Below are 250,866 nucleotides of genomic sequence, written 5' to 3'. Positions count from 1 at the left end.
CTTTGGATGTGTTTAAAGGAAGAATGTTGGATGACAATGGTTTGAATCTTTCTATAAATGATAACTGGTCTCTAATGAATTTGGAGACAGTTTGCCTTCAGGTGAGTGAAATGAACATGGAGGACCAGTGGGGGGCTCTCTGCGGGTTAGCGAGTTTTTGAGAGAAAGCTTCAGATGAGTGTTGCTAGAGAGTGGGGAGTGGGAACTTAGCAAAACAGGAAGGCTAGATTACTGTAGACATGTAGAGAAATCCGGCAAAACCTGAAACCTGCAGACTATGACTGGTCTTCTCTTTGACTCCGTCTGCAAAGGGAGAATCACACTACACACAGGAAGTGTGGAGGAAAAAGAAAGAGCAACACAGAATCACAACACAGCACTACTGTTGATTTTTTAAAATAACTTTTCTGACATTGCCCTCGTATTTTGCGAAGGTAAGTTCAGACTTTTCTGTCATCGAGTTTTAACAAGGTCACTGAAATTGACATAGTTCTGATGTGTCAGTGGGGTTTTTTCTGAGTCTCACTTCAACAGCGGACCTTTGCTGAGGCTGCGACTGACTCGGTGCAGCCTGCACACCTGCTGGTTATGTGTTCATCAAGTCACCGAAGATTTAAGGAGCTGTCAAGCTTTCTCCGCTCGGTGATCAGCCCTATTGCAAGTCTCTGGCCTTCTGGTGTCTTCAAGTCAACTTTCTTGCGTTTCTTGTGAAAGATTTATGCTCACTTACCTCAACTGAAGCTTGCCTTCTTTCCTTCTGCACCCAGGTCTACATCCTTCACCTCTCAAAACTTTAAACTACCGTGATGTTGACTGGATGCCATGCGTCACATTACCAAGACATACTGCAACAACGTGGACATTTTTAAGACTCTGACTTTAATACAAGGTGAGTCAATAAATTAAAGTGCAACAAAGCCACATTTTGTCATTTGTCTGAATCCTGTTAAGCCCATCAATAGTTGAGTTTCTATTAACCACAAAAATTGTGCAAATGGAAATTACGAAAATAAATTTGCTTAACTGAAACATACTAATTTAAATAAAAATCTAGTTTTTCGATAAAGGGTTCTTGCTGGTTTTTTGGCAGTATTTTAATAGACACCTGTATGACAATGGTATTTTGTGAAATATTACTGTGGTATTTCACAAAACCACGATGGTGTTTTTTTTCGCTTCACACAAGTCACGTGATCCACAGCCAGATGTTACTACTGGTGAAAACGCAGAAAAGGACGACAGGAAGTGTTAGGAGGATGATGGGTTTTTTTTGTTTGCTTGTTTGTTTTTCAGACGATGTTCAGCCGGCTCCACCAGAGCTCTCACAGAATCACACAGCTCTTAAAAAGTTGTGGTCATTCCAAGGTGTTGAATCCATAACTCTGCTTTAAAATTGTGACTATAATTTCCCCAAAATGCTGCATATGTAGCCGCTTCCAAGTAGGCGGGGTTTGTCGCTCCAACACCGGAGTAAGACGGCGATGTCTCCTCTGATTGGCTGATAGATAATGAGCAACATGGCTGAACTTTGAATATATCTAATCTAAACTGTTTACATCCATCGCTACCAATATTTTTAACAACTTATCATGTGATCAATAACAAGTATTCACATGTGATTTTAGTTTCATTTGTTAAATGGCATTAGCAGACTATACACAAAGACTCACGCATATTTGTAATGGAAACGCAGCTCATTTTTTAAAAGTCAGCACCAATGACACGAGATGATAAAAGTATGAGATTATATATAAAAAAAATCTCTCATGTAAAAAAAAATGAGTGCGAGTGCAAATGGATCAGTTCACTTTAATGTCGTTTTGCATACAACATTACCATAAAACACAATGTACCATCTCCTTCCCTGTGTGCAGTCTGCAGCGTTCCCAGGCTCCCCTGTCTGCTGGCGCTCCCCTCCCTGATGCCATCAGGGACCGCAGCACCCATCCCGGTCTCTGCAGAGAGTCGCGCAACGCCACCGCGCACACAGACACAAAGAAGAACACACGCCAAGCAGAACGCGCACGCGGCGAGGGACGCAATACCCCGGCAGGAGCCGTGCTCAAACATGGGAGTGTAGGGAACCTGAGCCATCTGTTACTATTAGAACCGGGTGAAAATATGACAGTTTTCACAGCCAAGTGCACACATTTCCATCTCTGCGCTATTGCAGAAGTTCATTTGTATGCACGGTTTCTTTTCCTGCACAGGTAATTACAAATTCCTTGGAGAGCTTTACATACACTTATCAGAGGGATAAATATAAAGACTTTTGGGCTTCGATTTGTTTGAGCTGATTCATTTTCATGGTGGAATGATCATGCAACAAATAGCTTCAGTCATTTAAAGAAAAAAAAAGAGAAGCAGCTGCACAACTTTGGATTGATTGTAGATTTTCTCTAAACAACAAATAGAATTCAAAATGTACTTGCTCAAATTTATACATACACCTCCCCATTATGAGCTTCACAGCTTAGGCAAGGCAAGTTTATCTATATAACACGTTTAAGCAGCAAAGCAGTTAAGAAGTGGCTTACAAGATGAAGACAGAACAACTAACCAACAAAAAACATCACAGTGGCACATTAAAGGAAATGATTCATAGTCATCTACAAAAATAGTGTAATTGATCTTACTTTTTATAATCTATTTGAAGTGGCAAGAGCATGTTGATATTAAATAGGAAGGGCCCCAAGATGGATCCCTGGGGTGCCCCGTATGTAATTTTTCTTGCGTTCAATGAAAAGTCACCTATTGACACATAAAAGTAAAGGGACAGTATTATGGAAAATTGACTTTTTGTCAGGTTATAATGTTATTTCCTCATCAAAAACATAACTGGAGTGTTGCTTTGATTCTTCCATTCATGTTTGAGAAATCCTTTAATCTCCATGGCAACCATTCAGTGTGCAAAACGCCTGGCTGGACCTAGCGTCACCTTCAAGGCGAAGCTCCTCCTCTGAGTCTCTAAGGTTCCAAGCCTGCCGCTACAGATCAGCCAGCAGCAGCTGGCTAACACCTGGAGGAACTGCACATCTGCTGAGCTCCTTATAGGAGCCACTTCTCAGAGCAACGCTGGTAAAACGTTGATAAGGAGTTAACAGAGGAGCCATACTGTGATGACTTCCTGAAGGCGGGGTTTCAAAAAGAGCTGGAGCTTCTTAAAGAAACAGAGGACCAATTTCTAAGCCAAATTTTTTTTCAGTCATATTTGATATAAACATACAGCATTTTTATAACAACTGAAGATAACATAGTTACCTGATTGTGCTATAAAATGGCACTATGTGCCTGGAAAACACATAATACTGCCCCTTTGACAGAGTTTATTCAACCGTTAGCCACAAATTTTGAACATAGTTGGAGTTTATTTGATTAAATACAACCTGAAATGCTAAGCTACAGTTTTGACAAATGCACGGCAGGATTGATATCGAATCTTAAACGTGATCTGTTTCAGCGTTCGAATACTGTTTGACAGTCTTGATTGGACTGGAGGTGAAAGAAAGAGACGTAACTTGCCAAGCTCTTTGATTACTACCTTGTCCGACTGATTGTAGGTCAAGTGCTGGGCTTGTGGCTGTCGGCGCTTGATTAGGCTTTTATTATTCTAAAACGGACCATTATCAGCGCAACATGCTGGACTCAGGGGGACACCAACTTTGTGTGGGGGCTGCCATTCAAAGCTACAATTAAATAAATGTTTCAGTCTTCCATTATGATGTTCTCTCGTCCCTGTTGAAATATCCCAAAGATCACAGATTTTCAAAAAGGAGAAATGAAGAAAGCCCCAAAGAGCTGGACGGATCAGAACCAGGCAGATCTTTAGATTATTTCCCTTGGCTGGGTGTCTTTGATTGGACAGTGGGGAGTCCAGAGGACTAGGGGGGGGGAAGTCAGTGACTGAAGCACACAAAAAGTGTTTCCTTTCAGCCGCTGGCTCATCTCCCTGACGATGTCTCTTTGTCTGAAAAGCAATGGCCGCGTACACGCATGGAATAGCATAACTGCTTCATAAAACAAAACTAAGTACTTGCTTTACCGCAACACCTTTTCCCAAAAAAAAGGTCTCCACACATTCATGAAGACAAACACAACAACACAAGCCCAACGAGACAAAGCCCTCACTCTGTTCCACACGAGAACAGGAGACGTACGCTTTGAATAATTGAGTCGAGCCGATAAAAATAGGCATTCAAAAGAAAGAACCCCCATTAAATATTCAGTGCCGCATCTTAAGCAACTCGTGGTGGATGGAGAAAAAGCTGTTCTTATGCATCGCTCGCTCCAGCTGAATGGAGGAGGCCCCCGGAGAAAGTGGAATTAACATCGCAGATGAGGTTCAATCAAATGAGCGTCAATCAATCAATACTCTGATTAAAATATTTCAAGCTGGCTACATTAAAACAAAGCAAAAAAACAATTAATTGGCTTTGGGCGTGTGTTTTTTTTGTTTGTTGTTTTGCTGACTATGCCCCGCACACAGTACAAGTAGGAAAGTTTTGTTCTTGTCACAGTTGATACGTCACGTTACGTTTTTCACCGGTCTGAAGGTTCTTCTAAAATATCTGCTGCACTGTTGTAGTTTATGAAAATGCCACAGTCTTATGGTAAAGGAAAAAAAAACAAACAACAAAAAAGAACAATCGTGCTAGCGGTTAGTTAGAAAAAGAATAGGAGCTAAAGTGTGGGATGTTGTGATCCAAGACGAGATAATGGGAGCATAAGAATTCAAGATTTTGGTATTTTTACAGGATGTTTTTTTGTTGGGCTTTCACAAATAAAGGTTATGTTTAAAAAAAAATACAAACCTTGTTTTAAAGACTCCAAACTAGGGGTGTGTGAACTTTGTTGTCACTTTGTCCAAAATTATTGAGTCATGAGTACTTATTAAAACTCAAATCAAGTAAATAAAGTAATCGATTGTAGGGAAGAAGGGAAGGGATGTTATTCATTGTAGGTCTTAAACTTAAAATGGATTTTATTAAAAGGAAGACATCTTGTTTTCAAATTTTTGGGGGCTGAGCTGAACATATTCATTCTCAATGATAAGTACAGGATTTCTTTCGAAATGCTTGCTATATTTAACCAAGTGTAATAAATTGTAGAAAAGCTGATTTGGGTCCAGCAAAGTCAGATTTTCAGTACAAGTCTCTGGATAGATGTGGCTCTACTTATTATAAAAGCTTGGTCACAAAAAGACAAACACTCTGTGTCATATTTAGCATTTCCCATTGTTGTGCTCTAAAGAGTGTGGCTCTGGTCTGTTCATCCAAATCTGATGAGAGCATATATTTCTCGGGATTGTAACTCCAAATTACTCACATAAAATTTGCTTATTTGCAGATTGTTTTGAGCATATTTAAAATATCGGAGAAAAAATGCAACTTAGCAAACAGAAATACTGAAGCATAATTACTGACTACAGTATTTATTTTCTTTCCCGCTGATTGGTTGTAACTCTAAGAATGGAGATAAGAAAAACTGTAGATATTACCTTCTGCTGTGGTGCCAAGATGGTTTCCGCTGTGTGCATTAATGCATATTGAGGTGAATTTGATATTTCTCTTAAGTTAAATGAATGTCGAAATGTCTGTTAAATGTCTGTGGGTGTTTCCGTAATTACCTCACCAGAACCCATTCATGAAATGCAAAATATTCAAATGACTACATGATTGTTGTTTCATATTTTTAAAAGTATATGAATCGTATACATTTTGAGATATATTCTTGTTAAAAAATGGATGAGTTGAAATTTATTTTTGCTGTGGAAGTAACGTGCCAAAATGTAGAAATGGTGAGTTATGCGAAGTTGAGGTTTATGTCGTATTAACCAGCTTAGATCTGTTCCAGTCTGATTAGCCTTCCTCTGGTACTGCAGCTCTCTGTCTCACCACTGACATCACCTTCACAGAAACCCACTTCAATAAATTCAAACTACCCGGTTCATTACCTGTTCCTTCCTGCTTAAATTGTGTTTTGTTATTTTATTCTGCTGGTTTCTTATCTGCGGATCCTCTGATGTAGGATAGGGCAGTTAGAGGAAGTAACATGAAAACAAATGGGTATTTCTTTGTAAATTATCTAACGCTGGATCACACTGTCATCGGTACAAAGCGACGAAGGCGAAGCTTACTGAAAGAGAAACAGGTGCTTGTTGTGTGGCAACCTTCTGTCTGACGCACCTCTGTTTAATTAATAATTACTTCAGTTTTTCAAGAAGAAGATGCTGTTTAGATCAGTGCCTGTGCAGACACACACACACACATACTCAAAAACTTGGTTACGTAACAACAGATAGGAGGCTGGTGGAGGCAAGCACTTAGATCGTCATATCAACGTCAGTTTTCCTGTTAGCCCTTCACCCAGTTAATAAAGTTGAGCTACATCTTTTGGTCAAAAACAAAAAGCTGCAGCTGTGTTTCCTTTAAAATGGGCCCAATACTCTGCTAATATTGAAAAAACAACAACACAGTTTTGCAACTGCGGTGTTTCCATTAAATAAGAAATGCAACTAAAATCAGGTGAATAAGCTTGTTTACGTGATAAGTCGTTAAAAATAATGGAGGTGACAGATGTACACAGTTACATGGGATATACTCATAATTCAGCCATGGAGCAAGAGCTCATCAACTATCAGCCAGTCAGAGGAGACGTCGGCGTTTTGTTCAGCGTTGGAGCGACAAGCCCCGCCTACTTGAGCGGCATTTGTACAGAAGAGATGTGGATTCAACACGTTCAACCACCTTGTCCTAGCAAAAGCCTTTTTTCAAAAAAACGTGTTGTCTTTAAATTGGCGTGTTTCCATTAACCAAATTTATTTTCATAATTTCAAGTTGCGCAATCTTATGATTAATGGAAACAGCTACGGAAGAGAGAGAAGTTTGGATTTCGAGACTGCTGCTTACGATCCTCGGGAGTTAAGGTTTTGCTTTTCTGTGTTGATCATTCCCTTGTTGCCGTATTTATGTCCTACATGGCTTTCCCTGTTTAGTTCATTTTTTTCTGTGTTCATTATTGTTTGTGAGGTCTTGTCATAGTAGTTTATTCTTGTGTTTTGTGTTCTGTTCTTTGTGCATTTGAACTTACTATTATTTTTGTGAGATTATTGTCTGGCCTTTTCTCTTTTGTTTTGTAGATCCCTTGAGTTTTAGTTTAGCTCCCTCTGAGTTCATTAGTCTTTCTCCCTCAGTTTCCCTGCTTGTATTTTATCACAGCTGTTTCTCATTCCCTATGATTAGTTCATCTGGTTCTTATTGTTCTTTTCCACCCTTGCTTCAATATTCAATCACCTGTTTTTTTTCCCATTATTCATTACTGGATTTTTCTGTTCCTCTTCTCATTACTCTGCCCATGTTTCTTGTCTTTCATTAAACCTTTCACAAACCCTTTTTCTACTTTATTTACACACATTATGACAAAAAGCATAAGATTTTGCATCTTTCTAAGAAAAAAACAATTTGACTTTCTAAATACCTGGCTTCTGGAGACCAGTTTGAGAACGTTTTTGGTTGTGATAACGGAGGAGCCATCGTTAATTAGTTTCACCCTGTTGACAAGATGAGTGTCATTAAAAATGCCTGTTGTCCTAATGAAGGCTCAATGCCAAGTGTTGTCAATTTAAATTTATCAAAGTTTATGTGTCTCTAATAAGCAAGAACATGTTTAGGAAATTAGCTCATACAGGCCCAACAAAGGCATCATTTCAATGAAGAATACACGTTAATAATGAGGTTCAAAGCTGTGCTCTGAATGAATGACCATCATTCCCATCTGGAGGTCAAAGTGCTTTACAGGATGTGAACCACAAAAGGTTACAAGAAGTTTGTCCAAAACATTCCAAAATACTCCAAAGACGCCGTTGTGATTCTGAGTCATGCTTGTATTTTTAGCTTTATTTAATCCTACTGCTCAGTGTGCAGCTGCTCCAGCAAAACAATGTTTTTTTACATAATGCTGAGAGCATTTTTTGGGAGGAAAGATGAAAATGTTCACAGGCTAATTTTGGTTTAAAAGTGTTGTAGATGTAGTTTTAGTAGTAGCTTGGTTTAAATTGGCAGAAGTAACTAAGTGTTAAATGTATGGGAGTCAAATAATACCATAATGTAATTCTTCATATCTTGTCTCAGGAGCTGCTTAAATTCTATCCTCATCAGCCACTTTATTAGGTATGCTTTCCATGTGTTTTTAGCAGGATATCGACAAAAGTTTGCGCACATTTGTAATGGAAATGTAGCTAATGTCACAAAAACGTTTTTTTTTTTGGCTTTTCTGAAAAACACTTAAAGAGCAAAAGTAGAGATGGAAACACATCTACAGAATAAGCCCTGATGTAGCAAACTACTGTTGGATCTGTCTGTATCTTACCAGAGACATGAAATGCTGAAAGTTTCAACGTCCAAACCTCCAGCATGGAGGGATGAACTATAGCCTAGGGAGTCTGGCAAGAGGGATGGGAGTGGTGGAACGTTCCCATCCAATGTTAGGTCTGTGCCTTACCAGACACACAAACTCTAAGACATTTCTAAGTTCAAGCCTAAGGAATTTCGCAAATTGTAAATTGCAAAGTTGCTTTATTCACTCCAAACCAGTAAATGGAAACACGGCAAATTCACACTTTCCTTTGCGACACTTAAAAAGTTTGCTTAGAATTCTCATGACGTTACCTGGAGATAGGCACCAGCACCCCTCATGACCCCACTAGGGACAAGGGTGTTAGAAAATGGATGAATGGATGGATATAATTCTCATGACAACTGGATTGAAAATGATCTAATGATGCCGATCTCCCATTCTGACACATCCCAAAGGTTGCTGAAGAAACCAGTTGGAGAAGCTGGTAAACTGCAGTCATGCAGAAATGGACAGGATCAGCAGCAATACTGTGGCATTTAAACAATGCTTGGTTATCACTAAAAAGCCCAATATTTGCCGATATTTGCCAAAGCACACCGTTACATCACAATCACCAGCATGAACTGTCGATTCAAGGCAGAATGGATCTATGCTTTCACCAAACTCTGGCTCTATAAAACAAACGCTGCAGCTGAAATAAGCAGTGATTGGACTAGGCAGCAATTTTCCAATATGTTTTTGCTCAATGTTGGTACGCCTGTGTGAATTGCAGCTTCAATTTCCTGTTATTAGCTGACAGAAACAGAACAGCTGGGACCCAGTGCGGACAGTACTGTGGCATCTTTTCTTCTTATAGGTATACGGACATTGCCTAGAAATGGATTTTATATCCAGAAGAAGGAATTGACATGCAATTATATCCTTCTTATGTCGATTCAGTTAGGTATGAAGAAAAACAACTGTACACAGTTATAAATACGGCCTCTGTTATACTGACATCTGAACTTAACGGTTGTGCTTTTCAATGTTTTAACTCTAAGACTGGGATCTGACGCGTGGGAGAGAAGTTATTTGATATTCAGAAGCCAGCTCAACCTTTGAGTCAGTGCTGAAATATTGTTTTCTGCTCCCTGGTATTATAGCACGGTTCACAGAGCAAATTAGGGAATATTTTATACAGTATTTTAGGTTGCTTAGTGTATAATGGATATGAGTAGATAAAGAAGTCAGCGTGACAGCACTGGGGTTCTGTTGGCTTAGCCAAAGTAATTCAGAATTTATTGAGGTCTTGTACTCATCTCAATTAAGATACATCGCTGAGGAAAGAGTATTGACTAAAATAATCATTGACTAAAAACGATTAGTCAATAATTTTGGCTAAAACGATTGACTGTTGTCCTCTCAACAAATTTTCCCCACCTGAGCTCTACATTCCTGCAGCTCATCCAGAGTTACTATGAGTCTCTTGGCTTCAATGAATGATGTTCTCCTTTCCCAAAGAACCCACGATATGTCAAAGTGGGTAAGCATTTATGCTAATATTCTATCTGTAGGAATACCATTTCAAGGCACTGCCCCTTTAAACTTTTAAAGGAGCGGTATTATGTGTTTTCCAGGCACATGGGGCTATTTTATAGCAAAATCAAGTAACTATGTTACCTTCAGTTGTTATAAAAATGCTACATGTATCAAATATGACTTAAAAGAAACCTTTGTAATGCAACACCTTGAAATTGGGCCTCTGTTTCTTTAAAAACTTCTGAACTTTCTGAAACTCCGCCTTCAAGAAGTCATCATAACATAAACATAAAGCAACTCAGAAGAGCTTCGTCATCAAAGGCGGGGCTAGGTCCACCCAGGCGTTTTGAACAGCTGAGTGGTTGCCATGGAGATTGAAGGTTTTCTCAAACATGCATGAAAGAATCAAGGCAACACTACAGGTGTGTTTTTGATGAGGGAATAACATTATGATATGATGTAAAGCTCAAAAAGGTGGGTTTTGCATAACACTGCCCCTTTAAATCATTTTTTTATGGGAATAAACATACCCACAGGTGAATGTACTTCTTCCACTCTAATTAAATTTTTACAATCAACCTTCATGTTCTTGTTTGAAGCTGTTCTGCTGCAATAATAAACAAAACTTCTACAAAATAGAACAGCCGTACTATCCTTAATCTGAACATATCCGCCAAAGTAAGAAAAACAACAACAACAAAAAAAACCCGGGAGTAGCTGGAAATGATTTCCACGGGAACACAGTGGAGCTCGATGTGTGAAAGTTTCCTCCTCAGCGTGGATTTCACCAAGCTGGGCACAGATTGTCTCCAGGCTGGCCAAAACCCTCCAAATATAGAACCTGGGAAATTCAACATTTGAATAAGTTGAGCGGATCGGGAGGGTAAAAGGCACTGCAGTAATCAGACGTATCTAAATGCTAATGGGCAAGTAGCTGCAGCGCCGTAAAAATGGATAACATGTGTAACATCTGACGATAAAATAGTCCTGCTTGAATAACCCAGAGGGGCCTTGTTCACACAAGCGCGTGAATATATAACTGTAGGAGGATTTGTCTTTATTAAAAAAAAAAACAACATCACAGATAGATGCTGCTTATTACTCTGAGGCATTTCTGTGAGGAGAGTGCAAATGAAAAAAAAGAGGCAGATATGCTCCGCTGAGCATTTTCTTCCTCCATCTCCATCCTCTCTTCTCTGCAGACCGAACCCATTCATCACCCTGCGTATCCCTCCCTCTCTCTTCATAGCAGGCTTTGCGTAAGAGTTACTGTGGAGTCTGAACACTGCAAGCCAAATGGAGCGAAGAGGATCCACATTATGACTTCGGTTTATGAGCGGACATTAAATGGCAGCGCTGCTCTTTTGGACTTAATGTTTAAGGGAAACTCGGCTGCTTGAGCTCAGCCAGTCGTTTTTATCTCCATGTCTCCAACAGCATTAGGATTTTTATTTATAAGTGACACTTTTATTCCCTGAGAGCACAATTTAGATTTAAAGTAACAGCACTGTACATAATAACTGGTAGCTTAACTGCAAGAGGTCCAATTTGAGCTGAAAGTAATGAAATTGAGAGACTTTGTGACTACTTTTCTTCCCTTCCTGATGCAGAATCAAATGAAAGGCACAGCTACTCTGATTATCTGCATGTTAAGTGTGCACAGTTTCTGCTTTGGTGTCAGGAAATGTGACACGACCTCTTTTTTTTGTTTCCCCCCATCATCACACTTGGAATTTCCACTCTGCAACCTAGAAACCTGATATTTCTAGGTTTTTCTTAGACAAATTGCCTACATTTTCTCAGGGACAACAGAACACAAAATAAACATCTGTTTATTTTATCACCTGTCTTTATGCAAACACTTACTGTAATCTTAACCCAAATTTAATTCACAACATATCTCACAAGGCTAGCAAACACCAGAAAAGGTTTTTCTGAATAAAGTGCTAACATTGTTCAGTTTTAAGTATGCGGGATATCCCATGTTGTGAGAAAAAGAAAATCTGAATTTCTTCACCTAACTTAGTCTATAAATGTTCAGCATTTGAGAGTTTTAAGCAACACTTTCTTATTTTTGGTAGAGGTGTGTGTTGAATATGGTACTATTACACCCCTAGTGGCCTGGAGGGATATCAACTGAATATCTGAAAAAAAAACCAAAAAACCTCAAATCTTCCAACCTGGTCAGGATGCGGTAGGGTTAAAATCAATTGCCGAGTTTGTTGCTAAAAGTTTAAAATCTTATATTTTGTTACAAGTGTCTGGTATATATCAGATAGTTTTCTAGCTATCTGATACATCTATAGTTTATTCAGGTTAGTATTCCTTGCTCTTTTAATGGAGCTCTGCGAGACCCTAAAACCAACAAGCTGAACCAGTTGACCAATTGACAGACACCATTAGAGTTCATTATAGATCTGTGTCAACAGAACATTAAATTTAAATCAAAATATTAAACACAGACTCTGGCATCCTCCCACAGTCCAAAAACATGACTGTCAGGTTAAATGGTCTCTCTAAAATTCTCCCTAGGTGTGAGTGTGTGTGCATGGTTGTTTGTCCTGTCTGTCTCTGTGTTGCCCTGCGACAGACTGGCAACATGTCCAGGGTGTACCCCGCCTCTCGCCCGGAACGTAGCTGGAGATCGGCACCATCATCCCTCCTTACCCCACTAGGGACAAGGGTGTTAGAAAATAGATGGATGGATGGATATTAAACACAGAATGAATCCAGTTGTCAAAAATGTGCATTAATTCAGACAGGAAATAGAAGGAAACCAATTAAAACTATGGTTTAGGAATTAATCTGAGTGCTACATGTGTTCATTAACCCATGATTTGCTGCTCTCTGTTCATCTGAGCACTAGTTGTACTCGCCTGAATATCCCCACACACCCTCTGATATATGGGAGGTGAGTAAAGGGGACTTCCAGCTCATATCCTTTATGCTTAATATCACCAAATCTGCTCGCTCATCCCAGACACATGGTCAGCCTTGATAATTTATCACAGTGTATTTGGTGTCAAAGATTTTACAGGCAGAAGGTAATAACCTACAAAATGACAAAAAGTGAACCTCAGAGCGATGGGCTTTAACTTCCAGACACGATCATACGGATTTACATAACGCTTCATTTTGTTTTTCCAAATTTGAGTTATGAAGTCGGTTATAAATGCCTTGTGCTGTTCTCACGGGTGGTGAGAACAGCACAAGGCATTGTGGGATGCCCCCTCCCAGACCTGGACTCCATTTACACAGACCGGGTCAAGAAGAGAGCTGGATCCATAGCGATGGATTCCAGCCACCCGGGCCACAGGCTGTTTGTGCCGCTGCCATCAGGCAAGCGGTACAGGAATATACGGACTACAACAAATAGACTGAGAAACAGTTTCTTCCCCACAGCCGTCAGAGCCATTACTCCCTGCTGTCCCCCCCTCCCACACATATCATAACCTCGCAGTCACACATACATATCCCCCACCCCCACACAGCCATATTGTTCTGCACTTTGCACTGTCACATCATCTGTACTTTGCCATAATTGGACCTGCTGCTACTTCTTTGGTGTGGTTGAGTGCCTTTAGTTAATTTAGTTGTATATATTGTTATTATTATTATTGTGTGTTTGCTTATTTATACTGTATATATTTGACCTTTTGCACGGGAGCTGCAATGGAAATTTCGTTGAATTCTGTTCAATGACAATAAATGCTATCTATCTATCTATCTATCTATCTATCTATCTATCTATCTATCTATCTATCTATCTATCTATCTATCTATCTATCTATCTATCTATCTATAATTCTACAAACAATGCCACGTAATGACAAAATGAAAAAGACATCCATATTTAAAAAAAGAAGCTTGTGGTAAAATCAATTGATTGAAGATGAACTAGAATGATTTATCTCTATAAGATTGCACAGTCATCAGTGGATATCAGAACAGGGAGTCAAAGAAACCGTCTTGAGTCTAGATTGATATGAAAAATATCGCATCACATGCGATATTTTTATTTGGTCGTATTGGTGGTGGCCAACAGGATTCTCCCTGGAAACGGCTTCCTGATTCCGACCAGATTATTCAGAGAATAGTAAATGAACTGTAGTTATGGCAACCATTTCAAGCATCTTTACTCCATAGTAAAAACAATGCTTCACCCTTCTGCTCTCACAACTCCCACACTGATTCGCAGATCAGTAGGCAACTTGGGTTTAGGTTCCCCCAACTTCCTGATTGCAAGTCAAATACTATTTGTACTAAACCACAGCTGCAACAGGAAAGAAAGGTCTCGGCCAGCGAGCTGACCCAAACACCAATGGACACCAGTAGAGTTTAAAAGGCCAAAGCTCAAGGCCTCCAAATACGGGTCGCGCTAACCCCTACGCCACCACGGCACGCCCAGTAATGCTGCAAAGCTTTTTATAGAGCCCATATATGTGCTGAACAGATAAAGCATCGCAGCATCAGGCAGCCAGCATCTTCGAGAAAGGTTATAATTCACCTCTAATGCGATGTTAGATAACAATTCAAGTCATTTAACCGCTGATGTCAGGGTGTTAGTGCTTATAAAGGAAAAACAGCCTCCTGGAAAACAACGCTCCATATTTGCTGCTCAGTCCCCAACAATAAGCTCTCACACACACAGAGCTGAATCCTTCAGGACAAAATGGATTCGTGGGTCTGCCTCTTTCAGGGCTGCTGGCAGAGAACCTGGCAATCGAGGCCACTGCAACCTGAGAACAACTACGTAAATCCAGACACATATTTTGGCTTGCTGTTGAAACAAACAGTTGCGCAGTTGGTAGCAACCTCCAGCATGGAGTTTGCTTGTTGCACTTTAGGAAAATCACATGCACAGTTCCTTGCAAAAGTATTTAGAAGCACAAATTTCAAAATATTTAATTGGGATTTCATTTTGTAGGCTAACCCAAACCACTGCCCAAACATGATATGGAAGGAAAAATATTTTTTATGTTTTCAAAAGTAAACATCAGATGGCTGGTTTTCATATTTTTGGCATTGTGAGCCTTATATAGCAGTTCTTTTAGCCGTGAATTACAGTCTGCGACAAATAATGCACCACACTGGCTTTGATACAATTCCCAATCAATATCGTCTTGTGTTTTATTAACTTTCTATTCTAATGCGCTACTAAATTGTAGCTCAACCTATAAGTCTGTTCTCACAAACAAACCTCTTGGTTCCATGTTTAATTTCTAACAGGAAGTTGTGGCTGTTTTGAAGCAATCTAATTGGTTGACATAGGTTTTAGCTTTTTGCTACGCTGCCCCCTATCGGTTTGGCATGTTTAAAACAACACTTTCTGGTTGGGGTGCAGATTCATGTGGATGAAAACTTTTCTGATACCGATCTCGTGTGTACAGTATTATTTTTTTTAAATGATGTGCCGGACATATTTGGTTTTATAAAGGCTTGGCAACATGTGTACAAGACCTAAAACTCATCAATAAAATGTGTTTTACAATTTCTTTAAAATATATATATATAAAAAGCAGAACTCATAAAACTTTCTATTTTGCAACTTTTTCATTACCGGTCATCTCCATCCTTTTGCATTTAGAATTTGTACTTCATATTTTTTTGTTTATATTTAGACTTGCAGTTGCATCATAGTTTTTCCGTGTTCACATGAGATGTAATGTGTAAAAGTTTGAACAGATCTGGACGTACGAAATCCACAAGTTAGTTTGGCAATAGCCGTTTTTAATCTAGTAAAAGGAAAATACTATTGGAATTGATTTGTTCTCTTGGGGATTCCCTTCCAGGTCAGGAGAGACAGTGTTAGGGAGTCAAACGCTCCTTTCTTTCTGTTAGCTGCTCGTGTCAGAACAGAGGTATATGCTATTGATTTCACTGCTAGATCTTATTACACATGCCCTGTTTATCCCAGCTCATATGTTTGTTTGCTTGGTTGTATCTCAACTGCCACCACTGTAGACCACATCAGCAGATCTGTGTGTATGAAAGAGCTGCTGGGCAAAAAAAGAGAAAGAAATCAAGACATTATTTAAGAAGCTGAAACTTTTCAGCCTTTTTAACATGATCCAAACTGCAATTATAGACTGGCTGATGTGCTCATTAGCGCTGGAGAAGTTAAGTGATGCAACTTCTTGGGTCTTCATGAGGAAAACAGATATTTGGCTGACATTAGTAAGAGAAAGGCTTGTTACTTTTCATGTCTGCAGGCGGTAACCTCCCAGCATGTTTTATATCTGAACTTGTTGGATCCATATATGAATTTCCTGATTAGACACATTCCTGTTTGATCCCTGGAGGTTGGAAACACATTCAAGGCTCGCATTCAGACTTTAATTTGGATTATTTTGTTCCCTTAATTACAGTTCTGGAAAAAAAAAAAATAAGAAACCAATTAAAATGATCAGTTTCTCTGATTTTACTATTAATGTGTTTGAGTCAAATGAACTCAATTGTTCTTTTATTCTATGAACTACGGACAACATCTCAATGAACTTCCAAGCAAAAAGTTTGCATTTATTTGCAAAAAATGAGAAATGGTCCAAACAACAAAAAAGTTGCAGTGCAGAGGAATGAAAAGAACCCACAAAGCACCAGCTTTTTCTCAACATGTTCCATCTACATGTGGAGGGAGTCAAACTTTACACAAACCCCCCAGGCCTTTGTTAGTGTTTCGACTTTCTATATCAGTGCATAAAGTTGTTCTACTGACAGAACCTTTTGACTGATTAGAGAATAAATGGCAACATAACAACAACTGCGCCACCAACAAACAGCATCGGAAATGGTGCGTCTTATTTTGTAAAGCAGCTCATACAGACTGAGTAAGATAAGTAAAGTGAAGAGAATGAGCCATTAAGCTGAAAGTCTGAAGAATTTTGTAGTTAGTTGTGTGTGTGTGTGTGTGTGTGTGTGTGGGTGTGTGTGTGTGTGTGTGTGTGTGTGTGTGTGTGTGTGTGTGTGCGTGTGTGTGTGGGTGGGGTGGGGAGGTCTGCATTGACAGGTTAAACTCAGTGATGAAAAAATGTTGGTATTTTAAGAACAAATGTTCGTAGCTTGAGCTGTAGCCTCAAACTGTCAGCTTTTGGACCGCTGACCTTCAGGACATCCTTTTCCTCTTGTACACAAGCTTCAAACCTAATGGAGTAGCCTAACCTATTAATGAAATATTCAAACACATAATCCAGATAGCATGCTTAAAAACATGTCCTTGTATTATCTAAGCAGGAGCTGTACTGAGTACAAAATTATATTAACATAAATTTTACAAGAAAGGGTTGAAAATTACATTCTGACTCTCTTGACATTTAGTTAGATGCATACCAAACGGAAAACAGGCTTTCTCATAAACATGCACAAATCTTGAATATTTAAAATTAGCTTTATTTCTCTCCAAGAGGCTGGTAGACAAAGCTTTTCTGTTTACTTTCAGCACTGCTGCCTTTTCAAGTGACGCTGTGCTGAAAAGAAAACTATAGCATCTGACTCACATTCATTGGTACTGTTTATTACTTCCCACACTGAAGCTAACATCCAGGAAAAGGGTCCCCAGCTCCAATCCTGGAGATATACTATCCATCAACTTCTGATGAGTCCCTTCTTTGTCACGTCCGAATCAAATTAATGACTCGTTACCGGGGCTCTGTGGAAATGAGTGGCTGAATGCTGATGAGGGAATTCATTCGACTTCACTGCAAACTGGACTTCTTATGGCTTTAACTCAACAATGTTTGTTTTTTCTCTAAGCAATTCTCAGTAGAGACTGGATTTGTGCAGTGACTGATTAGTAGTTGTCCTGTCAAAAGATCCTCCCAACCAAACTATGGATCTCTGCAGCCCCGTCAGAGTTGCCATGGGACTCTTGGTCTAAATCAGAGAAGACTGTTTGCTAACTTTTAAGACAGGGAAGAGGGTGGAGAGAAAAACGACTTGCAATGCCCCAAGACTGAGCATCAAACTTAGGACAACAGTGTCAAGGATTACTGCATAGCCTCTGCTTGGTGTGCCAGTCCTACCAATTAACACACTCAAAGCTTTAGCCCAGGGGTGGGCAACTCCAGGCCTCGAGGGCTGTTCTCCTGCAACTTTTAGATGTATCTCTACTTCAACACACCTGAGTCAAGTAATGAGGTAATTAGCAGGACTCTGCACTTAGGAGGTGATTCTGCGGTTGGATTCAAGTGCGTTGGATCAGGGAGACATCTAAGAGTTGCAGGACATCGGCCCTCGAGGACCAGGATTGCCCACCCCTGCTTTAGCCTCTTTGCTTCTCTGACCATGTAGGTTTGTAGTCGGTTAACAAATCCCATTTCCACACCACATGGAAACAACTATTATTTTTCTGCCAGTTGTACCCTGAAAGTAGTGAATTTTATTGCTTCACTGTATTGCAATCATTCATGCAATCACTGGGGAGTCGCAGTGCCCTGCTTGATGTTAAATATAGGATTAGTAGGTTATGCGCTCCAAAGTCCCTTCTCTATTGTCAAGACTCACTCTCGCCGGTGAATGTCTGGTTTGGTTCTAGCAAAGTTGAGTGTGTCTCTATTGTGAGCGGGCCACGGACATGCAGAAGGTTGATGCTCCAATGATATTTTGCACGTGTAACCCTTGGGCGGCCAGTTTCTCCGAAATCTCTTGGTGTATTTGTGAGTAGCGAATTGCCTCATCCAGTTGGCATTGTATGTGGTCTTCCACCACAATTACTAGGGGTTTGTACCTCAAAGTTTGACCATGTGATTATTGCTGCAAATGGAGATGAATCTGACAAGAGATGACTGGGGAAAAAGCCTGTTAAAATCTGTGAAGAAAGGGCTTGAATGAGACCACATTGGATTTTACGATTCTTTCAGATGACTTTTAGCATTTTGATTGTTCGATTGTTTGGTAAATGGGCTGTACTGTATGGCTCTCACCATCACCAGCAGGCTAGCCGAGTAAAGTGTCTTGGCAAAGGACTCAACAATAGAAATGGACGGAACCGGCAACCCACTGATTGCGTGATGAACTCCTGTCACTGTCGCCCTCATGGAGAATCTCGCCTTGTTCGCCTTTAATGCAAGAACCGCCAGTGGCTAGGAGTTTCTCCTCTGATGAATAATAGATAGAGATACAATAGTTCCCCTTGTCATCAAGGGACATGACTTATTTCTAAACCAGAACGCTAATGTTTTTGATGTTGCGACTGCTCTTTTTCTCCAACACCTACACCAGCAGCCAACAGCGAAGTACGTCCTGAAATAAACCCGTCATCAGGCTGATGAAGCACAGCAGTCAGGAGCGCGGCAAAAAGGTTGATTCCTGAATTAAATTCCACGACGTACTTGTTCTGAAGCCCCTTCTCTTCTGAGTGCAAGTGTGAAATGTGTTGTCACGACCCAATACATCCACATTAGCAAGTTATTTCATTAGCCGGAGCACACCTGTCAAGATTTTATCCCACGAAGCTACGACACATTTATTTCACCACTCAAGCTTTTCTGCGTGGGCAGGCGTCATGTCCCTCCACTTTGCTCAGACTAAAGTGACAAAGTTTTCCTCGTTGGCATTTCGCTTTGACGTTCGGCGCCAAACAAGCTGTTAAGTGGAGGAACAAGCTCGGGTTTTTTTTCCCTTTTCCTTTTTTTCTTTTTTCTCCCCCCCTTTCCATTGAGTGTGTGTGCCCTTCACCTCCTGTGCTGAAAATAAACCAGCGAACAGTGAGGCACGCTCAAGATTTTCATCGGAGCAGTGGTGTGAAAGAAAGACTTGAGGAAGAAGAAAAGCCGCCAGACATGCTATTCAGCTGTTTCAGTTGGTGGGGGAAAAAAAGTATATATACAACACTGTCCTAATAGAAAAATAAAGGAGAGTGAGTGGGTGTATTTGCACTTTTCTCTGCGTTCCTAGTTTGTGTGACGTAACAGAACGAGGTCAGAGATGGGTCATCGACGAAGCAATGGAGGTCAGGCAAACCGCAGCGGCTGATAGGTGGTGGAGCGGGGAGTGGGCACTGCACCCACAACTTTTAGTGTTTCTCTTGTTTTCCTGGAGCCAGGCATGCGTGCGATAATGAATGCAGGCTTTCGCACACAAACACACTCTCACGCAAAAATAAATGCTCCACTTGCTGAAGGCTTTAAATTGCTACTGGAGATTGGAGGCACAGTTTGTTACAGTATTATGTTGATCTATTAGTTCTATTAAAAAGAACACTGCATCTGACTTCATGTTAGAGGACTCTGGTAAATTAGCAGCTTTTATTGCTGCCCACGGGGGACGTTTCATTTAGCTCAACAATATTCTACCTACTGCTGTCAGTGCCTGAGGTGGTGTTTATGGGCAGCAATGGCAACAATATTAATATAAAGATAGAGACCACATGATGGTTTATTAATGAATACTTTAGCTGATGATTTTTTTTACAAGTTAAGTCTCAAAAACTACAATAAATGCATAATTTTCACAGTATAAGGCAAGCTTTGGTCAAAAAATAAAGCTTTGTAATGTTAAAGGGAAGGGCAAGATTTCAAAATTCAACGTTGCAACATTTGATGTAAAAGCTTTTCCTGCAGTGACATGTACTGCTGTGTAGGAAATTGCCTTTTATTCCTACTAATGCTAGTGGGAACATAATGGGTGTGTGACAACAGCTTTAGAAACAAATCAACTTGATATGCTAACATAACTCACAACAAGAAATGTTTTATTCAGCTGCGAGTTTAAACAGATGCAAAATGCGGGTAAAATACGGACGGGACGTCTTAAAACTGCTTCCAAGGATGTTCTCAGAAAGTGTTTGCGACGATAAAAAGCCATAAATTATCAGACTGCGAAGCATCTTGTAGCGTAAGTTAAACTAAAGACAGTATTTATGACTCATGAATACAACTTCTGGGCACATCAAATTACTAGTTATTTATCAGGGTGTTTTTAGATTTTCAGTGGAAGATCATTGCTTGCAAATTAACCAGTTAGCATATGATATTCTTACAAATAACATATGCTAACAATAGTTAGCATATGTTTCTCTTGTTTTCCTGCAGCCAGGCATGCATGCCATAATGAATGCGGACTTTCGCACACAAACACACTCTCACGCAAAAATAAATGCTCCACTTGCTGAAGGCTTTAATTGCTACTGGAGATTGGAGGCACAGTTTGTTACAGTATTGTGTTGTTATGTTAGCATAACATATGTTTAGAACAGTTAGCATATGTTATTTGCTAACTATATGCAAATAACATATACATATATGACCATATAATAATATATGGTCATATAAGTTGTACTCTTCAAAACTAAATTAGTGTGGTTGAATAACAAACCTTCCAGTGCATGTTCATTACCAGAGGAAGTCCTATGTGATTATCTAAGAAACAACACAACACCCACCGACACAAAACAAATAAGTAGATGCTCTGGGAATGGCAACTTATTGATCATTATGACACTTTAGAAAAACATTGAAGCCAAAATCTAGTCCCCTTCTTTCAAGGCAGAATTTAGCCTTCTCTCCATCTTTGTGTTTTTTTTTCTGTAAAGACCAAGGCAGCAAGGTTAGTTGAAGCTAACTTTTACGCCTCAGAACCATGCAGTGACATTCCCATATGGCTCACCTACGTTAGCCTAGCCAGCTTCATTATTTGAAAGTGGGCTGTAGCGACGACAGACCATTTTACTGATCAACTGATGTTAGATTTTGAGGCAAAATCACACTGGCACACTAACTTATAAACCTCATTTCTTGACATTAGTAGTTTCTCCAGGCGTCTGGGTCATTAAAATGGAACATAAGGCATCACATGCTCCCAGTGTGTGTTACTATTTTGAATAGGAGATATCCAATATTTATTTTACACACCTCTATAAAACCCTGTTCAGCTCCAACTTTGGTTCCATGATGTTGATTTCATCTGGTGAAAGAACCACTTGGGAGCAGCTAGTTTATATAGTAATAAAGTTAGGTTGGGTTAAACGTTACCTATGTAGTGGACTTCAGGTAACGCACATCTAGGCTACATTTTCAGGTATGTTAACTCGAATCTGGGGCACTCTAAGGTGTGTTTGTGTTTTGATTCTGATAGAGGTACTGTTGTTCATTTAGCCTTGATGTACCATGAAGAAATTATTGACTTAAACATTATACATACCTAATTTTGTACCTGAGTTAAAAATGTCAGATGTATAGTATCAAAGTTGTAATAGACCATATCTATGGCTTGTGCTGAGTATGCTAACAATAGCTTGCTAGCACTAGCATCATCTGTTAAATAATGTGATTTTCAGATGTGTTAAAAATCCACAAGCACAATAAATAGCTCCACGTTTCAACTGCTAAATAACTTTTGCCTTTAGAGCTGCCTTAAAACATGTAAAAGTTTTAACAATCTCATCATTCGTCTTTATGAGGGAATGAAGCTGTAACGTCATACTTCAACACCGTCGATTTTATTTCTCAGTTGTTAGCAGAAACCAACTAAATTAACAAAAAACAAAATCCTCACTGTCGACTGAGTGTAGGCGAAGACCTATCACAAAGTATAATTAGTAATAAATTGTCTCCCTAAATTAAGAATCAGTCTCTTGCATTGTGAGGCCTTCCCATCAGAAAGTCGTCAGATCACTGGCTGGCTCCTTTTCCCACTCCTGCTTCTCTTTGTCTGGTTGTAATTACAGATTTCAGCAGCCGCGGTTCCCCTGGTGCTCCGAGTCTCATCAGAGTCCTCGGTCACATTTCCTCGTCAAATTAGACTGGTGTGTGATTAGATCTGGTGGAGTGGCGCTAGCGCACTGGCTGTCAAAATTAGTCAGTATGGAGTCTGGCCTTCTCGACGTGCCCAGCTGTGTTGTTGCAACACAAAATACGTGTTTCGCCTCGTTTTAATGAGGGTTCGGCAGACGGGGAGAAACAGAACTGAGAATAAACGCCAGGATTTGTCCACAGCTCACGTTAGAACCATCAGGGGGTCTCATACAGATGCTCATGGTTTAAAATCTAAAGCAGAAAGACAAGCAGCTGCTCTCTGGTTGAATTGATCCTACTGCAAGAATAGGATCTTTTAACTCAGCAAGTATACAATGATCTAATAAACTCTATTTTGCAAGCTATATTATTTAAATTTTTTGTAACGGGATGCAGATTTATTTTGGCCAGCCAGGTCTGAGTTCATTGCATGATGCTGCTACACTGTATCCATAAGCTAACAGTTGTAGAGCTGAAGGCCATGCTGGTAGTCAGTCACACCAAAGATTTTAATCTCCATTTAAGCAAAATGCATGGCCTGCTGGACTTCATGTAGATTTAAAACTGGGTATTGAATATAACTTTTCATATACGTGTCTTGGCTGGTCAGGAGAATAAAAACACCAGGGGTGTTTTACAGAGGAGAATGAAAACAACTAATGTGGGAGTCACTGTCCATGCACACGCAGCTAGCATACACCTTTATTAGTTTAAGCAGAGACAAACCTTTCACTTATTGTTTCAGTTTTATAGTTGTTGAGTTTTGCTAACTCTGTTGCTGATCTAGACCATGGTAGGGTCTATGGCCAGAAAGTAAACAGGACATCAATAGATTTTAAGCCGATGAATTCTAGGAACAGAATAGATGTCATTTGTTGCATCGCATTACGGGCGGAGAACGTGAGGAGAGGAAACAGAACTGCTGCATAAAAAGTCTGAACCCACTTCAAAATAAGTACATGAATATAAACTCCTGACTGCTTGAAGCATTCTGAACAGGCGCTAACCAAAACTTCAACACGGACGTCAAACTCTAGTAAATGCGCTAAACTTTTTAAAAGTTAGCAAGAATGCTATAGCGCTAAGCAAAAAATTTGCTCCGCAATTAGCGCATTAGCTAGAGTCACTTTATAATGTGGTGACAGCAGAAGATTCAATCAGTTCGACAATTAATACAGAGTTGTCAAACCCATTTTCATTTTGGGCCATCTCAAAAATCTGAATGTTCTTAAAGGGCCGGTTGTGCCAGAATGTAGTGATAACACCAATTCAATTTTCAACTGCTATAATATCAAATAGCTGTTTGTTTCAGCATTCAGTGAGTGTTTCTTAAATTTAAATCATATCTTTTCACACTGATCAGTCCATCTAGGGTTTTGTGAATGTCTTTGTATTTTTTTGCAATCAAAATCATCGATTTTGTGGAGCTAATTTAGAAATATTTGTGATATATGTATGATGTTAAATGTGAGTTTATATTAATTGTGGTATCAATGACAGACATCAAGCAGGGCTGAGGCAGCAGTCACTAACCCAATGTTTCTGTCTAATTTTGAGGAAAATATGCAGTAAAATGTGGGAATCTATAGATTTTGTGTGAACTTTGAGTGAGTTTTGCAGATTTGTTGAAATACTGGAGGGAGTTTGGCCACATTTGGCTCTTGAATTTGACACATGTGAATCAATATAAACTACAGAGTACAGGTAACCATCACTAACCCAAGCATCTTTCATAACATCCACATCCCCACCACCATTGGACCACCGATAGACTCCAGGGTGTCCTAAAAATTCCAATCCTCAAATGTAGAAAACTAAACTGAATATGTTCAACCGAAACCTTCGCCCAAACACACACCCAACGAAAACCGACTGACTAAACAGTCAAAATGTTTGTGCAACTTTTGAATCTAAAAATATGTCTCTGAATATATAAAAATATTTTTGTTTCAATGTTAGAGTCTGCCCTTAGCTTTTGTTTCTTCAAACACAAAGGGATATATCATTACCTTCATCTAGAAGCCACACAGTAGGGCTATGTTTTAGAAACCCATTTAAAATGCCATCCATTGATTTGATCTCTTTAACTGTGCTCACTGTGTATCATTAATAGTCTACAGCAGGAAGCTGGCACCACTCTCAACAGAGCTCACCAGAGGCTGGCATTTATATAGTCGATATAAGTTGCTTAAACGGATGAGTCACTGTCATATTGGTGGTTTGGGGTTTGTTTTCTCGACCTCTGGCTGCATTACTCAACAAAAAACACTGGAGGTGTCTTAACAGAAAAATCCATAGACCGATGACTCGCTTTTGTTGGGCTGGATATGTAAATTTGTCAGTTTGCCTCTTGCCTGGAGCCAGTTTTAACCAAATGAAGCATCAGCTCTAAACTGTTTTACATCATTCTTAATTTGGCTAACTGGTTTTTAATAATAAACGTTGTTTCCGAGTCATCTTGTAAGTTACAGTAGCTGGGTTTCCACTGACTATATAATTGCGCAATCTGACATTTCAAAAATAAATTTGCTTGATAGAAACACACTAATTTCGAGAAGAAAAAAAACAACTCTTTTTTTTCAGCAAAATGCTTTGCTGGTAGGAAGAGGTGGGTTTCTTGTACATATAAAATCTGGTTTATTTAGCAAAATTCCAATAGAAAACACTTTTTTTGCATCACACAATCAACATCTGGACGTTGCCACTGGTACAAACTACAAAGAAGATGACGATGGGACGTGGTCGGAGGATGATGGCGCACCACGTTTTTAATGACTTATGTGACCAAACTTATTCACGTGTGATTTTTTGTTTCTTACTTAATGGAAACGACGCAATTTTTGTGAAACACTTGAGGAACATTGACAAGGTTTTGCGCACATTTGTAATGGAAAACACAACTACAGAACAAACCATTTGAAGTATTGAATGTCTTAGAGGGAAGTCATTACTATGATTATAGGCAAAAGAATGAGGATGTCAGCAGCTTGGTCTAAAAGTTATCACGACACTGAGTCTTCATCTTTGTTTCATAACCATGCGGACATAGCCAGCAGCAGCTGAGCTCTTCCACCCCCGACCGTCCTGCCAGTTTCCCTCACTGTGCAGCTTTAGCGCTTCATTTCCCAGACCACTTTTTCAATATGTCAGCATCATTTCCCAGGGAGTTTGACGAAGCAAATGATGCCACTGCGCAGCTCATTACAATGGGCCATGTACAGGAATTGGTCGGTTTGATTACAAACAAACGTTTCCATCTTCTAGTTTTGCTCTGTTTAGAAAATGGATGGCTAATCCTTAAAGACAAAAAGCACCAAGCGATTTCTACTTCCCAATTCTGTGGAACGTAAATATGATGGGACACACATGCCTCTTTTGTTTAGCCGTTCTTCAAAACGGGACAAAGGAAGAAATCTGACAGAGCCACCGGAGGGGAGGAAGTCGCACGTTTAGCTCGTTGAGCTACATCCAATGTCAATCAAATCCCACCAATGTCTTTTCTTTGTTAAGGATAGCCTGCTGGACGACTGTTAATGATTAACTTGTGTTGTAGAATGAAGCCAACCTTAAGAGTTATGCCATACCCAGAAAAAAAAGGTGACATAAAGCCCAGAAACAAGAATACTACAAAGAGATGACTAGATGGATTGAAGCTAACTGAAAATTACAATTACGTCTGAATCTAATTCAATACATTAAAAACTAAAAAGTACACAAAACCACAAAATGGTTTCAAACTGCAAAACCAAAAGTTTCAAGGATCATCTTTAGGACAAAGCAATATATTAGTGGTAACTGACCATCTACATATTCACAAGAGAGTTAAGTTTAATTACAAAGTGGACTGATTTAGTTGTCTCGGCTGACATTGTTTCACTATAGTAACAAAAATATTGTTTGGCTATAAAACACTAACCTCTGAGCGTGTTAATATCTGCTAATACAGTCATATTCAATAAATTAGAACATTGGTTCTGATGAGGCCTCAGATTGAAATTACTTTTTGAAAATAACCTTTAAGCAGATGAACATTTCATTAAGCTCACATTTTGTTATAATTGATGGGTTTTATTGGTCTGATGTAATATTCTAATCTTTAATGTTGCCTTTTCACTAGCTATGATCAGAAAATCATCATAATTAACAGAAATAAAGGCGTGGAAACATCAGTCTGTGAGTAAATAATCTATATTATGTGTTTCACTTAGAAATGTGCGCCATCTCTGAGGATCTATTCTCTTTTGTAAAATATGACATCATCTCCTGAACATAAGAGAACTGCTAACTTTCAAATATATAAACTATCCCTTTAATCTTTCAGCATAACTAGCGCTTTTACAAAATGCACTCCCATAATAACGCAACCAATTTTTATAGACCCCAACTTAGCTACAGTAACATCTGCTGTTCCTCAGCTTGGGACTCTTGCCAGCTCAGTTATAACTTACTTTTTACAGTGTAGATCCAATTTAACGCAACATGTTTAACCCCAAGGGGACAAGATAAATTATAAACTAGGGTTGACTCTAAGTTTTATCTCAGTCAGTATTCATGAAGGTAAAAAATAAACTATCTATTCAGTTGATCAGGGATGAATTAATTTGTTTGGCCCCATTATTCTTACACAATGTCATTATAAAACGTTGGTGCTGTCAGACATGTGGAGTCAAGGTTATCATCCCATAGCTGTATAAACACATTGTGAATGATGAATGAACAAAAAGGGGCCAAATGGACAGAAAAGATGGAATGGCAACATACTATGACACAATACGTATGTAAATTTTACGGTTGAGAGCTGTTCTTTGTTTACAGCAAGCTGTAACGAAAAAGTGTTGGAAAATAACAGAAATCTAGTAAAAACAACGCAACTGGTAAATTCTTTGAACACTTGGAAGTCACAATTATTTCCCATCAACTGCTGCTAGAAACTCTCTGCAAAAAAGTACAAATCTAACACCAAAGCCATCAGGTCCATACTGTGTTCATTTTACAGGAATTAGCCGTTTATATCTTTAAATGTTGCTGTATTCCAGTGCACACACAACAATGCATTTTTAAGACAGACAGTTGTGCATGAAGTACACAAGCATGAATCATACTTACATAATACTGGTAAGATATGCATAATCGATGCTGTGGTATATGAAATGCTAATTGATTATGTAAAAAAAAAAACAAATGTACGGCTTGTATTGATAACAAAGACTAAATGTTCCCAAAATAGAGATTTCACAGAAGTCAACAAGGAAAAAACTGAAGCAGTTCTAAGACTTGCCAAGATTTGCTTTAACGTTTAGTTTATGTAAAACACAGTAAAAAGAACACCTAAATCATGTAGGAAAGCCTGACTTTGAAAGTGTCTGCATATGAAGTCCACTGCTGAACAGCTAAGCTAACATTAGCATGTTTACTCCCTGCTGAGTGGATCCTTTATTTATTATTTTGGGCCACCGTAGTGGCCCAAAATAGCCAACAAGATGCAAAAGCCAAAATACAACAACAACAAAAAAAGCCAAACGGCAGTAATGCTAAAATGTAAGTAATGCTAAAACCGCATATAAATATAATCTTTTTTTTTTTTTTTTAAAGAAAACCACAAAAGTGAACCCTGGTCCGACTACAAACCTAGGTCTCAGTACGGTTGAACTGAACTCTTTCTCAATTTGAATACATTCGTGAATGACAAGCAGACCGGAAAGCAGGAAGTGAACTACAGTGCAGGGCATTCTGGGTAAATACAACCAAAAATAAACGCGAGTTTAGCGCTAGCAGGGGAAGTGGCTTGTGGTCTTTTACCAAAGAGAAAAGAGAAATCCTACAAGACTTTCTAAAATCTGATATCGCTCCATTTTTGTTCACATTTTTGCACTGTGTCTTCTTCAGAGGTTTTCATGTGATTTCCTTGAGTGGTTCTTGGTGCAGCGCCACCACAGGTGAGAAGGGGAACAAACTTTTCAAAGAGTTTTGTTTGTTTGACCCAGCTGAAAATATAACAAAAGTTGGAATTTTGGTCCACCAATCAAACCAAGTCTACCGGACTGAAAACCCTTATTTATCCACAATTTTTCCAGAAAATCCCTTTATTTGAAACAGTTTTATCGAGGGAGACTTGACCAAAAGCCACACCGGAGCAGAGCATAGCACAAAATGAATGTTTAAAAAAGTACACAGACCTGCAATTAAATCATTACAAAATTTACTCAAGTCCAAGCATTCACAATGATGCTCCTCTGTCTGAGAACCTGTGCTTTAGAAGCACTGCAGAGTATCAGCCTTTTCCTCTCTGCTGCCTTCGGTTCCAGCTGCAGTAACCTGATCAGGGAGCAGCTGTATTGGTACCTTGAGAGATTCTTCATGTTCCAGTCTTGTCTGCTTAGTTCAGCAATCTTACACCTGGTGTACAGCTTTGGTGCCTTATCAGTGAGGAGAGAGTCGCTGCGAGTGCAAATGTCCCCCTTAAATAATATCTGTGAACTGGTTGCCTCGTCCTACAGATTCCTCACACATACATGCACTTTCATTTCTGAGTCCAGGAGTGTTGACGTTATGCTGTGCTAATTCTGTTTCTTATGTTTGTGCCTGTATTTCATAGAGTACAAACATAAGCACAAACATATAAAGATTTTAGATAAGATTTTATTGCCAATTTCAGAAATTGTGGATTAATTGTGGGTTTTTTTTAAAATTTTCTTTATGTATGAAGAATTTTAGGGGGCATGTAAAATATGACTTTATTATTATTTTATTGTCAGAATGGGCCATGAATCTCTTCCGTGTTGAATTTGTATTGGAATCTAATATAATTTCCTTCACAATCGAAACACCCACAGATGGCTTTTATGGGGTAATGTTCAGTGGAGCAGATCAGAATGTAAAGAACTGCACAAATCTCTGTCAAGATATTTCAGCAGGTTCAGCAGCCTTTGGAGAAAAGATACGAGGAATCGCTGTTATAGTAAGCTCATCGCATTTATCCAGCTTGATGCTGTGGTAAGGAGATGACACAGGCTTCAGGCTTGATGATCATGATGCATTAAAAAGTGTACTTGAGGATAATATGTTTGCACTCCACTTCATTCTGTTAGAGAAATGGCAACAGAGAGTCTGCCAGTAGCATAAATAAACTGAATGTTAATGCCTCCCACCAACCATGTGCAAATCATGGCAAGGTGTCTTGTCTTTCTTGATGTTTTAGTCAAGAAAGATAGAGAAAAATGAAAAATAAAAACAAGAGAAATTCATGCAAAATCAACAGATACCAGCATTTTATCATGCTAGTGCTTAGTTGTTATTTTATTGCAAATTTTTTGCAAAAATGGCGAAAAGCATCAGGTTTAAGGGATGCTAACTCCAACCTGCAGGTGGCAGTAACTGTTTTAATACTGCCACTTACTCCACTGCTGCTTCACCCTTAGTTGGTGTCAAGTCGTAGTCTGTGATTGATGTGGTAGATAGACAAGTCACATTTAACGTCGCAAATATTGCAATTTTTTTTACAAATATGTCTAAATCATCATCACAAAATCTGTTTCTGGCAAAAAAAACAAAAACAAAAAGAAAATATATATATATACATATATTCACATATATACTGTATTTATACTGTATATAAATAATCACAAAATCCTGGAGGGACTGATCAGTGTTAAAGAATCTTCAATGTTACTTAATTTTAAGAAGTACTTAATGAATGTAGAGACTGTTATTTCTGAGTATTTTAACAGTTTCTTAATGGGTTGTATCAATACATAATTCTACAACCAGCCCTTTAAGAACATTGATAAACTTGATGTGGCCCGACATGAAAATGAGGTTGCCACCCCCCATCTAGATGGTCAAATATTTACTTGGATTAATCAGAAAATGGGTCAGCGTTCCGTCATTTGGATTCGGCATTCCAAGCTTAAAGAGTTTTCCTCAGCGTAGAGAGAATGTCCGCATATCGTAGCATGAGATTAAGTTATGTTATTTTTTTAGATTACTGCTGTGACATTTAAGTTTACTTTTTGTAGCATTGAAGTAAATGTGCTACTGAATTGTTCCATCTGTGCAACAAAATATGACAGCCTGGCTTAGCTGGGGAGCTAATGGTATAATGCTATCAAATGTATAAAAACACGACGTTGTGGCATGCGTATAAGTTTTAGTTAAAAATACGCATCTCACAATAACTAGCGTTATACTCTTACTTACTCTTATTTTTTTTTGTAGTTATTTATAACTACTGGCATTTAGCAGCACATCCAATGAGGAAGTAGTGAAACAGCAACTGTCTGGTGCAAAAGTAATAAGGTGTAAACATGATTTTAACCTTTAATAATTTTTAGAAATATTTTAGATCAGGCCATTCACTCCACTTTTGTCCTTCCTCCTGACTTTCATTTGCTTGGCTTTTATCCTTTTTACCAGTGGTAAGATAGTCACTACTCCCAGCTATTCCACAAAAACTAAGCTGTCATTTAAAAGCAAATTAGATTAGAATATAAGTAAAAGAACAGAGTTGAGCCTTGAAAATATTAGAATGCTTAAACATTCCTTTGACACAAGACCCCAAATTCTGACATACAAGAGTGTGGTATAATCAGACTCATTCAGTCACATTTTATTTAGCTTGGCTACATTCCCAAACACATCAGGTTTAATTTGTTCGCTACGCATGTGCCGGGAGAAATCACACGGAGCAGCACGTATTTCTCCGTCTCTTCGTATGAGCGTCTCTGTCAGTCGTGTTTGACTTGGACGTGCATGAAATGCATTTCTGCTAAGCGATGAGTCGTCGTAGCAGGCCTGCTGCATTTTCCGCTTTTTTTTGCAGCGCAACAGTAGAAAGGAGACGAGCAAAGTGCCACCCACAGCACCACGGGATCAGATGAAATGTTTGGCTGGAGAAAGAACACCTTCTGCCAGGAGCTGAGTGAACATGGACCGCTGGGATTTCATGCTTTGTGTGTAAAACAGACGGCAGGCATGAGGTAAACCCAGAAATCCTCGCATGCCGTGCGAACACCTGCTGACTTAAAGGTTGCAATCAGGCCATCTTAACCCTGCGAAGGCATTTCTGCATTCATAACATATGCGGTCTGGAAGGTTGCGTGTGCACATTTGTGTTTAGTTTCATCAATCAGAGATGGAAAAATACCTGTCTCCTATTTGTATGGAGCTGGGCACCTTTAAATCCAGTCTGCTCCACTGAACACTGCAGGGCTTACATAAGAACAATAAAATACTGCGTCGTTCTCAAAACAGCGAAGTTCATCACTAAATCTTTAACTGCAGCTCAAAAGTTAGAAAATATTTTACAGTTTATTCAAATTTGGATGTTGTTCCTGTGAGATTTCCCCCATAAAAACCCCATTTTTTAAGCAAAGTGGCAGCTCAGTTTCTTCTGGTTTCCTTGTTTCCACTCTTTAAATGCTCCATATAACTTTAATATCAGAATAAGATAAACTGAGTAGATACGAAACACACTTTAACAGATTTTATTTATTAGTCAGAAAAAGAACCATATAGATCTTATTGTTAATATAAATATAAATCAAAGTGTGCAAAGTAAAAAAAATATTGCTTGTGTTTTGCTGTCAATGAGATGCTAAATTTGGAGATTATTAACTCGAACATTGCACCCACCATTATTGTAAATTTAGGTATGATTCAGTAGGCTCCAAAAGGAATGAAGAAGACCGTTCATTCAAAGTACTTTATTGATGGTGCTATTGCTCAAAGAAAACTGAAGTTGAGTCAAAGTGCATGCTTTTGAACGACGTTTTAAATACTGCAAAAGTCCTTCACTGCACAAAACTTTTAGCCACATTTTTGCAATATGAAATCAGCTACAAATTGAATTTCAGCATGTAATTTTTGAGTTGTTTCATATGCAGTGAAATACTAAGGGATCCATTCACTCTACTTTTCTAGAAGAATTTATCTCCTATTTAACAACAAAAGATATCGCATTAGGGCATGAAGTTATGTAAATGTTTGTTCATTCATCATTAGTTGTATATTGTTTTTTGAAATCTGAAGCAATCCTGTGATTGCATAATCAAAATACATGCAAAGAATTTACTGTTTCTTCAATTCTACCTAAATTATACATAATGCTTCTGAATACTAGTCAGACTTGGTGTCACTCAAAAGCTACAAACCCAAAATTAGAAATAACTTTTAGAATGTACATCTCAAACTGTATCTATTTTATTAAATCATATGTAGAATATATGTAAGCCTAAAATGTATTTTTATTGCACAATCTAGCTTAGAGTTAATATTATTTCATAGATGTGTTCCAGAAAAGTAAAGTCTCGTCTCATTACTCGTGTGAAAGTAACCCCAGAGAGGACAGGCACATGGACTCAGTGGCGCTTTAAGTTTGTTGCATAAATGTAATTTAAGGCTGGGGGCAGCTTGCTTTGAATTCATTTTCACTCTTTAGAGAAAATAAAAAAGTAATTAGGAAAAACATTATATTCTAAAAGTGTCATTTCTAATACAGACTAAGAAAATCTTCTCCATCTTAGTGTTGGAGTTCATTCATTTTTGTCTCTGTGCACCAGTCAGGCTCCTTTACCAGTTTCAGGACCCGACCAGAACCCCTCAGTGTAAATTACCTTGAGAAATAATGAGATTTGGTTATATATAAAAAACAAGCTTTAATGCCGAAAAATGATCAAATGTTACAAGCCAAACATGTCATACAAATGGAACAGATACAGAGTGATATCCACACTTAGCTCACTGACACCAAGTGAGGCAAAGATTGTAGTGCGAGTTTAGCTTTTTATTCTTCTCTGCAATCCGTACCCTCCCAAAAGGGTGGTCTAATCAGTTTCAGTCTGTTTATGTATGACTGGCGGCAGCTACACATAAACATGGTTATGCAAGCTGCAGCGTGTGCGTGTAAGCAGATAAAAGAGGATAAAAGTGATAGAGGAAACCCAGAATCCATAACATTAAGTTCTATTTGACTATACGATTGTAGTATCAGTTTGTTTGTCACTGGAGAGAGATGCAAACAAAAAAGCCTCCTTACTGGTGCAACATATGGTGACCGTTAGCTTAATCAAGTATTTAGGAAGAAGAAGGCAAGTAAAAAATTGGGGTTTGATTAAAATAAGTGACTTTTTTTTTTTTTACTTCAGCTGGAGTTGCATAATAGCTCCAGCAATGTCTTATAATTGCAACATTATAAGACTATGGAGATAAACGTTGGCCTTTTCCGATGGGGATCCACAGCCAAATCTGCCAGAGCTACATTAAAAACTATCATTTATACTGACCTATTGAGTTGTTTTGAAGCTACAAGACAGCAACTGTAAAGATTAACTGATATTTTCTTACCCTACACAGATGGTGCAAAAAACAGGGCACTGGGCAGATCGGATCCATTGCTAAAACACACACACCATGTGTAGACGTTCTAGCCTTCGATGCGGTTGTCTTGGGTTTGATTCCCAGTCTTAGGTAATTTCTTGTCTTTGAGGGCCACAAGTGCCAAGTTTTCTTTTCAAAAGATATAAAAACCAGATGGAGACAAAAGTTAACCAAATACAACACAGCAGTATTTCATAACACAGTTATAAAAGAGAGTTATTAGACTTCCCAGGAATGGACATTGTAGATGAGTCCCCCCCAAAAGTTAGATTGTTTAAAACAAAACACGAAAAAAGCCAAAAACAGCTATCAGAATTTTCAGAATCAATCTCATAATGCCCACTTCACACGGCAAGATTTTTAAATTGTCGTCTGCTTTTCAAAATCAGAGAAACCATAGATGGCGCTAAAAATCATAGGCATAACAGCTTTAGTCATACACAACACAGTCGGTTTGAGTTCAATCCCCAACGTTGAAATGGAAAATCTCGCAAAACCTCTTGAGACCAAACGTGAGTCCAGAGTAAACAAACATGGCCGACTGGGAAGAACCAATGGCGATAGATTGTGGTTAAAAGAGACATAAAAATCTTACCATGTGAACAAGGCAGAAATGTGCACTTTGAAAAAGACTGAAGAAGTATGAGTTTCTTGCAAGTATTACCACTAGAAACCATCTTGTTCAAAAAACAGCAGCAAAGCACGACTTCTAGAAGGATTTGTTTGGACAAGTCACCTCATAGTACAAGCACATTTGTCTAAAAATAATAAAACATCAGCAAAAATACCTCATACCAACTGTCAGGGGAATAATGACTTGGGGTTGGTATTCAGTCAGGGGACTTTGGCACTTGGCTGCAGTTGACAATGAAATCAAATAACAGATTAACTCTATTATAAATCATGGTGATTTATAGTGCAAGTCATCAGTAATAGCTACTAAACTCTTCCTAAAAATCGTGTCGCTTCCTATCTCTTTGTCCACCACCTAAACTTTCTGATCACCTGTCCAGAAATCAGGTAAACAGAATAGCATCTCTCGATCCCTTTGTCATTTATCATCTTATCTGACAAGTGACAAGTTCTCTCAGAACCAACATGGTATCCGTCTTCATCTGTAGGCCCTCAGCAGAGTGAAGCCCTGAAGGAGAGACACTTTAAACGGAGTGACCAGACTGCTCTGAGTAGCAAAGCGGCAGCTGAAACACAAACCTGGAGGCAGGCTCCAGCCAGTCCTTATCTCCAACACCCCTGAGACTGAGCATTTCCATGCTGCAGCAGCAGCACTTCATTAAACATTCATCGGGTCTTGGAGCAAGCTCTACGGAAGCTTTAAGCTGCCCACACACAGCATGTGCCAGCTACACACTTTTCTTCGCTCTCTCCACTTTTCCTGACTCTTTCTTTCCTGCTTATATCCAGCTACATTTAGGGTCATTGAAATTTAGCTATAAGCCGAGTTCAATTCATTTATAGTTGCGTCTTCTGTGTTTGACTTGCTGATAACTGTCTGGAGAGTCCCGTAGGCAAGGGAGGAAACACACACCTATTTTCACACTGCAAACTGTTGGAGTAGACGAACTTGAATAATCTATGTGGGAATGAACAAAACGTTAATTTCCTGCTCAACCTGTCAGTTCAGGCGAACGGCCACGTGTCGGTAGTTTTGCAGTAGCGATGGTTTCTCTCCATTTTTTGATATTAGTTGAAATGGTATGTGTTCCTAAGTCTGCTTGGTCATGATACCGATTGTTCCCCAACATTGGTGGTTTGTGCATGAATGGTGTCCTGCACATACACAGTATACTGTATATACAGCTCTGGAAAACATCAAGAGACCACTTAATGATCAATTTCTCTGATTTTAGTGTTTATATGCATGTTTGCATAAAATGAACATTGTTTTTTTATTCTGCGAACTGCTGACATGTCCAAGCAAAAATTTAGTATTTCTTTGCAGAAAATGAGAAATGGTTAAAATAACGAAAAAGATGCAGTGCTTTCAGACCTCAAATAATGCAAAGAAAACAAGTTCATGTACATTTAGAAAGAACAATACTAATGTTCGAACTCAGGAAGCGTTTAGAGATCAATATTTGGTGGCATAACCATGAGGTTTCCAATGGGGTTCAGTAAAGTGGTCTCTTCATTTTTTCCAGAGCTATATACATCTTTTTTTTTACCATGCTGACTTGGTGCTCTTGGTGGCCCCCTGGTGGTATGGTGGCCCTTAGCAGCTGCTTAACTCGCATATGCCTTAGGTCAGCTCTGGGTAAAACATCTGTTTGTTCGAGTTTATTTTGGAGTCGAGAAAGCATGTCACACTTTTCTGACTATTATCTATAAATAATATATATATATATAAATTTATTTTTTCTTCCATCTTACACATTGTGTTGGTCTATCACAGGAAATCCGATAACAACACATAATGCAATGTCATAATGTGGAAAACCTTCTAGAAATACCTTTACAAAGCATTTTACAAATCACTCATAGAGTAGTCCTGCACGGAAACAAGCATGAAGCTTCCCCTTCGTTTACCATGTCAACAGGTAGTATTTATTTATTTTTTGCTGAAAGCATGTCATTACAAGGCAGATAACACGTGAAAGACGGATGCGAAGAGACAAAGACACAGAGGGTCCGTTAATGAGAGGGTGGGATCTGTGGTGGGTCGCTCGGGTTGGATGTTCGGCATGCGGCGGCCAGATAAGAGCAGCGACAGCCGAAAGACACCGGTGTCATCTCCCTCTCATGAGTGATGGCCGTGGGAGGCGAGCAGGGAAGAATAGAGTGAGAACGAAGGCTGGAGACGGGAGATGGTGTGGCACATGGCCTGTTACCATGGCAATGAGCTCCTCGTCGACCTGCCGAACGTAATTTAGCAGGTTTTTCCTCTGGTTCTGACATTAAGATTCCTCTCCCTTCACTTCCGCCGCCTCTGCCTCACGCGCGCCGCGAAGTGGGTTTATCCAAGCGTATAATAGTGGCGATACCTCAAGATCTGCTGTTTGCTTGAACGCTGACACGGGAGATAATGCTTAGTCACGGCGCTCATTTATATTCACACTGCTGTAACTTATGCTCCGGAGATCCCGGGCTGTTGGGAGGAACACGTTTCGCTGCTGTTAAAAACGTGCTGACACGAATCCCGTTGCATAATGTGGCTTGATGAGCCTGTGGCTGGGACTTATGGCGGTGAAAAATTGATGCTGATGTTGGGGAGATGAAAGACAACTACAGCTAGTGAACGACAGGCAGAGAGAGAAAGTACATGCAGAACGGCAGACTATAAAGCAAAGTTGCAGAAAAAGTATAGCCTTGAATCCTCCAGTCTTGTCAAATCACGTATCTATGTCTGGCAGGAAAAAAAACAACAAAAAAACGTCAATCAGTTAAACATTTCTGGTTCTTTCACCTAGCGAGTAAACACGCCTGTTAATTTATCATTTAGAAAATTGAAAAAGGCATTAACTTTGCCTTGGTCCAAACTTTAGACACAATCCTTTCCGTCTGACTGATCAGTGCAGCGTCTTGACATGAACACACGATTTATCGAGTGATAAGCAGTTGGTTCAATAAACACAGCAAGTGTTCAAATGATTAACTATCCGGTGATGCAGGATTTTACCAAGGTGTTTCCTCAGCTTTTCTATCCGTGACACAAATAACAAATACAGGAAGAGTTTTTCATCGTCAACTGAATGTCTCGGCCAAAAATCATGGTTTCACTCTCCATTTAAAGAGTGCTCAAGTACTTGACAAATGCAAGTTTATGAACCAGCATAATGGTGAAATTTGTATCAGTTTGATGGCACAAATGTACAAATAGCATAAAGACTTCTCCTGCTGGATGCATTTTGTAGACTGATCTTAATTTGCAGAGGACCAAAACACAAGCATGAGATAAGCAGGATCATAAGCAGGATCATGAAAAGTTTTTTAAAAAAATCTTTCCAACTTTAAAGATGTCAGTCATTTGAAACAACTAGTGCATAAAATATTTAAATCCAACTATGCTTTTGAGATTGTAGCATTTTAAAAGTTGTTATGTTTATGTAGCTCCAGATTATTTAAGAAATACCAAAAATAATTTCAATAAAACACATTTCAATGAGTTTTTTCCCCCAGTTACATAGATCAATCCATGAGATGTCAATGACTGGGGGAAACATTGATTTTCATGCATCTTTTTTTTATTGTTTTTATTTTGGATTGTCATATTACAAGCAAAACCAACATTAACTTTGCCTTGGTCCAAATTTTAGACACAATCCTTTCCGTCTATTTTTGTGTATTTTCAACAGGTAGTATTTATTTATTGTTTTGCTGAAAGCATGTCATAACAGGGCAGATAACACGTGAAAGATGGATGCGAAGAGACAAAGACACAGAGGGTCCGTTAATGAGAGGGTATGACTTTTGTCTCTTGACAAAAAATCTATTTTTGTCAGAGACCAAAACATTGTGCAAAACATAACAGATGTAAAAATTAGAGTTGGCTCATAAGATAGTTGTGTTAATGGCAGCTCTATTTCAAACTTTGCCCAAGGTTGACATTGTAGCATGACATTCGCTTTTTTTCAGCCTCTTTATCACCTTTCCCAAAATATTTTTTCATAAGTTCAGTCAAACCTTTAAGTTTCCTCTTCTCTTTTTTCTGCGCACCAGACTTTACTCAAACAGCATAAAAGACTTTAAAGTCAGAAGCTGCATCAGCTTCCATTTCTGTGTTAGAAATGGTTTGGCAATTCAAAGAAACTAGGCAGAAAATAAAAACAAAAAGGTTTGATGTAACACAATTCTTACACATTTTTCCACAAATTATTCGTGCTGTAGACATCAGTTAGAGCAACTCTCTTAAAATGTTACTATGGGTGTTTTGTACATCCTCAAAACAGATGGAAATCTGCTGTCAGAAAACCATACTAGGACCTTGATTAGACTGTAAAGGTTCTGGTTGATTTTTAATGGTAGTTGTATGAGCTTAAGACTCAAAACACACCGTTTAAGTCCGACTTTCCACACACTGGTCAGATTTTTGCCTGACGCACAGGCTACGACTCGATCGTACATCAACATGAGAGTATGTACTGAAAACCCTGCCTGCACAAACACAAGCCGGTCTGACAGTAAACTCAAAGTTTCTACAACAAGATCACAGTTTCACTCTTTCATTTGTTTCTGTTCTTCTAAGCTTATATCAAGGGAAAGTACACAACTTTTTGGCAAGTAAAATGTTTTAAGTTAGTATTTTCTCCCAAAGCAGATGCGTTTTACTTTGCCAATGTGACTCACTTTGTGTTTCACTCATGACATTCCCATCAAATTGCTTCATCGACCCAAAGAAAACAGACATCAGGTCGATCTTGGTAAGATAGTCGGAGGAGCATCTGCAGAGAATCGGTGGTGGTCAATGGCTTTAATGTTTTTGAATTGCTGGTACATCATCCAACCCAGTTTTCAGTCGGATTGGACGCTGAGACAGATCCAGTGTGAAGGGGCCTTAGACCCTACTTTAAAAATGTATGTCTTCCTCATAAGAGGTTATATCTTAAAAAAAAAAAAATTCCACTCAACTATTAGTGGGTGTACATCTCGCTGTGGCAATTTACATTTATACACACATACATGCCAGCTTTTGCAGAAGCTTTACCCTGTACACCTGCGCGCTGCTTTGCTTCTCTGCTTCCCATCACCATGTGGCCTTTTGCCACTGCGAGCGCTGAGGCAGAGAGAAATATTGACGGGCTCTGTGTGGCACATGTAGGCGAGGTCAACTAAAGACCAGCCGAGTTTTACATGCAGGCTCATTCCTGCAGGAAATGTCAGAAAGAGTCCCCTGGGAAACAAGAATATAGAAGAAACAGAACATTTTCTATGGTTTCCTAAACTCTGTCATGACAGATTTATTGCACCAAACGTGTGTAAAAAAACAAACAAAGAAAAAGAAGTAGGTTAAGTTTGAGAGAGGAAGCAAACAGTTCAAATTAATTTATATCCAAAGCAAGAATTTGGAAAATCAATTGTTGGTTCACACTAGTGGTGGGAGAAATTGACTTTTTGGTGCTACAGTGATAACAATAAAAATTATCAAAAATAAACCATCATTGCTTCTTTATTAGCTAACTGTACGGCTGCGACTGCATGGCACAGCATTACAGTCGCAAACACAAATATTGTTCTTGAAAAACATTCCCATTTGAAATGGGATTCATCATACTGGATAATTAAAGAGGTGTGATTTATCTCATTAATCAGCATTTAATCATATTTTAAAGAAAACATTATATCTTGACGCTCTCATGAAACAAAAAGTGGAGAAAGTAGTAAAGATAACATTTCCGATTTTTTTTTTTTTTTTTACGTTAATTGGAATTTTTCGAGCTAATGCCACGTCGCTATTTTTATAATGATAAGAAATTTTTCACGATAATGGATAAACAAAGAGATAAAATGTCCAACCCTAGTTTGTACTAAGTAAATGACAAAAATGAAACATTGTTCCTTACTCTCTGTGTAGGCTTTTAGGTGAAAGCATTTATCATCTGAGGTCTGTTATCTGAGGTTCGGCCTGTTGGTAACCATCTTTGTAGGAACTCTACGTGCAGAACACGTGGAAGCCCTGAAGGCGTGTGCTTCTGCAACAACACAGAACTAATGTGGGCGGCATACGTAAAGGTTCTTCATTATGCATACGCAACCTTGTGCAAAACAGAGAGAAAGGGAAATATTCGGTGTTTGACTATGGTAACGTTCTGTCCTCAGTTTGACTGGGTGAGGGGACAGAGCGGAGTCAAAATGAGAGAGAAGCAAGGGAGAGGCTGCCGGTACGCACAATCGCAAACATTTAATAGATTCATGCTATTTGTTTTTGCTGCATTGCAGCAGAAGTTCCCTCATGATCTACTCTCTGGAAAGGAGGGAGAGTTCAAGAAAAAAAAAAAAACGTGGCAGTCTAAAGAGTGATTTAACTCCTGGAATTAAAGAGGTTTTATTCTCACATGGTAAAGACTGAACTGGATTTACCGTTTTGCTCCTACTTCTGCTTGAATATAAATATTGATGAGATGTTCTTCTTAGTTCCTTCCATTTTTAATTTGCGGTGGACAAAAAAAAAAAAAAGAGTCTCATAACCGCACATCTTTATCTTCCATAGACTCTTTATCATAAATCCACTGAAACTCTGTTTTAATTCATTGAAAGCACTAGTACCTCACACATTCCAAGGGATTTCTATGTCTTCATCCAGACCAAGGCAGCATATTAGTCCTCTGCACTAACACAGGCATCCATCCAAAAACCATTCATCTAATCTGGGAGAATTTCTGTCTGCTTCTTGGTGATTTACAAAGATTTTTCCAACACTACTCTCTCCCTGCGCGGTAAATCAGCTGTCTCCTGGACAGTTGCGAGTGAACAAGTGTGATGTTGGGTCAGTGTATCAACAAAACCTCAGGAGGACTTCAAATACTTTTGTGCTGTCTGATAATGTGGCTGTGGTTCTTCTTTACATTTTGTTCAAGGTGGAAGCCGGTGTTGAAACCTTCCTTTCTGGTATGGAACCAGGATAGCCCTTCCTTCCTGTGTGTTGGTGAAAACAAGAGCAGCATCCAAAGATACTATGTCAGAACCGCAATCCCTTTGCAAGGCACTGACATTCTTGGCAGCTTTCAAAGAGCTCTTCAAAGCACACTTCATCTTCAGGGTCGGCTATCCCTCCACAACTCATCCAAATCATAATTTCTAACATTGACGTTGGTGTTGCCAAGGAAAGTCCCACTGTCGAGGAGCTAAGAAGGAGATTTCTTAACAGCACTTGAGGTGATACGTTTCCTTGTCTGTAAAGCACGCTACGAAAGTTCAGCATTGCTTTATCAGCGTTCACACCAGTTCTTTCTAATCTGCTTTAATCGAAGTTCAGTTTGTTTGTCTAGAAAGTTTGGTTCATTTGGGGAAGTATGAATGCTGAACTGAACTCTGATGCGGACCAAAAAAGCAAACTCTGGTCCTCCAAAAAGCCGAGGTCTCGGTTTGGCTGAAGTGAACTCAGGTGCAGTTCGAATGCCAAATGGACTAGAGACTGCTCCAAAAATAGGAAGCAAACTACACCCCAAAACATTTTGACACAGCAAAGATTGCATTATGCGATACTCAAATGTTTGTCGTGGTTGCCTGACTTTCCTTTCTTCCACTTGTCAAACCAGTTCCAGATTGCTTAGTAAATCCCACACATTTGATAAATGATTTTGTAACAGAATAATCGATGTTATTCATTTAAACTGCAGCCTTCAGATTTCATGCTCCGGCCGACCAGCATACATCCGTCATCTGTACATTTCTAAAGACCTGGGGCGTCTGAGGCTGTTTGGCCGAGACCGCCGCGCAATACCAAGATCAATGATTGGCGAGGTGAGAGAGAGCACTGAATCACGGGGGCTCGTGTGGAATGAGAATTCGTCCGTGGGATCAATGGGCTATAAACAGTTTCGGTGACAACGCCGTCAGCTTCCCTCGGCTCCACAAATAAAATAAATACACCCAATTAAGTACCAGGAGGAACGCTGACTCAGAGTCGCTCAGCAAAACAAATTAAAACCGAGCAACAGATAATGTTTGGAGCAGCTCTGAACAAATCAAACGTTACTGATCAAAATCAATACTGGCGTGCTGCTGAGCGCAGTGCTTCCTAATTGTGTCACCTCAGCTGCTCTAACGGTTTAACAATTCTGGATTTAGCTGTAATTTTAGTGTATGATCATTTAATGCACCTGCTCACACATTAGATTAATCCAAGCTTTGCTTTAAGCAAAGTTCCAGTACTTAAAACCTATGATTAAACGCATGCCCTGGGTCTCTCACCTGAGTTCTGCAGCCAGCTGTTGGTGATCTGCTTCCATCACTCCTGAACCGATTTGAGCGTGATCCACTGGCGTCCTCTCTGTAGCCGGTTGATCATTCCCAGCGCACCTCCATGAACCGTTGGCGGTTTGGCGGTGTGCGTGCGCCGGTTCCGAAGAACTGGTCATGTCCGGTGTCTGGGCTGACCTACCCGTGGAGTGCATCTGCGTAGCTGCAGTCCTGTCTGCGCGGCAGGGGTCTGATGTCTCCATCCCACCTTCTTGGTTTGTTATGGCGGCACCTGGACGCTCGCCGTCACGATTCCTACCACCTCTAGGAATCTTGATAATAAAACCTTTGAATCGTGATAATGAGAACTTTTCCTTGTGGAGTAGAAATAGTTCTCTGATTTTCTGTAAACTTACCAGGTAGATCAGCAGTGGTTGCAGAGGATGGAGACGGACCTAAGATGGAGGAAATACAGACATATTTATGATTTACTCTGATTAAATGCATTTCTCTTAGGCGTAATTCCTATAGCTAAAAATGAAATGTATACTAGGTGAGTGTTTCTCTCACCTGATGCATCGTCCACCGCTGAGCCAGAGAATTTTATCAGCTTCTGGAGACATTTTACATAACTTAATAGTTTATGTAAAAATAATGTTTGTTTTAGCCACATAAATGATCGAGCTCAGCAGCAAACAACAATATTTCCAACTACAGTTCAGAGTAGCTCATTGATTACTGTAGCAGCCATGTAGCTTGATGTAAAAACATTTTTGCTAGAAAATGTCAAGATTTAATTAATTAACGTTTTCAGACGTTAGCAAAGACGTCGTTTTGAAGCTCGGAAATATGCAGGTCCGACCACGAGAATAAACTCATTTAAAGTCAAAACTCAGTTTCACACAAATACAAACACGCCTGCACAAATGTTTGGCTGGTGAACTGGACCCTGCAAAGTCGCTATCAGGCTAGTTTTCTATTAGCAGCCCCACAAAACATTTTGATAAACATTACATTACCAACAGACATGCAGACATACATTTATCTTACTTTTTTCCTCTTCTTTCTCTTTCTTTTCTCTATCCCTGTTCTTATCTGAAACATTATTTTTGCCTACTTATCTCCCACCGTTGCTTTCGACGGCGGCTCACAGTATCGGTGAAGCGCGACCTATCGCGGCCACCAGGGGGCCCCCAAGAGCAATTTAGTTTTTCTTTCTGCACGTATAGAGAATCATTTGTACTTGATCAAATATATATTTTTGTGTAAAAAAAAAAGTCACAAGCTTATAATAAAATTGTTTTTGTCAATATAATCATATAGAAATCATTACAAAACTGCAAAAATAAAAAATTCCACTAAGCGGGTCCTAGTTTATAGTTTACCTGTGTCTTGGACCGGTCCTGAACTGAAGTTAGGATAGTTACTTGATAGTGTTGTACAAAATAGCTCTGTGTACTTGGAAAATGCATAAAGCTGCCCTTTTTATAAGGATTTAGTTTAAAAAGCTTTTGGCTACTCATGAGGAAAAAGTCCACATATCATACGCCAGACAAGAGGTGTGTGCCTGGCATCCCTTTTAGGTCAACCTTTCACAGAGCTCGGCAAAAGAAACAACAACAAAAAAACAATCCTAGATCTGATCAGAAAGAGAGAAGCTACTGATGTGCCGTCTATTTTTGACTGCAGTCTTCTTCTCCAAAGCATCACACTGCGAGTGCACTAAGCCACGGCCCTACAACAGAATAAGCGTTATTTGATTGCCTCAGCCATCAAATATTTGATAATGCGGTCTCGGAAAGCCGGCAGCAGTCACATCTACTCAGAAAAAGCATCCGTTTTCCGTTCAGTACATTCCCAGTTGTAACGCAGGGTCAGGTTTCAGAAGAAAAGGCTAATGTCATACTATTTAGAGCATCACATTTCTGCAGCAGTCGGTCGGCGGGAGTCGTTCCAAAATAGATTAACTCCCCAGTTCGTGGCCTGTAATGTTTAGCATCTGACTTGTGGGTTAATAGCATTTATTAATAGAGGCAACTCATTAAAACGGTGTCTGTTTTTCACCCGGATTAGCAAACCAAACCACGGTCCCCCGAAGATAAGGGGGACAAATTCCCCAGTGAGTCTCCTCTGCAGATTACTGCCGTTTCCCATCATGCCTGCAGGGTTAACTGAGAGGCAGCGAGCGATTAGTCATCGGTTTCTGGGAATTCATGACAGCCCCTCATTTTCACATCAGCTCAGTGACGGTGCGAACGCACACTCTGAATGCGTTCTGTTTTAATCGGCCCCGCATGAACATGTTGGAGAATTTGGAACGACTCCACACTCACCAGACGTCCATTAGAGGCCTTAATCGTCCTCTTGAATTGTCACCGATTCTGATGTAAATGTGTTTTTTTCTTCTTTTTTTTCCCTCTCTACAGTGTTCATGTTTGAGCTGCGGAGTGTTGTATTTAGTATCAAATCTGAGCTCGGGAGACAGCTGGGACACAAAAGGCCAGCGTTCAGAGTGTGGGAGGATTAAAATGGTACTGCAAGCATGTAAGTAATGAAGTACCATAATGGAATTATGGGAGATTTTTGTTGTTAATTCAGGCCATTACTAAGTGGTTCCACCTACATTCTTTTAGCTGGCCCTGACTCAGGCACCACACACTCATCTGGACTCCCAAAAATAACTGTCAGTCTCAGCACTCTCCCAAAGAATTCACTGATGCCCACAACAACACTTGTGGACAGTAGAAGCCGTCCTGCCATGAAGGTAAAATTTTACAAACCATTCGGCAGGAAACAGTGTTCACATCTAAATGCTTTGTATGCTACACCTAACTCACAAAGTTGAGGACTAAATAGTCCTAGGACGTGCGGCATGACTGCTGACGGTGGCTGCATTGGTGAAGAAGAAATGGTCAAACTTGCTAGCATCCATTTGGTTTGTGGGAAATGAAGGAATTTGTCACAAGAAATGTAGGCAAACGGTACGCTCAACTATGAAATGTCAAGCATCTGTTGACAGTGTGCGAAGAGTCAGTAGCTGCACTTTCATTGCGAATGTTCACAAAGCTTTGTCGATATTCTACTAATGTCAAGAAAACACAATTTCGCAATTGCGGTGTTTCCATTAAATAAGGGACATTAAAAAAACATGCTGCATCGTCATCCTCCAACTACTTCCTGTTGCCTTTTTTTTTTGTGGTTTCTGCCAGTAGCTACATCCGGTTGTTATGAGTTTTGCAAAATTTTGAAATGGCCAAAAAAATAAAATAAAATAAATACACCATATTAAAGCAGCAGGATGGTGAATGAGAGTTTTTCAGAATTGCTGTGTTTCCATCAAGCAAATTTATTTCTGAAATGTCAAACTGTGCAGTTATATGGTCAAAGGAAACGCAGCTTGTGCGGCTCACAGAGTACGAAACAGTAAACCCGAGTATGTGGGAACCTTAACAGAACTGTAGTTGGACAGTCTGGCAATAAGTGGGAGTTCCACTTAATAAGCTGATGAGCTTTAAGAGAAGAGGAATGGCTCTTCCCTTAAAGGAATCACGACAAGCTGTTTATAAATTATATTAGGAGGATTAAAGAAGTAGGACTTTATGCAGTGATGTAGGGGTTTTAGATACACTAGCATATTAAGGCCTGAGACATATTTATAATGATATTATCAACAAACAAATAAAAGCATCAATTAATGGCTTTGACATTGGTTGCAATGTTGGATCCAAGCCAAGCCCACAGGCGACAACAAACCTTCGCTAAGAGCTCCGGACAGCTTGTCTGCAGAGCATCCCACCTCCCACACCGGGGTCTCTTTATTTGATCTATCTACTGTCATGACTCAGCTCGGGTCCCGTTTACTCAACCAACGCTTCTGTTTGCTTCTCCCAGACAGGTCTGCTGCTCAGTCATCGCCAATTTAATTAGAGCTATTCAGGGTTAGGGGGGAGAAAAACAATAACAGGGCGATGTGTCATAACACCAGACTGTGAAATCCTCTTATTGTCCTTACTCTCGGCCCGCTCCGCTTTCAGCTCTGCTCAGCGCCAAAGCAGGGAGATTACGGTCCGGGTAGACCTGTACGTGAGGCGCCCCTCGAATGTATATTTGGATATTCCCAAGCGGACCTCTCTAATGGGGGTTGGTGTGGCGTGATGGCAGCGATGGCACAATATTCCACACAGTCCAAACATTTAGTTCGGCTCACTTTCACGGTTCCACAGTCCAGCATTGAACTGCAGTGGAGTGTGTATTGTTAGTGTGAGTCGAGCGTGTGCTTCTGCTACTGTGCCCCTGTGATTGCTATTGATCTGCAAAAGGGGAGAAAATAGCGAGGCTTGGTCTGGATCGTGTGTGAGTGAAAGCGAAGAGCTAGATGATGCTCTGCTGTTCTGTTCGTATTTTGCTTTGGATGGATGCTACAATCTGTGGTGCACTCTGCTGCAGCTGGCTTAAGGGGATGGTTCATAACTGTTGAGATTAGCATCTCTTCAGAGGTTTTGAAGAGGACCTGCTATGCAAAATTTACATTTCGGACATTTTTATACTTCCTCTGCCGCTTCTGAAAACAGCTTAAGTGCTTAAACCCTCCCCCCAAAAAACTTCCTCTTCTTTTTGGCAATAATCAGTTAATTATTACATTTTCTATCGCACATTTCAGAAACAAGTGCTTTACATCATAGAAACACAAAAATAAAAAGTCATCAACAATTGAAACATTACATTTTACCAAGTGCTGTCATTACATATCAAAATGTTGCTTAGTGTTTCATTTATTATGGTACAAAAGTAACTGTAAACAGGTGGGTTTTTATTTAAAGGAGCTCAGTATTTCAGCTGTTTTGTAGTTTTCTGGAAGTTTGTTCCAGATTTGTGGCATGTATAAGCTTAATGCTGCTTTTCCATGTTTGGTTCTGGTTCTGGGGATGGAGAGCAGAATCAGAATCAGAAGACCTGAGGAGTCTGGAAGGTTGACACAACAACAGCAGATCTTTAGTGTATGGCGGTGCTAAGCTGTTCAGTGATTGACGTTTGTTGGTGTCTGGAAGATGAGTTGTTTCAAAAACCTCCCTATTGTTCACCTTATAAGACCTAAGTTTCAAATCTACGCCTGGATATATTTGCTTGCTTTAATTGTACGCAGTACTTTAAATGTCCTATGAGTAAATATATTTGCTCTTTTATCCATAATAACTGGAACTTTCAATAGCTAGTTATTTTCACAAGTTACCGTCTATTAAGAGAGTGCCCCTGAGATTACTTTCACTCTCTGCTACACCGGGAGTGAAATTACCGTAATAAACCAATATTGGCTGGAAAGCGTAACGTCTCCCCTTTCAGAAACCGTTGCAATTTTTCTGATAACGCAAAATGCGGCGGAATTACGGTACTGCAAATTTGGTGATATTATAGCCGATACGTTCGGTCTGGAAGGATTAAGTCACAATCAACATGCACCGTGGCGTTACCTAGCGACCAAAGTGGAGTTTCAGCCCGTTTCGTCAAATGGGTCTACCACCATATGCGTAATGGCTGCTGGAAAAGACAAGCATTTTGCTGTTGACTTACCATCAAGACACCACTTACGGCATTCTTGTTGGTTGTGCAGGAAGCTCCACTTCTGCTTCTCAAAGACAAGACGTCTTTGAGAAGAAGTTCTAAGAGGGAATCTCAAGTATTCACAGATTTGAAGTATTCACAAATAGTTTTGGTCCCAAACCCTCGCGAACACCGGGGGTCTCCTGTGTTTATACAGGCAAATAAGATATTAACTGCTCATCATTTTGAACAGAACCAACCCTGAGTTATCGTTTTAACAGGAGAGCTTCTCCTTTTGCTTAAATAAGCGAAGCTGCACTGAAAACACTGTTGACAACATTTTTTTAAAAGTCTTTTGACAGCAGCAGACACATTAAGACCCCAGAGTGTACTTGTTGAGGATAAAGCGGTTGTTTTCCCCTCACACAGAAAAAGCAAAAAAAATCAAACCTTTATTTTTTATCTGATGAAAAAATGCTGGGGCTTTTTCTCTGCATTGCTTGCTTTTTCACATTATTTTTCTTTTTAGCCTTTGAGAGCCAGAAAAGATATAAAATAATATTCCATCTCCTCTTGCATGGTGTTGAAATATTGAGGTCAAGCCATCTGATGCCCATTTCTTCTTATTGGTTTCCAAAAGTAATGTCTGCAATAATAGGCTTGTGTGTTTCTTTTTTACACCACGGACCCATGAAGAGGGGGCATAAAAGAAAAGGTCTATTTTGCTCTTTGGACTCTTCTCTCCTGCCTGATGAAAATAAATTAATCTGTATTTGTCTAAGCCTTTCATTTTAGCCAAAAGGAGGAAATGGAAAATCATAGATTCACTTCTTCTCTGCTCGTTTTCTATGTTGGATCTGTGATTTATGTCTGGATGAAGTTGGTATGAATACTCTTGCATGAGAATATTGTGCGGGAAAATAAGAAGCAGTTTTTAAAACAAAACTATTACAAAAACATTTGACATATATTTTTCTTAATTTTTGTCATGATCCACACGTTCGCATTTCCAATTTTTAACTTTTTTATTTTGACACATTTTAAGTTTGCTTCATTTTATCTTTAGAAAAGACAGGTAAGCCTCTTAATTGAAAGATTTGTGGCTCTAGAGACAGACAAGAAAATCTGTTAAAGGCAGCAGAAGAGTTGAAACATGGAAAGATCAAAGCAAATTCCTGTATTTGAATGGCCCAGTCAAAGTCCCACGGTTAAAAATCTGTGGTAAGATTGAGCAAAAAAAAATTTTTTTTTTAAATTGACATTTTGGCGATAGTTTGACATAATGTGAAGAGGTTCACTGAAATGCACACTAAGAAAACACAACAGGTGATCCAACTGAAAAAAAGAGTTATTTTGTTACAAGTAGTCAAATTAAAGTTATCAGATAAATATATTCAATATAAACAAATGTAAATAAAGTAAGATTGACAAACCTAATTCAATTTCATGTCACAAATTCACTACATTTGATGATGTTGGAGCTCCGTTCTCTTTTTTTCAGTGTAGGATAACTTTTGCAAGGCGCTGCAACCTGTGAGACGGTGCCAAGGCAGCACCAGGAAGGAAATTTAAAAAAAGGGGGGGGAAAAGTAGGAAACTCTTGTCTTCATTTGAGTCTCTGAAGTCATCTGTTTCTAAAGCTTCTTTCGTGCTACACACACACGGAGAGAGAGAGAGAGAGAGAGAGAGAGAGACAAAGAGAGAGGCAGTAGCTCCAAACAAATCTACAATGGTGTTTGAGATAAAAGGAGACAGATGATGCCTGGATTCCAGTTTTACTGTGGGGAAAGCCTAAAATCTCAGCTGGAAAAATTATGCCAGTATATAAAAAAAAAAAAAGACTAATTTACCACCTAGTGGATGTAATTCCTATTAGCTCACTTGGTTTGCTAAAAGAAAACCCCTTTTTTTTGCCAACGTGTACGAAAAACACAAGCACGAGAGATGATTTTCTATAACAAAACACATTTTCCATTGTGCGTCTGGCAGCGTAATGAGAGGTGGATTCATGTTGCTGCCTTAGCTCCCTCATTTACTTCAGACAGATGAAACGACAAATGTTGCTCAGGTAACTTTTGTCACTTCTCGTGCGAGGAATTTCAGGATCTGTAATGACCTGCCTGGTAGGAGCTCGTTATGAGCAGCATTGTCTTGAGCTTTGAAAACTCCAGTGTTTTCTTCAGCCCTGCGACAAGGAAAGCGTAAATAATCAGCTTGGTTCACACAGTTTAGACTCTGGTGGCAGATTAGCTTTACAGATTGCTGTTGTTTTGCGGTTGCTAAACGGAATTGCGCTACACTAAAAAAGCATTCGCAACCCATCAGCTTTTACCATCTTGTCATGTTATAACCAAAAAATTCAGACGATGTAATTGGAGTTTATGTATGACATCAGAGCAGAGCTGAATTCTGATTTAATGAAGTGATTTAAAGGGACAGTATTGTTTGTCCAGCCATATTATATCATTTTATAGCACAATCAAGTAACCACTGCAGTATTATCAGTTCTCTGGTTTGACTTTCTATATGTATATGTTTGAGTAAAATGAACTCAATTGTTCTTTTATTCGGTGAACTACTGACATGTCTCCAAGCTGAAATTTGGTATTTCTTTGCAGAAAATGAGAAATGGTGAAAATAACGGAAAACGATGCAGTGCTTTCACACCTCAAATAATGCAAAGAAAACAAGTTCATGTTCGTTTAGAAACAACAATACTAATGTTTGAACTCAAAGTTCAGAAAACAACATCTGGTAGAATAATCATGAGGTTTTCAGTGGGGTTCAGTGTAGTGGGCTCTTCATTTTTTCCCAAGCTGTATGTTACCTTCAGTTGTTATAAAAATGTTGTATATAACTAATATGACTTCAGGGAAATTTGAGTTTGTAATTTCACTACAGATAAACTGTAGTGAACTTCACTAGTACCAATAAACCCATTATTTCTGCCACAATAATGGATCTTTCTTGCAACGTTTTCTTGCTATTTCTTGCGTATTAAAACTTATTGAAAATATCTAATTCTAGATAAGTCAAATTGATATATTACGCTCTTTTGACTACTTGATTTGGCCTTGTTTTAACCTTTGAGGTGGTGGGCTAAAACTCCCCCCAGCTTTTTGCATAGATTAATATTATTAACAGATGTTTTTCAGGCTGCAGCAGTTGTAGTTTTGAATTCCCATAACACGGAGCTCAAATAAGTTCCTCGGCAACAAACTGGAAATAACGTCCCACTCATATTGGATACGTATATGTCAATGGCTCATTATTCTGTAATTCTGAAATGCGACTGTTATGTAATAACGCATATGTGCCCTCCCCTGCCCCAGCGTGCTTCAAGTGAACTGTTACTAAAACTAGAGCATTACCGGCTCACGTAATCAATAAGGTCAGATGAAATACCAGGAAGTGGGGCGGGGAATGTTTTCCAATTAAAGGGGGCAAAAAAAAAAATTAAACCTGAACTTTTGATTAGAGATAGGAAATGATCTATTTTGAAGGTATAAAAGAGAAAGGTGATAATAATAAACCAACCAACTAGCCTGTGCTGACATGTTCAATCCTGGAAAAGTCTTTGTAAATAATTTCTCCCAGAATTGACCGACGATGCCTCATTAAGAGGCAGATGGAATGCACAGCGGCAGAATTGAATTACTCTTGGAGAGCCGTCCCCCTTTTTCCTCGTTTCATTCTGATTTGTGACTCCGCCGTCTGCCAGCTGAGGCACCCATCCCGCAGAAACAAAATGCCACCCCAAGCTCCATTTGCTGACAGGAAAGCCCGACTGTTTCCATTTAGAGCCATGATTAGGACCTGGAAGCGCGTGGGGGTGGAGGGTGATTCTCCAACATCCCGCTGCTCAAAATGGCTCCAAATTCAAAATTCAACAACAACAAAAAAAAACAACGCACTCAACAACATGTACCGTTTCATCGCCGTATCATTACGATTAATTATAATAAAATCTCAAAGAAAGAACTGGTCAATCCTATTTGCTCATTCCTTTCAATATTTGTTGTTCATCGCAAAATGTACAGCAGAACAAGAATATCCCACCGTTTCAGGTACAGTGAATGCAGCAGGATTTCAAGTTCAACTTAAGAGGAAATAAAGCTAAAGAGGCTGGAATGGTGTTAGCGAAGACAGAACAACTCAAATAATTTTGGTCTGTAGATTTAAATGACTCACCAAACAAATGAATTTCAGGCCTTTTTGTGCAGCAAAAACCTGCCTTTGTTTTTTCTTTTTCAATAAATTCCTGAATTAATTATTAAATAAGGGTTTTTTCCCCCTAGCAAACTAGTTGAAAATGATCAACCAGTACAATTCTGGCAGGTCATAAAGTATCTTGCAAAAGTATTGAAGCCCTTTGAGGTTTTTCACACTTTGTCACACAGGAGCCGCAAACTTCGATGTTATATTTAGATTTAAGAAGAAAAGTAGGTTACCATTTTAAAGGGGAAGGAAAATAATACAAGATGTTTAACCAATGACAATATAAAAAAAGAGAATGATTTTTGGAGGCAAATTAAATGACTATTAAAATCTAATTCCAGCATTTTGCCTGCCTTACAGACCACAGAGGAACCCTGGAGATCTTGTTAACTAGCTCATTCAAACGCTATACTCTTCCTACAAACAAAACAAAAGAAAGAATTTGATTACGGTTTGTGTTATGTTAGACACATCAATGCTCATTTAATGGTTAAAAAGTAACAGAACACACTAAGAACATCATCACTCTAATGAAAATTGTCTGAATACACCCACACATAACAGGAACAATATACACCTACAGCAAATATGCCTACAGTAATGGAAACTGTCTTAATACAATAAAATATGTTAAAAATACAATGTAAACATTACAACAGGAAAGATTTAAATAGTTAAATATTACATATAAATAAATAAATAAATAAGCAGATTTTACTTCAAGTAGCACCAAGCTGCTGCTGCTGTTTTACTCAGCTGGTAACACACGCCCAACCACCACAGCTGCTAAATGTGACAAACGCCACATTGTGACAGAAGGAAACCAGAACCAACAACAGAACCCTGTTCAATAACCAGAGACAACAACATCACACCTCTTGAACGTTTAAACCAAAACAGAACCCTGACAACATCATTTGGTCAAACAACACCCTGCGGGTCTCCGTATTTATTTGTATGGATGTGCGTGGTGGAGCTGCTTGGTCTTGGCTCGTTTTGAAAGTCCAACCCTGATTGGCCGCGTGCACGTTCTCAAAGGCTCCAGCCTCCTGGGTAGATCTGGTGGTGGTCCTGCACACAAAGGGAGTGCTGGGGTTGAACTCTGTGTACACAGTGTTCCTGCTGCTTTTAAAGGTGTTTTCACAACTAACAGGGGATCAAGATTGCAACGCTTGCTCCAGTTTCAGCTGGTACGGTTTGTTTTCATGCTGCGCTGTGTCAAACGAACCAAACTCTTTGAAAAACCTGTTCCACTCCTCGCCTGTGGTGGCGCTGCATCAAGAACTACTGAAGGAAACGACATGAAAACCTCAGAAGAAGACACTGAGCGCAACTTCCTTCTTCATGAAATGGAAACAAAAATGGAGTGGCATCAGATTTTAGCGGTTGTAGGATTTCACTTTTGTGTTTGGCGAAAGACCACGAGCCATTTCTCATAGTAGCGCCAGGCTCCTATGTTTGTTTTGGTTGTACTTACCCAGAACCGCATGTAACGCACCAAAAGCGTTACGTGCTTCAAAAACGCGTCCAACGCTTCGAGTTCGACGCGTATGCACTTTGAATGCAGACGCTTGACATTTTGCTCTACACCTAGCGTTTCACGCGTTTGGTTTATGGTCAAAGTCTATGCAGAGACGCGTCGAGGGCGTGTCAGACGCATCAGCTCTAGCCATTTTTTCCATTGGACGCTCGGGAGGCTTCAAATGCCTCCACATAGACTTTGAATTTAAACCAGACACACCTGACGCTTACTGAGGCCACCAAATCGGATCCCCTCAACACCTTGGCTGCGCCTAGAAATTCTGTCCATGAAAGTGATGAACAGAATCGGTGACAAAGGGCAGCCCTGGCGGAGTCCAACTCTCACCGGAAACGAGCCCGACTTACTGCCGGCAATGCGGACCAGACTCTGACACCGGTCATACAGGGACCTGACAGCCCGTATCAAAGGGCCCGGTACCCCATACTCCCGGAGAACCCCCCACAGGGCTCCCCGAGGGACACGGTCGAACGCCTTCTCCAAGTCCAGGAGAAGGCGTTTGGTGGCCTCAGGATCTCATCTCTGCTTTTCGCAGACGATGTGGTCCTTTTGGCTTCATCAGATCGTGATCTGCAGCTCTCGCTGGATCGGTTCGCAGCCGAGTGTGAAGCGGCCGGGATGGGGATCAGTGCCTCCAAATCCGAGGCCATGGTCTTGAGCCGGAAAAGGGTAGAGTGCCTTCTCCGGGTCAGGGGGGGTGTCCTGCCCCAAGTGGAGGAGTTTAAGTATCTCGGGATCTTGTTCACGAATGGGGGAAGAAGGGAGCGGGAGATCGACAGGCGGATTGGCGCAGCGTCTGCTGTCAAGCGGGCGCTGTACCGGTCCGTCGTGGTGAAGAGAGAGCTGAGCCAAAAAGCGAAGCTCTCGATTTACCGGTCGATCTACGTTCCCACCCTCATCTATGGTCATGAGCTTTGGGTCATGACCGAAAGAACGAGATCGCGGATACAAGCGGCCGAAATGGGTTTTCTCCGTAGGGTGGCTGGGCTCTCCCTTAGAGATAGGGTGAGAAGCTCAGTCATCCGGGAGGGACTCAGAGTAGAGCCGCTGCTCCTTCACATCGAGAGGAGCCAGTTGAGGTGGCTTGGGCATCTGGTCAGGATGCCTCCTGGACGCCTCCCTGGTGAGGTGTTCCGGGCACGTCCCACCGGGAGGAGGCCCCGGGGAAGACCCAGGACACGCTGGAGGGACTATGTCTCTCAGCTGGCCTGGGAACGCCTCGGGATTCCCCCGGAGGAGCTGGAAGAAGTGGCCGGGGAGAGGGAAGTCTGGGCCTCCCTTCTGAAGCTGCTACCCCCGCGACCCGACCTCGGATAAGCGGAAGAAGATGGATGGATGGATGGATGGACACCTGACGCTTTTGGTGTGAACGCACCATTAGCTATTTTGGTTAGCATCAGAGTTCAATAGCACATTCACACCTCTCCAGACTGTGTAGGCAAACGGACTGGAGTTGGATTAAAGCGGATTAAACAGGGCTGCTGTGAATCCACCTAAAGAGCATATGTTTGTTGGAACATTTTCTTATACAGTGTAAAATATGCATTCGATTTGAAACGATTTTCAAACTTCACTTTGACGATTTTAAATATTTAAAGGCAGCTTTACTTTGAGCAGATGCCATCAGACTGGTAATGAAGAAGAGGATTTGTTTCTACTACCTTTCCTACATGCTGCTGTTAATGGGGATTTTCATATATAAAACCTTAATCTATGTTGTTTCAACAGGGTTTTGATGCACCTCATTTGCACCAGACTATTTGTAATGAAGATGTGATATTTTTCTACACCTGCCAATTTCATTTTGACAACTTTCCTCTCTGATGTGAAAATCTCCCACACCTCCTGTGATAAGCCATCCCGGTTTTGGCAAATATATAAATGGCATGAGTCACAGTTTAAAAATGAAACTCACTGTGGCTCAGCTGCTCCGAGTCAGGCAGACGCATGAAGGATGGAGACCAAACTTTAACTTTCTGCTCCGCCTTCTGGGACTCTGAAAACAACATGATCACAAGTCAGGACTGGTCAATGCTTACATTCTGACACGTTTTTATTTTCTCATTTCAAAACTTATCAGAACTTTACAAAGTTTTCAGTGATTTTGAACCTGTAATTATAGAGTTAAAGACCTCTATGAAATAATGATAGATATTTCTACAGCTGTCAGGGTCTAGGCAATAGATAGATAGATGGATGGATGGATGGATGGATGGGTAGAAAAATACAAGCAGTATCTGGAAATTTTATGTTTTTATAAATTTTGTACATGAGTCAGAAAACTCACATGTACATCTTTAAATCTAACCTTTGCTCTTCTCTGTGGTGTCCACCGATGGTTCCTGCTCCAGGTTTCTGTTGAGAGGTACTTCCTGTTCGCCATCACTCCTGATAACCGGACAGGAAACGGCTGGATCAAGTCTACACATCACCAGGCCCTGGTCTTCAATAGCTTTATCAAAAAATGGACATAAGACAGCTGACCTCTCTGGAGTCCAATAAATAATCACTGTATGGCTGAATCTAAATGTTATTCTATGGCTCAGATGATTTACATATTATTTACCCTTTCTACATAAACCCTGATCCATTGCACTTTCCTTCCTCTCCTGTTTCTGGTATATGATATATTACACCCACCAGCCTCTGGTTTGTCTTACCACTGAGTCCAAGAACAGCAGATATTATTGTTTTTCTTTATACCTCCAGAGTTTGAATATTACCACATTATATCTGATGGGGGAATAGCTATAGATGCATGAGTGTTCTTCATATAGATATTAAAATATATACCATCTAACCTAGTGAAAGTATTCACATCACATTGAATCTAATCACATTAAGCCATGTCATAACGACAAACTTTAAATGTTTTATTGGGATTTTATGAGACCAATGTGGTGAATAAATGTAAAGTGGAAAGAAAACAAACAAGAATCCGACAAGTGTGCGTTTGTGTTCAACCCTATGAGTCAATACTTTATAGAAGCACCATCTGGAGCCCAGTGTTTGGGGGAAATCTCTACCAGCTTTGCACCTGAGAGTGTTTTTATACCTGACACTTCGCTGTTCGCTTTCACTGCACTGAGTCAAACGGACCAAACACTTTGAAAAATCTGTCACCTTCCTCACCTGTGGTGGCGCTGCACCAAGAACCACCGAAGGAAACGACACAAAAACCTCAGAAGAAGACACTGAGTGCAACTTTCTTATTCATTAAGTGTAAACAAACATGGAGTGTCGTCAGATTTTCGCAGTTGTAGGTTTTCGCTTTTATCTTTGGTAAAATACCATGTGCCACTTATTCCACTAGCACTGGACTAGCACATTTGTTTTAATTGTATTTACCCAGAATACCGATCCGCTCAGCGTTCACATATGCATTCGAACCTCGTCAGAGTTCTCTTCAACCGAACTGAGACCTAGGTTTTCAGGCAGACCAGAGTTCGCTTTTTTGGTTTGCATTAAAGTTCAATTGCGAATTCACACCTCCCCAAATCAACTGGACTCTTTAGGCAGCTAGAGTTTGATTAAAGCTGACCAAACAGGGCCAGTGTGAATACACCTTGAGACTTTCACCCATTTTTCTTTGCAAAATACATCAAACTCATTCAGGCTGGATGGAGAGAGTCAGTAAATATTCATTTTAAAGTCTCGCCACAGATTCCAGTCCACTCTACATCCTGTGATCTATGAAACATTGAAATCTGGCTGTCCTGTTGGAAGAGAAACTTCTGTTCCAGGCTTATGACATTTGCGACCTGAAACAGGCTTTGGCTTTTATGCAACTTTGCATTTAAAATATCATTATTTATAGACTAATGCAAAGTTGGTCATTTTAATGGACTTTTAATGCAACATTTAGTACAACTTTGCATTAAAAATGTCCTTATTTACCGAATGACACTTCATGACAAAAGTCATAGCCATTCATGTAGACTCCTTCATGTTCATAACAGGTGTTATGTCATGTTTCCATAACATGTCATAAACACGCATATATCAGTCTTATGCATATGTCAGTCTTATGCACACCCCTTCAAATAAAGTGTTACCCAGGCTTTATTCCAGGATTGTCCAAGATTTATCTCTACCCAACTTCCCATAATCTACGACCAGCTTCCCTGTTGCCTGTGTGGGCCTACTGTCTAAAATCGCAATAAAATATCTTGAAAAGATCCAAGGGAGTGCAAGGAATGGTACAATGTACAAACATATTCAATAAAATAATAACAAATCTACAAACACACTTATCTTTCAACACAGCTACCTGTTGACGTGTGAACGTAGCATTCCAGTCCAGGGCTACTCAGCACTTTGGTAGAGTGGTCCTCCGAGGACTCGGGTAAATCAGGCGAGGGCGGCCTTGTGAATTCGTTTCTACTGATATCAAAGAATAAGTTGAGCTCCTGTAAGACCCTGCCAAAGTGTTCCTTCATTTCAAAGTCAAAACTGGTGCTTAGATCACAAGAGGGTCCATCAGAGTCAGTAGGAGCAGCAGAAGACGCTGACTGCGGGTTCAATTCATCATGTGAGCAGAGAGAGGAATCATTGGTTGATCCGCTGTTTGGCTCTTTTTCCAGGTTTGGGGTGAAGTTTGGGACATCATTAGAACTGGAATCACTGGAGTCAAACCCATTCTCTGTGTACTCCTTCTTATCTTCAAGTGTCTTTTCATTGATCTCACTTTCTGCCACTTGCATGTGGTGTTCTTGTTCTTCCTGGGGTGTGTTCAGGAGCTCTGTGGCACCATCATCATCATCTGGAAAGAGTTTGATCTTTTCAAACGTGTCAAACCCACCGAGCTCATCCTTGCCGGGAGTGAAGGCTGATGGGAAATATCTGACGCCATGGAGAGCGTTTTGAGATGGGCACGGAACGACTGCGTCAGTCGTAGGAGGAACGGTGTGGAGCGTGGACACATCAGGCATGTGTTGATCGTGAGCCAAGCAACCTAGACTTTGTTCTGGATCTTCTCCGTTATAAAAACTCAACCTGGTCTCTGCCCATTCACTAACATCTTGAATGGGAGACTCTTCCCTAATGTCGTCTTCAAACTCACTTTGCTTCTGCATGCGCTCCCCAGTTTCCCACTCTTCTATATTTATTTCTCCGCCAACTTTTACTTTCTGGTTTTGTTTCTTGCCTTCAGTCGTCACACAGGTTACGCAAATATTGCCCTCAAAAGATTCACCGAGCTCATTTTCTTGTTTGTCGTCAATACTATTGAGATTTCTGCCATGTTTTTGTGTTTCTCCTTCTTTCTGGTAACTGTTGCAGTCTCCTTGTTTATTTTGCCACTCCGATTCTAAATTCCTCAATTCGTCGGTTTCTGTTTCTTTTGGAGAATTACTTTGTATGAACCCAGCAACCTCTTCCACTTTGTCAGTTTTGCTGTGCAAGTATTCCAGCTCAGGCATCTCCACGTGGTCAGGGCTGACAGCAACTTTCAGCCGACTTCCCGTCGTAATGCAGATCTCTCCAGTTCCATCATCTCCAGCAAATGCAGGACTGGATTTGCCCTCATTGTCGGTCTGGTCTTGCATCAAGTTGTTTGTTTTGCCAAGCTTATTTTCATCTCTCTGAAGCTGCTCAGAGTCTGGAATTGAATCCAGTGACGCTCTGACTTCAGAACAAAGTGGAGAAGTTGCTTCAGTGTGGCAGACTTCAACTAATGGAGATAATTCTCCACCTGCAGCGCCGTCTGAGTTACAGAGCAGTCGTTCAACCTCCTCATCAATTTCACTCCAGATTACAGGGTCAATTACACAGAATGCGTCGGCCTCATTATCTTCTTCGGCAGCCTCTTGACTGATTCTAACAGCTGCTGGAATCTCTGCCTCTACCACATAGTTGTGATCCTTGAAACTCACATTTTCAGCTGATAGGGTTGTGCCTGACACAAACTCACAGCAAGTAATCAATTCCTCAGAAGATTTGACAAAGGTATTGCTTCCTTGACCTTTTGTTTCTACGTCTGAGACATTTTCAGGAATCCGATGGTCAGATTTCTGACAATGATCCGCTTCAGCGTTTGAGCAGAGTGGGAGAGCATCTTGGAAGGAGGATGTGGGACTCCTCAGAGGTGCCTTCTCTCTCTTTATATCACCCTCTACAGCATCTGCCAGTTGGCTGAAAGCATGACATAAATCTGTGTCAGCCGCCTGATGTGAACAGAAGGTGACTGCCTGAACGAGACTGGGTTGAGTTTGAGCCCAAGTCCCAAGATTCCCATCATTCTCGTCATTCTGAAGACAGACACCAGGATTTTCACCCTCGAGCGACTTCTCCAGCAGTTTACAGTCGGGAAGTCTGGGTGTGCTGTTGCTGGCGGGACTTAGCTCGTCTGTTTCGATAACAAAAGACTTCTCCTCTCTCTCGACACTCACACACACCTCATTTGACTCTGAAGTCACATGAGTAGCAGGAGTAACATCTGAAGGAAGTCCTGTAAGGTTTTCATCATGATACTGCCCACTCTCTGCTGTTATCAGGCCGTCGGTCTCCTGGAGGTTATTCGTCAATAGGCTGCTAATCGCATCCTGAGACGTCCGAAGCTGTGAAGAGTCGAACCCGCTGTTCCCGTGGAGGTCTTCTGTCGCCGCGCAGTCTGTCCTCGCTCGTTTTGGAGAAGGTGGTGGGAAAGTGGGCTCTGTTTGCGGACTGATTCCTAGGGGGATTGTTTCCATTTTCTTCCTGTAAGAATACCTAAAAAACAAACAGATAAGCAGCATTAACACTACCTTCGAGAACGGCAACACATGATTATTTTCTGTTAATGAAAGTACAGGAAAACTTTCTTTTTTTAGGAAAAGCGGTCAAACTTAAATGTATTAAAGGTTCTTCTTTTGCTTTGAACTTGTATATCTAGCACATTTGTTAACTTATCAGACGCCAAAGTTATTCTAAGAATCTCCTTGTGTTATTGTGTGCATTGTATCAGTTAAACATCAGTAAGTAACAGCCTGAATCAGGGACAGGATAATCTTACATGGACCTCAAGTTAGTCTATAACCAGCAGTAAAATAACTGATGGCCATCATTTAAATACATAAATGATATAACCTTCCGTCTCCTTTTTCCTCCCTCCCATTTTTTTGGTAGTTTTCCTTCTACAGAGGCCTTACAGTGACACAAATTAGACATATTAATACATTTTTTGTGTTTTTTTTAATACAATGCTATGCTTAATTATTTGAATAAATTGAAAATACCTATATCAAATGAATAAATCAATATTTTTAAATACATGATAAAGTTCTCAATATATTGCATTACAAAGTAACTATATTGGGGAATCCAATTAAAATTTAAATCAGGCATAAAAAATATTCTAAGTAATTTTTAATTATTTATAATAATAAAAATATATTTTTCTGTCATTTTTAACTTTTCCTTACATAAGTCAAAAAGAAAAAACATGATACTGAAAAACATACTTTTTACTTCCTATTTCAAAGTCAAAACTGGTGCTTAGATCACAAGAGGGCCCATCAGAGTCAGTAGGAACAGCAGCTGTAAAAACTACGGCATGAAAATACAGTAAGGTGGCTGGATTTTGAAAATACAGCTTTTTACTGTGATCTGAAATGCCTATGGAAAGTACAGTGTATATGGGACGTGACTGGACCGTTGGATCACGTACGGAAATTTACAGCTGTACTGTAAATTTTTAATGTACAGTTGCATTGTGGGATTTTTACCGGATGGAGGCGAACTTTCATGGGCTAGACTAGGGCAGGGCCAACAATGACTTTCACCGGGTAAGTATTGCAGTTTTGTGTTTGTTTGTGTAAAAAAATATATTTTATGTGGTTATATTGAGCTACTCTCACTTGTTTGCTGAAGCTAACTTCGGTTATTTCTCAGCTAGCATTATGTGCAACACAAGTGCTTTTTAGTTCAGTTCACCTAGAATAATATGCAGATGGCTATATTCTGGTCTTTTTGCGGAAGTTGTTTGAGTGTAAGATGCCTCAACTGTTTTCTTTTCTCGCACACAGGACTGTCAACGGTAACGCGTTAGCGCACGCGATTAACCTGAACATTTTAATGCCTTAATGCAGTGGTCCCCAACCACCGGGCCGCGCAAGAAATAATGAACTACTTCCGGATCTTTTATTTTGAAAATCTTAAACCGGATTTTACCGGTTACGTGTTGCGCTTCAAAATTGAGCCAACTTGCAGCAGAATGAGTAACAAAACAACATCGGAGTACTGCGCGCATAACCACCCCCCCCTCCAACTTTGTGCACATCTACTAGACCGCAATTTCACGTGCACGAATTACACCGGTCTTCGCTGGCTGGGTGAAGACAATATAGTGCCGCCTCATCACAGGAAATGAATGTAGAGAAACATTTCTAAACCAACGTTTAATACAAACTGACTTGCTATAAACCTTCCTGAATGTAAAAACCTGGAAAACTAAGAAACTTCAGACATGGTTGGTTTGAGACAACAGAACATTTTTTGAGAATGTGGATGTTAGATATGATCTTCATGTTGCCCTTGGAGGTATCATAAAAGAGTGGGGCATCCAATAACTAGAAATTAAAATAGATCTCATCTATCAGTTGGCTCCTGAACAGGTTTGGTACCACTTGTATCCATGTGTAGTGGAGTAAATTTCTCTTAGTTGCTATTGAGTATGGGAGATTACAAATGCAAGATAATTGCTTGAATTTTAAATTGTTGCAGTGCAGCAAGAGGGCTTTGCACAGCTGTGTGCATATTTATATCTCAAGCTTACAAAGTTAGGCATAGTGATTAATTGTGATTAATCAGCCAGTGCCAGATTATCTATGGGCGACCGCCCAGGCCGGCATCTTGTGGGGTATGACAAGATCGACCTCTCACCCCTTTCACCGCCCCAGATACTCCAATTATCTGTGTCTCACTGTAACTTCCATCCTTCTGTCCATAGACTAATGGATGGAAGACATAGTGACATGTTGCCATCTCATTGTATCTGCCATCCTTAGGTCTACAGATAGAGACACAGAAGGTGTCTCTGTCTGCAAACATAATATATGGATAGAGACAGAGGAATGTATCTGTCTATGGAAATGTCTCTGTGTACCTGAGTATTAAATTAAAACTAATATCACTGAACATTGTTATTTTTCAGGAAACGGCATCAAGGGCACAAGCGGATCCAGCAGCTCCTTTTGGCACCTAGAGTATTTTTTCATAGGTGAGAACTATGGGAACTATTTTAGTAATGCCTTTACAAAACATATTTGGTAGTTCACAGGCATCTAATCTAAAAATGCAATATGTACTTTAAAAAAAAATAAACGGGTAGTTTTGAAAAGTCTCCCATCTGTTTCTAGGCAATTCATAGGCCTCAACCCAGAAAGCGGAACAAAAGCTGCAAACGGAAAAGTGACATCAACCAACAGGACGACTTATGGAAAACACAGCAGTGTGTCTCCTTTCTCCTCCTTCATGGACTACCAGTGGAACTTTGAAAAAGGTAAAATTACACATTTACACACAATCAGTTCTCTTACTCCATCTCTCTCCCTGTCTGTCTTTTTCTCTGTGTGTCTCTCTGTATCTGTCCTGTCCATTTCTAATAGACAAGACAGGAGGACAGCTACAATGAAGGAAGGTCAGAGAGTGTCTGTCCACTAAATCTTTCCTTTTCATCCTGCCTGTCTTTAACTGACATAAATGCAGTTTAATGTGCTGTTTCTTTCACGTATTAAAACATGTTTTTCTTTCTTTATCTTCCAGCAACCCTTTGATGATTTCTGGAGACGTTCAGGACTGAGACCAACTCAGAACTCATCCATGTTGGTTTTGTTTGGCTGTTCACTAAGTCTTAAACTTGCCCAAATGTTTACGATGTACTGTTGGGGCTCCAATAAAGTTTTGAAAAATATGTAACTTCAATATTTGACATTGATGGATCCCTTCCTTCCTTCAAAGGCATTTAGAATTTTGACTGCAAGCTTTACATGGAAAAGCTGGTAAAACATTGTTTTTATGACTTTGACATGCAGTTTGCTTGGAAACTTTGACGTTTGGGCCATTTTGTTTTAGTAAAGATTATTTAATTCATTGTATTCAATGTAATATTACCATGATTGTAAATGTATCAGTTATGTTTTTAGATCAAAGTATTTTTCACTTTGGTTGCAATGCTTTGACTTCTATGTAACAAGCAAATATTGCTGCTGCAAAATACTATATTTTGTTTTGCTTCAGTTTGTCAGATTTAAATTGGCAGTAAAATAAAGCGATTTTAAAATATACATGTATATTTTTTAAATTAGAAAAATAAAACAGTTTTTGAGAGTTTGGTAAATTATGTTGCAAGTTCACATTTAAACTTTTAAAAGCTAGCAAAGTATGCAGTTTTATGAACTACTGTAAAATTAAAACTTTTTGTAATTCTACTACAGGACCACTGTAATTTTATTTTTGATAAAAATGTGATGAAATCACAGTAACCATGTTATATAATTACTGTGCTATTTTAAAGAAATTACAGTAACACTAATTAAATTACAGTAATATAATAATAAAAATTACAGTAAAACTGCAATAAAATCACAGTAAAACTAATAAAATTACAGTAAAATTGTAATAAAATTACAGTAAAACTGTAATATAATTACAGTAAGGCTACTCCAACCTTAATGTTATATGATAAATGTATTGACTAAAGCTGGTTGTAGAAAGCGTTGACAGCAACAATTGCACCACCTGTGATTTTGAATAGAATTACGGTAACTTGACTTCGGACATCTGCTTTCAAAGGATATTTCTGATTTTAAAATAATTTCACTTATCTTTGCTCACATAGAGTCATGGTAAAAAGAAATTATAATAAAGAGACAACCTCCTGTTCAGATTTCTTGGGTATCAGGAAGATTCGGGCTGAACTTTATTGTTATACAGTTTTAGACATATATATATATATATATATATATATATTATACCTTTGTTAAAATCATGGAATAGACAGAATACTGTTTTTCGCACTATGATACTTTTTTGTTTTGAATTTTTTTTTTTAAATTAGCTATCAATTTTACCAAACCTTACAAGGAAACTCTGGCTTCATGCTAACCTAAATTATTTTTTTTAAATAAATGTCTGTGATATTAGTTTACATTTAAAGTTGTAATGATTTTATGCCCTTTATTCGGCAGTTAGACAGCTCAAAGTACTCACCTACTAAATGAGCAGTTTAATCTTGTCGCTAACCTCAGTTAGCTTCCTGGCTAACGCTCTTTTTGAGCTTTGCTGTCAGTGGCGGGAAACTGTTGCGGCTGCTAAAGAAACAACTACTGAATAATAAGCGGTCTAATTAGGCGCTGCTCGTCCGCCATTACTTTGACCCCGTTTCTAATACAAGCAGCGCGTGACAGTTAAGAAAATATGCTTATGTGGAGCAGAGAAAGGGAGAGTTCATTGTTAGTTCTTGTCCAGTGTTGTTGACAGCCTGTTTCCCGCTGTGTGCGGAGCCTATCAGGCTGATAACACACACACACACACACACACACACACACACGCCCCTACACAAACACACACACACACACCCGCTGAGCGCCTGTCTCCTCCTCTCTGTGCATCAGCAGCACTTCGTGTTCAGCAGCATCTTTCTGCGGATCTGCACTCCGTACTTTCTGACTCTCCTCCTCCAAACAGTGGAACAAATAGCAAAATTGGAAGAAAAAAAAAGAAGCAGACATTAAAGCCGTGAGCTTCTTGTTTCGCGGTAGGAGCATTTCATACGTCTGAGGTACTTGTTTTGTTTCTTTCCCCCCCAACCCCCTCGTCCTCGGAGGGTTTTTGAGACCACTCCAGACACCAGACCGCCGGACTTCTCTCGTTGACTTCACATTCTCACAAGGTAAGAAAATGAGCGTTTTGCGTTTCTCGCATTTTTCTCCTCAAATTATTCTCTTGAGTGCTTCATGTATGCTGACATGATGCAACGCGGTGCGTCATCCTTTCTAATTTCCTGAGTGATTCATTGATTTATTGAGCACATAATTGCAAATAAGCACGCATCCACGTTTTATCAATAAAACCGCCATATTATACCTGCGAGATTAAATCTGGAGGATATTTTTCGTGCAGACATCAAATAAGCATGACACGTCTTGTTTGCTTTACTCTTGCAGCCCACGCGCGCGCGCACGCCCACACACACACACACACACACACACACACACCCCTGCGCACGGGAGTATTTTTGAATTAGCATCCAAAGTGAACAGGTAATAAGCATAGAGGTGCTTGAAGATGTGTGGATTCTCTTGGTTTATAATTGGCACTTGCATGGGGTGGCTTGGCGTGACATGGCACTGGATGGGGTGTGATGTGTGCTTGTGGAGCTGGTTTGTCACTGATGTTGCAATAGTGTGTGTGTGTGTGTGAAAGAGAGACAGAGAGATAGAGAGGCATGGGGGTTAGGGGGTGTCTCCTTAACCCACCCTCAGTAGGAATCTACATTTCCAGACAAAAAGGCCTTCAGGATATTATAGCCTATCAAATTTGCCTGGAGTAAAACCTCAGACTGGTTCGTTGACATCTGCTGTTGGATCTCTCTCTCTCTCTGTCTCTCTGTCTCTCTCCACCAGCACTCTGCACTCCTCTCAAGGTCAGCTCCTGTTGGCAAATGATGGGAAATGGGGTGGTGTTATGTAATGGCCTACTGCCCCAGCTCAAGGGCTGCTCTGCTGGCTGTAAAGCCTCCCCTCTTTTACGCTGCAGATATGTCATCGTCAGTTTTGCACCTGTCGCCTTATTCGTCCCATCTGCTTTCCCTCCAAAAAGGGTTCAAAAGGACCTGAACCCTCCAGTGACTCAGGTTTAGAGTCAGTGCAGGGTCTGATCGGCAACTGCAAAGTGCTGCAAAGTGAACCGGTGCGCTTTGTCACACCAGCTTCCCGCCCCCCCATCCCTGTCCTTTCTGGGTCTGGCCCCATACTCAGGTCTCGTCCTGAAGCGGGCGCACTGGCATTTGCTGATGATGCACCAGCTGGTTCTATGTTTGTTTCCTTCGTCTCTTTCCTGTGGCATTTGTGAGTAAGTGGCGCAGAACATCACAAACGTGTAGATCGAGACAACAGACGCCCAGGCCGGGGTGTGTTCACTGTTATTCAACAGGAGCGTCATGCCTCTGCATTTCTCTCGGATCGCACCCATTCCCACCTTCACTGCCTCTCTCCCCCCCACCTCCCGATCACTTTTGCATCACTCTTTATTCCACTGTGCGTACCCACTAGTGAGAATGCATCAGAAAACGCTCGGCGGAATGGGAAGAGGGAGTTTAGTCATCGTCGCATTTGCATGCAGCGCGTAGGGAGTTCAGTCATATAACATTTACAGGCTGTTTTCATCCCAGTGCTGGTTGATTGCATCACAAGGGTGGCGGTGGACGGTAACAAGACAGATGGGCGACTGACAGGGGTCGTAGGAAGCTTGGAAGAATAGCAATCAGCCGAGGTGCCAAATGAGAATGACAAGCAGCCCTATATGGAGGATGAGCGTCATCCGTTTGATGGGTGTGGACGAAGATGATGTTTTAAAGTTGCCCTAGCTGTCCTGAATAAAATGTTTCACAGTGTTCCCGAAAAATTATTTAAATCCCTTGAACCTTTTTTTACATTTTGTCACATTACAGCCACTAACCTCAATGAAGGCAAAGTAACACATCATTATCACCACTGGTTCTCAATTGGATTTAGATATGGACTTGGACGGGGCCATTCAGACACATGAATATACATTAATCTAAATCATTGCATTCTTGCTCTTGCTCTATGTCTTGCTTTGGGTCATTTTCCTTGCATGTCTTTTGCAGCCCCTAACAGGTCTTCTTCCAGGATTGCTCTAAATTTGGCTCCATCCAGCTTCCCTTTAACTCTGCGTGTTTCGTTGTAACCTGAAAAAAAGGTGAAAAACTTGGTGCAAATCTCCTTGCAAAGAACTCAAAAAATACATACCTACGACTAATTCAAATCAAATTTCCTGAGACATCTAAAGAGTGAAAAATAAGTACCTCAGCAGCACAGGAAATGTGATGCTGGGTCCATCAGCTGCACACTGATGCAGCACAGATGCGAAACCGTCTCTGCTGCTTGTTTGTTGAGCGAGTGACGAGAGATGGCGTGTTGAGTATTGCTCACATTACGATGCAGCGTGAGCGCTTTGTGAGGACATTGCGAACGTGATGCCACATGGCACCACATCAGACATCAGAAGTCTGTATCTCCGACTAAAAACGCAACAGTTCTGCAAGAGGTTCACCTTATCTCTTTATCCATTCTTGTGAGCCCTTAAAAGAAGATGTAAATTTTCCTACTGATAGGTGATTTGGGGAAAGGCCTCCGTGTACGAGTACAAAGACACGCACAGTGTCTACGTCATTTGTTCACATCTCTCTTAGGAGGTGTGCACACGTCCCGCTGCTGCTGCTTTCTTCATCCTGGACCTATTTTGAAACAAAGTGGTGTCTTGCACCTTCCTGTCAGAGGGCCTTGCATTTGCACATTCCCTGAAGGACTGACATTTGGTTATGAGATCGCAAACTGACAAAGCAAAGGCAAAGGGTAGAGTTCAATCCACACTCATCTTTGTGCAGTTCCAATGGTCTGGAGATATGGATGTAGACAAATCTATTGTCACCAAACCTAAATTTGAGTTCATCCATTGTATTCTGATTATCAAAGATTAGGTCCAGGAGGAAAACCCACATTTCCCTCCGTCTAGTGACATCCACCAGCTCATTCTAGGAGATCCCAAAGCGTTCCCAAACCAGATGGGATACATAGTCCCTGTTTCTGGGTTTTCATCGGGGTCTCTTCCTAGCGGGACATACCCTTAATCTCCAAAGGTAGATTCCCAAAAGGCATCCTTGTCGAATGCCTGAACTACCTTAACTGATTTCTTTCAACAGCCATCATCGTTTTTGATGTATTGCATTAGAAAAGGTTAATGAAAATGACAAACTTAGCCATAACTTCCTCAATATTGCAAAAAAGGTTTTTTGCTTGTTTGAGGTGGTTTTTGGCTTTTCTTAATGTGCTAGAGGGACATGGAATCACATTTCCCAAATAAGTTCTGTTGTGGTGAGCATTTAAATCACATGACTCATTAGCTATTTCCATTGTTGGTGTGCATTAGATTTGCATTTCTTTCCATACATCTTCTACAGCATATAACATCGTCAGTACTTGTTGGCATGACAGAACAATTACAATTTGCCCGATAGCAGCACATTCTTGAAAACCTTTCTCTGTTTTTCTAAGACGTGTGGTCCATAGTAGGTTACAACCTCTATTTCCTGTTTATTACCGCCATGTGTAACTTCAACAGCTGATGAAAGTACGCTTTGCGTAGCCTGGTTGATTCGCTTCAAACCGGTAAATGGAAACATGGCTAATTTGCCTTTTCTTGCAACATTTTAAAAGTTCACTCAAAATATCCATGGCAATTGGACGGTAACAGCTAATACTGAGACTCCACCCTATCTCTAAGGCGGAGTCAAGCCAATTTATGACGGAAGCTCATTTTTGACTGGTTGTACCCAGGATCTCATTCTTTCTGCCATGATTCGTATCTCGTGATCACAGATGAGGGTCATAAAGTAGACGGACCGGTAAATTCCAAGTTAACAGGCAAAATACTTTGTGCAACCCCCTTTTGCTAACAGCATAGCATCCTCTAGGAAGAATCTCTCTAGATTAGTTATTACCAATGTTGTGGTTGGACTCGCACTGGGGTAGTTGTGATGTCTTAAGACCCTGTTTGCTATTTAAAGAATCATGTTGTGCCATGTATTCTTCAGAAGAACCTTCAGAAGAGAAACAGGGACACGTCATGACGGGTCCTCCACCATATTTAACAATGGGCATGAATAACTTTTCCACATATTCTACATGTATTTCACGTTAAATCTAGCTGGAGTGTTGTTGCGGAATAAAACGCTTACTAGTCTCATCTGATACATGGTTCCCATTAAAAACCCAAAAGAGTTTGAGAAATGTTTATATTTGTGAAGGTAGGACAGATAGAGGTTATTCTGGCCTGTGGAGGGCATGTTATTGATATTATGGAGACCTGGATACACTCTTTTCCTCCTTCAATAGTTGCAAAAGGAAAGAGGTTGCTGTGGGTGGGAGGTAAAACATGGATTTCTAGCTGAATATTTCAAGATATGGGGCAGTGTGTGGAGTAGCGGTAGAGGTTATTGTTCTCCATGGTATGATTCCAGACCGTACGACAATTTCTTCACGCATTTCCTTTGTAAGAAAAAAAGAGAACCAGTAGCAGTTCCATTAAAAACAAGTATTTCCTCATCCCATGAGGCTTCCATACATTTTGTTTTAACCTGGTAAACCTCGGTAGAAAGGTGTGTCTTTTATGCCATCATGAAGATGTTTAAGATACAATAAAAAATCTGTAAAAGTGGTCACTGAAAGAATGAATTTGCCTCTTCTACAATCCCCAAGCTCCAATTTAGGTGATTTTCACAGAGAAACCACAGCTAATGGATCGCAGGGTCAGTTATGAATGAGAAAATTGTACAACTTCCTCTGCTTTTTTATTAGCAACTGAATGCACTTAGGATGCTCAGGGGGGTTGCATTAACACAAAGCTTCTTTGGCACCACTAAAAAACTGCACTTTTTAGAGGTGCAGTTTTTTTTCTTTCTTTGAAGGCGTGCACTTTTGTGTGTTTTTCTTATGTAATCTGTGCTTTAAGATGCATTGCATTCCCACGTAAAGGTCTTCTTCAAAAGGGTCACGTCTTGCCAAAGGACATAGCAGCATGCAGAGCAGGCTCAGATACCTCCATGCGGACCAGGGGCCTCATGCATAAAGCGTGCGTGTGCACAAAAAATGTGCAGTCCATATTTTACGCACAAGTCGGCATGTATAAAAATTTACTTTGCGTCAAAGTTTACGAAAAAATACACACTTTTTTGCTGGTGTGAAAATGTGCGCCAGCCACGTAAACTTTTTCTGTGGACAATATCAAACTACAAAGCGTCAAAATTCACCTAAATATGCTGAAATCTGACGACATTCAGTTATTTAGACCAGGAAGTTTCAAACCTGAAGTTTTTTTCATGGTTTTAATATTTTATTGTTTAAATGCAAACGATGAAACTGAACCTCATTTATCCTCAGACAATAACATAACACACACACAAAATAATTTAAAAAAAAATTTAAAAACACCTTCGTGGCTTGTGGTTTGTGGCTTGTGGCTCTGATGGAGAATATTGCCAATGGAAGGATTCAGAGGGAGCGATTGATCAGAGGTCATATTGATCTGCTGGGAAATGTTGGTGATGGTTTATTAGCGTTTAGATTGCCTGCACTGATCATCCTGGAGCTCTGAGCAGAACTTAAAGAAGGAGCCGTGCGGTACCGGTACCGGTGCAGTCATCCTTCAGTCGAGCCGTCTGCTTTGTGAAAGTGGCTTTATGGACAGAAATCATCTCTATTCTGTAAATGTACAACTTCTGCACATGATTCTACTATTTATAATAAACGTCCACATTCCCACTCAAAGGACTTTCAGACATGCTGTCTGTCTTTAAATCCCTGCTGAACACGCTACTGTTCTAAAAGGCATTTGGACGATCTCTTTCTTTATTGTTTTTTACTTAGATTTTTTTTTCTTTAAAATGTGTTGTTTTTGTTTTTGTGAGGTGACCGTGTGCCCTGAAAGCACATTTTACATAAAATATTGATTTTTTGTTATTATAAATACTTATACTGCTACAAACAAGGACGTTGCCATGGTTATTGCGTCACGTGGTGGCAGACTTCCGGGTATTTCTACTATTTTACATATGTATTTATGGGAGGCGACAGGGCGGACCAGCAACTGCGCTCTATTTCCCGCAAATTAGGATTTATAGAGGAAAGGTGCGCGGCCACGTGCATGCGCACGTCTTTATGCATCCGATTTGTGTTGTTGGCCGCACTTTTCTAAATTTTTCCGTACGCCAAGTTTTACTGCGCACTCTTTCATGCATGAGGCTCCAGATGAGCCGAAGTTGAAAAATCGGCTTAACCCAGCCAGTTTGGTATTCCAAAGAAATCACATTAGTTATGCTTGTTTCACTGTGTACGATCAAAAAGATTAAAAAAAAAAAAATCTTTACCCCTAACAATTCAGTTATATTTATCGATTTTTGTCCAAGTAAAGTATCAATCTCTCATTTGCGAGTATTGATACGTTAAATCCTACTCAAATCCCTTGTGTTTCAACTTGCACATGTACATTAAAAATGACTTGTAATGAAACCACCAGCTACAATTAATTAAATAATGAAATAGATAAATTCCATTATTAGTGAATAAGACAAAAAAGGTTCCTTTTCTGCATAACCAAATACACAAAGATAGACAATTAACATTTAAACAAAGCAAATGTATAGCAAAAACAACATTTATTACACCAGTATTATACCATCAGGTCAATTAATTTAATCCAAGTCTATGGAACAGTCACAGCGTGTCACCAAAATCACTCTGTCCCTCTAAAATCTTTCAGGAAATCTTAAAAGCGTACCGTTTGCTGAATATCGTGATATATACCGTATCGTGAGCAGAATATCGGGTATCGTATTGTGAGGTTAGTGTGCCGCTATGGCCCTAATATATACAGTACAGACCAAAAGTTTGGACACACCTTTTAATTCAATGAGTTTCCTTTATTTTCATGACTATTGGCATCAAAACTATGAATAACACATGTGGAAATATGCACTAAACAAAAAAGTGTAAAACAACTGAAAATACCCCTTATATTCTAGTTTCTTCAAAGTAGCAACCTTTTGCTGTGATTACTGCTTTGCACACACTCTGCATTTTCTTGATGAGCTTCAAGAGGTCGTCACCTGAAATGGTTTTCACTTCATAGGTCAACCTGCCCTGTCAGGTTAATAAGTGGGATTTCTTGCCTTATAAATAGTCATGAAAATAAAGAAAACCCATTTTAATTAGAAGGTGTGTCCAAACGTTTGGTCTGTACTGTATATATAATTTTCAAATCAAAACACAGTACAGAACTGGTACTCTTGTCTATTACTAGTGGATTGTTCTCCATTTAAACTCCAGATTTATATGAATTTTATGGCCGTACAAAACACAAACCTGTAAAGGCTCTTGACATAACTTGTCACCAAAAAGCTACTGACTTTATTTCTCCAGCGGAGTTAAATTTTACGCCTCTATTTGCTGTGCTTGTGAACAGGGGGGCTGTTTCTCATGGTGCCTGGATGTTGTCATGAGAAACTGACAGGCAGGATGTAAAAGTCAGCCGAAAAGCGTTTCCAAAGCGGAGAAGCGGAGTCAACGCTTGATCAATAAAGGATCCCGGACACCTTGAAAGCGCCTGAGCGAAATGATTCATATCTCACAGTAACAGGTCTGCTGTTTGGCAGCCAACTTCTGAGTGGGCTGTTGTAGCGTCTCTGAAAGGTAAAGTCTTATTTAGGAAAAAAAAACGCAATTGTCCACAACGTATGAAACGATTTGTTATTCAGTGTACAGCACAATATAATGCCGCTATTGATTTAACCATTGGCTTACTGATGGGAAGGTGGTTCGCAACGATAAGCGTTAAAATCCATCCATCCATCCATTTTCTGTTCACCCTTGTCCCTAATGGGGTCGGGAGGGTTGCTGGTGCCTATCTCCAGCTACGTTCCAGGCGGGAGGCGGGGTACACCCTGGACAGGTCGCCAGTCTGTCGCAGGGCAACACAGAGACATACAGGACAAACAACCATTCACACACAAACACACACCTAGGGAGAATTTAGATAGACCAATTAACCTAACAGTCATGTTTTTGGACTGTGGGAGGAAGCCGGAGTACCCGGAGAGAACCCACGCATGCACAGGGAGAACATGCAAACTCCATGCAGAAAGACCCCGGCCGGGAATCGAACCCAGGACCTTCTTGCTGCAAGGCAACAGTGCTACCAACTGCGCCACTGTGCAGCCCAAGCGTTAAAATGAGCTTGATAATTTTCTTTCTGATGATTAACATTTTTTGAAGGGCAGTTTTGTTTACAGACACTTAGGCCTGTCGCGATAAACGATAAATCGATTAATCGTACAATAAATTAAAACTATCGACGTCATCGGCATTATCGTCTCTTCCGGCCTTTTCCTCTTTCTGTTAATGACACTGAATGAAAAAAGGCTCAACTCCGGTGCTCTCCACTGACCCTCCCTTCGTCATTTCCTTAGTGTAAAGCCCAGCACAAGACACGATCTTAGAGCTGTCAGCCGATTGTCGGCCCATTTTCAAAACCTGACAGACCACACATTAGCCGACAGAAATCCTAGGTATAACGGTTTGATCGGGTTCGATCCTGCCGTGTTGTGTCCAACAATGGGCACAAAATAATGGCTACAAGTCCAGTGAACTAATTTTAAAACCCGGCATTAATCAATGCTTTACTACAATCTACCTGCAATGCATGTTGCTAGTGTCAGCGTAAAGTCCTGACTGAATGAAAATCATTAGAACCTATTTACGTCATGTTAATGAAGAACAGCTGAAAAGTTACCGGTTTCGCTCCAACTCCTCCTCTTGTCATTTCTATATTCTTTGCATGTTGAATAAACATTAATGTTGTTTCCACGTATCACGTCAGCTGTTTGGGATTCCCCTCCGTAATTTCCCCTCAGAAAACACAGAGGAGAATCCGCGCTTTCTGATTGGCTACCTGTCACATTCAACAGGCTGCGTTAAGATCCCAGTCAGAGAAAATCCCTGACTTAGATCGGAGCGGCAACGATGATCTACCGTAACAAACCACACAATCTTAGAAAGACCAACGTTCTAAGATTGTTGTAAGGGGAAAAATAGGAGCAAAAAATCATGTAGTGTGAACTATTGCATCAGGTAGTCGATGTGCCCATCTTCTCTATTTAAATCTAATTATTACTGAAGGGCAACATAATATACAGACTTCATAATCTGCCCTCTTTTGGTTGAATGCAGTATTTATTTACACTTTGGCTTTATGTTTAGTTTTTTTCCAGTACATTTTTTATTAATGAGACTGAGAATCCATTTTATTTTTGTTTTTGGTTGTTTTGTTTATTTTGTTTACGAGTTCCAGTGTTTAGTGTTCTTTTGAAAATAAAGTGTATCTAACTTTGGCAAGAAATCGCATGCATCATTACATCATTTTCAGTGTAAAAAGGTCTTCAAACTATATTATCGTTTATCGCAATAATTTTTGAGACAATTAATCGTTCAGCAAAATTTGCTATCGTGACAAGCCTACTTATTATTAACACTGGATTCATATTGCATGCTTTTGTATAGTTTTGAGATCATGCCTTTTGTTGATTCACCTTTTGCTATTGATAATAAAATTTCTTCAGTCTTGGTCAAATCTGTTGAGATTTTTTGCCATTCACTATGATCCTGGAGATAATGTCTAAGTTGCAAGTATCTGTAAAAATCAGTTTTTTGTGGATTAAATTCCCTTTGGATTTGTTCAAAAGATTTCATTATTGATCCATTAAAAAGCTGTGCTATAAATACCAGTCCCCCTTTTGTCCATCTCTCAAACCCTGTATCCATAGTAGCTGGGGTAAAATCTGGAATCTTCGCTATTTTTACAATTTTTGATATAGAGTCAGGGAAATTAAATTTCTTTTTTATTCTTGACCAAATGTTAATCCCCCCAAGGGTCAGTGGTAGGATCTCCCATCTTTCTAGGTCTTTTATAATTTCCTTCTTCAGTTTCTCATAATTTGCTTTGAATAATTGTGAAGTTCGAGGTGTGATAATTATGCCCAAATATCTAAATCCTTTATCGGTCCATTTGAACTTTACTTTATCTTTTAGCTGTGCTGGGCATTCCCCTGATATCATCATTGCTACTGATTTACTTTCGTTACTCGCATACCCAGAGATATTCCCATATTCTTTAAGGCTTTCTAGTAGAGCTGGTACTGACCGGAGTGGTTCTGTTAGGAGTACTAATAGATCGTCGGCAAACAGTGATATTTTATGTTCCACCCCTCCCTCGTCTCTTATTCCCTGGATTTGTTTATTCTGTCTTATTGCTTCTGCCATCGGTTCAATATTAACCGCAAATAGTAGAGGGCTTAGACAGTCCCCCTGTCTAACTCCTCTCTTGAGATCAAAAAATTCTGAACAGTACCCATTAATTCGAATTCGGGATTTTGGATTTTTATAGATTACTTTCACCCATTCAACAAATTGCTGTGAAAATCCAAATCTCAATAATGTCTGGTATAGAAAACTCCATTTTACCCTGTCAAAAGCCTTTTGGGCATCTAAACTAATTAAAAGGGAGGATAATGATTTAAATTTTGTATATGAAATTACATTTAATATTCTTCTAATATTGTTTGCTCCCTGCCTCCCCAGAATAAATCCCGTTTGGTCTGGTTTAATCAATTTAGCTATGTATTTTTGCATTCTTTTTGCCATTATACTTGTTAGTATTTTTAAATCGTTGCATAATAAGTTCACGGGTCTGTAGCCTTCACACATAGTTGGGTCTTTACCTTCTTTATAGATTACCGATATAATGGCTTCAGACCGTGATTTAGGGGTCCCCCTCTGTTAGTGCATAGTTGAATACCTTACATATTGCTGGCGTTAGTTCTTGGCTAAATGTTTTGTAGAATTCCCCTGGCAGTCCATCTGTCCCCGGAGATTTGTTGTTTGTGAGGTTTTTAATAATATTCATAATTTCCTGTGAAGTTATAGGTCGGGTCATTTCCAGCGACTCTTCTTCTGACAAAGTTGGGAGATTAATCTTTTTGAAAAAAGAGGATGTTACATCTTCCTGAGTGTTTTTGTCTGTATTATCATATAGTTTTTTATAGTATTCTGCGAATGCTTCAGCTATTTCTTTGGGTTGTGTTTTAGTCTGCATTGTTGAGGGGGGGTTTATTTTGGGGACATGTCTATTTATTTGGGCTTTCCTAACTTGAAATGCCGAAAGGGTGACTCGCCCTATTGCCCGACTTAGAGGTCAGTCCTGACTCGGAGGCCGTTCCCAACTCGGCCCCGAGTCAGAGGCTGGCCCCTACTCAGAGGCCGGACAGGACTCAGAGGCCGGTCCCGAGCCAGGAGCCGGTCCCGAGTCAGAGGCTGGTCCCAACTCAGAGGCCGGTCCCGACTCAGAGGCCGGTCCCGAGTCAGAGGCCGGTCCCGAGTCAGAGGCCAGACCCGAGTCAGGGGCCGGTCCCGAGTCAGAGGCCGGACCCGAGTCAGGGGCTGGTCCCGAGCCAGGGGCCGGACCGGACTCAGAGGCCGGTCCCGAGCCAGGGGCCAGTCCCGACTCAGAGGCCGGACCCGGGTCAGGGCCCGGACCGGACTCAGAGGCCGGTCCCAAGTCAGAGGCAGGTCCCGATCCAGGGGCCAGTCCCGACTCAGAGGCCGGCCCCGAGTCAGAGGCCGGTCCCGAGCCAGGGGCCGGACCCGAGTCAGGGGCCGGTCCCGAGCCAGGGGCCAGACCGGACTCAGAGGCCGGTCCCGAGCCAGGGGCAGGTCCCGATCCAGGGGCCAGTCCCGACTCAGAGGCTGGCCCCGAGTCAGAGGCCGGTCCCGAGTCAGAGGCCGGACCCGAGTCAGGGGCCGGTCCCGAGCCAGGGGCCGGACCGGACTCAGAGGCCGGTCCTGAGCCAGGGGCCAGTCCTGACTCAGAGGCTGGACAGGACTCAAAGGCCGGTCCCGAGTCAGAAGCCGGACCCGGGTCAGGGCCCGGACCGGACTCAGAGGCCGGTCCCAAGTCAGAGGCAGGTCCCGATCCAGGGGCCGGTCCCGACTAAGAGGCTGGTCCCGAGCCAGGGGCCAGTCCCGACTTAGAGGCCAGCCCCGACTCAGAGACCGGTCCTGAGTCAGATGCCGGTCCCGAGTCAGAGGCCGGTCCCGAGTCAGAAGCCGGTCCCGAGCCAGGGGCTGGTCCCGACTCAGAGGCCGGACCGGAGTAAGAGGCAGGTCCCGAGCCGGGAGCAGGTCCCGACTCAGAGGCCGGCCCCAACTCAGAGGCAGGTCCTGAGTCAGATGCCGGTCCCGACTCAGAGGCCGGTCCCGAGCCAGGGGCCGGTCCCGACTCAGAGGCCGGCCCCGACTCAGAGGCCGGTCCCGAGTCAGAGGCCGGTCCCGAGTCAGAGGCCGGTCCCGAGCCAGGGGCCAGACCCGAGTCAGAGGCTGGTCCCGAGTCAGAGGCCGGCCCCGACTCAGAGGCCGGTTCCGAGTCAGAGGCAGGGCGAGGCTCAACATTTGGTCCATTGTTAAAAACATCTTGACTCTCTTCCAAATCTTCTCCACAGCAGATTGCCTGTTCAATCCACTTCCACACCTTTCTAATATAATTTGTCTTCAGATGAATTTTTCTCGGACGTGCCAGGGTTCTTCGGAAACATTCAGTGAGTTTGTAAATCACTATCGGGTTTTCACTTTTTATCATCTTAAATAATAATTCTTGAACTACGTCATCGTTGCCGCTGAGCATTTGAAAGATGTCCTGGCCGAGTTTTGTCTCCATCTCCTCAAAAAATACAAAATCTATCTCTTTTACTGCTTCCCAAAGTTTTGGACCAAGCTTCTTGTGGACAGGGTCGGTGTCCTTCATTTTATAAGCGCCATAGCTGGATCTGTAACTTGATATATAAATCAGTCTCCAAAATATTCTTTCCACCATATTTTTCCTTTGAGCTTCAGTTCCCCGTTTAAATCCCAGCTCATTTGCGTCCTTTAAAAACTGTTCTGGATCCATTTCTGCCTGAGTGTAAGACTCACTCAGGCAATTTTCTTCACTATACAAATCCTCATTGGGAAACAATGTCCTCCTGATTTTCATTTTTGTAGTCGTAAACATTTTCTTTTTAGGAACCGGATTCTCCAAGTGGTGTTTGAATTTTCTCACGATAAATGCATGTCCTTCTGGGTAGTCAAGTAGTGCAACCAAATTAAGTCCTGAAGCATAGTGGAACGCGTCCCTCGCAATACTTTGGAAAATTCGTTCGCTCAGTTCCTCTGCTACATCTGAAAGTATGTCCATGTTTATTTCACCTGTTTTCCTTAGCAGTAAGGCCAAAAGTTTTTTGTGCTGTTCTAAAAAGATTTCTCTGACGAGATGCATGGTGGGGCCGTCTGCCACTTTCTCTATTATTTTCCAAAGGAGTTCTCCAAGAAATTTCTTCTTCCTATAATCTGGGGTGGTTTGCCCAGGATGAACTCTGTTAGAACAAGTCTTTCTTACTTTGTTCCAAAAGGAGACCTTGGGTCTCACATAAACGTCGCTTTCGTTGCTCATCTTTATTCCGTCAGCTAAAGTGTCCAAATGAATTTTATGTTGACTGACCGGAGACTCAACTGATCAGTTGGTGATGTCATGGACTATGACATCACAGAGGCATCCTTAGAAGGGCCCACTGACATCATTTGAAATCAGGCTGATGACATCATTGTCAGCAGCATGGCAACTGTTGCTGGGGTACTAATAGCTCACAGTGAGCATGCGCTATGAAAATAAATTATCTGTGGGCACTAAATACATTATTCCCGCAAGTCTGAACTGGAAGTGACCTGCGCAGCTTCGCCAGAACAGGTTGGGCCAGGGAACCATTGGTCCCTCCACTTTACCCCCATACACATTTTTATTAGTGTGAATGCTGTAGGCATTCATTCACACTATTGAGTTCCACTTTCCTGGTTGCTCCGTAAATTTCGCCACGCTTCTTCTCCTGCATACTTTGTGCTATTTTCACCATTCAACTTTTATACTACTCAGCTTGCTCTCCTAATGCCGGCTGTATCTCTTGACTCCTCCCTTCGTCATTTCCTTAGTGTAAAGCCCAGCACAAGACACGATCTTAGAGCTGTCAGCCGATTGTCGGCCCATTTTCAAAACCTGACAGATCACACATTAGCCGACAGAAATCCTAGATATAACGGTTTGATCGGTTCGTTCCTGCCGTGTGGTGTCCAACAATGGGCACAAAATAATGGCTACAAGTCCAGTGAACTAATTTTAAAACCCGGCATTAATCAATGCTTTACTACAATCTACCTGCAATGCATGTTGCTAGTGTCAGCGTAAAGTCCTGACTGAATGAAAATCATTAGAACCTATTTACGTCATGTTAATGAAGAACAGCTGAAAAGTTACCGGTTTCGCTCCAACTCCTCCTCTTGTCATTTCTATATTCTTTGCATGTTGAATAAACATTAATGTTGTTTCCACATATCATCTCCAATGTCCGCTGGACTTCGGGTTGCGCCGTGTCAGCTGTTTGGGATTCCTCTCCGTAATTTCCCCTCAGAAAACACAGAGGAGAATCCGGGCTTTCTGATTGGCTGCCTGTCACATTCAACAGGCTGCGTTAAGATCCCAGTCAGAGAAAATCCCTGATTTAGATCGGAGCGGCAACGATGATCTACCATAACACACCACACAATCTTAGAAAGACCAACGTTCTAAGATTGTTGTAAGGGGAAAAATAGGAGCAAAAAATCATGTAGTGTGAACTATTGCATCAGGTAGTCGATGTGCCCATCTTCTCTATTTAAATCTAATTATTACTGAAGGGCAACATAATATACACACTTCATAATCTGCCCTCTTTTGGTTGAATGCAGTATTTATTTACACTTTGGCTTTATGTTTAGTTTTTATTCCAGTACATTTTTTGTTAATGGAGACTGAGAATCCATTTTATTTTTGTTTTTGGTTGTTTTGTTTATTTTGTTTACGAGTTCCAGTGTTTAGTGTTCTTTTGAAAATAAAGTGTATCTAACTTTGGCAAGAAATCGCATGCATCATTACATCATTTTCAGTGTAAAAAGGTCTTCAAACAATATTATCCTTTATCGCAATATTTTTTGAGACAATTAATCGTTCAGCAAAATTTGCTATCGTGACAGGCCTATGGACACTTCATAATCTGTTTCATTTTGGGTTTAGGTCATTTCCAATTTACTTATTGTTTTTCTGGTTATTTAAGATATCTTCCACTTCCAGTCTGAAGTATGCTTCTCAAAGTTAAAGCTTATTGATTTTTGAGAGAGCAAACTTGCATTAGTATGCCATTATCGTTGTACTACTAGAAAATGGTCTCAAAATAACAATATTATCATTTATCGTAATCTCTTTTCTGGGACAATTTATTGTCCAACAAATGACAGGCCGATTCTTGCGGTTCATTGCTGCAGCAAGTCTTTACCACCATGCAGACAGATAACTGGCACCATCCATTAAGTGTTGGTCTTATCACGCAGAAGGAGGTCTGAAGGAGCGTCTCAGCAGAGATGGAGATGTTCCAAAACTCTAACCGTATTTTGCAAATTTATGATAATTAGGGGTTGGGTAATGATCTAATGAAGGCCATAAAGTGGCAGGATGAGCACCAGGCAGATTGGAGCTGAGGCAGCTGCGTGCAGCCGGCAGCAGAAGGAGGAATTAAGGAAGATAAACTGAAACATACTAGAGTTTTTCTGCAACTTCACAGTGGGGACACGCTGCTTCAAAAGGTTGCTATTAAATCCGTTTGAACGGGTTCCATACACAGAGGGAGATATGTTGGACAAATGACTAGCTTTAAACAAAACTGGGAAATGAGAACGTGCCGTATTCTAAAAGTATTCACACCCCTGAAGTTCTGTTTTTGTCACTTTGCAACCATAAAGTATTAATTGTGAAGTGGAAGGAAAACGCTTTTGGACCTTTTTTTTTTATACATACAGAAACCAGAAACATTTGGAGTTAAAGGATGAAGGATGGAGCCAAATACAAGTAGTCAATGGCAGAGCTAGTATAAAATATGGCTGCAGCTCAGCGATTATTTTAGTCAAAAAAAAAACAAATTTGGCATATTCGATGGACTTTTCAGTTAATCACATAAGCTTATTTTATGCAATATGCCACTATCATTATATTACTAGAAAATAGTCTCAAAACTGCAAAATTATTGTTTTTCATAATAATTACTGGGACGATTTATCCTCCAGTAACACTTGTTAAAGTTACAGGCCTCCTTTCAAGTATGGCAAGACTTGAAAGGAGGCTTTTTGTTCAGTCTGAATATTAAATGCAAATCATATTTTAAGTTGATTATAATCTAAACGAAACCATTTGACAAAATGTGCTCAGGTGGTGTGAATACTTTGGCAACAAAGTGAACAAAACACAGAAACTCTGCTTCGAACCAGTTCAAATAAAGTACAAAAACAAACAAATGAGGACCGGCAGCTGCTCAAAGGCAGAAGCAGAAACTGAACGCTATGATGCAGGAAGGCCTAATTTACACCATGTGACATTCAGCCATTCTGCCTCGTAACGCACTTCATTTGTTTAAAACGTATTTTTAGCGCTCTCGAGAAATCTCTGCTTGTAGCTTTGATGAATCGCTCTCCCAAAACCCTCGTACAGTAGCGCGGACTGTTAGCTCTTGGTCTTGCTCAACATTCGAATAATGCCTAACCTCAAACCTCTCTCTGTGTGTGTGTGTGTCTCTGTGTGTTTTTCTTGGGGCCTTCCCTTCTTCATTTTTTTGCTTTCCAGGGGGGAAAAAAATGGGGAAACAGAACAGCAAGCTGACCCCTGAAGTGATGGAGGACCTGGTGAAGAACACGGAGTTCAACGAGCACGAGCTGAAGCAGTGGTACAAGGGATTCCTGAAGGACTGCCCCACCGGCCGGCTAAACCTGGATGAGTTCCAGCAGCTCTACGTCAAGGTGCGGCTCCGCTCGATCCATCACGCCTCGCTTTGTCCACGTCCGTTATGCGCTTGCCGCAGAAGTGCCAAATTTGTGTTGCATTTTAAACCCACAGGCGTGAAAGCAAGAAAGATTGATTGAAAAAAAAGATTTGACAGGAGTCTTGGTCTAGACAAGCAGTTCTTCAAGGAATGTCAAATTGGTTTGAGTGTCAGAGATACGAGAGTTGTGGCGATGATAAGACACAGTAGATGAATTGCCTGTTGAATCGAAAGCCTTGTAGTTGCAGGATGGCGTTTATAGCATAGAAGACTGCCAGCAGCTGGAGTGGGACGGCTGAGATGGCTTGTATGAAGATGAGGAGCAAAAAGGACAAAAGAGACTGAGTGGTGGAGCTGGGAACTTTGACCACAACTTGTCTAAACTCGCTGTGTTTCCATTACAGATGTGAGCAAAACTTTGTCAATATTCTGCTAACATTTTAAAAATATCATCTTGAAATCGCGGTATTTCCACTAAGTAAGAAACGGAATTAAAATCACACGTGGATAGGTTTGTTCACGCTATCGGTCACTGAAAAACATGCTGCGCCATCATCCTCCTACCACTTCCTGTCGTCTTCTTCGTCTTTTCTGCCAGTAGTAACATCCGGTTGTTGATCACATGACTCGCGCGATACGAAAAAGGTGTTGCTGTTTTTGTGAAGTCTACAAATTTTGATATGGTTGGAAGCGCAACCATGTCGAAGCGCAAAAATGTTTTATTGAAAAACTTTTTTTTATTGCGGTGTTTCCAATTCTGAAATTGTGCAATTTTATGGTTGATAGAAACGCAGCTACTGACTCAATACTTTAGATCATATAGTTATGCAAATTTGAATTACAAAAATAATTTTGCTTAATGGAGACACGCTAGCTTCGAAAAAAAAAATTTTTTGAGTAAAAGTTTTTTAGCTAGGATGAGGCGGTTTTTCAATCGTATCAATTTTAGTGTATTTTGCAAAACTGGAACAGAAATGCTTTTTTCCACATCTTACGAGTCACGTGATCAACAGCCATCTGATGCTGGTGGAAACGATGAAGAAGACGATGACAGGAAGCAGTTGGAGGACGACGGCGCAGCATGTTTTTGACATATCGCGTGAACAAACTTATTTATGTGTGATTTTAATTGCGTTTCGTATTTAATGGAAACACAGCAATTGCGAAGTTGGGTTTGTTTGGCTTTAGCCGAGTATTGACAACGGAATATGTAACGGAAGAAACACAGCCTGTGTCGAAGAATGGCTTTGACAGATTAAATGTAAACATTGGTTTGCAAATATGGCAAATATTATTGTTTATCGCAATAATTACTGGGACAATTTATAAGAATTTGTATTGTGACAGGCTTTGTGACCAGCAGGAAGACTGCAATCGGTGCTCCTCTACTCGTATGGAATAAATTAGAAAATGGCCGCCAATTGTATATAGTGATTTAGATGGCTACTGAAGTTAATTTTTTTAATAGATTACTAGGAGTTGCAGGAGATATTTTTTTTGAACTATTTGCTCTCACATTAAAGCTTTAAACACTTTCATAACGTGTTTTTGCACAGCTGGTTCATGCATGCCTGCTTTTAAGCTGCCCCCCCCCCTCTACCTCCCCCCCTCTCTCTCTCTGTGCTTCCACTCGCCCCCTCCTGTATCTGGGCAGAAATCCAACAGAGTCAGAAATCAGAGGCACTCCAACGATCATGCTCCCATGCTAATATGCATCCCACCGTATCTTATTCTATGGTTTATTCATCTACACACACAAAAGGAGGAGAATCCTGTTCACTAAGATGACATAGGATTTAGACTAATATTAGGATAAGCATCCATGTGCGAAGCTATAGATTTACGCTGTAGGTGTTTACACATCTGGGACTAAGGCTGCTGCCAGATCTAAATAATGCGGTCATTATTCTTTCCTCCTGGCTAAAAGGATTATGACACCTGGGATCTTGTGTACCTTAATTTACTCTTTCACAGACTAAAAGTACATTTGCATGCCAGGCATGTCTTTGAAAACCTTTATGCTATTGAAGGTAGCCTAGAGTTGACTTTGATCCACCCTTTGATTCTTAAAAAAAAAAAAACAACAAAAAAACACTTAGAAAAGTGTAATAGGTTCGACAAAAAAGATCGATATTCTTATTTTTGTGATGCAAGAATCAATATCCCTGCAACAGAAATTGATTTGATTGAGAATATAGGGCTCTTAGATTTCCCGGGCCAGGCTTTGTAACCTTGTGGCTTCCTAAAGGGTTGCTAAACAAGACAACTTAAACGTGTAGTCTGAAAAGAACTTTAAACCTGCAACTACTTTTTATAAAAAAGTATGTTTTTTACATATTTTTATAAAACTGTCACCATGTTGTGACAGAATGTTATGAGACAGATCATTTCTGGATTGAGCTCCTCCGCCTCCTCACTGAGCTACTATTGCCATCTGAAGAAATGCGTCGCTCCTGACCAAAAACAACCAATCAGAAGCAGGAGGAGGGTCTTAGCGCTGTCAATCAAGTGTGTGTACTCAGTGATGGCGGAGAAGCAACTCAGGAAAACCGTTCAAGGACAATGTTGTTTACAAGGACTTCAAAATTCATTGTATTTGTTGTTTATTTATTTTGGATATATAACGCGTCTTCCAGTTCCAGTGTTAAATGTTTATCAGAATTTAAAGCTTATTAATCTTTAAGAACATGGTCTTGCTTTATTATGCCAATATCATTATATAACTTGAAAATGGTAACAAAACCACAATATTATCATTTATAGCAATAACTTGCTGGACAAGTTATTGTCCAGCAAAAATTTGTTATTGGAGCAGGTCTAGACATTATATATATCAGTAAATATTTGTGGCCTGTTAGTTCAGTAAGGAAAACATCCAGAAACAGCTGTTTTTTTTTATTTATTTATTTGTATTTATTTTATTTTTTTCTTGTGCTTTATGTTTGAACTTCCTGAGAGTCCTCAAGGAAGAAAGCACTCACAGTAGTGTAAGAATGAGCATTAATCTTTTATCAGTGGGGCTGGGAAATGCATCGTTGCCAGAGGGGGGGTCTACCATTGCATAACACACACTTATGCATCCAGGTCACCTCTGCTAAATGGCAACTTTTTAGTAGAATGTTTCAATCTGAGACAGTATTTACTTTAGAAGCATGATGAATAGCACTTTTAGCAAACTGCAAATCCTTTAAAATTCCATTCAAATAGGAACAGTGGAAGAAAGATCACAAAAGAAGCAACACAGTTCAAATCTGTGAGAGGACTGGGGGGGTTACCACCTATTTTTTTATTGCAGTTCATTTTGATGTTTCTAGGCAACAATATATCAGTGATAGGGCTTTTTAAAATGTAAATAGCCAATAAATGGAAGAAGAAGAAGAAGAAAAAAAGTTTGCCTGCGACCTCACATCAGTGGGACAGATTGTTCCTGTGAAGAGTGACTGTGTGAGTGTGGAGTTGGGAATGCGAGAGGTGGGAGTGGGGGGGGGGTCATATGTTTAGTGGGAGGGCGATGGAGGCGGAATCGCATCGGCAGAAAGTGAGAAGCAGAAAAAGGGGCAGAGGTGAGAAAAACTAAGCAAGTGAAGGAAAGTGTGGTTAAATTATTTATTAGTCATTAGAGCCACTGGAGTCAGAGAGCAGAGTGATGGCAAATGAAGAAATGAGTGCAAAGACACTTCCTGGATGAATATTTACAGCCCATCCACCGGTGACCAGAAGCTTACCACTCAGTGTTAGGTTGCAGATAGAAAAATAAAATAAAGGAGGAGTACATTTCTGCCAAAAGAATTCAGAAATTTTGAGATTAAATTTTTGACTTTTTGGGAATTTTCTGAGTTTGAAAAGATGAAAAATGTATTTTCTAGAAAACATCTGGGATTGCTCTTAAAATTTGTGAGATTTTTTTTTTCTTGCACATTTTTTTGCGTTTAAATATTGAACTTTCCAAGTTTTTTTCTAGAAAACTTCTGAAATTAATCTTCACTTTTTTTTTTCTTTTGCAAATTTTCACCTTTTCAAACTGTGAAATTTCCAAGTTTTTTCTAGAACGTTTCTGGGATTTCTGTCAAAATTTCTGATTGCTTTCTAGCAAATTTTCTACTTCTCAAAGTAGAGCATTTTCTGAGATTAAGCTCAAAATATCAGGGGTTTTTCATCTTCTCAAACTCTAAAATTCCCCCCAGTTCTTTCTAGACAGTTTCTGGGATTAATATCAAAATTTCAGATTTTTTTTCTAGTTAATTTTTGACTTTTCAAATTAAGAAATTTCCCAATGTTTTTCCAGAAAGTTTCTGAGGTTTTTTATTCTTTTTTCTAACAAATTTCCAAATTTTCAAGCTCAGAAATGTCCCAAGTTTTCCCCAGGTAGGGTGATAGGAAGTGCTGCTTCCAGCCGGCGGTCTACCTGCAGTAAATGTAACTGTTTTGGGGATAAAAATAAAGCGGTAAAAGCAGGTGCAGCATGTCAGCTGGAAGTAATGGCCCTCTGTCTGAGAGCTTCCTTTGATGCGGTGCAACAAAACGTCACGTTTAGGCTTCTGTAGCTCCATGTGTTCCGTCATATTCAGCACTTTAAAACAAAAATGCCATTTATTTTATGTGTGCTGAGAATCCGTACCGATAATGTTCACAAATTACAGAAAGAACTCAAGCAGAGGACCAAAACAAAAAGAAAAACATGAGCACTTCAGAAAACCAGCAGTTAAAACACCCATCAGTTTGGTCAATTAAATGGAAATAGCACATTTAAATGCAAATTTCATGGTTCAGAAGTCAGTACTCAGCTTTAATTTTCCACTTAGAACATTTCAGTATTTCAGTATGCCCGGCATAATCACCTAAAAGGTTGGCCATTAGAAAAATAATGATAGGAAAAGTGCATTCCTCATTTAAACAGATAGTGGTGGAAACTAGAATGGAGGCAGAGGTGATGGATGAAGGGAAGCTTTAGCTCTAAACCGCCATTCATCAAAGCGTCTTGGATCAATGGCCTGTGGAGGGCAAGCCCACTATGAAGGAGTTTGTCCTCGTTAGGCTTTATGGGATTTTGATGATTCTGTTTTGCCACACGCTCGAAATGTGACATGAGTTTTCTATACCTTACCTTGAAGAATTTCAAAATATCCTGTTTTAGTTCATCTTATCTTAGAAGCCGCCTTGTATATTGTGCAGTGGTGGGACTCAGTGAACAATTTTCATGGAGTCAGTTTCAGAGTCTGTAACGGATGAATTCCATGGAGCGACAAAACAAACATTTTCAATTCCAAAACCCTTTTTGCTGCTATGGTTTTGAATGTGATGGGACACATTGCTGCTGCCATAAACAGAAACAGTTGACCAATAACAGGGATCGGAAATATTCAGGAAAAAAAAGCATCTTGGGAAAATGACATACCTAGTCACAGTGCTATTTGACATGCTAGTGGGTGGCTTTTGCAAAGCAGGAGCACTATTTATTTTCCTTTGTACTGATTGGCTCTACCTCCCAAGAGTAGAAATAAGGAAGGCTGTAAACATTAGCTTGTATTTTTAGTGGTAAGACAGGTTCCACTGTGCATATTGATGCATACTAGGGTATATTTTCTGTATGGACTATTAAAAAAGGCAATTATGAGAGTTTTTAGAACAGATCTCAAAAGTTACGTAACACAGTTGTTTGTGAATAGCTAAAAAACTCTGGGGTCGCGCTAAACTCCAATACCAGTCAATTAAACCAACTTAATATGGATTCTAATCAGAACAGCAAATCTTAACTCTAGCAGAAATTGGATAATAATAGTGACTCTGGCCAACAGAAAGATGGTTTTCATGTTGTTACCTCAGCAGTCAGTTTTGGGGCTGTTCGACACTTATAGTTTAGTACTCGTTGGCGAAATGTCTAAGTTGTTTTTACTTCTGTTAGATAATAAAGTTGCCAGTTTCACTGACATTATTAACTGAATCTAACCTCCAAAATCTAAAGGTTAAAGTTTGCTCAAAACATTAGATGCCACGATGTTTGTTGGTAGTTTTTCTAAGAGCAAGTTCTCTGCTCACAATTCCTGACCACACAGTCTCCAAATCATTGAAATGACCTGTTGCTCTTTCGGTTTCCCCTGTGGATTCCCACTTTTAGCGGTGTGGCTGGGCTCAAGCGGAGGCACAAAAATGGAAGTGAGCCTTCCGAGTTAATTCACACACACCGTGTGAAACTTCGCCCTCAAACGCAAGCCTGCCTCTGAGCATTGACGCCTGAGAAGCTGTAGGTGATTGGATTGAGGCATATCAAGTAGAAATGTTATCCACATTGTGATTGTTGGGTTTTAAGGGTTTTACTAGAGAACGGAATGACTTTTGTTCCCCTGCGCTGCTAAAAAGGCGACAGCTGTAACCCTAAGCCCAAAGTAAACACATGCGCTGGCCTGAATAAAGATGTATGGATGGTTTCCGCTCCCATGCAAATCGCCTGCCGCGGCTTTTCATTGTTTATGGGTGCGGTGTGAGCGCCCATCTCTCCGCGCGCCTGCCTCCCGAGTGTGAGACTCCCCGCGGCCCGCGGACAGACTGACAGACAGATCACAGGAAGGTAAATGGAGCGACAGAGAGACACTGACATCATCTGGCCAACAGCCACGTTTCTGCGAGGAAACATATGGGCCCTAATCACAGGAGACAAAGGGACAGACAGAAAAGTCAGAGATGCGCCGTCACACTGACATGGAACATTAATTATGAAAGAGGACTCGTTTGGAAACTCTTTGTGCATCATTAGGACAGATTTGGCAGAAGGTGTAGCGGGCCCCTGGGGGATCCGTTCAGTTTTACGGGAAGTAGAACTTTTTAAGCATCCTCTTATTTGCTAACTGTGTCGCTAAACACACAGATTAGAGCTAAATAACATCCATCCTGCAGGATTGATGTGAAAATTTAAAGGCACTGATGCACTTGGTGTCACTAATGGAATATGCAATGAAAAGAGACGAGGCGTGCATTGTGGGAAATTGGATTTATCAGCCTCAGACGCCATCAGGTGATCTGGAGTTTATATCATTTTTAAGGTGTTTTGCGCAAACTTCAGACTTGGTTAAAGCAGACATACACAAAGGGTTGATGAGTTCAACTGAAGCAATACTTGGAAATTACTTCCGTTATTGCTATTTGCTTTCGAAGATTGCAGTTAGCACACACAACACAAACCTGCAGATTCCTTAATATTGTGGTGTATTTTTGTCTTTAATTTTGTAAAATTATAACTGTTTATTACACCATTATTACCATTATCATATTAGCATTATGAACACAAATCTAAAAGAAAAAGTACAAGAGAAGGTAGTTTTTCTCAGTTTTCTTCTTCAGTTTTCTAAATTCTTCCTTTTTAGACTTTGAGCTAATCAAGAAAGAGTTCATTTTCAAACAGAGGAAACTTGTAATGTCTAGCGAGATAGTTCGCAAGATAGACAGACAGATAAGTAGCCCTATCTAGCAAGATTCATAGAAAGCTAGCAATATAGATAGCTAGCTAAAAAGCTAACAAACATAGCTAGCTAGCTAGCTAGCAAGATAGATAGATAGATAGATAGATAGATAGATAGATAGATAGATAGATAGATAGATAGATAGATAGATGTGATTAACGCTTAATATTTTCACTGGATTTTATTTTTTAATATCAGAGTAAATGGGCTTTAGGGTTTGTGCATACCTGAGATTTCAGATTTTTGTTACAAAATGTAAAAACCATGTGTAATTTTACTTCTAAACCATTTGTGTTGGCCTATGCGATACAATCCCATTAAAATACCCTGCAGTTTGTAGTTGTGGGATGGTAAAATGTAAAAAAGTTGACTGGATATTGTAAGTCTAGAAACCATGTTGAGCTGTTATGAATGCGACAACGTTTAAAAAGGAGCCTCTGAAAGCCTCGATTACAAACATTCTTCCTCTGATTTACCCCTCTGGCTGTCATCAGCCTCTCTGTGTCACTTTCTTACATTTTCCGTCTATCATTTCCACACTTTGCCTCGTCTCTTTTTCCTCTTCTGCCCAAGTAAGCTCTTGGCCGGCATGCTCTAAAAATAGCTTTTGTCATCTCTGAAGCTGATGCCATTCTCCATCGTTGCCACAACTCAGGCACCGACACCCACACGCGCGCACACACAAACAGCGCTGAAGGCTGAAGAATTGCTCCTGAAAGGCAAGAAACTGAATATTTTCTATTGACTTCAGAGGAAAGAAAATATTTGTGAGGTGCACAAGCGTACTAATTTAGCAACTAACCTGCCTCTGTTGCTGTTTGAACACGTAGAAAACTAACGGAGACAAATTGAATACATTCTGGACTTAATAGGAATTTACTATGTTTACAGAGTACACAGGGAGGAGAATTTGACTCCGAATCAGAAGTCTGTCATTTTCCCATCATGAATATTCTCTGGTCTCTCAGACTGGATAATGGGTGTTAATTACTGAGCACCGCTGAGTTAGAGGTTGTAGATGAAATGGCCTCAAAATGGGCTGTAACAGTGAACAGGGACACTCAAATGCAACCAGAGACAGACAGAAAGAGAGAGTTACAACAAAAAGAAAGGATTGCAACTTTGAGACAAAGAGGAAGCCAAAAGGCCAGATGGTTGGATTTATCAAAATTAATAGCTTTGAACCCTGTTGCTCTGCGGCCTCTTGAAAGTGCCTCCCTGTGGGCTGCAACGGCGTGATTCGATTATTCAGCAGGTTTCAGGGAGGCTCACTTCTGTCGTATGATTGCGTTCAGATGGACGAACTTTTTAGGTTTCATTCTCAGGGGAAAGAGCAATGTCCATCATTCGATTGTCCATCATGACTAAGCAGAGAGTAGAGCTTCCAGTTGCACGAAACGGGCTTGGGATCCCGGGTTGCCGTTGGTGGTGGCAAGAATGATTGACAAGCGGTTAGCATACATTCTGGTCATCCATCCTCCACCCCATGAGAGCGGGACCTCTCAGCTTGCGTTAGTGGAGACAGTAAGAATAAATCTTGTTAGAATATCTGAGACACAAAATGTCTCAGATATTCAACCCCTCACAATCCTGCGTTGCATCGCAATCTAATGCTTCCGTCTTCTTCTTTAGTCGTTTGTTTCTCAGCTCAGTATAAAGACGAGCTTTCCATGGGCTGCTCCGTTGGAATGATCCGTGATAATTGCATGTAATACCTCCCACACTTTTCCTAAGCCTTGAGCACCATTTAAGTTTGACAGTGTGGGTGATTAATCTGTTCAGATCTCACTTTTTCCTCCTCCTCCATTGCGGACCACTTTGTCCGTTCGCGTCACAACAGAGGGAGCTGCGACCAATTCCCTTTCTCTAATGGGGGATTTCTGGAGGGTCGACATCCTTATGCATGCTTTCCAAATGCAATTCCCTGCTTTAATTCAAAGAAATGTTGTTGTGTACTGTCCTTAACATGCTATTATCTGCATCAGCTTCCGCTGATCAACATACTGATTGATTTTGCAGATTAGACGAACGCTGTAGGATTAGACGATGTCTCCGTTCTGTGGCCTCCCACGGATTGGACAGCTGCTGCCGCTGACTTTGCTATGAATGAACCAACACTAGCTCCACAACCTCTTTTTACGCTTTACAGCCAAGGTAGATCAGGGGCAAAAGTTTCAATTTCCGATTCTGTTGAGCGACATTTCACACAATCATGACGCGTGATGTAACAATTACAGAGCGAAAAGGATGAGAACGTAGCTATAGTAGCTCTTAATAGGAAATGGTGATACAAAATCCACAATAACAGATTTTGCTGGATGATAAATTGTCCCAGAAAGTTAACGAAAATTTTGCTGTTTTGAGACTTTTCAAGTAATGTAATCATTGTGGCATAATAATGGACGTACACCCTCTAAAGATCAACAAACATTTAACACTGGAACTTGAAGACATTTTAAATACCCAAAATAAACAAACAAAACAACCAAATCAACAAATAAAATGGATGACAAAACTGTCATTCCAAAAAATGAGACTTATGAACCCGACTGAAGACTTTTGTCATCCAGTAATTGGTAGAAAGAGAAATCAAAATTATTGAGATTGTTTCAATTTATAATGTAATTAATTGATTTATTGCTTATTGCGACAGGTTTATTGTGGGAAAAGCATCTTTCAAGCAGTGAGTGCTTTTCAAACTTGGTGTATTACCTAGCTGTGCTGCCGACCTAGTTTAAGTTTGAACGCTACAGCTAGCATAATTTTTGCTAGCATCACCGCTTATAGAAAAAACACATTTTTAGCTGCTTCTTTAGATTTTTAAATATAGGTTTCTGTTTAGTGAAGTTGATGTTTCCATTTAGCTCCACGAGGTACTTTACAGTACAAGTGGAGTCTACATGTAGTGAAACCCTCTATCTACAGTAGTTTTCATCCCGATATACACATTCTAAATGGAGGTGCATCATTCACAACAAATATTTGGCATGAATTCCTTCCCATATATTAATTGCTTTATTTCTTGACATTTATGGAAAGAAAGGAAACAATTCCCCTTGCTCTGGGTTCGGCCCTCATGGGTGAGAGTAAATGTTTTTGTTAGGTCACTTTAGAATGGCTTTTAAATATGAAGGATAGTAGCCTGGCCATTGCTTACCTACACAGTTCTGCTCAATTCTCATCTCCCTTCACTTGTTTTCTCCCATTGAAGTCAATTTCTTTGCTAGAATTTCTACCAGGCCAGTCAGCGTAAAGAAGAAGGAGAAGTTGTGAAGGATGGCAACAATTTTCTGTGGTGTTGCAGATTCGTAGTCTACCTGTGGCTTTAGCACTGGCAGCAGAGGAAGTGAATGAAGCCGTTCTGGCTGCATTGGCTAAGCTTCCGGATATCAAATTATCATTAAAAGCCGTCTGGTTCGGCTCGGCACGTCTGTCTTCGCAGCGGGGGATAGTTTTTGAACCCTGTTGCTCTGCGGCCTCTTGAAAGTGCCTCCCTGTGGGCACTGTGGGCCAATAAACTTATGAAGTTTATCGGCAATTTCCGGTAAACTTCATAACGTCCAACTGGCGCATTATGTACGTCACAGCCAAACATTAGCAGTTGGGTAAAATTTAAACCTTCAACAGCATCCATGCCTCGAGCAACCAACCAACCAATCAGATCCAACCAATCATTGGTTCTATATCATTGGTTGGAGCCCCATTTCTCAATGAGTGGTTGGATCTGGATCTGGACTCCAGATCCTCTGAACGAAGCAAAGCATAACGGGCTGGTTTTTACTAGGCTAGAGGGACAGGATATGAGACATCTTGATATCTTGATGGCGTGTGCTCCTGGTAAGACGTAATACAGTGACAATGGGAACACGCAAACATTTGCATACAGACTTATAGGTGAAATCACTCCGATGCATGCAGAGACGCAGAAAGGATTGAGCAGTCATGATTAATAAATCCATGCCAAAGAGATTCGATGAGTCATGTGAAATGAAGGCACAATGTGAGTAACGAACCATCATGTGGACACCCCGAGAAACGGAGGCTGTGTTGTGTTTTGTCCTGATGGTATTTCCTCACCGTCTCCCTTCCTCACACTCCTACATCTTGCTCTCACCTCCCTACCTTCGCCTCTTTCTTTCTTTCTTTCCTTCTCTCTATTTCTTTGTTTCTTCCTTTCTTCTGCCTCTCTTTTGGCCCAGGCTATGCCGGAGGGGCTCACATGCCTGATATCAGCTTTTTAAATAGGCCGTTTCAAACCGCGCGAGCTGCTGCCGTCTTTATCTCCCAAGCGCTCAAGAGACGAGCCGTTCCGGACACGCCGCTGGTGAGGGGAGATAAGCAAGCTGCTCTTCCTCTGTTGTTCTGCCTCGCTTTGATTTGCGTCACTAAGACAGAGGGGTAGTCCTCAGGTCTACCTGCCAAACCCGACAGCCCAGCCATGATTCATTTTCTGCTTGCTGTCATCTTGTGCATCTTTTTTTCTTACTGATTTACATCTCAGTCTGAAATGAGAACAACTAGAAATAAGCTCTGATGGAGACTTGATTATTTTAAATCAATTTTTAGCACTAAATATAAAATTCAGTATCAGAATAAACAGTTCTCCACATTGCCCCATGTACAAATTAGTTGTATTTACTTCTCCATCGCTATTCTCTCCCGCATGCCCACAACTGCTCTCCTCCCCACCCCTACACATGAAGTAAGAGTTCATACTCAACACTGCCATCTGCTGGTGATTTGCCATTTGCGCTTTTCACACATGGTTATTGCTAGCAGATGGGCGTTTTGTAACCACAGATAACCGGGGTCAAAGAGGGGGCCAGGCCAAATTCCTCTTAAATCTCACGCTGAGTGACCAGCAGCTTTTCAGGAATCAGTGGTTCAGGCTCAATCCCATGTTCCGCAGCACAACACTGATGTCCAGGCGCATATCTCCAGGCACTGAAAGCAAATAATCAGTTATTATTTTTGGGGGGCTCCTTGTGCAGACTTTGGTGTCAGAAGTGGGACTTTATATTTGCTATGTTTGACATGTGGAATACATGTAGAAACTATTCTTATCAAATAATATCTAAAAGGAAGGACTCTCTAAATCCAACCATTTCTTCATCTCAGATTACAGTGTCTTAGAAAAGGGAGGGATGAGCCTGGTTGCTTATGAAATTTTAATCTGCAGAGCTCCATAAGAGTATTAGGTACAGTTTGAGTCTGAGTCAGCATGAAAGGCAGTGTACGTATTTTACATCTTAATTTGCACTTCAACATTTTGCACATGTTCACACTAATATAGGACAACAAAATGAAGAGACACAATACAGCTGCCACTGCCAAGGATTGATGCAGCAAGCCACCTCCCTGACCAGAAACAAACCCCACAATGTTTAGTTATTTATAGTAAATTAATGCTTAAAGGAGTTTTTGAGCCAAACTTGTTCTTTGTGTTTCAAACCTCTGGTCTCTGACTATGAAACAAAACAGCGCTACTCCAGCACCAGTTTCCTGTTGGACCTTTTTCTCAGTGGGCTAATCAAACTTTGAAGTTTTGTTTCTTTCAAAAGAAACAATAAGAAAAAAATGGTAAAAACTAATTTAAGGAGTTTGGTGTTGTTTGCAAAAATTTGTGCGTCAGATTTACTGGTGGCTCCAGAAACGCACAAAAACAAAGGTTCCGCCAGAAAACCTTTTTTTGTATCTAAAAAAAAAAAGAAGAAGAAATGTATGTTTTAACATATTGCTTTTCCCGGCAGGGACAACAATGCATTCTCAAGTGGGTTCGTCTGAAACCTTCTTCTCTTTTGGGATATGGCAAAAATGAACATAAATGAACATAATTCAACAATTATTCCCTGCTGTAAACCGTAATGGATGGAGTAGTAAAGGACAAAGACCTGAATGGTACAATTATCTCATCTCAAAAATGTGTCTGTCGTTTCTCTCGTTTTATTTCCTTTATGCGTTCTTAAGAATGTGCGACAGACTTTTATCTCATTGTTGCATGTTTACTGTACACTGTTTAAAAAGAATACAACATTTCTATCAATGAGAAATTTCCTCAGTGACAAAGAACGGCTAAGTTCTTTGAGTTTGGTGTTTGGTGATAATCACATCATGACAAACACCCAGGCGAAAGTAACAAGAGGATGATTAAAAACGTATTTTTCAGGGCAAAAGGGGATTTGCGAGTGTGTGTGTGTACCAGTGCAGACCCTACAGGCTTGGAAGCAGCCGCGGCTACAGATTTGCGCTGGCTCAGTGTCTGATGCTTTTTGGCTCGTCATTGCGGGTTTATGTAAGAGCTGACGTAGACAGACACTGTAAATGTGTCCCTGCCATGGATTATACGCATTTTCCCTCTCCCGTTCTCAACCCCTTCACCCTCCCTTCCTGCCATGCCCCTGCATTCTGCTCAATAAAGCAGCATCTGCAGAGTGCTCTTGACGAAGCAGTGTAAACACCCATATGCACAGGCAGCTCGCCCTGTCAGGAACAGCGCTGTATTTCTGCTAACAGACTGCATTTCATCTGACAATATTGGAAAAAGGGTCCATGAAACATAAGGCGTTATTTACACCGCTCTCCGCCTTCACGGTGGGAATATGTCAGACGCGAAGTTCAACCTGTGGATGTTTGCTGTGAGAAAGAATAGTGCTGCTGCTTTGTATTGTAGGAGTTGAATATTGAACTTTCCCACGATGTATTTTATTTGGGTTTTAAGTGAGAGGCAAACATGAAGTAGGACATTTTTGTGAAATGGAAAGAAACACTTCTTTTGCCAATACAGCTCTAAAAAAAAGTGTCGTCCATTCCATCCCTTTGTCTTCCTCTTTTATTCTAAAATTTCTGAATAAAGCCCGACTAAAGCAATTACCATATTTTCTGGATTATAAGTTGTGTTGGAGTATAAAATGTTTAAAGCTGGTATGTTCTAATACTCCAGCTTTCAGATTGTTGAACATCAATCTGAAATTGGAAAAATATGACTCAGCAAACCTTTTTTTTTCCTCCGAAGAGTTTTTGCGGTGCTAGTGGCTCGTATTTTTTCGACAGTAGGCAGACAGGAAAGAGGGTGAGGAGAGGGGGGAAGACATGGGGCAAAGGTCGTCGGGACCGGGAGTCGAACCCGCGACGTCCACGTCGAGGATTAAGGCCTCCAAACGTGGGGCGTGCTAACCCCCTGCGCCACCACAGCACGCCTATGACTCAACAAACCTACCAAGACATGGCCATACGCCTCAACTGCAAATGGAGCATTGAGCAGAAAACGCCACTTACCATAAATTAGTGCAAATTGGAATTACAGAAATAATTTAGTTTAATGGAAACCAGGTGATTTTGAAAAAACATGTTATTTGTTCAAACGTTTTCACGTTAGGAGGGGGTGGTTTTTCAGCCGTATCAAAATTGGTGAATCGCTAAACTGCAATGGAAACACATTTCACCTCATTTTGGTTTATGTACAGCAATAGCAACATGCTTGTGTCACTTCAGTGCCTCAATAAGACGTCAAAGTCTCCTCTGAAGGCTAATGGTATCGCTAGGTATTCCATCGCCACCATGATTTTTAATGACTCATCATGTAAACAAACCTATTCACTTGGGATTTTAATTTAGTTTCGTATTTAAACGAAACACCACAGTTGTGAAATTGTATTTTTCCACATTAGCAGAATATCAAAAAAGTTTTGCGCACATCAGTAATGGACACTCTGCTTGAACGGCAGCAAAAATCTGTCTTTCATTGAAAAGCGGCAAGAAGAAAGCTTGCCACTGTGATCTGGAATCACATTCAATCTGAATGACCTTGATATATTCTACAAAGAATGTGTGGCAACATGTGTCTTTAGATGTGCAAAGCCCTTAGAAACATAGGCTCACAAGACTTGGAACAGTACTTTCAGAGGACGATGATTCTACAAAGTATTGACTCAGTTGGGTGAATACAAATGCATGCAACAGTTTTTATTTGCAAAAAAAAAAAGAAAATTGGAAGAGTTTCATTTTCCTTCCAGTTCTAACACATGTCCTTTAGTGCTGAACTACCACAAGCAATCCCAGTAAAACAGAATGATGTCTGTGGTTGCACTGTGACAAAATGTTATGGATATACCTATTTAGTAATAGCATATTGCTTTTCCATTGCGTAACATTTATGTTTTTGTGGCCAGTAAACAGTTAATAGCAGACAGCCCGTTTCCTATTTGGCACCACTCCCGCAACCATTTATCCGCTGGCCGAATGATATTGAACCATCCATTTAGTTTGGAAAGATAGCGGAGAGAAGCCATGCAATGTGTGGTGCTTGTCTGACCGTGTGTCTGCACACACTCGTGGTGTCTGCACGCACATGGACGCAGCAGGTGGAACGACGTGGACAGGGACAGAATAGAGGCTCAATCCGTGAGCCTAAATCAGGAGCGTGGAATTGACATGGCGGCAGTCCAGAAAAGACATTGTAGGACACTGACTGCATGGGTGATCACATATAAGGTCGCCCTGTTTGGCTGTCTGGCAGCTTGTTGAGCTTCTTTCTTTAAACTTTGTCATGTAAAGCAACAAAAGCATTTATTTTTATGTATTAATACTTTGCTTTATTTTGTATTTCCCTGTCTTTACATGTTAAGATTACATTTATATTGTTATCAGATCGTCTTTTCATAAGAATGGTTAAAATCATTAGTGTTTTTTCATAAATTTAGAAAAGTAATTTGATGTAAGACTTTTGCGTGCTTTTGGTAAAAAGTACAATAAATGCTGTAGCTGATTACATAATCAAGACATCTTTTGTCTTAAAAGATGACAAGGTAACTTTACCATTAACTTTTGGTGCTACTAGTGGCAGCATCCTGGAGTAGCGAGGCTACCTTAGCTCTGATTTGATCTTTCATGTTTTTTAGTTGACTCGTTGCACGTTTGGATAATTGTTCCCTCTGGTTTTGAACAATTAGCAGCTGAAAGTTTTTTTTCGTCTCTTACTTTTTTCGTTTCAGACAGTTGTTGTAATTCATAACCGTGGCAACAAGGTCTTTTAGTCTCGATAGATCAAGAGAGTTGGAAAAAGCTGATGAGCAAGAGACGCCCCAAGTTGGCCAGTTGAACATCGACGACCCCTGACGTCAAAATTCTGTCTCGGAAAGTTGGAGGCTTGTCCTCGGCTCTGATCTGAAAAACAAATATGGCTGCCACTGTAATTAAAGCGAGTGTTAGCAGAAAACCATTTCCTTCTGATGGTTTAAATCTCATCCGATCAGGTACATAGTGCTGTGGAGCTCATGTCAGAACATTTGCTAAGGTGATTGAATGTTCTAGATGTGGAGAAATACTTTCAGTTTGTTTGGCTGACTATAGTCAATAAACAAATCATAATTGTTCTGTGAATTAAAACTGAAGCACAGTTAAACTTTGAGATTCAACTTTTAAGGTAGATGGAACACCCCATTATAAACACCCCATTTCTCAAAACAAGACATCAAGACATTTGAATTCCTCAAAATTCAAATGTCTTGATGTTGGAGATACTCCTAAAAATATCAGTACATTTAGGCCTAAAAAGCTGGTACTTCAATGAACGCCGGCATTATGGTACCAGGTCTGTACATACTTATAGAAGTGTTACAGTTGCACTAGTTAAAGTATCTGCAACAAGTAAGGATTTTACTTGCTGCCCCAAAAAGGTGGGGGCTCGAGAATGGTGGCTGTGTCCCAGAAGTCTTTTCCCAATGGGATGTTCCCAAATCAACTCAGAGACACTCAGCTCCTTTTTTACCTTAACATACCAGTTCAAGGAACATCAATCCCATTCCACCCTACCATCCCATTTCCACTAGATAGCCTACCAAGATACCTAAAACCTCTGATGAAGGGGAAAGACTGAACCCCAACCTGAGCTTTGTTGAAGTCGAGAATCTTCTTCCACCCTTTGTAAACCAGCTGTTCAGAGATGCCATCAAGAGGAATACCTCATCCTTAGAAAGTGCAGGAAATGATAAGTGTACCGTTACATAACAGATCGATCTGATACTCACCATAATACAATCAGAAAAGTACCTCATATTTGTCAGTGGGTGGGGTGTTGCCTATAAATACGCATAAATGAGAGAGAGGGAGAACCAGAGGGAGTCATAACAAGGACTTGAAATAACTCATCGCTTTCAAAGTCACAAAATATCTCTTGGTTCTTAGATAACAGTAATCCAGTTACACACAGTTCCCAAACTGAAACAGCATCTCGAGTGGGAAATATGCCCTCCTCACTTAGATCACAACCCACACACTCATCTCTTGAAGCCTTTAAGCCGTAACTAAGTCAGCTGAAGTGTTTAGCTCGACTTTCAAATGCAGATTTGGGAGGGTAGACTATGGAGATGGGCGTGAAAGAATAGACTTTTACGCAGATACGTTTTAATCAACCCCAGAGTCATTTGTTGCCATGATGGAGTTGAGGGTTTAGGTTGTAGCAGTAATCCAATCCATGGGAAGACTTGTGTTCTCTGTCTGTACCCTTCTTCCTCCACCCACCATGGCTTTTGGATCAGTGCCGACTTGCAGGCTGACTGTAAAGGCTTCAATGTTCCAGTTAAATGCTGTTTGTTTTGGGGGGGGGGGGGGGGGTGTATGAGAGTGTGTGGAGATTGGATGTTAAAGCAAATATTAGTTTCACAGAATATGTTTTGTCTACCCTCTCAATGACACACACAAACATGCTGAATGACATTAGCCATTGCTACACCCCGCCCCCTTGCATCTGGCGGTCTTGTTCCCTCCTAGAGTGGACAGAAGCGGTCTGGCATTTAGCCTGTCCTTTGATGGCCCGATCCAAACCACCACATTAAACAGCCATGAAAGCCAATAGGGGCCAGATGAGCAGAGACTTTCTGGAAGCATTAACGACCCGATATCCCTGGCTGTTTATTTGCAACTACATCAGGTTAGACGGTAAAGGGAAGTTGCGTGCCATGTAGTGTTTTTGTCTGTTTACTCTCCCTTTCTGAATCTTTTCTGTGTTTTTCCTTAGTTGTCCATCCATTTGCTCCTCCTGAGCGGGGCTAATGAACCTATGTAGGGTCTGTACAGAGGATTGCGCCTGCAGGAAGAAAGCCTCATTGCATTTCTTCAGAGAGTGTCTCGTGTATTCTGGTGGCGTCCCGCTCAGTCCCAAAGGGGTTTTCTTGCTAAGATTAGTTCTTATTAGAGCGAACTTCGATCAGAGAGCTGCAAAGCTTCTTCTAATACTTGCTCCGTCACACTCGCTTTAGTTGGCTCCTCCGTCATTTCTTCAGTGCCCTCTCTCCTCATCACTTTGCCATCCAGCACTGCCTCCCCCGCATTTCCCCTCCCCTACTGATGGTTTGGTTTGCTGCAGTAGCAACAAGTTGCATGGTTGATTCGCCCATCTGCAACGGGCGGCGTCTCATTGAAGATGAGCGGTTTTGCATCTGTTTGAAACTGCCTAAGCCCCTTCAGCCTTGTCTTCCTCCCTTCTCTGGGATCCTTTCTTCTGACTGTTTTCAGTTATCTCCAACCCTCCGTACTTCTCTGCTGGGATGCCAGTTCTGCCCTCAGTCCTCAACCCGCCTGTTGTGACACCACACAATCTGTCAATGCTGTCGTTGTTACTTTGGGGAGAAGAGATGGAAGTGTCGTCTTTGCCTTTTTTTCTCTGTGATTGGACTACTACAAACATAGGGAAGGACATAGTGTGGCAGAGTGATGTGGAACCTATTGTTGTTTGTTTTTCCAACAATAAAGGCAGTAATGGCTGGTAAATCTACTTCACCAGTCATTGGCACACAAGAAACCAATTAGTGAACACAATATTTACTGTACTATTCTTGTTGAGAAAACATTTGTACAATAGCTTCACAACAACTCACCTTACTGAGTAGCTACTGTGTTTGGTCACATATTACCAAGGTCATTTTGAAAAGTCAATTCAAAATTAGGCCTGTCACAATAACAACTTCTCCTGAGCGATAAATAGTCCCAGAAGTTATTGCGATAAACGATAATATTGTTGTTTTGATACCATTTCCAAGTAATGTAATGGAAATGTCATAATAATGCAAAAACGCATTCTGAAAGATCAATAAACTTTAAATTCTAATGAACATTTAACACTGGAACTGGAAGACATTTTAAATGTCCAAAATAAATAAACAAAAGCAAAAACAGAAACAGCAAATAAACTTAATTACAAAGTCTCTGTAAACAAAACTGGCCTTCAAAAAAACTGGCTAGCTGAGACCAAAGCATCAGACTGAAGACTTTTGCCATGCAGGTTTTGGTAGAAAGAGAAAAGGAGAAAAATAATAAATAATGCAAATGGGAATTAGCAATCAGGAAGCAGCAGCACAACATAAAAAAACAATTCTTGAAACATGTCTCTCTTCATATTTTCTGTCTTCTCCTGATGAAGGCCGAAGCAGCCGACCCTGATTTGTTTGCGTGAGACCTGTGAGAGCAGCCTCAGTCGGCTCAGATTGCCCATTGACTTTTTTTTACTAGAGCGGTCAAGTGTTAGGTTATATCTAATGAATCGCTCAGCTTCACAGCGTTTACAGTTAGCAGCAGCTGAGCTGGGGCTCGGGGCTCTTTCATAGAGTCACTGTGTTAACCTCTGACCCCATGTTCACAGTGCTGACATGCACTGATTGCACAGACAGCAGCACAAACAGGAAGTCTATTTTTTTTTTTGCCAGCACTGAAACACGGTGAGCAGATCTACATTAAATATCTATAAAAATTCGACTTGACTTTACACTTATTTCCACGAACAAACTGGAAGCCGTTTTAAACCATTTAAGGAGACAGCAGCGTAGGCGGTGGTGCCACCCGAAACAGGACTACAAAGATTTCTGTAGAATATGTGCTCAGTAATATATATATGGAAAAAAATATAAGATGCGTGTACCAAATATGTGAAGAATGTATATTTTTTCTGTTTCGTTACCAGTTCTTCCCCTACGGCGACGCATCCAAGTTCGCCCAGCACGCTTTCCGGACCTTCGATAAGAACGGCGACGGCACCATCGACTTCAGAGAGTTCATCTGCGCGCTGTCCATCACCTCGCGAGGCAGCTTCGAGCAGAAACTCAACTGGGCCTTCAACATGTACGACCTCGACGGAGACGGCAAAATCACACGGGTGGAGATGCTGGAGATCATCGAGGTATCCCTGCACGAAGGAACTAAAAAAAAACTCCGCCGCATCTTAAGCTGAGTTCACGCACCGCTTGTTCTGGACAGGATATTGGTGCGCTACAGGATCTGCTGATGTTTTACTTGCAAAGATAAATTAACTTACTGGTTCTGCTAAAAAGTAGAACCCCAAATGGTTGTATCTGAAAGAAAACAACGTAACAAATTAGAACTACAAATCCAATCAGCACGAAACAACAAGTCAATCTGGAAAACATGTTAATGTTTTCAGGCTGTCGATGCAGATGTTAGGATTGGAATTAGGGTTGAAACAATAAATTGGATTAATCGTGATGAATTGTTTATTGAATTATTCGTCAACAAATTGGATGTTGATTGTTAACTATTTGCTGAAAGAACAACACAATCGGAGCAGTAATTAAGCTAAAACTGGAAATAAAAAAAACATATTTCCTTTATTTTTGTGCTTTTGAAATATGACTTTAATAGTTACGACGGCATAGTAGGGTCGTGGTAGATGGAAAAAAAAGAGGAGTAAATTTCCTCCAAGCCTCCTCAAACATTTTTAGATTAATCTTAGAAATGATCTAGAATAAACAAGAACATTTCTGAGTTCCAAAGATCAAAAATGTGTTCTAAAAAAGAAAAACCTTTGAAATTGTGAGATAAATCTATCAGAAACAGAGAAATTTTGCATTTCTCTGTTTCAAAAGTCAAAAGTTTTTTCTAGAAGGTTTCTGAGATTAGTCTAAAAATTTCTGAGGTTTTGGGCGGAAATTTACCAAAACCGCTCTAATAGCCTTCACTCCCTAATAGGCTGTCGTACATTAATGACTGAGTGAATTAAATAAAACAATGAAAGGAATTCAAATCTGCCAGATGTGTAAAATACTTTTAAACTTCCCCGTTTCTTCCCCCAGGCGTGACTTGCTTGTTTTATCCACGTAGGTTCGATAAACCCTCTTTCTCTTTGCCTTTTTGCCTTTTCCTTTCCTCTCGGCAGGCGATCTACAAGATGGTCGGCACGGTGATCATGATGAAAATGAACGAAGACGGCCTGACGCCCGAGCAGAGGGTGGACAAGATCTTCACCAAGATGGATAAGAACAACGACGACCAGATCACGCTGGAGGAGTTCAAAGAGGCGGCCAAGAGCGACCCGTCCATCGTACTACTGCTGCAGTGCGACCTCCAGAAATAGGCCTGGATGCGGCGGAGAGAGCGCCCCCCCCCCCCCCCCCCCCCCCCCCACCAGCCGCCACGGACTGCACAGAAAGAATTTCATGTTCCATTCAGTTTGCAGCTATTTCCACTGAAAAAAAAAAAAAAAAAGAGAAAAAATTATATGCTTGGACTACCTTTCAATGGATCTGCTTCTTGTGTTTGAAACACTCGTGTGCATGAGAACGTTATTTGCTATGAAACAAAACAACATCGACACACAGCATACAGTGGTGTGCGGGTGCGCACACCAACGCCACAAAAACAACACCTGCAAACACACACACACACATCTCTACATATAAACAACTTGCACAAATAATAACTATATATATGAAGAAATATAAATATGAATATATATTAAAATTATTTATAGATCAACTGCCAAAATGTGAAGTGTGCAAAAGTATTTTCCATTCAGTTTCATTCTACCAGAGCTTGCGCATCATGTGATGTGCTAAACGTTGAATTTGCCGCTACTCTATTTATTGTTCCGAGTTTACCGATGCTAGCTGTGCGTGTTTCACCAAACCTGTCGACCGAACCGAACTCTTACAACGGCGTACCTTCTTCCAGTACCCCCCATCCGTCTTTTCAAATATTAGCTCTAGACGAGGCGGATTAGCCCGAGCTTTCCCAGCGGAACGAGCCTGTACCGTCCACGAATACAGTCAATGTTGTTCATTTGCATGCCTTTAGGTTCTGCCTTAAAAGTCAAATTTCCCATCCGGTGATTGAAGACAGAAAGCCTTATCAACGCGACGCAGTGACTCTTGAGGGGAGACAGTTTGTTTTTGTTGTTGTTGTTGTTTTCGTTTTTTCTTTTTCAAAATAAATCAGCCTGCTGTAAGTCCTCCTACGAGTATTCTTCTACGGGTTGTAAGCTCTGTGATCCGTTGAGACTTTTTCTTTGGATTGCTTTTAACTGTGGGAGCATGTTTCCTTGTAGATTAGCTGTGCTATATGTTGCTAAGACCTAAATATCCCCTGCCTGATGTGCATTTGAGCACACTTATCTCGTTACGAGTTGGCCGACGCCGAGCGATGAGGACTGTGTCGTTTTGGACGAGAGCGAAACTAGCAGAACTCCGAGGCAAACCCGATGAAGGCGACTGATTTAGGATTGAACAGGCTGGAGTTATATTAGGAAAACTACTCTGATTCAACTCTCTTTACTTATTTGTCACATTTAGTTCATTTTGGCTGACAGGTTGCATATCGTTACAAGGAATTAAGAGTATTAAAGTAACCCAGAGGCGAGGTGTTTGTGGTGTTCCAAGAGGTCAGCTCTTAAGGTCAAGGTTTTCTGTTCAGTAGGTGTTTGCAACTTGTCCTCTTCGGCCCCTCAAAGTATTTCTCTTTTACCAATCAGTCTGATTTTTGTATGTTTTTTTACTCCCTTTGTTTCATACGTTCTACACATCGAAGTCCAGTGAAGTAGTACCTCCCAACGGTGACATTACTGACTTTGCTTGGCCCCAGTATATTCCAGACTTTATGTATTCGTTTAGTGGGACAACAGAAGAAAGAAGCAGATTTGGCAATAAAGATTTATCATGTTAGTCCATCTTCGTCCCTTCAGCAGTGTGGATTGTAACCCTGGTAAAGTGTCCAATCTAAACATCTTAGGCCTGATGATGTTTCTAACTACGACCGTGTTACTGCTGAGAGGTTTCCAAGTCAAAGGAATGGCAACAGTGTAAAAAAAAACAACAAAAAAAACAAAACAAAAAAAAACAACAACTATTCTTTTGTAGCATGTATTGTGTCCCTGACGACATGGCTGCACTACTCCCTGTGTTGTGATTTAATCTAATAAAATAAACTCTATGGGCAGTTGTCTGGTCTGATAACTTAACCAACCATCCTTTCAGACAAACATCCACATCTGAAATATTTGGAATTTCCAGGAATGGAAAAGCCTAGTAATGCTTAATAAATGCATTAAACAGTTTTCACTTTGATTTATTGATTTGGTATGTATTTTCTTTGATGTTAACATTTTTTCTATCAGTATTTAGTTTTTAATTTAAGGCGATGCATAATCCTCAAGAACAGAAAATTGTGTTCTCGTCACCTCGCATAAATGAACAAATTAATCCGTTCTTAAGGATTATGTATTGACCTTTATGGAATGAACACTTATTCAGAAAAAACATTTTTTTTAAAGTTCATTTTACGACCTGGTATGTCTGTAGACAGCCTTAAATTTTGATTAAATTGCAATTGTTTCTTAAATTGGGTCTAAAATGCCAAACTAGCAATAAAGCTGCTATTTTTTTTTAATCCAAGCGTCTCTAGAATTTGAACAAAAATTATGGATATATCCCAAAAATATGTATTTTTGTGGCTGGTGAACTTGTAGCTAATAAAACGTAACTATTCAAGAAGTACAGCAAGATTTTACACTGTAATAGTCAGAAATGTAACAAATAATGCTAAGTAAATTCCAACACTACTGTAAGCTAACTGAACATGAAATATACTGTATGTTATTTACACAACTTTTACTGTTACCTTTCCTTAATTCTTGCAGGAGGCTGTTTGTACTTCTATTTCACTTTTTAGACAATTTTTTAAAATTGAAATTCTTAATGTATAAATTTATTTGGTACATTAGCCCACTTTTGGATTTCAGCTCTAATTGTATTGTAGATATCAGACTAAAAAGTGACACCTTCTGAGAAAACTCAGGTGTCACTCATGTTTATATGTCCTTTTTCTAAAAGGACATATAAACAAGTATGTATTCTTGTGTAAAGTTTAATTTGAACTGATTTCTGGGTGAAAATATTTTTTTTTTTAAATCCTTCCCAAAATATATTAATTCTCATTTTGAGGATTTACATTTAGACGAGTCAAACACATAAGCAGAGTCCTCCGGGTTGCATAAAGCTTGCATTGAAGTGTATTGGTCTCACAGGCTTACTCGGAGGGCGACACTTTCACATAATTATATGAAGAGTGTGAGGAAAAGAAGGGAAACAGGCTTTTAGAAAAAGAAGCATTTATTTTACAGAAAAGTTTAACTCTACATGAGCGGTTCATGTTGACTCCAGCTTCCTGTTCAGAGAGATGACTAAAAAGATCAGAACCATTTCTGCTGAACTGGATGGATCAAAATAAAACAGTTAAATAGAAACTGTCTGGCTTCAATTTAAAGCAAGAGGAATAAAATAAAATGTGTAAAATGGCATTATCCACAATTGCAATCACAAGCATAAACCAATCAAGGGGGGGAATAATTGTTTTTTTGTTTTTACAAAGAATGAAAACTGAAAGACGAGAGGCCTCGGAGACGCTACTTCGGAGGGTCTGTGTTGATGCCATATTTCTCTTTTAAGAGCTTCAGTTGTTCCTCTTTCTTCTTCGTGTCCATTTTCTGGAACGCCTGCAAAAAACAATAACACGGAAATCCAAATTTAACTGGAACCAACGTGACGGATTAACCCTTTCCTGCACAAAGTGATTATTTGGCTTTGCTTGGGGACCAGACTGTGAAAGGCTGTGCCGCTGAGACGTACTCTGTTTGCATTGTAGTAGAGAACAACGAGGTAACGGTTGCAGACGTTGAAGCCCGACAGGTGGTCGCAGGCATTCTTGGCATCGAAGATGTCTTCGTACACGACATAAGCTGTTCCTCTGGTTTCAGGTGTGTTCCCTCTGAGAGGAGAAACAAACACAGTGAGCACCAGACCAACATGTGCAGTTTAATTTTTTTTTACAGCAAACCGCAACATGTGCAGAGGACATCCTGGCTTAAACCAACAACGTTCTTTGTATAACAATATAACAGCAAAAGCAAAACTCTCGCAAGTAAAGCACGTGGGTGATTTTTATTGTCAACGTAGGAAAACATTCCATCTTTACAAAAACATTAACAAAGTTCACTTTATTCCCCCAAAAATGTGTCTGAAACTGAGCTTACGTTCGGATTTGTCGTATTGGTCCGTATTTCCCAAAGATATCGTACATCTCCTCAGCTGTAATCTTGTAAGGAAGATTCCTGACATACAGGATTCTGTTCACCTCAGGAGGTAATCGGATCTGCACATTTTGTTTCAGGAATCACAGAGGAAGCAACAACATTTAGACATCTCAGAGATTGTTTACAGCTTCTCAGGCCTGTACATTAGTTTAAAACAAAATACAAATGCATTCCAAACCATTTATTTGCACACTATAAAGACTAGCAAAGAAACCAGGTTAAGTAAAATTGTAGCTCAAACAGATTATTACTAGATTTTTTAATTGTAGCCATCAGATTATTTCGCATTTTTAATGAACATTTAACGTTTTAAGGACTTGGTACCAACTTTGAGCAGCTCTGTTTCAAACTCTTAACATACTTAGAATTGATAGACTTTTGCCAAAATATTCCAAGCTTCTGAAACGTTTGTTTTACTGGTAAAAACACATAAAATTAAACATCTGTAGGCTTAAACACGCATATGCTAATAATTAGCATTCATGTCTGACAGCATTTTTCGCCTCATATACAATTAGGAAAATACATCAAAGCTCTCACACACTAATAAAGTATTACACACTTCAACGTCAGTGGAACAAATATAGAAATCAGCACTGTAATAGTTTTAAATACAGTAACCGAGGCTCGTCTCGGGCGCTCTAGTTAGCGTGCTAACGGCTAACCGTGTGCTAATAATGAACCGGATATTAAGTATGTAAGGACTTAGCTAATATTTACATTAGTAGATTGGTTTTAACTTACGTTAGCGCGTTTCGCTGCTTGCATAGCCATGGTGGCGGGTTAATTTGAACAAAATACGTCGAGGAATAACAAGCACGCAGTGTTCTGGGTTTTTCTATCGTCGTCAAAATGGCAACAAGTCGCTGGTTTGTGACAAACTTCCGGTTACAAACTTAGAGGCAAACAACGCAGTGCTGCCCCCTGTGGTGCTGAAATTAATATACAGAATTCATCACACAGGGACTGTTGTTGCTCTAGGCCACCTTTTTGGACATACTACGTTGTCGAAACAGTTAGGTTTACACTCATTCTGACTTATATTGTAAAATATATGCAGATATATAAGTTAGCGACAATTATAGTATATTACTGTCCTAATGTAGTAATCCTAAATATAATATATGTTTTTCATATCTTACTTTCTCCCCTATTGATGGGAAAGATGTTAAATTCCTATAAAAAAAATAAAAAAAAAACGAGCCACTGATTGAAACAGGTCATTAAATAAATCGTTAAACATGACGTTTATTTATTTCTTTTGTTGTGTAATTAGTACATTGCTTAAACATGTCAATATTTATGTAAAAATATATTTATATTTTATTTATTTACTTGCAGGTGTATATAATGAATTTCTTTCTATGTTAATTAAGATACGACACATACGGCCTCCAATATACACAATCAAATTTTTAAATATAAGAATGTTATATCTGTAGCCAATTTTAAATTCTTTTTTTTAAAAAAGAGTCATTTTCCACTTTTGCATTATCGTGTCATTTGCAGTTTAGGGCTTTTCGAACAACCAGACAAAAAGAAAACAACAACCCTGCAGTATGGCTGTGTTATTTCCCAAAATGTCCACTAGGTGTCTCTACATCTCATCAGCTTCACAAGCCATTACCTGGCCTTGAAAGGCTGTTTAGTACTCTGACCTCTGAATTAAAGTAATAAAACTGACACAAATGGTGAAGTAGCCGAGGAATATATAATTATAATTTGGTTTGTATTAATAATAGGGAAGGAGCACAATAAAACAGAAGCAGTACTTGATATATTTGTTTCCAACACTTTGGCAAATATTAGCTAATAGAAAGTAACCCAATATAAAAGGGCATAAGCATTGGTAAGAAAAACATGCAAAGATGCCAATTTTAGAGGTAGTACTTCAATCATGCGTTGCCAGTGTTAAATATTGGTGACCGTAACCATTCACGAAAAAGCTAAACTTTTGGTTTTAGCATTTAAGAAAATACACAGCTCAGATATTCTCTCTGATGAGGAAATATATTATTGAAACACAGTACGGTCATAGCATCTCAGTATTTGAGAAAAACAGGAGATCCTTTAGCTCTGCCTCTAAACACATTTAAAGTCAAAAGAAAGATTTATAATGCTCGTCAGACCGCACCCGGGAAAGATGGTTTAGGCTATAAAGTGTTGCCACATATGGCAGATAAAACAGTTCATATTAAAATAGTGTAGAATGATTTGGGGAAAAGGGTAAATTTTCATCAGTATGAAAACAAGCAATAATTGTTCCAACCAGTGAAAGACAGCATTTTGTCACCTTATTAAGGAAGGAAAACAAGATGGAATAAAAAAGAAGAAAATGTATTCACTCCACTCCAAATAGGAGATTTAGGTGTCACCGACACTACTACAACAGCCAAGCATCCAACAGGATACACACATTGTAACCAGACAGAGACAGTGGAACTTGTCCTGGTTCACTGCAATAAATACAACTTCCATACAGATCCTTTTTCAATCACTATGAAGGAACCCAACTTCTGGGTTCTTGGAAGTTCAATCAGTTAATGTGTGCAATAAGGTTATTTCCTTTCTAAAGGCAATTAGATTAGTTAGATGAATCTAGTTTTTTTTTTACTCTCTGACTATTTTCCACGCTCCAGTCTGGCTGCACAGTGGCGCAATTGGTAGCACTGTTGCTTTGCAACAGGTCCTGGGTTCGATTCCCGGCCCGGGGGTCTTTCTGCACGGAGTTTACATGTTCTCCCTGTGCATGCATGGGTTCTCTCTGGGTACTCTGGCTTCCTCCCACAGTCCAAAAACCAAAAGGTTAATTCTCCCTGTGTGAGTGTGAGTGTGTGTGTGTGTGTGCATGGTTGTTTGTCCTGTGTTGCCCTGCATACAGACTGGCGACCTGTCCAGGGTGTACCCCGCCTCTCGCCCTTAACGATAGCTGGAGATAGGCACCAGCTTATTTTTTTTAAATAAGCGTTTGACATCTAACCATAAACTGATAAATAAAGGTAGTAAAGCTTAACACTAGGTTATATTTTTATAAAATTATTAATACTCACATTTGAGAAATAATGGTTTTTAAACTCATCGTTTATATATATATATATATATATATATATATATATATATATATATATATATATATATATATTTTTTTTTTTTTTTTTTTTACCTGAAAATTAAACAACGTATTGTTTTAGATTTTTGAACGCTATTTCATTTAACCTAATGGTATTTCCGGGTCACGCGAGGAGGAAAAAAAAAGAGAGAGAAACGTTAGGCACGCGCTTGTGTGGGGTTTTAGGCTAGCGACCGTTAGCTAACGGCTGTGTGCAGTAAGGTTTGCTCATTAAACTAAATTCCTCCGGGAACAGCTAAACTTCTCACTGAGAACACAGAACATCGCAAGAGAAAAGCATCGTGACCGGACCGACTTTTAAAGCAGCAGAAAGTCCGGAAAGTTTCGACGCTGTTAACGTCAGCGCGGCTGCTCGTGGATCTGCTGGGCGGAGGTGGAAACGCCTGGGCGGCTTGTTGGTGAGCTACCGTCACTTCAGGTGTTAAGAGGATTGGACAGGTTCGCCAAAAATAAAAAAACCCGGTGAGTTTATATATTGGAGCAGATAAATTTCGATTAATTGAGGCCAAGGCTTTGTGTGACAACTGGAAGACCGTTAATGATTAAGCGAACAACATGACCTGTTATGTTAACGGCCGTTTTATGTAGTAACTTAGCCAAGTTGCTACTGAAAGTAAAATTTGCTAACTGTATCGCATATGGCGTTTTTCTGACAAAAGGATAACGTCTTTGGGTAGTTCTCGCATTGATAGTTGGGAAAAACACAACGTTTTCCACACAGTTATCCGTTTGAAGCTCAAAATCACATATATTTGCATGGTAAACTAATCTTGCTGTGGTCGGTAATAATGAACCTGTGTCGGTGTTCTGTTGGTTCGGTATACCCTGTCAGAATAGCATACCGGAAGTCCACAATGCTATGCTCAAAGTAGCGTACCAAGGGTTATTAAGTTTTGATAGGTAGTTAGCATAGTCCTTCAAATACAATTACTTCAGTGTATCTCACTGAAACAATAATAATAATGAACAACAAATAAACGTTAAACAGTGGGGTTTATAATTTGACGCATGCATCGTGTTGTTTTCTGTGCTGCGCATGCGCATTAACACAGAGCGTGATATTTCTTGGGTATAGTGAATCATGGTAACACCCTGATCCAGTGAAAGAGGGGTTACGGAGGTCGACGAAGATGGCGATAAGACCAGACATATTAACATGAGAGCCATAACTGTCTGAACAATTAATTCAAGGAATGATCATTATCAACAACTATCACACAATATGACACTCATTTACATTCTATGAGGAGGAGACTTAAATGGCAACTAGAACTTGAACAAAACTTTACTCAAAGGAAAAAAAAAGAGAGAGAATCCCAAATAATACCGTATATTAAATTACGAGAATATTGAAGAAAACCAAGAAAGAAGTCTCAAAGGAGCTTTCAACAATTTTATGAGCTTTCTGAGGGCAAAGCTAGGGGAGCATTTGTGAGGTGCTCCAAGTACTTCTTTAAATTGGAGAAGACACATTTTGAGCAATCATTTACTGGTTAGCTTAAGACTAACAATGTGATTTTTGAAGATCTGTATATAATTTTGAAGTATGTCTCAATTTTTTATGAAATATTTGGCAGATGTAGAAAATGAAGACAGAACAGACACATTTCTAAGATAACAAACAAAACTGATATCGACTTTAAGGGAACTTATGATTGAGAAATTAATTTAAAAGAAGTTTGACATTCTATTTGCTCATTTAAGGATAATAAATTCTCTATTAAGGATGGTGTGAATTGTGAATTCTGTTTTTTTTTTAATTGTAAAGAACTGAGCCCATTTTAAAAAAGTATGTTAAGAGTAGATACTCAGAGGTGAATTACTCCCAAGGATTGATTAAATTGTTCCCAAAACCTCTCAAAAAATGAGTAAGTAAAATATTGACACTAAAATATTTGCAAATATCTTTCTAAACAACTAAAATCACAATTAAAGGATATTAGTGAAGAGCAATTTTGATTTTTGCCTGGAAGAAGCCTAAGCAACCATAGTTGACTGATTTTGATTAACAGTTTGTACTTGATGACGGCTACATTTTGTTTACTGATTTCAATAAAGCGTTTTATTCATAAACCCCAAATTTATGTTAAAGAATATTATGATTTTTGGATTTGTAGATTATTTCTCATAGACTTCTAACACCTTTATATCAGAGCTGCCATAGCTCAGTCAATTTAGCGCACAGGGTAACTAAAATATTTAGTCAGGAAATTAGACAAGGTTGTTCTTGTTAAGTCATATTTCTTCAGGTCACACAGATTATGCTTGTACTTATTAAAAAAAGGGCATAATCAGTGTTAGAAACACTATAATGATATCTATAATGAAGTAGATATCACTAAAAAGATGTTACAATACATTTAAGAGAACTTGTTTACAGAAGATTACCTTTATATGAAATGTTTCTGGTCTTCTTTATTTGGAGAAGTTAACTAAGGGCAGATTTGCTTAAATGGGGAAAAAAAGTTAGAGGTTACCTATCAAATTATGCACAATATATACTTCACAAAAAAAACACTGGAAAGATTTAGACTTGATATCGACTATTATACATTCTGTGAACTAGACATGGAAACAGTTTCTCATTATATTGTCAATGTAAATATATAATTACATATTGAAGAGGTGTAAAAATTATAAGACAGAAAACTACACAGAGAAAGATGTTATACTATGTTTTGATGATAAGAGCATGGATAAAGACTTCATCTTCACCCAACTTCTACTGTGTGGTAACATTTCACAATTAAAAGAAGTGGTCAACCCCCTGCAAGAAACTCAATACATAAATCTCCTCAGCCAAGATACTTGACTACATAAGGGAATGAAAAGCATTTGTTCTTGACAAGATTAATGAGAATTTAATGTGTAATTTCTGTATTGATTTGATTTTATTGTTCTTGTTATTCTTTTTTTATTCTTCAACACTGTTCCCTTTGTACTCATTGTACCCTCTGGCATTCAGATGTTTTTTGAATTTTTGATGAAAACAAATTATTTAAAAAGGGTGGGGGAGAAGTGAACAACGGTTAGTTCTCTCCGCTGTGGTCTTTCAGATAAAATAAAACTTTAAAAATTGAGTTTTAACGGTGGACAATGACTGCTCAATTATTGGTAACAATTTTGGATAGTAATTAAATTTTCTTCTCATGAATAAAAAAATATAAAATGGAGTTAAATGTTGAAAGTTAGATATTACCCTTTTAGATTGATTTAAACAATTTATAATTCCCAAATAAGTGAATTGTTTTTGACAGGAAAATGTCCAATTATTTTATGAGGAGGAGCAGGACTTTTAATGTTAGCCCAATTACTTGTGGGTTAACCATATTTGTGGTTAACATTACGTTATCAAATCTAGTCTGTTTTTGGCAGTCCTGAGCTCTTTGACCCATATGTAAAGATTCTGATTCAGTCTTGGTTTTGTCACCATGTGTTGTTTTGTTTTTTTGTTCACAGGTAATATTCAGTACCTGCACACCGGCACTGAGAAGGTGGCAAGTCATGAGCAGCTGCCGTCCAGGAAACTGCCACAATGTCTGCAATCCCTGGACTTCCTGCAAGAGGATCAGATGTAACAGTGCTTGTAATCAGAGTTCACTTGCATCCCTTATGTGAGCTGGTGGCGTTCTGGGGAAAGTTTAGTCAGCAGAGATCAACAGATTATGAGATTCTGGCTGATGAAATTCAGTCTCATGGAGCTCTATTTAAAGACCTGGAAGGAAATCCTGGTGACCAGTGCTTAGTTCACATTGATACTACTTGGTACAGAGCACGCATTGTGTCCAGAAATGCTTCCAAATATAGTGTCTTCCTCATTGACAGAGGGATGACATACACTGGCACCACAAGCAAGCTAGCATGGGGTAAAAAAGAACATTTTCTTTTGCCCCCTGAAGTGGAGTTATGCATACTAGCAAATGTGTTACCACTTTCATCTGAGAACAGATGGTCTCCAGTGGCTCTTGAGTTTCTAAAATCTTTTACTGGAAAGTTAGTCAACGCACATGTGCAAGATGTGCTGGTGCCAGACAGAATGATTATCCTGAACATCCCTTGCATATCCAAGCAAATGTATGAGATGGGATTTGCAAAAAAGTTGTCTCCAGCAACCTTCCAGGACTTTCTCCACATGTCACTGAAATCGATCAATGGAGCTGAAGAATTGACAGAGGTGCAGCAGCTCTATTTGGGATCGGGTGAGCGACTCCAGAAACAGGAACTATTCATGTACCCAGAGTTGCCAGGAGGAACTGTGGAGACCGTCATTGTAACAGAAGTGACAAATCCTCAACAGATTTTTTGTCAGTTGAAAGTTTTCTCTCACGAATTAAAGAAACTAACTGAGAAGGTTACGCAGAGCTGTGAGAGCAAAGTGTCCAGCTGCATGATAAGCCCAGACATGATTGGGTATCCATGTGCAGCAAGAGGAAGGGACGGTAGGTGGTACCGCTCTGTCATACAGCAGGTGTTCCCAACAAATAAAGTGGTGGAAGTGTTAAATGTAGATTATGGAACAAAGCAGTTTGTCCAGGTGGAAAATGTGAAACGACTTGCCACAGAGTTTACCAGGATGCCAGTTGTCACTTACGTTTGCTCCCTCCATGGTATCCTTGACAAAAAGGTAGGATGGACAACAAGTGAAATTGACTTCCTCAAGTCACTCCTGCTTCACAAGACTGTGATAGCCAAGGTTGAATACCGAAGCATCTCTGACCAAGTTTACTATGTTACACTATATGGTGATGACAACATTAACATGAACAGCTTGTTTGGTTCCAAAGAAAACTGTTTCCCAAAGTATGAGAAAACACTTGGAGATTATGCCCTGCCAAGTGGAGTTTATACCCAGCAGCATCCGGCTCAACCAGAAAGAAAGGCGCTACCTTCCCAACAGAGTGTGGAAGAGATTCCTGCTGAAGACCTCGTCATAAACTCCTCACATTTGGCAGTTGTTCATCACGTATCCTCCCCATCAGAGTTTTGGATCCAAACTGAAAACTACAGAAAAGATCTGGAGGAACTGTTGGACGCAATGTACCATCTGTACCAAGATTCAGCGAATACGCACATGCTTATAAATCCGTCACTTGGCCTCTACTGTGCTGCACAGGCACAAGATGGTGAATTCTACAGAGCAACTGTGACAGAAGTTGGTGAGACACAAATCAAGGTGTTCTTTGTTGATTATGGCAACACTGAAGTGGTTGATGGGAGTAAGATCAGGATCCTCCCTGCTGAGTGCAGAAAGATGCCCCAGCTGGGTCTGAAATGTTCCCTGGCTGGTGTCAGACCAAAAGATGGGAGATGGAGTCAAAATGCTTTGGAATATTTCATCAAGACAGTCACAGATACAGAACTCATTGTGCGTGTGAAAGGAAGATACAGTGACAGCTATGTTGTCCAACTGATAAATCCTGAAGCACAGACAGAACAAGATGTTAATTCACAAATGTGCACAAATGGCTTCGCTGAAAGAACTGAGATTCCAAGAGAACCCACAGTTAAAGGTGCATTGAAGCCCTCCGTTGTATCTTCAGCACCACTTACTGTTGCAGCACTGCCACAGGTCTGTAAAGACATTGGAATCTCTTTCAGACCTACATTTGGTCTTCTAAACAATGAGAGAAAAATCGGTACCTTTAAGGAACAAATGTTTCCTATTGGAAGTGTCCTTGATGTCAATGTCTCCTGCATTGAAAGTCCAAATGATTTCTGGTGTCAACTGGTTCAGAATGCCGGATCTTTGAGATTGCTTATGCATGACATCCAGGCCTATTATGCAAACAGTGAGTTTGAGCCTAATGTAGATGCTGCCTGTGTAGCTCGTCATCCTGAGAATGGAATGTGGTACAGAGCTCTAGTCATTCGCAAACATGAAACCCCTCAAGTTGATGTGTTGTTTGTGGACTATGGGCAGACTAAGACAGTCTCCCTCTTTGACTTGAGAAAGATAAGTCCAGAATTTCTAACTCTCCACGGTCAAGCGTTTCGATGTAGCCTGTTGAACCTCATCCGTTCTACATCGGCAATTAATGAATGGAACTACAAAGCAAAGGAAAGGTTCCAAAACTTTGTTGAAAACGCTGCCTCCAACTTTATCATTTTGAAGTGCACCATTTATGCCGTCATGCATTCGGAACAAATGGTTCTTCACAACATTGTGGATCTAGAGACTCCGTTCGAGAGCATTTGCAACGCTTTGGCCAATCTCATCACAAACATTCCTTCCAAGAAAGCCTCTGGGCCATCTTTTCGTCTGGACACATACTACTACTCAACGCACAATATCAAAACTGGCACAGAGGAGCAAGTCACTGTGGCGTTCGTAAACAGTGTCAGCGATTTCTTCTGCCATCTTGACAAGAATGCTGACGTGATGAAAGATCTTACAATGAGGGTGAACACTCTCTGCCAACAGCTTGAGAGGGTAAAGGTTCCAGCAGTCTTTGGAACCTTGTGCTTTGCAAGATACACTGATGGGCAGTGGTACAGGGCTCAGATAAAGGCCACAAGACCAAAACTACTGGTTCACTTTGTGGATTATGGCGAGACTCTTCAGGTGGACAAGTCTGACCTGCTCCCTGTCCCCAAAGAGGCAAATGACATTATGTCTGTGCCTGTGCAAGCAGTTGTGTGTGCTCTCTCTGATGTTCCTACTGATGTTCCTAGTGAGGTAAACGAATGGTTTGAGAAAACTGCAACAGAATGCCAATTCCGTGCGTTGATAGTGGCTAGAGAAGCTGATGGCAAATTACTGGTAGAGCTGTACCATGGGAACACCCAGATTAATGCAAAGATAAAGAAAACATTTCAGATTGAGAAGCAAGAAGAGCAAGTTGTCTGCCAGAGTTGGAAACCACAGGCTCCAGCAACTCATGCACCAAAGATGGAAAGGACTTTTTCAAACCGAGCCATGGACAGTAAAGATTACGAGCAAGCCTCTAAAAAGAGCAATTTCTCTACCCCAAAACCTCCATGTCAAACGAAGCTCGATGGTAAATTCACTGATGAGAATCTGAGGTCTGCATTGAAATCCACAACTCAGAAGCACAGACCAGTCCCACAAGAACTGTATAAAACTCCGTCTCAAAGGCAGCTAAACAGAACATTGACTAACGATGGTTCTGAGGAAGCTAGTGGTCAGGTGAGACCCAGAAAAGTGAGTCTCCCCCCTATAACTGAAAGGTTCATTTCAGAATCATCTGGCACAGATTCCCAAGAGAAAACCCTAGCTGAAAAACTCCCAAAACTCATAGACCTCCCATCGAAATGCATCACACCTGGCACAGTAGTGGATGTTTATGTCTCGCATTGTGACAGCCCGTTAAGTTTCTTTGTGCAACATGTTAGTGAAGAGGTTGCCCTAATCTCTCTGGTGGAGAAGTTGAACAGTCCAGATTCAACATCAAAAGCAAGCCCTATCAAAGATTTGCAACCAGGTGACCTCGTCAAAGCAGAGTTTGCAGATGATTTGTCCTGGTACAGAGCGGTTGTGAAAGAAACTCTTGAACATGCAAGGGCTCTTGTTGAGTTTATAGACTTTGGAAACACAGCAGCGATGCCAATTTCTAAAATGGAACAACTTCCCAAATCTCTTCTGCTGTTGCCAGTATATAGTACACACTGCATGCTAAAGGACACTGCTGTTCTTGGAGAAGAGAAGGTGTTTGAACCACATGTGGTGTCTGCCTTTAAAGAGGACATCGGCAGTTGTGGAGACAAGGTGCTCAAGTGCCAGTTCATCAAGCAGGTTGGATCTGTGTGGGAAGTCACTCTGGAAGATGGCGGCCTGGATATTGGTTGTAAATTGTCTACAGAAGGGAGTGGTTTTAAACCAGAAAAAGTAGTAAATGAGCAGCAGGTGCAGCATTTTGAGAAAAGAAAAGTGGAAGAAGACTCTGAGAAACCATTGCCGCCCTGCAGTTTTGGCTACCCACACCAAAAAGAGATTGAAGAGGGGCAGCGGCTAGAGGTCTACGTTGCAACCATCAATGAAGATCAGACATTTTGGTGTCAGCCTGCCGATTCACAGGAGCTCTGTATGATAACATCGGCTGTTTCAGAAGTTGAGAGTACAGCAGATCAAAACATTAATCCAGATGCTCTTTATCTCGGAATGCCATGTGTTGCACTGTTTGCTGACGATCAACTTTGGTATCGCGCGGAAGTTGTTGATAAAAGTGACAATGAGCTTTCTGTCCTTTTTGTGGACTATGGAAACAAGTCACAGGCAAACATCACCAATGTCAGAGTGGTACCACCTGCCTTACTGGAAGTTCCAGCCCAAGCGTTTCTGTGTGAGCTTGAAGGCTTCGATGCTTCCCTTGGATTTTGGAGAGATGGAGCAGCAGATGAGTTGTCTGCACTTACAGCAGACAAGTTGCTACAGCTCACCGTTACCAGAGTAACAAGGACAAAAGGAAAACTGAAGTACGTGGTAGAGATGGAGCGTGAAGGCCAGGTGATAAACGAAGCAATGAATACCTGCTGGAGCTACTTTGGAACAGAAGACATGCCTGATTCGGGTGAATCGGCTACTCCACAGCAGCTTGACTCAATCAACACTCTACAAGATCTTCTTCATAATGTTTCTAGTTATTCCACTTGTACAGTGTCTCAGGATGAGGAACATATTGCAGAGGAGCTCAACTTCCTTCCAATTGAAAACGAGGTCTTAAAGTTAGCCAGTAGTCCAAAGCAGAGTGAGTGTTCCGAAGACTCCAATAATGAGACTGTTGTTGAGTTTGGACAGGATGAGCAGCAGTCCAGTGAAGGGATAATCATGGTCCCTGCTGCCATGATGCCTCCTGAAGATATTTTCCCCTCTGATAGTGTCATAAAGGAACCCTTGCAACTTTCAGCAGACCTTTCAGATGAAAAAGACATTTCATGCTTGAGCGAAAACGTGATTGTGGTCACTGGCCAAGATCCCGAGGAGGAAAATACTTCAGTGCTTCATGCTGGAAAGCCAAATGATGATGGTTCTTCTCCAAGGGACGGTGCTTCAGGAGAAAATGGTGAGCTGGAGAGTGGAACTAGCGACAAGGAGACGCTTAGTACTTCCTCCTGTATCTTGGAGATGGACACTTTAAATGGTAAGATTCAACTCAGCTTTTTTCTGTCATGTAATTGCCACACTTCAATTATCTCTTGATGATTAAAAAGGTACAAATCCAATTTAGTCAATTTGCTAATCCAAACAACACATTTTATTTTATTTTTTTTAAAAAAGAACATTTCATTCATTTCTTCTTTTCCCTATTTTATCTCTTCCTCTTAAAGCTCCAGCTATGGCAGCAGAAGAAAGTAATGTTGCTGCCCTACAGGCTGACTTAATGACCTTCACATCAGAAGACACAATGGTAAATGTAGAATATATTGGGGTCACAGTGAATGAGCCTGATGAAAGTTATCATTGTGTGATGGGGGGAAATTTAAGGATGGATGAAATCTAACTCTTTTTCTGTAAAGAATCTTCAAGATGATGTTTTGAAGGAGACGACGGATACAGAATTGGATTCCTCAAAACAGGTATGTCCGACGGGTGTAGAAGTCTGCTGTGATTTGGAATGACCTCAGGTTCACCTGCTTTAAGTTTTCATTTTTTTTTTTTGCTTTATTAGACTGAACTGGCGCTTTCCTCAACTACAATTCAAGAGCAGTTGTGTGGTGAGTAACTGTTTAAGTTTATCATGTAACACAGAGGTGCTAGCTTTGAAAATTGCTTATTCTGCAGGGTATCCATGAATCCCATAAAATGTCCTAAGATTTAGATTAAGTCCTTAATATAAAATTAAGGTCTTAAAATGTTTTTAGTTTTTAAAAAAAGTTGGTCTTAAATACATTAAAAACAGGTCTTAAATTTGGTTGTGAGAGGACTATTTATTCTTGTATATTCTATGTGGTTATTTTTTGTCCTGGGGCATTTCTCTCTGTCAAGTCATAATGAAGATGAAGACGTGTTTCTGAGTCAACTAAAGGAATGTGTGATTGTTGTCACAGAGCAGGAAACTGAGGCTGGAGAAGGCACCCTACGTGAGGAGGAGACATGCGTTTCTACAAATGTGCAGGTACGTTACAGAAGTGAGGAAGATCATCTGTTTGACTATTGACGAATTATAGTTCTGGTCAGACGTTAGCAGATAGGATTTGGGTAATGGAAGTCGTAATAATTTGGGCTTCTCTTATAAATAATTTGATGCTCAGATCTTTATGTTTTGCTGCTTTTTTAATTCTGTGTGTACAGAGTCCATATTAAACATACAGGCTCAAACCCACCACCATTTTATTAAATGTCCATCAGCAACACCTTCTGAAAAGATTCTGGCTGAATATTTGGCTTTTGTCCTCAACAGAATTGGTTCCTTTGAGCCATTTTTCTGACACAAGCCAACTTTTAACTATAGTCTGAACAAGCAAAAATTGAACCAAGAAGCTTAATGAAATCTACCATCAAGCTTCACTTGTTTTGGACTGTTTTCCTGTTAAACCACCCAGCTGTGTTCCAATTTCAACCATCAAGCAGCTGCATTACACCAATTCCTAGCCCACAGAATGATTCTGCCACCACCATGCTTGATGGTTGACACAAACGTCTTGGGTTTAAAAGACTCCATCTTGATTCCTCCAACCATACCTCTTGTCATTGTGACCAAACAGTTCTATCCAGAAGGCATTTTGTTTATCCATAGATCAACTGTGTTTAATTGAGCTTGAATGTGTTTTGATAGCAGGGGACATTTAACCAGATGTTCCTGGGAGTGTATGTATATATTTTACCTTAGTGAAATATATGCAGTTTTAATATTGTGTAGAAGAAAAGGGCACCTAATTCTTGATGTTTAATAACTTTGACTATAAGTCTACCCTGGAAATGTTGCGGTTTGACTAAATTATGTGGAAAAACCAGATATTTCTGCTAAGTGTTGCTTTGACAATAACTGTAAATTACATTGTAACAAACCTACAAGGCCGCAATCGGAGTCAAATCTTCATCTTTGCGTCTGAAAATGTTTCAGAATGACTCCGTGAGCGAAGAGGCTGCTTCCGCCCAGCTTGTGGACGCAGAGCCAGGTTTGCTAACGCCACATTAGACCATCTGTGAAGTGATTTGAGTCAGGAGTTGCACACTGGTGACTCACGCAGCCAAATATCTACATATCATTTTGTCTCGGCAGCCCTGGTGCAACAATCTACCACGACCACAAGCGAAGAACAGAACTGCACGTTTTCCCCCACAGAAACAGTAAACGCAGACCTCTTTCTTTACTCGCTTGGCATGTTTGGCATTTTCATGTTGGGTCACACGCCTTAGTGCAATCAGGAAGTTGTGGAGGATATTTCATCACCTAGAGTTCATTTTGTATTGACTCTAAAGACGTTAGAATATTCTCAAACCCTAATCTTGGCACGAAAAAAAGAAAAAGTATTTTTGTGCACATGGAAGAATCTCTTTCATGTTTGAGTCATATTATATTTTGTCCCATTCTGAATTACAAAAGTATTTAGTTTAATTCTAGTTAGCGGAACAAATCTGCTCTCCGTGTCACTGATCCTTGGCAACGTCGATGACAAAATCCAAGCTAAACCTGGGAGAAAAGTGTGAAAATTAAGAAAACTCAAAGTTTTCACCCTGAGCTGTACATTTCCATACAGAGCTTTAGAAATACCTCAGATTAAAAAAATAAACAAGCCTCCAGATGTTAACATGTTTGAACCCTGAAAGGTGAATATCGTTGCTGTTCCAGGGTGAGGATCCTCATGTCTTGGCCTGCTCTTTGGACAAAACCCATCCAGCAGGTAGAACTCTTCATCAGTTGGAAAAGAATTTTAAAAAAATGTGTTTCCTCCAGCATCTGTTGTGCTGCTTGGATTCTAATTTTGCTACAAGTTTTTCTTTGGTTTGCAGATTCAGAGCAAACCTCTGATGAAAAGATAAGTGCAGCAGGTTGCCAGAGCCATGCCATAGCAGAGGAAATCACACTTTCCATCTCTGTGAGTGTCAACATCATGCGTACAAAGAGAATTTAAACTTTTCAGTTCAGCGCTGACTAATCAGTGTTAAGTGATTAGTCAGCAGTGGTGTAATTGTTTTCTTTTTTTTAAAGGTTTCTGAAGGAGATGTAGATCATATTTGTGACAGAACTGAGCCAGCTGAAGAGTCAGGCGAGGTGAAACATTCTGCTGTTGCGCAAAATGACCGATTTACAGAGGGCGCCTTTCAAAAACATTCACACTTCTTGAACAGTGCTGGCATTTTGCTGCATTTCAGCTGCAAACGTCAATGTTTATCAGAGGAGTTTAGTGAGAGACCTGTGGAAAGTAGCACAAAATGAAGAAAAACTTTTGTCTTGATAGATAAAAATCAGAAGTCGGCTTCATTCTTCCCATTTCACAATAACACGCCTAGCATAGTCTGTCACCTAAAATCTATTGATAACTTTAATGTGACAAAATGTGGAAATATTCAACAAAAATGAAAATTTTTGAAGGCACCATATTCGATTGATCATTCATGATTACGTTTAAGATATTCTGTTATTTGTTTGATTTTTCTTAAATTCTTCTTGTTTTGAAACAATAGGTGCAGGAAGACTCAGCGGGTGAGTAATAATTCAGATTTTCTAAGTAACACCAGATTAGTCAACATTTCTTAAAAGAAGCTGCTGCATTAGCAAGAGAATGTGAATAAAAATGTAAATTGTTCTAATTAATCGCATCGTTGACATGTTCTTTATGCACTGAAATTCACTAATGGAAGAAAATATGTGCTGCAGACATACAAATACATTCTAATTTCTATTGGAAACATTTGAGTTGATGATTTCTCTCAAATACCAATCAACGTTTGCCACTTTGCAACATCCATTCCTGTTGTAATTCAGGAATGGATGTTCCTTAACCCCATTGAATCCAAAGTTTCAAATCTCTGCCTGGATATTTTTGCTTATTTTAATTGTACAAAGTTCTTTAAATGTCCTGTGAGTAAATATATCTTGCCCATTTGTCCATAGCAACAGGAACTTTCAATATCTAGCAGTTACTTTCGTAATTTACCGTAATTTCACTCCCTGCTACGGCGGGAGTGAAATTACTGTAATAACCCGATATTGGCTGGAAAGCAATATCGGGTTTCCAGCCAATATCGGTTCCCTTTCAGAAACCGTTGGATTTTTTCAGATGGCACAAATGTTGCAGAATTGCAGTACTGCACATTTGGCTGTGTCGTCACCAACATGTTCGGCTTAGACGGGTTAATGACCGATTTTTACTAAGCAGCCTCTAAATGGAAGCAATTTGATTTGGATAAGTTTGGAAAGCGATTTGCTTCCCTCCATTCCTTCTTCCTGCACAGAAAGTGTGTCAGGAATCACGGCGGCAGTAGCAGATGTTCCTCAGCACGTTGAGGCACCGTGCACTCCCAGCTCTGACAAGGTATCGGTTAGAATTCCAGTCCATTGCTTCATCTGATGTGTGATCCATGAGCGGCTAACGTGACCCTGTCTTTCAGGACAACTCGCTGTCGGAAGACGAGACCTTTCCCGTTAAAGGTAATGAACTTTCTGCTTTTCTTCTTTACGTCTTAAACGTGAACATTGATCACATTTTTGACCCCTTTCCTCATCTATTTCTCTACTTTTTTCCCCGTTCTGTTTTGCCAGCTGATGGGGCGTTACAAACTGACACAGATGTGGTAATGTATATCAGGGTTGTTTTTTTCCCCTCTCTTAATTATGCTACATGTTCCTTCATCTGAATAAATCCCGATCGTGACGCCATTTCAGAAGAACGTGGATGAAGAGTTGACGTGTTTGGTCAGCGAGAGCCGTTTGGCAGACGTCTCTCAAGGTGTCAGACTCCTCAGTCAAACTTCTTTAACAGACGTTTGAAACTCGCACTTTATTATGGAGCATTCCTTCAGTTTAATAAATAAACAATGCTGACATGTTTTTGCTCCGTCAGACTCGGAGCAAGATCCTGAAACGGAAACGGACTGCAAGTCTGAGGAATCGGCTCCACCGCTGAACGAGGTAAACGGAGGAAAGATGACAGAAACGCTCAAAGCTCGGTTTTACCGACGGTCTCTTTAAGTTTACTAGAACTGTTGAGGAGTTTGCTTTTTACAGAATTCCTGCTCCATCAGCCAGCTGAAGGCTAGTGTAGCTAAACGTAATAGAAATAAATGTCCGTGACTCTACCGGAACAGATTCAGCTAAATATTACAATGCGATAATCATGTTCAAACATTTGGCTGGTCCTACAAATTAACTAGAGCTGTCTGTTGGTGTTTTTATGTTCACAACTGGAACCTGTTTTGTTCTAGGAGTTTGATGACAGCGAACTCACAGAGGAATCTTTGTCTGCTGAGGACAGTTTCGGTAAGCAAAGTTCCCCAACCCTTGCTCTCATGTCTGTGGGAAGGAGAATTCACCAGAGGATTTTTGTTTTTCACAAGGAAAAATTGTAACGAAGCAGAGTTACTTGACTAATATATGACGGCGTATGTTAGAAAAAATCTATCATAGATAGAAAAACAGAAATCAAATTTCCGCTGAAAAATTTAGAGCTTAATCTCAGAAATGTTCTAGAAAAAAAGTGGATATTTCTGGGTTTCAAAAGTTGAAAATATTTGAGTTTTTTTCTAGCAAATTTTTGACTTTTCAAACTCTAATCTTTTTATTTTTTTAGATTTTTTTGGGAGAAATTGACTTCTATTTTTTCTCTCTCTGTAATGGCCCTGTCATGTCCGACATACGGCGTTTCACCAGGACAATTACTCAATTCTTTCACCAAATACTTTTTACTCTTGAGTAATTTCTCGGACGGTTGCTTCTTACTTTTCCTTGTTTAAAAATATGTTGAAGTAGTCATAATGTTACTCTACCCACCACTGGTAACAACATTACTTAATTATTTAACAAAACTTTACGGAATTAAAAACTTCTGCATAAGTGGAAAATACATAAATTTGTACTAATACCAAATAATACTGTTATATTTGTGTTCAGAATAATGGTCTAACGTCAAACTATATTAATCACTGTTTTAAATAGATCATATTTCTACATGGCATACCGTTTCCCAGTATCTGTAGTAGAGGAATAGAAATTTAACATTTTTTAATGTATACAATTAACGATTTTCCCTTATGATTTGAAAAGAATGCACACCAATAAAAGCTATAGTACAGTTCAAGAACTTTCCTCGACACACCTGCAGTTTTATTTTATTTTGTTGGGAGAATCTCCTAATTCCGCTCACAATCACGCATGTTTTGCTTTCTTCTAGAGGCCCAGCTGTCAAAGATAACTCACCTCTGTCTGATCGTAAAGGACGGAGCTGCTGATTATTTTCTCGAGCAGCAACCGGAGGAATAACGGCCTGCCCTTCTTTTGGTTTTACTTTGTGGTCTCAGATTGAAGTTAATCAGCTACTTATGTTCTGCTCTGAATCAAGCGGGTACAGATCAGTTAGCTTGTCTTGATTTCTATATATATATTTATATATATATATATTTGACTCAGCAGGTTCTCCTGTTTTTCATTGTTCTGAGGGAAAAAAAGTTTATCTGTAGGAATTTGTTCGTGTTTTTTTGTGATGCTAATTGGAGCACTGTTGCAGGAGAATTATTTGTAAAAGTTTCAGTATTTTTTCTTGATTCTAATTTTGTTGCACATCTAAAATACTTAAGTAGATGTTGGTTTGTGGAGTGGAAACAATTTCTTTATTTGTTGTGAACACATGCATGCTTTGAAATCTTTATTTTTTTGTGTGTTGACCCAATAAATATTCCAGGTCAGTATTGATGAGTGGTTTTCCGTCTTTACTTCCCTGAAACCAAAGAAAAAAACAACAACACAGATTATTTGATAGAAGTTTATTTAAAACACGTAGATTATAGACGGTATGCGATTAAAACTTGTACGTGCCATTCACCCATGAGGAATCATACTGAGCTGCAGCACATAGGATCTTACTGTAGACTTTAGTGTTAAAAAAATTAGGCCTTTTTATTTGGCTGAGCTACTAATTAAAACCAGTTAGCATCAGATTATTATAGCTTAGGACAAAAATCTAAGTCGAGATCCAAACAAATTGCTCAAAATACTTGGTTTTTACTGAACAAATATGAAACTGCTAGCTAAAATAAAAGATTTCACCAACAGTAAAAGGAAGTTCTTTGTACGTCAAGGCCTCTTGATACAATCAGCGGTACACTTGGTGATTTGTCCTGCCTGCTTATGAGGTAGACTGGCTTTTCTCTCCTCGGTCTTGTTCAGAGGAACCGGCTTCAGCTGGGAGAGATTCTGGGGCACGAGACACCCATCAGGGTGTTCACATAGAAGACTGGAGCAGAATTACATTGGTTCCTGGGATGAGGTTTTCGTCTTGCCCGTCAATCAGAGGGTCCCACTGATTGAAATCCTTCTCCAGACCTACAAAATATGAAAAACATCCGGATGAGTCTAAAGTTTAAGGCCTGAAAATGTCTCAAATTCATGAAAACAAAAAAACTATTATGCTTCCTTGAACAGGTTTCGCCCCAAACCATTCTTAGATAATGAGTTTTTGCTCTGATCAGTTCAGCTTAGATTGAACAAGCTGTTTTAGGGGTTCTGGTCACTTTAAGTCCAAATAATTCGCTGCTGGACACGCCCCCGACTCAAGGTTTACATTGCCACGTGGAAAAGACTGCATAACAGATACGCAACTTTAGAACTGTCCATCTTTGACCCTGAAGTGGTGAAGCCTCCTACGCAAACAAGAATACTACAAGTGGTTTCTGGATGGTAAGTCAACAACAGAACACTTGTATTTTCCAGCAGCCATTGTACAGCACATACAGCGGTGAAACCAGCTGACCAAATGTGCCGAGGCGGCGCTTGGGTTGCTAGATGAGACGCATTGCCTGATTGTGACTAAACATTTGGGAGGTTTTTGAAACCGTTTGCCAGATAGCAAAAAACATGAATTTATTGCCCAAAAAAAAAATGGCTGGGTGTTTTGCTTTCCTTTTTTTTTTTTTTTTGCAGGACTTTTCAGTTAAGCAAAAGTTTGGCATAAGTTTTAGTTTTTTCTTTTGGCTTATATCACTTGGCAAAAAAATGACTTGGGCCGTTATTTTTGTACGGTGAAAATGTGCAGTACAAGAAGCATGAAGCTGGTGTTGAGAACCACAGTCAGACCACAGATATTTCAGTTTATTCTATACTTGACTGTACTGCTGCACAATTCCCCACCATCCCCTGTATTTATAGTTCTGTCTTAAATTTCATTGAGGTGGAATTAAAAAGTCTGAAATTTGACCCGCTAATACTCTGGAGACATTGAACTGAGGCTTTTAGCTGGACCAGGTGGGGGTTTTCTTACGAAGATGGCGTTGCAGAAAGGCCAGAGTTGCTTTGTTGGAGAGGTCTATGGCTAGCTCCGGGTCGATCTCCCCTTTCAGCTTCATCAGCTTCCCGATCCAGTTCCCGGTCAGGAAGGTGAAGTCTGGAAAGCTCTGGTGAACCGTGCCTCTGTCGGAATATGACAGGATTAACGACCAGTTTATTATATCACTATGACTTACTGTGTGTCCTCCCGGTACCTGATGGTGATCATTTTCCTGTCTATGACAGTACAGTCCAACTTCTTCATGCGGCTGATGTTTCCCGCCCACTGGAACTTCTCAGAGTTGATGAAGAAAATGGGCTGCTTGACCCGAGGAAAGATCTCGTCATCTAAAGGGACCATCCAGGCGTCCAGAGCTACGCCGCACCTGATTGGAGGGCAGAGTTTGAAAGCTTGCAGCGACGTTTTAGCCACAAACTCCAGTGTTTTTATTGGGACTTTCTGATGAACCAACACAGCACAAGTGCATAAGATGAAAAGTGTACGCAGTTTTCAACATATTTCAAATGCAAATCAGGAAAATTTACTGTGGCCAGTAAGTCAATACTTTATAAAACCAGCTCTCTGTAACTAGAACCTGACATTTTTGCCCATTCTTCTTTGCAAAATAGTTGCAGCTCAATCAAGTTTAACGAAATTCTCAAGAGTTTTTCAAATTTTACAGCATATTCTCAAGCAGATTTAGGCTGATGACCACTAAAACATGAACATGCTTTAACATTGTGCTTTGTATGTTTAGGGCCGTCGTCCTGCTGTAAAACAAACATAGATGACTTCTGCACTGGATTCTTTTGATTTATTTTTTTAGCGGCATCAGAGAGGAGGTCTGAATACAAATTACAAAACGTGTCATTCTACTTGAACGTCATTTTGGTCAAACTCAAAAAAAAAAAAAAGAATCCCACTAAAACACACGAGTGTTTCATCGTTACATAAGGTGAAAAAATGAATAGACGCTGCTGCTTCTAAAGAATACTGTACAATATTGTGTAAAGAATAGAAGATAGAAGTAAAGAGAGAACATACTTGAATTTAACCTCCTTGCACAGGGATTCAATAACAGTGGCGCCGCCAAAGGAATGTCCAATCACTGCTGTCCTGCACAGGTCCATGGAGTTCTGGTGCCACAGAGACGAGAGGAAATCATTTAAAATGAGGTTTTTTCCAATATATATGAATTCTACTTGAATTCAAATGAGTAATGATGTTATAGCTGCTGTCTTTATTGTAGTTCTGACACCAGAAGCTGGCTTATTTTGGAAGCTAGCCCACAAAATGACCAACTTTACTAACTTTCTAAGCTAACGCTATTATCAGAGCAGCAGCTAGCTGGGATGCCCCTTTAAATGAAGTTGCTTTCCATGCAGCTACACTGCGACAGATACAGCAAGATCCCATATTTCATCTGCTAGAATATATGTATTTTTTTTCTGTGGCCATAGCTACGTTAGCAATACCTCCAGCGTTGTGTAGTCGAACGGCGTCTGCAGAACATTCTGCACCGCTACTCCAGAGTTCATCTGGGTGAGTTTGTCCAGAGCCAGAATGCATTCGTCAGCTCGTTGCTTCACCTGGAAACGGTAACAAGATGGGATCAGATCAAATTAAATAAGTATCATAGAGCTTCGTGCTCCTACGTTGTCGCATTATAACCACACAGCTCTGTGTACTTCCCATCTCAAATAGTGTTTTAAGTTTAAAGTGAGAGCAAAATGCTACATGGTTTTCAGAATTCTGAGGCAATAAAAATCCTTAAAAGTGTTCATTTGTATTTAAACACTCCGATTCTATTTGGTAGACCCACTATTTCTGACAAATTTGTTTTTCTCCCAGAGATTCAAGTTTTTACCTTTTTGTCTTTTACAGAATGTCCGAGCGTCCTTAAAAAGTGTAAAATTAAGGCCTTAAAATGTCTGAGTTCTTTTTTTTTTTTTTAATTAAGTTGGCCTTTAAGATGTCAATCACAGGCATGGGAGGGCATTTATCGTATCATTTATCATTTATTGCAATAAATGTCTTAAGAATTCTGATTTCTTATTGTTGCTATAAATTCCAATTAATGCTTAAAACCGACCAAACACGCTCTTATTGTCACGGTTGATTGTTTCATTTCCTGCACTGTTTGTCCAATGAATTTGAAAATATAGTTGCCGTGTTCAGCTTAGTGACACAAATCACACTCCTTCATGTGACTGGTGTCATAAAGAGGCACATGACAAACGAGAATGTTAGTCAAGAGCAATATTTGTGTTTGTGGGGCTATAATTTCTGACACAACAGTCAGTCATACAGACTTTATTACATCAAGTCAAAGACATAACAGATAGTTCTAAGTCATTTTATCGTTATTACAATAGTACCGCAAAATATTGTGATAAAACTTGAAGACCCTATTGCCAGGATTATATAATTTATTTCCTTTTATGTCATCTCCTGTACATTTTTCTCGTGCGACGTTTCTGTCAGGCCAAGATTTGAGTCACATCTTCGTAGATTATTTGACACGATGCGGTCAAGGATACCGCTAAATAACTGCTAACATGCTTCTACTAGCTAGTTAGGTTCTTTTTGCGTCTATGGTGGATACATTATGTGAATTTTTCACCAGTTTGTTGGATGACCTTCATACGTTTCTGTGGAGAAATAGGTCTTAAATTCCATTACTATTACTGTTGATGATGGTCTTAAGAAGTCTTAAATTTGCGTTTGTGAAACCTGTAGAAGCCCTAATTTAAATAGAGCTAAAATTCAAAGGAAATGAATACTTTTGAAAATGCACATTTATGTTGAGTGGGCCTGTTACCTAGAAAAAAAAAAGAGAGACAGAGAAAGGATGTGGTTATTTCACTGTAAAGCCTGCTTTGTGTGTTGAAAATTGAGAAGTGATGAAATCCATCAGTGTCCGGCCCTCTCTGCATGACGTTGCAGATTTCAACTGACCTGCTTGTTCCTCAGGGGGAACTCGCTCTCGCCGTGCTTCAGAGCTCTGTAGTACATCCACTCCCTCAGCAGGCCGTCTCGGTCCGAGGCCGACGGCGACTTGGGCCGGCTCTCCTGCGTCGGCCCGGGTTCCGTCTTCTCGTGGTAGTAAAAGGTAGCCGAGGCCGACTCGTCTCTACCGGGAGGGGAAAACGCAAAATGGACGTTGAGGGAGAGAGAAAAAGAAAAGAAAAAAGGCGGAAAATGAATCCGTTGAGGGTGTTTCTGAGAAAACGGACCTCGCTGTATATGGTTGGCTTAAACGCGGACATCCTAGTGGTGATGATGTGTCTAAACCAATCAGATGGAGATAAAGATCTAAAGATGATGTCACTGTTAGCTTTAGCCATCATCTGATCAGAACCAGTTCTGGAGACTACTATAGAACCTCTGGACATGGCGCTCCAATCAAGGCTTCTTCAAAACATTACACACAACTCTGAGCATCCTCTTCAACAGACTGTTCTACAGCAACAGTCAGAGGTTTCAGTATGAACTGCTGTAACACAGACTGCTACAGAGGATGCTTCCTCCCAACAGCCATCAGCGTCTACAACAACTCTTTGAAAAAACACTTGGATGATATGAGTTACATTTAATTTCCCTCTGGGATTAATTACATGTTTGGTTTTATTGTTTGTGTTAAATTTCTTAGTACGGCAAACTGTAACTGTATTTAATTCTAACAAGTCTGAGAAAAAGAGGGTTTTATGAGATTGTGACATTCAGCAGAAGCAGAGATATAAACTTCCTTTATGGGACTAGAAAAAAAAGCAAGTCTCGGTTTCAGGTCCGTCTACTGAAACATCCTGTTTTGAGGTGAATTAAAAAGCAAATCTATCTTGAGATCTGCACATATCTGCGCGAGGCTTGGCCCTCGTGTTCAGGCTCGTCTCTTTCTCTTCTCCGTCTCGGGGTTTTCTGTCGCAATCCGAGGCGGAGCGAGGCGGCCGCCGGCTGAAACACCCGAGCCGCGCCGCAGACTTGTGACAAAGCGAGTCCGCTGACGACAGGCCACGTGTCGGCTCCGCGGCTCCTGCCTTCAACCCGGCCGCAGCCGAGGCCATTATGCTCTCCTCCATACTTGTCTCTATACTGAAAAGAAAATGTGATGAGCTGGGCCGGACCATTGTCTGCACACCCTTTCCACTCCGACTCCAGGGACAAACAGCAGAGGAGGGCCGGCCCTCTCTGCTGCGTTTGTCAGACAGAATTTCTTCAAAATGACAGAATCTAGGTTTGTATTTCTGGGCTCCGTGTCGTGAAGGGTGATAGGCTTTGGGGTTTTTTACTGGGCAGCAACAAAAAATGTCAATTAAAAATGGAAAAAAAACGTGTGCTGCGACAAACGAATTGTCTCCTTTTAAAAGTTTCAGATCAAACCAGTTAAATACCATAACACAAAAACTCAGTGAGTACAAAAAGCATGTTGCGTTTATGAGGCTTCATCAGTGAAGGAATTTTGCCATAGTTGCCTTTGCAGAATTATTTTTAATTTAGCCACATTTACGGGTTTTTGAACATGGAGATGCCTTTTGTTTTTCCCCCCTTCAACCAATCAGAGGTGGAATTGCTTTTGACAGTGTCCTATACTAGCACTTCGACTGTGGTTTTCTGGCTGGTCACCCATCTTAAAAAAGCCTGACCTTTATTTATTTTTCCACCCCAAAAAGTCACTAATATAGTAACAAAGTCGCTACGTTAGCAACAGTGGGATGACTATTTCATGTTTTTATTTATTTATATATATATTTAAAAATGTATTAATTGGGTTTTACATTTATGTCTTGATTGATCAACATTCATCAAGACAGGGCTTTGGCTTCCTTTGCCCCCTTTTTGGAGGAGCCACTGCTAAAATAATATATTAATTACGGTACTACAATTCTAATGTTATCCATAGCATTTCTTATTTTAATATGTAAAAAGTTAGGCAAAAACAAAGAAAGCTACATTTAGTAATCGTTTTTATGTTGATTAGTTGAAGTAACTTTAGTTTTGTGTGTGTGTGTGTGCGTTTGTTTCTAATACCTTGTGGGGACCATTTTCCTGACATATACTACCTTGTGGGGACCCACTTCTCTTTGTGGGGACTGAAGCCTGGTCCCCACAAGGGGAAAGGCTGTTTTTGGGTCAGGGGTCAGATTTAGGAATAAGGTGTGAATTGAGTTTTGGTTAGGTATGTAATGGTTAGGGTAAAGGTAAGGGTAAGGTTTAGGCTGTAGAAATGAATGGAAGTCAATGGAAAGTCCCCACAAAGATAGCCGCGCAAACGTGTGTATGGTTGTTTGTCCTGTGTTGGCCCACGATGGTCCAAGTTGGACCCCGTCTTTCACCCAACGACCGCCGGAGATGGACGCCATATCCAGGTTGTCTATAGATGCTAACAGAACTAGCACGCTAATGTTAGCGTGTCAAGCTAACATTAGCTGGTTAGCGAGACTTCCTGCTTGTTTGGTAACTGTAGTTTTCACACATGGGTGGCGCTTGTCTGGAATTTTTCACAATTGGAAATATTTCTAAACAGCTAAATTAGTTTTTTATTTTCTTAAGAAAGCGAAAGGTGTAGCAGCCAGCTTGAAAGGCAGCGCGCAGCGACGTCAACTCATGTCGATCTAACACCTTCCCCCAGCATCTGAGTGAAACCGAGGCTTCTTCAAACCTCGGTTCAACTGATCCATATCCGCAGTCAGGTCTGTTCAGGTAGAGTTCACTTTGACTAAATTCATCAGCCAACTTTATGCTCAGCATGGTGAGTTACCTGTGTTCCACTGACGCCACGATGAAGCCCTGAGAGGCCAGCTCTACACATATAGCTGAATACAAAGTCCTGGAACAAAACAGACAAATGTTCAGTTAACAGCAGCTCCAGCCATAATGGGAAAAAAACCTACACAAGGTGTGTACCTGAAGGCACCAAGGCCATGGGAGAAGATAACCACGGGACACTTCTCACTGGATTTAAACGGAGCATCCATGTAGGCGGGGATCTTATAGGAGCCTGGAATATTTAAACCAGACGACAATAGTGTGGAATTAAGAATCAGAATAGAAACAATCCCTCCGTCAACGTCCCACTAATTCTGCTCGGTAACACATCTGAAATTACAGATCCAAGTAGAAGAAAGTTTATAGCTGAGCTAATCCCAACTGAAATTAAATGAAGCTGAAGTGTGAATTTTAACTCACTTCTGCTTTCAGATTCCCCTCTGATCTGGTTTCGATCAGCTGCCTCCTCACCGCAAACCATCAATCCTTAAACTAGGCCTTTCTGAAACGCTGATGCTTCAGATTTCATCAGAAATTTGGTGTCAGATTTCTAATGAAATCTGAAAAACTGATTGTTGTGATGTTTTTTAGACTACTACTTCTTGTCAGACAGATTCTAATTAAAGTGACTATGTACAGATCCGACCGTTGGTTTGCTAAATTGTAAGAGACGTTGTGAATAAGAGTTGCACTGTAATTTAAAAAGGGAGGTAGTTACTTTTTCACATGGGAGCCAAGCAAGTTTTTTACTTGCAATAAGCAAAATTAGATACAAATTTGGATTTAATCTGGCCATTTTTGATAATAAAATTAAGCATGACGATTAAAAACCAAACTAATAGTAAGAAAAGGAAGCATGATGCACATCTGGAGGATGTGTGTGACTGCAGGTATTCACCAAAGAGGTATTCGAAAATCTTTTCGCTCCAAGTTCGATTGATTTTCATGAAGTCGGCCAGGCCGTAAAAATACTCCATGTTCGGGACCCAGTCGGGCTTCTCGGCCTTCTCCGTCTCCTGGCAGGGATAGTAAAGCCGGAAGAAGCTGCCCTGTTAACACACACACACACACACACACGCCTCACTTTATATCAGCGGGACAACAAAAACATTCCATTTCCTCCTGTAAAACATTACAGGAGACAATAATTGTGTGTTTGCTGAGGTATGTGAGAGCAGGGCCAGTCCAGTGACGTTTTGGGGCCCTGAGCGGAAATTCTTTTGATTTGACTCATTCTAAAAATAAAAAAAAAAAAACAGTATTCAAATGTGCAACAGGTAGCCTGGATGCTTTGACGCAGCAGAGTCAGTGACTGTGAGGGAGGAAATAAAGGCAGTTTACCTACAGCAACTGCACTTTTATTTGATATTAATATATCTATATATCTGTTTTGGTGGCAAAAATGACCCTCGTTGAAGCTGACATCATTCCGTACAGCTCTGGTAATATTCCTTTTATTTCATCTGTCTTCAAAAATGCTCACTTTATACATCTGAATGATCCATTACCACAATTACTTTCAATAAATTAAGCTGACTTGTCAGATGAAGAGTTCCATTTTAGAAATTGACAACTTTTAAGCAGGTACTAAACATTTTACTAAAGGGTACGTTTCTGTATTAAATTTTTTTCCATTAGTCTGATGTAATATTCAAACTTTAAATGTCATGTTTTCACTAGGCAAGCAGAAAATCATTATAATTAACAGAAATGAAGGCTTCCAAACATCCATCTGTGTATTTTAATCTATATAATGTGTTTCACTTTGTAATAAAGATCCTGAAATAGACTGACTTTACAATAATATTCTAATTTATTGAATGGATTTGTACTAATTTATGCTTATTTTTTTTTCCTTTTGAGAAGATTGGATCATGCAGAAAAGTGAAAAATAACATTTTCTTTTTAAACTTTAACCTAATAAACAACTAAGTATTCCACAGTCTAACCACTCTGAAATGGCCGCTTAGTTTGCATATGCCTTTGGCTGGCCCTGAATCTGTTGGAGGAATACCAGAGAACCGTTTTTTGCCTATTTAAATCCAACGCCCACTCAAACGCACACACAGCTGGCCCTGTGTGTGCGGACATGGAGTGGGTTTTGTTGCCGTCTGTCACCTGTGCAGTGTGGTCCATCATGAAGTCGGTGCAGCCCACGTGGTTGGGGCCCTTCGGAGGAGGGATCCCCAGGTGATTACTGCAGGAGCTCCCCATGGCAAAGAAGCCTAGCGTGTACCTCCACTGTTCTGGTAAAAAACCACGATACAGATGTGGTTAGACGATAACTTGCAAGACGAGACGAAGATCAAACTACCAATAAACTCTTTTAACTTCACCCTAAGTCAACAGCTTGGTGGTTAAAATTGGAGAAAATTATTGAAACTGGTTTTGGACCGGATAAAATTCAGGGTTTCCCCCCAGTGTATTATAAGCCTGGCGGGCCACCAGGCTTCAATTGGTCCCTGCCAGGCTAAGCATTGTTTATTTTTATTCTTTTAATTTAACCCTCGTGCGATCCTAACATTCTGTTTACTCCCCTTGTCCTATGGGTCAAAAATGACCTGCCCTAATTAAAGCACCAAAATAAAGCAGATTAATTGAATTTTAGATCCAAAATCTATTTTTCATAATGAAACAATCTGATATTTATCAATTCAACTCGATTTAATTAATTTTTTTATCATGTATTTTGGTTACACAATACAAAAAGACAAACAACAGTATTAAGACACTTTTTTCTTTTAACCACAAACCAAGTGTTGTAGCAGTTTTCTTTTACACAGTAAAGGTAGGTTTATTATTGTAATTATGGAAATGTGAAGTTATTACTTCTGAATTAATTAGACTGAAAAGGGGGGGGAAAAGTCAGCAATTTGGAACTTTTAGTGAACAGTTAATTCCTTTAGATTTTTTTTAGGAAGTGAATTATAAAAATACCTCTTGTAACAACAAAACATAACGTAGCTTGATTTTATGGACAATTTAACATCAGCTCTCATCTCATAATTATATGAGATGTTCAACACAAGAACATTTCCTGCTCAACATAAGGTGTTGAACATAAGATGAAGAACTTCTTCAGAAGATGATGTTCATCTCATAAAGAAGTCCTTATGCTGAGCATCCTCAACACAAGATGAAGAACATGGTCTGTTCAACATGAGGTGTTGAACTTATAAGATGTTCTTATGTTGAACATCTTCAACATAAGCCGAAGTACATCCTATCCTTCTCACCCCACGCTGAACTAAAGATGAAGAACATCCCCATGAGCTGGAGATGTTCTTCATCTTATAAAGATGCTTCCATGATGAACATCGTCTTATGTTGAACATCTTCAACATAAGCCGAAGTACATCCTATCCTTCTCACCCCACGCTGAACTAAAGATGAAGAACATCCCCATGAGCTGGAGATGTTCTTCATCTTATAAAGATGCTTCCATGATGAACATCGTCTTATGTTGAACATCTTCAACATAAGCCGAAGTACATCCTATCCTTCTCACCCCACGCTGAACTAAAGATGAAGAACATCCCCATGAGCTGGAGATGTTCTTCATCTTATAAAGATGCTTCCACGATGAACATCGTCTTATGTTGAACATCTTCAACATAAGCCGAAGTACATCCTATCCTTCTCACCCCACGCTGAACTAAAGATGAAGAACATCCCCATGAGCTGGAGATGTTCTTCATCTTATAAAGATGCTTCCATGATGAACATCGTCTTATGTTGAACATCTTCAACATAAGCCGAAGTACATCCTATCCTTCTCACCCCACGCTGAACTAAAGATGAAGAACATCCCCATGAGCTGGAGATGTTCTTCATCTTATAAAGATGCTTCCATGATGAACATCGTCTTATGTTGAAAATGTTCAACATAAGACGAAGAACATCCAATGCTTAACTCCCCACGCTGAACTAAAGATGAAGAACATCCCACGTTGAACACAAAATGTTCAGCACAAGATGTTCAAGAAAATCTTCATAGTGTGAAGATGTTCTTCACCATATGAAGACGCTCCCACATCCACACATTTACACATTTCCCCATGTGAATCACATGTGATTTACACATTCTCACATGTAAATCACATGTGGTCACGTGATTTTCATGTGACTTTTTTGTAAGGGTATATAACTTCGATTTTGTTTTGTACTATTATTTTTCTTGGTATTTCACAACAAATTTTATATATATATATATATCTCACATGTGATTTTTTGTAAGGGTGTTAGGCTAACGGCTCTATGTCAAGGCAGCAGAGACGTTATTCCAAAGTAACGTATTTACTATTAATTGTTTTTTTATTGTTTTTATCCACCTCCTTTGCTTTTCGCCGCTACTCTTTAAATCTCCATCTGACTGGTTAAAAAGCCACGAGAGACGTTGAAGACGGGTATATCATTTAATGACACAACATTATTTTAAATCATTTAACATGTTTGTTCTATCATTCCACATCAGAAGAATGACGTGTGAAAGTGATTTTTTTCTTTTTCTTTTAAAGTTCCGAATTAAATGACAGCGATGATGTTGCACTGTGGACATGGTGACACCGCGACCTGGCAGTCTAAGTAAAGACTGACTGGTTCTGGAAACGAGGGTTTTAAACAGCATTGACAGACTTTAACCTTTGGTCTCGACGTTCCTGTATTTGTCCCTTGACTTTGTTAATAGCGTAGTAGTAACTCCGGTGTCAGAAGCTGTTGACTATTTCGCAAAACTTTATGTCACAACATCAATGAAGGTGTTCAGTCGTGAACACAAAGCTCGCGCTGTAGTATTAAAGTAGTGCTTACCTGTCTTTGCCCAGTTGTAAATTGTCTTCACCGCTATCTGCACAAACTCTCCATTAAAATGCATCGACCTTTTGTCGTTTTAAAACGCTGAGTGAAGCCGCGCGCTAAGCGGCTGACACCAAAATCATGGCTAGAAAGAGACAAAACAACAAGAAGGCCTGCGGCAGCTCCGGAAATCTGGTTGTCCCCGGCTGTTGCCACATCAGCTGTGCATCATTATTGTGCGGTCACAGGCATTTGTTAGCAGCAGCGCACCTGTATGAGTCACTCGGCGGCAGCTAAACCTGTTCGAGTTTGACGGTCTGCTGCTGCGAGCCAAACTGGGAGCGAAATGGGGGCGGGAGGGTAGCGGCTTTACACTGGCTCCGCATCATTTACAAGCCAGCGAGACTAGCGGGGTGGGGCTATGTCTCTGCTGACCGTCTATCTGTGCCTTTCAGGGTCGTTAGTGGACACTCACTTCAACCATGTATGTCATATTAACGTAAAACTCATAGGACTGTGTCACCCGGCAAACGCATAGCCGTCCATTTAGGAGAAAAAGCTGTCTGGCGCCGCTCACCCGTACATCCAGCCAGGAATCGCGCCGGCTGATTGCTACGGATTCGACATCAGTTCCCAAACAATAAAAAAAAAGTCAGGGAAGTTGTGTTATAAGACTAAGCATAGACCTTCATCCCACTGTTACTGTGACAAGGCTTCTGTGAATGTCGTTTTCCGTTCTTAGTAAAAACGATGGGAGAGAGGGCATGTAGCCATGGGACGTTGTTTAGATAAATATTGAATTTAATTAAATTAATCTTTGATTTTATTCGGTTATCCACGGTGCTTACTCTGGCTCGTCTGGTGGAATTATACTCCGTTTCTGTAGGGGGCGGAAGAGAGCATACATCATGAGCGGAGACTGAACAATGTAACACAAAATATTAGCAGGTTAGCTACGAGGGCTAAAATATAGCATTTTTCAGTCCTAACTTCTCTTAAAATGAAGCTGGTGAGTAAATAACACAAATATTAAAATAATACACAACGCCGTAGCGGCTTGAGAAGAGGTCTAGAGAGCTATAGAAAGTAGCATCAGAAGCTAATCCATTCACTGTGGTTAGCCAAGCAGCTAACAACAAGGCTAATGAGTGTACTTTCATTGAGCCTCCCATGCTGTTTGATATAGTGAAGACTGGAAGTAGTTCGTTTAATAGTCCTATCATTGATATTTCACATCCTTGCAACGACAAAGAAAGCTGGTTTCTGTTCAAAACACTTAAAAGGCAACAGTTTGTTGCAAATTTTCTGGGATTGTGTTGACATCACCCTGTTATATTTTACATGAACGCCTCCTGGTCCCATTTTCCTCTTTGCAGTACTGTTTGTCCGGTCACCCAACGCTCCCTTGCAATGTTCTCAAATTCAAATCCACCACCATAATGCTGGACTGTGGACTGGACACCACGTCTGTCCTCAACTTCCTGCCTCTTCCTCTGGTGCACAGGTAAGAAAAAAAAAGTGATATGACTGGGATGTATTGATTAAAAATTTTTTACATTTTATTTCATTTTGTATATAATCAGTCCGAGGCTCTCCAAGCTGCCTGGCTGGATCTCAAAGGACGGGAGCATAAACCTGGAAAAGGTAAGAGGAGTTACAGGATTGAGGGATTGAATTAGTGTAGCGTACAGTGAAAGGTTGTAAATTCAGTTGAAAAAAAGGTTTTACATGAATAGTTTTTAAGGTACAGATTAAATAAAAGTCCTCTTCATCCTCCCAGGAGCTGAAAGAATGCGCCGGCAGAGTGTTTGTGGACTCCCAGCCCGAGTTCTGTCTCCCTGAGGTAAATAATCCAGCCAAGGTGATTGTTATTAGAAGAAAACGTGGGTAGGGTTTAACCTAGGCAATATGCACTGTACACTGCTGCATCATCTGTGTTCTACACATCACTGTAAACACCTGAAAAGCAAATTTTGCTCTTCATCTTGATCTGATTCTTGTTGATTTCTCTCCCACAGAGAGAACTGCTGGATCTCTCCACCATCGACGTCATCCTTATCTCCAACTACCACTGTATGATGGCCTTGCCCTACATCACCGAACACACCGGATTCACAGGGACGGTGTACGCCACAGAGCCCACCCTGCAGATAGGAAGGCGAGTACTTAGGGCGCTAAAATGGATGGAACATCGTTTGCTGTTTTTACTTCATTTGTTAATGACAAAAGAGAACAATTCAAGAAATAGAGAATTTTTAATTTTTTTTGTAGCTTGTTGCTTTTTGATTTTAGTTACAAATCTCACCGTCAATTCTGAGCTTGCTCCTTCGTCTTACATGTAAAATACTTTTAATATACCGATGAAGTTATTGACAAGTAAGAGCCCTCGTTTCCCTGCAGGTTGCTAATGGAGGAACTGGTGAACTTCATGGAGAGGGTTCCCAAAGCTCAGTCTGCCACCTGCTGGAAGAACAAGGAAATTCAGAGGTCTGGAAACGAAACACAAAAGAAGTAGAAAAAGTTCAAAGGGAACTAGTTTTGTAGAATTAATTTTTCTATGCTTCTCGAGGCTTTTCCTAATTTTCCTTGGCCTGTTTTTGTCGAGCAGAAATAAATCCCCCAGCAACTCAAATAATAAACACACAAAGACTTAAAAAGAAAAAAAAAAAAATTCAATTTCTTGTAGCCTCTTTGGTGCTCTGTAATCTTTGGTTCGTAGGATTCCATCACTGACTTGGAGTTTTACTTTATTTTTTTAAAACCAGTTCAGTTTCCTTGGTTATTTACTGATTTTGAAAAATAATTTTAAAACAATCTTTGTTCAGTTTTTCTTTTGTCCTTCCCTCAGTTATATGAAGTCTGCTGAAACCATATGTTGACAAATAGCCCCACATCATGATGCTCCCACCTCCAAACTTTGTTGTTGTTTTTCTTTTCTTTTTTTTTTTTTACCATACTCTGTTAGTATTTTAACTTGAAATGAGCTTCAGCATGATTTTTCTTCAGCAGTGGAGTCTTGTGCAGAGTGTTCTGCTTGAAAATGACTTTCCAGCTCCAGGTCTTCCTTTCTTATTTTTTGTCTTTCAACAAAAAAAAAACACTTCGGGGTTGTGAAACCTTTTAATAGACCATCGGTTGATGTAAGTAAACGACGCTCTTCCACATCAGGATGCTTCCTGGGCCGCTGAAGGACGCGGTGGAGGTGTGGACGTGGAAACGGTGCTACAGCATGCAGGAGGTCAACTCGGCGCTCAGCAAAGTGCAGCTCGTCGGCTATTCCCAGAAAGTGGTAGGAACAACTTTTCACTCAGACAAAACCTCACACACCCACATCCTGAAGCTCATTCCAGCTTCTTTAAACAAATTGTTTGGGTGTCAGCCGGGCTTGCTTGTCGGTATTTTTAGTTTTTTATACGTTTATTTGTTTATTTTTTTCCTGCCTGAAAGCCATTTCAAATGTCAGAGTAGTTGAAATATTCCACTGAGAAATGGGACGCCCCTTCAAAAAGCAGATGTTGGAAAGACAATAAAATAATGGGAAAACAGTAAAACAAATAACCCCTTTACAGCATGTTGAGATTAGAGATGGACCGATCCGATATTAATATCTGTATCGGGTGTCAGTGAAAAGGGTAGCTCTGTTCAGTCTAATTCTATGCTTTGTGCTCTGAGTGACGTGATGGTTTATCGTTTATTTCACATCATATTTAGAATTCCTTATTGCTCGTTTCTGAAACATCTGAAAGAAGGTTTGTTACAGTAAAAAAATGTTCATGTTTAACCAACGCAGTCAACCTGTTTTTGTCAAGTTCTTTATTATTTATTTTACGTTGGCTGTTATTCTCCTAAGTGCACTGACTGAACAGATTAAAGTCGTGTTTACATGTTTGACCAAGCTTGTGAATATTTTAGTGTATTTAAGTGTGCTGTACTGGTGGAGACTTATCAAATAAATTTGTAACTCAGTACATTACAAAAAACGTTTTAAGCACAGTTCTATATCAGATCAGCAGATACTAGACTTCAGATATCAGTATTGGAAGTGAAAAAAGTGAATGGGTGCATCCCCAACTCAGATATTCTGTAACATATTTCAGAAATACTGACAAAATATAAAGCATTGCAGCTAAACTTTAGACAACACTGATAATTAGACTGACTGATACCAAAGCTTGCAGAAATTTAAAATACTAAACAGTTATTTTTTTCTTTGTGTTAAAACACAACAATAGATAAATCGAAACATTTCAGTCCATTTGAATCTTCTTTCTGTTGCAAGATGTTTTAACACGGTATTTCCAGGCCACAGTTGTTGTTTTTCTCGTATTTGTTTGCTGTCCTGACCCTGACTCCGTTGTCCAGGAGTTGTTTGGAGCCGTGCAGGTCTCCCCCTTGAGCTCCGGCTACTCGCTGGGCAGCTCCAACTGGATCATCCAGTCGCATCACGAGAAGGTGTCCTACGTGTCGGGTTCTTCCCTCCTCACCACACATCCGCAGGTAAATCCCTCCTCTGCACTCAGAGCCTGAGGAAGAAATGTTTGGGTCAGTGAGGAAACCTGCATTTCACATGGTGGATTTAAAAAATGTAAAAAAAAAGTTCTAGTTGCTCTAAATTGTGGTAGAATCTGTCGTACATCATCATAAAACACATATTATATGTCTTGACTCAGTAATTAACTGAAAATTGTGAGGGAAAAATATTGTTGATTGGATCAATTGACAGAAATGTGTTGAGTCGGAAATTTCCAATTAATTGCCGTCATTTAATTATTTGCACCTCGGCACATAATTAATTCTATCATGATGTCTTTGCAATTATTGCTACAAATATGGACTAAAACCCAAAGCAGCGGCTTTCATTTAATACTTTGTGGATTTTTTTTCCTTTTTTGACAGAAAGTAAAATGGAAAGTTAAGCGCTCCATTTTGATTATCATCAGCTTCCTAAAATAATGGTCCAATTGCATTTTTAAAAGATTTTCTTCAACCAAAAAAAACCACCCTCTTTTTATTGCCAAAAGATGATTAAGGCAAAAAAAGAAGAAAAAAACTCATTTTCGTCAAAAAATGGCCATTATTTTAGCAAGGTGACGTTATGTCACTTTTAAATCACTATGAGGTCATTGTTCCTTTTTAATAAAATGATTAATGTAGCTGACAAAATCATCAGTGATGTAAATCAAAGACATCCACTGCGCTGTCGTGTCAGTGAATGTGAGGAATGCATTAAGCTGCTTCTTTGCTTCTGCAGGATTTTCCACCAAGAAACACTACAGTGTGTCTGCTCACCCTTAAAAAGTCTTAAACTCATGAGTTGAAAATTGAAGTCTTAAAAATGTCTTACTTTTTTTTTTTTAAAAAGCGAAGTGGCCTTAAATACATTAATCACAGGTCTTAAATTTTGTCGTGCCGGACTCTTTAACCCCATATGTGCAGCTTGAGTCGCGCGCAGACATCTTGATTGTATTCTGTGACTCAAGGTGGTTGAGGCTACCGCTAACTAGCTGCTAATATACCCGTGTTAGCTAGCTATCTGTTTTGCATCGATTGTAAGTAGAAATGTATCACCAGCTGACTGGATGAGTTTTATTTTTGCCATTGCCTCACTTCTGAGGCCAACCTATACGATGCCAGGTGCATTCTGTGCAAGCAGAGCCATAGGCAGTGTCTTACTCTTTCAGCAGCATTGTGTTTCTTACTCTATAAGAAACACAATGCTGCTGCCACAAACAGAGCCAGAAAATTTCAGTTTTTGCTATGCCTGATTGTAATTCAGTAGAATCTCCCAACCATTCCCTGTATTTGTAGTTTTTTTCTGTCTTAAATTTCAATCAAGACAGGTGGCATAAAAAAAAGGTTTTAAGAAGCCTTAAATGTCTCTTGCCAAAACCTGCAGATACCCTGTAACAAAATCAGGGTGTAAAAAGAAGACTCTGTTTAATGTGTTGGTGAATTTAAAGCAAAACTGAAGGCAGTTTAGTGTAGTTTAAAGCGAGGGAAGAGGCAAACGCCACCGATCTTGCGTTCCCACAAAGACTAAACCACACGGTCACAGAGCGCTCTGGTAAAGGGGACGTGTGCTTCCTGTTTCTTTTCCCAGCCGATGGACCAGAGCTCCCTGAAGAACAGCGACGTTCTGATTCTGACAGGCCTCACGCAGATGCCCACCGCCAACCCAGACGGCATGCTGGGAGAATTCTGCAGCAACCTGGGTAGCTTAAAAATGTCCAGAAGAAACTATTTGCCTAACTTTTTTTTTTTTTCACTGACTGAAGCTTGTATTTGGGTTTGGCCCCGCAGCCATGACGATCCGGGCGGGAGGCAACGTGCTGGTCCCCTGCTACTCCTCTGGAGTGATATACGACCTGCTGGAGTGCCTCTACCAATTCATCGAGAGCGCCAACCTGGGGACCACGCCCTTCTACTTCATCTCACCCGTAGCCAACAGCTCCCTGGAGTTCTCACAGATCTTTGCTGAGTGGTGAGCAGCTCTTCCTTAAGATCTCTTTATGTTTTCTTCATTACTTCTTGGTCATTCTTATTCCACTTCTTTCTGTTCTCACTTCAGGCTTTGTCACAATAAGCAAACCAAGGTGTATCTTCCTGAGCCTCCTTTCCCACACGCAGAGGTAATTTCCACCTGCTGCACCAACAATAATGCTGCAATTTCTGACAAAACAATTCTGCCAATGTGGCCTCACATGCTGGAATATTACAGCTGGAAAAACAGCTTTCTAGATCAAAAATTTGAAACTGAGGTGACACTTTTAAGATCCAGGAATGTCGTCCCCTCTGGAATTTTCCAGATGCTTGAGTTTCCACTAGTGCAGCGTTTGAGCAACATTTCCATAAGGTGATTGTTTCCGTTTGATTGACGAGGTGTCAGCACATCCTTAAAAAGTCTAAACATTTCTTTATATGCATCTAAAATCAAGGCCTTAAAATGTCTTAGATTCATCGTATCAAGTAATTTGGCCTTTTAATATAGATACCTTCTTAAAATAATGGCCTAAGTAATTTTTTGAAGTTTTAGGTGAAAAAACCCCCATCACTTTTGGCAAAAACTTATTTAGGTGAATATTTTAGGAAGCAGGGTGGTTTATTCATCACAGGTCTTAAATTTTATCATGGAAGGACTAGCTAACTAACTGCTATCTAGCTAGTTGGTTAACTACATTACATTTTGTCATGGAAAGACTATTTAATGTCATATATTTTATTTTTCATTTCAGTTTTTTTTTCATGCGACTTTTTGGTCAGGCAAACGTTTGAGTCGCACTCAGACATCTTCGTTGCGTTTTGTGCCTCGAGATAGTTGAAGCTACCGCTAACTAGCTGCTAATGAACTCTTGCCAGCAAGCTTACTAGCTTTTCTGGCGTCCATCCTGAGTAAGTGGAAATTTATCGTCAGTTGCTAGGGCCACGTTCAGACATGTCTGTGGTGGTATAGGTCTTAAATTCCATTTATAATAAGTCTTGTGTTCCAGCTGATCCAGACCAACAAGCTGAAGCACTATCCCAGCATCCACGGAGACTTCAGCAGCGAGTTCCGCCAGCCCTGCGTGGTTTTCACCGGTCACCCCTCACTGCGCTTCGGCGATGTGGTTCATTTCATGGAGCTGTGGGGCAAATCCAGCCTCAACACCGTCATCTTTACAGGTAACTACCACACAGATGCTGAGGAAATAGGAAAAAAAAAATTTAACATTTCTCCGCCATGCAGGGAAAGTGCGGCTGGACGCCCTCCGGCAGTTCTCATTCTGCTTACAAAGATTTAGAGATTTTATTAACCAATCCAACTTGATCTTGAAGCTGATTTTATTTTATTTTCTTCTTTTTCTTTCAGAGCCAGATTTCTCCTACCTGGATGCCCTGGCTCCGTACCAGCCGCTAGCCATGAAATGTGTTTACTGTCCTATTGACACCAGGCTCAACTTCCATCAGGTTTCAAAGCTCCTGAAGGAAGTGCAGGTATTCAGTTCACATCGTCACATCATTCATCAAATGTATGTGCTTTCTAGAATAGTAAAATGTGGGATACTGTAGCAGAAACCTTAACTTTTGATTATCAGACTAGTGGAATGGCAGTAGCAGCAGGTCACCGGATTTTGTGTTCATTTTTATTTGTGTTTTTTTGCCATCAAAATGACAGATTTTGTGATGCTGCTTTAGAAATATTTGCAAGGAATTTTGCAATTATTTCTAAATATTTGCGAAAATATTTAGAAAAACATTTTGCAAATATATATTGCTATTTGCTATATATATATATATATATATATATATATATATTAAACTCCTTCAAAAATATACATACAGACAGAAAACAATGATGGGAAAGAACAAGCAGTTATTTTTGTTATTTAAAGAACTTAAATAGTCAGGTTTTCATTACTCACCACGTTAATCACTGACTGATAAGGAAGTAAGAAATACTGCCACCTGCAGGTGAGAGTTAGTAGTCGCTGAAACCAGATGTTCTTGAGCATTTTTGTGGAAAATTTGCAATTAACTCGTAATTATACTTTAATGTAAAATAATGGGGGGGATCTATTGATTTTGCGTGAATTTCTGCGTTAGTGGAATTGCAAAAAATAACTGTGGGTAAATGTGGAAAAACCGAATATGCCGAAGCTGGCAGGTGTTTCAATAAAAAGAAATGAGGACAGGAGGGGTTAGAAAGCGGCTCTGTTAGGTTAAGATACAAGTCATGATTATTTATTTATTATTGTTCACTTAGGTTATCAGATAATGCTAGCTAAGGCTTTGTTTAACCCACTTTAGTTGAGTCTTTGATGATACTTGGCTCAGTCTGTCATGTAAAAGTATTCATACACCTTCAACTTTTCCACATTTAAACCAGTTTCAACCAAAAACTTTACTTTTACTGGGGTTTTATGTGAAAGTTTAACCCAACCATAGTGCGTAATTCTGGAATGCAACAAAATTTATAAAAAGCTGTGAACATTTCTAAAAGCAACCGGATAAATAGTCAAAGCAGATCTGAAAAACTGGCATCAGATGTTGGTGTTTTCTGATTCCTTTTAAAGATAGATATGCAGGTCTAATCTAGAGGTGATGAATGCGAGTAAAAAAAAAGAAGAAAGAAAAACAAATGGTGCTTCAGCAATTTGACACATCTCATAAAAACTGTTTTTGATTGATTTTACTTGCTTAGACTTGCCCTAAAACACTCTGAGCTCTGACATAGGAGAAAGTATAAAAGCAAGAAGACCAAGGAAATAAGTTGCATCATAAAAGGGGGCGCAATAAGATTTCTCTTTTATTTTCATTTAGTCTGAGAGTTTTGTATCAACCAGTGTTTTTTCATCTCAATGGCAATATGACTGAGGCTGCAGTGAGTCAGATGCATCCAATTGGATAAATTTGGATGTCATCTGGATAACAAGGAAAGGAAATGTTGTACTTCCTGATCCCAAAGGCAGGACATACAATGAAAAACAAGATGGGACCGAAGATCGATCCTTGGGGTACACCACATCAGATGGGCACCGAAGAAGATATAAAGTCTCCTATAATTATAAATACAAGCACATCTCAAAAAATTTGAATATCGTAAAAAAAAGGGGTTTTTTTGTTACTCATTTCAAATAGTGAGTATATTTTACAGATTCATGACATACAAAGTGGAATATTTCAAGTCTTTATTATTGTTGTTATTTCAAGATTATGACTTACAAAGTATGTCAGTATATCACAATTCTTAAAAATGATGTTGGACCAGAAACAGATTTATAATTTTCTTGTATCAGTTTCCTTCCACTTCACATTTAAGTGCTCCTTTGTGTTGAGCTGTTACATGAAATCCCATGGAAACACGTTGACGTTTGTGTTTGCAACAAGACAAAATGTGGGAAAGTGAACTGTCCGAACGTGCGTCTGTCCTGCAGCCCCTCCATGTGGTGTGTCCGGAGCAGTACACCCAGCCTCCTCTAACGCAGTCCCACCGTTCGGACCTGATGCTGGAGCTGCAGCCCCCTCCCATGCCTTACAGGCGCTGCTCCGTGCTCAACCTGCCTTTCAGGCGGCGCTACGAGCGAGTCTACATCCTGCCTGAGGTAACCCTGACATCAGTTAGAGGAAACTGACATCCAGTTAGAGTCCCTCTCTAGCGGGTTTTAATTCCCGGAATCCTGATTCTTCCTCTTCTAGCTCGCCAACTCACTGGTGCCCTCTGAGGTTAAACCCGGTGTCTCCGTGGCGACCGTGTCGGCAGTGCTGCAGTCCAAGGACAACAAGCACACGCTGCAGGTGAGGGCCGCAGGATGTGCTGGAAGTGTTTGGTGTCCCTGGAGTTGGCTGACATTTTTCTCCCAACCCCTAACCCTGCCAAGTCGGTGCCCAAAGCGCCTCCTGTGGCCCCCAGCAAAAAGAGGAAGCGGGTGATGGAGGAGCCCCCTGTGACGATGGCGCCCAAACCCCTGCTGAGCGGAGCTGTGCCCCTGGAGGCTTTCCTGGCCACCCTGCAAAAGGTCAGAGTGAATGTTCTCCTAAAGGGGCAGTATCATGTGAAAATGAACTTTTTATATCATCTTATGATGCTATTCCCTCATCAAAAACATACCTGAAGTGTTGCTTTGATTCATGCATGTTTGAGAAGTCCTTTAATCTCCCATGGCTGAGCTCATTATAGGAGCTGCTTCTCAGCGAAACGCTGGTAAAAACGTTGTTAAAGGGTTAATAGAGGAGGCATGTGATGACTTGCTGAAGGATGGAGTTTCAGAAAGAGCAGAAGTTTCTTAAAGAGACAGAGGTCCAATTTCAAAGCGTTACATTAAGAAGTCAAATTTCTTTTAAGTTATATTTGATATATATGGCATTTTTATAACATAGCTACTTGACTGTGCTATAAACTGGCCAAAGTGCCTGGAAAACACAGAACAGTGCCCCTATAAAACTGGGCTCAGTTCTCATTCCTGTGTGTTTGGTTCTTTTGTGACGAGCAGCACGGGATCACAGAGGTCAAAGTGGAGGAGACGGCAGACGGACACATCCTGCACCTGCAGGCCGAGGACACCCTGATTCAGCTGGAGGAGGACGGGACGCACATCGTCTGCGACAACAACGAGCCGCTGCGGGCCACGCTCAGAGACCTGGTGCTGCGCTTCCTGCAGAAACTCTGAGCGCGTCCATCTGGCCTGGTCTCCCTCTGCTGCAGCACAAACACTGGACTGGGGAGGAGAAATGTCATATTTAATTGTAATTTTTCTTTTTTGTGAAATGTGTCCAGATCCATTATTTTGTATTAAATAATTTCCCAAACATCTTGTGCGGTGTGTCTTGGGTCACTGCAGTGTTTTGGAGGCGCTGACATTTTCACGTTTTGTTTTTACAATTTTTTCTTGCCTCAATCAGTCAATTGGAACCAAAGAATTATATTTAATTCATTGGTAATTCACATTTATATAAAGAGTCAGAGCCCTATTCTCGTGATTGACCCTACATGTTTCTGTGTTGCTTCAAATAACTAAAACATCTAAATGTCTTACATTTTTTAGCAGACATTTTTATATCAACTACATGATACTGCATTATCATTGAGCTACTCTAAGCTGTAGTTTATATATTGTTTGCTGCTGGGCATGATCATTTATGTGGCTAAAAAAATATTACTTTTACATCAATTTATAAGTTCTGTGAAACCTCTCTAGGAAATGAGTTGCCATTTATTTTTTGGAGCCTCGGAACCAGCTCAATACCGATCCACATTCTCCGTCTCAGCGGTGGACGATGCATCAGGTGAGAGAAACACTCACCTGGTATACATTTCATTTTTAGCTATAGGAATTACGCCCAAGAGAATTTAATCAGAGTAAGTCATAAATATGTCTGTATTTCCTCCATCTTAGGTCCGTCTCCATCCTCTGTACCTACCGTCTCATCTGTGTCTGCAGCCACTGCTGATCTACCTGGTAAGTTTGGAGACAATCAGAGGAGAACCTTTCCTTCTCCAAAAGGCGAGATGGTCCATGTTTTCATTATCACGATTCCTACAGGCAGATATGGAGAAAACGTCAAGCGGAGCTCATGGACTTATTCAAGAAGTATAGATGCACTCTGTTGCTTTTTCTGCATATCATTTTTCCACAAATCCTCATAACTGGCAACCAAGGGACAGCGCGATTAGGTCAACATAAGGGGCACTGCTGAAACAGTGATTGTTCATTTACAGTATTTCAGTATTTCCTGTATATTTTTATTGTTTTATTTTTATGCATCCAAGTTACTTTGTTGTTCTTGCACTACACATCATTTCTGAACATTGCTGTTGCAGTTCTTTGGAACTAAATTTAATAAACCAGACAAAACTTTTGTTATAAATACATTGCATACCAGGTTTTTTGTTACTTCTACCATCACTTGCTTTCAGCTCTGCCTTCTCTCTAGATTTGGTGACTTTCTTGTGACGTCTGGATCTAAAAAGGAACAGTCTGGAAGGGACGCCCTCCTTCAGTTTTTAGTGTTTCGGTTTTGTTCTACACTAAAGGCTGACTGTTCAGAGCAGACGAGCAACAGAAACAGCACATTTTTCCTGTCATAATAGATAAAATGACACAGAACAAGAATGTTTAGCACTTTTATCTGGAGAAAAGAAAATAGAGAGCTGTGAAAGGTGCCTTGTGGAACACCATGTGTTCCAGACAAGCTGGAGCGAACCAGCGCAGCTGTTTGGTTTCCTTATCGTCTACAGCAGGCTTCACAATCCCAGGCTTATTGCAGTAAAATAATTTCACATTGAACATTCGTAAAAATCAAAATTCATTCGTGAAGCAAGAAGAAGGAGAAAAAAATCCCACAGTAAGAGGTCATTGTTTTAATATTACAACTAATGATGCAATGTGTGCAACCCCCGAACAATTCCTAGAAAATAAGCAGAAGTGAAGCATTTTTAATGATCTAAAAAGGACACCAACTAGAGACAAAATTATATTAAGGGAAAAAAACGGACCAATAAACAGTTTGATTCACAGTAATTCTCTGGAGCCCCAAAGTCCCAGATCTGGGGTGTCCTGACTCCTGTTGTTACGGATAATCTGGGGCCCTTAGGATGAATATGGGCAGATTTATCTCACTGGACTATTGATGGGAATACTCCTAAAAACATTTCTGTGAAATAACAATTATGCGAATATAGAATAACGTTAAAATGGATAACTTAAACTATTCGTCTTTTCATAACCACATTTTTTGTTTTGATTTCATTCAAAATTTTGTGACTACTTTTAACTTTACAGTTGCAAAAATTCCAAGACATGGCTCTGTAACACTCTTGAGATCTGAGCTAATCCCAGTTTATTCATAATTTAATAAGACGGGGGATAGTTGGTAGACTAGTTTGGACAGTTGACTCACGCACAAGACAAAAATAGCAATATAAAAACAGCCTTTTCAAGTTCTCTCTGTCAAATATTAAAAGCGATCATCAGATACGCCAGAAACAAAGAGCCGATCTGCGTCTGAAAATATTTAATTGTTGCAGGGTTAACATGTTCCTAAAATACATTTAACAATAGGCTTTAAATGTACAATATCTTACAGTGTACTACACGTTCATTTCATAATACAACTGTTGGAGGACGCTCCAAAACAAAATATAAAAACACTCTTCCTTCGGCGACAAAAAGAGGAAAAAAAACAACCCAAAACGACAGGTCGGATAAAGACGGATGTAACAAATTCAAACTGCCACAGTTTGTCCAGGAAATAAGTCAGAGAAGAAGAAGAGGCAAAGTGTGTTTGGTGCGTTTCAGCGGATTTCAGCAGAAAAACACAGTTGGTAGACTTTGTAAGTAAATCACAGCAAAAAGGTTGGATTTTGTTTTTTAATCATAATGCATATTAGTCCCTGTTCCCTCTTTATGTAGTGGAGCTACAGGCAGCGCATCTGGAAGGTTTCAACATGTCGACATCATTTTGAACTGAAATCAGTCTGAATTTAAGGAGAACCAAGTGTGGAGAAGAGGCAGTCCAGATTTCTGAAGGTAACATGGAAGGAAACCGTGGCAATGTTGATACAGAACTCTGTTCCTTTAAGCGTTACCCAAAGGAACAGGAACCTAATTTTGATTTGGCAAAATTAGGTAAAAAAAAAACCAAATAGGAACTTTAAAGCCGATATGATTTGTAATATTGGACTGGTGTAAAAAGTTCTGATTGTAATGCATAAAAAACCCCCCAAAAAACTTTAAAGCGTTTGTTTACGATGGCGTATTAAGGACATTGTAGACAGAAAAAAAAAAAAGAGTAAATTTTGAGATTAATTTCAGAAATTTTCTAGAAAAAAAATGGCAAATTTCACTGACTTTTCAAATTCTGAAATTTAAGGGATTTTTTTTTTTAAAGACAACTTGTGAGATTAATCTCAGAATTTCTGAGGTTTCTCAGAAAATCAGGGATTGATCTCGGAAATTTTCTAGAAAAACTGCAATTTTCTGAGTTTTTTTTTCCCCTAGAAGATTTCCGAGATCGGTCTCAGAATTAGCTTTTTTTTCTCAGACGTTCACTACTTTTTGTTTTCATCTTCAATGGTTTTATTAGCACTAAACCGGCTGCATAACGTATTCAATCTGCCTCGACAGTTGATGCATCTCCAATCATTGGCAGTGTAGCAGGGGACGGGGAAAATGTGGACCTGATGAATGTGTTTTCCGTCTTCTCATTCCTTTGATGTTTGTTACGCTTTCTCTCTCTCTCTCTCTCTTTTTTGTCCCTTTTCCTACTTGGATTCCTTCTCGGCGTCCAGCAGAGCGGAGCGGATGCCGAGCTTCTTCAGCTCGTCCACCAGGTCGCCGTTCTGGTGCATCTGGAGCAGGATGTCGCAGCCTCCCACGAACTCGCCGTTGAAGTAGACCTGAGGGATGGTGGGCCAGTTGGAGAACACTTTGACTCCTGTTGTTACGGATCAAAGTCCAGACAGAAACACGGAGATCAGTCACCAAGAGAACAACGGAGGAATGAGGTAAGACGCTTCCGAGTCACGACGGCCGGACGACCTGGTTTAAGAATAAAATCTATCATCTATTAATCTTTTTTTTTTTTTGTTATTACACCAAAACCAATTTTAAACAGGTTTCTTTTCTAAAAACAAATTTAATACAAATGACAGAAAATATCTTCAAAAAGTGACTTTTATTTCAATCACCCTTTCTGTGAGTTGTACAACAGAGTATTAGGCTACAATTTTTTTTTTTTTTTATTTAAGCAGAAAATTGTCTCAGAATTATGATTTTAAAAAATGGTTTTAATGAGGGAAAAAAAGCTTCTAGAGTTATCGATAAGATCAGTTCGCGTGATTCTTTCTCCAAATTCAAGACGCTTGTACGGTCGTTTCAGTGTCCTACTGACGGGCGTTTGATGCTAACTTGTTAAAAGATAAAGTATTTCCTCATTTGTAAACTAGATGCCGAAGTACAACTTCACAAGACGCTCGACGTTCCTCGTGTTAGCTTTTTTTATTTTATTTTGTGCTGCAGTTCTCACAAAGTTACTACTTCATTCCCCTAATAATACAACTTTATTCTGGTAATATTAAAACTATTTGGACTTTGTCGTACAACTGTGTCCTTGTAATATTCTGACTTTATTCACTCAATTTAAAAAAAAAAGAAGGGTGTGATGACATCACTCTTGATTTATGAGGGGGAAAAAAAATCCAGATTTTCCAACAACAGGACTTCCCAGTTTGTACCACTAAGTGGACATTTTGCTCTCCGGTCATATTTTTATTCGCTATCCACAGTAAAAACAAGTCTTAGAATGACATCGGCTGAAATGCGGCTCAGAGAGGAAGAAGCAAGATTCAAAAATATATATATATATTTTAAAAAAAGACTGGACACCTGAGGACACAAACCCAACTGTGAAAGTACACAATCTTGGATCGATGCCTCTCTTCTCAACACTGGTAATTGGATTTTAAAAGCAGCAAAGTCTCTGATCTCATCTTTGTTTGGAGCCACACCCTGTGGTGCTGCTGCAGGACGCTGATAAAAACCCAAACGTTTGGAAATACAAAGAGCTGAGCTGATCTCCGGGAGGTGACGGTCTGGCTAAAATGGACGCAAAAGTATCAGCAGAGACATTTACAGTCTGGCTGAATGATTAAGAAGCTGTGCCTTTAGCTAAACTCCTATTAAAGATGCCAACTTGTTGCTCGGACTCTACTCGTCCCAGCTTACTGACCTTCTCTGAGCTCCTGGTCTTCCAGAACGTTGTAGGACGCGTATTGGTCCACCCCATGCATCCGGAGGATCTGGACCACGGCGTTGCTGAAGCCACACATGGGCTGAGCCGGGGTCCCCTTTATAAACACCACCACCTTGTCCTTCTTCACCATCTCACCAAGGTCCTTCTGGAGGTCTGCCGCCGCGCACAAGAACCGGGCCGAGGCCGCTCGCACAAGTCCGTCGGCTGGCCTGAGAAAGCTCACGGCCGCGCCGGACCGTATACACCTAGCTGTGGATCTAATTAAACTGTTCATAGTGTTTTTTTGGGAGGTTTTATCTGGTCTTGATAAACAAACGGGTCGCACACGGACAAGTTGGGTTCTGTATGAGTGGAACTCACAGGACAACATAAACGTCAAGCGTGATGGGCGGGACCTGGATGCGGATTGGACGGCTGTAGGCCGCTAAAGTTTAAGCGGAGCTTCTATTGGCCAAAGCGAACGCCAGTCAGAGCGTAAAAACGTCAACAACGTGGGCTGCGTAGGAAATTGTTTAAAATTAACTTTAAAAAAAAAAAAGTCAATCAACAATCACATTTGCATTCTTGTACTTCATAATTTATTTGCTAAAAAACCCCTAAATTAAACATTTTTAAAAGTCACTCATGGAGCTTTTAAGAGCTTCCGGGGTGAACTGGGCAGGACGGAAGAACTCAAAGGCAACTAAAGATGGCGGCGCAGACGCATAAAAATAACAAACCGGGCAAATCTGGGGGGAAAGAAGCTCAGCCGCTGATACTCCCCAAGACTCCGGCGGAGGAACAGCGTCTGAAGCTGGAGCGGCTCATGCGAAACCCCGACAAAGTCGCTCCCATCCCGGAGCGGCAGAAGGAGTGGGCCCCGCGAGCGCCGCCGGAGTTTGTCCGGGACGTGATGGGCTCCAGCGCGGGCGCAGGCAGCGGGGAGTTTCACGTCTACCGCCACCTACGCCGCAGAGAATACCAGCGGCAGGACTTTCTGGACAAAATGGCAGCGAAGCAGGGCAAGGACGTGGACTACCTGAAGAAAGTGGAGCAGAACCAAGTGGAGGCCGAGGAGCGAACGGCGAAGCGAAGGAAGAAGCGAGAAAAGCTGAAGCTGAAGAAGCTGTTGGCAAAGAAGGCCAAGATGGAGGGGAAGGAGAAAAACGATGGAGACGAGGACTCTGACAGTAGTGGAGAGGAAGAACGGAAGGAGGAGAGTGGGGAAGAAGAGCAGAAAGAGGACGACGCTGAGACCCCGAGCTTCATCATGGGGAGGAAATGAACAACCATATGAAAGTACAGTGGCAGGAGTTAGCCTGGTCTCTATGCAACTTAACACCTGCCCGGACCATAAATGGTTGATTGATGGAGAAACGTATTGACTGGATCCGTTGTACTGTTAAATACAGAACTCCCTGAGTGGATTTTAGCCAATCACTTGATTCGGTTTGGACACGTGATCACACTGACAAAACTGTCAAGCTGTTGGGTTTTGCCTAAATTGTTCTCTCATGTTTTGTTTTAATAAAAAAACCAAAAAACTTTAATTCTATGTTTTCATTATTTGCTCTCAAGAAGGGGATGGAGGATCATTCACATTCGAAATGTGCTTTTTCTTAAGGTTATGACGTCATGTCCGTGTGTCTTTGCCGCCTTGTCGATCGGCCCCTGGTGACCTCTATCACCCGTGGGAACAGCAAGGCTGCAGAAAGCGTCTCAAAGGATGAAAAGGCGTGGCTTCCGCAGGCTTGGGAGTCCCACGTGCGATGTTCCTTGGACAGACTTCCTGCTTCCCACGGAGGAGGCGGTCCGGCTCAGTGGCCGCCACCTTTCTTGAGGCAGGTAGAGTAAAAAAAAACAGGCAGCTTGATATTGTTTGGGCCAGGAGAAGCTATTCCTGTCAGACACTGTCTGCTGTCACAGTTATAGTTTAATACCCCATCATTATTCTCACTTTAATTCATATCCATCATTTTTAAAGGAGTATTTGCTTCAGCGTAGAGGCAGAAGGTGCTCCACAGTCTAAACTAAGTTAAGAGGTTTGTGTCGGCACCGTTTTGTGGTGCATCTTCCTTTAACCGTGTCCTGCACTGAGGTTTGTTTTGGTCCCAAAGTAATATTGGTGGGGATAAGATTTGAGGGAGTATTTAGAAGATTTCCTGATATACTTGTGATAAGCGGTCATATTCAATAGATCGGATAACAATTCTGATTATATTCTGATTTATTGAAAGTATGATTGTCAGATTAATCATACTTTTCGAATATAACAATCTTTAAGCAAGTATAAAGAGTTATTTTACTTGGCCTGGATTTCTGGATTAAAAAAATGCTATCAAAATGTTTTTGCCAGCTATAAAATTAAGAGAAATAAAGGCAAAAAAAAAAAAAAAATCTGTTTGTGTGTGTTTCACCTATACAATGTGATTCATTTAGTGAACTGAATTACTGAAATTAACAAACTGTTCAAACTTATTGAATATAATTGAGGTTACAAATGTCTGATTTTACAATGTCAGTTTTAAAATCATAGTTATGTATTTTAATGATGGACATTTCACCTTTTTCCCCAAATTGATGAGTTTTTCAATCTAGGATAATGTCCAAGTTTATATATATATATATATTATATGAATGCATAAATTAAGTTAGAAATTAGAGTTTTATTGGTGGAAATGTGCTCCTCCATAACCACATTATTGCTTTTTTATGTATGATTACCCAAAAGCTTTGTCGTAAATATGACTGCATATACACATTGAAACTTTAGATTTTGCCATGTTCACATAAAACACAACAAATGTTTGGTTTGATGTGTTTTAAAACTGTTTTTTTTCTTCTTCTTCAAAATAAAAAGCCAATTTTCTCTCCTAACAATAAATAAAATCGATTGCGATCTGTTGCACACGTTTCACTTGACATAGCATAAATCCAATTAGTCTGTTTGGACCACGGTTGGACCCATCTTTGCTCCACATTACTAACCGGTCTCCTAAACGGCTTGCTCCCAGAACTTTTGGGGTCTTGACTTTCAAACTGCCCCATCTCACGCAAAACCTCAAGTTGTTAAATATTGCAAACACTTTCAATCCAGCGCGGACAAAATGAAACATAACCAGCCACAATATGCCTTGTGCTATTATTCTAACGACGATGTGAACTTTTCAAGTTAAAATTAATTTCTGTGAGTTAGTTGAGACATCAGCGCGTCGGCCTCCCCACATCCTCCGTGTATGCTGACTCGTCTCCTCTGTTAGTCAGTGGCACCACTGCGGCGGCGTCTGCAAGTTTTGATTTTCGTAGCAGAACGAAGGAACTCTTGAGTCGCTTCTTTACATGAAACATGAGAAGAGCCAAAAGCACAGCCTTGGGGTATCCCTTTTTTAAGTAACCAATTTTAGGAGCCACTCTTCTAAATCACGCCTAAATCGAGATGTCTTGGTAAAATTCCTTTTGTCATGAACTATTTTTGATGTAGCTCTGACAGCAATAGCAGCGAGTTTTAATGAGAAACTTCAACAAAAAAACAACAACAACTTCTAAGTTAATCTTTGATTTGTAAAGTTCACATTAGGCTGGTGGTTTCACAACTCGAGAATTAAATGATTGTGTAGTCAATTATTCAATTATTATTATTATAAATAAATAAATCCCCAGTAGATAAATGGGTATAGACGTCTAACAGAAACATTGCTGTTAGCAACATGCATCGATTCTTCTTCGCATAATTAAATACCCAAGAAATTTGGTTTGCTGGCGAGTGCACCTTGTTTTTAAGGCGCTTAAAAAATGTCTACGCCCACTAATTCTCCAGATTGTTTCGAACATGCTCAGACAGAATGTGTTAACTAAAAGGCAATAAATCAGAGATCAAATTCTTGTGTCGGTCTTAATTCCTGGTATGTGGTGAAGCACAGTGAAACCAGCTGATTGTTTTAATTTTGTCCCACGGAAAGATCCAGTGAAATCTGGCAAACGCCGCTGCAAATACGACTCCGTGGACCGCTGCCCGCCAACAGCGGGGAGTTTGTGTTGTCCTAGGGGGGATTTTGGCTCGGTGGGAGGTTTGGGCGTGCTGGAGCAAGCTATGCTGTCTCACTTTGCCTCACCTCAGTCCTTCTATTTATGAGGAAGTCTCAGAGAAGACTGCGGATGTGTTCAGCTCTTGGCCCGCCTCTTGTCTCCACAATGGATCTCGAGCAAAAAGAGTGACTGAGAATGCAGGACTTACTGGATTCACAGAGCAAAGCAGCAACGGCGATCAGTGATCACAATGGGCAGCCTCAAGGTAGGATGTGTTTTAGTGATCCATAAAGTTATGGATCTAACTTTCTACATTGAAATCGAATTGCCCTGTAATCAAAAGAAAAAAACATACAAAAAGGTTACTGGTTGCTATTTTTCGCTAGATTTCATCCCCGTTATAGGCTTTGTACCACCTGGTTGCTCAATCACCTGCCGTGTTCTCATTGGTTAGAGGTGTCGTCTTCTCAAAGTTGTATTAGGAAACGTTTTATTATCGTGGTTGCACTACGTCCCGCTTCTCCTCTCTCAGACAGGAGGAAAGCTACGCAGAAGAGAACGTTCACCAGATGGATCAATGTGTTCTTGCAAAAAGTAAGGCGCGAGCCACGAGACTTTCACTTCAAAGCACTTTTTTTTTACAATTAAAAACGATTATCCACAGAAGCTTTGGTTTCTGTTTATTTCCAGCGAAATCCTCCCCTTGCAGTCTCCGACCTGTTCACGGACATTCAGGATGGCAGAATGCTCATGGCGCTCCTGGAGGAGCTGTCTGGCTGCAAACTAGTAAGAACTCCCTCATACTTTTCATCTCAGAGTATTTTGTTGGAATAGAGCAACACAAATTGGGGGTGTATAAAGTCCAATATTTTTGCTTCAGTCAGACTGAGTTCCCATCTTGCCACATATTTAAGCAAGAATCCTGTTGACTTTGACTAGGTCATTCAATTAAAATCTTTCCACTTTTGCTCCAGTTGTATGTTTTAGACGAATTCAATCTTTTATTTTAGTTTCCAGTCAGTCACCAGCTGCGTTTCCGTTACAAATGTGCGCAAAACTTTGTTGATATTCCACTAGTGTCGAAAAAACACAATTTCCCAATTGCTGTGTTTCCATTAAATAAGAAACAATTCAAATCACACCGGAATACATTTACTCATGGAATAAGTCATTAAAAACCATGCGGTGCCATCGTCCTCCCACCCCTTCCTTTTGTCTTCTTTGTCTTTTCCACCAGTAGTAACATTCTGTTATTGATCACATGACTATGATGCAAAAATAGTGCTTCTATTGCAGTTTAGAGAAATACACAAATTGTGATGCAGCCGAAAAACGTGAGTTTGTTCAAAATTGACGTGTCCATTAAGCAAATGTATTGTAATTAGCTCCACCCATCCACTCCTGGCATGCTACTGAAGAATAGCATGGCCACATTATGATACGGCCACCACCATGTTTTAGGTGGTGGCTGTTTTGTTTTAGGGTACGGGTGGTGTGTTCTGTACGGTTTCAACTAAACAGAGCATCTCCTGCCACCTGTTCACTGTATCCTGTGGGTCAAACTCCAATAGCTATAGCTTTCCACCAGCAACTTCTCCTGGTAAGAATTAGGACTTTTTTCTATGCTTCGCTCCGTCTGGAGGGTCTGGACCTCTGGCCTTTCAGAAACGACTGCTTACTGGAGACATGGACTCAGCTGAAATTTTAAACGATTGGATTTGCTTTTCAACAATCATTAACGTTTGACCATATGTAATGTGTGAACTCAACCGTGAAGGAAACTACACTGTGAAATTGAACAACATCTTTGCCAGCAATAAAATGTCCCAAACACTTCTCTTGCTCCAACTTACAATTTTCAATAGTAGGGCAAATCCGGACTGAACGTCTTTGTTCACTTCCTCTGCTGTCATTGCCAAGCTACAAGCATAGGCAGAATACAATTCTAAAAACAGCACAGAAAATCAAAGTCATCGTTTATAACTTCTGTTTGCTGATTGGGCCACTTGAAATTCTACATTGAAATCGAGCTCAATGGGAGAAATCTCAGATGGAGCATTGAAGGGAGATGAGAATCAAGTAAAAGGCAATGGCCAGGCTACCAGAAACAGCTTTCTTCTTGCCTCTCTTCCGTAACTTGCGGAATGAAGAAATTTTAGTTGTCATGTCAATAGTTTCTTCCTCTTGAGCTGTTTGTCTCAGCAGCTCCTCCACAGTTACCAAGGGCCTCTTGGCTGCCTCTCTGATATTTGCCATCCTTACCTGTCCTGTCAGTTTAGTTAGACGAGAGCGTCTTTTAACAATACATTGAAAATAAGAAAATGTTCCATTCATTTTCTTATTTTCAGAATATGGACTGATCAGACCTCTGGTGAGATGTTCTAAGCTTGTGATGTTGTATTGTAACATAAAACAATATCCCATCTGCTGTGGTCCTTGGTCTTCATGATGCTGTTTGCTCTCTAATAAACCTCTGAGACCTTCATAGAACATCTGCAGACTATTTCTTAAACGGTTGCACAGGATTTCTTTCAGGGATATCAAAGTAAGGTTTGTAAAATCTTAATAAAACACAATGAAGTATACAGCTCTAATGAGATAAATTGTGCAAGAATTCAAGAGGTTTGGTTACTTTTGTATTTGCCTCTTCACACTGTCACTTCCATGTTAGCTTTACAGGTATAGGTCTTCATCTCATCGCATTTTCAGACTGAACAACATCTCCAAAGCCCTAGCTTTCCTGGACGACAGACATGTGGGGATTCGCTCATTAGTTCAATACAACCAGGTTCGTTGTAATCCACTCACTTACAGCAGTGTTGTCCCCCAGGTGAAGCTTCTTGGCATCGACGCCTCCGGCATCGCTGATGGCCTCCCTTCTGTTGTTCTCAACCTCATCTGGAACATTATCCTCCACTTCCAGGTGAGCAGCTGGGTACCTTCATTATCCGTCTAATATTTTTATGTACACTATAGTTTGGCTCTTGGCCTTTTATGGGAAACCAAACAGGTGAAGGAGGCGACAGGAGGCCTGCAGAGACATTTGTCCTCCTTATCGCTGAGCGCCTACCCTTCCACCAGTGACCTCTCACCTCAAACCTGTGACAATGGCAGCTACTCCTGCAACACTCTGCCTAGGAAAGGGAAAAAAGCTGAAAGGGAGCCAAAGTACCACAGCCAAGCCATCAAGACTCTCCTGCACTGGGTCCAAAGATGCACGTCAAAGTAAGCCTGCGTGCAACCTCGATGAGTGGAAGAAAATTACAATTTTCCACGAATGTTTGAAGATAGCCATGAATTTGCAGGTACGGCGTGGATGTGGATGACTTCGGGGCCAGCTGGAGGAGTGGAATGGCTTTCCTGGCTTTGATTAAGTCCATAAACCTGGACCTGGTCGACCTGAGGGAGAGCTTGTCCAAGGAACCAAAGGAAAATCTCCGCCAGGCCTTCATGCTGGCCCACCAGTGTTTGGATGTACCCCTTCTGCTGGAGCCTGAGGGTAAAAACCAGAATGAAGACGTCATAAGAAGTCACGATGGTTACCACAGTAACATGAAGAATAGTTTATTTTTCTCCTTACAGACGTGGCGTGCGCCTCGCCGGACGAGCAGTCCATCATAACATACGTGTCGATGTTCCTGGGGGATCGTTCGGTCACAGATGAGGTCGGTGCAGTTTGACACTTAGAGAAATACACTTGCCTTGAACATCGACCTTTTTTTTTGAGAGAAAAGCTGATTCTCTACACACATATATTATATAGGGAACATCCTAACATAACACCATAAGACTATCCCCTATCACCTTTATCCAAATTTGTTGTAAAAGAAAGGACAAGGTAATTTTTGGATTGGGTGTGTTATAAGAAAAATCGTTTTTAGTCATTATACAACATTATTCATTTCTAGGGAACTGTAGCATATTCTTAAAAATCATGGAAAACCCCTTTACATAAACTTTACACACAAAAAAAAAATTAGAAATTAGCCATCTCACCAAAAACCCGTTAATAATTGTACTGACTGCCACATGTAGGTGGTCAACTTGGTATAGTCCATAGATTGGACATCAGATAAGAACGGGGCTAAGCAAGTCTCCATTAAGTTCAAGTTACACTTGGTGAAACCAGGACTGCAGTGCCTTGCAAAAGTATTTACACCCTTGATGTCACACTCTACAACACCTATGAGTGAATATGTTCACTCATAGGCAATAAATAATTATCTTTATTGCTAAAAATAATTCAGATGTTGAGAAATATGTTGCTTTCAGCTTGTATCGCTAATAGTAATTAGCCTGGTAACTGGACACAATGACTAGTGAGTTAGCATAGTCCAGAAAAGTTGAATCCGATCTCATCTCAAGATCTGATTTCCGAGGCAGCAAAAAGTTCCAGATGGATCACTGCAGAGAGCATTTTAAACCAAACTCTGATCTTTAGTTATCATACCCGCATAATTTAGATTTCTAAACTTAACCAGTTTTTAGCAAAAGGCCCAAAAGTGTCTGTTTTTAAATGCTTTGTTTATCTTGCAGAGATGGTTTAAAAAGTTGTACATAACAACACCTCTGTCAAAAATTATGAAAAAAGAGAGAGTGAGAATAAAAAAGATTTTTTTTTAAAGTTTCTAAAGTTTGAGGAAGCTAGGCCTGGAATCTTCCAAAGATTTTCCAACCTATTCTCTGTTCCTTCAGAAGTTGAACTCATTGCGAAATCCTGTATTCGGTCGTCTTATCGAAGCCACAGAATAATAATAAAAATAAAAATCCATCATTGCCTCCATCACATGACTCAAAATGTGCTTCTACATCACACAATCATAAGCATTTCCAAACACGCTGAAATGTGACTTTGCTTCATATTGCAGGGTCACATGGCACAGTTTGATTTTCACAAGATTCCCAGCTTTGCGTCTCGTGAACCAGTCGGCCTTGGACAGACCCTGGCTGACCACCCAGAAGCCTGAGCTCTGCTCAGAACCTTTGAGAAAAGCGATGAGCAACGACTGTGGAGACAATGGTCCAGAAAATCTTCAGAGACGTCCAGAGCCCACAACTCCAACATGAGTGGAAGCCCCGAAACTTCCTTTCCCTTTACTCAAAGAGCGTTAGAGCCACCAAGTCCGCTGGAAGCAGGCATAGCCAACCAGGATATCCGATCGTGGATGGATAAGAGTTTGGATCGAGGCTACGGTAAGAGAAGCTACGTTTCCCAGAGCTCCGAAGAAGGAATCTACAGCTTGTCGGCGTTGGACTCAGACGAAGAGGACGCTTACAGCTACATCCTGGATCTGAATAAAGATGTTTTCCGACCAAGTAATCCATCGAAAAGACAAGTACCAAAAGTAGAAGAGGAAACAGCCGAGGAGATGGAGGAAGAGTCGAAACATCTGGCAGCGCTAGGGATGTTTAACGGAGGCGGACATAAACAAGAAGGACATCTCAGGGCAAACAGGAAGTTGGATTTGGACAAGATCAAAAGTATCCTTAGAGAGACGACAAACAAGAGGGCTGTGTTTGACTTGGAGCCAGAGGCCCAGAGAGGAACAAACAGAGACGCTTACACTGAGAAAGAAAGCAGCAGAAGGATGGAGAGTGATGGCAAAGAGAAAGATGGGTTTGACAAAGTTCAAGATGGTGGAGTAAAAGCAACTATTTTTGAAGTAGCAAGTTGGAAATATGCTGAGGAAGGAGGAGCAGAGCTCTCTGGAAAATTGGGACTTGCGAGTGAGAGAACAGTGGAGGAAGATTTGGGAAGATTAAAGGAAGGGCAGGATCTAAAGGAACCGAGTGAGTCAGAAGAAGCTCGTGTCGAGAAGAAAGACACAGGAAGTCAGAAACGTGGGAAATTACAAAGTTTCAATGAGAAAACTGCGGGAAAAATGTCCTCAGAAGATGCTGGTTTTAACATCCTGAATACAAATGGGGCTACAATCAGCAACACGGGCTGTGGAGCTGAAGTGAAAATGAAGGAAGCTGGTCATCTAATGAAATCATCTGATTACGGGTTCGTTCAAACAGAAGACTGGAGGAAACGGGAACCTACGATCAGCAGGCTTGAGGATCTGAAAGCAGATCAGAGAACTACCCCCGAAAGCCTTCCTGATGACGTCCATGAGGGCGATAACAGTCGGACTGTGGCCTGCAGGGAGTCTTCTCAGTCATTATGGTACTGATTCATCTTTGCACACACCCTTAACCTCTTGATAAGTCCTAATCTCCCTTGTGCCTGATCAAAAGTCTGAATTCCGACCCTCTGCAGGGGCAAATCTTTGTGATTACATGAGAGAAATTATTGTAGTCATTTCTCATGTAAAACACCTCCAAGCCACAAGGTAACTGGTGTTAAATTTCACAGAGCTCTAAGCAAAGAGGACAGACACCAAAACATGCTCAGGAGAAAGTTTGAGTCATGGTGTTTCCAAAGGGTTGTGTCTGCAGACGGTATGACAGCAGTGTAGACCAGATCACAGAAAACGCCAAGGAATCTGCCCCAAGAGCAGCAATGTAACGGTGACAGCTTTGACAAGAAGGATTTAGAAATAACTTGGAATTCTCATAACAATGTAAACAAGTTGCTTAAAAATGCTTAATGTTGGGCGTGGCGGAGGGGTTAGCGCGACCCACATTCAGGCAAAACGTAGCCTCGACGCGGCTGTCGCGGGTTTGACTCCCAGACCCGACGACGTTTACCGCATGTCTTTCCCCCTCTCCTTCCCCCTTTCCTGTCAGCCTACTTTGAAAAAAGGGACACTAGAGCCCACAAAAAGACCCCTTGTGGGGCAATTAAAAAAAAAAAAAAAAAATGCTTAATGTTCAGTCAGGCGCCTGTCCCTTTACCCCCTTGTATCATTTTAGCTTTGCTTGCTTTGTTTTTATCTGGCACAACAAGTTGTTGTCCGCCGTAGGATGTTGCATCAATTGCTATCTGCCAGGAAGATGTTTTGTAGTCTGACAATGATAACAAAAGAAGTGTACATGTTGGCCACACTTCCAAATATTGAGCAATATTAAAGTCAGACCAAGAGGAATGTATAACACTTTGTTGTCTTAGCCCTACTTACTCCCCACACAGTTGGTTACAGGGACAAGCAAATTCTTGGTAAGTTTCTCATCCAGCTGGCACATTGGGTAAAATCAGATCCAGTTATTTAAAACTTAGTCACACCTCCAGCGAACAATTGTTTCTCAATAGCCAAGAGTCTAGAAGCAAAGCGTAGAAGAAGGCACCAGGCTAGGGTGGCATAAGAAGTCTTTTTTTATATATAAAATACATTTTTGTCTAGCACTAGTGGCTTTTTCCATTTTTCTCACAGTATGTAGACAGGAAGGAGGCATAGAGAAGTGGGGACGACATGTGGAACAGGTACTTGGGACAGGAATTGAACACAGGGCAGCCTTGGGGAGGACTATGGCCTCCGCATACGGAGCGCCCGCCGCTCTACCCACTATGCCACACAATGACCCTGAACAAAAAGCATTAAGAGAAGAAAATAGCACAAAAAATAAACCATAGATGTGATTACAGGATTTCCTTTTGACCATTTAGCTCCATAAATCAAAAAAAGAGAAATACAGTGATACACAGTGGCTCAGGCAGATGGTAATGGAATCGTTTGTTGAACGGAAATGGGAGTAGGAAGGGACGCACCGGGTCAAAATGTGGGGCTGAGATGGCAAAGGCGAAAATTGTCCTCTCAACTGCTTCATTATCCAAACCAGGCATTCAGTCCTGCTTTGTGTTCTTTCTCTGAATGCAATATATGAAATGAAACATAAAAGGCCCTAATGGAGCTCTCCTGTGTTTATCTGCATTCCAGGAACAACGGAGAACTCAGTCTTCAGTCTATAGCAGCCTGCTGTAACTCAACCCCATTAGAGCTGGAAGTCCTGCTGCTCCTGTGGATCTCGCTCTACTGCTACCTCATCCTGCCTCAGATGTACCTATGAGTCAACTTGGCTGTACAACCTCGCATCAAAAACACGCTTAATTAGACCAGTGTCCTCTAAAGGGGCAAACAGAGACTCTACGTCTGGCCTGGCTTCTCTTCCGGTTCATTAAATTTCCCTCAGGGTCACATTGGAGGATTAGGTTTGCAGATTATTGCCAGCAGGTTTAACACGGTCATAGCTGTGGTAATCATTTCTAATAATCTGCTTGATTATATTGATTTCTAGTGTTCTCAAAGTGATTGTTGCTGCTTAAATGACCAGAACACCGTTTACATTAGGGGCGGAGGGGGAATTTTCCTGGAAAAAAATAAATTCTTTCAGATGTAGTTGACATAACCCACCACATGGTGGCATCGCAGCATTACATGAGCTGTGCATTAACCGGAGCTTTTGGTTGTCTGCTGAGAATCCAACATGACCTGCTGTTTAGTTCCAATCCTGAGATTATATTGATAATATTTAACGAGGCTATTACTAAAATAAACTGGTTTTGTCCGCGTAACTTTACAGTCATTTAAACCTTTAATCAACCACATTATCTTCCTATAGAGATCCTAATTTACAACATGGGGCGCGGAGGCGGGAATGTATCGGCTCCCATGTTGTAAAAAGCTGTGCAGTAAATTTATTTTTAATGCAGTTGCAAATGGAAAAAAACGGTGGGAAGTAATTGTTTTTGATGAAACTATTGTTGGGACACTTATCTGTACCTCTAATAATAAATAAGGAGGAGAACGGTTCTTTGTTTGATGAACAATGAATACCTAAACGGTTCACAGGCATCTGAAATGGGCATATTTCCATCCGAAGTTAGAAGTTTATTCGAAATATCCATAGAACTCTGTTTGTGGAGAACAACGGGAGATCCAACTCAGCTCCGCATCTCTCCGTTACTGAGGCAGCATCTTAAATAGATGAGCCTCTCACCTAGATTTGTCACCATGTTGAAATAGTACAATACATCTAGGACTCTTCATGCGTACCAGCTTTTATTGGAGTTACTAACAGGAGATAATGACATCTTTTAACAAGGCAATTTAAATTCTGTTTCTCCTCTGAGATCCTCTGTCATAACGCTTCGTCTCTTATGTTGTGATGGAAACAGGTTAGGTTAACTTCAAAGGCACAGAGGCTGGATAAAAACGTGTCCACCCGCTCTGAACAAATCAGCACATTTGACACTATTGATCAAGTTTGACATTTTTACCTCACAAACAAACAAAAACAACATCACAACTGAGAAAAATGCCATTAAATTTAATGAAGGTACTTTTTAAGTTTCACTTTATGCTTTCCGGTATGATGTTATTAGATTAACTGAGGTGGGTTTTTTTTTTTCGTTGTATCAAAATTTGCGTGTTTCGCGAAACGGTTACGGAAACACTCCTTTAGCATCACATGAGTCACATGGTCAACAAGCAGACGTTACTACTGGTGGGAAAGACGAAGAAGACGGCAGGAAGTAGATGGAGGATGATGGTCCAGGATGTTTTTTTAATGAGCTTATTTACGTGGGATTTGAATTCAATCTTGTTAAATGGAAACACCGTAAATGCGAAATTTTATTGTTTTGACAAAATAATACTGACAAAGTTTTGTGCAGATTTGTAATAGAAACACAGCTAGAAATAACTTTTCCCCTTAGGCAGGCGCAGACTACGGACCGGTAGACTGCTTTTCACACATCTGTACCAGGACAGTCTCCAAATTCAAGTCTGGAAAGATTTTTTTCTTAAACCAGAGAAGCGGCATTCAAACTCGTTTACAGTTTCTGTCTGAATGCCACTGCATGGATGCGGGGAAACTTCACAAAATAAAGGTATGCACCGGTTGCATAAGAGCTCAAAATCCATGTTGACCAGAATGTGCGAGAGGAATGGCTATGCTCTGTCCTCAGAGGCCACCTGATGCACATTATTTGTTGGTGAAATTCTAAGAAACTAAAAACGGGCTCCCACTGTTTGCTCGGAGCTCAACCCAAAGGTCAAACGCTCAGCTCCGGAGATCAATATGCTTTCAGCACAAACAGCCGCCCCCGCACCGAGCCCTCACCACTTCTCCAAAGCAGGAGTGCGGCCTGTCTTCTGCCCAATCGGGCCGGGATGGCAAGAGGAGAAGCTAAGATATCTGTTACATGTAGGTTAGCCTGTATCACAGTGCTGGGATTGCAAAGCGTCTCCTCAGGACACAGATGAGCTCTGCCAAACACTGGGAAGCTCCTTAGGATGCCGGTACGACGGGGTGTGAAGGCCGTACTGAAGAATCAGCTGAACACAACCTTAGCCTTTGGGCCTTACCAAGACCTGGCCACTGTGGAGCAGCAGAACATCCTGTTTTCACCGTTGGGTTTGGTGTCACCTCTGGCTCTGCTGTGCAGCTTCTCTGGGCCTGAGAGTCGAGGACAGGACATGGAGGGCCTGAGGCTCATGGGGCGACCTTCATGTTGATGGACAACCCTCACTAAACTTAGAAGATTTTTTATCTCGGCTGCAGCAGCCCAGACAACCTGCCAAGAACATCAGCTTTAAGACACTGGTGGCAGATCTGCAAGGCTCAGACAAGCTTAGGGTCAACAGTTTTGTGTATTTTAAAAGTTGCCACTTGTCTTGTAGGAATGATAGTTGAGGTCAAGCGATTCAACTCAGGTCCTGCACACATGGAGATGAGTGCAAAATATTTTTGGTAGAAGATTAAGAAATCATGTGAATGAAACACTACAGAAAATTATGATTGCGTAATAGAACCATTGTGCTAATACGCAAAAAAGAGGAGGAATCAACTCAAAAATTCTGACATTAATCTCTGAAAATTTCTAGAAAAAACAGGGAAATTCCTGAGTTTCAAAAGTCAACGATATTTGACTTTTGGTTTCAGAAATGTTTTTGGCCGATTTTTAAAATTTTTTTATCTAAGGCCCTAATGATGTAGTATGCCGGGCCAGTCGGTGGCGTCGTAACACTGCCAGAGAACGACACAAAAAACACTGGTGGCCTTTATTTGACATTAATCCCACAGAAATGGGGTAGAGAGAGAGAAGCGGCAAAAGAACCGGGAGTAGAACGGGGGACTGCCGCTACCAGGTCTGTTCTCGGAATGCCTGCTCTAACCACTGCGCTACCCGACTACCCGCCATGTTTATTAGTGAGAGTGAGGCGCGCGCACACGGGATGAAAAGAGAGACTGAACTTTGACGTCATGTTTTTTTTTTTAAAAAAAAGAGGCGGCTCCATGTACACACCGAAACATGAAATCGGCATTCTGAAGTGTATCTCTAGAACCCAGTTTCCTAAATAATTGTTTCTGGTTTCTCAAGACAAAAAAAAAAAAGAAAAAGAAGACTAAATACAGCTAAAATCGTCTCTGTGTGGATAGTGGCTCAGTAAATCAGAATACATAGATGACATAAATGTATTCACACAAAGTGATATATCCAAAGTGCTTATTTAAAAAAAAAATGATAATAGCTTACAGATAGTAACATTTTCAACATAGAAATGTTATGTTGTGTCATTGCATGTATGATGTAGGGAAGAGTGCTGACTCGACAGCTGTCCAGCTGACACTTATTGACATTTAGCACAAGTAAATGTCAGCCAGCTTCTCTGCAACCAGAGAAGCTGGCTGGTTGCAGAGACCTGTATCTAGGCCTGTCACAATAAGTTTTCCTGGACAATAAATTGTTCCAGAAGTTATTTTGATAAATGATCTTAGTGTTGTTTTGAGACAATTTTAACAAATCTAGTGGGAATTGCAAAAATAATGCAAGAGCACAATATGAAAGATCAGCGAGCTTTAAATTCCAATGAACATTTAACACTGGAACTGGAAGACATTTTAAATATCCACAATAAATAAAACAACAAATAAAATCAAATTTGAAGACTTTGTAAACAAAATTGACCTTTAAAAAGAAAAAAAAGGCTAGTTGAGACCAAACCACCAGACTGAAGACTTTTATCATCCTGTTTTTGGTAGAAAGAGAAAAAAAAAGAAGAAATAGATGATAAATCATGCCAATGGAAATGATTGAGTTTGTTTTAATCTATCATGTGAATTAATTTATTTGTTGATTATTGTGACAGACCTACTTGTATCCAAGCATATTTATGGAAAGTTTAGTGGAAGGAAAAAGGGTGGAATAATAATAATAATAAAAAAAGCCAATAAGCATCCTTGAAAAGACAGAGAAGCAAAACCCAGTCGGGAGTTTGAGGAGTTTTACAAGATCAGAGTTTCACAAACACCACAAATAGATTCATCCAGGACATAAGTGACAGTGGTCACATTCCTGATCCAAACTAGCATTACCTAAAATCTAGTGTAACATTTCTCAATACCTGTCTATGCCTCTGGTAGTGTACGGAACACGGGCCCACATTTCTGTCTTAAAAGTGTTTTTATTTTTATTTTTTCAAATTCCTGAGAATATTTTGAGCTGTTTTGTTATTAGCTGTAAACCAGAATAATCAGGAAAAAAAAAAAGAAAAGTTGATCACTCTGTTTGTAATAAATCTACATATGAGTTTCGCTTCCATCATGAGATACAGATGGATACAGATTACATAATGTTTAGTCAGTACCATAACACATCTTTATTGCATCTGTGTCAAAGCACAAAGACCAACCGAGCATCTGCTTTCTCATTAGCTCTTGTTTTTATATCCTCCTATAACAGTCGGAGGTCATAAATCTCTGCAGCAGGAGTTTTTTTTTAATAGGTGTGCAACTTTTGTCTTTGCCATTTTACTGTCATATTTCATTCAGAACATGCTCTTCTCATTAATTAACCATAAATCAGGTCGGCAGCCTTTTGAACGCCGCCACTCGGTGCCGCGGAGCCTCCGCCTCAACGCCACAGCCTCCGTGGAGGCCGCCATGATGTTCCTGGACGACTCGTCCGAGGCGATGATGCTGTACGACACCAACTGCTCGGCCACCGTGGTGCGGCTGGCCTTCAGGGGGCCACTTTTGGCTCGTATGTAACACTGCAGATCTTTTGGGGTATTTTCCCCACTTGCATTAAGTAGAAACTTATTGCGACAAATGGGAATTTTGTTATTTTGAAACCATTTCCAAGTGAGGAAATAATGAAAGTATACCCTCTCAGAGATTAATAAACTGTGATTTCTAGCAAACATTGAACCCTGTAATTGGAAGACATTTTAAATATTAAAAACAAATCACCTGAAACAACACGTAAAATGGATACTGATGTCTTTTTTTTAAAGGGATCGTTTAGTCATGCTTACTCATTATTCTTTGCAAATTATCTTCAGATACTATCCATCAGTCAGATCTGATGGAAAGTGTCTATGAAAATCATGTCTTTCATGTCTTGCCACTGATTCTTGATTAGATTACGTTCTAGGCTGTGTTGGTAGCTTGAAATTGCAAGTGAAACTGACGGGACGACCTACTTTCTGATTAATACAGCGAATAATTATCTGGGTCACATGAGGGGGCGGGGGAAGCATTCATAGAGCATAAAGATCTCACTTCCAAATGGGCATATGGAAAATAAATAAATAAAATGATACAAGAAGTACTGTACATAGCCCTGACCTGGCAGAACACTTTGGATTCCACAGCCTTGATCCCGATATACGCGCACAATTCAGAATGGGACAATCGGTGCTTTAAAGTTCTGTTTATAAAGCACCTATTTCAGAACAAAATCCCCTTTACTTACTCATAGAAAACAAGAAACAGAAGCTTTAGTTTCATATGTAAAGCTTCTGGTGAGCGTAATATTTCCATTGCTGCTGATAAAGCTATTTTACCTGCTGTAACAACAAACATGAGTCCATTCATCTCAACCATTTAAGCGGGTGCCCATAATTTCTCCGTTCTCTTCAGTCTTCAGCAGCCAGTTGCCTTTTTGCCCCCTGATGAATGAAGCCGAGAACGTTCTAAACGAGCGCTAATTACTCTCCCCTCTACACGGGCCTGTTAAAGCCATCAGTACCTCTCGCAAGACCTCTGCCGGCGGATCCATTAACTCGCTGATTGTTGTTTTCACAGGAGGGCAGAAATCCGTTTCCCAAAGCTTCAGTTGAGAAAATCCTACAGCTTGGATTTTCTCAAATCCAAGCTGTAGGAGAGCATCGTAAGAAACGCTGGTGTTTCCTTGAATGCCGCCAATTCCTCCAGCGCACGGGAGAGGAAGCTGCAAGTCTACGAGGTTCAGAAGAGTTTGGAGTGCGATATCGCTTGAAGAACAATAGTTGGGAGAGTCCGGATCTGGAGAGAGGGTTAGGTGGACGGACTTCCCGCTGGACTTCTCTGTCCCCCAGAGGATCGCCTTCGACAGACCGCTTGTCTTCGTCGTCTACGATTACCCGACCAGACTCGTGCTGCTCCTTGGCCAGATTACCGATACCACAGAAAACGTCCAGATATGAAGAAAGCAGGGGTGCATCGATTTATCGGTACTGATTTCCTTAATTTTGGGAGATCGGTGATCGGCCGATACTTACAGGTGAAGCCGATATTATCTACCTCAGCAAATGTCTAAGAATCCACCACTGTCCTCTTCTGCTCTGCCATGAGGGAGCTTTGACTGACAGACCAGGTCATGTCTGCATGTTCGCAATTAACAAGTCACCACACTGTTGCCAACTAAGCAACTGTGTTGCTGTATTTTTGCAACGTTTCAGGCAAAAATAAAATAGGCATCGGCCGATAAAGAACCAGGGTTCTCCCCTGGAAGAAAGTGTGCTCTCTCTTCTGTTCATTGTGCCGTATTTACCTACAAAACAAGAAAGCTTTGGGTTGAGCTTTTTCTTCCTTTTATTCCCCCCAGCAGTGTTGCACTTAATAAGAGGAGAAAGCTACATTTCCAGAGAGTTCAGAGAAGTGAGTGCATATTGATTTTCAAACATTATGAGATGATTCATGGTTTTTACCCCATTTTTGCAAAAATGATGAAAAGACATTCAAATGACTGCAATTTATCCCTGTGACTGAATCGCTGCTATCTGGCAAAAAACATAAAACATTTTCTCTTCCATTACAAAAGCATTTTCTCTGTTGTCTCCCCCCGCTCCCAGCCTCCACCACCACCACTCAGAAACCCATTTCCTCCCTTAACATCTCTTTATCTTCTTAGGCAATTATTGGGAAATTGCTTTGCCAGAGTTTCTAGGCTCATTCGCCGACACAAAACAGCAAAAGAAAATAAAGGGCTGCTTAAGTAGTGTAACATTCTGTGGCGGCATTTTCCTGCTTCTTTCTGCCCCAGTGTGGCAACACCGCATTGATATTTACCTCCGTGAAGAGATGATGAATAGAGGACGGTTTGATGAAAAGGACGGCAGATCCACTCATAAGTAACACAAATGTCAGCCTATTAATCTGCGAGGCGTTCATTGGTTCACGGTAAAACTCTGGATCCAGAGCCGTGAGGAATCGGCTCTCGATCTCGAATGGAGAAATTTCAAGATCAAAATTTATTTAGTCTTTTTTCTCAAGCCCTTTCAAGTGGCTCCTGTAAAGTGTTCATTTAAGCACATTAAAACACTAGTACACGAGTTTAAGGTTAAATCTGTAAACGCAAACAAAATGTTTGTATCGCTATGTGAAAAAACTAAAATACCCCCAATCAATCAATCAATCAATCAATCAATCAATCAATCAATCAGTTTATTCACTCGATTTAACTAATTTCATCATTAATTCACAAGAAGAAAAAATCTGCGTACTGCTTAAACCTGCCTCTTTTTCAATTAAAATCAAATTTTTTATGACCTTATGATAATTTAAATGAACAATATGAGTTTAAATCAACTTATGTTGCTCATTTAAATTATCCATTAAATTAACAATATATGTTGAAACAATATATTGTTAGGGTCACCGTAGTTCGAAAATGAAAAAAAAGAGGAGTACATTTTCTCCCAAAAAAACTCCAAAAGATTTTGATATTAATCTCAGAAAATCTTGTGGAAAAAAACTGGGAAATTCTTCAGCTTCAAATGTTTAACTTTTAGACATTTTTTGAGTTTTTTCGAGCAAATGTTCTACTCTTCAAACTCAGCAATGTCCTTGTTCTTTCTAAACATTTCAGAGATTTGTTTGCCAGAAACGTACTCCTCCTTTTTTCGTTCTAGCTACGATGGGCCTTCTGCGCTGCTGTGATTAAACACAACTATAGCAAAATAAAAAAAAGAAAAAGAAAAAAGTTTAATATGTAACTTGTTAAATTTTCTGAATTCATATACATTTCATACACTTTTTTGGTCTAACTTATTTTGTACATATTTAATACGTTTCTTAAATGCACATTAAGCTGAAATAATGTCAGAGGTCTTTTCCCTGGCTTCCAGTTTGGGTTTTTTTCTTCAACAGTGGTGTTGTGATCCTGTTGTCAAATTTGAGTTATTTCAAGCAGTACGCCGTCAACATCATCAGGTCGTCAACTTCTTTCCCAACCCCATCAGCACAGTTCTACTTTACGGTGCAGTGATCCCAGATTCCTGGCAGTGGTTGGCTGTAACAGGCAGATGAAGGTTAATCTTTTCTTTTTTTTATGTTAATTGCCATGATACGAGTTTGTTTTTGCTGCCTTGCAGCTCCTGATAAATGGGATTAAGCCAGGCCTCAGTGTTAGCGTGATGCCAGGACCCTAATCATCGGCTGACTGAAGTCTGCCTGAACTCCCTCACCCATTTGTCCCTTCTGGGACCCAGTACTGTGTTGCTTTTCTTTGGTTTTTTGCATTAAACGACACCAAACTAAAATTATTCTGCCACACTCACGTTCTCATATACTGAAACTAATTGCTGCCCACATCCATTAATTCTTGTTAAAATAAGTCAGGGCACTCGCCCAGGGTGGCATTGATAATGAGTGGACACAAGAGCCAGATAATAAACAAAACCTTCCAATTAGCTGCACCCTAAACAGGTTTCTGGTTGCTTTTATGCATATTTATGTCCTCTTCTTCCTGCTATATCCAGTGGAGCATTATGTAGTGTGAACTGTAATGCTATATAAGGTAAATAATACAGTATGTGTCACACTGCTTCATAGGATATGTTAAAGAAATTTAACATTGGGCGTCATTCATACAAGAACTTCTGTTACACACGTTGCGTAATATTTTGTGTTTTTGTTGTTTTGAATTAGTAAAAACCCCAACAAAACAGCAACAATAAAACCTATTTCCTTTGGCTTAAATGATCAACTCTAAAATTTTTTTTTTGACATGTGGTAAGACACAAGTTGTGACATGCTTCATTTAAATATTCAGTACTTCAGTGCGACGTGAATAAAAAAATTGGTGTTTACTTTTGCGCTCCATTCATCAATAAGGACGTTTTCCTTTTCCAGAAAGCTGTAATTGTTGCTGTCTGAAACTAAATGTTGTTAAACTAATATATTTATGATAATCTTATGCGGGCTGCACAGTGGCGCAGTTGGTAGCACTGTTGCCTTGCAGCAAGAAGGTCCTGGGTTCGATTCCCGGCCGGGGTCTTTCTGCATGGAGTTTGCATGTTCTCTCTGTGCATGCGTGGGTTCTCTCCGGGTACTCCGGCTTCCTCCCACAGTCCAAAAACATGACTGTTAGGTTAATTGGTCTCTCTAAATTCTCCCTAGGTGTGAGTGTGTGTGTATGGTTGTTTGTCCTGTATGTCTTTGTGTTGCCCTGCGACAGACTGGCGACCTGTCCAGGGTGTACCCCGCCTCCCGCCTGGAACGTAGCTGGAGATAGACACCAGCACCCCTCCCGACCCCATTAGGGACAAAGGGAGAACAGAAAATGGATGGATGGATGGATGGATAATCTTATGCGATACAAGAAAAGTACTGAAGTACTGCGTCAAGAAAACCTTTTGTTTTTAAAACTTTGAAATATTCACATGGACGTTAAGACAATTTAGTTCAATAAAGAAACACAAATGAAAATTGTAGTCAACCACACGGCCAAGCCAAACATTTATGCGGAATAAGGTTTTATGGCACAACGAGACTAGGACAATGAATGTTTGAAGAAGTCGGCATAAGCATTGGCAACCCATGAAAATAGCCAAATGTCAGGCCCGGTGGTGGCAACATCATGCTGTGGGACTATTTTAAAGTGAGAGGAATGATAAAGGTGAAGAACTGCCAACACAGTTTTCAGCTTCACTATTGGTGGTCCAACAGGGCAAGTGGTCCTAAAGTCGTATTAAGATGCTAAAAAAAAGATTCCAGAAGTTTCTGCAAAAAAAAAGGTGTGATTAAGGTTCAACTTGCTGCATTCCACTTTACCAGATATTAGAGTCAGAGTCAGAAATTTTCCCTTTCATCCTATTTTGTCAAAAAAAAAAAATCAACAAAAAATGACATTTGGCCTCTGTTCTTACAAACACATTTGCAGTTGGATGTTGCTTATACTTCCAGCTTAAGACAAAATGTCACCTTCCTAAAACAAATTATGGCTAATAGATGATTTTAAGTAAAAAGATCACTTTTGGCAAAATATGACTTAGGCCTTTGTTTTAGGAAGGTGACGATAAGTTGTTAAAAGCTTAAAATGAAGAAAAAAAAATATTGAGGCCCCTAAAAATATCTATATATTTCAGTGTAGACATATTGTGAGAGCAGTTTCTTATCTTTTATGTGCTGAGTGTGGCCTGTTGCATCAGTGGAAATGGACCGGTCAGATATCAAAGGACAGAGACCAAGGGAGGCTGATTCCTGGTTAATTTTTGACCAAACTGTCAGCCGTTTCTCTGAGCTCCTCTATAAAAACCGCGAATCTCTCACAAGCCTTCTGCTGCAAAGAGGACAGTAAAGGTAAGCAAGTCACTTTATGGACATCAGCAGTACAACCAGTTTAATCTTAAAAGCACATTTCAGTAAAATAAATAGCTTCGGATGCTTGTTTTAGCTGTAGGAAAGTGGAGTCAATTACCCTGCTGATTGTATTCATGTTGCTTCTTGGAAACAACTGCTTTGCTCTTCTGTGTTTAACATGGCTGACTTGTTTTCTCCGTGCTAGGCTCCGAGATGCGTGGTATCTTTGCTATTTGCTCTCTGACAGCACTGCTGCTGGCTGTGGCCCGAGCCGACCACCACCTCCACCATGAGGCCGTGAAATGCCATGCTATTTCCTCTTTCAACGCCGACTTCGCCTTTGCCCTCTACAGAAACATAAATGGTAGAACCGCTCCCGGAAAAAACATCTTCATGTCGCCCCTGGGCCTCTCCGCCGCTCTGTCCATGCTGTCCACAGGGGCCCGTGGCAAGACCCAGGCCCAGCTGTTCTCCGGCCTGGGCTACGCCGACTTAGACCAGGCACGGGTCAATGAGGCCTACAGCCATCTTTTCCAAATGCTTGGCCAAAGCCAGCAGGAGCAGAAGCTGGACCTCGGCAACTCTGTTGCGGTGCGCACCGGTTTCAATACTCTGCAGACGTTCCTGACGGACATTCAGAATCACTACAATGGCGAAGTCTTCCCAGTTGACTTCTCCAACCCCGCTGAAGCTGTGGGTAAGATCAACAGACACATTGCCACAAAAACCCAAGACAAGATCAAGGATATTGTGAAGGACTTGGACCCTTCAATAGCTATGGTGCTGATCAACTATGTCTACTTCAGAGGTAAGCCTACAAAACAATCCTCATTCGATTGACATATTTTAAGAATAGAACCATGCCAGCTACAACACTGGAGAAAATCCATCCATCCATTATCTACACCTGCTAATCATTGAAGGGTTGCAGGGGGGCTGGTGAGTATCTCCAGCAGTCATTGGGTAAAAGGCAAGGTACACATACAGGCACCAACCATACACACAAACAGTCATACCTGACAGCAACCTAAGCAACCAAGTACACGAGTTCGCAATCATTCTATACTGTTTGTATTGCTCTCCTTTTCCTTTCTTGTATCATACAGGACAGTGGGAGAGGCCCTTCAACAAAAACCTAACAGAGAAGGCAGACTTCCATGTGGATGAAAACACCAAAGTTGAGGTGGACATGATGAAGAAGATGGGACGTTTCGATTACTATCATGACCATGACAACCACACCACCATCGTCTTACTGCCCTACAAGGGCAACACATCCATGTTGATTGTTCTGCCTGATGAAAACAAAATGGAGGTGGTTGAGGGCTTCATCAACAAGGACTACTTGAGGCACTGGCACAACAGTCTCTACAAGAAGTAAGAGGAAGATCAGTTCCACTTGTTTTTCTTAGAAATGTGAACCATGGTGTTGAGGAACATCACAGCACAGTGGATGATGTATCAATAGGCAAGTGTTGCATAATTCAAGATCTTTTGTTCTACAGCAACCTGAACCTCTTCATGCCAAAATTCTCCATCTCCGTTGACACCACGATGGATGAGACTCTAAAGGAAATGGGAATAACGGAGGCCTACAGCGACATGGCTGATTTCTCTGCCATATCCGAAGAAATCAAGCTTAAAGTCTCAAAGGTAGATTGTCGTCCGCATGTGACCAGTTTTTGAATCGCAACAAAGCGTTGACCGTTTCCTTTCCCCCTCTCTGCAGGTCTCTCACAAGGCTGTGCTGAGTGTGGATGAAACAGGCACGGAAGCAGCCGCCGCCACCACCATCGAAATCATGCCGATGAGTCTCCCCGTCGACATGAGGCTCAACCGACCCTTCCTGGTCTTCATCATCGAGCACTCAACGAGGAGTATCGTCTTCGCAGGCAAGATCAACAACCCAACGGCTGCGTAAAGACTCTTGTGGCATGTAGAGCCGCCACAGGCTGAACGAGTTTCAGCGGCTTCGGGACATTTATCCGTGTTTCGTAACGCCGATTATGACTGCACGATATTAAGTGGATTGAATAAATGACTAGTGAAGGGGAGTGAATAAGGCAATAGACCTATCTACAAGGAACAGGAATGTGCTTTCATTAATCCGTCTGTCACCATGAAACATTTGGTATCATTTGTCATCTGCCTCGGTTGATAAATGTCTTTCACCCGTCTTGGTAGATCATTCTCTCATTGAGTGTTTCAAGAGATGAATTAATGACTAAGACATCTGTCAATGCAGCATCCACTAACACATTAAACGACTTGTTATCGCTCTACTGCTGTTTCAACGGGGCTCAATGTGAACTGAAATAAAAACTAGCTACAAACAACTGCAATTTTAAGTTTTCCTTTCTGCTTTACTGCTTTCCATCAAGCGCTGTGTCGTTTACAGTGAAGGTACTTGGGAGGAAGGGAATTGGGAGGAAACTGGATTTTTCCTAGGGACCAAAATGGAGCACAGACAAAGTGTCACTGTGGCCAATGTCCCATCTTATTCGTAAGAGGTCTGAATGTGGACAAAGATTGATTGACTTCCTCTTTATCCACCACTCCGTCAACCAGACTGCAGATGCTGTCCGATAAACAAACGTGGCTAACAAAAAAAAAATCAAATGTGTGTACACTGATTGTCCATGTGGTGCTGCTTTGTAATTCTTTTTCCTCTGCATGGTCAAGCATGTGTGCACACAAACTGCCTGCTAATTGGAGACGATCATTTGTTAAAACCATCTGACAGGTACACCACATCCCCCACTTATTGGCATTAACATTATGAATTAACTTTAACAATAGTCAAATCTAAAATAAATAAAAAAATTGAATGAATAAATTAAACTACTGCACTGGAAAAATTAGAATTTTAAGGCTTTTCACACAATATTAATAGAGATATAAGTAAATGTGGTGGAAACTGTACAATTGATGCAAAAAGTGTAAAGCTTTTTAAAACACTAGGTTTTTGTGATGTAAAAAACCCTCAGAGATACTGTGACTATGACAAGTCACATCAAAGCTTTTCTCACCTTTAAAGTGATAATTATCTTGTACCTTTAATTCTGAAAAACAAATCTGTAAAAAGCAAAAAACCGCTAGACGAAGCTGCAAAAAGCCAGTCGGATGTGCGAACAACGTCAAACACCTTGTTGAAACACCTTCCTTTCAAAGACTTTGTGTCATTATTGACCCTATTCAGAGGAATGAGACAGGAAGTGGACAGAGAGAGACGGAGAAAGTTCCCAATGTCAACTACTTGCCCACCCCATCACTATGCAACGCATCGCCTCAAAGGTTGAAGCCTTTTTGATTTAACTTCTTTGATTGGATTTTCTCAACAGCCAATATCTTGACTGTTGATTATTTGGTCACTCATCCCTCCAAAGGTTCTCCAAATTTATAAGATTTTGAGGAAATATCTTGTCCTGAGAGCTCTTCTGGATGCCAAACAGATTTCTGTTAGATTTCCGGTTCCCAAAGGTGATTTTGAACCAGAGTCACTTGTTTACACCGGAAGCACGAAGTTTCCGATCGCCAAATCGCTTTCCAGTTGTTTCCAGGTTGAACTGTGACGCAATCTGTGGCCATTTGTGATAACAGTTGTTCCTTTTGATGGAAGAAGAACTATAAAAATACACAATATGCACATGGATAACTACTGACATATTTTACAAAGTGTAAAATACAATGAACATAACCTATACTTTAATGACATCCACCAAGATATTTCAACAATACCTGAATTCATTTCTTCAGTTTCCTCAAAAAACTGGGTTTGATCCATTCCCAAGAGAGGTTCAGTATTTTTCCACCTTAAATCTTTCCACTATTCAAAAAAATCACCAATCTCTTCACTTCACCCGTTGAGTAAGAGATTTTGAGCGGTGTCAGCAAAGACAGTATGCGTAACCTGATGGCCATCAGCCTCACATGTCTCTTTGTCCTTTGACCTGTCAATAGAGAGGCTACTGGGGCCCTTTACACAACTGCTACACTTTGGCTCCCATGTTAGGATGCACACACACTGTTCTGCAAAGAACTTAAATGATAATAATTGTAAAAAATCTGTAAGACATGTCTAACTCTGGGTGAAATTTTAGGTTGTTTTATGTTTTGGGGTTTTTTTAGGTTTTAAAGGCAAAATTTGGAATTCGGTAAGAACCAAATAATGGTTTCAGCCACAAAAATGCTTTTCAGATTTTGATTCAATTGAGTTTGGATTCTGTAATTAAACCTGCTAAAGCTGGTGTAGCAAAAAGCCAAACTGCTGGGTCCTATTTTCTACCTCACGCTACTGTGGAGACAGCAAAAGATGGAAAATGATGGATTATTTTTTTCTTTATTTCATATTTAAACCCACCCAGGTGGGGTGTATGGAAGTAAATATGTGCCATCAGAATTTGAATAAAAAATGCCTTTGAAATTTGAATGTTGTATATTAGTGCTTACTTTTTCATTGTTAAAATAAATTCAGAATATATTTTTAACATGAAAAAATTTCGGTGTCATTATTTGTACATGAAAAAAAAATTCAGTGTCATTATTTGTACATGGTTGCAATTTTCATGTGTTAAAAAAATTCACATTCCTATTTCAAAGTGATCAAATTTTCAATATACATATTTTTCACAGTTTAAATTTTCAGTGTTAAAAAATTCAGCATATAAATTTATATATTTGCGCATGAAGTTTGATACATTATCTTAAAGCTTGATTTAAAACACGGTTTTGGGCCGTTGTTAATCTTACACCATGTAGTGCTGGCATATTACTTCTCGCTACCTACTAGCCCCCCCAGCCCCTCCCCGCTGCCCCTCACCCAATTTACCCCGTTTTATTTTAAAAAGAAATACCACTTGCACCAAGTCTAGAATCTTGAAAGAGAACTGATGGGTGGCGACTTTCTGGGTTTGATGTTGTCTTAGGTGAGACTGAGACAGGCAGTCTTAGTAAAGTGTAATATTTCAGGAGATGCTACCGCTAATGTACTAAGCTAATATGGCTGCCTTGTGTGCTTCAAGGAGGGGCTGTGATAACTCACAATTCAGTTTTAATCTTAGCTCAAAATTCAAACAGTTGAATTGCATGCATGTTTGTGTGTTCTCTCTGTGTAGTCTAGCTCTATCTCAACATGTGGCTCTAGAACTGATGTGGATTTTAATAAAAAGTACAACTGTCTTGAATATTTCCAGTTAGTCTTACAAACATACTAAGTTATCCATAAGTTGCGGGTGTGTGGTAAATTAGAATTGAAAATGTGATTGTGGCTTTGTTCTCTTCCAAAGCCACACCACCTGAACTGAAAGACATGATGAAATTCTGGACCGGATGGGAAAATCTGCCGTCAAGTCTGTCTGTGGAGATTGTTCATGGAAACTACCCAACAGCTGCCACTTGCTACTACAGGAGTTACAAATCTTTCAGTGGTGAGTTTTTAGCATGCATTTCCTCTATGCAAACTGGCTTTGGCTTGCTTTGAATGATCGACCTGTAAAAAAAAAAAAAATCTACATTTAAGCTGTAGCAGTTCTTTGTTTGTGAAGCAGCTTTGTTCAAATGAAAGTTTTGTTGAAATGTAGAATCAATTCAATTTTCTGATTTTGTCAGATGATTACATATAATCATATGTATTGAACAAGTGATTCAATACATATGAATGTATTGAATTCATATTCATTGAATATAAATTCAATACATTCATATGTATTGAATTCATATGAACTTATTGATATGTACTGAATATGAATTCAATACATATGAATGTATGTAATACATATGATACATCTTCTTTGACCTGGGTTGGTGCGTGTGCTACCGGAGCGAGGGCCCAGTCATGCTGGCGCATCACGCCGCCAGCATCGTGGGCATCCTCCTGGCGCTGCTGATGGGCGTGTCGGGCTGTGAGACCTGCGGGGTGATCTTCGGCAGCGAGATCACCAACCCGCTGCTGCAGAGCCGCTGGTTCCTCCGCCAGCTGGGACTCTACGACAGCCTGCTGGGCGACGCCGTGGACCTGCTCTTCATCCTGCTGTTCGCCACGGTGCGCGTCGGCCTGGGGACCGTCATGTTTTATTGCGAGCTCACTTCGCCCAGGACTTTGCTGATAATGAAGCTTGGCGGCGTGGTCATGTATCTGCTGGCCTGGGTGTTCATGGTGGACATCGCCAGGTTCGGCTACAAGAAGACCAGGGCCAAATACAGGAAGTGGATGGTGAACCGCGAGCTCAAAGAGACAAGCGAAGAAAAACCAGTTGGGCACGAAGAGTGATTGAGAAGACTAACTCAACCGCTTTCACATGTTTTTAACAGACGCTCCATGAATGTATTTATTTATTTATTTATTTGATCTGCCATGCAGTGGACTGCAACATTTTTAAAGTCTGTGTAAAAACAATTCTGAAAAACCTTGATAAGTACATTTATTTTGCAAACTAAATAATGAGCTGACAGTGAGCAGAGCATGCGCATTAAGAGGTCCGACCTTTAGAGGAACTGCCAGCAGGGGGCGCAACTACATACATACTTTCCGAGGTGTATGCGAACATGTCATCGCCCCCCCTGCTCCCTGCTCCCTGACATAAACTTGTATAACTCATTTTTAATTAAAGTATCAATAATAATAAATGTACATATATGTGAATAAATTGTTGCCCTCAGGGCAATTAAAAAAGAATGAAACAAAAAACAGGGCAATATTTCATAATTTAATATATATTTGAGCCAAAGAGCCACTTCTGTTAGCCTGTGTCTAGAACCGCCGGTGAGCTGCAGGTCTGAGGCTTTTTGTTAGCATGTTTTCTATCATTCTTATAGCTTCATAGGAAGCCTGATCCAAACTGGCAACCCACATTAATAAAATGGTGAAACAATATTGACCACAAAACAAGGAGGGTTAGGGTGAGAACTGTCCATCTAGTACCGTGGAAGAAATGTTTGAAGGCTTGTGCATGAATCAAGATGTATTTGAATCAGCATATAAACGATTTAGTAGGAATGGTGTTGAAAAGGCAAATTAAAGAAATCTGGATTAATCCATATAGTAGACCGCTGTTAAAAGCTTGGAATGCAAATATTGATATCCAATATTGTGTTGATGCATATGCATGTTGTGTTTATATTGTATCTTACATGTCAAAAATTTAACGTGAAATTGGTTTTCTTCTAGGAAATGGACGGAAAGAGAAGCAGCCAAAGAAGGAAATGTTTGTGCTAAAGAAGCTTTAAAGAGATTTGGTAGAGTCTATTTGCATAACCGTGATGTTTGTGCTCAGGAAGCAGTGTATAGACTCACCAACATGCATTTAAAGGAGTGTTCTCGGAGCGTTATTTTTATTCCAATTGGTGATAATATTGTGAAAATGAGTTTTCCCATTTCTGTTTTGAGACAAAAGCTACATCACAGGATCTTACCCCAAAAGACATGTGGATGACTGAGATAGTTGACCGCTATAAGAATAGGCCGAATGATAATATGTTTAATGGTTAAGTTGGCTGGTTAAGTTGGCTTCAGATTATAGCGTTCTGACAAAAAATGAGAAATGTAGAAATGCAATAAAGTTGAATAATGACTTTGGGTTTATTGCAAAAGAATGTGGACAAAACCAGCAGCTGTTCGATATGCGCGTTTCTCTGAAATAAAAGAGCCAGAAAAGTTTTACCAAAGCATAATGCAGTTATTTCTACCTTATCGCTTTGATAGTGAACTTAAGCCTTCAAGTTGTGCAACCTTTGGTGAGTTTTACAGAACTGGTTTGTTTGGATTTGTTGATGGAACAAAACCTTCAGTAAAGTCTGTTGTAGATTTAAGTAGGAGTGAGTTTGAGTTGGAATCTGTGGACAATGTTACTGGTGATGTAATGCTGGAAGACGATGGGCTGAATGGTGTTCTGAGGTTGAACTGGAACGCTTGGAGTGTGTGGTATTACAAAAAGGAAGACAAATAGAAAACAGTGATCAGGAACAAATACCTGATTTAAGTCTGCAGTGTAAAGACGTTTCATTATTTGAGAAAAATAAATTAGAAAAATTGAAAGCCTTGCATTGATTAGATCTTTGGATGAAAAACAGTTCTCTGTTTTTTGTTTTTTTTTATCAAATCAGGCAGTATTGTCTAGCCAAGCTTAGTGGAATAAATCCTTAACAACTGCACATTTTTATTACAGGTGGTGCTGGCACAGGAAAAAATCATTTAATCAGGGCAATTGAATATGAATCAAAACGTTTATTGTCGACTGTGCGTCGATAGTTGCTTATCAGAAGTGTTGTTATTGGGTAAAGGAGCACATGTTGTGTAAAAATGTGATGGCTGATATCTGACATCCGGGAGATGAGTTATTGTCACTTCCTGTTTAGTAGTGAAAGATTAGCAAGAACTTCCTGTAGGGTTTGATAGACCAGATAGTGACTTCCTGTTGGAAGTGGGAGGGACGCAGGTTATGTCATCAGGTAACCATGTGAATGTGATGAGGGCTGGTCTATAATGAGACATAGAAAGTCTGATGCAGCTCTGACTTTGTATGTGGAAGTTATTGCACCTTGATGTTTTATGGCAAATAGTCAGACTTTGACACTAAGCCACGCCCACATGAAAAATCCTGTGATAACTGTTTGACCTTCAGTGCCTCAAGATTATGCTGAGTGATTCTGAAGTCCGTATCTCAAAAGCTGATAACGAGTTCGATCAGATGCGACGTCTATAAAAAAGAGGAAATGGCGGCTTTGATCCAAAATGGCCGTCTTCCTGTTGAGTTTGGACCATGGCGACGTTTTTTGTAGGTCCTGACCAGATACACATGTGTACCAAGTTTCATGAGTCTGGGTTGAAGCATGACTTGGGGCTGATTTTTTAAGAACTTCTAGGGGGCGCTGTAGATAAATTAGGCCACGCCCACCAAGGATTCTTATGAATTTCTGTCTGGGGCTGGATAAGGATCCATCCCAGTAAGTTTGGTGCAACTCAGCTTGAAACTGTGGAATTTAGAGCCAAACATATGGCAGCGGCGTGACCTGTAACTTCGCTGCGTCGCCATGGCCACGCCCTCCATTGAAAACTCTTAGCACTTTAAAGCAAGTGAGCCCAATTGTTATCTGTCATTCAACACAAAATCATCTTGATTAGGTCAAGAGAGCCAGAGATAACGCTTTCCAAGAAAAAAAAGGCACTTCCTGTTCTGATGGGGCGGGGCTTAGACGTCAGACTATGACGATATAGGATCACCAGGCATCCAACCAGGATCACTCTTGCCAAGTTTGGTGCAGCTCGGTCGAAACATGTGGAATCTAGAGCCAAACATATGGCAATGGCGTTACAGGTCACTTCGCCACGCCGCCACGCTCCATCGAAACCAGTCAGGGTTGGAATACACAACCACTTATACCACAGCATGTACGGAAAACCACAAACGCAAAAATTCAATCATGTAGAAATCTACTGTTAATGTCTTCATGTTAAATAAACAATATTACTTAATATTTAAGTATTTAGTCGTTATTTCAGCTTGACTCATTCAGAACTGTTCTGATCGTTTCCATAGCAACGATCAGAAGCAAGACCTTGCCCCAGAAGTCCAGTGAGCTCACTGATGAGGTCATAGATGACATCATGTACATCACAATAGATCAAAGAAGTTCTAAAGATTTAATGTGTTGAGCCCAACATTGAGCCCAAACAGTTTTCAGAGACCAGAAGCCAAAATGAAGATCAGTGATCGTTTCAGAGCTTTTGTGGATAACTTCCATTTTCACCGTGAGACAACTGAGGAGAGCGAGGATGGATTAAACCCCATAAAGATGACCCACAACATGAGACGCTTTGAGAAAGACATGAGACCTGTGGAACACTTTTTTAGAAACCTGTCTGCTTTGTCCAGCTGGCGCTCTGTGCACATGACTGCCTGTTTTTTCTTTATCTACATGTGCACAGTGTGGCATGGCTGGACCTTTTCCTTCGTCGTGCTCTTCCTGATTCTCCAGCTTTCTTTTAATTATCTAATTTCCAAAGGCTGGAGGATCGAGTGGAGCATCATACCCGACATGGGCGAGCCAGTGGAACATCTACAAGAGAACCTAAATATGGTTCAGATGTTCCACTGGATTGTCAAAACTGCTCAGAAAACCCAGAAGCTTTTTGGAAACATGGCCGACATGCTTGAGAAGATAAAAAACCTCTGCATGTGGGCCCGGCCAGAGCTCACTGTTAGGCTCTACGTGGGACTTTGGCTGGGTTTTATCTTCTCATGCATGTTTCCATTCCAGCTGCTGGGTTTTGTCATAGGTGTTTCTGTAGGGATCAAGATTTTTATCATCGACTTGATCTTTGAAAGGTTCCCAAAGCTGCGGCAGCAGTTTGACGTCCCCCACAACTTCTGGGCTGATTTACCCACTGACCTGCAGCTGAGGGACCCCAGAAACACCTTGCTGAGCAGGTGGAAGGCCAAAGTAAAGGCCCGATGGAGCACGGCCCGAAGGAGCATTTCTAATGCTCTTCTCGGTGCCAGAAGGGGGCGCCTTTTCCCTCCACGCTCCCGCTTCATCGGGACCTTTCATGCATGGCGACGTCGGGTATGGCGACGATAGCGGACATAAGTGTGTCCCAGGTGTCGCAGGATGATGGGAGCAACTGCTTTTGGAAAAGCGTTTCATGTTCAAGGAACAACCAACGGATGTCTGTGGGAAAAGGTAAGAAATGAAGTCACACCTGACGTTACGGTTTCTCCAGCCCCTCCTCTTGATCAAGGAACTTTTGGAGAGGAGCTAAAACTAACAAATTCGGAAGATGAAAGAATCCCAGAACAAATCCTTATTGACCATTTCGAGGCTGGAGAAATCTGACTGGGACTGAACATGTGTCATGATGTGTTCAGTTAAATCAAATTATGGGATTGAAAGGTAAAAAGATTTGACAGGTTTCCTGTTTGCAGGTTTCTCTCCGGGTGCTCCGGCTTCCTGCCACAGTCTGAAATTAAGACTGTTTAGTTAATTGGCCTCTAAATTGTGCTCAGGTGTGATTAAAACATTTCTTTTCTTTTCCTTGACTAAACCGTTTGCCTGGGTCTGAATTCCTGCCTGGGTTCTTCTGTCTTCATGGGGTTTGCAGTTTCTCCGGTTCTCTCCGGCTTCCTCCCAGAGTCCAAAAAAATGATTGTTGATTTATTTGGCTTGTCTAGTTGACCTTTGCCCCATGTCTTCTTCCCTCTCTTTTGCTTAAAGTAGTTTTGGCCAAAACTACTTTTAGCAAATGTCAAACATACCTTTTTGTGATTACATTTCATAGATATCAAAAAGTAGTTTCCTGTTTGCAGGTTTCTCTCCGGGTACTCCGGCTTCCTGCCACAGTCTAAAATCACGACTGTTTAGTTAACTGGTCTCTGAATTCTGTTAAGGTGTGATTGAAACATTTCTTTTATTTTCTGAAATGTTTGCCTGGGTCATCTTGCTATGGATTGCCACATGACTGCCCCTTGCTGTGGCAATCCATCTGCTCAGGAAGGTGTTTGTGGTTCAGCTGCAGGTCGGTGGGTAAATTAGCCCAGAAGGTATAGAGGGCGTCAAACCGCTGCCGCAGCTTCGGGAACCCAGCCTGGGCTCTTCTGTCTTCATGGGGATTGAATGTTCTCCAAGTGGGGCCAAAACTATCCATCCATCCACTAAGGGGGCAACTTCGTTGGCGCAGGAGCCGAATCCCTGGAGATCCCTGGATCCGGCGAACAATGTCGGCACAGGGGCCAGACCACCTGGAGGCGACGAGGGAGCCCTGGGACCACCTGGAGGCGTCGAGGGAGCCCTGGAACCACCTGGAGGCGACGAGGGAGCCCTGGGACCACCTGGAGGCGTCGAGGGAGCCCTGGGACCACCTGGAGGCGACGAGGGAGCCCTGGGACCACCTGGAGGCGACGAGGGAGCCCTGGAACCACCTGGAGGCGACGAGGGAGCCCTGGGACCACCTGGAGGCGACGAGGGAGCCCTGGGACCACCTGGAGGCGACGAGGGAGCCCTGGAACCACCTGGAGGCGACGAGGGAGCTCTGGGACTGTGGCTGGCCTTTATCTTCTCATGCGTATTTACGGAAGTAAATATGTGCCATCAGAATTTGAATAAAAAATGCCTCTGAAATTTGAATGTTGTATATTAGTGCTTACTAGAGGATCTAGAATGACACAATGTTCAGAGTAGGTATTTCATTTCTCTGAGTCTGTACTGTTTATACAGGCAGTTTTAAATATGAAACTGAAATTGTTTTTTATGCAAAATTTTATTGAATGTACTTAGATGAGTTCATATATGCTTGAAGTATTAGAAAATAAATTACATAAGACAAACAAAACTTTTTTTCTGATTCTTATAATGCAAGAAATGTAAAGTCCTAGAACAATGTACAAATGTACCTACTAGGTTCCTTTTGAGTAAAGAAAAAACAATCAAATTACAAATTTAGAACATTTTAGTTCTTAAACATGTCTACCGTAAAGACACTAAAATTCACCTTTGTGGTAACATGATCAGCATTTTGCTTTACATTTCATAAATGGTGAATTTTGAAACTGGTATGGAAGCTTATTGCTATTTAATCCAGGGGAAATAAATCGAGCGCTATCACGTTATAACGTCATACGTATCTTATTAAAACGTGATAGTTATCTTGTTAAAACATGATACGCATCTTGTATAAACGTGATAATTTTATGTCCAGGAAGTGGTGATATTATGCCAGGCTAGTACAGTGGCTAGCAGGACTTGGTCAAGTTTCCCTTCATGTTTAGCCTAAAACACGGAGATACGGATGCTGCTTTGCACTGTGGTTGAAACCAATAATAGCATGCACACTCTGAGCAGGATCCTAAACAGAACGGTACTGCACAGAAGGAAACGTCACTCCGATCCTCCAGCTGTGGCAGCGATCCTAACTGATTCTGTATCGAAGCTGAAGTTGGCTTTCGATTGTAGCTCCTCAGTTCTCTGGCTTGCAGAAGGGCCTTTACCATTCGGTACCCAGAGTGAGGCTGCCTAGATTTAATGTCTCTCTCACACATTGGTCTAAGTCATCATCTGACATGGTGGTGTATAATGCCCTCACTGAAAGACCAGATTCTGCCATCCGTCGATATACAGTCCGTCTAGATATACCCAAGAGTTTGGCGATGCATGGGACAGGGAGATGGAGTTCTAAAAGACTGCAAAGGTAGTCTGAGGATACGACCATCCGTTGTCGCCCAGCTGGTCCTTGCTCAATATGCACAACAGTTGTTTGTTGTTCTTCACTTTGTTTTTCTAAATTAATTAGTCTGTGCAAATGAGCCGACGCATCCAAAATATTTGAAGGAACATCTATCTGACAAGACATGGCATTTAAAAAAATTAGTTCTTGAGTGCAGATAAAGTCCAGGAAATCCAGATCCAGGGGCATACAGTCAAGGACATGCTCCGAACGATCACAGAGTCTATCAAAAATATGATCCAGCAAAAGTTCCTTGAAAAGAGAGAGAGAAAAAAACATGTCAAAAGAATTGTCAGTAAAATAAAACATTTTGAAATCAGTAGGTCAGTATTGAGAAATCACAGTAATATAAATTAAATTATGATATTTAATCTGAAATAAGTTAAAATATGTACTTACAAGCATATATTTTTCTTGAAAATGAGTTAAAATCAATTGAAAAAACAAAGGGAGTTGTTTATAGTGTTGCTAGGTAACGGAAGAGGTTTTATACCGCAAAGTAAAAAGAATGTAAATTAATATTGTATATCAACACTTGTTAGATAAGAGAAGCAGTATTTTGGATGATGTTGTAATGACAATAAATTTCTTAATTAATTCATAAATGAAGTCACCTGAACAGTACAGTAGCTGAACAGAATGGGGTTGTGGTTATAATTAATGTCGGAAGTGTTCACAGCCCCTCCTTGAAGCACACAAGGCAGCAGCCATATTAGCTTAGTACATTAGCGGTAGCATCTCCTGAAAAATTACCGCCACCAACTGGTGGCGGTAATGCTCACCCAACGTGAGCATTACGTTGGGTGAGCAACGTAATGCTCACCGTTGCTCACCCAACGTGAGCAACGTGAGCAACCGTTGGGTTTTTGCGGTTGGCAAAAGCCCAACGGTTTTTGCCAACCGCCAATAAATTTCAACAAGTAGAAGAACTTTAAAGGTTCGGTGCAGACATTGCGTCTCTGTCAGCGTGCGTCATAAAAAAAAGTGAGTATTGTATATGTGAGTATTTTATGTAAAACATTATTTATGGTTCATATAGTTTCGTGTGAGGGTGTTAGGAACGTTTGGTGGTCAGTTGTTTATATGCTAACTGCTAATATAGCTGAGTCATGTTAAAAGCTAATTTGCATTACTGCAAGCTATTTTTGTTCGTTCCGCTGTTGCTTTGTTTAGTCATTACTTATTCGTGGTATTTCTTATTTTCTATCCATGTTCTATAGAGAACCACACAGATATCAAACAACTTTAAGAAATAAGACTGCGTTATCTCTACTGTTCATTCTAGTGACCACAAATATTAAAGCCACATAACTATCTCTCCCCAAAACACATCTTCATATCAAGTAATTTTTAACCTTATTATTCTTACATACAACTGAAATCTACACTGTTCATTACAGATGCGCGTACATTTTTGTCAGTATTCCACCAATGTGTGTAAAAAAAAAACAACCAATTTTGCATTTCTGGCGTTTAAATAAGAAACGCCAGATTTTTTTTTCTTGAAATTGCCTTGCTTCCATTAAGCAAATCTGTTTTCGAATTGTCAAATAGAAACTCTGCTAATGTTTCTGTTGCAGTTCTGCGAAATATGGTTGAAAAACCACTTCAGTCTAGCGCAATTTAAAAAAAACAACAAAACAAAAAAAACATTCTTTCCCAATTTACATGTTTCCATTATGTGAATTTATTTTTGTAATTTAAATTTGAGCAATCTTATGATCAATGGAAACACAGCTCCTGTTGCTTTGTGTTAGATGCTCATTGTTTGCTACTATTTCATTGTATTCGCTTTGATCGTCTGTAAAATAACTTCTTGAATTCAAAGTGACGGTCCAAATTCAGCTCCCAGTTTGAGGAGTCTGTCGAACTCCTCAAACTCAACATGCGTTGCTCCGAATAAATTCGTTATTTCCGAGCCCTGCGACTCTCCTCCTGGTGTTACCGAGCGTCTCTCTCAGATCTCTCTGCTCTGGTAGCTATCGATGCACGCGGCAGATCAAATATGTAAATGAAAGACAAAGGCATGCAAATGAAGACAAGGTGTGACACATGGTGAAGTGGGCATCTATAATGCATTTCCTGTTGTGTTTGGGACGCGCGCGTGAGCCTGTAGCGCTGCTCTCGTGGGAAGTGACGGTGGGTGGGTGGGTGAGACTGACTGACGGACGGGGCCACGGAAGAAGATAAGAAAAGCATAAACTCGTGAGGTAGCTACGTTTTTTTGTCACCGTTTGTACCGACAGTCGGAGCACGCACCGCTGTGATCTAAAGAACCAAGAAACACATTCTGTTTGATCCCACGCCATGTGGTGTCATCACGCATACTGTATGTCGTTTTCCACGTGTTAATTATCTATGTTTTTTTCTTTTTTTTACTTGTGATGAAATGCAATCATGTGCTTTTCATTACAAAGGAGATTGAAGAATTCAGATTCAAGGTTTCTCACATTATCTGAACCTTATTATGTCGTCAAAATCAGCACCGACACAGCGGTTGGGAGGTTGAAGCTTGTGAATATCTCTGCATCTTAAATTTGTCATTAGTACGTTTGAAGACAGTTGAAAGGGAGGCAACAACAGACCTAAGAAACAAGTAAGTTTCTGCAGTGATGGGATGAGCCAGGTTCCTCACATAAGTCATTGTGGTGTTGGGCTCACGCGTTACAGTCAGAACGGATGCAGACAGCCGTGACCTAAGGAGGGAGACCCAACTTCATCAATTCTGTTTGTTCAAACCAGCAGTCGAAGTCCAAGATAAGAGTCCAAACTTTAGGAATGCAGCTCTCTCTTCCTCCAAAAGGCTCCACTTAGAGCCTTGCATGCTATATCACTTTGTTTTATTTTTGTGTTTGTCTGATAAACTCCGTCTTGGCAGCTGGATTTATACGTGATAAACCGGAGCCGTAAGCGGCTCTTTCACAATGGCTTTTAGTCACGTGGACAAAAATAGTAAAGAACCAGCAAATGTTTTTTGAACATTCTATTTTATTGAAAATGTTTACATTGCATGTACAAATCATTTATGATATGTAGCAACCAACCAACACCCTACCAAACTGTACTGTCTTTCTTATGGTTAATATTGAATCTGACACTTTCCAGAGGAATGTAGTCTGATATGAAGATTTTCCACAAATGTATTGAAGGAGGCTTATCTCCCACCCATTTGGTCGTAGCAGCCTGCCAGCCTAAAAAAAAGAAAAGAAATAAAGTACAGTGTCCTTGTGTGATTTTACTGATTAAAGAACCAGCTAATATTTTAAAATATTGATATAAAAAGAAATGCAGGTTTTGTCATAGAGTAATTGCATTGAATTTCAGATTCAATAGAAAGTGACATGCTGTGTATGCTGTATATATCAAACTTAATTTAACACCTTGAAATTCGGCCTCTGTCTCTTTAAGAAGCTCCTCCTCTTTCCGATACTCTGCCTTCAGAAAGTCGTCACAATAACATTCCTCTATCAAGTGTTTACAAGCATTCGTCAGAGCACTGGACTGAGAAGTAGCTCCCATAATGAGCTCAGCAGATGCTCAGTACCACCAGGTGTTTGCTAATTGCTGCTGGCTAGTCTGAAGGAGCTGAGTGGGGGGAGTTGTGGGGGCTCTGCAAAGCAGAATCGTTTCCCGGAGCTGTGACTCAAAGGCGGCTCTTGGTTCTTCTACGGTTTTACAAACCTGAATGGTTGCCATGGAGACTAAAGGATTTCTCAAACATTCATGAAAGAATCAAGGCAACACTCTAAGTATGTTTCTGATGAGGGGAATAATGGTATAACAGGATGTAAAACTAAAAAAAAAAAGATTTTTACCTAATAGTCTTCCTTTAATATTTTCCTCAAAATATTCACAACATCCTCCTTTTGCATCTCTTTAAGAATGTCAACACATTTCCTAGTAGATATTGATCAAGATTATAAGTTGTCCTTTTTAAACCAATCATGTTACACTACAGGCTCTAACAACTTTTATTTAGCTGGACTGAAGGGAAAAAAAATGTTGTTTGGATGGTAAAAGTTGCAGAAATAAAACATTTTCTCCACTTCAAACTCTAAAAAAAAAAAAAAGTTAGTAGCCTTTCCCCTGACACTCCTAAATAAAGTCCAGTTGCCCTTCAGAGGTCACATAGTTGGTCAACAAATGGCTGCTATACAATAGTTGCTCACCTAAACATCAGAGCAGACCTGCATTTCCGCTCCTCTGTGCGTCTGAGTCGCGGTATTTATTCAGTCGTGACCGAGCGGTCTCTCATAATCTACATCTGCATGTGTTTAATCAAGAGCGGCTCTATAAAACAAAGTGATGCTGATGGAGTGTTTCTTTCAACACCGGTTTACGTTCAGACTGAGCTTTATGCGCAGCCACACAGAAACACAGAGATCGTCACGGCGATGGCGAGTTACAAGGAGGTGATGCCGAACAATACAGCTGATTGTTGCATGTTATGCAATGATTACAGGAGTTCATGATATTGTTATGAGTATATGGGACAATTAGCTATAGCCGTCGTCGGGTGTAACGTGTTATTTTAAATAAAGACCCTTGTGAATGTAGTCATACTCCTTAACAGTGACGTGCGGTGAGGTTCATAGCTGGTGAGGCACTGACGTCATCAGAATCAGATTTGCAAATAGATGCATAGATTGACAGCAGTTTACAGGTTATGTTTCACTATCTCTATTATAATCTATCGCTGCACTTGACTTGCTTCCCGAATCGTTTAGCCTAGCTCGCTGTCACTTACTCGGCAGTTGAGGAGTGAACAAGACGAACGTCTGGGATCTTGAGCGCCCCCTGCCATGAGGCAAGAGAACTGCCTGCCTCACCTCGAACCTGTTCTCTGCCGTTTATAATCGCTCATTACACGAAACACGTTACACAAACACAGTTGGTGACAAAAAGCACTGTACATTATATACATAAGCTAAATTATTGGAAATAAGTTCACATATTAAATTTGTTTAAACCATTTTATTGACGCCGTACAGCAACATGCTCTCTCCGCTTAGCAGCCAGCGCAGAGCCAGGGGTTGCGCAATCCAAGGTGAGGCAGAGCTCGCTGCTGCCTCACCGGCATCGCTTCCAAGCATTTCAATGGGAAAATAAGAAAGTTCAGCGATTTTGAACAAATAAAAATCGAAATTGGTGAAGCTACATGAAAAATAAATATTTTTTAGTACAAACCACCGGATGAATATAACAATTTAAATTACTTTATGATTATATATTTTCTTTCTTTCCATGATGGCTGGTGAGGCAGTGCCTCACCTGCCTCCCCTGACCGCACGTCACTGCTCCTTAAGGTCACATTTAGTTACATTATAACCAGGAGCTTCAATGGGTTTTAATGGGATTTTGTGTGATTGATAAACACAAAGTAGGATACATTGTGAAGCAGATTATGAAACAATATCTGAAGCATCAAGTATCTATCAAGAAATGACCATGACTCTGGAAAAAGCTGCAAAGATTCACAGCTCAGGTGGGAAAATCTGTGAAGTAGCGGATCAGGGTTCACAGGAAGATAACTTAATTTCTTATTTACTGGACAATATTCTAAAAGAGAGTTGAGACTGGGTCTACCTTCCAACAAGACAACAACCCTAATCCTAGACATGCACCCAGAGCAACAGCGAATTGTGCTAACCCTAACTCTAGTCACAGTCCAGACTTAAATTCAATTGAGACTGTTGTTAATGTGCCAACCTAGCGCTAACTCTGCTACCAGAAGCTAGTGTCAGATGAAAACAAGGTGTGAATCTCTTTCAAGAAACCATGAGAGCAAATCTTAGATACACAAAGTTTCTGAATTCATCGTATAAATCTGAACAGATAATAAAGTGTAGAAGTTTGGGTAACAATTATTCAGTTATTCAATCGAAGGGCGAAAGAGGAAGGCTAAAGATGAGCTTCCCTGCGATCGCTGCTGAGGATTTGCTATGTCAGTCTTGAAAATGCTAACCTGAGCCTGTTGTCTTAACAGTTTGACATGGAGGATTCAACGATTTCCTCGAAGCTGTTTCATGGAGCAGAGCTTTGGCTGAATTTACTGATGCATCGATAAACTCTCACCGCTAAATTTCCTCCACTCATCCCCCGCCGACTAAATAGCTGCTCTTTACAGTTCTGCCAACCCCACAAACCGTTCTGCTGAGATTCAGTCATTATGCGATCACACAGTAGATGAAACGGTGAACGATGGTGATTTAATCAGTTGTTAGCAGGAATGATCAGGCGGCTGAATAACAGAGGAACTGCGTTCTGCTTGTTTGGACAACGATTCTTGGACAAAAAGCAGTCGTTTCCAGAGCGGGATGGCACCGTCACATACTTCTATTTATACCTAAAAAGATTCACTACTCATACTTTCAATAATAGATTAACTCTAAAACTTTGCTGACATTTGGAGTTTTTTTGTTCTTTATCTGTTACTTGGTATTTCACGATCGTCTTCAGGGGACAAAGAGCGCTTAAATGAGATTTGCTGGAGCAACACAGTGTGAATGAGTTATAGGCAAGGAGACACCTAACAGCATTTTGAACACCTAAGAGCTAAGGTGTCGCAACGGCTGAGAATAAACGGCTCTTATTTTTTCCTCTCAGACCTTTCTGGTTAGCTTTCAATTCCTTACCGTGTTTCTAAGCAGAGACAGAGTCTGGGGTGGTAAAAATTCTTCCAGACTTTTCTATTTTGCTTTTCTCTCACAATTTTATATGTTCTGGATTATCATTAAATAATTTAATTAATTAAAAGAAGAAGGCTATCCAAAAAACCTGCTTCCATGGGGAAAAGTAATCGCCCTAATTGTTAGATCAGAAGTTGACCCTGATTAGCGACATTTTGAAGGACGCTAGCTTTGCGAGCCACAAAGCTAGCGAGATTTCAAGTGAGAAATCACTTAAATAGAATCTACCGGTCCCGACGACCTTTGCCGCATGTCTTCCCCCCTCTCCTCACCCTCCTTCCTGTCTGCCTACTGTAGAAAAAATACGAGCCCCTAGCACCGCAAAAACTGTTCGGAGAAAAAAAAAAAAAATTTCCCCTATCCTTACCCTCTCAATAATTAACTCTTTAAAAATTGCATTTTTGACTTCATATTTGTCTGATAAAAAAAAAAGAGAGATTTGTTTGCTATGACATTTTTAGGTTTGGCGAAGAACCAGGAACAGGAAATCTGCAAATACCTCTTCACAAGACGGTTTATTTACATGGGAAAAAATGACATGGCATTTTGGTTTCCCTAGAAACTGGCAAGATAGCATACAACATTATAACTTAACATCTGTTGTGTGACTTCAGGTTGTGAAGAATTGTCATGAAATTAACATCCACCAAATAAATGTGGAGATTTCAAAGCCAGTGCTGATCATCTTCTTAAATGACTTTCTAAATTAGCTGTAGCATCAAGAGGCGAGTGTTTCCTGTGAAACCTTTTTTTCTTTTTTGTGAGTTTTTTTGTCGTTTCTTTTCATGCTAAATGATGAAATGCTGCAGAGGGCAGTATGCCGGTGCGTTCTTCTCTGAAGAAAAACAACAGAGCGGTAGGTTGAATAGAGGGTGAGCCGTTCTAATTGATAATTACGTGTCATTTTCAGACCAGAGATGAAAGCAAATAGGATCAGCCTGTGGAGAGCCAGAGGAGAGATGTTTGTGCTTTTGGCATTCATAAAGAAGAAAGCAACAAATGCAAAAGTGTATATATGTACGTATTGCCATGAACTCTTTCTCCATTTTCTCACGCTGCAACCCAGAACATCATTGTGCTTTATTGTGATAGACCAAAACAGAATAGTGCATGTTTGTTACAATTAAGGAGAATACTAGATAGGTTTTCTAATTATTTTACAAATACTACCTGAAAAGTGTGGATTTGAACTCTGCTTTTTTATACTTTTCAGAATCAACTTAAACTAGGCTCACAACTGCAAGTTACCCAGGTTATTTACCTGAATCAGAGTTCACACCAGATTTTCCATGTTACAGCCGCAAGCATGAATATATTTTATTAGAATTTAATGTAAAAGACCAACACAAGCACAAAGCGGTCTACAGTTGTGAAGTGGAAAGAAAATTATGGTTTCCTTTCAACAATGGCTTTCTTCTTGACATTCTTCTATAAAGACCCCGTTTATGCGGAGCACAAATGCAGTGCAGTCACCAGGCAGAAGGCAGAAAAATGGGTCTGAATACTTTTTTTTTTGCCCACAGCAAATGTTAGAAATGTATTGAATGATGTAAAATTTTCTTTCCACGTCACAACTGCATAACACTCTGTTGGTCTTTCACGTTAAATTCAAATGAAATATATTCATGTTTGTGGTGGTAAAGTGACAAAATATGGGGTGTGAATACTTTTGCAAGCCACTGTTTCTACAAGTTTTCCACATCTAGATACAAAATGTTTGCTAACTTGGCTAGATTGGAGGTAGAGGGTCTGCGAACATCAACTCACAAATTTGCCTATTGGATTTACGTCTGGACTTTGACTGAACCATTTTAACACGTGGCTATTCTTACTGCTCTGAGTGTGTTATTTTTTCAGGAAATTGCCTATTTTTAGTCTAAACGATTAATTGATTGTTGAATAAGTTGATAATTCTTTCAGTAATAAGTTCTTCCCCATTAATCTTGATTAATCGTTTGAGCCCTAATATTGTGTGTGTAATTTTACTAACAAGTTTGCACTTTTCTGTGTATCCCTGGGAAACAGGAAGTCTAATGTAACATAGCAAATCCGACATTCCTGTATCTTCAGATCAATAATGTCCAATAATGATGACCCTAAGTGCTTTCTGAAAAAAACTTTGTTTGTTTTTGCTGTACAATTTGTCCCTCACTGAATAAGTGTACTCAAAGTAAAAGTTAGATTTCTTTTTCCATAAATGTTTCAGAGAAAGAGATACCCCATCGAAGTAAGAATTTATTTTGAGGCTTTTTACCCATTTTGACCAGGAGGAAATGTGTGTTCTCTGCTCAAACGGAGTCAGTTAAAGCCAGGCCTCTCTTCTGCATGCACACATAAACCTACAGGGGGCACTGTTGTGTCACGGCAGCAGCAGGCGGACGCCTCCCCATCCTCGCCATTGTTCACTTAATGCTGCTCTCATCCGAGTTTGTAATTCAGACCAAAATTAAAGCGAAGCCGCTCCTCTGTTCGCTCAGCGCTCTACTTTACACATCAAAGTCAAACGAGCTGAATGCTCAGGAAGGTCATGGCAAGGCCCGCTCTGCTATCATCCGTCCTCATCTGTGTGTGCTATCTGTGCGCCACTGTCTGCCAGGGAAAACACATTCAAAGAGGGAAGTGAGGGGGGAAGCGACTCCCCACAAAAAAATAGGGTTCCATTTTTTCCCCCCTGGGCAGCGCGAACGATAGGAGTGAAGGAAAAACAGTGGGGCGATGTGTTACAAAGAGTAACAGTTTCTTATCACGGGAGAGATAAAATCCTGCTTTAAAGGTCTTAATCTCAATAAGAAGCAGTGCAGGAACAAAGAGCAAGATGCTAGCAGACATAATAGTCATTAGCCAGAAGGACGCCGCCGACCCACACAACACGTGGGGAGTCGATGGTGAAACCCGCTCGGCTAAACCGACAAAGAGGCATCCACTTAACACGAAACTAACGGGCATCATCTTATTAAACAACTATCAAAGCAAGCCGGCGAGAGTCAGGCTAATAGAGGGAGGCTGCATCAAACACACACACACACACACACACACACACACACATAAAAGCAAACTGATCATTTTTATAGTCTTGTCTGCACCTATATCGCGTTGTCAAACGGGAACGCGCAAACCCCATTGCCTTTAACAAAAAAAAAAGTCGACTCCGTTTCAGCGCAATTGTGATGTCTTATTACAGTTAGTCGCAGTGACAGTCTAAAGCACATCACTCACTAAACTGAAACACGGCGTTTATGCATGCGGAGAAGCGGCGGCTGCCTTGTCGAAGCGTTTTAAACATGCGGCACGACGCCATGACCCCAAAAATCTTAAGTCAGCCGTCGCCACTGACAAATGGGATTAGACGTCACAAGTCGGGAGAAGAAAGAGGCGCCGCGCTTGAGGATTGACTGACTGAACGTCTCGCTTTGTAATGTATCAATTCAGGTCAGTGGGAAGAGAATAACAGCTGCATTTCATTATTGTTCCTCCGTCACAACGCATCAGTCCTGCAGTCTTCAAACAAGTGTTTACTGTAATTTTTTGGGGGTTTTTTTACACCATCATCTCAGAGGTGTGCAGCACTCTGTGGCTCATCCATCACATTTAATGCATGATGAAATTGCTGCTGGCTTGACGCAGACATGTGCACCCACACGCATGGACACACAAACAGCCTATATTTATATCTGTATTCCTCCTCCTACAGCCTGTCTGATTGAGGCAATCAGTAACAACACGCGGAATCATCTCGAGAAGCTCTGCAGGTGTCGACAAACAAACTTTTCCTCCCTGGAGGGCTTGTCGTGTGCGTCTTTAAGCGAGCCATGCAGGACTGGAAATGCTGCAGTCGGGTAAAGCTCTGCCAAGAAGGAAGCCTTCCGAGGCCGGATCCGTCTCCGGTTGACGCCGTCATTACTTTATTACTTGGACGACTTGTCTTCCGCTATTGACCCGCTGTTTAATGGCATTTTTTATCATCACTTAAGCTGCACTTTATTGCTCTTATTGTCAAGGCTTCCAATTAGTTGTCAGACATTTTATCGTTCAAGCTAAAACATTAGCTGTCGGTCTGGAGAATTCCCCTCCTCCCTTAAATTCAGGATTCAATTTTGGGAGCCGTTAGCTTCTTCACTAGCCTTCAAAAAACGAACTGTGATAGCTGCAATGGTGAAACGTTTACTTGTCAATATATACTAAGTCTTTCACAAATCGTAGTAATGTACAGTTAGTGACAGGTTGCTACAGTAATAAAATGCTGGGAAATAGATGGGGTTTGTTTTGATAGCATTGCTAGTAGCGGTTAGCCTAATAGGGTACAGGTTAACAGGTGATTCTAACCCTACATGTCAACAACTTTGAGAATTTAAATGTAGGTAAATAGAGTTTATTATAAACTCTTACTCCAAATCACATAAAAATAATCAATAGTGATAAAAAAAGAATAAGAAGACATAAAAATGGATATAGAAGGTATTTGTAGCGAATACCACGTGAGCTTGCTATAGTTGTACCATCATTTTTATTCAAATATTCTGAACAGTACCCTTATGTTTGACTTGATATATGTATGTAATTTAAGGTTTTCTTTAGGATTACTCAAAATAATGCTCAAGTTTAAACTGGAAAAGCTAATTTGGTCAATTTAACCCCCCTTTTTTTTAAAGTCATATTCTTATTTCGTATGTCCTGGCTGCATTCTTACTGTTTCCATTGAAAGGAAATATCCTGAAATAAACACAGTGGTTTTTGTTTTACTCCTGTATCATTTGTGCTCGCCTAAGTAAAAAAAAAAAAAAAACGGCTACATTTTCCTCACTCTGCCCTATATCTAGCTTGTTAGCTTTGTATCCTGCAAAAATAATTAGCTGCCAAACTGTCCTGATAGCTGTTAGCGGATTCTGTTTCCAGTCCGAAATCTGAATCTTAAAGCTCAAAGTGCTGGGGGGCGGGGGGGACTGTCATGGCGCTCAATGATTACAAAATCATGACTTAGCAAGGCGGAAGTTCCTCACCAGCCCTTAACTCCAGTATGATGGAAGAATCAGTGTTTTGTGTTTCTTCCCCTTACTTTTGACAGTTAGTATCTTGTTAAACTTTCAAAAATGATAGCTCCTGGTGTGTTTTATGGTGTGGTAGTGGTGCTCCATGAACAGTAGCTGGAGGTTGTTGATGCAGCAGTCTGAGGTTTAATTCCTGACGTCGGGAGTGTGCTGGACGTCCTGCTACCACTGGTATACAAAATCTTTAAAAAAAAAAGATTCATTCAGACATTTTTGCCAAGATACTTTGACATGTTTCATTGCTAAGAGCAGTTAGCAAATTTAGGTTTTTCCAACAACTTTAGTTTGGGTTGAGGCATTTTCAGACTTCTGAACTAACCAGAACCCAACATTTCTACATTGCAAACTATGTAACCAGCTGGTTATTATTTCTTTTTCCAATTAATAAGTAAATACATATTAAGCAAGATCTGCTTCCTCTAACCTAAACCCCACTTTCCAAAAAGATTTTTAGATTTTTCCAAATGTAAAACAAAGTGATTAGAGCAAAGCAGACCTCAAACTGACCAAAGAAAAAATATTTCTTCTTGATGTGTTGTTATAATAATAAGTCAAAACTCATACACATTAATATGCTGTATCTAAAACGGCTAACACATCCACTTCGCTTGGATATGATCCATGATTATGTTGCATCTATTTCTTATCATCATTATATTATTAAGGCCAAACTGGATAATTAATAACACTGCAAGTGTCAACATAGTGTTGGATTATGGGTAAATTACCAGCTGTAAAGCTGCCCTGCATTATGCAGAACAACCAACACGCCATATGGATTTGAATATTGATAGAAAGATGCTCTAAGTGTGACGATGCAGTTAATTAGCCCTTAGTTTGCATTAGACACGATTCCAAAATACCAAACGCTGCTTCTTCAAAATATACATATGAAAACCTATATATATATACAGTACAGACCAAAAGTTTGGACACACCTTTTAATTCAATGAGTTTCCTTTATTTTCATGACTATTGGCATCAAAACTATGAATAACACATGTGGAAATATGCACTAAACAAAAAAAGTGTAAAACAACTGAAAATACCCCTTATATTCTAGTTTCTTCAAAGTAGCAACCTTTTGCTGTGATTACTGCTTTGCACACACTCTGCATTTTCTTGATGAGCTTCAGGAGGTCGTCACCTGAAATGGTTTTCACTTCATAGGTTCATAGGCCCTCTCAGGTTAATAAGTGGGATTTATTGCCTTATAAATAGTCATGAAAATAAAGAAAACCCATTTTAATTAGAAAGGTGTGTCCAAACTTTTGGTCTGTACTGTATATATATGATTACCTCACATCTTTTGTTTTCATTTAAACTCAGTTAAAGCTGGAGAAAACAGATGTCCGTTGCTGCTTGTTTACATACTAGAGTATAACTATTGCAATTCAATCCAGTCATACGAAGAGATTCAAAGTCAACTACATAATTTCCGTAATGTTTGTTGCTAAACAATGCAGTCAGGTTCCGTTTATTATTCAAATTTGTAAAAAAAAAAATTTGGTCTAAGGAAACCCAGCCGATTGCATCACAACACTGACTGTATAGGAATCCTTCCCCCTGAGCTAACAGGGGGACATCACATCAGTATGATATTGTTAAGACACATAAACCCATTTTACCAATTGAGACTTACAGATTCAGAAGGAAATGCCAATGCTTATTACTACAAATAGCTACCATTTATTTGAGGGAGCCATATTAAGCCACAGGTTAAGGTAGGTTAAGGTTGAGGTTGAAGAGAAAGCCCACTTCAAGAGGCTTTATCACTGGATAGCAATACAGCAGTAGTGTCTTATTGTTTTTGATTCAGTCTGTAGCATTCTCTCATGTAGTTGATTCTTCAGACTTGGACTGGAGAATCAACTGCCCAGTAAGCTCAACTGGGCATTTTATGCAATTAGGTTTTATGCCTAGTTGCATAAAACCTTCAGATTGAAAATTTTGAGCTCTTTGGCTATGTTGGCGAAAATAATATTTGGAGGAGTTGAGCTATGGCTTTTAAACAAAGTGTCAACCATCAAGCATGGCAATTGCAACATCACGCTGGAATAACAATTACTGTTATTCCATAAATAGAGTTTTCATATGGGTCAATTTGAGAAGTCCAATGTTAGTTTTCTTTTCCTGTTCAAAACCAGTTTGGATGGATGTTTGGAATCGAATTCCTGTCGAAAAGTCCAGTTTTGTCCAATTTCCAATCGCTTAGCTGTTGATTTGAAATGAAGTTGAAATTATTGGTGGTTCTTATGATTTCAACAACCACCTCCATTTATTCCATAAATAGAATAAGAAAGAAGAACCACAGAAGTATAAAGAACAAGCAACCGTGAAACCGAACCACCTGGATCTTGTATGATCATGCTTCAATCGAAACCAGAGCATCCCATTGTGTATTAGAAACTGGGTGCAGAAAGTACTGAGCTAAAATATAGCAAACTTTTACTGAGCTAGCAGAAAAAGATGCCTTATGTTATAGGGATTTTGTGAAAAAGTCAAAAAAGAAAAAGGTAATGTTTGCCTTCCTCTTCAGCCTCGCTGAAAACTGCCTCTGTCCTTTGCCGAGTCTTGCTCATAAATTCAAATTCAGGGTTCGTTGCATCCTTTCAGAAACCCTGCAAGGTGAGCTTAGGCCTCATTTATATTTCTATTTCTTCAACATTTAGACACTCCAGTGGCTGTGAGATTGCGTCTGCCATTTATATAATAATGAAAGACTTGCATCCGGTCTCTCTTCACTCTGAGCTGCAGGTTCTCTCGCTTTCTGCGGCGTATATGTAAGCGGGCGCGGCTCCGACCCCACAGTCCATTCAAGCCCATTGAACATATAATAGCTCAGAAGTGCCTTGATACAATGGAGAACATTCAAACACGACTGTGTTTTCAGCAGCACACGGCCCGAGGGCCAATCGTCACGTATTCCCCTTTACCTCTGTTTCCACGAGAACCCGCTCTTATTCTTTTCTCGTATTAAAGCTGAAAACACAACAGGAAAAGGTTTCGTTTGATAAGAGGCGCAGCCTTGTGTTCGCTTTCTCCTGAGAGGCGGTGACATGATGAATAGACAAAAACGATCGTGTTCCTGGGGCTTAGAGTGGACTATAATCAAGATGAATGTTTGCTTTTGATTGCTCACCGCTGTCGAAATACTCCGAGACAGAGCAGGGTTTTTGACAGCAGTGGAAATGCTGGGAGAGATGGAACGGCAAAGAGAGGAGGGTGGGTGGGGGGAAGAGAATCAATTGATCATCTATTATGTCCAGTGCTTAATGAAAATGCTGCAGTTGGATAAAGCTCTTCCAAAGGGAAGCCTTCAGAGGCCTTTTCTGTCTTTGGCTTGATGTCATGATCAGTTTAATACCCAGGCTTCCTGTCTTCCACTATTGATCCACTGCTTACTGACATTTTTTTTTTACAAGCATCAGCTAAACTGCACTTTATTGCTTGTGTTTCCATGGTTTCACGATTGCTTATTCTTTATACTAAATTATTTGCAAGTATAAAGTGTTTGTTTATAACCCGCTACTTAAAGAGCTAGTTAAGTTATCGAGTTAGCTAGCTAAAATAAATAGTTAGCTTATTGAGCTAGCTAAGTTATTGTGCTAGCTAGCTTGTAGAACGAGCTACTTAAACAGCTAGCTAAGTTTTTGAACTAGCTAGCTAACAGAGATAGTTAGCTTATCGAGCTAAGTTAAAGAGAATACCATGTGTGAATACACTTGTTGAACATTGAAGCAGAGGAAACTAATGATATAATTCACAGGGTTGCCAAAATTGAACAAGTTTGAAAAATGCTTTCAGTTGTCATGACGTTCAGATAGAGTCCAGATCTGCTGTAATATGAAAGCGTACACCGGTCCTGATTTAAATAGTACTGTAATGATCGGAGTGTTCTGAGCCACATGCAGAATCAACCACCGAGCCATGGTGAAAGTTAAAAGGTATATTTACAACAACAGTAAGGAATGTACACTTGGGAAGAGCTTCAAGACTACAGAAGTATCTGGAGAGAACGTAATGGGTCAGGAAATGGAGCGGTGTTGATGATGTTTCCAAATCTGAGTTGTTTTTCTCATTTTGCTCATTTTGGTGAGCAGATTGGCGAAGAGGAAGAGGATGGTTGGATCCTCTGGAGAAGTTGGAAAATTTGATGTGGGTGGTTGGATTATTCACGTGAGGTTTGGGGTTAAGAGAATGAATCTAGGAGTGAGCCATAGGGGCTGAAATCTGGTGAAGGCTTCCAGTAGGACAAAGAAATCAAGGAACCCTTAACCTGTGAAGAACAGAGGAAAGTGGCGAGTGACCAGGAAACACTGGAGGAATCAAACAGACTTCAATAAAAGAACGGATTGTGGCTTGACTCTACCATTGTCATTTAACCATTAAGCGCTGATTGGTTGTCCGACTGCTCCTTCAGAACCTTAGAAAGTCTAATTTCATTGCGCTCAAGTGCAAAGGCATCAACAGGTGCACCACATACTCCACCAGATGTCCTCTGTAGAAAAGACCTCACACTTACACACCACACTTCCAGAAATCCAGAATGCTAACAGGTTCCGCCTAGTGGCAGTGTTGTCAGTATAAGGGGTATATTTCTATTGGCACTCTTTAGTGGGCTCTTTGGTGTCAGCTAAACATCATTTAGACACCATAGTCTACCCACGTATTGCTGCTGACCATGCCTATCTCTTTATGACCAGATTGTACCCATTTTCTGATTTCTGCTTCCACCAGGATAACACACAATGTCATTAAACTCAGATTATATGAATTAGTCTTGTGAATATGGACCTTCAATGGGCTTCACAGTCGTCAGACCTCAGCCCACCAGAGCACAATTCACATCACTGATCACTGATCTACAGCTGGCAAAATCTACAGCAACTGTATGATGTGACTATGTGGGAATGGTGTAAAGTCTCTAAGGAGTATTTCCTAAAACTTATTGAAGATTGGTCTAAACTGGGCCTATAAGAGCATACCTAGTAAAGTAGTTGTTGCGTATCTACTTTACTGCTTTACCGTACTCAAGGTACAAATAAAACCTAGTTGATTCAAAGGCTCACTTCTCTGCCTCAACTAGTTGTTGACGAGTTATTAGCTTGAACTTTAGGAGGACATTTAAAGGTCAGGAGTCCCATTTTCTGAAATGGTATCTTGCTACACATGATCAGGTAGATGGAACACCAGTGTTTGTTTGCTGGCTATACAGTCCCGATTGTCGCAGCCAGAGCATCTGTGTCAGTTTTGTGGATGTTTTGTCTGTCATAATGGCTGCAACATGCTCCCTGGTACAAGTCCAAAGTCACTGATCCAAATAGAATAGAGCCATTTCTACTGATAGCAAAAATCGTTTACAATAAATGTTTACAATAAAACGCTGAGCAGTTCTTTGGGTGAGTGGATTAACATTTCTAAGCACTCTGTTTAGTTTAACAAAGACCAACATTTAAAAAGTCATCGGTTACATTTATTTTGACAACATAATTAGGTTATTCCAACAATAACTTACAAATAACTTTTATTTTGAAGTGCTTCAACAATACAAGATCAAGTTAGAACATTTTAATCAACTTCATAAGGGTGCTATAGATGAGAAATTGGTTTGTTATCCTGACAAACGTATCAACTTTGGAAAATAGATACTATGGTTCAAAAACCTACAGTGTCTCAGATTCAGAATATTTGAACAGAAAGGTAATCGCAAATTTATTTATACCCCTAGGCAGATTTAGATTTTTTTATTCGACTGAGACATTTGTTTCTGACAGGAAATGCGAGAGGCATCTCTTAATAGATAACAAAGCAATGTACAAGATTCAGCAGTTTTATGTATTTATTTTTATTAACATTTTAATAAAAGGTATGTCAGAATTTTTTTTATCCCTTTCTCAGTAATCAATGGGTGTCTCACCTTTTTTTTAGCAATACAATTTTTTCCATGTAACATACCTTAAAGGGGCAGTATTGTGTATTTTCTAGGCACATACTGCCATTTTATGGCACAATCAAGTAACTATGTTACCTATGAAAATGCTATGTATGTCAAATATTACTTAAAAGAAATTTGATTTTGTAATTTAGCCCCTTCAAATTGGGCCTCTATTTAAAAAAAAAACAAACTCCTGCTCTTTCTGAAACTCCGCCTTCAGGAAGTCATCACAACATGGCTCCTCTATTAACCCTTTAACAACGTTTTTACCAGTGTATAATGAGCTCAGCAGATGAGCAGTTCCATCAGGTGTTTGCTAATTGCTGCTGGCTAGTCTGAAGGAGCTGAGTGGGGGAGGGCTGCTCTGTGAGGCAGAAGCTTGGGAACTGCAGCTCAGAGGAGGAGCTTTATTGTCGAAGGCGGGGCTAGGTCCACCCAGGCGTTTTGCACCGCTCAGTGGTTACCACAGAGATTAAAGGATTTCTCAAACATGCTTGAAATAATCAAGACAACACTCCAGGTATGTTTTATATGAGGGAATATCATAACATGGTGTAAAGCTCAAAAAAGTAAATTTTACATTACTGCCCCTTTCAAAGGAAAGTTTCCACCTTTTCAAACACATGCCTTTAACTAGCTTCTGTAGGCCCATGAAGACAGTTCTTGTTCTCACATCTTAGGGAGGAAGTGGTATATGAAATGGTAGATATGAATTCATATAGATTTTGTGCCAAGTTCCCACATGCAGGTTCCAGCCTCTTGCCGATAGCAAGAACAGTAAAGCCTGCTGCAATTTACTGTCCTCCCGCGCCTCAGATATACACATATTGCCTGATTTGGTACAGTATATGAATATATACATCTACCACTACCTGCAGAATGCACGTGTAAATCAGTCATCCTGTGGCTTCACCGGATCTCTAATGCTGTCTCGGGGGGACAGCAAAGTGGAGCGGCACCACCGCGTAGCGTCCTTGTTAAAGAGCTCTCTGCGGTTTATGTGTCCGCTGGCACTGTGAACCATGGCCCAGGGATTTACAGCACCTCATTACCGAGCCATCATAAAACCCTCATGTTTGCAAATGTTAATGCTCGTGATTTATATTTAAATGTCATCTTATATGTCGCAGTTAAAAGGCGAGTTAATGACGCGGCGGGGGCAGGTGACGGAAAGACTGACGGAGCGTCAGGATGAGCTGTTGTCGGCGGAATGAAAATGCATTTGCCGGCCCGACTTTTTGCTCCTCCATCTTTTTGTTCTCTACTTGATGCTCAGCAATTTGTCATGACGGTCGGCTTGTCCCTTGTGGTGTCTCTGCCATCAATTAATTCTGAGCAGCGTTTCTTTGGCCACAGAAAAGGACTGACACTTTCATTCTCTTTCAGTTTTTTGCTGCTTCTGCTTATTTCTTGTTTTTCTGATTAATAATCTGAAGTGGCGAAGCAAGTGTGTGCGTGTGTGCGCTTATCAAAGGGCTTGAAAATGTATACTCTATTGACAACTTTAACATTTAGTTATGTCCGCCCATTGCTGCATGTTTCGTGCGTCTAACACGGCGCGATTTGAACCGTTTGGAGTGTTTGACGCGTCTAATGTGCCCCTCGACGAGCCTCCACACTTTGACGTAACCAGACATGTGAAACGCCAGGTGTAGAGCAAAATGTCAAGCGTCTGCATGCAAAGTGCACACGTGTTGAACTTGGAACATTGGACGCATTTGGTGGGAATGCACCATCACAGTTATAGAAAAACTGTTTGTATGCTGTCATCAGTGGCTATGCTAACTAGTCTTAGCATTGGTGGGAGGCTATGTTGTGGTGAACCAGCCGTAGCTTAGCAAAGAGTAAGTGGGACAGCTGACCCTGTCGATCAGGGGTTTAGCTGATCGACAGGTTGATCCTGTCAGTATCATATGCTTGTCTCAAAGATTAAGCCTTGCGAGTTTAAGTACACACGGCCGGTACAGTGAAACTGCGAATGGCTCTTTAAGTCATTAAAGACTTAAAGTTTTAATATTGACTGTTTGTTTAGGGTTTCTATCCAACTGAACGTTGAACCTCTTCCACAACTTCAAGTCTTTTCCAGCAGGTTAACATCTATTTAGCTCCATCCATCTTTCTATTAACTCTCACCAGCTCCTTGTTAAAAATATTTGTTTATAACTCAAGGAAAACATGGAAGTCTTGATTGGTTTTTGAGCAGGGTCTCTGAGAAAAAGAAACAGGAATAAGTCTCAAGTTTTTAGATAAGTGTTTGTGGAGAGTTTGAATACAGAGGATATGGTGGACTTGGAGAGACTTATGGATAGGAAAGGAGCATAGCAGGTAGGTGTGGAGGATTCTGTAGAGTGGGGAGTTGCTAATGAGGAGGGAATTTCAGGATATGCTTGGTTTGGTTTCCTTTCCATCATAGGTGGAAGGGGAATTAGAAAACCCAAGGAAACTCAGAGGGGATGTAGCATAAAATGTGAAGCCAGAAACATAAAATACAGAGCACAAAAACAACTGGCTTGATGCTGCCAATGTGGGTCAACGAAACCGTCTGGCTCCACCTGCTGGTCGCCTGATGAGATGTTTGAGCTAGGGTGCTCCAGCTGCCGCCTGCTCAGCCACTGCTGCTGCTTTAGGGTGGATCTGCATAGGAAAAAAAACAAAACAATCCAAACTAAATATGGGTTTTGACCTCTACTTCAGATTTTTTCAATTTTGGTCTCTGTGTTAAATCCTTACAATTGTTGTCCCAGTTAATTTAGCATGTTCTGAGAAGTAAATAGAAAAATCAGGATGACCAGGCTTTCTCTGTCGTGGCACTCACACTCGCTGCCACTAGTTTGAAGGAGCTGAGGGGGGGGGGAGTTATGGGGGAGGGATGCTCTGTGAGGTTTTAGTTTGGCTTAGTGGAAATTTCAGCGCTCGGTTAGACAACATGTTTCTGCATTCTGAATGGTGAGTTGCTAGCTAACTAGCTACATAGAAAGCAAGCTAGCTGGTCAGAGTGAATAGTTAGGATATGTTAGCAGTTTGTCATGATCTAACTAGCGACCTAGCTAGCTAGCTACTCCACTGTGCTAACTATATAAATATATATATATAGGCTGCACAGTGGTGCAGTTGGTGACACTGTTGCCTTGCAGCAAGAAGGCTTCCTCCCACAGTCCAAAAACATGACTGTCAGGTCAATTGATCCCTAAATCTCCCTAGGTGTGTGTGTGTGTGTGTGTGTCTGTGTGTGTATGGTTGTTTGTCCTGTCTGTCTCTGTGTTGCTCAGCAAAACAGACTGGCGACCTGTCCAGTGTGTACCCCGCCTTACGCCTGAAACATTCGCCGGAGATGGGCACCAGCACCTCCTGACCCCACTAGGGACAAGGATGTTAGAAAATGGATGGATATATATATAAATATATATATAAGTATACATGTGACATTAACGTATTTAAGACCAACTTACTTTTTTAAGATAAATTTAAGACCTTTTAAGCATGTGTGTACACCTTGATGGTAAATAGACTCTATTTTATAATTAGAGGCGTCTGAAGACGTTTGGAGGAGATTTTACAAATTTTGACATTTTTAGTTTTTAAAATGTATTACAAATTAGTCACCATAAAACTAAATACTTTGTTTTAGTCTATCATCAAGATCCCAATAAAATGTGTTGCTGAAAAAATGTGGGAAGCCCTTGAAGAAAGTTCAAGGGCCTGTGGATACATTAGCAGGGGTCTTCATCTTCCTTTGGATGAAATGTCTTGTGTACATAGATATTATCAGTTAGAAACAGGGGGGAAAAAAATATACAACAACAGAGTCCCTCCCTCTGCGCCTCTCCTCAGGAGGTGACACACTTCCACATCAAAGTGGAGATGTAGCTTATTAGTGCGGCTGACTGAGACCGGTAGCGCGGTTCAAACGCTGCTGCTCTCTTTCAATTACACTTTTGGAGATAGAATCTTATTTATATCCAGGAGAAACGCGGTTCATCAAACCAAACAAACAAAGCGCAACCCGCTCTCACCTTCCTCTTCCTCGCTGGTTAGGGAGGGAGCCTGAACTTTATTGCTTCAGGGTTTAAGTGCAGCACATCTCTGCTTTGGCCGCATGAGTCACTACACATAGATAAACAATCGTAATGATGACATTTCTGATAGCTGCCGAGAGAAGCCAAGGTTGACGAAAGTTTAAAACCTGATGGACTCGATAAGAGTGGAAACAAGTTGATTTGCTGGAGGACGAAGGGTTACATTATCCAGATTTTATTTTTTTTAAATTTTTTTGTTAAGAGATGTCATTTTGCTGCGTGAACAAAAACATGACCTTCTGGGCCGCCTTTCTTTCACTTCCTCCAGGTCTGGCTTTGACCAGCAGGATTTGCTTTGCGTCTCCCAACACGACTCTGGGTGATCGCTGCAGCTCCCTCTGTGCTGCATTTTTCTGATATAAGGAAAAACTCAAATTTAGATTAAAGGCTGCGCAGAGCTGAGGTCATATCATACAGACTCTCGCAGGAGAATTACAATTCCTTGAATTTTTTTTATTTTTCTTCATTTTAACATGTTAGAACCATAAACTTATATTGTATTTTGTTTGGATTTTATGTGATGGGCCTTCCACTGCAATTACGTTTTTATAAATCGAGTGCCAGATCCGTCTGTAGATAGACAATGTCACTGTGTTGCGCCAATTCTCTGTTTTCCCACGAACACATTACGGAGTTTTCTCAAATCTTCACTTTGGTCTGAGTTTTTATTAATAATCGTTGTTAGTGACTTCAAAGTGAGTTTTTGTGGGGCTGAAAGGCCAAAACAGATAAAAGTTTACTTGCTTTCCCAGATTTCTGGCTACTTGTGGACTAGACCTTATTCTGATGCAAAAACATACAAAACTGAGACACCCACAGACATCTAAAATCATTTTAAACTAACTCCAACGCCTCTCCCCTGAAAACACATGAATACGGGTCAATGTAGAAATTGTGGGATTGACCAAGGGATACATACTGGACCCAAGTTGACTTCTCCTGCAAGGCATCCCTCTGTAAGAACTGTAAACCCATATGGCTCGTAGATGTAGGATTTTTTTTTATTATTACCAATTTGAGAGCTAGCAAACACCTGCATGTGTGCCCAGCTGATTTTTTACCAATGCTAGCCATATTTAGTCAAGTGAATCCTGTGCAAGAAGCAAAGTGGCTGAACAAATCCACATCCTACCCACATAAACATGCTAGTTGGATCCTTTGAGACTTTATTTAGTCTTCATCTACATTTGAAAGCATTATGTGGCTTTTTAGCAACTAAATTCTCCACATCCTTCTTCTTAGCTTAGCCTACAATGAAATAAACCATCTTCAAAAATCCTTCCAATTCTCCATCAAAAGAACCGCAGCGCCATGTGCTAATTGTCTAGACTGCTTCATAGCCACAGCCCCCCTACACCACACCCCCTCCATCATTATTCACTGTTATCAGTTATATAAGAGCCTTTATTTGGGGCAGCTTTAGGTTTGGCTTCGACGCTGAGCCATTGTGGTTGGCACTTGGATGAACCGCCTCAGCCTGTCACTCAGACTTTATTTTAAAGTCATTTTCCTGTCTCAATCTGCGAGCTGAGATCCAACAATCTCCCTCAGTGACTGCATCCCTTCATGATGGTTCCCACACACGCTGAGCTCCCTGACTGCACATCAAGTTTAAATGGGGGTGGGGAGGGATGAGACAATAACACCTTTAGATTCACTCTGGGGAAAATGTCTGTATTGTTTTTTTTTCTCCAAGAGGAATCTGTTAAAACCGTTTCAACTACGTCAATTCTGTATTATTGCGGAGCCTGAATCTGTATGACGTGTTCCTGCGGTGTCACCTCGTGATAAACCGGGTAGAATAGAGGTGCAAAATGCGGCGTAGACTTTTCTGCTTTTAGCAGAGTGTTTATTCCCTCGGCGTGAGCGGCCCTGCATGCATCTGTTGTTTCCGCCCTACGAGGCCTCTGTGTTGCCGTCCCGGTACGTTCAAAGTCTTGAAAGTGGTCCGCGCTGGTGGTCCTGTCATGCCGCGCCGGAGCTATTGGCTGAACAGCCGGGAGACGAATTGGCTGGGAAGTCTTCTTGTCAGCGGAGACAACCCGCCTGCGCTTCCTCGGAGGCGTCCTTATGAGATTGCCACTGGCGTTGCTGTGTTGCAAAAAGCCTTTGTCAGGTTGGTTCTTTTTTTGCCCCGCTCTGTTCCACTATTGCTTTTTGCATGCCTCTTTTTTAATTTTTTTTTGGTGGAAACTGAATTGTTTTGGAAGAGCGGATTTTTCTTTTGTGAAGTGGTAAAGCATGAATTAAAGATGAACTTGGAGTTTTGCTATCACAGTGTGGTTCTGGCACTGAATAATAAAAAGCCGTATTGCTTCACATCTGAACACATCCCATTCTGGTGCATTTTACAAGAGCCCCAGCGTCCATGTTGAGCAATGTTTATGCTGTGGAGCACCCAGACCCCTTAAAATCCCGGTTACAGGATAAATAGAGTCGATCTATTCGACGACAAAGCAAACTTCCACAGTGTTCTGGCTGTTGTCATGGCAACTATGACCGGTTGCACCCCTCCAATCTGCTTTCAGGCAGAGTTAAAGAGCCAACAATAAATTTCCAATAACAAAACTGTAAACAATAACAGTTTACCAGTTGAAACCAACAAAAATAAAATTTTAAAAAAGGGGAAAACCTTACTCTTTTTTTCCATTTTTTTTCACCTTTGGATTTTCCTGCATCCCAACAGACCACTGACTCATGAAGTACCATCAGAGGATGTGTGCAGGAGAATATTTCACGGCTAATTGAGCCGGCGCGATGCCGGGCAGTGCCATCATCGGGGGAGAGATGGGCACCGGGGCTGCAGAGGAGAACAATCAGAGAGGGTTAACAAGCTCTTACCGGCTCCTCTACTCGGTGTAATTAAAAGCAAGTTGGTGGGAACGGGCAACCCCCGCCTCCCCCACACACACTGATCCACTCAGAGACAGACGAGAGCGGCACATGTCCATTCACAGGACAGAATTTGATTTCTGGAGGCTTGCTCATTTTTACACTGCTTCATCACGTTCAGTCTCTAGGAAAATAAAACCTCCAGAAATCTGTGCGGTCGTGACAGAAAGCTATGTTTGTGCCGATTTGGGGTCATTGTATTTGGTGATAATACAGAAGAACCTGTAAAATCCTGTAGTCTTCTTCACTGTCTTTATCAGTAGCAACATTCTGTTGTTGATCACGTGACTTGTGTGATGCGAAAAAGGTGTTTCCATTGCAGTTTTGCTGCAAATACATCTGTTTCCATGCGGCCACCTCAAAATTTCAAAATTGCCTCGTTTCCATTAAGGGAATTTATTTCCGTAATTTCTATTTGCACTATTCAACCATTAATGCATACATACCTTTTGAGAGGTTGCTTGAAGTAGATCTGAGGCCTGCAAACTGCCAAACATCCTGCAAAAGTGTTTCCCCTGGAAGATGAATCTCATGGAAGGAGTTGTGGTCTACATAATTTGTTTTTCCCCCCCCTCGACTATACTGACAGTCACAAAAACTCTTCTTTCCCCCCGCTGGCTTGCCATCAACACCAGTGTGTACAGACACATAGGTTCTGGTAGCATTGTGTAGCCATCAGCCAGAGTTGCCTGCCCACAGATACAAATTAGCTTCATGAAATAATCATAGCCAACTGTCAGCCCCTGAGGGAAATCACACTGTGGGCAGTCAAAATAACTCACCGCCTGTTGAAAATATGTCAAAACAAAACGTTAAAGACTGACAGAGTCAAAATGCACTAGACTCGCCTCCATTCCTTTATGTTTCATATAGATATATTTTTTAGTCAACTGACAATCCCTCTGAGCAGTGTTGCTGCCAGGAATTCATTTAGGTCCAAGGCTATTTGGATTGTTTCACAACTGAGGGGAGGGAGAAAGAGAGAGAGAAAAAAGTGCAAAAGTCTGAGATTTTTGTTTTTCTTTTTCATTTTTGTAATGGTTTCTGGACACAGACTGACAGGAACCCCCCCGACGGATTCCTAACCGAGGCCAATAAACACAATAGATGCATAAATACACACGTATTGACAAGAAACGCTCCGGGAGGCGATCATAAGAGTTAAAAAAAAAGCATACTTTTAGAACACAGGAAACCTTTGTTTTTAAAGATGGTAATACATACTGTCTCTTTGTAAGTGAGTGGTTTTCCCAGACTCTTGTTCTATTCCCTAGTTCTAATGTTCTTTCTATTTTCACTAATGTATGATGTCAACCATGAGCTTAAAAAAAAGAGTCGGTGCAGCGTTTCGCCAAAGTATTCACTCCCCTTGGAAGTTTTACAAAAACAGCATTGGTTATAATCTGTAGGGGTTTGTTTGACTTAAGTTTCATTTGTGTCTCCGTTTTGATTATTTCTTTATGATTTATTTACTTGGATATTATTATTTTAGATTAGCTGCAGTTCTTATCATTTCTGCTTTGGATTTGTTTCCTTAATTTAGCATTTCTTCTGTTTACCTTTTATGTCGGGTTCATGTTTTTTCCTCTATGTTCCCTTTGCTTCGTTTATCTATCACCTTTTCCTCAGCCTGGCATTCTGTGTCCCTTCCCAGCTGTTTATCATTTCCTCATTTGCCTCTTCCTGCTTCCTTCCCCAGCTGCATTCACTCACCTGTAATTAGCTCTTCTGGTGAGTTTGCCATTTCCAACTCCTCTTTCTCTGTCCCTCCCTGCTGGATCCTTCCGTTACCCACATGTTGTTTTTGTCCCCATGGGGCAAGTTTTTCTTTTTCAAATGATTGGATTCCCTCGCAATGAATTTGCAAATACACCCTGGCATGTTCTGTATACAGTCACTGTGATAACAAATATCAATTTAAGTGGACATATAAACATCTTTATACATCCCCAGTTGAAACATGTTTATACATTCCTTAGTCTTTGCTGGTTGAAAATGAATCTACTAACTGCACGTTCATTCATTGTTTATATAAAATGTTTTGGGGGAGATGGGACTGCACATGAAAACAACCCTTCATTAATCATTCAGACTAACAGACACAACCAAAACTGTCAGATGGTGATATTACCATATGAAAGTAACTCAAAATTGAGTCCAGATAGTTTGGATGTAGTTTTGTTCCTTCTTATAGAAAGTTTCTGACATGCTTATTATGTTTTATAGTAGAGATGGAAAACTCATGTTTCAGCTGTTTTTCTTTGGCATTTTGTGGTGCGTTTATCCAAAAGAAAAAGATATAAAACTTCTGATAACTAACAAATGAGATGTTAAGATATCTCAAATCTTATTAAAGGCTTATATTGTGGCAGAAAGACTTTCAGGATTCAAGATGCCGCGTGAACTGACTAAATACATTATTGTGAGGGAACGCTAAAGTATTGCGAGGGAATGCAAACGGGAAAAAACTTCCCCCATGTATCTTGCATCTTAATCTTATGAAAACATCACTCACAAGCTTTTGACATCTCGCAGGACACTTCCATCCTCCCAAAATGGAAAGACTTTAGCACAACTGCAAGTCTATCAGGACGTACGTGGCCATCCCACTAGACAGACTGGCTAAGCAGCTCATGGTAACTCTGGAGGAGCTACAAAAATTCACAGCTTAGGTGGACATAAATATGTCAAAAACTTTCTGTAAGAAGGAAAAAATTACATCCGAACTATTTTGACTCAATTTTGAATTATTTTCACGGGGTAATATCGCCATCTGTCGAGAGGGAAACTATTAATTAGGAGCTCCACAAAGTACTTTTACAAGACAAAGTGTCTACCTTATCAAGTTCCCCAAGTCCTTACATCTCTAATCCTATCCCTGTGGTCATGTATCCTAACTGTTAAACCTCTTTTCTCCGTTCCCTACCTCCATCTGTTACCAATATCCAAGAGCCGAAGGAGAAACTGATTACTTTTGTGGCCCCCACTTACCCCATTGCTCTCATGGCAATGCTTGAACTAAACTGACTGTAATACATGTCAGTTACCAGGTAAGTAAGGCTGCGGTTAAATGGCGAGGAAAATGCATCAGGAGGATGACATCTGAAATCTGCTCTTCTCGCTGTGTCTTTGCCGCTGGGTATCTCTCTGTAATGGCCTCATGCGGGGGGCCGTTTTACATCATGAGCTACCCGTCTGATCTAATGCAGGTAGAAGCAGCAACCTCACGCTGTTTGGAAGAGAACACAGGTATCAGTCGGATGAAATAACTAATACTGATGTCTCGCGCAAACGCTTTTACATTGATTTAGCTTTCAAACCGTGGGCTGTAATCGAGTTCAAATTGTATTTTGCAGGCAGGTGGTGTCATTGACCTAGTTACAGTGTGTTGCACTGACGTCTTTTAACAGTTGTCTGTAAGCAGCTTTGATGTTTGGAAACCTTTGAAAAATAAATACGTTTTTTCATCTGTCCTATTTCACCAAAAGGTGACTGTATTCAGACTGACCCAGCTTTGATGTTCCAAGTACCAGAATTGCGCGGAGCTTCCAATTCTTCCCTTTTACTGTTGGCATCATTTAGTTATCACGAATTACATGTTGACCACTGACCGGCTTAGTAAATAACCCGATATTGTCTTCAGCTTGGCACCTGTTGAAGAGGATATATTGGAGAATAGAATGTTGTGTCCTCGAAGTTTATGTCAGAAGAAGGGAAAATGGGTAAGCATAAGAATTTAAGTGAGTTCACCAAGATAAAACTGTGATAGATAGATTATTGGGTCAGAGCATCTCCAAAGGCTGCAGCCATTGGAGGTGAGGGGAGGTGTTCCCAATCTGTAGTGGTCAGTACCTGCTAGAAAGGTCCAAGACAGGAACAGTGATGGACCAGTGCCAAAGCAAAATGGTGTGAAGTGAGAAGTGAAGACTGGTCCAATGTTAACTCGCCATTATACGGGGGACGTGGTGGTCTTAGGAGTGAACTAAGCACTAAGGAGTGGAATCTTTTGGATGATGCAGTGTTCAAGAAGAAATCTTTGGTAAATCAACCTCTGAAAATTTCATTGCAGAGACTGATTTACCAAAGACATTTATCGGACCATTGTCGCATCATTGGTGTTGTGAAGAGCAATGACCCCAAGTTGTTTGATTTAGTTTGGTTATTCATTGGGGTTGTATTTTGTAGCACTGTTACCTAGCAGTTAGAAGGTCCTGGGTTTGAAACATGGCCTGTGATATTTCTGCATTTTGCATGTTCTCCCTGTGCATGCATGGGTTCTCTCTAGGTACGTCGTCTTCCTCCCACAGTCCAAAACGCGACTAGGTAATTGGTCTCTCTAATATTGTCCTTAGGTATGGTAGAGTGTGTGTGCATGGTTGTCTGTGGTGTGTGTCTTTGTATTGGGCTGGCGACCTGTGCAGGGTGTACCTCACATCTCTCAAGTTGACCTCTGGAGACTAGCTCCCCGTGACCCTGTAGATGATGAATGGACGGGGTTTTGAAAGGATTAGAAAGAAATTTGAAGTTTTGCTTGTTATACCAGTATAGATGCTATGTTCAAAGGCAGACCCTACATCCAGGCCCTCTGTCAGTGGAACCAGAGTCAAAGTGATGAGTGAGCAGGCGAGAAATGCTGATGTTTCCAGGCCTGAATATTATCTCTGAAGGAACGAACAAAGAAGGAATGAATCAATGCCAATACCCTGTTGTGCTTACAAGGATTTGTTTCCACTGCATGGCTCCTGCATTTGCCCTGGGCTGTGATTTTTTATTTTAAAGGGAATCTCTGACATGTAGATTTTGACTTGGCTACAGGGAGCAGAGCTTTCACACTGAGAGAAAGCATATACAGTATCTACCCTTTAGTTTGTCTCTAATGTCTTTTTGGACCAGTTTTCCTCTTTCCTACAGCTCCAGTGTCCTCAGAGGATTGACTGATATGTGAACCTTCAACAAGTTGGCTGGGGTTTAAAACTCCATGGTTTTTATCTGTCAACACTCACATTGCTGTATTTCAGATTTCTTTTCCACAGTGGGGACTTTCACGGACAGTTCTTTTCCCCGGTGTGTGCAACAGAAAAGGCAGGTTGATTAAACCCATTCAAACCTTCTGATTTTTCCAAGTTTTCGTAAAGAACTGCACTGTTGAGCCTTCAAGGGGAAAAAAAAAAACATTGACAGTAACGGCATTAATCAGAAGACTCTATGGTGAGCTGCTGGGATGTTTGACATCTTTTTATATTCACTGAAAAGCCTCTTTTAGTGGAGAGACTCGCACAGTCAGATAGCTGCTGTAATCAAAAAGAATGGAACTTTACGTCTGTAAGTGTATTTCAAAGGTATCCTGCTTACGCAGGCCTGAGAAACATACGCATCCTCTCTTTCAACTTTCCGTTCCTGTTTATTAAAGAGGAAATATCAGTTTGTCTTCTTCCTTGAGGCTCCATTTCAGTTCCATCTGGGTTTTCGTCTCCTGCAAACAAAGATATTAAGACTAGCAGCCAGAATCAGTTCATTGGATCATCAAAGGGAGATAAAAGACACATTGTAATGTCAGAGGATTAAAAAAAGAAGCGTAAATAAAAACATGTTTCACATTCAAGTGCAAAATACAGTGTCTAAATATGCACAACTCTTTAATAGTTCCACAAGCTTGAATGTATTTAATGAAGATTTTATTTCATAGACTAAAAAGTAAGGGTCTCTTATTGATACTATGAGATAACTTCTGAAGGCAACTTCTGCATTTTATTTAAGGGGACTAAAGGGGAAGAGGTTGTATACAAACGGAAACCAATTTCTAGATTTTTACTTGTGAATTTAGAAAATCATGAGGCTTTTGTCTATCAATTATCCACTATATTTTATTGGTCTGTCAAGAGAAAAATCCAAGTAAAATATGTTGGGAGTTTGACAAAATGTAAAAAAAAAAAATAAATATTTGAAGGTGCTACGACACTTTACACTGTTGATATTAATACATATTTAGGAATATCTTGTTTTTTAAAGTGTTACAAAAGGCATTTGTTAGCGTTTTTAGCACAGGTCGTATTCATTAATTTCAGGTATTCACAGGTGTCCACTGTATTTCTTAACCGGACTACTTCCTGCAATAATTATTCTTTTCATGTTGGTTCTTTTCTGCACGGAAAAGACATGATACTCTAAAAAGTGTTTTGACTAATTAGATTTTCTGTCATAAAAACAGCTTTTGTCATTTAGTTAACTGGCATATTAGTTAAGTGCCTAAAATACATGACCAGGTGTATAACTGGGTTTCCACTACAAATGTGCACAAATTTTGTCAATGTTCTGATAATGTTGAAAAACCATAATTTTGCAATTGCCGTGTTACCGTTAAATAATAAATGCAGTTAAAAATCACTCATCATCCTCCTGTCACTTCCTGTCGTCGTTAGTGATGGGATTTTCGGCTCCTTTTTGAGATGCGGCTCTAATGGCTCTTCTTACTGTGGAGAGCCGGCTCTTTCGGCTCCCAAACGGCTCCCCATATATATTTTTGACATTATTAATTAATTAATAGCTTAAACCTAATTTTATAATATTTTGTTTCATTATTGACATTGTTAAGCACTTATGATGAGTAAAAATGCCGCATAACAATGCTTTATAAATAAACCTTTTATTATAACAAATTAAATTATCACAAAATAGCACCACTTCCACTAAAATAACTTAAAATAAATTAAACAGTTAAATATAAATACAAACACCCACCACAATACGAAAAAGTATCAAAGCAGCTTCATAACAGAAAAGATGCCACAATACAAATATCAAATATTATTCAGTGTTATGTGTGATTGGTCAGATGTGTGGAGCACACACTTGACATGAGGGCAGTGGACCGACCGAGGGAAAAAAAACTCTCCTCTCTGGCACTGGCAGAAGAGCAAAACGCGCAAGGAGAGGGAGAAGGGGGGGAGAGACAGCGAGGTACCGCAGGACAAAAAAAAACGATGTGGGGAAAAACTATCGGCTCTGGCACTTGCAGAGCACAAGCACAACGACAGGGAGGCGGAGAGACAGAGATGTACTGTAGAAAAAAACCCGGCTCCCAAATAGGATCCTCAAACGGCTCCCATTGTGGAGCCGGTTCCAATCGTTCACTTCAAAGAGCCGGCTCTTAGAGCCGGATCGTTATCGACCGACACATCACTAGTCGTCGTCTTCTTCGTGATATCCGGTTGTTGATCACGTTTCCATTGTAGTTTTGTGAATTTAATTTTTTTTTTGATGCGGCCAAATAAGAAAACACCTCATCCTACCACCAAAAATAAAATAATAATAATAAAAAAAATGTACTATCTTTTCTAAATGTGAAGTCGCACAATTATATTGTCAGTGGAAATTCAGCTTCTGATGAATTTTTACATTCAGGAAGCCGCATTTGGTGTCAAATCTGTATTATTCTCTGAACCAAGTTAACGTTCCAGTCCAGGAACACTTCGGTAACATTTTGTATTTTTAACGGTATCAAATGTTCTTTCCCGCCCATTTAGAACATCAAACCGCACCGTGGGACTGCCGCAGCTGAATCACAATCCAGGCTGCTCTGTATTTAGCTGATCTGACCAACTAAATGTTGTCTTTGACAACAACTCACCATTAGTTTGTTCAGTGAGGGGAAGAATGAACAAGGAGCACCATGACAGCAGGCAGGTATGTAAACAGAGCATTGTGCAGTGATCTTGTACCATAGCGTAACGATTTCTCTGCACCTTTCTCAACATCCTTTATGTTAAGTTAGACCCCGACAGCTATATTGCTGCTGACATCAAACAACCTACTATATATCCTAGTTTCAGTATTATGTGGTGTAATAAATGTCATGCTAACGTGTCATTTTAATACGCTAGCATTAAAATGACAATTTAATGCTAACGTATTGAAATAAATCTACTTTTTATCAACATTTTGGTCAGTAATGAATTTATATAATTTCTCTTGGGTATTTCTGACCACACACTCTACTATATTTTATTATATTTGTAAAAAAAAGCTTAGCGTTCGTTCATGTGAACTTGTTCATGTGAACTTTGTTCTATTTTCAGCAATTTATTTTCTTATTTAAATGAGGTATATTTGATAAACGATTTCAATTCATGGGAAGATAAATTTTATATTCCCATTAATTTCAAATGTTTAAACACTACAGTAAAAATACAATAGGCTGTTTAGTTTTTGTAAATGCAAATAAAATGTTTCACTGTGGCCATATAGATGAAGTATGCTAGGTCTTAAAGATGCTTTATTCTCACTTTAAATATCCATTTATTATCTTTCAGTTTGTTTTGATTTCATGTTAGCTTCGTGAAATCAAAACAAATTGTTAGCTAACAGTGCTAGCTCCTTCTATTGGAGTTAGCTCCTGCTAATGGTTTTAGCTCTAGCTAATATAGTAAAAAGTAGCTTGCAAGCTGTTCACGCTGGTTTACTTCAACAGATATCTCATGTATAACAGATATCTCATGCACATGAAAACTTGGAGGCAGTTTGTCTCAATCCAGACATTTTGTGAGTCGACACAGTCAGCTTCCACGACCTTGACTTCTGTTTTTTTTATATATAGACTCGAGTCCACTTTAACCAAACTTCCAGTTCAAGGGAACAAAACGGCAACAAGTACAATAAAAAAGTGATTAATAGTAAAATTACAACATATTTAAGCCAGCATGGTCAACTAGTTAGATTTACACTGAGATTTATTTATTTATTTTTACAGTTGAAGACAACTGATTGCTTTTTATTTTATTTAGTGAATAATCCATTCAGATGTTAAGGTCTCAAAATAAATTTGTAAATCATTCACATTTTTTCTTCTGCTGCAGAATTATGCTGTACTGAATTCAGAGTAGAAAAAAAAATTGAAGTTTGTCACTTGACAATATATGAGAAGGTTCACTGTGATATTTGATTGACAAAATCTAAAACCTTCCGACTTCAACCTCAGACCTCCAACAGATACGTTTCCAGGTCGTCACAATGAGTTGGTGCCACAGTACAGCTCCCTGTACGGTTTTCCCCTCTCTGTCTGCATCCCTCCTTCCTCGCAGTGACTCTTCCTGGTGATGTATTGGATTCTGTGAGAGAGAAAGGTGACTTTCTCCTTTCCATGATCCAAAAGCAAAGGTCTTGGACCCTCTCCGCCTGAGGTGCTCCCCTTCAAAGAAACTCAATTTTCACTTAAAAAGGCAGACTGATCCACTACCTTCTCCCGTTGCTTCTCGTTCTCACTCCGCTTCTCCTCCCGTCTCCCGTCATGTGTCCGCCGAGTTGTTCCCCCCGGACCCTGGACAAAGGACGATTACACGAATCTGTCACCCAGGAAATCCCGACACTTTATTTCCTCTCAGACAAAGAGCCAGTGACGGGTGATGAGTTTGTAGCTACTGGGGGATTTGACAGACTCCAGGGGAATAATAAAGCAATTTCAGTCTGCCAGAAAAGTCAGAAGAAGGAGAGACAGAAAGAGGAGGGGGGAGGAGAAAAACCCACACATGTGGAAGATATAAATCACTGCTATGATAGCTGCAGTTTTTTTTTGGCGGAAAAATGAGACAGTTAAATTGCACAGAGACACGACCGGTCCTGATCACGGTGGAGATGCGGTGCGGAGAGCAGTCGCAGAAATACGACTGAAATACAAGTTTATTATGGGTTTTATGAGACGATCTCTATTTTCAGGTCAAACAACTGTCACGTAGTTAAAAGACGTAAAAATGAAATGACAAGATTTTTAAATGTTGGCCACTAAAAATATAAAGATTTAAATACAGACAATATAAATTCAGATGGCAAGCTACAGCAGTGCCACAATAAAGAACTTTACAGTTTAGGGAGTTCTAGTTTTACAATTAGGTGTGTGTGTGTGTGTGTTGCTTACAGGCCATATAAAACCCAATGTTTGGACAAAACATCACCAAAGCAACAATTTTATAATAGTTTTGGGCTTTTCGTTATAGCTTAGTTTTATTTTGTTGTCATTTAAAAAAAGAAAATCTAATTCAGTTAGTTTTAGAGTATGCTTGCTAGTTTCTATTAGTTAAATATAGTTTAGTTTTAGGCTTTATTAGTGGTGGTGACAGTTTTAGTTTTTTCAGACTTTGGTTAATTTTTAGTTGCAGAATTCAAAAAGCTCAAAGTGTTGTATTGTGATTATGTGTACATCAATTACGCAATGATGCCTCAGTTTTTAAAAAAATGTATTCAGTTATTGGTGAACAACCGTCTGACTGGCGTTTTCTCCCAACTTTAGCTTGTCGCCATTTTTCCTACCGGCCTAAAAGGCCCCAGGAGGATTACGGAGCGACGCCATTTGCCGACAGCTGACGTAAACTGCTTGCGTGGTGTGGCGGGGAAAAAAAAAGATCTATTTCACATTGGTTTGAAAGAAAGAAAATAGATTCATGAACACAAAAAACAAAAGATATTAAATCTATAATTTCAGTATGTTTTAGTATGTTTAGTTGTATAAACACATAATATAGTTCCATTTATTTGTTGTTTATTTATTTCAGTTAACAAAAATTACTTCTCAATTAAAGTTTTTGTTATTCTGCATATTATAATAACATTTCAAAGGTTGGGAAGGTGTAAGGTCGTCTGAGCCACAACTTGACCTGCTGCGTTTGTGAAAACACGTTACCAACGGATTCTAACACTCTGATTAAAAACTTGAAATCGTCTGACATGTTGATTGACTTTCCCCCTCTAACCCTGCACTTATATTGGCATTAAAAAATGTTTTTGAAAACCACAAACTGAGTTGTTTGTTGACTATTTACGCCGACAATCTTTCCAGTGATACATAAGAGTGATACATCGCTACCGACTGGCTAATGCGACGCATTCTTCGGGATTTAAAACATCACATAAAATATAGATAAAGCCTCTCAGCTCTTTGTCTTTGAGCAAAGCAGAGATAAATATGCATTTTGAGCGCGCTACATCATGGAAGTATGTGTTGTCATCGCTAACCACTTCAAAACATGAATCATTTAACCAATCACCAGCCAATTCATGTGATTTTGTATGTTGTTTTGTATGTTCAGGACTTTTTTCAGGGTTGTTTTTGTTCGAGAAAAAACATTTGTCACTGTTACAATTATGTACTTTATTATGACACAGGAGAAAATGCGTGATTTGATTGCTGATTGCTAAGACCAAGTGCCCTTAAAAAAGAAGGAAAAATAAAGACTTCAGCAAATAACCAGGAGTCGGATGCTGTTCTATCAAACATCGCACGAAATACAGACAAACATGAAACATGAAAGCAGAGATGAATGTGCATTCTCAGGACAAAGCTGTACGTCTAATTCTTATTTTATAAGATGATCTAAGTTAATGACACCGAGTCATCCCACTCTGGAAAACACAATTTAATTAATATTTTAAAGCCCATAATTATTATTAATTTGTAGTAGAGACGCAATATCTGTACCAGTCCCGATATTGAAAGAAATGCTAGATATTGTGTCAGTGACAATCCATAAAGGCAGATCTATTCAGTCTAATTCTATGTTTTGTGCTTTGAGTGACATTATGCTTTACTATTTATTTTACATTATATATACAATTCTTATTTGCACTTTCTGAACCACCTGAAAAAATCTATTGCCGTTTTTTTTTCATGTTTGACTAAGGCAGTCAACCTATTGTTTTTGTCAGTTTCTTTATTACTTATTTTACGTTGGTTGTTATACACCTTATTTCACTGACTAAACAAATTGAAGCTGTGTTATTTTTACATGTTTCACCAAGCTGGTGAAGCTATCGGTGTGTTTCAGTGTGTTGTACTGGTGCAGAGTTCGCAAATAAACGTCTAATTCAGTACATTTATGTCTGTGTCTTGAAAAAGAAACATTGTTCAGTCAGTTCAGCTGTTTTTCTGTATCAGATCAGTATCAGATATCGGATATCGGAAGTGTTAGAAAGTGGATTGGTGCGTCCACAATCTGTGGCTGATTTCCTGCAGACAGTTTTTCAGACTATCAGGTCGAATTCCTGAAGCAGCGAAGTTTACTGATGCTGCGCACGAACTCAGACAAACTTCTGTCAGGACTAGTTGCTGTTTATCGTCCAAAAGCTTTGAGCTGTCGCACCGAGAGGAAAATGTTTCCTGGAGTTTCCTTGTCTTTTACCTTAGTTCGGCATGTCCACAGCTCTGTAAAGTACAAGTAGACGCCACTGTAATCACCTGAGTTATTGACTATCTGACTATCTGACAGCCAGCGGTTTAGGTGCGTGAAAAGGCAGTGTGTGAGTGTGAAATACTTAGAGGACTCAGCGGCTTTGTAGACAGGAAGTAGAGGAGTAAGAGGATGGCTTTGTGGCAAGCAGTGGTAACAATCCTTAATGTTAAACTGAACGTATGATGTATAAATGTGTTTTCATGTGACGTTGCTTTTGGAGAAATGACCTCTTTGTTGCTGAGTGGCGTTTCAGCTCATGTCAGAACTAAACTTGTTCCCTGTGAATAATGACATAATGACGCTCTCTTACCAGTTTCATCCAGGAGCTTAATACAGTCTTTTGGTCTGGAGTTTATACACACATTTGGACCAAAACTTCATCATCTCTGCCTCCATACAATTGATCCTCATATGATGAGCAAAGCAGGTAAAAATCATGGTTAGTAAAATTTTGATTGGTAAACGTAACGTTTTTTTCTTGAAAAAACAAAACAAAAAAAACCATTACTATGTCCTCTGCAGAGTAATGTTTTAACTACAATTATTATTACTAATTGTAATATTATTCCTGAATAATATTACAATCATTAATAATAATAGTAAAAGAAATGCATCTTTGGTTTGTTTTTTTCAATCCAGTGGTTTCTTTAATGTCAGCAGTGACGAGTAAAACTGTATCGTCAGCATATGTATTGTAAAAAAGAAAAAACAATCCCAGTGAAAAAGAGCTTAATATCATAAATACAGTAATATTTAATGCTTAAAGTGTCTGCTCCAAAACCGTAAACTTTAACAATCTTTAACGTGCACGTCTTCACGCTTTCAGCACGAGAAATAAATCTTTGTTTGACAAAAAACAAACACAAAAGTACCTTATTATGATAAGTTATAGCTCACAGCAGAATGGTTTCCAGGCTGCAGACAGCTGCTGCATGTTGTTTACTCGGATTAAAGAGGAGGGGGGGAGTGAAATGAATACTTGCAGTTTAGACAGTTGCATAAAAATAAAAACTGAAGCAACATTTCTGACTCAACGTGTGAAAGCATTGGGTTGTTATCATACATCACTAAACAAAACTAAGCAGCATATCTCATTACGGTGCAGCTGCCGCTCGACTACAGGCGCCACGCAAATGGAAATTACCACCGTCAGACGCGGATACCACACGACTCTCTGGCTTCATATTGTAAATCCACTGATAGAGGTTTGCTGTTTTTTTTGCTTTTCTGTGGCGACGCGTCTCGTATCAATGTTTCACGGCGACAGCAGCGACTACTATCACTCGCTTCTAAGCTTATCATGGCGTTTTTTTTTATTTATTTCTTTATTTTTTCCCCCCTCTGACATCCCATCCATCACGGCCTGTCGGGTCATAAAGTTCCAGCAGAAGAAAAATGTGTTATATATTTTTTTTCTTCTTCTTTCTCTCTGCTCAACAAACAACATGACAGCACTTTTCGGTTTAAACTGTCCAAATTACAGCTGCATCAAAGCAACAGCAGGGCTGTTTGAGTTTAAAAAAAAAAAAACCGAAGGGTGCTCTTTATTATGATAATGGGAGCTTTTCAAAAACACCACCCCGAGGACCTTTTGCTATTCAGGTACGTTGCCTTCTTTTGAGATGTTGCTTTAATGGCAGAGCCTGCATAATAAACCACAGGATGACATTTAAAACACAAAAATCACAAATTATGCAACTGCAGAGGTCCATTGGGTAAGTGGTGGAAGTGGTGTTTGGGGGTGGAAAATGGGGGGCCAGCATTGCTGACAGGTGATCTTAAAGGGACAGTTCAGAATTTTCACCAGTAAGATTCTGGTACAACGTTATTAGCAGCTAGCACACTATATACAGGACGTCTTGATTTTATTTATGTATTTTACAGCCACATGGTGCCATTTTGTAGCACAATCAATTCACTGTAAACTTCAGCAGTTATAAAAATGCTATACATTTCAAATATGATTTAAAATAAATTCTACTTTGCAATTTAATGCCTTGAAATTGGGCCTCTGTCTCTTTAAGAGGCTCCTGCTCTTTTTGAAACACTGCCTACAGGAAGTCGTCACACCATGGCTCCTCTATTAACCCTTTAACAATGTTATTACCAGAATTACACTGATTAGTAGCTCATGCAATAAGCAGATGCTCAGTTCCACCAGATGTTTGCTAATTGCTGCAGGCTAGTCTGAAGGAGCTGAATAGTGGAGGGCTTTTCTGTGAGGCAAAAGCTCCCCTTGGAAACTGCATCTCAGAGGAAGAGATTTCTAAAACATGCATGAAAAATAAAGGGAACACTCCATGTTATGTTTTTGATGAGGGAACAACATTATAATGTGATGTAAAGCTCCAAAAAGTTGATTTTACATGATACTGCCCCTTTAAATCCCGACTTGACAGACACGGAGAGCGAAGTTAACGGATAGTCCAACAGGGGCCAAAATGAAAGCTAACGTCTGCCATCTTAAAACCACTCCAATCAGTAAAATGTCACTGTTTTGCGAGCAAATGCAAACTGGTGTCACGTTTGCGTTTGGGTTGTGATTGACAGGGAAGCTGCTGAGAGCAAAACAAGCAAAAATGATTCTGAGTAACTCCCTGATTGAAAAGGCAGCGTTTGAAACAATGAAATTGGTTTGCACAGGAAGCGCAGTTTATTTCTGATATCAGCGGTGAAATGCCTTCTACCTCTATTCTCTGTGTAAATAATAATCATCTTCTCTGCAAATGACAGCCGAATGCAAACATGATTATGGTCTGAAGGCTCATAATGCAGGGTTCACATGAAGCACTGTGGCATATCTGAGAATGGTGCTGTTTTCAGAAGGTGGAAATATACTGTGGTCTTGACCCTTCTCAGATTAGCCATTAGCTTTAGCATCTGAGACCAGCAGTTTGCACAGCCTCCAAGCCTGTGCTATGTAAATTTTGTCATCTTTATGTATCCACTAGAGCCTGCTCACAGATTTTTATGATTAAGCTAGCTGTGCGCGCAGGCAGAGGCAATATTACTCCTAGCCAGGGGGTGGAGCTAGACACACGGCGGACAAAGAAAACGAAGCCTCAGTTGATGACCAGTAGAAGAAAACGGCAGAAAAGCTTGTTAGTTAAGATTGACTCTTTGGGACGACAAGGACACGAAAACTGTGCTGAATATTTTTTTCATTTAGATGTTTTCTTCTTCTCGTCTTCTGGGTTTACAGTGTAGCAATAGTAGCTTTTAGTTGTTCAGCTAATCCGAAGCTAGCATGAACAGCAGCGGCCTACGTGGACCAAGAAGCTGTTGTACTCCGATTCGGTGATGTAGTCGTTTATCTTGGTAACCAGTCCCTTATGGTGAACTGTAGTTATGAAGCAACTGGTTTGCCATTTAGACATTTTCTGGGTTTTTTTGACTAACGCAGACTTGTGGCCATGTCCCTGTGAAGCACTGACACTGTGAGTTTTACAGCAGCACCTATAATTGGGCAAAACCTAACTTGTAGTTCCAACAAGTGTGTGTTGAACATGCACCCAAAGTGAACTGCTCTTTTTTTTTTGCCAGCAACAAAACCAGAAGGGGAAGTTCCTTTCCTCATGTTTTGGTTGCTTTATGACTGAGGATCTGATTCTGAAAAAGATTAGCAGATTTTAAGACCCAAGAAATACGTAATATACCTACATTACTTTTTTCATAAGAGCACAGTATTTCTGTGCTGTTTGACATCCAGTATTTATTAAATACATTTCAGAGTAGAACCGAATTGTCTATGAACCAATTATTTTTTCATCCACAGTTTTTTTTTTGTCTGCTTGCATTCCATTTTTTCTCCTCATAATGACGCCTCCGTCTCTCCATCCTTGGCCGCGTTTTGAACCTACAACAGAAAACTGACCCTCAGAATACCTAAACTGCTTAATTAAGGTGCACTCAGCAAATTAAAAAAAACAAGAGGCCCTTTTCCTGTCAAATGAAACGATATCTTTAGCTTCCATAACACGCTAGAAACAAAACCCAGTGATGTGGTCGGACCTTGACATTCATGAGTTTGTGCCCGACGTCCTTCAACAAAACACTACCAACCTCATTAGTTTGTAACTGAAATGTAACTGGAACACTGTTAGTTTTAACCTGGACTGTAACTTTTCAGTGCTTTTTATTTTTGCCTCTAGTGCTGGGCAAAAAAAAAAATCAATATTTATCGATTAATCAAATGTTTTGATGAATTATTTTTTTAAAATCACCCAATGCACTGTTTAGGTTGCCATACTTCAGACTACCATCTTTTTTTTTTTTAAAGGCTTGTATTTATTTGGACTTTGAAAGGCCAGAAGAGTGCATTGAAATAAAGCAAGTTTTTGAAAATATTTTCTATTTGTAATTTCTTAATAAAAGAAAGGGAGGGGGGAAAAAACAAACATTAAATCAGATTTTATTTTTAAGCCCTATGCACCCTACCTGCAACTACAATGTAATGCTTTTTTCTGTTTTTATTGTTATGTTTTTATAATTTAAAGCCCTTTTTTTTGCCTTAGTGCTGAAACATGTAAGACCAATAACCCTTAAGATGAAAGTGGAAGTATAAAGTGTTAAAACATCAATGTGTAGGGATGGATTCAGAACACGAAGTGACTAATTGACTCAGAGCCAGTTGGTGAAGGATCTTAATATCCCAGTTAGACGCCACATCTTCAAGTTAACCTCTTTATCTGAGAAAGATGAAAGGACTTGTAGGATGAAGTCTTGCCGTTCATTATGTGATCGCTCCTACATCCATAACATTTTTGTTTACATTTAGACACGTTGAAGCTTGATATCCCACACTCCTGCTTCCTGTTGGAGGGCAGTAAACTGGTAGCCTGTGACGACTACCTTTGGTTTTAGCTGTCAAGTTGTCAACATAACGCGCTGAATCTTGAATATAAAGATGATATATAAAAGAAAAAGGGACGCAGTGACTTGCTGCTAATTATTAACACTACGACAAATAGATAACAAAGTCAGGAAAAAGTTTTAATTAAAGAAAATAGCGAGGGAGATGGAAGTAGGTCAGTTATGCTAGCTTGACTTTGACAACTGTGACGTGCCGAGGTGCTGTGGAATTTGGTGTGTTTTGGTTCAGGTAAAAAAAATAAATAAAGCTGACCCACACATCAACTCTGACTGATCTTCAGTAGAGCAGATGTTTAAATTAGCTTATCAACCACCGCTGTGCTCAGTCGATCACTTATTAATAATCGCAAAATAAACATCAAGCCTGAAAACATGACACTCTTAACAGACTGAATGTTCAGTTTTTTGTGTGGGTAATGTTTGTGTGGTTTTTGGTGTTGAATCCTGGTACACTCGTGGAGCTGTTGTCAGCCAGTTGCTATGGCAACCGGTCTGCGTATTGTGTAGCCGACAGAGGGAATGAGAAAAAAGCAATAGTAGTGGTTTTGAGTTATTCTTCAACTGGTTTTCTGCATTATTTTCCCTTTGCTGTGGCGCACTGCACTAAATAATACCCACATGTCCATGTTTTTGTTTCTGGATGTAAACAATAGCATTCAGCGTGTCTTAAGTACGCCGTTCCAATTCCATAACAGGAAGGCACAGACTAACAGACATATTTCTCGGTCATACCGTCTTAGGAGGACCCAACTATTCTTTTTAGCTCAGTTTCGGTACAGGGATGTAACTATTTCCATTTTTTTTTTCTTTTAATTTGCCCTCATTGACTTTATTTGGCAGTTCTCATCAGAGAGGCAGGAAATTAAAGCAGATTGTGAGATTCCTCTGTATAATAATCTAAAGAGGCGCAGTCCTGAGGATGAAACGCAAGACATGGCTGGTTTCTGTGGAATAGAGCCACAGAGTGGAGGACACTCGGGTGTAGAAGTGGTTTGATGAAAGGTGGTGCCGTGAGTAATACTCACACATGCACATAAATAAATCTGAAATCTCCCCCGTCGCACTTCAGATTCCACTCTGCTGCGCCACAGCAGAGCGGTTCAAACCTCCCCAGTGGGAGGAGAGAGGAGCGAGGTGAGGCGAGGCCACTTCCGCCCCGGCCGGCCATTGGAAACTCATTATTTCAGTACTAAGTGATGGATCATTTCCAAATGATCTCCGTGTACACCCCAACAATTAAGCCACCAGCAAAGCAGTTATAGATCAGCAATATTGCGATGGGACACTGATATATTGCCCGGCTTTAACCTTTGGGCGCATGGAGAGATTCCACTTATCAAGCCACAGCTTTATTGGACCAATAAAAATGGTTGTGCCGCCATATCAGTTCCCATAACCGCAGGCTGGACATTCTTCTTCTTGCGGGAAGAAACATTGGCAAAAACTGTAGCTGTCTGGGAGAGCGGCAGTGAGAAGATGGTGTTTTTTTTTGGTTTGAGCTTCATGAATCACTAAGAGTAAAAAAATAATAATAAATTAACACTTGGAAGTAGCTTGGTTCAAAAAATTTTACTTGTGCATATATAATATTTTTATTAAAGGAGCAGTATTATGAGTTTTCTAGGCATATAGTGCCACTACATAGCACAATGAAGTTACTAAGTTACTTTCAATTGTAAAAATGCTGTATATTTCACGTATAACGTAAGAGAAATTTGACTTTGTAATTTAACAACTTGAAATTGGGCCTCTGTCTCTTTAAGAACTCTTTCTGAAGCTCTGTCTTCCAGAAGACATCACAGCATGGCTACCCTATCAACCCTTTAGCAGCGTTTTACCAGTGTTTCACTGCACAGTAGCTTGTATTATGAGCTCAGATGCATGCAGATGTTTACTAATTGTTGCTGGCTAGTAGTCTGAAGGAGCTGAGAGGAGGAGCCGGGCGGAAATTTGGAAGAAATTGCAGCTCAGAGGAAGAGCTGTGTCCTTGAAGGCGGAGCAAGGTTCACCCAGGTGTTTTGGACACCTGAATGGTTGTGGAAAGAACCAAAACAACACTCCAGGTATGTTTTTGATGAAGGAAACGTATATTATAACAATGTAAATCTCCAAATAGTGGACTTAACATAATACTGCCCCTTTAAGCTGTTTGAACTTGTTTGTGAATAGCAAGTTGTGCAAAAACTACTGAAACGTTAAACAGGTGGACATGTGCACTGAAAAGGTTAAAGAAGGTCGTCTGTAAAAGTTATTGCACACTTTAGTTTCAACTTGAAATTTCAACCAAAAGCAAATATTCCTTACTTTTTGTGAGTGGTGCCTCAATAGCACCTTCTGATTACACTGGAAACTAGGGCTACAATCACTCGTCCACACAGATGGTCACATCAGCCCTTAAAGGAAAGATTTATGTAAAACCAACTTTTTTGAGTTTCCTATAAGTCGCTATTCCCTCATCAAAACAAAGCTGGAGTGTTGTTTTGGTTCTTTCATGCATGAGTGCGAAACCCTTTAATCTCCCACGGAACCATTCAAGATGATAAAACCCGTGGGGTGTCTGAGCCCCGCCTTCCAGTTTAAGCAGGCTCCTGAATTGTACGCTCCTGCAGACTAGCCAGCAGTAATTAGCAAATACATGGTGGAGCCGTGGATCTGCTGAGCTCATAATACGTACTACTTCTCAGTGAAACGCTGGTCAAAACGTTGTTGAAGGGATAATAGGGGAGTGATGTTGTGATGACTTCCTGAAGGCGGAGTTTTAGAAAAAGCAGGAGATTTTAAAGAGACAGAGGGGCGTTCTGTGGTGGCGTAGTGGTTAGCGCGACCCATGTTTGGAGCCTTGAGTCCTCGACGCGGCCGTCGCGGGTTCGACTCCCGGACCCGACGATATTTGCCGCATGTCTTCCCCCTTCCCCGTTTCCTGTCAGCCCACTGTCATATAAGGGACACTAGAGCCCACAAAAAAAAGACCCCCTAGAGGGGTAAAAAAAAAAAAGAGACAGAGGCGCTGAACTTTGAAGTCAAATTTCTTTTAAATCATATTTGATATAGACAGCATTTTTTTTAACAACTTAAGTTAACAGTCGCCCGTTAATGAGCCATTCATTTGATTTAGGTGCGTCAGAGGAAATCCATCTAAAAGCTGCAGGATAGTAGCTCCTATGGAGACTCCATAGGAGCTACTATGGGGTTACAGGTCATGTAACGTTACATGACCTGATGTGAGTTTAGTCTTCTCCTCTACTTGAGAAAATACACAAATGTTACACAGACCAGCTCATACTTTCAAGTACAAAAGGTTCTTCATGATTTATAAATGAAACAAGCGCACATCAGCCAGCTATAGCATCAATCAAAAAGAATACCACTGAAATTTGGATGAATTATTTAGCTGAGCCGAGACAGACTCCGCGCCACGTTTGCTTTGTTTCTTTCAATAAAATAAAAAACAAAATGGACACGACTGTCAATTCTTCCAGAAACCGTCGAACCGAAATTCACAGCTAATCTTCCGCGACAATAACTTATAGGCAAACTCGCATAAAGCTATCGGCTGAAATTCCAGGTGACAAGTTGACGGCGGAGAGATCAGTTTATGTCAATCCGTGCGCACGGCAAGAACGGCGTGCGAGGCGGGGAACGGGGTTGAGAGCGAAATGACAGGAATAAACTGACAGCCATATCCTGGAGTAATGAGGGTGGATTAATTCAAAGCCATACGCCGCCACTGAGGTTCTTAATTAACTGCCTCTGTGTGGGGACAAAGTTATGAGTTTGTCAGCGGCACTGTGCTACTTCTCCTTTGTGTCCCTCCTTTTTTTTTTTCTGTCAAGCTGCCCGTTAAAACGGTCGCACGATCTCCGCTCCCAGAAACACCTGGGAAAATTTAAAGAATGTAACACGAAATGATTCTGCCAAAGGGAAACGTGGGAATGTCACTTTTTGAATCTTTTCCTCTGTGTCAAAGAAGTGGAGTTCCTAGACTTTCTGGGAAAGAAATCCAAGTTTGAACAAACAGTCCATGAAAAGGGAAAATGCTGAAAGCTTTCCGTGCTGTAATCGTTTTTGAATTTGTGAGAATGTTGTCTGAAATGATGTGGCGTTTTGGGGTTTTTTGAAAGTACAATCCCAGCTCCATAAAACTGAGGTGGTGATTGGTTTTGGGTGAAAGTGTGGGGACGTCAGTTTCAAAATACATGAACATGAAACGAAACTAAAGGAACACAACAACAAAGAAGACCTTAAGACAGACTTGGGGAACAACTTAGATGGTGAATAGAAAGGGAAAATATTTGTAAATTTAAACAAAGACAGACATCTTTGTGTAAAATGACACAACCTGAACCCGAGTTCAGAGACTAGGAGTTTTACTAAGTACAACTTTCTGCTTCAGGCCGTGTGGATTTACATAAAAATGAAACCTTTGAGAGATAATCACCACGACATTGCTATGCTCCTTTACTTAGCTTCTTTCTGTGTGACGTCCTTACTCCTTGATCTTAACTTTTTTCACTCAGAAAAATAGATGTCGGTATATTTGCTTTCCAGTTATTCACTTTGCCGCTGATCCATTTCTGCTAAACTGTTATGCAACACCGTTATCGGTGACATATCATCCAATGTGGCTTTTTAGTTTGTTGCCTTAATTTTGATTTTATGTTTAATTTGTTTACTCTCTGCATCCAACAGGAACGGTGACTCGTGTCTCAGACTTGCACTCCTGGCGTTTTTCTGGACCCGACATGTTAGTTTAGATAAGATAAGATAAGATAAGATTTATTTGTCATTGTCATCAACAGATTACAACGAGTTTGAGATTTGCTCGACTCGAGTTAAGATGCAGGTTATGTGTGTATACGTAATATACCAAGATAAAGAAATGAATAGTACAAAATGAGAAATAAATAGACATCAGAAGATGGTTGCAGCGCCTGGAGGTGTCGCAACAGAATTTACATTTTTAACAAAGTGGTGTCAAGAGAAGAAGTTCTTATGCCTTTGAATTTAGTGCCATGATTGCCATCGGGTAAAAACTGTTTTTTAGGCAATTTGTCCTGGTCCCACAATGCACCACAGTCATTTTCACCCCACAGATTTAGTGCTTTCAGTTAAATGAACTGGCCCGAGTTCCCTGCCACTAGTCACCTCCTCAACACGAAAGCCATCAGTTTTCAGTCGCTTCTTGTCGGATCTTCTTGTTCTGTCCTTCCAGAACGTCGTTGCTCCTCTGTTCTTCCTCACTTGTTCTGATGTCTCCCTATAATCGCCCTCTCCGGATTTTACTTATTTATTTATTTCTAAATAAAAATCTGCTTCAATATGAGACTGCCTTTGGGTGACTCCACTACAACGAGGTTTTTTTTCTTTTCAATTAAAAAAAAAAAAATTCATTTACAGCAATTTTTAACACTTGTCTTCATGAGTTAAATCTTCTAAAAACTACAGTTATTAAACATCCATGTGTTAAATTTGGCTTATTTACATAGATGATACAACCTGTCCTGCGCGGAGCTGCAGTTCTTAGCAGTGTTGCCTTTCAGCAACAATAGTTTGGTTTCTAAGCCTTGCATGAGGTCTTTCGCTTGCTCATATTTTCCCTTTACATTCTGGTTTTCCTACAGTTCAGAAGAATTCATGCCAAAATAATTAGTCTCTCTAAATTGTCCACAGTTGTTTGTCCTCTGTGTTGTTGTTACAACTGGCGCCGTAAATTTCGTTATGCAAACGTGAGTGTGCAGGTGCCCGTCCCTGATTGGCTCCCAGGAGACGACGGAGACGTCCAATTGGTGGCGAACTAAGGTGGCAGATATAAAAGCTGCTGATGCCGACTTCTACCCAACTTCTTTTTGTTTTTCTGCGTAAAGCCTTTTGAAGTTCCCACCAATTCTGCTTGTTTTTCCTTAAGGCAAACCTGTTTTTCTTTTTCGGGATGAAACTGATCAAATTGAATACACAAATAGATTTTTAGCAGCTTATCAATTGATACAACTTATCAAAAACTGCGATCCCTTTACAAACATGTGCAAAACTTTGTCGATAAAAACACAATTTCGCAGTAAAGTGTTCATTAAATAAGAAGCAGAATTTAAATCGCGCGTGAACCACGTTTCTTCACGCAATGTCATTTAAAAACATGACCTGGGTGCGGTGGTGGCGCGGGGGCAAAGCACGACCCACATATTGAGGCCTTAGTCCTCGTGACGGTGGTCGCAGGTTCGATTCCGAGCCTGGCAACATTTGCCGCATGTCTTCCCCCTCTCTCATTACCCTGTTTCCTGTCAAACTACTTTCAAATAAAGGCCACTAGAGCCAACAAAACCTTAAAAAAAAAAAGGCTGTTCCATCGTCCTCTGACGACTTTTTATCTTCTTTGTTATTTTGTAATATCTGGTTGACTCTTGCAATGCAAAACAGGCGAAACCCGAAAAACCATCTCAAACTTTTTATCAAAGAACATTGTTTTTTTTTAATTGGCATGTTTCAATCCACCAAACTTATTTTTGCAATTCCAATTTCCGCAATTTTATGGTTAATGGAAATGCAGTCATAGTAACAGTTCATGAAACTTACGACTATCCTCTAAACGGTCTCTGACTCAATATTTTGTTTCACGCCAAGGCAGATTACCTCAAGTTCATCATCTAAACAGATAATGAAGAACAAGATGAATATCTGGGAGATGAAACTACAGAAGAAGCTTCAAAGTTAAATTGAATGTTGTTTCTCTTTCATTCCATGGAGTCGCTGCTGCTCTTGTATCTGATGTGTTGTCATGTATTGCAGGATAATGATTGGTGCAGCAAAATCTGTGGTGTTGTCGTTCTGTAATCCACACCTTTGTTTTTCCTGTCAAATGTTGGCACCTACAATACCCACAATGCACCCCGACTGCTGACAGATCAGCCGGGGATTTCTCTCTCTCTCCCTCTGTGTGTGTGTGTGTGTGTGTGTGTGTGCTTGCATTAGCTTGCTTCGCCTCCTTCTTACTAACTCCACACTTCTTTTTTTTTTTACATTTTCAAACTGACAGCACTTCGCCTCTGGCGGTGTATCAGCCCTTTCAGTCACTCTCTCCTCTTTTTGTGGCGTGGCTGTATCCCTCCGCGCTGTCAAATAACAGCAGAAAGCCAAATGCATAATCTAAAAGAAACTTGCAGTGCAAAGAAAAAACTGAAAAGAAAAACTGGGAAGCAGATTTGAGTTCATTTGACCTAACTTTTTTATCATCTACTTGAACGTTTTGCGGTGGCAGTAAATTTGTCAGGAAGCCTGTTGGGACTTGTCAGATCTTCAAAGATGCATATGTAAACTCCAATTGCATCCAGATACTTGCATGAATAATTGAGCTGTATTAGTTGTAAGTGCATGTGTGCTCACAATCACATGCACTTAAAAAAGAGGGTATATTATGAAAAGCTTTGGTACTGGATTATGACTTAAATCCATAATTTTGTGTACCTGAAACTGTACATCTTAAAAATTAATTGCGCAAAGGTTTTTAAAAGCTGGCTTTACTACAGACCTCCATTCTTTCCTAAGCTCATTCAGTCAAAACCAGATGTATGTACACTATGTAAAAAAATATTTTCATTTTCACACTCTTTCAGTAAACCAGACTAGATTTTTTCTGCTTTCTCTATTTTCTATTTTCAAAACACCAAAATTTCGTTTTTGTACATTTTTTTATGTTCAAAGTCCTTTGGATTTGTTATTAGAGAACAGCTCAAACACACAGCCTTTGAGTTGAAATTTTAGGAAAATCTAAAGAAAAAAGGACAATTTGGGACCTTCACAAATCTTTTTTTTAAAAATGTCAAGATATCTAAAGGAGCTTCATCCATTTGTTTAAACAAATTTGTATTCACGCTAGCAAAAGAAAAACATCAACTGACCTTGTGAAGATGCTGGTTAAAACAGAATCTGTTCTTCACAGTAAAATTTTAGACTTTGACTTGGTCTAAAACTCCATGCAGCGACGAAGAGGCAAAAACCCCAAAAAATAAATAAATAAAAAGCCAGATTAGAGTTTGCAAATGCAATCAGAAAGCCCAGTTCTAAAGGCGTGCTCTGGGGTCTAACGAGGCTAAAGTTAAAGTCTCACCTGGGCCAGATTTGTTCTGGACTTTTTTGTGCAATTTGAAAAGTTAGTTAAAAGTTTCTGGAGAAATATTGTTGTACTGTATAAGCACTTAATATTTCCTGATGTGAAAAGACTAAATGGATGTTCTGATGTAGGGAAAACCCAGATTAGCTAAACCTGCTAGCTGACGCTATGTTCGTGTCTCAGAGGATCCAGGAACAAAATGGATGACCAGTTTCTTACCACTACTTTGTGACGGTGTAACGCCTCTTACCTACATGATCTCACAATCCAAATGTGTCTTAGGCTTAAAGGCTCAATAAATAGAACAGTACATACAGTTTAGGACAGGTTTTCTTCCAGGATTGATATGTAATATAATGTATACTGTTAGCATGTCTCATAGCTGCTATGTTAGGTTCAGGGTGGTGTGTAGTATTAATTTTCCACCACAACTGTTGCAATGAGTAATTAATTAGTCACATGATAAATTAAAATAAAATGGATCATTTCCATACTGATACTTTTTGAAGGGTAATTTAATTTAGAGACTCTATGATCCATTTTATTTATGGTTTCAGTTGTGTGTGGCTTTTATTTCTTCTTTCTTTATTGTTTTTGGTTGTTGTGTTTTATTTTGGATATTTAAAATGTCTTCCTGTTCCAGTGTTCAGTGTTCTTTACTAAATTAAACATGTATTGGTCTTTCAGAGGGTGAACTTGCATTAAGCTGTTATCGATGCATCACTTGAAAATGGTCTCAGAACAACAATATTATCATTTATCGCAAATTTTACTGGGGCAATTTGTCGTCCAGCAAAATTATTTTAACAGACCTATTTTTGACTGGCGGCCATTTAGCTTAATATCAAGAAGTTGGCAAAGCTGCTCAACAAAAAGCTAAAGTAAAATGCAGCACACACCAAAAGATCCCAGAGACGGTTTTCTGAAAACGTCTCTCGTTTTTCAAAGTAAAACCAGTTTGTCTTCGTATTTAGTGCCCTCGTTGAGCTGGAAGTTATTGTAATCGGGTAAATCAAGATGTCCAGCTGTCTGAGCAAAAAGAAGCGTGGCAGCCAGAGATAATGAGAGCCTCCTTTAGCGTCTCTGGCTCTGTAGCGGGGGCCGCACTATTGATTACGGCGCAGTGGGAGAGCATTGATTTTTATCTCAGAGTGAGTGAGGGGACTGATTCCACTCAGCGCAGGGTGGGGCGCTTCAAATTCAACAGCAATGGCACAATTGAGCTTTAATAGGGTCATGCTTGAGTAAGTGACTGAGTAAACCACTTTCTTTTCCTCGTCGAGTCGTAGTGAGCCTTTTTGTAACCGTGGCTGTACTTTTTTTGGAGTTGTCTTTTGACATGAAAAATGTTTATGGCTGTGCTTCTTTTGCTTCTTCCTGGAAGCAATCTGGGCATCGCAATCAATCCGAAAGCTCTACTTATCCAAAAGCATCACAATTGTTCCATTAAAAAAAAAAAAGATAATAAAGCAGTTGTTGGAAAAATGGATTGCAAGGAAAGTAATAGAACCTTTATGTAAACCTTACACTTGTGTGAATCATTCAACTAAAAGAGCACTTAATGTCTTTCATGAGAATGTCATGTATGCTAGATATTCAAACTTTTGTTGTTGCTTGATTCCTAGATTTATACTGTTAACTATCAAACGCTAAAGTTCAGGTTAGCAAAACGTTTTGAAAAGGCCATCCTTTGGATATTTAGCAAATGAAACATATCAGCCATGTTACATTTTTCCACTTAGAACCTCAGGGCTCTGCACTTGGACCAGTTCAGTTTTTATCGTATATCTACGACTTACCAAATGTTAGGCAAAACGTCAACACTCAACTGTATGCAGACGATGCCATTATGTGTGCACAGGTAAGAGCTGACAAAAAAGAAAAGGCTAAAATTGTCATTAGCAATGAATTGCATTTTTGTATTGGGAATCAAAATGTTCGATATTGTTATTGTCATGTAGAACCACTCTGCCCGTCCCTACCACCAAAAAAGAAAAGAAAAGCAGTAAATACAAACAGCAAGACTGGTAATTACAAGGCCATATTTAACATAGAAACTTACAAATATCTAACATGGAGCTAAGATGCACTTTACAAGGAAGGTGGGAGCGGCGATTTTGATTGGTTCCCCTTTTTGTGAGGAGCACAGCCTACGGCAAATTGCATTTCATTAAAGAAAAACAACAACAACTACGCTGAGCCAAAAGGAAAGAGTAACGACAAGCTTCCTGGGAATATAGTGGAGTTGAAAGTCATCATTTCTCCCTAAAAAATAAACACTCAAGTAAAGTAAAAACACTCAAAGAATGTACTTAAGTGCAATATGCAAATAAATATACTTCGTTGCTGTCCACCGTCTTAAATTATTGACTTTAGTAAATAAAGTTCTATTGGGATAGCATTTTGGAGTTAGCATGCTAGTTGCCCTGCTAACATAGCAGCTAACTAGTGCATCCTGGGTTGTTCTTGCTATATTGTGTGTTAATGGTTATTTACCCATCCACATGATTTTAGATTTGTTGTATTCAGTCTTGCTGGTTTGTGTTGAGAGGTAGAGTTAGACTTACTTTATTCTCACTGTACAAAGACACCGCAGTGAATTCGGCAACAAAATGCTGCTGGTTGGCTACAAAGTACACAGAAAAAGGGATTCTAGACTGTATCTAGAGCTGTCCATCTACATTGTGAATAAGTTAAAATGATGACTGTGTTGCATAATATGCTAGCTCGCTGCTAAATGGAGGATAGTGTTGTGTAACATGTTGGTTCTGCTAAATTGAAGATGCTGGCTTGGATAGCAAATGTTATTGAGAAACATTTTTAATGTGTAAGTGTGTCATAATATCAGACGGCTGTAATGTTGGATTTGACTGTTTATGGAATGACAAATATAACGAAGAGTTACATGAAGAGGAACAGTTAGCGACTGTACCGGCCCAAACCCTGCTACACACCAACACTGACCAATATTTCAAGTTACTGTGTAAATTACCCGAGGTCTTACCAGCCGCAACTTTTTGCTTTCGCTTTCTTAAAAGTTGCCAAGCACTTGCCTGGAGTCAAGACCTTTTTTTTTTTCCATACACTTCTCTGCATTCACAACTGGCCCAAGGACATCTCAAGAGGTTCGACACACACTGGCGAACAAGCCATACAGCATGGCACGACAGCAATAATGCACAGCGCTTTGAGAAAGCAACATTGTTTTGCCCCGGAGTAGTTTTAGCCGCCGTGTTCAGCTACAGGCTCTACGTATCACCCAGGATCTCTGGGATGAATGTGCGAGTGAGCCGCCCAGACGGATGGATGGATGGATGGATGAATGGATGGACTGATGGAAGGATGGAAGGAGCACCGATAACTGTGAGAAATATATTCTGATGACCCTGGAGCAGATAAGCACAGCCCGTAGGCTATCAAATGATGACTTTCTGAGCCCCAAGCCAACAGCCTGCATGCTTAAGTGAGGCGGAGAGCCGGAGAGAGCGAGCCGGATCGTGGAAGAAAATGGAATGGAGGATTTGGGAGGCAAGGCGGCTAACTGGATTAGAAAGTGTAATAATACAAGCAAAGGTTAATGTTTACAGATTCGGAGGGCTTAATGAAGGCCAGTGCTGCATAATAGATGGGACAGGTCAATGTCACTGGTTAATAGTCAAACTAAATGCCTTGTGATTAGCGTCTAAGATCTCCTGTAATAGAGCGTGGCCATTAGATTTATGGAGGAACAAGTGATCATTTAGCTCACTGGACATGCAAATAAGCCAAAACACTTTGGCAAACATACAACTCTGTTGTAAAGTTCAACAGTAATGATGACTAATTATGTGTTGCACCACTGTATATATTGCTGAATAGACTGGAAAGTACACTCAGTGGAGAAATACCAAACCACACCAAAATGGTGTAATTTGTACACATGGGAGACAAGCAGTAGGTATATATGGTGCTTCACTGAGATAAACCTTCTCACAGTTTGGCTTGCAACGCAAATCTTACTCTATTAGGATTTTATATGAAGGACCAACACAAGGTGGGGAATAATTGAGAAGTGTAAGGAAAATGATACATGGTTTTCATGTTTTTAGACCTAACAATAGTGAACATTCAGTTTTATTGTGTCATTCCAAAACCAGGTTAAGTTTATTCAAAAAATAAAACACAAGAAAAGAAACCTAAATTTTAAAGAAACCTAAACTGCCAATCATCTATCCAAGGTGACTATAGCCTTGAGCTTTTTATTTTCAAAGAATAGACAAAATCTTTGAGTAATACCCTCAAATGTTGCTGCTAAAGTAGATTCCACAAAGTCCTCAACATTCACCGCACACTTTTCAAATTATGCCTTTTAAATATCCTACATGTCATTTTCATTTCTCTTCACGACGACGCGCGGCCTCGTGTCGGTTTGTGAGGCAACATCCCAATAAAACACATCGAGTTTTGTGGCTGTTAACGCAACAAAACGGTTCAAATGTATGAAAACCTTTGCAAGGCATCGTAGACCAGATACATCTGGGTAGCTCGGTTTCTGGTCCAACTTCATTTAAATTACTTCATTCCTGGAAATGGACATGCGCTGAACATGCCTCATGAGTACAAGAAAATTTGGGTTCATTTGCATTGACAAAATAACTTAATTACTCATGGAAAAAAATATGCAAAAAGAACAGCCAATAATATTAAACAACGTATAGTAATATCATCATTCCCAACTCTGACTCTGTACAAATAGCCCTTACGGCTCGGGGATCATATTTATATTATCATCAAAGCGGCCAGCGTTTGAAGTTTCTTTTTTTTTTTCTTTTTTCTTATTAATTCTGAGGCAGAATTTCTGCGCTGAAAGCCATCTTTATTGTTATGAATGTATGTAATTACTTGGGCTCAACGACAGGGCCCGCTCATTTCTCAGCCTGTATATTAACAAGGCTATTGTTGAACTTAATCAATGCGGCTCTCGGGGGGGGGGGGCGATGGGGGCTCTGGGTCGAGATGAATAGGCCTGACATTCTCAATTTAGAATCCATCAGAAAGTCGTAAGTGTTAAGCAGGGTGAGAATCATTTCATGGAAAAAAAAAAAAGAAAGAAAGAAAGAAAAGTTCTCCTCTCATCCATGTGGGTTCATTAGGTGTTTCCAGATCATTAAGTAAGCAATCCCCTTTCCACTGTGAATGATTCTGTATCGGTTCAACAACATAGAAAATATCTGCTCTCATTTTTAAGGTGTTTTTTTTGTCTTTCTTTTGCTTCATCCATTTGCGCTTTTTGTTCGCGTGACAGATAATTTGGTTTTTTACATCTTTCAGCGTGATTAGTGGCCCCTCATTTGCTAATCAGTTGAGGCCCTACAATGACGGAAACTGGTGTCTGCCGGCTCCTCAGTCACCAGGCGCCTCGGTTATCAGAGATAAGGTATCAGCTCATTTTCAAAATGAAAAGAAAGAATAATTAGCTTGATGGGGCTTCTTTTGCGGGGAAATCATAATTACCTTGCCTTCTTACTTCATTAAGAAGCAACATTCATTATTGTTAAACTTTTTTTTCCCCTTCCTCACGAGTCACTAGAAAGGATCCCTCTCCTTTTTAAAACAGTGTCTAAGAATATATTAGAGTTTTGAATTTATGCCAACAGTACATTAACAGTAATTATATCCATTTGCATATTTTTCTAATTGTTTGATGTTTAAAGCCAGACATGCGACACGTGATGAAGGATTGATCTAAATTGTGCCTTTGTAGCAGTAGCTGGGTTTCCATTACAAAGCGGACAAAAAAACTTTGTCACTATATTCCGTAATGTCGTGAGAAAAAAAAAAAAAATCGCAATCGCGTTATTTCCGTGAAATAAGAACTGTTACATGATTCCTTAAAGGGACAGCATGATGTAAAATTAACTTTTTTGAGTTTAAATCTTTCCACGTTTTCAAGCGTCCGCCTCAAAGTTTACCCCTCTGTGGCACCCCAATTAGCTCCTTAAGACTAGCCAGCAGCAACTAGCAAACACCTGGTGTAATGAGGGGTAGCTCATTATAGGAGCTACCCCTCAGTGAAAAGCTAGAAAAAATATTGTTGAAAGGTTAGTAGAGGAGTTATGTTGTTATGACCACCTGATGGCAGATTTTCAGAAAGAGCAGGAGTTTCTTAAAGAGACAGAGGCCCAATTTCAAGGCATTGCATTGCAAAGTTGCATTTATTTTAAATCATATCTCACATATACAGCATTTTTATAACAACTGAAGGTAACATAGTACCTTGGTTGTGCTATAAAATGGCACCATGTGCCTGGAAAACACATAACCCTGCCCCTTTAAAAGGTGCAAACCACATTGTGTAACAAGAACGACAAGGGAGTGACATTTATGATCGTGTTGTAAATTCATAATCCTTAGTTTGAGTCACTTTACTTCTGACTCTGCACTCCTGTTCGAGGGCAACGCTGAAGCTGTATGTTGGTGTCGTCCAAAAAGGGGAAGTAGATGTTTTGAAGCCGTTCTCAAAGAGAGAATAATGAAATGACAGCCACTGGTTATCTCAGTGACAGGGCTGTACTCTGTGTGCGCTCATCACACATTTCCTACCTACCTGCCATAATAGCCTCCAGCCAACGCCATCTCACTCATGTGTCAACGGTTGGCTGAAACTTTGCAAATATATGGCAAGTCTGCTATTAATTAAAGGTTAAAAATGGGTTCAGTTTGTACACAGGTCCTCAAATCAGCGGTTTTAAAGCTTTTAGTCGCTACATGTCGTACATCTGACTGTGTGCGAAGTTAAATCCAAACTTGTTTCTCAAGATTTATTTATTAAGATCTTCAAAATCAGATGTTTGCATACGTTTCCTCGGTATTTGGTAGCGAAGTCTCTTGATAGATTACATACACTAAGCTGCTGCACTTTCTACGTTTGCCATCTTCCTTGAAGCTCCCAATGCAAAACACACAATGTCTGTTTCCACAACAGCGCTTAATTCAAAATGTCAAAAATTACACTTGAAACCAAACAATGGGACATCATGTTCATGTTCATGTTGAGCATGAAAAACACAGTAAGGATGGAATTGCTTTTAGAAGCCTGGGAGGAAGCTGAGGCATAGAGACCAGAACAGAGGGGGAAATAAAAAGCGACCTGTGACAGGAAACTGGTGAGTGAGCAATAATGTCAGGTTGTTTTTTTTTTTCCTCCCATTGACGTTTGGTGCCAAGGAGCTGAAGCTCTTCACGAAGGGAGTTTTGCGACGCGGGACAGACGTCGACCCATCAGTGGGTGAACCGAGGCAAAGTAACCAGGAGCTTTTGTTTCTACCGGACCGCCTGCCGTTAGACCAGATAATGGGCCAATATGTTGGTACTTCTGTTGGAGGTAGACAAGCATGTTTCTTCAAGATGTTGTTGTTTTTTTTTTTAGCTGTTTGGGCTGCAGGAGTATTCAGGTTCATTTCAACCTGTTTTTTCCATGAAAACAACATGAACACAGTGTTGGGGAAAAAAGAACTAGTAGAACTATTTTGTTTTCTAACCGACCGATTTTGATCAAGAAACAAAGACAGTCACTGCAAAACATTAACTTTGATCATTCTTAGAGAACTTTGCAAACTTTGGGCTGTATAATTAGGATCATACTGTAATTTGGAAGATGTATTTGTGCCCAAGTTTTTAACTTCCTGGTTGATATCGCAATATCAATATCATGATATCGCAATATCATCGCAAAACTGCTAACTGAACTTTATTCAGTTTGCGGCTTGAAAATGTGAATTTGGAACCATGTTTTGTTTTTAAAGACAATGGAAATTAAAATGATTAGTTCCAGTGCCCCACCCGGCATTGTTATTTTTGATTTAATAGAGTAATTAATCTTATACGTTTGCCGTTTGGCCAGCACAAGAGCGTGGTTACATTTCCTTCAACTTCTCAGTTTTGTATGACATGGCCATTAAAAACTTGCTGAGTCGTGCTCCACCACCACCAGCCAGACAAACTTAAAAACTGGCACATTTATTTTTCTTGTAATCTAAAGAAAAAGGGTAGCAGACTTGTTTCAGCCAGCTGGTCAGCAGGGGGTAGCACTGCATTACTCTACTCCCTGTTAAGATGGAAAACCACTTCAAACCACGAAAATAATGATTGAAACTTTTAGTGGTTTTGAAAGTGAAACTCTTTTCAACTTTAGTGTATCTTGATGTCCATAACCAGACCTAGTCAGAAGTAGAGTTGTATCTCTAATAGTAGCGTTGAACATTTTTCCCAAACATTTCCCAGTCGTTGAGCTAAGAGCTTTCTGGGAAAGAAATTCAAAAGGCAGAAAAACATGCAATGTTTTGTGAAAGGCAAATTGATGCAGAGGGACTAAGGCTATATGCCTTTAAAAAAAAAAAAACGTGTGTGAACAATTCAGATGACTGTCAAAGAAATAAATGGGTTCAGTTCCGGTAATACATTCTGTTCACAAACGCGGCTTCAGGTTTTGGGGGCATTACTGGGAGGTTTTTGAGCAAAGCAATTGCAGAGAATTACACAGCAACAGAAACACGGCGGCAGAACAGAGCAGCATTATGCAACCGCACTCACACTAGGCGGCAAACAGTCGAGGAATTATTCCCCTCAAATTTCTATTTATTCATTTCCTTCGGAGGCAATTTAACGCGTGACTTAATCCATCTCTGTGATGTCACTGAAGCGCCTGCTGCTGCTGCTGCAGCGCGCGAGCGACAGGCGCTGCGTATTTGGGCCGCAGATAAACATCCGCAGCCGGAAAAATATACAGCACTGCTGCGGAAGAGCAGCGGCGGCGGCGGCGGCGGTGAGTAGGAGGAAGGTCACAGATGCTAAGCCTGGCAATCTCTCTTTCAATTTGCGGCCGTATATTGGCCACTTTAGAGACAGGCACATTTTATTTATTTATTTACTTTAAAAAAAAAAAAAAATCATTTTCATTCGCACATGTGTGAGTTAAAATATAGCGCGCGACAGATTTTCTTGTGGGTGCTCAACCTGCACTGATCCACAGAAGGGCTTTGATATCTCCAGAAGGTCCAATCATGCTGCCAAAAATCAAAGGAGTGTTCGTAGCTTATCGGGGCCCAGTGGCG

General features: G+C 40.3%; 11 protein-coding genes, 4 long non-coding RNA genes and 1 other non-coding gene across 21 annotated transcripts; 11 read left to right on the top strand and 5 right to left on the bottom strand.

Annotated features, from left to right (window-relative positions):
* The first annotated feature begins 31,285 nt into the window (after window positions 1-31,285).
* On the top strand, window positions 31,286-56,616 carry LOC114159043 (uncharacterized). The gene is made up of 4 exons (XR_003598529.1): window positions 31,286-31,576; window positions 45,254-45,371; window positions 45,461-45,591; window positions 56,475-56,616. It is a non-coding gene; the product is annotated as an uncharacterized LOC114159043 (long non-coding RNA).
* Window positions 53,030-65,569, bottom strand: LOC114159028 (uncharacterized). Its single transcript, XM_028041059.1, has 5 exons — window positions 65,311-65,569; window positions 58,394-60,831; window positions 56,432-56,575; window positions 56,039-56,119; window positions 53,030-53,654 (listed from the first exon to the last, which is right to left on the bottom strand). The coding sequence occupies exons 2-5, from the start codon at window positions 60,810-60,812 to the stop codon at window positions 53,533-53,535; spliced, it is 2,766 nt and encodes a 921-aa protein (XP_027896860.1). The 5' UTR covers window positions 60,813-60,831; window positions 65,311-65,569; the 3' UTR covers window positions 53,030-53,532.
* LOC114159044 (uncharacterized) lies at window positions 62,486-64,383 on the top strand. Its single transcript, XR_003598530.1, has 3 exons — window positions 62,486-63,319; window positions 63,459-63,601; window positions 63,865-64,383. It is a non-coding gene; the product is annotated as an uncharacterized LOC114159044 (long non-coding RNA).
* Window positions 65,570-65,745: 176 nt separating the features above from the next.
* vsnl1a (visinin-like 1a) lies at window positions 65,746-106,548 on the top strand. The gene is made up of 4 exons (XM_028041080.1): window positions 65,746-65,992; window positions 82,681-82,853; window positions 103,283-103,498; window positions 104,492-106,548. The coding sequence occupies exons 2-4, from the start codon at window positions 82,692-82,694 to the stop codon at window positions 104,687-104,689; spliced, it is 576 nt and encodes a 191-aa protein (XP_027896881.1). The 5' UTR covers window positions 65,746-65,992; window positions 82,681-82,691; the 3' UTR covers window positions 104,690-106,548.
* Window positions 106,549-107,699: 1,151 nt separating this feature from the next.
* On the bottom strand, window positions 107,700-109,594 carry sf3b6 (splicing factor 3b, subunit 6). The gene is made up of 4 exons (XM_028041085.1): window positions 109,442-109,594; window positions 108,638-108,756; window positions 108,234-108,372; window positions 107,700-108,100 (listed from the first exon to the last, which is right to left on the bottom strand). The coding sequence occupies exons 1-4, from the start codon at window positions 109,469-109,471 to the stop codon at window positions 108,011-108,013; spliced, it is 378 nt and encodes a 125-aa protein (XP_027896886.1). The 5' UTR covers window positions 109,472-109,594; the 3' UTR covers window positions 107,700-108,010.
* Window positions 109,595-111,954: 2,360 nt separating this feature from the next.
* On the top strand, window positions 111,955-127,636 carry tdrd6a (tudor domain containing 6a). Of its 2 annotated transcripts, XM_028041042.1 has the most exons (20): window positions 111,955-112,285; window positions 114,336-114,343; window positions 115,286-120,925; window positions 121,113-121,192; window positions 121,302-121,361; window positions 121,454-121,499; window positions 121,833-121,900; window positions 122,849-122,903; window positions 123,008-123,075; window positions 123,578-123,629; window positions 123,739-123,824; window positions 123,938-124,000; window positions 124,414-124,432; window positions 125,185-125,264; window positions 125,341-125,380; window positions 125,492-125,523; window positions 125,615-125,678; window positions 125,793-125,860; window positions 126,154-126,208; window positions 127,119-127,636. In XM_028041042.1, exons 3-20 carry the CDS (start codon window positions 115,363-115,365, stop codon window positions 127,205-127,207), a joined length of 6,588 nt encoding a protein of 2,195 aa, XP_027896843.1. In that variant the 5' UTR covers window positions 111,955-112,285; window positions 114,336-114,343; window positions 115,286-115,362; the 3' UTR covers window positions 127,208-127,636. The 2 variants fall into 2 exon arrangements, with proteins under 2 accessions (XP_027896843.1, XP_027896844.1); XM_028041043.1 differs by lacking the exon at window positions 114,336-114,343 and having other exon boundaries at window positions 111,955-112,225; window positions 115,287-120,925.
* A 56-nt stretch (window positions 127,637-127,692) lies between these two features.
* On the bottom strand, window positions 127,693-140,111 carry pla2g7 (phospholipase A2, group VII (platelet-activating factor acetylhydrolase, plasma)). 2 transcript variants are annotated; one of them, XM_028041067.1, is made up of 11 exons: window positions 139,782-140,111; window positions 137,091-137,218; window positions 135,871-136,021; window positions 135,111-135,204; window positions 134,965-135,033; window positions 132,165-132,339; window positions 130,682-130,795; window positions 130,251-130,342; window positions 129,421-129,591; window positions 129,201-129,349; window positions 127,693-128,266 (listed from the first exon to the last, which is right to left on the bottom strand). In XM_028041067.1, the coding sequence occupies exons 1-11, from the start codon at window positions 139,843-139,845 to the stop codon at window positions 128,166-128,168; spliced, it is 1,308 nt and encodes a 435-aa protein (XP_027896868.1). In that variant the 5' UTR covers window positions 139,846-140,111; the 3' UTR covers window positions 127,693-128,165. The 2 variants fall into 2 exon arrangements, with proteins under 2 accessions (XP_027896868.1, XP_027896869.1); XM_028041068.1 differs by having other exon boundaries at window positions 137,091-137,213.
* On the bottom strand, window positions 133,678-134,958 carry LOC114159045 (uncharacterized). Its single transcript, XR_003598531.1, has 2 exons — window positions 134,478-134,958; window positions 133,678-134,227 (listed from the first exon to the last, which is right to left on the bottom strand). It is a non-coding gene; the product is annotated as an uncharacterized LOC114159045 (long non-coding RNA).
* On the top strand, window positions 139,360-151,051 carry ints9 (integrator complex subunit 9). Of its 2 annotated transcripts, none has more exons than XM_028041066.1 (17): window positions 139,360-139,378; window positions 141,143-141,270; window positions 141,350-141,410; window positions 141,547-141,609; window positions 141,785-141,924; window positions 142,167-142,253; window positions 142,935-143,055; window positions 144,129-144,263; window positions 145,867-145,978; window positions 146,067-146,247; window positions 146,335-146,395; window positions 147,254-147,425; window positions 147,613-147,737; window positions 149,678-149,845; window positions 149,940-150,038; window positions 150,122-150,259; window positions 150,734-151,051. In XM_028041066.1, the coding sequence occupies exons 2-17, from the start codon at window positions 141,206-141,208 to the stop codon at window positions 150,908-150,910; spliced, it is 1,905 nt and encodes a 634-aa protein (XP_027896867.1). In that variant the 5' UTR covers window positions 139,360-139,378; window positions 141,143-141,205; the 3' UTR covers window positions 150,911-151,051. The 2 variants fall into 2 exon arrangements, with proteins under 2 accessions (XP_027896867.1, XP_027896866.1); XM_028041065.1 differs by lacking the exon at window positions 139,360-139,378 and adding an exon at window positions 140,425-140,775.
* A 2,188-nt stretch (window positions 151,052-153,239) lies between these two features.
* glrx5 (glutaredoxin 5 homolog (S. cerevisiae)) lies at window positions 153,240-156,399 on the bottom strand. Its single transcript, XM_028041082.1, has 2 exons — window positions 155,970-156,399; window positions 153,240-154,676 (listed from the first exon to the last, which is right to left on the bottom strand). Exons 1-2 carry the CDS (start codon window positions 156,361-156,363, stop codon window positions 154,504-154,506), a joined length of 567 nt encoding a protein of 188 aa, XP_027896883.1. The 5' UTR covers window positions 156,364-156,399; the 3' UTR covers window positions 153,240-154,503.
* A 227-nt stretch (window positions 156,400-156,626) lies between these two features.
* On the top strand, window positions 156,627-157,522 carry prkrip1 (PRKR interacting protein 1). Its single transcript, XM_028041081.1, has one exon. The coding sequence runs from the start codon at window positions 156,682-156,684 to the stop codon at window positions 157,255-157,257; it is 576 nt and encodes a 191-aa protein (XP_027896882.1). The 5' UTR covers window positions 156,627-156,681; the 3' UTR covers window positions 157,258-157,522.
* Window positions 157,523-157,618: 96 nt separating this feature from the next.
* LOC114159172 (small Cajal body-specific RNA 13) lies at window positions 157,619-157,900 on the top strand. The gene has a single exon (XR_003598557.1).
* Window positions 157,901-158,969: 1,069 nt separating this feature from the next.
* clmnb (calmin b) lies at window positions 158,970-168,691 on the top strand. Of its 3 annotated transcripts, XM_028041077.1 has the most exons (10): window positions 158,971-160,263; window positions 160,531-160,592; window positions 160,689-160,784; window positions 162,670-162,753; window positions 162,829-162,921; window positions 163,009-163,223; window positions 163,304-163,497; window positions 163,581-163,663; window positions 164,867-166,167; window positions 167,819-168,691. In XM_028041077.1, the coding sequence occupies exons 1-9, from the start codon at window positions 160,194-160,196 to the stop codon at window positions 164,963-164,965; spliced, it is 996 nt and encodes a 331-aa protein (XP_027896878.1). In that variant the 5' UTR covers window positions 158,971-160,193; the 3' UTR covers window positions 164,966-166,167; window positions 167,819-168,691. The 3 variants fall into 3 exon arrangements, with proteins under 3 accessions (XP_027896879.1, XP_027896878.1, XP_027896880.1); XM_028041078.1 differs by lacking the exon at window positions 164,867-166,167 and having other exon boundaries at window positions 158,970-160,263; XM_028041079.1 differs by lacking the exons at window positions 158,971-160,263; window positions 160,531-160,592; window positions 160,689-160,784; ... (3 more) ...; window positions 163,304-163,497; window positions 163,581-163,663 and having other exon boundaries at window positions 164,966-166,167.
* A 9,888-nt stretch (window positions 168,692-178,579) lies between these two features.
* Window positions 178,580-181,072, top strand: LOC114159034 (alpha-1-antitrypsin homolog). Its single transcript, XM_028041072.1, has 5 exons — window positions 178,580-178,730; window positions 178,936-179,538; window positions 179,837-180,107; window positions 180,236-180,383; window positions 180,460-181,072. The coding sequence occupies exons 2-5, from the start codon at window positions 178,944-178,946 to the stop codon at window positions 180,649-180,651; spliced, it is 1,206 nt and encodes a 401-aa protein (XP_027896873.1). The 5' UTR covers window positions 178,580-178,730; window positions 178,936-178,943; the 3' UTR covers window positions 180,652-181,072.
* Window positions 181,073-184,519: 3,447 nt separating this feature from the next.
* Window positions 184,520-185,449, top strand: LOC114159040 (transmembrane protein 136-like). Its single transcript, XM_028041084.1, has one exon. It carries the CDS (start codon window positions 184,564-184,566, stop codon window positions 184,996-184,998), a length of 435 nt encoding a protein of 144 aa, XP_027896885.1. The 5' UTR covers window positions 184,520-184,563; the 3' UTR covers window positions 184,999-185,449.
* A 7,357-nt stretch (window positions 185,450-192,806) lies between these two features.
* On the top strand, window positions 192,807-203,372 carry LOC114158800 (uncharacterized). Its single transcript, XR_003598478.1, has 3 exons — window positions 192,807-192,927; window positions 199,543-199,649; window positions 202,324-203,372. It is a non-coding gene; the product is annotated as an uncharacterized LOC114158800 (long non-coding RNA).
* The last annotated feature ends 47,494 nt before the right edge of the window (window positions 203,373-250,866 follow it).

This window comes from Xiphophorus couchianus, chromosome 15 (assembly GCF_001444195.1).
Source record: "Xiphophorus couchianus chromosome 15, X_couchianus-1.0, whole genome shotgun sequence".
NCBI classification, from domain to species: domain Eukaryota; kingdom Metazoa; phylum Chordata; class Actinopteri; order Cyprinodontiformes; family Poeciliidae; genus Xiphophorus; species Xiphophorus couchianus.
The sequence above is the reverse complement of the archived record's forward strand: the minus strand, read 5'-3'. Positions and strand labels throughout refer to the sequence as shown.

Bases quoted from the DNA above. Each gene is read 5' to 3' on its own strand.
- LOC114159028 (XM_028041059.1), bottom strand. From the start codon at position 60,812: ATGGAAACAATCCCCCTAGGAATCAGTCCGCAAACAGAGCCCACTTTC. The intron at 56,120-56,431 runs GTTAGATTTAAA...TGTTGTTTTCAG, and splicing joins CACCACAGAGAAGAGCAAAG to AGTCCCAGAAGGCGGAGCAG. The intron at 53,655-56,038 runs GTGAGTTTCATT...CTTTGTGTGCAG, and splicing joins CTCGGAGCAGCTGAGCCACA to GACCACCACCAGATCTACCC.
- vsnl1a (XM_028041080.1), top strand. From the start codon at position 82,692: ATGGGGAAACAGAACAGCAAGCTGACCCCTGAAGTGATGGAGGACCTG. The intron at 82,854-103,282 runs GTGCGGCTCCGC...TTTCGTTACCAG, and splicing joins TCCAGCAGCTCTACGTCAAG to TTCTTCCCCTACGGCGACGC. The intron at 103,499-104,491 runs GTATCCCTGCAC...TCCTCTCGGCAG, and splicing joins AGATGCTGGAGATCATCGAG to GCGATCTACAAGATGGTCGG.
- sf3b6 (XM_028041085.1), bottom strand. From the start codon at position 109,471: ATGGCTATGCAAGCAGCGAAACGCGCTAAC. The intron at 108,373-108,637 runs GTAAGCTCAGTT...TTCTCCTCTCAG, and splicing joins CCAATACGACAAATCCGAAC to AGGGAACACACCTGAAACCA. The intron at 108,101-108,233 runs GTACGTCTCAGC...TGTTTTTTGCAG, and splicing joins TCTACTACAATGCAAACAGA to GCGTTCCAGAAAATGGACAC.
- tdrd6a (XM_028041043.1), top strand. From the start codon at position 115,363: ATGTCTGCAATCCCTGGACTTCCTGCAAGAGGATCAGATGTAACAGTG. The intron at 121,193-121,301 runs GTAAATGTAGAA...TTTTCTGTAAAG, and splicing joins TCACATCAGAAGACACAATG to AATCTTCAAGATGATGTTTT. The intron at 125,381-125,491 runs GTAATGAACTTT...CTGTTTTGCCAG, and splicing joins CGAGACCTTTCCCGTTAAAG to CTGATGGGGCGTTACAAACT.
- pla2g7 (XM_028041067.1), bottom strand. From the start codon at position 139,845: ATGCATTTTAATGGAGAGTTTGTGCAGATAGCGGTGAAGACAATTTAC. The intron at 130,796-132,164 runs GTCAGTTGAAAT...TACCGTTTCCAG, and splicing joins TCCCCCTGAGGAACAAGCAG to GTGAAGCAACGAGCTGACGA. The intron at 128,267-129,200 runs GTAAGAAAACCC...CATATTTTGTAG, and splicing joins CTTTCTGCAACGCCATCTTC to GTCTGGAGAAGGATTTCAAT.
- ints9 (XM_028041065.1), top strand. The intron at 145,979-146,066 runs GTAGCTTAAAAA...TTGGCCCCGCAG, and splicing joins AGAATTCTGCAGCAACCTGG to CCATGACGATCCGGGCGGGA. The intron at 146,396-147,253 runs GTAATTTCCACC...CTTGTGTTCCAG, and splicing joins CTCCTTTCCCACACGCAGAG to CTGATCCAGACCAACAAGCT.
- glrx5 (XM_028041082.1), bottom strand. From the start codon at position 156,363: ATGTTGTCCTGTGAGTTCCACTCATACAGAACCCAACTTGTCCGTGTG. The intron at 154,677-155,969 runs GTCAGTAAGCTG...CCGTAACAACAG, and splicing joins AGACCAGGAGCTCAGAGAAG to GAGTCAAAGTGTTCTCCAAC.
- prkrip1 (XM_028041081.1), top strand. From the start codon at position 156,682: ATGGCGGCGCAGACGCATAAAAATAACAAACCGGGCAAATCTGGGGGG.
- clmnb (XM_028041079.1), top strand. From the start codon at position 165,062: ATGAGTGGAAGCCCCGAAACTTCCTTTCCCTTTACTCAAAGAGCGTTA. The intron at 166,168-167,818 runs GTACTGATTCAT...TCTGCATTCCAG, and splicing joins GAGTCTTCTCAGTCATTATG to GAACAACGGAGAACTCAGTC.
- LOC114159034 (XM_028041072.1), top strand. From the start codon at position 178,944: ATGCGTGGTATCTTTGCTATTTGCTCTCTGACAGCACTGCTGCTGGCT. The intron at 179,539-179,836 runs GTAAGCCTACAA...TGTATCATACAG, and splicing joins CAACTATGTCTACTTCAGAG to GACAGTGGGAGAGGCCCTTC. The intron at 180,384-180,459 runs GTAGATTGTCGT...CCCTCTCTGCAG, and splicing joins TCAAGCTTAAAGTCTCAAAG to GTCTCTCACAAGGCTGTGCT.
- LOC114159040 (XM_028041084.1), top strand. From the start codon at position 184,564: ATGCTGGCGCATCACGCCGCCAGCATCGTGGGCATCCTCCTGGCGCTG.